Source organism: Triturus cristatus, chromosome 6, assembly GCF_964204655.1.
Source record: "Triturus cristatus chromosome 6, aTriCri1.1, whole genome shotgun sequence".
Classification (NCBI taxonomy): Eukaryota; Metazoa; Chordata; class Amphibia; order Caudata; family Salamandridae; genus Triturus; species Triturus cristatus.
Window position 1 is genome coordinate 1,792,765,914 of NC_140589.1, and position 288,358 is coordinate 1,793,054,271.

Here is a 288,358-nt window from a genome sequence, read left to right on the forward strand (position 1 = left end):
CCCTTGGATGTGTAATATTGTCTCCCAGTAGGACTTATGGATATTTCTGTGGCCGGGTGAGTTCTAACTCAATACTCCATTCCTCAAAGGTGGGGGCCTCTCTTAGTAAAGCATCTCTGGTTGCTGTAGAGTCCCAGTTGGTAATTGTGGAATCTGAAGACACTGTCCCGAAAGTACGAGCACATTTTACCAAGATGGGTTCTGTTGAGGTTAGGTGTTTCAAGGTTGGTATATGCTGGAATAATCGTAAAAGATTCCCTCTGTTTAAAATATCCAAAGGGCCATTTGAGGCATAGTGGGGGATGAAGACTAATCCTGCTCCATGTAGATCTATCCCCCTCTGTACAGCTTCATTTAGATGGGATTTCGTTAATTCTCCAAGTTGTCAGTTAGATGGATCGACTGAGTTTCTTGCTGGCAGATCTTTTTGATTGATATTCCCGGAGGTCATGGACCTCTGCCCTTGATTGTGGTCGGTCCTCACATGGATATTTTGTGGGGGCCTGCTGCGGTTTCCCCTTGTTTCCTTGTCCTCATTGGCAGGCTCATGGTGGAGGGATAGTGTGATCCTCAGGGTATGGGCCATGTGGGTTGACTTTGATAGATTCCGCCGTTTTCTTGCTTCCACTAATCTAGTTTTCCTGGGTCCAACCCTCATGTCTCCCGGAAGCAGCGATACTGTCTGTCAAGTTTCTATATTGAAGGGCAGGTTGTGTAGGCATCGCTGGCCTTGTAGAAGTACATAGCTGGGGAGTAATGGAGGTAAAGATTCCATTCAATGAAGCCAGGCTGATTGTGTTGGAGATAGGGCCGATGGTAGTGGTTGGACCTGTCTATAGGCTCGAGCTAAAGACTTCTGATTCCCCATATTTAATTTTTGTTCTCCTTGAGCAAGGCTCATACATAATTACATTTTCGGCATTGTGCTGTGTGATATCCTTTGTACAAGGAGGGCTAGTGACGAGGCACATGGGTTACCTTGAGCTTGGTTGTTAGTGGTTTGCATCAAATGTTCATCTTTTTTTGTCTTGATTCGAGTATGTTGAGTTGTCAAGATGCAGGTCCCTGGGCATGTTTCAGCTATGATCTTTCCCTTCGAGTTGCTTTTTCCTTTGAGACTCCGGTTAAAAATTGGGAAGAATTTAACAGACTTTCTTTGTTGATTGATAGGGTCTGCTACGAGGTTTAAGCATATAGCTTCCGGGTGCCTCTTTTGTAGATGCTATTTTTGAGAGCTTTTCCCAAAAAATGTTTGCTCTTCTGGCGAGAGCAGGTTCATCCAAGCTGAGAGAAGTGAGAAGTGAGACTGTTTGAGGTTTCGTTGAGACTGAGAAATTATGTGAGAAATTTTGTTTTATTTACAATCTAGGTTGGCCTTCGAAATGTCATCACAGGTAAGAGTTACTGGGCTTGCGGCTGGATGCTCTGCTGTTAAAAAGTTGGAAGCTACCGATGGTTGTTTTTCTACTTCTCAGGTTCTTGGTGTGAAGATATTTTTTTGCGTTGTTGAGTAGGGCCACAAAATTTCTGGTAGTGAGATAAGCTTGTCAATTAATTGAGTGCAAAAGCATAATTGGCCCACTTCTATTTGACCTTTTCTATGTTCGAGCAAAGACAACCTAGATCCTAGATCCCCTATACTCTTTCCTCCAGATTCTGCGCTCAGCTGCGTACTCTGCTGGTGTGGACGTGGGCTCTTAGGGGAGGTGTCTGTTTGTCTATTCCTAGCCAGGTTTCTGGCCGGATTTCTCTTTTTAACCATGCTGCTAGCTGTGCTACTGAGCCAATAAAGGAGTATTGCTCTGTTGTATTTAATTTTGGCAGTATTTTGGCTATATTTTCCAGATGGCTGAATTGAAGCCCTCTTTCAGAGCATTGACCTAGGGACTATCTGAAGAATTAGGTTAGGAGACTTAATGACTGCGGATGGGAAGGAAAGGGAGGCTGAGGGGGCTGGTAAAGAGGTGACGTTGTTTGAAGATAGAATGGGGGGGCGAGACAAAGTTCTTGAGTGCTTGAATCCTGAGCCGAGCTGCCCCACAGCAAATCCGCTCTCCCTAGGCACGCCTTTTAACTCTCCCTAAGCACTCCTTCTTACAATCAGGCGTGTTAAGCGCAGTGGGGCATGCTGTGGTTAGACCCTCCTGGTAATAGTCAGCCATCTACCTCTTAGTTATCCTGGCTGTAGGGGCGGCTGACACTGATCCTGGGTCCTGGCAGTCCTTATGCCTTTGGGTGGGATACAGCATGGGATATAGCCCATAGGAACACAGGAGCGGAGGTGAAGCTTCACGGGCGTGGGCCCGATAATGACTGTCGTATTCCCCCACAGGTACTTGCACTGATCCTAGTGCTGCTCCTAGGGCTGACAGGCCTATTGCTTCCCTGGGCAAAGAGCAAAGGCGGGAGCCTGAGCCCGAATGGACCCCTTGTGCTCTCTTGGCTCTGGTGAGACTTCAGCAGACCCCAAAACTTTCTTGGCGCAGGCTAGAAGATGAGGGTTGCGAAATCAGGGCCAAAAGGCGAGTGGGGTCAAACACGCAACTGCAGGCTGCACCCGGAACTAACCAGGCCGCCTCCGCGTCCACCTGTGGTGCACGCTTTGCAGCCCGCTGTTTGACGGCAGGAAACTCGCTAGATGGTAAGCCTACCCCCTCCTGCAGCTCCTCGGGCTGGAAGCAGACCGGGGGGGAGAATTCGGTCATCGTTCGCGATCGTTGGCAAGTCCAGGTAATGAAGCTGCCTAGCCGCCGTATCCCCAGAGGCTCACTGCTTCAGAAATGCGAGGTTGCAGGGGGGGCCGGGTGGAGTCAGGTAGTTCCTCTGCTGTCAGAACGAAGTCACTCCTAGTCAATAGCAACGAGACGTTGAGCTCTTCATGATTTGGCTATGACACTAAATACAAGCACTTAGTTGCATTCTCATGGCAATCCATTTCTGAAAGCTTTCCCAGCAACCCTTATTGCAACACCTAGTTGCATTTCAATTACTTATAGGGATTCCATTATAATGCCTTTTTTAACTTTTTTTTATTGTAAAACCCATTTTCATGCAGCAATCCACAAATGAGTAATGAGAAAGGTTCCTAAGGAATGTAGCAGTTGCATCATATGAAGGGTGAACCAAGAGATAAGAGGGAAAACTATTGATATAAAGGGAGAACAAGGTACTGGTGAGTATGCAGCCTTGTTGGACACTACAGAGGTCCTAAATCTATTTGGTTTAGAGTCAAAGGTTCCCATCATGTGGGCGGAGTCAAAGGCCCTCTCTAGTGATGCTCTCATGATTGTCTTGTGACAGCTGTGCTGTCAAACCAGACCATTAAAATAGCTCCCTTAGCTATACAGTGAAGGATATTACTCAACCAGAGAGAACACTTTGAGACAGATATTATAAGAACTAGGATAAATATAAAAATATTAAGGAAAACCATTGAATCAGGAGAAGGAAATGCTAGACTACCAATCCATCCATTCATGAGTAAGGGGTTGTCCCAAAGCCTATTCTATGTTTTGAAAACAATAGGTCTGCTTACAGACAGCTAAAGCTGCCTTCGCAGAGACCTCAGAAGACTGGCTCATGCCTATCTATGGGTAAAGGAATGAGTTTGTGGTCCCTGAACATAACTGATGAGATCTCCACTGACATTTCTATATACCAATGGATAACTTGAAAAATGATTTATTGTGTGAATTATATTCACATAAGAGGTTGTAGAAAAGTAAAAAGATGGAACCCAAATGTTAGTGCGATGGATAGGAAAAGTTGTAATTTCATTAAATCATTCATCATTCTTCATTAGTTCCGAATATGGAGCACGGGTACGTAGCAATGTAGGTTTCTATGTGCCAGGGATATACTATGTATAGGATCGTATCCAGTAGAGATGTTAGAACCAGAAAATCTATATCTTAATTCCTTAGAATAATTTCTTTCATCAGAGGCATTACATTGGTGCAGCACATGTTCTCATGCACACAAGCACAACATTATACTGACCTGCAGACTATTAGTTATCAGTTCAACACTGTCAAAGTGACATAAACACAAATCGAATATAGCGTTCTACTTAAATACTATGTGACTGTAGTGTTTAGATAACTCGAGTATGGAGTCAAAGCTACATAGTATTACATTCTTTAAATAAATTATTCTCTAAATTCACTAACACCTAAGCACACAAGGTTTACACATTGATAGGGTTTCTGGTAGTCTTAACCATTTGTTGTGTGTTGTATTTCTTTACTATGTTGGACCTGTCCCTTTCTGTAGGGTCATCCCCAGACTTTTTGCCTTTCCCCTCCTATGTTTTTGAGGAATTTGTTTTTGTTGTCTTTAGGATTCCGTGTACTTTAGCGCGGCTAACCAATGCCAAAAGTGGTTGTGCTCTCTCCCTTAAACATGTTAAATTAGCTACTATCCAACTGGCAAATTTAACTTACTTGCAAGTCCCTTGCAGAGTGGTATACCATATCCTCAGGCACTGTAAATTAATGCGAACAGTGGACCTGCAACACTTATTGTGCCACCCACTTAAGTTGCACCTTAAAACGCGCCCCAGGCCTGCCACTGCAGCCTGAATGCAGTTTTATACTACCATGTCGACTTAGCATTTAAACCCCCTTGCCATACCTTAAAAGTCCCTTTTATTATATATAAAGTAAGCCGTAGGCAAACATTAGGGCAGGGCACTGTGTAATTAAAAGCTTGGATATGTATGTTATACATGTCCTTGTAGTGAAAGACTCCTAAATTAGTTTTACATTACCATTATGCCTACCGCTCCCTCAGGATAACATTGGGAATTCCTTATTACCTTTAATAAGCTGAAATTTCCAATTGGGAACAGGTCTCTATGAAATTTTGATGACAAACCCTCTTTAAGGTCGTCTGAGAGGTGAAAGTGTTAATAAACACTAGTTAAACACTACAAGATCCAGCATCCACTGCACGCTAGCCATCCAAACCGAGAAAAAAGAACTGGAAGTCCAACACAGCGCAAACTAACAAAGCCGAGCTGGCATCATCCCGTATGGCAGACGGAAGGCAGAAAGGTTGATTGATGGCCGCTTGAGAACTGACAGTAAGTCACCACGCTTGTTACAATGTATCTTGGCGAAACATTTTTGTCGATTGAAGAAAAGGTACAGCTAAATATGACTCAATTCGTGTTTGTTCTTTCAGACAAATAACTTGTACAGCCTCGCCGTCAATGGAACTCACTGACCGGCGCCGCAGCCCCGAGTAAGCTCATACTGGTGCTGGTTGCAGGATTCATAGGGGCAGATTTACAAGCCCCTTGCGCCACTTTTGCATCATTTTTAAGATGGGAAAAATGACGCAAAAGTGGCGCAAGGGGTTTGTAAATCTGCCACACAGTGTTTACGGCCTTAGTTGAAAGCAGAAAGTAAGTTCCAAGTTTTATGCGAAAAGAATGAACCCGCAACATGGAGTTAGATCTCTGCTAACTCGAGCTTTTCTTTCAGAAAAAAATCAATGTTCATGCGTCTGTCAACAAATGGAAACACTCGACAGTGCAGCACTTGTTAAAGAGCGCATTATCTTCATGTTGCTATTTATAGCGAATGCAATAGCATTTACGACCCCTTCCTCTAAGTAAGTGTCATGTTTTGTAAAAAAAATATCAAGCCCCCAACTAGCATATTAGAGGGTATTGATTATGTGTCTGTGTCATTTCAGGCAATAAAACCTTCCATGTTCAACAAGCATTTGCAATGCAATAGGTCTCGCATTTGCGAGAGTTTGAGCTATTAGCAGTGCAAATAACAATGCCATTCATTTGTTTTACAAACAAGCATATGCGCTGTGTCGCTAGGCGAGACCTAAAAATATCTAGCTTAGTCTACTTCAACAAAAGCTACAAGTACGTCAGAAGCCAGTACTTAAAAGTTATAATAACTCTCCAAATTATTTTACATAAAATGTTGTTCTGCCCGTCCATGTTTCAGGCCTCCTGGTCAGCTACGTGAGAAAACCGAGCTTCCCACAATTATGAAGAGATTCCTAGACTTATAAACAGGTACATATTCCCCTGTTTTTGCATAAGAGTCTATAATATAAAGAGATAGGGAGGGCAAGCCTTGTAAAATATATTCTTTTCTTATTGATTTTTCAGAATCCATTCATTAGCCCTGAAGAGAATACCTTGAAATAAATTGGGTTTCGAAACGTGCTGGCATATATCACCATCAGGGGATGAGTTTTTAGAAAAATATGTATAGCGACTGAGGGAAATAATGGTTTCAAAATGTATATCCTCTGTTGCATGAAATGTTATAACCCCGTTGATTGGTAACCCGAATCAGCTTCATTGAAACAGTTTTTGATGGAAATGTGTTACCTGACTGTTGTTCTTTCTTGAATGGTAATATTTCCAATGGATTGTGACGTAATTTGCTTTGATGTTTTCATGTTTTTAGTTTTTGTCTTGATATGATGTACTTGTTAAGTGGAGTCCATATCTGTCGTGTGAACCTATAAAATGCATAATACCTTTAAAAAAATGTATTATTAAATGATGTAGACCATCTTATTTGTGATTTTGGTCTCAGTCTACTTAAATAACTGGTAGCTCAACAAATGGTCAGCTAGATATCTTGTTTATTTGCAACTTATCGGCCCAATCTAACTGTGTGATATAGGGCCCACCCCTTTTTTATAACTATTTTTTAGAAAGTTGGTAGTTTCCTGCGCTTAGCCCTCTTGTGCCTGAAGCCTGTCTTGGGTCATATGACTGGGCATATCTGACACTTAGGCTTTATGAATTCCTCCCAGACAGCACACAATAGAGGGATTAGGTGTGCCTGAATGGTCCATCTGCTGGCAAGGGAGGATCTGAGCACAGACCCACTTTCAACTGAATAGCCTGTGTTCTGCCTCTGCAAAAAGGGCAGAACAACCCCATATTGTTACTGCAGCCAGCTAGGAGGCAGGGCTGGTGGGAGATTCCATACACTTTGTAGACAATGTGAACCAGGGCACCAGGGTATAGAAACAGGACCTCAGACACCAACTCTTTAGTTTACTCCTGGACCTGTGGATACTCTGCCAGGAAGCAATGGTGTGCTGCTTCAAGGATAACCACTCCGCTGGGCTGCTGCTCTGAAAGGACCGCTGCCCTGTAGTGCTGACCTGCTGTCTGCTGGCTGCTGCCCTCTGCCAGGGTGAGAAGGACTGAACAAGCATTTCTTGAACCCAGAGTGACTCCAAGGGCCAGTTGGCTGGCCTTCTGATCTGACGCATCAATGACATAACAGGTTTCCAACAACCTTGCACCTGCACCTGTCCTCTGCTATTTGTGAGTCTATCCTGCCAAACAGGGCCGGTTTTAGCACTGGTGGCGCCCTGTGCGACAATGTTTGCTGGCGCCCCCCCAATGACTACCTCCGCCACAGATTCACACACTACCACCATTTGACAGTGCTCCTCAAGTCTCAATAACTACTGCCTCTTAGATTAATTTAGTGTTATAGCGTGACTCATACGAGTTTAAGGTTTCAGAACACTTTACATCACACACACACACACTGCACAATCATGCATGTGTAAATGAGTGTATAGGAAATGTTACATAAGGCAAGGGCCTACAAGGTGTAGGAGTAAAATGTCATCTATTCTGGTAGGCAGTATAGTTTAAGAGTCCTTGGTCTGGAAAAACACAAATTCAGAATTTAAAATGTTACACCAATGTTAGGGGTTTTCTTTAATAAAAAGAATTGATTTCTACATAAATGAACCCTTCCTGCAATATTAGGATAACAAGACTTGCAAAAACACACACATAGCTCTAACACATTCCTTACAGTTTGCATGCAGCTCTTTGATTACCGTTAATATATTAGGATTTTAACTTATACAAGTAACAACAGGATCGCTCTGACAAAAGCGGTAACCCATTGACCAATTTATATTTTATGCACTTTGTGATATGAATGGGACACATTATTTGCAGCAGACATATTAACCCTCTGCACTACGAGTCAACATTTCTTAGACAAAGCGCCGGTCTCTCTGCAGGAAGAACATTAATCAGATGAGCTATCTTGACATTTTTATTGCTGGAACTAGGAACGCGGCACCAGCTGCTTCTAAAATAATAAACATGACTCCCCCACCCCAAGTCAGCGCCCGGTGCGATGGCACCGATCGCACCGCCCTAAAGCCGGCCCTGCTGCCAAATGGTGCCACTCCAGTCCTGGACCCTTGGAAGTCCTTGGGCTTAAGGTGCTTTGCCAGCCTCTGTGGATCCAGCAGAACCAACACATCTCTGGTGTGTGGCAGAAACCCAAGCATAACTGATACATCTCCGCTGCTGCCTGGATTGGTCCTATTGCAAAGACCCGCATCGCCCCGCAGCTCACATTGCATTTGGAACCGCCGCTGTGAGATGCAGCCTCAGTCCAGGCACTCAAATCTTTCATTGATGGCAGCCTCAACGATGCCGACGGACTCAGCAACGCAGCCCTGTAGCTTCTCGAAACCGTCGCATTGCCCCGGCTGCGTGATGCATTCTCGACACTGGATCTCGTATCGCAATCCCTCGCCAACAAGATGTTTGAAATCACTCAACAGGCCTTTGCACTGCAGCTTTGCCGCATCAAAGAACCTACGCATCACTTTGGCTGTGCAACGCATCCTCAATGCTGAACCTTGTACCCATCCGCAAACCAGCATTGAATGTATTTTGTTCTGCAGGCCTAACATGGTCCTTGCAGCTGCACCGCACTCCATCGCAGTCAGCCTAAAGTTGTGACTTTGACCTAGTCCGGTGTGAACAGATATCCACAGTTGGCACGCCACGCCTTTTGCCACTATTTTCTCTAAAAACCTTTAAATTCAATATGTTCGATTCTACTTATTAGATTTTTGTTGTTTTGGTCTTGTTTTACTTATTATAAATTACTCCATATTTCTAATTCTGTTGCGGTCTCCTTTAGTGGTGTGTTTTTACTGTATTACTGTTTGAAGTTTTGCACAAATACTTTACACTGAACCTCTGAGTTAGGCCTGACTGCTCTGCGGCAAGCTACCTGAGGGCTGAGCACATGTTAATTTAAGGTTGGCCTGAGAAAAATTGTGGTTACTGCTACGCGTAGGTGGAGTTTTAAATTCCACTGGCAGACATTTAGTATTTCTACATTACTCTAGTAAACAGAATTACTAAAAAATGTTGCCGCTCAGCCAGCGGAATTGATCGGCACTGGTCATTATCCCACCATGTTTTAGTAATGGCAGTCTCTCTTCAATGCCTTTGGTTGTGTATTACCTACCGTTGATGCACACGACTAATCGTTTCATTTATTATTGTAAATCTTTCTTCCTACGGTGGCCGAGTAGCCTTGCTGTTGCAACTGTTCGGTGAAGGCACTGGCTGTGATATGTTATGTGTCTTTTTGTCAGCCCTAAAATGCTTCCACATTTCTCCCTCCTCAAAGGATGTTTCCTCTCGGTGTAGAGTCAAACTTTGTCAGAAGAATGGTGGATATTGCACAGGAAGAATTATTGAAATTTGAGCATCTCTCTCTGGTGTCCAAGGTCTGTACGGAGCTGGGCAATCCTCTTAGGATCAATGACAAGGACCGAGGCAAGGAATGGTTTGCCTTTGCCGTGTGCCTTTAGTTGTTGGGATATCGGGGTATGTGAGGGGAGGCGGAGAAGAAGGAGGGCTCACAGTGAGCTAATCATATGAGGGGCCCAATGTACTGTGAGCTGCTGGTTAAGGATAGTCTATGGTCTGTTGCTTAGCTGTTAGGTGGCCACAGTTGAGAGTTCTAGTATTTATTGTTCTTTTGGCTGTAAAACCAGAACTGTGCGATGTTCACCCTTGAGGAACGACACTTAATCAGGAAAATGTTATTCTGTTGTTTGGCTCACTTACTGAACTGTACTGAAATATCAGCAGTAGAAGGTTTCCTATTTTAACAGGAGGAGGCAGGAGACATCTTTGTTCCAGTGACAGGCCCGCACACCGCAGTGCTGAGGTGATTTGTTTTTGTTATTATACACAGAAGTCTATAACCAATTGCAGAGGGTGAATTTATTGACACGCAGGGCTAGCTCTGTGATACTGTGAATTAGTCAGTCTCTCTATCTTTACCCTTCAATGTCCTCTAGCAGGGAGTTCAGGCTGGACTTAGCTTCACAAAAGCGGCAAGACATTTAGCGGCAGATTTATGTGGGACTTGCACCCCTTTTACGCCGCCATTGCGTCACTTTTGTAACGCAGCGGCGGCTTAAACCCTGCGCCACGTTGCGCCCCATTTACATCGTGACGCATCTATGGAGATGCGTCACGGTGTAAAGCCCTGCGCCACGTGAAACCCGCGTCAGGTTTCACGTGGGCGTTTCGACACAGGGGGGGGCGTTCCGTTGCAGGAACGCCCCTGAAAAGTGACTCAGTGAAATCTATAAGATTTCACTGAGTCACTTTCCCAACGCTGATGCGTCAAAACCCTGCGCCTGCTTGAAGCAGGCGTAAGGCTTGACAACCATGTTAGGGATAGGGTAGGTTGGAACAGTGCTGGAGTTGCGTCGCGCTTGCGACGCAACTTCAGCACTGTGCCAACCTTACGCCGGCAGATGCGTCACGTATCTGCTTGTCCTTGCGCCACGATGCACCGCATCGTAAATGCGGCGCATCTGCGGTGGCGCAAGGGCAAACTTGCGTGACGCATCTTCCCTGGCGCATCCATGCTGATTTGCAGGGATGCACCAGGGAACATAAATCTGCCCCTTAGCGCTTATTGTCAAGCGTGTTCACCTTCGAAGAGCACATTACATGACGTATCACCCCCCAAATAAATGGCACTCATTTTTGTAGAAATTGTGCTGCTAAATAGGCAAAACTAGGGTTAGGCAGGACTAAGCGGAATCTCACTTAGTTTTTATGTAACTGCGGAATTCCACCCAGTAAAACTCAGCGAGTTACACCCACCCTGAGTTACTGCTTGAGAAGGATTTTACCCCCTCAACCAATAACCCAGTTTCTTACATAATTTCTTCCTGTGTTCTAACACTATATTTTCATAAAATGTAAAGCCTGGCACAAGTTCTAAAAAAGTAAGTGGGGAGACAAATTAGCATACACAGTTTGTGATGTCTTTACAGGAAGCAATGCAATAGGAAGTGTAGTGACGTCGGACCTATCATATCCCTATTTAATAGGTCTATTTCAGAGTCTATTACAATCTAGCTCTATTTATTTTAAGAGCTTTGACAATACTTACCAACATAGGAATACGTGTACAATTTTCAGGGAGATCTTTTTCCTTATGCCTTTATGTGTTAGAGTTTAGCATTGAATCCTTGCACATGTATCCATAAAGCTCACTGTGTATAAAGACATCTTCAAACTAGTCATAAGATGCGACCACCAGCAGATATGGAACATCAATCTTGCAGATTGATCAACACCAGCACCCACAGCAGCAAGTCAATCTTTGCCATCATCAAAGATTTCATCACACCTCCTGCTGCTTCCAACATCACCCCTTCTCAAGACATTTGCAACAACCTCTCGCAAGTTTTCTGTGACAAATTCACATCCATATACAGCAACTTCAAACCTCAACCACACCCCCTTACCATTGCAATTCAACTCTCCATTATGGACGATGAACGAACCCTGATCTTGTGGGCGCCATCATCACTGGCGAGAGCAATGCGTCCCTTAACACCATCCACTTGGAGGCTCCATCTGACCTTTGCCCCCACCATGCCTTCACAAAATGACTCCTACTAAGCAGTAAAACACTAACACCCATCCTCAATGCCTCCATCAACTCTGCCACTTTTCTTGACACTTCAAAACATTCCACTGTCATGCCTCTGCTCAAGAAACCAAGCGTCGATCCAGACACTATTTCCAACTAGAGACCCATCTCCCTCTTACCATACCAGGCAAAGGGCTTAGAGAAACTAATAAACTGATGCTTCACCGACCAACTTAGCAGCCACCAGCTCCTCAATGCCAAGCATTCTAGATTCCGGCCCAACCACAGTAAAGAAACCTCACTCATGCCACAGAAGGCATCAGCATAATCCTTGACAGAGAAGACATGGCAGGCCTCATTCTCCTGGACCTCTCTGCATCATTTGACAAGGTCTCACACCCCATCCCCATCAGGTGCCTGCAACAGGTTGGCATTCAAGAACTTCTCTTAGCCGAATCTCTTTCTTCATTAACGGATATAACACAAGAGTGTAAGCCTGGCACCTTACTCCTTGGAAGCCCACAAAGACACCTGCATAGTCCTTTAAGGCTCATTGCTTGGCCCCCACCCTCCTCAATGCAAACGTTATCCCTCTGGCCAATGTCATCCGTGCACACGACTTCAACATCCTCTCCTACGCAGACTACAGGAAATTCATGCTCTCCCTCTAAGACAAGACTCCCACCACAAGAAACAAGTTCACCCTGTGCATGATGGAAGCCGGTAACCGGATGAAAGCCAAATGTATAATGCTCAACACAGACAAGACAGACATAGTGATCTTCGGCATGAGGCTGTAACCGGTGTCCAACCAAACTCGGACCCACACCCACCCACAGAACCCACTCCAGGAATCTTGGAATATTCATTGACAGCAAACTGGATATGACTGCACAAGTCAACGCCATCACTGCATCCTGCTTTCACACCCTGAAGATGCTGAGGAAGATCTGCAAATGGCTCCCAAGCAACACATGAAAAACTGTCACTCAAGCCCCGGGGACCAGTGGACTATGAAAACACCCTCTACGCCAGGATCACTAAGCAACTCACTAGAACACTACATACCATACAGAACTCTGCAGCCAGACTCATCCTCCGCCTCCCACACAGAACTCACATTACACCACACCTCAGGGAACAACAGTGGCTTCCAATGCACAAATACACTTAAATCAAACTCCTCATGCACGGCACTCAACAACCCAGGCCTCATCTATCTGAACAGTTACATCTCCAACCATCCAGATACCTCCACTCCGCATGTGTCCTACTCACCAACGTATCACACATTTACCAGATCAGAAGGACAATTATTCTCTTACATCCCTCCTAAAGCATGGAACGGCCTACTTCTTCACATCAGAGCCTCCTCTTCTCTCTGAAATCCACAAGAAGCTGAAGGTCTGGCTTTTCAATTAACCAACCTACCATAGGTGTGGCTAAGCACATGCACCTGCTCAGTACCATGATACTATGATAGCACGCTTTACCAATATACATAACATAACATCACATGACATAACATAACATAACATAAAGTACTCTGCTGAAGTCTGTGTGTGATATACAAACCTCATGTTCAAAGCCCTGTATAAGCAACTTCACCTTTATTCCTTAGAAGAACAATGAAATACGTGCCAAATTAGATTGATCACGTACTAATGGCACCATGGTGTCTCATCTTTAGAGAATGGTAGAGGATCATTACCCGTATCCACTGCCTTGTAACATGCAGTCAAAAGGATATGGTGGAAGTTTGTGAGAATGGCAAATGCATTTAACAGTCAAAGCATATAATTCTTGACTAGTCCTATAAAAATAAAAAAGTGTTTATTTTTTATTTTTAGACGAGAATGACCATGCCTCAAGCCTCTGTTTGCATGCTCTGTTACCATGTACACAAAACCACTTCCCGAATCAGTTGAGAAACACATATTTATTACAAAGAATAATGAAAATATGTTTCTGGGTATGAAATCACAACCGATATGGCAATACATTTTATAAATCCGAAATATTCTGGAATTCAGCTCTCACTCTGTTGATAAGCCAAGAATGTTTAATGCATTGCTCAATCTACTATAACATTCAGCTTTCAACAACTCACTTGACAGTTTTCAGCCAAAACCCTGATTTGGACATTTGATCTCAGTAGCGAGAATCATTTTGTATTATTACAGCTTTTGACATAACAATTATACATATGTATGCATTCACAGAAGGTAAAAGTGAGGTGACAATAGCGTTATGTTAGGATCTAAGACCTAAACTTATGTTAAAAAAAAAAGAAGTTCACAGTCAAAACAAAGGTTAAAGTGATGTTATAATTATGTTTTGAAATGAGACATATGCTAACATTAAAAAACCCCAAACCACTGAAATACACCACTTACAGTTTAGTCAAATAACTATATTTGCACCCTATCATGCACTGCTTATGACTCCACATATTACATCACTCGGTACATGTTAAATGCCATCATTATTGACATCACTGATTATATTTAAACAACAACACTAATAAATTGTGCAGTGTGGCTTAGTTGGCATGTTCCGCATGTGTTATGCACCTGGCTGGCATTTGGTCAGGCCCCGAACCCATCCCTCCGCAAACAGCCAACAAACACTCTAAGCCCATTTTCCACAACATTTTAGTATGTCTTGTAATATGCGATGTTATAATGAGGGAGAGGACCTTTAACAACAATTATAGCCCTAGACAGAATGATTCTTATGCTGTTAGAACATTTCACCCACCCTGGAGAGAATTATTTAAATTAAAAATGTGGAAACAGGAAGACACATTTTGGAATGTTGGAGCAGATGGGCTATAAAACCCAATATTAGGCCTGAGACACTTCATTGTCCACAATGGAGGTCTCAACAGTCCAATGTTCTAATATCCATTATTAGCACTGAGCCGCTTCATTGTCTACAATGAAGATCTCAGCGGTCCAATCTTCTAATACCCATTATTTACCCTGAGACACTTCATTGTCCACAATGGAGGTCTCAACAGTCCAATGTTCTAATATCCATTATTAGCACTGAGCTGCTTCATTGTCTACAATGGAGATCTCAACAGTCCAATGTTCTAATTTCCATTATTAGACCTGAGCCGCTTCATTGTCTACAATGAAGGTCTAAACGGTCCTAGGTTCTAATATCTATTATTAGACCTGAGCCACTCTATTGACTACAATGAAGGTCTAAATAGTAACCCTGGGCGTAGTTCGCATAGTAGCGCTACGCGTAGCTACGAGAAGTGCACTTTGCACTACGCGAGATACGCGTAGCACTACACGAACTGCGTAGTGCGCTGTTCGCAATGATTGCACAGTGCCGGATGCTTGTCCGCACTGTGCAATCATTGCAAACAGCATCTCGCACAGTGCAAGCGGTCGTTTTCTGCCGCTCAAGTAGATTTTAACTCGAGCAGCAGCTTTCTCAACGTGAACTGGTAGTTTCTCATCTCGAGCGGTCGTGAGCATACGCAACCACTCGCAATGAGAAACCTGACCTCCCCGCGTTGAGACTCTCGCTGGGAGGTTTATTTTCCACGCTCGCGATCGGCAAATTGATGTTGCTGATTGCGAACGAGGAAAAAGTCTCGCCCGGATGTCATTTTGCTCACTCGCGGTTGCCAACTTGACGTTGAGATCCACGAGCGAGCAAAAAATACCAACCACGCTACACTACGCGCTCTTGCACTGTGCTATGTGCAATTCGCATAGCGCGAAATAGCGCAAACTACGCGAGTGTAGCATAGTTGTCAGCCCAGGCCTACTAAACAGTCTAATGATCTAATATCCATTATTAATACTGAGCTCCTTCGTTGTCTACAATGAAGGTCTCAACAGTCCAATGTTCTAATATCCATTATTAGACCTGAGCCGCTTCATTGTCTACAATGGAGGTCTCACCAGTCAAATGATCTAATATCCATTATTAGGCCTGAGCCGGTTCATTATCTACAATGGAGGGCTCAACAATCCAATGTTCTAATATCCATTATTAGGCCTGAGCCTCTTCATTGTCTACAATGAAGGGCTCAACAGTCCAATGATTTAATATCCATTATTAGGCCTGAGCCTCTTCATTGTCTACAATGGAGGGCTCAACAATCCAATGTTCTTATATCCATTATTAGGCCTGAGCCTCTTCATTGTCTACAATGGAGGCCTCAGCAGTCCAAAGTTCTAAAAAACCTTACACTTAAGACAGCTGCCAAGAAAATCTAAGATACTATTAAATGCTGCCTGTAGCGCACAAGGGGTGCTGGAAACTGAGAGCCAATATAAGGTTGGATGTACAGTACAACATATTTCAGTGTTAGAATAATCGTATTAGAACATTTGAATGCCAGTGCCTTTGTCAGTCAATAAAGTAGTAGAGGATGATTAATGTCTGCTGGAGGCATTTTCGTCCAACGTTTAATGTTTATATTATGTCTCTTCCTGTTCAACTCAGAACCGTCTTCCCTCGATGGGCACACGATTGTCAGTATTATATGCCTTTTGATTGGTTATATTCGACCTTAAATGGCCATTTCTTCATCACCAGTCCTCACCTGCAGATCACTCCAGTAATTGGGAATACAGGGGCAGATTTACAAGCCCTTTGCGTCCCTTTTGCGTCACTTTTAACATCGGAAAGGTGACGCACAAGTGGCGCAACGGGCTTGTAAATATACCCCACAGTCTTTAAGAGCCAGCATAACACTCAGCAGTGCACCACAAAGATGTAAACCACACATACACATCCCGAGAGTAGCCTAGTGAGCATGTTTGTATGAGAATTTAGTAAATGATGCTAAATATGAAAATATTGTGTTGTGACTTATTTTACTCCTTCCCATATACCTTTCACATATGCCTATAGTGTAGATTGTTAGCCACATTTGCATGTTGCTGCGCATCCGGAAGCCACGGACGGTTGTTCGCAATATGGTTTATAGGTAGGGCATTTAGGATCGAGGTCCAGGTATAAGCAGGCATTGGCTGAAAAAAAACAGATCACACAGTTGTCAACAAGAGAAACGTGAGAAGAACAATTCATTCATAGATGATACAAGACAATGCATGAACGTATTTGTGCAGCATAGGCAGAGGTGTAATGCAGATCACCGCGTCATAAGCGTCCCCGCCCCTACATGTGCTCAGCCTACGGCTTATGAATATCTGTGCGATATGGCAGTTCTAGGTGCTCCTCGCCACATTCTGCAGGACATGGGGGTGCCATTATTGTACATTATGTCACTGAGCACAAGGAGCTAACGGGGTGGGGAAGCCTTGTTCACTTATAGAGGCAGATGAAGGCTCAGGAAAAATGTAGTCTGTGTTCTCTTTTCATATTGCTACCTTCTTTTTATTCATAATGATTTGATAGAATAGTTAGTATATTATTGGGATAATAATATCTGTTCTACATCATTATTGTTTATCATGCTTGTAAAGTTTGAATTACTGTTTCGATTGTTTGTTAAATATGTGAAAAGTCTCGAAAATCAAATACTTGATTATACTTATGAAAACCACAAAAACAAAACGGAGAGTTTGCAAAAGTGTCAAAGCCAAGAAGAGGCTCTGTACAAGAGTCAGTAGGGTCAATGAGTCATTTGGCCCCTGGTGGGCATTCCTTGAGCCCATCAGCCTGCCAGGCCATTTAATCTCCGTAGGAGCACCGCCTGCAGTTTCTAGTGACCCTCATCTACCTTTTCATTAATTGTGTCTGCTGATATGGTGGGTACACTGTCATCACTTTTTGAATAGAGACAGCCGATTTTTTTGAAGGCTTTAATTTTATTTTTCATTTTCAGAAACAAATCTTAACATTGGGGTTTATTTCTGGATAGCAAAAAATCAAAATCCTCAGCTGGACACTGATTATTTTCCCTGCCCAGGTCCGCCATGCTTTGCATGAAGAGCCTGGGCAGAAACACCAGTGATGGTCACCGAGCCCCACATAGAGCAGGACAATGGTCACTGTGACCTGGTGGGCCAGTTTATGTCAAGCGGTTTCCTCACTGGAGGCAGTGGACACCCAGTCCTTTCCTCACCTATAAATTGGTTGGGCGAACCCTAACATTGTCCCCAAATTGGACAATCGCCTTATTTTCTTTGGGGCGCCCACCATCTGCCAGTCTCTACATTGCCCCATCACTCACTTTTTTGGAGTAGTTTGTTTTCAGTGACAAAAGCTCATTCAACACGAGAGGGCGATTAAAACATCTGCGATCCAGATGATTCAGACAATGAGATGACACGGGGTTAATTTCATCTAAAGCTAAATGTAATGGAAGAGGAGACCAGAAAAGGAGGTAGGAGGCTGTCTCAGAGACTTGTGGCTGTTGCCAGAGTAAAACGCAAGAGGAAGAGCTCAAATACAAATGTTGATCCCAAGTATTGATGGTTATTGATTACTGGAAATAATGATTTGAATTGGGAGGAATGAAATGAAGGAAGAAAGGAAGGGAGGGATGGATGGATGGATGGAGGAAGGAAGAAGCAAGGGGGGAGAGAGAGTTGAATAATTTTCTTTCTGCATATTATGTTCTACAATCTGACCTTGATATCGAATGAACATAGAATGTGCAATGATAACACCAAACAGTCCAAGGGCTTTGATTAGAGTTGGGCAGTAGTGGGTCATCTACCAGCAAGTGGAGGCTGTCCCATCTGCCTGTATTAAGAGTGCATTGATGTCTGTGGCACTTTAAAGGTGGTGGGCAGAGCATCCTCCACATTTTAGGGAAAGGTTTTAATCTGCTAAACTTTAAATGAGGACCTAAGTTAGACAAATACACTACCCGAATGGCCTCATAGCACAATTCCTGACTGGCTGGAAAAAAGATCGAGGAAAACAGATGAGCCGAGGGAATCGAAGAGTGCATAGCTGCTAGTGCCCATCTCTGGGCTACGGAAGGCTAGCATCATGGGAGTAACCCTCTACACATAGATTTGTTACCCGAAATTGAAGAGTGGTTTTAAAGCATTGGCACTGTGGATAAGTCCTTCCCGATGAAAGATCCAAGATAGACCAAAGCAGTGGTAACTTCCCAATGTGAGTGTTATAGTTCCCCCATCTTTATTTTTTAAATCCAAATGATTTTGCTGGCAACTTCTAAAAAAATATGATTGGGGACTAAACCAATTAGGATGTACACACACATACAGTACTAGAGCACTCACCCTCAACCTCAATCGTTCTCAGTTACCTGCTTGTTTAATGCTTACACTGCACTGCTAGTTGCTGGGCTGCTGACCTCACCAACCTCAGATCTGCATGAGATACAACTTCGCCCAATTGACATATAAAATTCATGGGGGTTCCCTAGAACACCTATGATCAAAGGAGTCATCAATCAGCAAGTTAAAAACTGGAACCACCACATCAGGATCTCATGGAAGAGGGCCACTCCTATGGACTGGGGTTCAGGTGATTTAGTTCCTACTACATCGACTGGCCTAAAAGTTGGAGAGTGGCAGCTGATGAATGAACTGTCTGAGACTTAGGGTACCAACTGGGTCTTTATATAGCCCCATCCAACATATCCTTTCAAAGCTAGCTGGGTTCAGAAGGAATATTAGGATTGCAACTCATGTATGTTTCTCTGGACCTTTCACATACTGACAAATGTGCTCATCACTCTAACATTCTTCTTTCAGGTAATAATACCCAGGTAGGAATACACATTCACCAGGGGCTGTGTGCCACCTGTCTTTATCCAAAGGGAAGTATCTGGCTTCTGAAACCTCAGATCCATTACCCCAACCTAAAGACCAGAAGCAATGGCCTTCCAGGTGCATGCAAGGAGTCCTACCCTTCTGCCGCCTTCTCTGTTTTATTTTCATACAGGTATCTGGAGCTCGGTTAAAAATGTAATCTGCTCCTGCAAGCTACGGTATGGTTTTAGAATATTGCACATAAAATATTGTCCTAAATGTCATTTACAGATGTATTTACATTCAAACTTATAACAGCCAATATACAGCCAATGAGATGATATCCATGTAAGTGACATTCAGGACAAATATTATCACCAGTTGGTATTTCTACTAATGAATGATATTCTGACATACAAGTGCGGATTACTGACCTATCATGGGTGCAGTGATTCAGTTGTTTGAGATCCACGTAACATTTTCAGGTCACTCCTTTAAACCTCTGGTAGTTACAGTTTACCCAAAATAATCCTGAAATCATTTTGTGAATGTATTTTTTCCAATGGGCAGATGTAAGCAAGTCTATTTTTGCAAGACAGCCGGTGCAAATGACATTTCTAGCCTGTTCTTGCCAGGAGGCAATGCCTGGTGATTTCCAGGCAGGGAGGAGTCACTAATGGTGTGTACGTATCCGCCAACGCGAAGTTATGCAGAAGTAAATAAACCTCCATGGCCTTGCATCACAGGAAGTGCAAATCCCCTTCTGCAGGCGATGTACTCATAATGAAACCTCTGTTGTATATGGAATCTCTGCAACAAACCTAACAAAAAGGGTTTAAAAATATATATATATTGAAACCTTTGTGAGCAAATACCGTTGCATGTAACTGAGATCTGTAAATTGATTTGCACTTAAAAAAGGCTATATCCGAATGGAAGTCAGGCTTAAATGAGCAAATGGCTTTGTGAACGAGGCCCAAGAATTTCTGACTTCGGCTGAAGCTGCAACCTATTGACAGGACCCAGCCAGCTATGCCCTGTAAAGGTATATGTGACAAGCACTAACAAAGGATAACATGTCTGCACATGCGAATGGTAAATGGAAGCAGAGGTAATTCAGAAGATGCAAGTAACTTGGGGGCATATCAGCAACAACCGGCGATAATTATCGCTCAGCGCTCTTAGTAACTTGGTCTGAACTCGTCATTGGTGAAGTTATATTCCAGTCAACAGTCTGACAGTTTTAGAATATGAAAAATATATTCGGGAGAAGTCCCCGGCACTTTAGAGGTATGAATCACTCTGTTCTCAAATCGTGGTAAAAGGGAACTCATAAAGCACACAGAATGCAATGGACAGATTGATTATGTCCTGCTTAAGAAACATTTCTTTCTGAAAGGGACCAAGAAGAAATCTCGCCAGCCAGATATGGCAACATAGACTCTGGTGGCTCAGTCGTTTGGTAGGACTGGATTAAATGCTCACTGGAGAAGTCCTTGGTAGCTCTGCGGGATGCAGTGGCAGAGAAATAGATGGAGTTGTGGGGACAGCGAAGAGTTTCACCTGGGTTTGCTGATTTTTGCTGTTATGCCTTTTAAATACAAAAGGCTAAGGCCTACAGGAACATTTGAGGGATCTATTCACCTTCTCAGAAAATAAAGGTTTAGTAAACTGTCTCTAAAGTTAAATTGAGAAGTCCAAAATTGTTTTATGAATAATCACCAAAGGTGAAGTAGATCTACCCTTGACTGGAGTTGTTGAATAGAATAAGAGGTTTGGAGAATTTACATGAAATCCAAAGTCCCTGCCTGGCTTATAATTCCTGTCTGGCTTTTTGGAGAGGCATCCCCAACTCTGTCTTGAATTTCTATCTCTAAAATATGTCACTACAACTGGATCACAGTTTCCTGTCTTATTTTTACCAAAAATTTTAAGGCCTCTTCCGGAAGAACTTGCCCTGGGAAGTCTGAGTACTGTGTAGATGAGAGGGAGCTACACTCAGTGGGACTAAAAAAGGAGAATAGGTTCTGTTAGAGAAGGCACGCAAAAAGTGATGAGTTGAATGGTTGAAATTTATCCAACCAGATGTGGTTCTTTTGCTCAGTGTGCCACTGGAACCAAGCGATACCAAACTGAGTTTTGTGAAAACTGGGTTGTTGGTTGACCTTGTTGATTGGGTTGTTGGTGTTAGCCCTGGTCAAGCAACAGCCACAATCCCAGGCAGAGTGAACCACAAACAGTCCCTAAATTAACCTATGCAAAAACCCTGTGTAGTGTGGCACAATAAGCAGACAGAATTAAATTAGAGGCAACGTGTATAGTATTTATGCAGTACTCAAGCAGTAATGACGTGAAAAAACAACACAAGAAAAATCCAGCACCAATTTAGAAAAATAGAGTACATTTTGATATATTATTTTACACCAAATGACAGAATTCCAATCAGTTGAACTGGAGTCATTAATTTTTCAAATTGTAACTACAAACTAGTGTCTTAAAGGTCAAACTGCCAACCGTGACCCGGTCTAGTCACGTGAGACCGGGCCAAAGCCAAAAAATATGGTCGAGGCAGGAGGCTTTAGCTGAAGACATTTTCAGGACATTGGATGCCCTTTTGGCGAAGGACTGCTGAACAAGATTTGCTGCTGTGGAGAAAAACTTAGCTGGAGCAGCAGTGAAGTTAGGCCGACCGGTGGGATGCATCTTGAGCTGATCAACGAGCTGGTTGGTACCGGTCTTACCTCAGTTCTCAGAGAACATTTTATCCAGAAACGTTCTTAGTCCCAAGTTTAGAATTGTGGCTATCTGGACACAATTAGCACCACACCCAAAGGTCCAGGATTGGTGGAACACTACTTGGGGGTTGATGACTCACTCTGGCTGGGTCCAGGTGTGGGTTCAAGATGATGGCAATGTTTTATGTCTCTGTGGCTCTGAACAGTAAGCCAGCAAACTAGCCCTTGGAGTGAATCAGGTAATTCTGGATTCAGGTGAAGATGCATGGCCCAAAGAGCAGGCTGGCCTTTGAGGGTTCAAGGTACTATACAGGCATTAAAGCAGTCCGTTTAGGTGCAGCAGAGCAGTCTTGTGGAGTTTACAGCAGGCTCAGCAGCAGGCAGTCCTCTGAAAGAGCTTCCGCAGGTCCAGAAAGTGAACTAAAGTGTAGGTCTGAGGGCCCTATTTATATACCTAGTGCCTTCTTTGAAGTTGGGAGACGTCTCGAGAGGTTTCTCTTTGAGGTTCTTGAATTTCCTGACGCTCCTTCCCTGGTTCCAAGATGACTGCAGAGACAATGTAAAGGTGACAAGCCCTTTGTGTGAAAGCAGAGCACAGCCTATTAAGTTGCAGGTGGGGCTGTGCCCTGCTCCGTCACCCCTTCCTTCCAGCAGATGGCCCAATCAGGCACACCTAATCCCTCTATTATGTGACTGTCTGGGAGTAATTCACAAAGTCTAACTGTCAGTTACACTCCAATATATGACCTAAGGCAGGCTTGCAAACTGGGAAGTCATAAACAACCCTTTGACAAGTTTGCATAGATATCTGATCATTACATGAGATGTTTTGGGGGCCCATGAGATCTGACCTCCCTGTGTCCACAGTTTCAAAACTGTTGGTCAAGAAGGCAAAGCTAATGTTGAGGGAACAGGATGCTCAAGCCCTGAAGACGGCGGCACATGGGGCCTGGGCTATAACATTGCATAAACCAGGGGTCCTGCCGATCTATCTTTCACAGGCTTTTGGTAAGGTTATGAAAAAACAGCTGATGAGCATTCGATTTGGACTAATTCCTTTAAAAGCCTATTGGTTTGGCCAGACAAATCTCGATGACCCCGATAGACAATGTTGTCTATTAAAAAATTAAGTGGATGGATCACCGATTCACATTCTCTATATCTGCAAAAAGCTACTTCCACTGAGAAAGTTCTGGTTGTCGCCAATATGGTGTGACCTAAACATCACGACTTGCGAAGGCACCATGCAAACCTGCCTGAAAGGAGACTCATTGCAGCTTGTGGACTGATTTATGAAATTCATGAAAACTGAGCTAGTATCTCCCATCATTGTGGTGGATACCAAACTTTGGACAGGCTGCTAAGACCAAAGACTAAAAAATGTTGTACTTTATACAAGGGTTATGAGATGACTCTGCACACGGGATAAGCAGTACGTCAGGTATTGGGAAAAAAGGTGAACTGGGCATCCCATACCCTCTGCGGTCTTTATTAGCATAAGGCTAGAAAATGCTATTTCCATTGTAGACTTTTTAATTCATCACACTTAAAGGTCCCCAACTTAATGGCAATTAGTAGGCTGCAGAAAAACCTTGCACTTTATTTAGGCCATAGCCTCAAAGAAAACAGATCACCCTAGCCCATGGAGGGTATATATCACTACTTCTAATGTAGGCCCCCTCATTGTACAGTCTCTATTAGCACCCGTACACTTTAAACATATTGCTTCTTTTCCACCTCCAAGTTAGGCACCTGAATTAACCATGCAGTTAAAACACTGCATTTCATATATCACAGGGTTGGGTGGCTTAGTGGACTAATTAGACTACTGTAGCGGCCAGTGTTCGACCTCATGATCACAGGTTCAAATCCTGGTGCGCCCACTCATCCTTTCATTCCTTTAAGATTGATAAAATAAGAACATTGAGTTGGGTAACAATAAACATCTGTTATTCAGCACATAGATACCCTTGCTTGAACATGCGATTTACAAATACACGCTATGTTATAAGTAGGGTTTCCTGACTGTATTTATTTTAAAAAATTGAAAAATACAGACAATTGGGCTTCTTCAGAGTGCCTTCCCATATTGTCGTTCATTAATTCCAGGCTAACTGCTGAGCAGATAGATGCCATCGGGAGTTAAAAAATAGGATGAGGTTTCATTACATAACAACATATGTCAACATCCATTTGCATTAAAATGCCCCTTTTTACCTCTGGGTGTATTGTTAAGTTCTATTTGGTGGCTTAATATACGAAAGCCGGACAGGCGTCAAAGTATGAGTGCACATTTATTAGTTAAAAACATGTGGAAATATACCATATTAAAACTTAATTTATTCACAGAACACAAAATAAATATGGATAAATACTGACAAGATGGCCAAACAATAAATATGAATAAATGGTAAATAAATAAATACCATAATACCGGGAGAACTGAAATATTCTTAAACTCTGCCCTTTACCTAGGTTCCAGCATCGGAATGCCCAGGGGGCAAAGCTAACCCTGGGTCAGTCAAAGAATGCAGAGGATTTTAAACTGCTGTTCTTAATCCATTTTTTAAGCATGTCCTTTTAGCATTAATCTGTTATTAGCTAACCATATATTGTATTTAAATGGATGTTGGAGTTTCTGTTGTATCAATTTTATTTAATTGTACAATAAAGAATCTATCTATCTATCTATCTATCTATCTATCTATCTATCTATCTATCTATCTATCTATCTATCTATCTATCTATCTATCTATCTATCTATCTATCTATCTATCTATCTATCTATCTATCTATCTATCTATCTATCGCTCCATCCCTCCAGCCCCATCCCTCCATCCATCTATCTCTCCATCCATCTATCTCTCCGTCCATCTATCTCTCTATCTCTCTCTCCATCCATCTATATCTCTATCTATCTCTTCATCCATCCATCCATCTATGTCTCTATCTATCTCTCCATCCATCTATCTAAGGCAGGCTGTACTCCCCACATGGCTAAGGGCAGGAAAATGCTAACGTTCTACAAATGTTACAGCAAACAAATGATGGACGGAATGCTGACAATACAAACATTCTCCCCCAGTCAAAAGATCTGAGTTAAATCCATTGTTCGTTTGCCCACTACGCCACACCAGTTTGGACCCAGCCATATGTAAATCAGTCTTGACCCTGTGGGATGGGTATGCCCAGACGTGGGTCCCTTGCTCACTGCGCCACTGGATTCAAGCTAGCCGGGCTGAAGAAGGGTGACATACCCTGAAACCGGTCCCAGGATGCTTGTTTCCGGTCCAGGGAGGACCTGGCCTGGCAGTTCTGTCTGGACTGTTCCCATGGGGCACAGGGTCAAGACTGATTTGCATCCCCGATTTTTTGCTTCTTCGCACTTTCAAAAAGGGTGTTCGCTAGATATTTCCCACCGAGCACGCAAACAGCGTTCACGAACAGGAAAAAAGCATCACGAATGGGTGAAACAAGCAATTCTGGGTGTTCGCTGAACTCTGCGTGCTCGAGGAGATTTATTACCGTTTTGCAGAGCTTTGCGTAGCGCGACTACTCAAATTCCGCCAACCCCTATTCTAAATGATACGCCTGTTCCTTAGTCAAGGTGGGTAAATGAGCTTCGGCGAGATAAGCAACACCAGAAGCATCATCCAGCGATTGGCCTGTATAGAGTTGGGCGTAAAAGTCACAGAAGGCTTCGGCGATCTCGGCATCTTCTGTTACCTGCCCGCCATCCCCATTTCGGATTTCCTGGACCCCCTGCCTCTGCCTGGACTCCCGCAGCTTGTGGGCTAGCAGGCCACCACACCTATCCCCTCTGATATAATAGGAGTGGCGGAGCCGAAGGGCCGCATACTCAGCCCTATCCTGATCTAGAGCTGCAAGTTGCTGCCGCCTAACCTGCAATTGACGCCATACCCTGGGTGCCCCCGTCCTCTGGTGCATCTGCTCCAGCTCCTTCGTCTTTTGAGTGAGATCGTCTCTCTTATGCCCACGCTCCGCATTGTCAGCGGTGGAGCTGGCCACAAATTCCCCACGGATGACCGCCGTAAGTGCTGCCCACTGTGTCGAGAGGGAAGTGTCCTGGTTGGCGTTATGTGAGAGGTAGTCCTCTATGGAGTGCTGTATCTGCGCAACGACATCTGCGCAGTGTAGGAGAGTGATGCAAAGACGCCACTGGCGGGTAGAGTGCTGCAGCGGAGGAAGTGTGAATGTAACGATTACTGGGGCATTGTCTGAAAGGGAAGCAACCAGAATCTCAACGTCAGCAGCAAGCACGGGAAGAAGTGATGAACCTAGGAGATAATCGAGCCTAGCATATGTTTTGTGCGCGCCTGAGTAAAATGAGTACACACGACTGTGAGGGTGGAAGCAGCACCAGAGATCTACCAGTCCTAAGTCCTTTAACTGAGCTAAACCTGATGGAGAAAGCGCGCATGTCTGGCCCGTGCTCTGGCACGATCTGTCTATGATGTTATCGAAGACTAAGTTCAGGTCTCCCCCCACTAGGATCCTATGCTCGGGTGTTGCAGTGGCTTCTGAGAGTGCCTCATGGAGGAACTTCTCTTGTCCCTCGTTGGGGGCATAGATTGACCCAATAACGAACATCAGGCTTGCTAGAGTAAACTGGTAGGTAAGGATCCGCCCCCTGATCTCGGCTTCTTTCTGGAGACCACCGCCCCGAAACATGCGGGAAACCATGATGGACACACCGGTTGATTTAGTGGGACCAGATGAAAACAGGTTGGGAACATGTGGGACTTTAAGCTATAGCAATCCTTCAATAAAAGGTGTGTCTCCTGTAGGAGGCAGATATCAGCTTTAGAGTTTTCTAGATATGAAAGGACCGCTCTGCATTTGACAGGGTTGTTAAATCCCTGCACATTCAGGGTGAGGATTTTAAGAGTAGTGGGAGGCATCTACGTAGTTGTAGGTCGGAGAATAGTGGTAGAAGGGAGCCGAAACCGCCAGTGGGGATGTGATTGTTGAGCATTGATAACATAGGGGAAGCACCATTGGGCATCAAGGAGATTTAAAAAAAAGGTGAACGAGGGACCCCCAAAACTAAAAAAAAAAATCACCCCCAACAAACAATCAAGCACATCGCTGTGTGAACAGAACGAAGTTGAAGAGATGACCAGGAAAAAGTTAGTATGGGGTCCATATGGTGGCTACGCATCGAATCTCCTGCCCCGCCTGCCGCCCACCCAAGACGCTGTGAGAGAGAGCAAGGTCTACATACCCACTCAAGTGACTTCAAGAGTGTGTTTTTGCTAAAGCCTCTGACATGGAGTCGAGGACCCCCTGCTGAACTGTGGTGATCTCAGACTGGTAGAGATGCTGGAGTCTGCGCCTGATGCCCTGCCGCTGCCAACCTGACGGGTAAACCTTAGGTCCGGAAGTTGAGCTGTGATGCTCGTCATCCTCTGGAGGTATCGGGATTCCCAACAACCGGCAGGCTTCTGTGAGGGATCGCAGCTGGGTCAGTTTGCTGTTATGTCTGAAGATTAGCTGTAATGGATGGCCCTAAGAATAGGAGACACCCTGCTGGCGAAGATGGTCAGTGACAGGTTGGAACTGTCGCCGCCGCTGAAGAGTAAGGAGAGCTAGGTCTTGAAAAAGCACCGGGGACTGGTCCTTGCACGAGATACGGTTCATAGATCTTGCTTTGTTAAGGATCGCCTCCTTGGTCCTGAAGTCATGGACACAGACGAGGATGTCTGCGGGTGGGGCATTGCTCGCCCAATGGGGACCAACCCTGTGAGTGAGATCAAGCTTAATGTCAGCATCGGGTGAGATACCAAGGATGTGATTGAAGAGCTCCGTGGAGAACTTGAAAGGGTCCTCGGTATACGTTGTGACTTTCACTCCCCGGATGCAGATGTTATGCCTCTGGGAGCGGTTCTCTAAGTCCTCCAGGTGGGTCTGCATGTCAAGGTGTTGGTCCTGGAGCCATATCACCTCCTGTTAGAGAGTGGACAGCTCAGTGTCTCTGTTGTCCCCTCTGTCCTCCAGGGTGGCTACCCTTTGCCCCGATGTTATCCATGTCTCTGCAGACATCCTTTATTTCAGAGGATAGGTCCTTTCTCACCGTCTAGAGGTCCTGTCGTAAGGTCAAGAAGAGTGACTCCAAGAATGCCCGTGTTACAGGCTCCTCGCCCGGAGTTCCGGATGTCGAAGAAGTTGGGTCTCGCAGGGCGAATTGTGCCATCGTGGAGTTATTCTGATGGCGAGCGAAAATGTCCTTCAGTGATTTTTCTTCCTTCGCTCTCGTGGAGGACATTATCTCATGTCTCCTCAGCCTTCTGAGGTGCGCAACATAAGATGGAGAGGCGGCTCAGGTGTGACTGGACCGTTGGCTGGCAGGCAGTAGATGCGAACTCCAAGCCCAGAGCCCGGCCAGTGAAGGAGCAGCACCACTGGTTCAGCCAGAAGCCATTGGGTGTTGGAAGGGTGGCCTCTGTTGTGGATCACGTCTAAAAGCCCTTCTTGAGTCGATCTCCCAGCCGCTGGTTGGGCATTGTCGGCGATAAGGTGCGTCTGTGTGGTTGAGTGCCGTAAGGTCCCACTTGAGAGAGGACGGGGGGAGGAGCGCCTTCAGGTGCTAGACCGTAAGCTAGGCCCAAATTTGCAATTTAAAACTGCATTCAGTTTGCAATGTCAGACCTGGGACATGTTCTAAGAGGCTACTCAAGTGAGTGGGTCAATATGTGCTGCGGGCCAACTATTAGCATTTAATGCAAGAAGCACCAATACCCAGCATAAGACAGCCATACAGCATCATCGGGAACCCAGAAGTCTTCACGCACTCGGAGTCAGGGTGGACTTGTCTTGTCTTGACCAGAAGCCATCATAATGCAACTTTTCACTTTGCTGATAGCCATCCACTTCAAGCAAGGATCCAACAAGAGTCTTGTGTCTTCTTCTTCATTTCCCACTGAGAATTTTGACACCCATGAAGAGGCTTTAGGGCTTTGAAGCTGGCAACCAGCTCACTTTGAGTTGATGTTGCTTTTAAGGGTGTGAACACATGGTTTGACTATCTGAGTATTATTTATGGAAGCTGAGTGCTTTTCGAATATTATGGCCCCATTTACATCAGTGATGATTTTCTTCTCTTTTGAAAATGTTACCACTGTATTCATAGTGCCTTGAGATTTTTACTTTGTAACTGGGTTAGTTTGAAACTCAAGGTTCTTCATATTTTAATCTTCATCGGACTACTCACCAGCAATCCAATAGATACACAGCTATATAATCCTCTACAATCCATTTTTGGAGACCAATGGAAACTCAGATTGGTCTGTCTTTAAAGTGCAGACACTCACCAAAAATAGCTGCACATAATAAAGCTGACTTTTAAGTGCTGACTACATTAAAGTCAAGTTGAAAATGATGAGGTAATAGTGTCGAGGCTGTCATTATTTACTATTAAAATTCGAACAATGTTGAATTTCGAAAAGTCCCTTTTATTACATGCATTCTTTATTTTTTTAAACAGTAGTCTAGTAACCCCTTATTGCTCCATAAAGCTTCCCATCCATGAACCTTTATATCCCCATCCACCCTTCAGCACTACCTTTCCCTAAATGCTAAAAACCCATACCACCCATTAACGCTGTCCTTTTCTCAAAAGTTAAAACACTTTCTAGTACCTCACACTACCTTCCCTAAATCCTAAAAAATCCTTACTACCCCATATCCCTATCCTTACATGAACCCCAGTAAACTGTTAAAGCACTTTTACGCTCACTATCCAATCCCTGAACCCTAAAACTCAAACTATCCCTCAATACTACTTTGGTTTTTCACTTATTCTATTTTATAAGTTTGTATACCTACCTCGTGTTAGCGCAAAGCTATTGTATTCTATTCTTCTCTTACCTCGTGAGTAGACCGGCCACAGTCCGTGCAGGTAAGAGCGGTGGGGCAGTGGGCCGGGTGGGGGGGATTTCGAGAGACGGTGCAGAGGGAAAATGATTTATTTAATTTTCCCTCTGCCTCGTCCCTCGAAATCCCCCCTCATCCCGCCCCACCGCTGTTACGTGCACGGACCGCGGCTGCGACGAATACTTTGTCGCTTTCCTTTCTCTGATGGCTCCGTATCATCACCGTAAGGTTTGAGTTAGTGTAGATTATGCATATAGCTTTTCGGCTATATTAAACTTTTGTCAACCTTTCTTCTAGCATCTGCACAACCCCGCTGCAATTTCTGTAGTGACTCGCTCATCATCCTTCAAACGTTCTGCTGCCTCCCTGCGTCAGCGCTTGCATGCTGCCATGAGCCATTTGGTTCCAACGTTCCAGCGTGCTACCATCTTGAGTTAACCCGGACTTCGCGCTCCAACCCTTCTGACATTGTGAGTCAATCAGCTCCTATACAAACGTTATCTGATATTGATAACACATTTCATTTTATAGCTTCTGCAGTGTTTGCCTTAAGCTATCAGCTATCCTTATGGTTTCACTTTGCTGCCACACTTCCTTGGCATCATTTGCTTCATCCAGTTATTTTTTCCATCTCTTTAGGTCCTGAGGTTAATAATATTTTTTGTTTATATGGTCTTTCAACCTAAAAAATATTTCTCAAGATGCAGCAGTGGTATATTACTCCACCTCCACTACTTCAGATTCTGGGTGATCAACCCACGAAGTGGAGTTAAGTGGTTGGGGTTACAATTGTATTGCAGCTATTGATGGGAATTCCTTTCCTGCTGACAGAAAGAAAGGCTTGTTGTTAAATTCAATTGGTACTGAGGCACAAGAACCTTTTGATCCTCTCCCGCTTTGACCTACATCTCAAGGGGTACAGGAGTAGGATGCTTAACGAGGCTATGATTAGACTTAGATTATATTTCACAGTTGAACCCTACGTGACCATGGAATGATTTAACTTTTATCAAAATACTTTGAGAGAACTTCCACACGACCTGTATTCCTTCTCTGTAGGCTTGCTAGAACTCTATGGGCTGACCATCACTACATTTGTTAACAATCCCTGAACCCTATTATCTCCTTAGCACTAACTTTCCCTAACTCCTATAAACCCCAAAACTCCTAAACCCTGCCTATTCCCTACTCAATAAGGAGATGGTAAGACCTGGACTAAGAGGAGAAGGCGACCAGCCCTGAAGTAGGCTCAGTGGGCCTTCTTAATGATCTTCTGCACCCTGCTCCTGACCACAACCACTTGCAAAAGTTAGAGAAGAGTGAACATATCTGTGGGCCCTGCTACAGGCTAACGATGACCTTTCATGTGGTGTGGGGCTACAAGCAAGCTTTCTCCTTTTGCCAGAAACTTCAAAAAGCTCTTCTTGCCCCTGGGGATGGAGGGCAAGGAAGAGACCCAACCCTGTTTACGTTGAACATGGGGATAAATCCTTTGAGAGGCAACAAGATGCTATTCTGGCCTTACAGACTCCTTGCCACAAGGTCTGGATTCTACGCAAACGTGCCTGGAAGTGGCCCACTCTCAACAATTTTCATCACAGCTGACATTCCTAAAGTGCTCTACTAGCGACAAAAAGACGGCCACTAACCTACCAGCTGAAATAGAAACACACAATTTGGTATACACCTTCTAACAAAGACTGACCTTACATACCCATCAACATCAGTGATACTTATCTCAGCGAGACCTTACTGTGGGGACCTCCAGCTTAGCTCACTCTTGAACAAAGAATCAGAACATCAAACATATTGGGCCAGGTAGCAAATGACAGTCAGCTAGGAATGGCATCTTAAAGCAAGAAGGACCACAACACTAAGAGTCTATTAACCAGGTCTTGTTCCCCAGACACCAGAACAGTGGTAAATGAAAAATCACTAGCATCTTGATGGACCGGCATGGCGATGGAAAGGCACCACTCCCAGAAGCTCCTATTGGCAGGCAGAATTTGGTACATGTATTTGCAGTAAGTAAAAGCGACTTAACAGGCCAGAAAGATGACCTAAGGAAAGAACTGTGCAAAATAAAAATGAAATCAAGGACCTGGTGGAGAGGGTCTTTACCCGAGAGGAGCACAGAGACAATGGAGATGAAGAACAGGAGTTTATCAAGGAAGATATCATCATTCTGGAAGAACAAAACATTGCTCTTCAAGGTAAATTATAAGATCTGGCGGTCAGGTGTGGACAGAACAAAATATGCATTGGGGGTTGCGAAGAGGGGGTCTAACAAGGAAAGACCAGTAACATTCTTGAGAAATTCATGAGCAACCTGCAGTATTCTCAATCGTCGCACTCCGAGCAACACTGAACTAGATAGAACACACAGAGTACTATCTCCATTGTCGACTGAACAATGTACAGTATTCTCACGATATCACTTCCATACAAAAATTCCAATTTAAAAAGAGAATAATAGAGACAGCCAGAATAACGAAGAAAATTATGCATTAGGGAAATAAAATAAAATTTTTCCAGAACTTTCACATTTGCTTTTACAGAAATAAAGAGACTTCAAACCAATGACAGTCGTACTAGGAGCCCTGACTATCTCCATTTGTTGGACACATCATTTCAGACTAATGTTCCAATGGGAAGGCAAAGCGGCGCACACTTGCTCTATAACAAAAGCAAAAGAGTTAGTGGGATCAGACACTCACTGGACAGAGAGGCTAACAATCTGTCAGCACATCCCAGATCTGTCCCAAAAAATCAAAAAGATAGCTAGAAAAAAGTTCCAAGGGATCCCAAAGAGAATGGCAAGAGCTTTTTGCAAAGACCTGACAACAAGGGGATTAACACAGGACAGGTCACTAAAGAGGAGCATCTGCAGAACATTGAGGAAGAATCATAAGAGAATGGTTCCCCATCACATTCCTTAAGTAACTTTAGGGCATGCTGTGGGGTGCAGGGTCAACCTAAAAGGATTGGTTTGCATAGATAGCTGGAGGGTCAACCAAAAAGGATCAGTTTCCCTAGATGGCTGGACAATCTCAGAGTAGTAAGATTGTTCACATTTTTGGCATGCTACTTACAGAGTCAATTTTTTTCATGTTGTGTTAAATTTTTTCTGGTTTGGTAGAGGGGCTTTGCCACAACAGACATCCACAACACCAGCAGTATCCCAAACTGCCCTTTACACTAGAACATGTTAAAATATCATAGCCTCCCATTCAAAACCAACACAGACTGTACCACCAGACGTGATGAAGGTAGTTAGCTCAAATTTCAAAGGCCCAAACTCACTGTCAAAATAACGAGCCACCCTTTACCTTTTAAAGGAAATGGGAGGAGACATCATACTTTTACAAGAAACACATCTCCTCCACCAGGATTGCCACAGACTCCAATTCCGGTGGTTCCCTAGACAAATCTTTGCCATTGGACAGGTCAAAAAAGGGGAAGTGTCTCTGTTCCTCTTTAGACACTGGATGTAGAAATAAAAAGGCTTCACATTTACGCAAATGGAAGTGGCTGCACCAATGTCTTCAAACAAGTGACCGCAAAATAAGACTCTTAAAGGTCTTTGCCCCTAACACTGGCTAATAAAAAAACTATCTTGGATGCACCACAACAAAGACAAGGGAAAAGTGGAGGTTGAGATTGACACCCGTAGGTTTGGAAATAATATTTTCTACTAAGTAAGTAGTAGTATTGTAGAACAAATTTAAGTACTACAACATGCAATTTGTGAAACAGGCCTTCTGTGTGGAGACCTCTGCTCTGAGATTTCCATTTATTGGAAATTACTGGAAACAGCGATGTGACACTTTTAAGTGCGCCCTCCTTGCGACACCATGGATGTGCCATATTTACTGTACGGCACTCCATGTCGCAAGGATATACAGATATGGCAGTATTCCCGATGTATCTTTAGGCGCAAAAGTGGCGCATTGCTGGGGTGTGTCTGAAAACAGACGCAACTCCAGCAATGTGTCCTTTCACATGGGGCAGGCCACATGTCAAAGGGCCTGCATCAGTCTTACGACCGGTGTGAGGCAGGTGTAAGATTTTGACGCAGTGACGTCCTAGAAGTGTTGGATTGGAATCACATAGATTTCACTGCCCCACTTCTGCAACCCTTACTTACGGTGAAACGCCCACCCTGCATACATTATATGTGACGCAGGTATAATGTAGCACAGGGCTTTACAAAGTGGTGCATCTGCTTAGATGCGTCCCTTTGTGAATATGGCGCAACATGGCGCATTTTTTCACCACCGGAACGTCACAAAAAGTGGCGCAACAACGCCGCAAAGGTCTCATAACTAAGGCCGCCTGTTTTCTATGGGCTGTTTATATAAAAAGTTGTATCCATTGGGGGTAACATTGCATAACATTGCTAAAAAAGAATTCTTAAATCCAATTTCAATTAAGCATAATTTTGAAATCAAAGTTTGATATTATTTAAAACCCCTGCATGGCAGTAAGGACAGTGTACAAGTGCCTGATGGAAGCCTACACAGACTTAAAGTATAATCTTGTTGAAATACATTTGCAAATAAAGTCAGTGGGCACAAATATTGCTTAAGTGACAGAAAAAAAGAATTTACGCAGACATTGGTTTGTTCATCTAGATTGGAACAGATTCACTTTGAAACAAATCGTGGATTAAAAAATACAGTAGGTCCCAGAAGGAAAATGTAGGCATGAGCTAATAGTCCACCCTGTTTGCTGCATTAATCCTTTGCCTATATTCCTTAAATAGTGCAGACATATTTGACATCTTATTTTAAACATTAATTCCTGGAATGTTGAAAAAAAATTATTTGAATGTACTTACTACAAAGTTTGTTTTCACAATTGTTTGGACATTTGCCGCATGGGGTACCTTCTTCGTATGGTTTAGTGATAACCTCACCAATGTTTCCCCTGCAGCAGTGTGAAAAGAAATATCCATTTACTATTCCGTTTTACATAGTTTTGTATTCTGTTGCACAGAAATATAAGTATAATTAGAGATTACAGATAGCAACGCAGAAAAAGAGCAGTATTTCCACCAGGCAAGTAGAGCACTGAGCAACACTTCATAGGATGCCAAAAATTCAAGAACAGGGTAAAAAGGAAATAATAAATTGTTCAACAACATTTTAGTGGAGTAGTAAACCTCCCACTATATATATGTATATATATATGTATATATATATATATATATATATATATACATATAGCACAATTCAATCATGATATACAAAAAAGCTATTGCTGCACTGTGGGACCATTGTAAGTGGGTGTCAAGACAGCCCGGGAGTCATGATTTCAAAAACACTTGTGCATATATTGTAGAGGTCTCGTCCTTGTGCTTCACGCCAGCCACATACAGATCATTTCATACACACTTTGGGCCCACTTCACAGGGCTTCTTCAGTGTGTATGTGTGATGGTCTAAAAATGCAGTTGTCTCTTCTTAATGTCCAGAAGAATTTCACACTTACTGAAGAAAAACAGTTTCATGAAGCAACCATGTTCTAATCAAGAGGGGGCAAATTTGCACAAGCGATTATGAGTATGAGGAGTAGTAATACAGGATTATTTTTTTACGCGCTGTTACATGCCTTTGTGAGTCTGCTCCAAAGCCCCCAAGTAAATATAGGTGCAAAGAGGGAAAAGGCTGTTCTGTTTGCACTGATTTTATATGAGTACCCCTGTCAGATAAAAAGTACTACAGACCTACTATGTTATATACTCCAAACTACTATTGAGAATATGTGTCTGAATCTGACGTCCAGGACCAATGCCTCATTACACCAGGCCCACAGAATTGCCTAAGACCCTATTACTTGGAGGCTCCAGGAGTAGGCTGTTTGTAGATAGTTTTTCTTCTAAGAATGCATTGCTGGAGATGCGTTCAACAAACTCATAAAGTCAGAGAAGGTGGAGAGAACTGCGGAGGATAAATTTACATGATCAAGTGCTGGGGTTGGCTCCTGGTTCGTGAGGTTCCCAAAAATGAGAGACTTCTGTTTAAGAAAGTCCCTAACATGAGAGTTCTCTTGTTAGTTTTTGCAAACAGTGGGGGCAATGCAACCAAAAAGCAATAAATTTGTGCCTATAAAACTATGCGTAGGTCCAGGTCCAGATTAACAACATAATGTATTTACAAACACTCCCAGTAGCACGCCTGGAAAACTGGCTTGTTGAGGTTTCCAAGCGTATTTCTGGGGATTTCAAGTACAATCTTCCCCGAGGTCCTATTCCCCGTGTGGTTAAGTCTGCATAGCATTAATTACTCAAAGGATGAATGGAGCCGCTGTGCATACACCCATTTTTACCTTCTTTTTGATATCTGATGATAACATGTTCCCCATGAAAAAGCTCTTCCCTTACATCTTCCCTAAATCTGGGGGTCATCAGTTCCATCTCCCTTCTGGAAAGAGAGGTACCCTAGCCCTTGACTGGAGTAATTATTGGACCATTTTAATGATTGGAAACAGTCGGATAGAAATATCAAAATGCCCACAAATGGATGAAGTTGAAGGAGTTCCCAAACTTACTAAGCTAACCATGACTTGTAACAGCCACTTCCTTGCGTGCAATTTACTACTGAAGAGTTCTACACACTTGTGGCAGATAAATCTGTAGTAGTAAATCTATACACCTGCATGAATCTGTTTGTGTGTTTATGTTAGGTGTAAATGTAGCCATTTTCATCAATAAACCCACATTTACTGTCAAAATTGCCTTTGCAGATTTCCTGCAGGTACCGCTTAGAGTCCTTGTCAGTGGGGCTGACGTAGAGGAGAGGTATATCCTGGTACAGGCGGAGCTAGATTGTAAGGAAATCTGCCGACTAAATATTTATGCCCCAAATATCGAAAATTGCGATTTTTACCTACATTCAAAGGCTCTTCTACTGCCATATGTGGTGATCCCGGTGGTGTGGGTTGGGAATTTCATTGCGTTTTAGACTGATCCTTGGAAAGGCATGCCCCCAGGGTCCACTCTAAACAGAACATAACAGTCACACTCCGGGTGGGTCATGGGGACACTGGGCTATACAGAAGCATGGGTCACGATGCACCCGGAGGAGGGCGACACACATGCTGCACCCCCGCTCATACAGTTTATAGTAGATTTGACCGTTTCCTGCTCTCAGGGGAGGCTGCCGTGATGGCACTGCATCCGGAAGTTTTGGGGCAATACCTCTCGGACCACGCACCAGTGCTTTTGGGGTGGGGACTGCGGTGTGATCTTCCACGGGTTCCTCTGTAATGATTGCGGCCAGAAGCCCTAAAGGATGGCATACTCAGCGGGAACTGAGAGAGTTGACGAGGGCCTACTTTGATGACAACCGGGGAGCCGCTACTGGGAAAGGGAATGAATGGGAAGCTCTAAAGGTGGTGACAAGTGGTTTATGCTGCTCCAAGTTGGGTGGGCTGAGAAGACAATTAGAGAGGGATACCCTGGCTAATTTGTAGGAAGCACAGCCTGATGGGGAAGTGCAGGGAAAGACACTGCTGTGTGCCCAACGTAGGGTAGGAGAAATATGAGATAGACTAGATCTTGCACAAATATCGCCAACTGCTCTACCGGGAGGGGAACAAATCAGCTTGTTTATTGGCATGGCTCCTTAAGCGTGAGTGCTCCCCGAACATTCTCACACTCCAGAAGGCAGATGTAGCCATGTAACTACACAGCATGGTATTCATTCGGTCATGCACACTCACCTATCGTCAGTGTACAGAGAAGAGGTGGAAGTGGTCCCGGATGTATAGGAAGGTTTTTTGGATGACCTGGCATTCCGCAGCCTCACTGAGGGCCAACGTGAAGGTCTCAGTGGAGAAATGAGCTTGGAAGACCTAAAAGAAGCAGTGACTAACATGGCTTATTGCAAATCTCCATGTCCTGATGGTCTGCAGGTGGAGTATTCCCAGACATACGCAAACCTCCTGCTTCCTCACCCATTGGAGAGCCTATGAGATGCCACATAGGTGGGATGTCTACCACCGCTGGTAAAGGATGCCCAAATTGTGATGTTCCTTAAACTGGGTGAAGACCCTTGTATACTGGGCTCCTATCGGCCTTTATCACTGCTGGGTGTCATCACTAAGATACTGGCTAAAGAATTGGCACTGTGTCTGGTTAGAGTAGTGATCCATCTGATCCACACAGACCAATGCGGTTTCTTGCCTGGTCGTGGTACACATACAAACCTACGTAGGTTGTCTCATGTCCTGCACGCCACATAGACTATGGACATCAGTGTGGTCACCTTGGCCCCAGACATCGAAAATGCTTTTGATACTCTGAGATGGGACTATCTGTGGGAGGTGCTGACAGGAATGGGCCTCAGCCAGGAATTGATCTCATAGCGACAACTTTTGTACAGTCTACCAACTGCTAAGGTCTGAAATGGTTGTGTCATTTCTGAAATCTTCCCTATCCAGCGGGGCACGAGGCAGGGCTGCCCACTGTCCCCACTCCTGTTTGCCCTAGCGATGGAACCCTTGGCTATCCTATTGCGACAGGACAGTAAGCATTGAATATGGGAACAGTCCTTATGGGTTTGCAATCCTCCATCGGTTTCTGGAATCGCCTTGTCCTATCTATTATGGGTTGTGTAGCCTTGACCCAGATGGTCCTGCTGCTGCACCTCCTGTATGTCCTTTAGAATTCTTTTTGCACAATTCCCAGGTTCGCCCTTGGGACTCTTAACAGTCTCCTTGTCTCTCTTGTGTGGGCTGGGAAACGTAGCAGGGTAGAGCTAGAGATTCTTAAGTTGGATGCGGATCTGGGGGAACTGGGCCTTCCGGACCTGAATCTTTATTATGTCGCTGCTCTCCTTCAATATGCAGCGCAGTGGTGCGCAGAGGGCAAGATATCCTGGCAGATTGGGGATGGGAGACAAGTCTCCCGGGATGTCTCATGATGAGATCCAGGACTCCACTGGATTATCCCTTTGTAGTTCGCCAGGTCGCGTGGGCTTGGGAGCGTGCGGTCACCCCAGTGCCGCGGAAGGCGCCATGAGCGCAAACGCTGCCATTGCAATGGCTAGCCAGCTTTCGCCATATTCAGTCCGTGATGGACTTGACAGAGTGGTTTGAAGTGGGGTGCCTCATGAAGCGGTGACCTATACCTTAAAAGAGCTTTTCTTTCTTTTGCTGATGCACAGGAATGCTTCAGAGTCCTAGAGGGACATTTTTTGCAATATGTCAACATTTTGCGCACTGTGTGTGAACTCTGGGCCTATTTCCCCAAGGAGCCAGTGGAGTCTCACACCTTGTCGGTGATCCTTGACCCAGGCTCCTTTAGGGGATTGATTTCTCGTTTATACGATGCACTCAAAACTGACCGTTGTGTCGACGTTTCCTGTGTTCGGGATACGTGATCGGCTGACCTGCCTCTCACTGAAAGGGAATGGAAGCACGCGTTTGAACAGGCTTATGAGGTGGCCAGTAACGCACGCTTCAAGCTTATACAATTTCATTACGTACCTGACCCCGACAGATTAGCACGGTTGAGCACGGTACATTCAGCGGGGTGTCCCGGCTGCGGAGTCGAGTCAGCGTCGTTTACCCATATGACATGGGACTGCTCTCGACTACAATCACTACTGGTTGAGAGTGTTGAAGACACTTCCGGAAATCATGGGACTTCAGATCGAGGCAACGATTAAGCATTGTCTCCTTGGGGTTCTCCAGGTCCCCAAGGCTAGGACCAAGATATAATATAAATTTGCGATCTTGGGACTGGTGTTGGTTAATGCCGCATTGCAATTAATTGGACGCAACCTGCGCTCCCTAGGATACCCAAATGGATGGCAGACATGCACGAATGGGGAGTAGCAGAGGGGAGATGCCTATGCATAGTTCACACAGACGAGAATGCTGACCGAGACCAGGGGACATGGGGGATACTACTGAAGAAACTGCAGACTTTTGGGCAGGCAGATGGGGATGCAGATGTTCTCTCACAGACGGGGACCCCTGACCCATGGACTAGAGGCAATGAAAGGCACCGCGATTACTCTGACTCCATCAGCCAGCACGAGTGAATCACTTCAGAGTCCCAGATGCCTAACTGGCCTCAGCAGGGCAATCATGGGTTATCGAAACAATTTGCTAGCAGGAGTAATAATCTCTGTACATCCAGGACAATGTTTAGTCACACTTCGTGAGTGGAGCCTTAGGGATTGGCCCTGTCAGCTTGTTACCGAGTACATTATAGTTCCATCCAGGGGGAGGGTGCGGGATGGACATAGATGTAGGATTAAGTCAATCTGTGTTATTTGGGTATATATGTTATGCACTGCTCTGTCAACTGCTGTCTAGTTTTTAACAATGAATCAAATAATACTTAACATCTCATTATTCGTGTTTACCTTATTTAGGGATGTGCAGCATTTTTAGCGGTTTCGGTTGCACTCTATGCCATGGTGGGTATTTATCACCCACTATGCACCATGTGTTTCTTGTGTGTGATCATACTGTATGTTGCTGCTATACATGTCCCGAAATAAAAAACAAGCAAAAAAAAGATATATATATTTTATGCAGAGCTGACCATTGTATGCCCTTTAGAATAAAAATTCGCCTGCGTTTATGAACAAGAAGAGGGCCTGATTCCCAAAGGTAAACTTACACTACAACTGTCATAGCTAATTATGTGCTGAGGCTCTACAGTTTTAAAGATACTAAGTGTAAAATACCTTTGTGAATAGCAAACAATTGTAAAGCTACACAAAATTGTAAGTTTACCATTGTGAATAAGTCCCCGAATTTAGGATCCTTTTCCATGGCTGCTGGCAAGCTCCTTGGCCATGTGGCAAATATGTAAAAAAAGGATGTCCGGTCTCATTCCCTTGACAGTCACTTTAGAAAAGTATTGCATCTCTACCATGGAGCCACTCTAATAGCAGCACGATTTAAGAATCAATATAGTTTTCCAGAGAGAACAATATTTTTGCATAAAATTTAGAAGCTGAGTATGAACCTCATACATTGGCTAGCTGAAATCTAAAAGAGTTATTCTTCTTCACAGTAATCAATCAATCAATCAATCAATCAGGGGTTTGTATAGTGCGCTACTCACTCGTGCGGGTCTCAAGGCACTGGGGAGGGAGGGGCAGCTCCTGATCAGTCGACAAGCCAGGTCTTGAGGTCCTTCCTGAACTTGTGCCGGGCCGGGGAGCGTCTGATGTTCACAGGGAGCTTGTTCCGGGCTTTGTCTCTGATGTAGGAGAAAGCTCTTCTGCCGGTTCTGTTTCTGCAGATGCGGGGGACCTCTGCCAGGTCGGCGGAGCGGAAGTTCCTCTTGGGTATGTGGAAGGATACTCTCTCATTGAGGTATTTGGGGACGATGTTGTGGAGGGATTTGTAGCCGTGGGTGAGGAGTTTGAAGGTGACCCTCTTCTCGACGGGGAGCCAGTGTAGGCCTCATAGGTGTTGGGTCATGTGATCATGGCGTGGTGTCCCAAGGACGAGTCTGGCTGCGGCATTTTGGATGGTCTGGAGCCTGTGCAGAAGAGTCTTGTTGATTCCGGCGTAGAGGTTGTTGCCGTAGTCCAGTCTGCTGGTGATGAGTGCCTGGGTGATGGTCCTTCTGCAGTCAGGGGGGGGGATCCACTTGAAGGTCTTGCGGAGGATGCGGAGGCAGTTGAAACTAGTGGATGCGACAGCGTTGATCTGGTGTTTCATGGAGAGGGAGGAGTCCAAGATGATGCAGAGGTTCCGAGCATGGTCTGTAGGGGTGGGTGGGTTCCCGAGGACGGAGGGCCACCAGGTGTTGTCCCAGGCAGAGGAGCAGGGACCGAGGATGAGGTCCTCGGTCTTCTCTGAGTTTTGCTTCAGGCAGCTTTCCTTCATCCCGGCTGCCACGTTCTACATACCTTCCTGGAAACAGAGTCTGGTGTCTTCCGGATTTTTCGTGAACTAGAGGATGAGCTAGGTGTCATTGGCGTAGGAAACGATGCGGAGCCCATGCTGTCTGATGATGGCGTCGAGGGGGGCCATGTAGATGTTGAAAAGCGTGGGGCTGAGTGATGATCCCTGGGGTTGTCCGCAGTTGATTTCCGTGGGTTTGGAGAGGAAGGGAGGGAGTTGGATCCTCTGGGTTCTGCTGGAGAAGAAGGATTGGATCCAGTCAAGGGCAGCTACTTGTATTCCTCCGTTGTGCAGTCTGGCTGCGAGAGTGTGATGAGAAACAGTGTAGAAGGCTGCGGAGAGGTCTAGCAGGATGAGGGCCGCAGTGTGCTCCTGGCCAAGTTGCATGCGGATGTCGTCAGTGGCGGCAAGGAGTGTGGTTTCAGTGCTGTGGTTGCTGCGGAACCCTGACTGGGAGGCATCCAGGATGGAGTTCTCTTCTATGAAGGCGGTCAGCTGTGTGTTTACGAGTTGGAAAAGAAAGGCAGCAGTGAGATTGGCCTGTAATTCCTAGCTACCAATGGATCTGCTGTAGGTTTTTTTAAGAGCGGGAGAGTTTTTGCATGTTTCCAGCTCTCAGGCATTAGCCCTTCAGATAAGGAGGTGTTCAGAGCCAAGTTGGACGCCAGTACTTTCCTTGGACAAGGGTCAGAGGGAGAACCGGATTTGAGAGCTTTCATTATCTCGAGGGATTTGACCAACTAGATAGGAGGAAACTGTAAGAGGGACACACCTAAATTAGGGTTACTTTTAGAGGGAGCACCTGTGTTTCCCCCCTCTGCCAGGGCCAGCACCTCAAAAGAATCTTGGATGATTTTAATTTTGTAAAAAAAATAGCGAGCTAAGCAGTTTGTCCAGTTGCTGGCAGGGGTAAATGGGCTATCCATTGCATTAGGGGATGCAAAATTGTTTAATATTTTAAATAGTTTCTTACTCTTGTTCCCGGGCCTGTTCAATTTTGGTGGATAGAATATGATTTTTTTTTTTGTCGCAGACTTTAGAGTAATGGACTTTCAAGGCCCGTTTGTAGGTGGCTTTGTCAGCGGGATTAAAGTTCTTCCACTATACTCACTCAGGGCATTTACATGCGCTTTTGCTTTTTCGGAGGGCCTCTGTGAACCAAGGGGCCGAGGCTGTACTGGCTTTTGCTGGCCAAGTCATAGGAGGAGCAAGCTCAGTGACTATGTGAAAATAAAAATCCACAGCAAGAGATCTGTTCTGCTAAATGTAAGGCTTGTGTCTTCAAGGGCAATGGTGCTAAATTCATACCCCTCATAAATAAAGAATGTGGAGAAGGAAGAAAGATGAGGAGGCAATGTTCAAATTACTTACTGGTAATCTCATTATTGCAGTTCCTTCTTCGTTATATCTGACTTTTGCTTATGAGGAAGCCCCACCTCTGTGGCAGATACTTCCATTGCACATAGCATAATTTTTACACTATTTTTACTATCCCATACTCCCTGCTGGAGCCGATAAAAGGGCCCCCTTTCCTTAATTCTTCATGCTTGCTATACACAAGCCTCAGCAAAAACGACATGCCAAATGTGGGGAGGATGGGAATAAAAGGTCTGGGAAGAAGGAATCAGAGTGATGAGATTACCATAAGTAATCTGGATATTACCTTCTAATGCTAGGTCATCGTCCTCATTCTTTACTAATGAGTGCAAACCTAGGACTTTACAGCACCTTCAACATTGTATAAGTATAAGAAATAATGTATAATACACTGAAGCAAAATGTAACACCTGGTGCTCTTCAATCACAGTATCTCAATTAAACTCAACATGAAGAGAGCCGAGAACACACAAATAAAAATTACAATTAATCTTCGAAATTCAATTTCAAGCAATAATGATTCAGAAAAGTGAAATCAGCAGTACAATTTGCTCCTACAAATATATCATTGAATGTGACCCTTATGCGTCTGCTGAGGAAGCAGTTATCCCACTAGTGGCTCATCCTTGGATGGATTCAAGGAGATTCTACCTGAGATACGGTCTGCCAACTAGATAGTGGACTTGATCCAATGGCCACGTCTTCCAGATGAAGGACATACCCCCTGACATTTTGGTTAAAGGTCACAAAAATTGTCAGCAATGACAGCAATGGACGTTAGTTGTGTCAGCTAAATAAACAGAGACAGCTCTACAAACATCTAATGAAAGTAATGCCTGTTGCTCAAGAGACTCAGGTTACAGTGAAACACAAAAGAATCACTTTTGACTTGTCCTCAAGACAATCCGGTCAGGAAAAGCTCTCAGATAGGAAGTCTCAATGACTAAAGCACACAATTCCAGACTAGGCAGTGGTATTTTCAATAGAGACTAGGCGCTTGTAGCGAGTACACCTAATATTAGTGACGTCCTGAATCAGTGGCGGTGCTCAAGGGTAGGGGAGAACCACTAGCCTCCCAAAAGGATTGTGAACAGAGCCACAAAGGTCAACAACAAAGGTACCCAAGCACCCGCAAAAATAAAGTTTACAAAAATTAAATGCGTTAATTAAAACATGTAACACAATGAGTGAATCTCCGTTTCTTTCTTCAATTTAATATTCAAGTTCTCATAGGAAGTTTGCAGTCTTCACAGTGGTTCCCAAGCCAACACGTGTTTCGTCGCCTCTAGTATTATTGTACATGCGACTTGTTCACGGCTAGGTACAAATTGATATGATAAATTTACATTAGTTCAGCTGTTATCTCAAGACGTTTGCATACATTTGTTGATATTATAAACAAATGTGCTCCCAGGGTTGGTGTTAGACTTATGATTTCTCTATGTGGGAGGTGCTATCACAAGGCTATGGTATATAGCATGCACCGTGAGTTCAGGTGAGAACTATTCTTCTTACATCAATAAGTGACCAACCAGAAACATGTAGCTCTAGCGTGAGGGCAATATATTGTGAGATCTTTCATATGTGATTTATATCCTTTTATTGTGTGCTGACAAATTCAGTGAGTCATGCGGTATGCAGAGTCCAATTCTGAAAAGGGTGGTACGTAGGTGGGTGCCTAGTATAAGGTAAAGTGAGAACATCTAAGTAACAGTGTTATTTGTTCAGTGTGGAGAAAATAAACTGACCTGAACACTGTATATTTAACAGTCACTGTAAAAAAAGGGGTACAAAGGAAAGAAATTGTACACGTAACTGTTAGTAACCACGAGGTGGAACATAACAATTAATATGATGTAATAATGCTCATTGCGGGCAATACGCCGAAAAGAACATACTTTATGTATGACGATAATTCCAGGTCATACAGTCAATCGACGGGGGGGGCCCAATCCTTGTTAGGAAGACGTATTTCATCAGTAGCTGTCCTCAGTATTTGTGTGAGGTTCCCATCTAAGGATCAACAAGACAAGTAACAGATTCCGTATGAGGAACTCTTAGTGTGAACAGCAGTGTGCAGAAGCCCCACCGTTCCCTTTATGGTGGTTGGTCACTTATTGATGTAAGAAGAATAGTTCTCACCTGAACTCACGGTGCATGCTATATACCATAGCCTTGTGATAGAACCTCCCACATAGAGAAATCATAAGTCTAACACCAACCCTGGGAGCACATTTGTTTATAATATCAACAAATGTATGCAAACGTCTTGAGATAACAGCTGAACTAATGTAAATTTATCATATCAATTTGTACCTAGCCGTGAACAAGTCGCATGTACAATAATACTAGAGGCGACGAAACACGTGTTGGCTTGGGAACCACTGTGAAGACTGCAAACTTACTATGAGAACTTGAATATTAAATTGAAGAAAGAAACGGAGATTCACTCATTGTGTTACATGTTTTAATTAACGCATTTAATTTTTGTAAACTTTATTTTTGCGGGTGCTTGGGTACCTTTGTTGTTAAAGCACACAATTCGCCTAGATACCTGGCAGTCATGATTCCCACTTGGAAAAGGATCTTTAAGGGCAGGACATTCAGAGAAATGTCCTGCAAAGGCTCAGAGGGTGGAGCTTGAAACACAAAATGTACAAGAGGCAAATCCCAAGAAGAAGAGTCTAAAAAATAAAGAAAGAAAGGAGCACCTTTCCTAAATGGAGGATGAGTTATCAAGAGAATTTGAGAAGACCGGCCATCGGGAATTCAGTAGACTCCACATCTGTCCTAGGCTTTCTAAAAGTCACTCCAACTCAAAAACAAGATTTCAGAATTTCTAAAATTAGCACTGGATCAGACACACACGAACCTGCAGGTTTGTTGCACACCACTTATGAAAAGAGGCCCAACATTGTATGACTAGGAACATAATGCTGGAATTTATTTGCAAAGAAATCCAACACATTGCAGGCTTATACATCAGAGATTCAGTAGTGCTGGATAACTCTCTATGTTTCATGGGATATCCTAAATAAGAAATACAGGACCAGCCCAATGGGCAGCTTATGTATCAGTGGAAGTCAAAGTCCTAAAGTCCATTCGTGCAGGACATCAGGTGGCTTCTCCTTCCAGCTAGGCATATTTGTATCATATTTTCTCCCAGGACCAGTGCTTTTTAAAAATGTGGTTTCTCCCTTGTGCAGGGGTGTTTAAGTGGCAGTGGAACTGTTTAGAAGACATGCACCCCTGCTAGGGTGCAGCATCATCACTCTACTCCTGTCCCAGCCCTCCTGCACAGCATTCTAGGACAATCCAATATGGCGAGTTCAGGTTGTCTGTGGAAAGAGCCTCAGCTCTGTCCCTAGCTGACATAACTGTCTGATCCCTTCCTGTCAAAACGTCAAAGGTGAGCCCCTCCTGTGTTGGCTGCAGAAGTCTAGCCTCAAAGGTGAACCCCTCCTGTGTTGGCTGCGGGGGTCTGCAATGGTCTACCTCCTTTGTTTCTTTGGACCAGGGCTGTCCCAGCCTAGGTGCAATGTGACAAGCAGATTTCCCCCCCACCCATTCATTTCCCAGTAACTGGGTCAAGCACTGTTAATGGCCCCATCGTTTGAGGAGGCCTTTGCTCCTCTCGCTTAGAGAACAGTCATTAGCCGGCTAGGCAGGGTGGACAAAGGCCTGGAATCTAATCAAAAGGTGAATTAGGGAACTATATCAATTTCTAGAGTGTCATAAGGAGTGTGTGTATGATGTTAGGGACTGTGAATCTACTTTGGGGGGACATGTGTACCCCTACTTTGCTATCTTGTGGACCTTATAGGCCTAACTGGGTGAAACTGCCAGATTTTGCCTATAATGTGTAATGCAGTTTAAGCATCACCCACCTTTAGTAAGCACTACAACTCACATAATAATGCTGCCCACAGGTCAGTACCAATCCCTGAAGCGTCCCTCCTACAACAGGCTACCTATGCGCAGATACCGGGCTGCACAACGTGGTAATCTCACATGCTTAGCCCAAACATCTGGCTACACGCTTGTGCTCAAATGTTCATTTGTATTCAGCCCAGAACCTTTTACCCTAGCTGAGCAGTAGCAGCCTCGACTTAAAATGTGGACACTGACAATTGGCACTATCAGTCAATTTACAGGGAGTGACAATCAGGTAGTGACGCTCATTCACAGTAAAAGGCAAAAAACGAGTAGTCAAAAGTGAAAACTCCTGGGGTATTTAGTGGGTGGAACTCTGTTTGCAATGAAGGACATGCGCCTGGTTTGGCAGAAATTGCATTTCCTGCAGAACATACCAGGAAACACAGAGCAATGGTTGCCTCTTAATGTTTTTTGAGCTGAACTGTATACAACTCGCACATTAACCTGTGGATTTTCTGAGTTAATATATGCAAAGCAGGCAATGCACTTTCATCGAAACCAGTAATCCGACCCTTTCTGTGCCTAAGTATGGGCACTGGAAATTTTCATGACATGGTTGCTAATCCTTCTCCAGGAGCAAATATGGCTAACATGGATGTGCTTTTCAGAGGTGTGTTGGTTTTAGCGCTTTTTGAGAGGACATTGATACTGGAAGCATCCAAATGCACAGTGATCTTAGTTGTCACAGTCCTGATACCAGAGCATTTAGAAAGCAAAGCTCTGCCACCCTGCCCCTCTCACTGAAGGTGCTGTTTACCCTGGAGACAGACACCCTTCATAGTTCAGCTCTGCACCTGCTGGCCACTGCATTGCAATATGCAGCGAACAGCAGGCTGAAGACATATGAGGTGAGCTGGGCACCCAGAATGGGAGTGGAAGTAGACCATAGAGGGAGTATCATTTACAAAAGATTTTCTTACAGGTGGAAGGGGGCTACTTAGATTGTTTTGACACCAGAAGTGTCAATGCTATAAAAGTGCAGTGAAATTCAACGACTTGCAGTGACTTCTGAAATGCAAAAATAGGCTTTGTTGTTGTTTGATTGGTTATGCTCAGTTTTTATTGAAAATCAGAAACTCTAATGATAAATGAATATGTGAGTATGCAGATGTGATGCTGTTATTAGCTAAAAGACCAAAGGTTGTGATTTAGAGAGTTCCCAAAACATCCATCTTTCTAAATAGGGGGATTGAAATGGTAGCATTAAATTTGGACATTGTTTGATTGAATCTTAATCTGAAATGAGAGGACATAACCCCTATGAATCTCTGTCCACAGATGGCTGGTGTCATATAGAGCCAACTCATGGGGAGTAAGATGCCAGAAAGGGCAGTTACAATGAGAAGGCATGGGCCACTGACTTTATTACTGTAGATGTTTTTACACTCTGTTGATTTATCAATTGGATCCCAGGAAACCGCGTCTTGTCGTAGGTGTTCTACTCTCCTGGCAGCTTCATGCGCTGGGGAATCTAGGTCTCCGAGGTGGGTATATGTACACCTACATATGTCTGTTCACCAGTTTTGTATTTAAATAGCTGTCTCCCAGTAGTGCTTTCTTTTGCTTCCTGTCTTCATTCTGGACTTTATCGGGGAAGGTGGTTGAGATGGGAATTGCCTTATTATTCACATTAACCTTCATTACTTCAAGCGCTGCGCTTTCACATCACAGTCCTGCGTACCTTCAACGCTAACTCTAGTATGTTGATTGTCACCGCTGGTATAGACAAACAAGCGCAATATTATATCTACAAGATCAGGCAATGCAAGACAATGCTGGCTTTGTGTAAGCTCTACACTTGAGACTGCCTCAGGCTGAAACTCAGATCCAGAACTCTAAGTCAGGGCTTTGACTGATGAACCACCATCAGTACTGACACTGATCCTCTGAAGTTCTGATGCTCAATCACCTGATTCTTGTATTTCTTGTTGGCTGTGTGCCAGAACATCAGGACACTGCATTTGATAATTATATTTCTTTGCTGTTACTTTATTGTGCTTGAAAAGGATTTATGTACCAGCTGGGAACTAGGTAGATGATTTTAAAAGTGTGACAGCTCCCATGGTCATTAAAACACAACCTGCATGCTAGACATGACTCTCAGGGCGTGCACCTGGGCTGACAGTCCCCGACAGTCATGTGAATCATTGGATCAGTACAGAATTAATTCTGTTCCCAAATTTCACCAGTGGGATTCAGATATGTCAGGAAGAGGCATCTAAAAGAGATCTCAACTTCTTGCTCATCAGCGTCTTCAATCCTGTTTCTCAATAGGACTTTAATTCTCTGCAGGAAAACCAATTTTATCTTTCCTGTGAATCACAATTACATGGATGACTAGGTTTGGGAACATGCCTTTGAGACACATCTTTGATTTAAAGGAATGGACAGGCTAGGTTGTGGAAAAACAGAGAGAGAACATAACTTAAGTATGAAACATAGAGCCCAAAGACACATCAATGGAGAATGAAGAATATCTAATTAAACAACATAATAGAATGATATATTAAACAGTTTCTTCTGAGGATTGAAAATGCTGCAAACCAACTCTGAGAATTATTAGTTATCATGTATCATGAAGGTGTGCCTGTATAGTAAAGAAATGCTCAGGAAAACAAAAGAATTAATGCATTTATATGACATGTAGTACCAGATTGCAATGTACTGCAATTGAGATTTGTATTGGTATTAACAGATGGTTTCACCCACTGTAACATGGCAGGTCTCCCACCGTGTCAAATCTTAGGTTCCCACACTATATTTATACTTCAGGGACCTGCCCGCTTTCTGACACTAGAGCCATGGCAAGGTGCCTCATTCAAACCTGTGCAATGGCGCTGTGTTTGGACATGTGTGTTTGAAGTTGGAGAGCAAAGAGCTGAACCTGGCTTCAGGGTTAGATGCAGTGCTCAACAATGCAGGGCTAACCGAACAACATTATGTTCAATATGCAACCAGATTTTGCACCAAATAGGCAATATTTCAAAAATATTTCTCATTGCTTTCAACATTTCTTGCCAGACTCAGCTGTTAAGACAGGCAAATCAACCTGGACACAGGTGTAAAGTTCCTGAACCCAAAGGAGAGTCAATACCTCATGAGGAGTGTTACACTTACTATGCTTTATTCTTTCTCAAGCATCCTCTTTTTAGGTTACATGTGTTAATAATTTAAAAACAAATGACAAATATGGAATGCATGTTTGTTTGATGTCACTTCTCCTTGCAGCTTGATAATCAAGGCACAGCATTTATCCTTTTAGCAGTTGCTTTCTGTGGTTTCAAATAATTATTGTTGAGTCGTGAGCAGGTTTTCATGAAAACTGACAATTGTGCTTCTCATTTATTATCATTATTCAAAGAGCATATTTTCCTATAATGAGACTAAGTAAAAGGGCATAAGGCCTATTTCTTCAAATTGTTTATTCTAAAAGATTTAACAATAGTCAGATAATGGTATTTAAGCTAGGGACAGAGTGGGAAAGGCTAGAAATGTCTTCATCCCAGGAAACCGAATCGAGATAGGCCATGCAGAATCGATCGCCAATGTATTTGGAAGGATAGCAGGAGGCGTATTCGGCCTTCACTAGCTGGGGACTTTTCATCCATCCTCCCAGCATAAGCAGACATGGCAGCTATGATATTATATTGAACAATAACTTTGTTATGTGATGCAGGTATGAGAGTGTGAACCATCTTTGAAATTTGAAATAGGCTTTTGATTTGCTGCTGAGTGTAGCTCAGTGAGCCAAACACATGATGGCGGGATTAATATAAACCAAAACAATTAATATGTTGGGATATTTCCTGCTGTTCATAAATAGGACAGACACAATTCTGTTGATTTTAATATAGTTATAACATCTCTGTGAACTAGGATAGTATTTTCATTTTTAAATAGATCATTAATATGTGTCCATTTTTTTCTAGTGTTCTTTAGTGTGCCACTCTATCAGGAAGAGGGGTTTGAGTTTCACTAGTCATCCTTGTGATAGCTCAAAAGATTGATGGTTTCCTGAAATGCATCTCACTCAAGTTCTGATCAGTGGGTTAAGAGGTGGTTGGGGTCTAACTGGCTTTCTCTCTCAGTTTGGCATATTAACAAAGTCCTTAGTGCCAAAGGAACTAAGGTGGCTAGTTTCCAGACTGTAGAGAATCCAGAAAATGTCTCATCAATTTAATCCAAAAATGTGAGACAAACTTAAAGCCATGATCCTCAACAATTGTAACAGGATAACCATGTAATTTAAGGATGTTTTGCAAACAAATGTTAGATACGCCTTAAGCTGTGGGAAATGAAGTGTCCCTGCTTGGTGAGATTTCTCACTACCACTAACAGGGTATTATAGCCAAATGAATCAGGAAGTTCTACAGTAAATTCCAAGTAAATCATGGTCGTTGACTGTTGTGGAGTTGTAAGACAATGTACTTATTCTGATGGCTTGGGAGGTAATATTCTTTCTACAATAAGCATGTTTTGGTGTCCAAAAATAACAGCCCACCACGTCTTTAATTTAATTGTCAGTGGCTGGGGCCTGACAAAACCAACCAATCACCTGTAATTGCAGATTCTCATCTGGAATGTATGGAACAGTCCGAAGGAAAAGGAGAGCGCCTTCTCTTCATTGATTTGCTGGACTTTCATTTATCCATGTGACCTAGTCCATTCCTTGAATGCCTTGAAAACGTTTAATGACAAAAACCTCTAGAATCTGTCGTAGTGGAACTAGTCGGAATGCAAGGAGTTCTGGTCTCACTATCAGCTTCACCAGGTTGATATAAGGCATCAGCCTTCCTAAGATGCTTTTTAGCCCTATGGGTGATTTTGTAATGGAAGAGGAAGAAGAATAACAGTCCATGGGCATGGTGTGCACTGCGTGAGGTATAACCTTTAATCCTCAGTTTAAAACGGTAGGTTTAAAATGAAATTTTCACTTAACTATAACATCCCTTTACCATTTTTTTTTCCAGTGAGTTTCTAAGGTTTTTTTTTTTTAATGCAAATTAAGATATTACCAGACTTAACTATAATGTTGCTTTAACATTTGTTTTTCAATCAATATATAACTAGGGCTCATGCGAGAAACATATATACAGTGACCACCCCTCACAAAGTGTGGTGTCAAATAATATAAATACTCTGCATACAATTAATATATTCACCATTAGTACCTTTGGCTAAAAACCGGTACCTGCCACCCACTAAAGAGTGGGGCCAGAGGCGTGGCTTGAGTGCAGATGGTGGCAGTCATGTAGGAGAGGAGCTCAGGCACCGTCCGACCAGCAGTCTAGTTATCCTTTCCCTGAAATCATCAAGTTGGGGGCGAGTGGGGGTGTGAAGTCTGCTTCCTGTGTCACGGTGGGGCCCCCTCTGGAGGCAGCGAGGACAGTGTGCCCAGCAGGGAATACCCAACGTGGAGGTTGTGGAGCTGGGCCAGCATTGAGGAGGATACATGGACTTCGCTGGTGTCCATTAAAGGACATACTGGGAGGTGCAGCGGGGGAGCAGGTCCCTATCCCATCGGAGAAGTGCTGTGATGCATCGGAGATGCAGGAATGGGCCGCAGTAAGTGGAGGCCGGCAGGGCCTGCATGATTTGCCCCACAAGACCTGCATGATTTGCCCTGTGAGACCAACAGCAGAGCGGTAGATGCCGGCAGGCTGCTTGTTGTGCGGTGAGGCACAGCGTGGCCAGTCAGAGGCCCCACCCTTGTGATTTGGCCTCCAGATAGTGGAGAGGTGGGGGAGCAGGGGAGAAGCTGAGGCCAGTCTGTTGGCGGTGGGTCCAGTGCATTCCTGGGGGTCAGATACTGGCCCTGTAGGTCTGGATAGTGTCCTGATAGGACCAAACCTTCCTGTGACGGTGATGGAGCCTGGGTGCTGGTTGCGGGTTAGGAGCTCAGATGAACTTCTTGACAACCCCCAAAACAGGACCTTTGTATAACATTGCAAACCAGGCCTTCACAAAAAATGCTGTTTTCAGCACTTCCACTGCTTTGATCGTCTTGAAACTCGCAAAACTCCAGGCCAGAACCCCACCGATATACTTGAAGGGGTACGACTTTTCACCCGACCCCCCCCCCCTCAGCCATCAACATACCAAAACATCCCAAAATACCCAAAAATCAGTCAAATATGGCTAAATTTGAGCCAAACCACAGTGAAACATTGCCAACTCCAATATGCACGAACCTGAAATGGGCCCTGAGCCCTAGACTCCGGGAACCCTAGCAAATTTGAACCCTCAGCCCTAGAAACCTATCCTGAACCCGAAAACATGCCCTGAACCATAAAAATCAGCCCAAAAGCCTCTCGTCTTCTTGGAGGTGTAGTCAGAGTGACTGAGAGTGTTGGGGTGCACATGCAATGGGGTGCAGCTGCAAGGAGCCTCAAAAACTGCAGTGAGGCGGCTGCTCCCATGGGTGGCAACCCATAGACTTACCTCTGTAAGTGCTTGGGTCAGTGCAGTGACAGACAGATGGACATGCAATCAGTCGCTTCCTGATGTGCAGCCTGGAGACGGTAAGGTCCAAAGCGGCATTGCAGCACCACCCAGGGTGACCGGAACAGAGTGTGGGGGGTAACAAGGGCCCCTGTGGTGACAAGAAAGATCTAGCCTTGCAGACACACAAGCCAACAATGCTGGTGGCATTGCGAAAGACTAAGACAGCCCTGGAGTTCAAAATTGACACCATAACTCAGGATGTGGGACTCTTGTGGGCAAACCACTGTAGGTTGGCAGGTAGGGTCCGCAATCACCTAGTTGACACCAAAAATGTCTACGGAGAAAGTGTGTTTTGAGGCATTGGAAAAGGCAGTGGAGGCCCTCGAAACTAAACTGGATGATGTGAAGTTGTGATCGAGCTACAACAACGTGCGACTGGTGGGGAACTCAAGAGAAGGTAGAGGGCCCCTTCATGGAGTTGATTCTAGAGAACTGGTTGTCAACAGTGGTGCTGGAGAGTGGGGAACAATCCAAGTGCTTTACAGTGGCAAGGTCACACAGGATCCCTTGGTGTCCCTGGTACCTGGTGTGCTGCCATGGGCAATCGTGGCCCTGCTGCTGAACTTACAGGATAGGGAAAATATACTGCAGAGGGCATGGACACATGGGCCATGGCAACTGGACGGAGGGTACGTAAATATGTTCCCTGACTACACAACGATGGTGCAGCGGCAACTGGAATCATTCTGGGGTCAAGAGGCACCTCCACCTCCTGAACATTCAGTACACCCTCTTTTTTCTGGGGTAGATCCAGATTGTGTACCAGGGAGCCTTCTTTGTTTTTTACAGTGGCGGAAGAGGTGTGGGCCCACCAGTTGTCCAGAACCCATAAGCACCGTAACACGCATGGACATCCGCAATTAGCACCATCGAATTCCCAGACAGAATTGGAATGGGCCAAGGCGGTAGCAGCATTGCAGCAGAGCCAGGCCCTGGAAGTGGTTCTTGCTGCGGACTTCGGTACATCTGAGACTGACTCGTCCTCCCGGAGTGACTTGGAGAGTGTGGTGTCACTGCCTGTTGTAACGCCAATGACAGCGGATGAAATTATGTGCGCGAGGGCTGAAATGTATGTTGGACCTTAGAGGTCGCTGGGCTTGCCACTGTGGGGGGGGGGGGGGAGGCTGGCATGAGGGTTTGAGGGCACTGTAGAGTGCTTTAGGTGTTGAATGTTACAATGGTTGGGGCAACAGACACCTCTGCAGTTGGGGAAGCAGGTAGTTCCAAGCCTGCTGCCTGAGTGTGTAGGGAGGAAGGATGGTTGTTGGAAGTTGGTGGGGGGAACAACATGTAACCCACAGCGAGGGGGCGTGGCTTGGAGCATCAAGATGGCGGCCGCACTCTAAGAGTGCTCCGGACCCCTCCGTCATCCGCACCAAGATCCACCAGCATCGACAGCCATCCAACCCTGCAATCTGCACACTGTGCTCCGCCGCAACCTGAGCTACCAGTCAGTGGTGATGAATGCCGTGAACTGTGAGCGGGGCTCGAGTGCCACTTGTCTCTTGCTTTGCCATACCTAAAATGGTGGCACCTGCTTCCGGACTCCTGGACGTCTGACCTCTGCTCGTAGTGGTGGGGCCAAGAGCAGATCCAGCCCACCCGTGATCTGGGGGCCCTACGTGGTGGCCGGTGGGCCCGGCAGCTCAATTGATAGTGGTGGGATGCGGGATGACTCCTGCAACCCAGAACGAGATGTCAGGCTGTGCGGCCCGGAGTGAGGCACCCTACCGGGCCACATTCCTGAAGTTGCAGCAGGCACTGTTGTCGGCGACCTCACGGGAGTGACACTGGGGATTGGCTGCCGGCTCAGGCGTCGGGACAGCCGTTGTGACTTGGGGCCTCCCCCCCTTCCAGAGCGTGGTCCTCCTGCGATTGGGGGTGCCCGGGGCTTGGCCGGGCCTGTAGAGGCCAAGTGTGTTGGTGATGGCTGGCGGTGCCCACTGGCGCCTCAGAAGACGGCGGAGCGAAATCCCTTCTGGGCCCAGTGAGAGACGGTGTGGGGGGCCGTCTCTCACTGGGCCCCTGCTGCGATTCTGAGGCCACTTTGCGGCGGGACGGTGATGGAGAGATTGGCTGCACGCATCGGGCAGCGAGGGTGGGCATCCAGACACCATCTCCTTCCCCCCTCCTCCTTCCCGCTGCCATAGCAGGATTCCGGCGGCCCCGCTGCCCAACCGGGCCTGACCCCGAGGTATCCCTGCCATCTGCAACGGGCTGGGTGGTGCTCGAGGCCCCTACCTGCACCACTGGATCCTGTCAAAGAAAATCCTGTCTAGCGGACCCCAAGAGGGCCGAGGCTGTCGGGGCCTGGACTGCGCAGCGCGACCCTCAACTGCTCTGTGAGGCGGCCTTCGCTCTGGCCTCACGCGACCCCCCTAAGGACACCGGTGAGTGCCTTCTCCTTGTGGCGCTCCGCCGGACACCAGCCAGGGGAGAACTTTGCCTTGACAATGCCCACAGAAGAACTGCTGCCCCCGGCTGGCCCAGCGCTCCCTGGAGGCATCCCGCCATCCCTCGCACCTTGGAAGGCAGAGAGAAGAGCAGCTGCAGAACCGTGTAGTGGCGGCCCTTAGAGGCCCTTAGAGAACTCCCTTCCTGCCTTGCATGGCCACTAGCCCTGATCCCACTGTTGGGAGTGATCTGCCCCTGCCTGCTCCGAGCGCTTCGAGGGACCTGCTGTGAGGGTGTGGCCCGCCGCATCCAGTAAGAACATTATCCACCTGATCCACAGCGGGACTGGTCTGGGTGGGACAGTGTGGAGGAGGAGGGCTACTCGACCGGCGTCCCGGGTGGGCTGGGTGCCTTGGGCCCCACATGGTGATTCTTGCAGACTGCCTAAGCCGTGGGGCCCGTGGGGCCCGTGGTGCTCGCCCCGAGTTCTGCCTTACACTGCTGACAGTGCAGGGGCCGGGGCCTACCACTCGGGCCTTTGGATGATGGACTGCGCCCTCCGTGGACGGCACATTGGACCCGCACCTCCCCCTTCTCTCCTTCACTGACTAGATCATGCCCCCAGACCCGAGCAAGATCCTGAATGCAGCGGGGTGAGAGGGACTCTGGCCCACAGCTCGGCGCCTTGAGGCACTGGGATTCCTCCTGATTCCATTTGGTCCTGCTCTTCAGCACTAGCCTAGGGGGTTCCCGCTCACAGCCGAGTTCACTTCCACGGCTCCTGGGGAACGCACGTTCCCAGGGCCCTGGGTCTCACACCCCCACGGACTTTCACTTGAGACTGGGGACGCCCACCTCGCCTCCACCTGCAGGGACCCACCTTGGAATCACCCTGCTCCTGGCCCCCGCTGGTACTCTCGCCAGCACTTGCCATGGGGAAGGACCGGGGCCCTGAGTCTTCTGCCACCCACTCACATACGAAGATCAACCAGTTACCCATGGCAGACCATGACATCCCGGGGCAAGCAGAGGACAGCCCCTCTCCACAGGGCAAGGACTTAGCTGCTATCCTGCAGGCGATCAGCACATCCCAAGCCTTGTTGGAGGGGAAGATCGGGGAGGTCCGGGTCGACATGTCTCTTATCCGACAGGTCCTACGCAACACTACAGCCCAAATCACGGAAGCCGAGTCCTGTCTCTCCGTGATGGAGGACGATGTTCACCAACTGAAGGAGCAAGTGACCCGTCTACACTCCCACACCAAGGAATTCCACAGACGAGTGAAGGATACAGAAAACCACTTGCGCCGCAATAATCTCCACTGGTGGGATTTCCGGAGGGAGCAGAGAAAGATCAGGTGTCCACCTTCACTGAAACCTGGCTCTCCTCTTGAATACCCAAGGACACACTTTCAGCGTGGTTTGCGGTGGAGAGAGCCCATCGGTCCCTCGCACCTAAACCACCGCCTTGAGCCCCGCACTGTCCAATAATCGTCCAGATCCTCAACTTCAAAGATCGGGATGCAATCCTGCGCGAGGCAAGGTACCTAGGACCCCTGAAATTTCAGAAACACACCATTATGGTGTTCCCTGACTACACCAGGGAGGTGCAGGTCCAGCGACGCTCCTACTTAGACGTCCAGAAGAAAATGTGCACTCTTGGACTTCAATACTGCCTCCTTTTCCTGGCCAGCCTCTGTGTCATCTTTCAGGGCAAATCACAGTTCTGCGACTCGCCGCAGGCTGCCTGGACTTGGTTGACGGAGGAGCAACCCCTTGGGCCCCGGCCGAACTCTTCACCAGTGCCTTCGGGCTCCCAGACTACACGGCCTCGATCCCCCAGACAGCAGCACAGGAGGCGCACACAGACCCACAGGGGGTGTCCATTCCACAGGGAGGCATCCAGATCACTGAGCCTAGCCGCCCACGGAGCAGGGAGTAATTCCAGCCCCCCGGGTTCTCCATCCCGCCAACAAAACCGCTCTGCTGGCAACTCATCCGGAGAACGCCTTCCACTGGGCACCCTGGAACTGGCGGCAGTGGAGTCAGACCTCTCTGGCAGCCCAACAATCTCATGCCCTATGAGGGGTGAAATCTGAGAGGGGGAAACAATGTTGCCTATTAGTTTAAAGGTTCAGGCCGCACGATGTCCAGCTTTGGACCTTGAAGCATTTCCAGGTGGCACACTCACATACTACACTGGGGGAGGGGTCGGCCCATGCCCTGGAGATTGTGCACCCCTGGGCACCTCCTGCTCCCTGTGGCAACCCATTTTCATTGGCCGTGCTGGACCACGATAGGCCCTCCAGACATGTCTACATGGCCTGGTTGACTCTGGGCCCCTCGCAGCCCGTTGCACCTGCCGTGATAGATTTGACCAGTGCCGCGTCCTCACTGTTTCATTATCTAGGGCGCCTTGGCAGAGTTCTTGCTTCAATCCGGAATCTCTCTGCTGAGATAAAGTGCATCCGTCTGTAACGAGGGCCAGCCACGCAATCCAACCCAAACGTCTTAGTTTGGTTATCTACTTGTATAACTGGGACGACGGATACTTCTGTTCCTGAAGTATAGGGTGGGGGAAGGGGTTGGGAGGGAGGTTAGGACTGTTGTCCTGTTGTTGATGTTGTCTTATTGTGTTACCGCGCCAGCCTTCTTACTGCACACTATGATAGTCTCACACACCGCTTACGATATACAGTCACATTTATTGATCTGCACTCGCACCAGACCTTTGTTACACCCACAGCTAACCTGGGTCTTGTGGCCCTCAGTTCCCACCCATGCCGGCCATGACGTGTGCAAGCGATAACCGACCCTCTCTCCTCATATTATCCTGGAACGTTGATGGACTTCTTGACAGGGTCAAACGGACAGCTGTCCTCTGCTTTGCCCAACACCAAGATGCGGATATTCTCCTCCTCCAGTATACTCATCTCTAGGGCATTCATTGCCACTTTCTAGCGAGGTATAGGTACGACAGAGTCTGGCACTCCGGGTTTGCCCGAGGCTTTCGGGGGGTGGCAATCATCATACGGCGTAATCTCCCCTTTGTGCTCACGCAGGCCACTTACGATCCCCAAGGTGGCTTTACAGCTCAGACTGGTATGTTAGAAGGCAATCCTCTTAACCTCGTCTTCATATACCCACCCCCATTGATGCTCACAGCGACTCTCAACCACACCACCGAACTCATCGCATCCCTGCCCCCTTTAATGCAGTTCTCAATCCCAACCTCAACTCTACAAGCACACCATCCGCTGCCAGAACCGCACAAGCCAAACACCTGGCTAACTGGGCAGACTCTCTAGGCTTGAGCAATGCCTGGAGAATCTGGCACTCCCAGAGTAGACAATTCACTCATACATCAGCTGCACACCACACCCACGCCCGGATAGACATTATCTTTGCCCCCCCTCACTGACTGCCAAGCGATAAGCGATGTCCGTATCCTCCCCAGGGGCATCTCGGACCACTCACCTGTATTCTAAACATTGGAGATCCTCCTAACTCAGCACGCCAGATGTGGCGGTTGAATGCGTGGTTCCTCCAGGACAAGGAGTTCAAAAAGGTGATTGGGGATGAACTCCAGCAATATTTCCTCACCAATACCGGCTCTGTCCCCTCTCCGGGCACTCTCTGGGAGGAGAGCAATGCCACCAAACGTGCCTGCGCCAAAGGCCAGCTTAACATCAAACGGCAAGCCCAGACACACCAGATCACCCTGCGGGAGGCCCAGGCGTTGCTTCTTGAACAATGCCCTCCTGAGGACCGAGACAAATCTCAAGAACAGCAACTCATACGCCTGAGGGGCGTAATCAGGCAAGTCTCCTTGAACGCCGCAAAGCTCCTTTGGAGATCCTCTGTAGCAAGGGTCTATTGCTGGGGTGACAAGAATGGGAAGATCCCCCATAGACTAGCCACATATCCTATGGCTAATCATCTAATCTCGGAGGTTGTAGATTCTGACGGTGTGGTACATCGTTCTTCCCTAACAATGGCCTGGGCATTTGCTTCCTACTACCATGTCCTATACTCCAGGCAGTGCCGGACATCTCCTTTTTGGAACTGCTCAGCACGGGTCATATCCGCCTCCCTCGCCACAGCACAGCTGAGTCTGCTGATTTAGACCTCCCCATGACCCGTGAGGAGATCAATGATTCCATAGTGCACACTTCACCGAGCAAGACCCTGAGGCAGGATGGTCTTCCACAGGAGTATTATGCCGCGTACCGGGAGATCCTCATCCCGCACCTCTCCGATCTCTTCGCTGAAGCCCTCGAGAAGGGCTCTTTTCCCCCAGAGTCAGGCATAGCCACCATTGTAGTTCTCCCCAAGACGCAACCGCCGTCGTCCAACTGTACTTATTACCGCCCAATCTCCCTTATTAATACGAAGGTTAAAATATTCGCTACGGTCCTTGCCCAACGACTGAAACCCTATGTCACCAAACTAGTCCATTCCGACCAGTGCGGGTTTGTGCCTATGCAGAAGACCAGGCACGGCTTCCGTTGTCTCCACCTGGCCCTAGCAAACAGCCATTTACTAACTCCTTATCTGGCACTTCTTCTCAATGACTTTGAGACGGCCTTTGATTCTGTGGATTGGTGGTACCTAGATGTCATGCTGGCTGAAATGGGGTTCGGTCCACGGTTTTGCAAGCTGGTGAGGGTCCTCTACTCTCAGCCTCACGCACGAGTGCTAGTCAATGGTGTATTGTCGGAGGAGTTTCCTATTAGAAGAGGAACGAGGCAGGGGTGCCCCCTTTCAGTCTCATTCAGTCGGATGACCGTATCCAGGGTTGGAAATGTCCAAACTCAGAAGAAGATAAAATTGCCTTATACGCAGACGACGTCTTGCTGTACTTCGCGGAGCCAGCTCAATCTGGCCCCCACTGTGTCCAGGCGCTGAACTCCCTCAGCCAGGCCTCCAGTCTGCGACTTAACCCCAGCAAATCGGTCTTGTTCCCCCTGCACTTAACCAGAGACTGGTTTGACTGGCAAACCACAATACCCATTAGGCGACAGTCTTTTAAGTATTTGGGGATTTGGATTGCAGTACTCCCTGATCTCGCCTGGTCCCTCAACATAACCCCGCTGGTAAAGAGAGCTAGAGAAGACCTCTGCAGATGGCAGACCTGGGCAGGGTCGCCCTATTCAAAATGATGATTCTCCCCAGATTCCTCTATGTCATCCATAGCACTCCCTTCTGCTTCCCACGGGTCTGGTTCAGAGGTCTCGATAGCCTAGCCACTAAATTTCTCTGGGGCAGACGATGACCTCTTATAGCGTTGGCCCGCTGCCGGATTCTGCCCTATGACGGGAGCATGGGAATGACCAACCTATACTTATACTACTTGGCGACTCGCCTACTCACATTGCATGATTGGTTTAATAGGAGGTGGCCGGACCCGGCCTACAGACTCGAACTTGGGGAACTGGGCCTCACTCGAATTCAAGCGATGATGTATGCTGGGAATTCTTACCAGCCCACTCCTGTAACCCTCCCCAGAATAAAGTAATCTAAGTAAACTAGTGAACATGAATGCAATAGGCAGAACTTTACAATATGTTCTCTCAAATATCTTCTTCAATTTTGCACAAAAAAAACATCATTATTATGGGAAGGATCTGCAGCAACAACTAGAGGAGTTGCCCAAGCCAGAACTGCACCACTAAAGGAACCAATCAAATATCCCACTTTGGATCAGTCAGTGGAAATTTGTTCATGTTGAAAGGTAAAACCAACAGGCAGTCCAAAAACTCTTTCAACCCCATACGATCTTCAGAATCCTTTGATGTTGAGGGGCTGATGGCACGGATAACTTGATAAAGGGCAATAATATTGGTCCTCAATTGGTCTAATCCATAGTTTGTTGCTCAAGGACCAAGATCAGGCCAACACCAGCATCCATGCCAGAACCAGTCAGAAGTTTTTGGCGTCACAATTTCTTCAGGGCTGGGCGCTTACTCATTATCTAGACCGGGGTCATCCGTCGTCTGAGGTAAGATCAACTGTTTCCAGAGGCCACAATGTCACCACACACTGAAATATTTAGTAGGCAAGTGCCCTGAAGAAGCTGCCATCCCTGTAGGAGGTAAAAAATCAAAGGAGCAAAAAATATCCTTCCTGACGAGCTCTTCACAGGATTGGAGAAAATCAGTGGTCAGCAATCCAGAGGAGCAAGTCCCAAGAGCAAAGAGGCAGGATCAGCATGTGGAGGAAGTGGGGAAACAAGAAATAAAAATGGCTTTGCTGTGACACAACCTACAACCAGACTGAGGCCTTTAAATAGTAAATGAAGAGGAAAAGGAAATTACATCAAACACTGCATGACACAAACATAATGGATTAAGAAAGTCAGGAAGAAACCCTGGGAGACAAAGCCATGATGGAAAGGGAAAAAAGAAAATTACTAAAGCCTGACATGATTAGCTGTGGGAGTAATCTTAAAACTCAGCTCCAAATTCTCATGCAGGGGATTGCCATTTTGGAGTTGAAGGGAGAAGGAGCCAAAGCTGGGACTCAAGAGGCATAAGTTCAAACAGACCCAAGTAAAAGACACTTCCAGCCTGCAGGTGGTGGATAAGTAGCAACCTTACCAATTACCTTGAGTCCACAAGCCATATACGGTGGTCACAATAAATGTATGATGCCATGTCATCAATGATGTCATAAATATTGTCATTTACCATACCATGAGTGATATAAAATGTGAGTTCATAAGCAGTGCACCTGCGCCATGCAGGTGCAAATTATAGTTAGCTCAGTGAACTATAACTGATGAATTTCATTTTTTTTTTGTTTTTAAACCTTAGTTTTTGAGTTATTTCAACACCTAAGTAGGACCTCACTTTAACCTTTGTTTTTTTTCAGTGGTAAGTTTTTGTAATGCAAGGTAAAATCTTAATACCATACATAACATGTTAACCTTTTTTTTTTTTTCAGTGACTTTCTGGGGTCTTTTGTTCATATTCAACCAGCTCTCCCACTGAGCACAGCTTTTGTCTGTGCAAAGCAGGGGGATTGGACGCATGAATTTTGGAATTAAGATCTCCAGTCTCATTATATTATATATTAATTTAGTATAAATGGACAACGTGGCTTCCAGTGCCTCTTTTTCAACAATCTCCTATTAAAATGTCTTCAGAATAGTCAAATAGTTACTGATGTAGACTCCTACCTACCTTTAAGTTCATTTCTGACTTTCAGGAATTTATCAAGAATTCAAGGAGTACTCTTGGACATCCACACAGTGACACATTCTTAGGAGGACTCGTGTCTGTCCCTAATTACACACACAGAAATGCATTTCCGCATGTGGAAATATTAAGAAAACTAGCATTTTGAGCTTCTTTCATGTAGTCGTACTGCTCCGCTTAAACCACCAACATTTTTAGCAGCGTTCCCCTCCCATGCCCATTCTAAAAAAAGTATTTATGTCTTCCTTATCAGAATTAAAGCTATGACAATTTCTCCCCCATTCCTTGAATGGGATTTTACACTCATAAAAGCTTGTATTTGCACCGCAAGATATATTCGGATGCCAGTACATCCAGAACAGTAATATCCATCTACAATAATATTGCATTTACTACATCAACCTTATGATAGAGCACCACGTTATTCTGAAATTTGTTGGGGTGCATCATATTCACTGTTAGTCTGCACCCACATATTAATCGAAGTAGTATTTAGAGGTGTGACATTAAAATGTATCACTAGAATCTGTTCAACATAAGTGTGATTAGAAATGTAACCATGCTTTTTATGAAGAGTAATGTTGTAGTTCATTGCAAATGTATTTTAGTAAATGCATAATGATTATTTTCATGTAAGGCAATGTATTCGGTTTAACGTGCACCATATTAAGTTTGCACGTGTAGTTTGCTTATTCACGTATAAAGAGTAATGAAGTTAATGTTTATCGTGTGGTTTTAGAAATGTGGGTTTAAACTGTGTAAAGGCTTGATCGCATATACGTTTAAAGAGAAAGGCCTGTTCATTTCTTATGTTAGCTAAATGATATAGGCCAAAAATGATTTCCCTTGGTAAAGGCTTTGGGGTTTCAGGATGATGGAACATCTTAGAGAAGTGAAAGGTTTCTCGTTCTCATGTTTCTGTTGCAGGTGCAAGGACATTTAGCTCATTAGAGAGACTAGGTTTTAGGAGTTAGGATGGTACGAGAAGGCAATAGGGAAGTACACTGGAATTTAAGGATGATACTTTCAGCGGAGAAGGTGCCTGGGACCCAAGGTCAAGCTAACCGTCGTTGGGTAAAGTACAAGTTTCACTGGAAAAGTACTGGAAGAAGACCTGGCTGAAGAGGTGTGTCGAAGGGCGTGTTCTATGTTTTTGGGATTTTGTATTAGGGACAGTGTCCCGAGGGTTGAGCACTTGAGGTTTAGATGGGAAGCTAGAAGGAGCATCTTAGGGCGAGCTCTGATTAAGTGAGTGCACTTCTAAGGAAGTCTTCACTTCTGACACCTTTTATTCTCTTGCCTGGGAGGGAAAATGCTAAGTAGGGATGTCACCTTAGAGATGGAGTAGGGATAGACTAACTGTTTTTCTTTTAGGCTAATCACTTCTAATGTAGAGACTGGACTAATAATTGCATTTCTGATGTTATTGGAATTAATTCTTCTTCTTATCCTGAGTCGTATGAGACTCCTGCATAGGTTATCTTTTGTATTAGTGCCCATTTATTTTCTCCACCTTGTACTGAGGTGTTTGTATGTGCAGTTATTCTTGGTTGTAATAAAATCCTAAAATTTTAGATTCGGAGTCTGTGGTTCTTTAGAACTGAGATTTGATTCTGTTGATTATGTACTAAGGATTGAGTTTCCTCCCCTCTACACTATTTAGCAGATAAAAAGGTCCTGGAGACCTGAGAGGATTCTTGGTGATGGTAAGGTAGACAAGAATTCGGCTGCATCTCTTAGTACTATGTCATAGGGAAGTAGCACCACATCTACATGGCTAGGCATACCTTGCAATGTAGTGGTTAAGTTGTTGTAGTGGACATGACAGTATTTTGATGCAAAACAACAGATGCAACATAATGGTGACATGCTGTAAGTTTCACAACAGTAGGGGGATATCTTGATGAATCTAGCCTTATTTCATTAGTAATAGTAAACAGCACAACTTCTATGATGACTTCAATGATTGATGCTAAATAATTTATTGCATGGTTGCAATGCTCAGTTTAATTTAATAATATATTTTATACTTGTGATGTTAACGAGGTACTCATTAATAATTACTTATTTAAATATTTGTATCCAATAGCTACTCACCTGCTCGACATTAGGCAGCTTCTTTGGGTTGTCATCCCTTTTGTTGTAAGTGGTACATTTGATTTTATAATGAATATGATTACATTTTGGTAACATTATGTTTTCTGCTAATACAGTTCGTGATTCCACTTTTCTGGTGGAAATGTATTTAAATCCATAAAAATCCTTCAAACTGACAACTGCAGTAATCATTAGTTAAGTCAATTTCCAAAAATTATTAAGTCATCTTCATGTACGTGCCTTCAACAAAGGCAAGTAATGCAACATAGAGATGGCACATTTGGGGCACAAATAAGGTAAATATAAAACGGTGCATCGCCAAAAATGTAAAAAAACATAAGCTTTAACCTTAGCTTTCAGGCGAATAGAACGGGATAATCAGAGAATCATAAAATTGCGCATAATATTACGATCAATTTATCACAATTCTCAGGCAGGAACATTATATGAAAAAATGGAATTAAGTAAAAAAACACAGTACTTACTGAGGAGCGTAGTGGCAAACATACAGGTCAAAATCCGGACATTTCTGATATGCGCATCCTATACGGGCCGTTTTACTCCAGACGCACTTTACATTAAAGATTAATAATTATTATTGGACCAATTATATGCCTCAAATACAGATTGTGATATCTTTTACAAACGTTTTTAAAATAGAAATATGCATTACATTTACTATCACTTTGATTATCTAGGCAGTATTTTCACAAATTTATGCAAAAGAAATTCAGGCTGGCATTTCCACGTATTTTTTTATAGAATGGATATACAAACCTCAGTTCATTTTCTTACTAATCATTGCATCGAGTTTTTTTAATATACCCCCAAAATGTAGTTACATTTGCATTGTGCTATTTCATGTTTTTTCAAGCGTTATGTCCACTTTAAGTTCATCTCTCAATTGTCAGATCATAGCACTATAGTCTTTGGATTTTTTGGAGGTGGCACTATGTTGTGGTTGTCGTATTCTTCAAATTCTATATCAGGACCGGAGCCGAGGATAATGCTGTTCTTGCTCCACTTTTTATTACAGCAGCCATGTTAACAGATAAGAAAATACTTCATTTCCCGTAAACCCTGGAAAAGTCAACAGTAAAACAATATCTAAGCAACACAATCAGTCCCTCATCCCTGTTGCTATCTCCTTTTTCTTCGCTCCTCCAGCTGCCAAAAGAAGTGCCTTTAGGCCACTTCTGTATTATTTATTGTATTGTCAATCATTGTATTTTGGCGATTTCTTGTATTGCGCTGTGTTTTTATTTCAGCTCAGCCGCAGAAACGCTTGTCGCTCCTCCGCGTCCTTTTCTTCTCCTAGAGTGCTTGGGACCTCAAAGTATGGTCCTCCAACCACTAGAGGGTGCCGTGTGGTGAGCACGATCAGCGCGTTTCTTCTCCCGAGCTGGCGTTCAAATTCCCCCTAGGCGATCTGGCTATTTTAGCCTGGTCAGCCCGGGAGCTCCATATAATTAGACCTTTGCCTGACAGGGCTGGGGCATTACGCCCCTACTCAAGGTCTGTGTTAATTCATAGCGCTTAGCGCGTTTGAAAGATTAGTGTAATACAACACCGGAACACCGGCCCAGGTGTAACTGCAACCCCTGGCAGCATGTGGGAGAGAGTGGTATGCAGCAGGGTTTTGCCCTGTTATTGGCCCCTTAGGCTACTGATATTTGTTTGGGAAACTCCCACCTTTGTAATAATACCCTCTAACTTGCTTGGTGACCCCAGAGCCCTACAAACCTACATTGGGTAATCCCTATTAGTCACAGTCCAGTATGAGTTATATTGAAGAGACCTATATGGAGGAGAACAGTATGACCTATCGCCCAATTGAGGACCATTTTTGAGAAGCTATGGATGCTTCTATCTTAAAAGCGGTTCAACAAGTGGTGGTGCCCGTGGAGCAGAAATTATTGAGATATGCCGAGCAATGCTTTAAACCCCTCATTGGGCGGGAATAAACCCTTGGGCTCATGCTCCCGCTACCTCCCGGGGTACCTAACCAGCTTGGGCCGCTCTCCGAATACAAAAGGGATCCCAACCCGGGCATCAATTTGGACACTTTTGATAGTTGAAAGTGGGACTTCCTAGACCAGCATCAGCCCTTGGCACCAGACCTTCCCATGCCTAGGCCTTTGGGCTGCAATGCACTGATGTAGCCCCCTTTTCTCACCCACTTAGCCCCCTCCAGGGACTGACTCTCCCGCTGGTTCTAATGCAGAGCACAATACAAGGTCCCATCCATGGCAGCCCTCACCCAGCCAACAAAGTGATGACACACCCACAGGTAACCCCTCAGAAGACTTCTGACATGCTGGACCCTGAACAACTTTTCACCCCCACTCAGCGGAATAGGTCCCAGCGAATAAAGTTACAACCTATGTTGCGGGGAGGCTGCGGTAGCCACTTGATAAAGAGGTCAGCAACCGCCTTCGGGCAGAGTGTCCTTACCCGTCTCTAGGCAACAAAGTGGCACTGACACCTGATAGATGAGCGCATGGCCACCTTTCTGCAAAAATTCATATGCTACTCCAAAAAGGGCATAGATAAATCCTGATGGGATTATCAGGAGAAGCCATTAGATATCTCTGGCCCATTGTGCGGCAAAATGCAAAAGCATCTGGGACTCTGATCTCTCCAGAGGTGTTGTTTGGGTGGGCCCAGAGGGCCATCATCAGTTTAGGGAATGCGAACACGGCTATCTCAACAGAGAGGCACTGTTCACTCATTAATACTGACCCCCAACTAGGTTACCTCACCACCACGGAAGCTGGCCCCCCTAAGTGATCTCCTGCAACTGAACAACAGGATGGTGAGTCTCAACCTCATGGACACTTCCCTAACCATCCCTATCCCCCCCCCCCCATTGCAGATTACTCCAATTTCAATGGCAGGGGCAGACCTTCAAATTCACCACATCTATTTAGACAACATTTTCCTGATGGATCACTGCCTACGGAATTTGTCTGTACATCTTCAGATGACAGTCACACAATTGGAGTCTTTAAGCTTCATCATCAATCAACAGAAGTCAATCCTTACTCCATTTAGACTTTTGTGCTCTTGGGTTTCATGGTGGACTCGCCTCTGTTCAAGAAAGGTGAACAGGGGCACTGACTGGGGCATGTGGTATAGGGAATTCTCCACCGAGGAAGATGGCCCTCTCACGAAAAGTTCCTACACATCAATTGCTACAAACTGTTGGCAAGCTCTTTTGCAGTCAGGTGTTGGGCCAGAGGCAAAGCAAAATGATGCGTCCTTCTTAAAATGGACAAAGTAGTGGCAGAGCGCTACATCAACTGTCTAGGGGGTACATGATCCAAGACCTTTCAGACCTGGCCAGAAACTTCTGGGACTACTGCCTCATGAACCAGATCTCAGTGACAGTGAAGCACTTCCCAGGAAAATCCCAAAAGTGGCCAACTGGCGATCCCGTCACCCGAAGGAAATAAGCCTCTGGCAGTTGCACCCGTCTGTTTTACAGGCCCTTCAGGCCCTTTATTGGTGGACCTATTTGCATCCTGTCTGGAACACCATTCCTCCAATTACACTTCAGTTGGAGATCGGACCCTGAGAAGGCAGCCAATGATGATTTTCACCATGACTGGCAGGTGGAACGTGGGTACACCTCTTCCCCATTTGCTATGGTAAAGCGCATCTCAGCCCAGGTATGCAGACAAAATGTGCTAGTGACCCTGATATGGAGATCCCAAGTCTGGTATCCAGGTCTTCTGGAACTTTCCTGTGATTTTCCAACCCTTCTACCTTTCTTTCCAGGTCTCCTCTGAGACCCCAAGGGGAATCACCATCTACCAGTACTGGGAGGGTCTCCCCCCTCTATGGCATGGAGGATTACAGGGAGGGCTTTCAAGCCGAGCTGCGTCCCTCATTTCTAAGGCATGGGCTGATAGCACCATCAAGCAATAGAGATCGTCAAGGGCTCGATGGCTGGGCTGGTGTCACCAATGACACCTGGATCCAGTGGGGGCAGACATTGTCCATAACTTGAATTTTTGCACTTCTTTGGATTCATCAACACCTTTAGGTCGGTGATATTGGTGGGTCACACACCAGTAGTGGAGCACCCATTAGTGAGGAAGCTTTTGAGGGCGTCTGATTATCCCTTCCTCCAGAGCCTACGTATTTGATGCTTTGGGATGTAAACAAGAGAAACAGAAACAGGAGTAAACCCGTTACCCCAGCTGAGACCGGTAGGTACAATAACAGAAAAACAATGTCTCAACTGGAAAATCATACAAAGGGATCACTATATATAAGGATTAATCAAAAGCGCAAAAAGGGGACTAGGGAGACCAAGGAAGGATAAAAGGTTGTTATTTGTAAATAGAAGCACAAAAAATACAATTAATTTACAGTAACCATAACAACCATATGTGCACTGAGAGTGAAGTGATAAGTGAACGGTGCAGTGACATAAGTGTTTAAGAAACAACGTAAAACGGTAAAGGACAGATAAAACATAAGGATCATACATTTTGTTACCTGTTAACATGGCTGCTGTAATAAAAAGTGGAGCAGGTACAGGTAATCCTCGCCTCTGTGTCCTAAATAGAGTGGAAACTTTCAGTTACGAAAGCTACAAAATTTTTCATTCAACTCTCCTTTTTTAGATTGTTTGTCTGAATACATTCTTAAGGCTGTATACAACAAGGGGGGGACGGGGGGCCTTATTTCCCACTCAAGATGGAGTGGGGAGGTCCAGCAAGAAAGGGGAGGCCCAAGGACTGGAAGTACAAATTGGATTTGTGCTGTTCCTCAGTGATAGGTTTAGACAAAGTCCCGATTTAAGTGGTCCCACTATTTCCCTGGTGGGGTAATGGGTGGGAATCCAATATGTTGGATTCAAATGCCCTCACACACCCTTTCAGGTGTCATGCTTCATCATATGGGCTGCTCCACGTGTGGTCGGCGGTGCAATACCCCACGGGCTCCCTCTGTTAGGGGCACTTTGTCGGGGATCTTTTATCCAATGGCCGTATGGTGAAGTGCGGGTATGGGGGCCAATTGACTACAACCATGTTTAAAAAAGGTACTGACCGCAACAGCCTCCTACTCTTCAGTAGCCATCATCCCAAATCACTGAAGGAGAACTTACCATTTGGTCAGTTCTTAAGAGTACGGAGAAATTGTAGTTCAGTAGTCGATTACAAAACTGAATCAGCAGCCCTGGCTAAGAACCTTGCTGCAAGGAACTACCCTCTTAGGAGCATTGCCCTCTCCAGGAAGACAGCACGTAACAACAACAGGGAAAGCTTATTAGAGCTAAAAGAGAAGAATGAAACTACCATACTTACCTGTGTCACAACATTTACTCCGGTTTCAAACCAACTAACCAGAGTATTAAAAAAACATTGAAGCATACTGAATACAGGTTCTTTGAACATTGACCAACCACGCTTTGCTTTCAAGCGCTCAAAAAACCTCAAAGACATGCTCATTCACACGAGACCCAAAAAGAAAATCACCAACAAACAGGGCACACTGTGGCAATTGCCAGCAGTTACCGGCCACTACCCCTGTGGCTCATGTACTGCGTGCTCCTTCACCTCTGTCCATAAGTCCATCACACTCAATGAAACTTTTGTGTGGGAAATGCGCTCCCACACCAACTGCAACACTGCCAACTGCATATACTTTCTCACATGCCCCTGTGACCTTTATTATGTGGGCATGACAACCCTCCCAATTAAACTGCGAGTGTCAGAACACCGTAGTAACTTCCGTTGCCACAAAACCAACACCAAGATGTGTGCACATTACCTCGAAAAATCGCACTCACCTGACTCTTTAAAATGGGTAATTCTAGAAGCATCCCCCAACATGTCTAAGAATAACCTTTTTGCTAAAGATCAGAGATGGATACATCGGTTGTCCACAAGTGACAAAGGGCTCAATGAAGATATACCATGGAGTGCCATATAAATCCAACTAGAAGCACTCTAATGAGTCATTTCATTGGTTGAAACCAGACACGCAATAGTTAATTATTTCTCCCACCCCTTGTATTAACACCCGCCATCTCACACACACTTCAGGATTGATAACCGACACCTATCGAAACAGATATGCTATTAAGGGACTCACAGGACATCTCAAAATGTCCGCCTACCCTCTTCGCCAACATTTAGTTTGCCCCTAATGAACATTCCATAGCTACAATTGCGTAATATAACATTTTTACCTATAATTGTTCTGGGCACCAACCCTGTAAAATCACACCTCTATGATATTACTTCCATGAGTTAGTATATTGGATGACACTAGACACGGAGTGGAAACATTTTCCCCCTCTTCGAATTATTATCCACCACATCGTGCACCCATCAGGATTGATAACCGATATTCATCGAAACAGCTATGCCAATAGGAGACTAACATGACACCTACCAACTTTACCGACAACAGTGTTGCCCTAAATGGACACTCCATAGCTAAAATTGCGCTATAGAATATCTTTACTTATTTTTATGGGTGACACCCGTTTTTACATCTCAACGATATTACTGTCACAACAATGATTTGATACAATTGATTGTAGTATCAGTTTCATTTTTATTTTTATTTTTTGACCCTCCTCCCCCATTTGGCAGCCACTGACTTACACCACTTACTAATGGCCGCTGTCCCCGACTGGGATCATCCATAAGGAGTCACGTGTTCGGGCCCTCACTCGATTGGCTAACTAAAAGCTGCGATGGTTCAAAACCCGAGTGATTATCGAGCCAGTCACCTCCCGGACCCGTGGGATTGGGCAGGTCAAGAGGAATGCGCACAACGCTTCAATCGTGAGTACAGGGTAGCAAGGGGGTTGGGGTCTCCACTTTGATCATCTACTTCACTGCTTTACGTTAAGCAGGTACTACAGTATCCCATGTTCATTCCTCTAAGTCTTAATCCTTCTACACTACTTCCCGACCTTCGGCTAAGTGAGTAAGGCATCATACCCCCGCACCAACAGAGAGGTTTCCACCTATTATGATAATCAAATCATCACCTCTCGGGGGCAGTAGACTGACTTCCGTCAGACTCCCTTTTTATTCTCCACACCGAGCATTATATGGATGTTATTTACTTTTAACGGATACACCTCCACACGGGTATTATACGGATACAATAACTGTCACCATTGCATATATTGCTTTCTTTTCCCTTGTTAGTCCGTCACACACAGGAGCTATGCCTTGTGCATGAAGCCCATCGGGTACTGTTGATGCCTGGGGACCGGACCAAATTGGGTGAGTTTAAGGACTATGTATTTCTGCCATAACCAAATATTTCTCCACAAGGGCCTAATAGTCACAATAGCTCACTGTGGGGATGCACCACTTGTTTTTATACCTACTGTCTTTTAGAAGTCCTCCTAGCGCCTTTGCGTTCACTTCACTAATAAGATTAGGTTTTTCAGTCACGATGCAAATACGTCTACGCCTGTGATGCACTACATCACCTTGAATGTTACCTCCACAATTTTGTCTCCCACAACAGGTAGTTCCAGATTGTATCCAGGTACATTTAGCATTAGACACCAATGCCGTGAGCAATAATTTATGCCACAAATCTATTGTTGTAGCTAGTTTATTTATTCTGGTCCTGACGAATCGCATAGTTGATTTAACTTACAGCGAAGAAACATGTTGACCCACACTTTTTAACAAGGACACTATCACGCGAGACATAATACTCGGGCAAGTGCCTTGTTCACTGCTTTTATTAACGGTAGGAGACCCCCAGAATAAAAATTTAGTTTTTCTAGGTACTCCCAACCCTATTTTAATCACTGCACTACATCTACACAGTTCCGCCCCCATACCCGCACTTCACCATACGGCCGTTGGATAAAAAATCTCCGACAAAGTGCCCCTATCATAGGAAGCCTGTGGGGTATTGCACCGCCGACCCCATGAGGATCAGCCCATATGATGAAGCATGACACCTGAAAGGGTGTGTGAGGGCATTCGAATCCAACATCTTAGATTCCCACCCATTACCCCACCAGGGAAATAGTGGGACCATTTAAATCGGGACTTTGTCTATGCCTATCACTGAGGAACAGCACAAATCCAATTTGTACTTACGTTCTTAAGGCCTCATTACAAAGATGATCGGAACAGATTTCCGCGGTCCAGTCAGCAGTGGTGGGACCTCTGCGGTACAGGCAGAAGCAATCGGTCCAACTGCCGGATTACAATGCATGTGACTAGACAGTTTTCCAACCCTATGGTCCCTCTGACTCTGCCAGGAAATTTTTACTGTGGCGGTGTCGGAAAGGACCAATGGAGCCCATCAGAGAGTCAATTGCCTCACAATCCGCCCACCCAATTACGATGCACCTTTCCGACTAGCCGACCATGGTGGTCCAGCCGCCTCATCTGAGCTAGCGGAAAGGGAGGGATAGAAGGTGGAAACCCATCTGTACACAGCTCCGCACATCCTGTGCCACCATGGAGCCCAGAGCACACGTCCTTCTGCTGCTGTCCCCTCTCAATGCTGCCCAAAATCAACACAGCCACAGACGCAACCACCGGTAAGTCTCACACTTACCCGCTTACAGTCAGTCCACAGTAAAGTGATGAACCGCCATGGACAAGCCGGGGTGTAGCTTGGTCAGTATGATTGGGAGAATGTGAGCAACATGTTTCCATGTCATCACGGTGGGAAATATTGCCAATACATATTGCACGAAAAGCAGGATATGAGGTGGGCCTAAAGGGCCAGTAGAATGAGCGAGAAGTGGCAGTCGCATAGCAGTGATTGAAGTGGTCAGGGTTCTAGTGGTGGTTAGCACCTGCAGGTCAAAAAAGCAGATGCAGAGAAAAAGTCCCATTGGGCTCTCCATATTTGCCTTCACCCTCAGGGTATGACATTAGATCAACCATGTAGCAGAACCACCTTCCACTATGGCAGATGTAACCGCAAAGAGATTCGCAATACTCCATTCCCAGTGTTGTCAGTTCAGTATGAGTGCACCTTCTCCTCCCAGGCTGTGAGTTCTAATGGTGGGCGGGGAGGACAGCTGCCAGTCTTCTGGCCTGCCAGGTGGTGCCTGGAGGACAGGTTTTTCACCTGGCTCTTCAGGTTGCACCACCTCTTCCTTATGTTATCCTTTGTGCCCAGGGTGGTACCTACAGAATTTCATTCTTCCTACTGAGAGGAGTATGTCAGACCTGGGATCCAAACAATTGTGTCTCTACTCTAAAGATTTCATCCACTATCACTGACAACTCAGAGTCAGATGAATTTTTTTCCAGGTGTCATTTTGTAAACTACTGTGAGTGACATTGACAGTGACATTGACTAAAAAAGAAAAGGGGTTTATAGCAAAAAAAGTATATACAGTGAAAAGTGCAATGAACGTGTGTAGAGTGTGTGTGATGTGTGTAATGTGAATGTGTGGAGAGGGCTGGCTACTCTCTAAAAAAAGAAACTGTCAACTTATCTGGTCCTGAAGAAGCACCAGGGATCTCTGTCCGAGACCAATAGGAGCGCGAAACATGTTGACACAACAATTACAAAACAAATTTCACTCACATTCACATTCAACTACTAAGGGTCATTACAGCCCACTAGTAGCACCAACCATCTGTTTTTCCATCTGACAGAGGAATCCACCCGTTAAAACAACATAGCATTGATATCCCCCTAGTCAGTTGTATTCTAACTCACTTCCCTAGGAGCACTCCCTCACACGCATAATACGACGAGAATATCAAAATATTTCTGCTAAAGTGACCCTTTGAGGGACCCGTAGGGCATTGCAGAGGCAGCCAGACGAGGAGCAAACGCCCTATGATGAAGCATGACATCCCTTGGGATGTGTGAGGGCAACAAGTAAGAGTCTCACCAACTCTCCTATTTACATCCTAGATCTTCCTTTTTCTTTAGGAACAGTGACCCCCCTTTTTGGAAAATACTTAGTTTTGGAGCACGGGCACTGGTCCACTTTATCGCTCCAAGTCCCCCCCTTTCTTTTTTCATAGTTACCATTTGTTGATTCTGTCTGGTGCTCCCAGGGCCTTCAGTATTTAAAGATTGCCAAGTGGCAGAAGTCACCTACCACACTCCCCAGAGCTGTCCCAAAGACTTCTTCAAACTATGGGAGCTCTGCTTTTTGTATAGCTCACATTGTTTAATAAATATGTAAATATGTGTGCAGCATACTCTCCTGCCTCACTATTGTTCTCATCTGTTCTCACCTCTATCTCCACCAAGCATGTGTGGCCACTGTACTTGCTGTGCCTTGTGTCCTAAATCTCATAGAAGCTCATTGCATTCTCCATGTCATGACTGGTTGGTTCACTGACATAATATCAAAAGCATAAATATTGTGGCACAATAATATAGTGTCGAAAATTTCGATCACAAAAAAATCGTTTTTCTATACATATAATTGTAAGTACAAAAATATCGAAAAAAAATATATTGTTTTACACTAATATCAAAAAATATATACAAAAATGTGTTTTTAAATATTTAAAGATATATATGTGTGTGTATGTATATATATATATATTTATTTCAACACACGTATCTATTTATGTGTGTAGGTTAATGTACACGTACATAAACAAACTACCATTAAAATTATTCATTTTAATTTATATTATAATTTTCTATTTTTTCAAATTTACTAATATAACAAGTATAACAAGTATATATACAGCTAAAAAAAAAAACTATAATAATTAAACTGAAATAAACTTTAAAAACGTTGAGGATTTAATTATATATAAAAAGTAAACAATAGAAAAAATATGCTTTACTGGAAATATCTTAAAAATAACACATTCATTAATATAAAAAATATAAAATTAAATACACACACACAAATAATACTATATATTTAAATATTACACACAAAACTATTGCATTTTAGAAATAATAAATATACTATTCCCACTCCACTCAGGGCATTTGTAGGGAAAACTTTGGACTCAGGAGGGGTACAATTTCCTATCCCCACTCTAGTCAGTGTAACAGTAGGTAAAGCATTGTACTCCGGAGCGGTAAAAGTTACTATTCCCACTCCAATGTGTGTACCAGCATGGAAACTACTTCACTTCCATCACATACCATATTATAATACATGTATTAATTGAAAAAAAAGATAAGCTATCAATATACAAATAATATATATACACATTTTAAAAACAATTAAACAATCTACATAATTATACATTTTTTAATAATAATATCAAATACAAAATTCCTACACTATGCTCCCACATACCCAGCAGCCCAAATTTAAAATATAATCAAAATAAAAAAAATGTAACACAATTAACACATTAAGTATTAAATAAAATAATTAATAATGAATAATTAATAGTTAATTAATTATTACTTAAGCAACTTCCCATCTTGTCCCCCTAAAAACACAACACACGCATATTACAGAACATACTATATTTATATATACATATATATATATATATAATATGTTAAATAATTTACATAACTAAATAAATTACATACTTTAAATAAAAATATTATTTAATTAAAATTTAATATTTACTTAATTTACTTCCCACCTATATCCCTACAATCCCAGAAACACACTCCTAAAATAGAACATTAAAAACTCAATAATTACACAATTTATGTAATTATCAATCAATTTATTCATAATTAATTAACCAAGTATTACTTAATTACCTTTCCGCTCTATACCCCTACAAACCCAACAGCCCTCACCTAAAACATAACTTAATAAAATGATAACTACACAATTTACATAATTAATTATTAATTAATGAATATGTATTAAACAATTATCAATCATTACTTAACTTCTCTCTCTATAACACTATAAAGCCAACAATCTGCACCTAAAACATAACTGAAAAATAATGATTACAAAATTTCCCTAATTAATTAAATAATTAGTAGTTAATTAATACATTCATACTTAATTAACTTCCCATCCTATCCCCTGTAAACCTAACAACCGGCACCTAAAACATAACTTAAAAATGATAATTACACAATTTACATAAGTAATGCTCAATATTTATATTAGTTACAAATAAATTATGACTTAATTATACTTCATAAACTTCCCACTCTGTGCCCCAATTAACTTCACAACCCGCTATGACACTATAAATTACTATTAACAATTAAATAAAAATTAGAAATCACTGAAAATTACAAACTATTTTTAAAAACATTACCAATAATTTTACAAACAAAATATAACATAAAATTACAATCTTACTTAAAACACATAAAGCTAATTTAAAAGCGATATTTTTTTACAATGATATTTTTCTAAACAATATTAGCAACAATGATATTCTTGAAAATGATATTACTTACTTTAGAAAATCGATATTTTTGTCAACAATATTTCTGCATCACGATATTTCTGTGACATGATATTAAACCCTCGATATTAGTGTTACTCGATATTTATGACTCAATATTTTGTCTGAATACCGACTGGCCATGGCACCCACTAAAAGTTACAATCACTATGTGAATCCACTGGGCTGTGCACACAAGATTCATTCCAGTTTTTGCACTAGTTTGTTCTCCTAATCAGTAACGCAGACAACTGAGAGGGCTCTCCACAGTTTGGCAGTTTCTTTGATCTATCATTGATAATGGCAGGCAGCTTTCGGTTTCCTTCTAATATGTTATTGCAGATGGGCTTAGGCGGCAGCCATTTCCACAATTCCTGACTTGTCCTGGGCATAGAGGATGGATCTTGTCTTGGAACTAGTGGTACCTTTGCCTCTGGATGGGGGTCAGATCAGCATCCTATTTGGTGGTTAATGGTTCTGACACGTAACTAGATGGATTTCTACACCTCTTAATGGGGGTATGTAAGAGAATTTGAGGCTATGAATGCGCATAGAAATGTTACTGAGTTCAGGGGCTGCCAGAATGTCTGAGGGTCAAGGCTCTGTTTAGAATGGCAGTCATTGACATGAGTAGCACTTATTGTTGCTGGTGTGATAGGCAGGCCTTCATGTTTTCATCCATTTCAGAAGCATTCTCTGCTGTGTCAATAGGAGCTTGTACTCTTGCTTAGCCTTCCAAGTACTACTAGTGGAAGATGACTCACTCTTTGGCGGTGACATGCAGATGACCTTCAGCATGGGACAATAAAGCAGGTGTATCACAGGGATCTTGTGATACAGTGGCAGTTTCCAAGTGTTCATCTCCCATGCAGTCTTATCAGTGTCCAGACTCACATCTGCACTTGCAGGTATAAATTACAGCTGGTCCCACCGGTATTTCTTCTCTGTCACTTTTTGCTACTTAGGCTCTCTATCATGCCTTGTGCCCTGCTTTGTCCAGCAAGGTTTGGGCCACTAAGGCACTAGATTTTAATGCAGTTGGGTGCAAAAGGAAAGTAACCAACCATGAACTTGCCCAGGTATCCTTACCCAACCCCAGAATAGTGGCCTTCACATTTTGTCCGCTATCTGTTCACTTCTGGCAGCCGCTGTACCATATAGTCATCCACTTCATTCTATTGGAGTGGTTGGAAACCAAGCAACACCAGGAGACTACCCCCTTCCTTCAGACTACCATCCATGACCCAAACCTTCGAAATTCACTTAAACCTGGCCTGTACCAGCATCGGTGCTCAAAGGGAAAGCACCTCCCAAGGGCAGTGGTTCCTAAATGTTTGACTTCCGTGGACCCCCATGCAATCATTAGTAGAACCCAAGAACCACCACTGAATCATTACTAGAATCCTGAGACCCCCCATTCGGTCATTAGTGGAATCCAGAGACTGTGCCCTAAGTATTTTTGATGATTTGAACTGCAAATCAAAACACAAACATAAAGAAACAAGCATTCATGAAATAAGTACACAAATAATGATCATTTACTTCACAATCAAGTATTTTAAAAAAGTATTTTAACGTTCATTTGGAAGAATTGAATTTAAAAAAAAATTAGTTGAGGCCTCTCATTGTCCGTACTATACTTTGTTTGATGCACCTGCTCTGCCCCCACACATTAATCAGAGAATACTAACTTAGGGGCCTATTACTAGTATCAGGGGCGGATCGCCACCGCCGGCCCGGTGGTGGCGATCCGCCCGCCACATGCCCCTGTATCACCCCCGTCATATTAAAATGGCGAGGAGTACTGCGGCGGATGGAAAACAGTCCGCCGCTTTTCCGCCGGTCGGATTGCTGGCCGGGCGGAAAAGGCAGACAATATTGTAGCGGTGCCTTGCAGGCACCGACATCCATATTATCATGTGCACTTCACAAGGCCTTTCCATGACTGCAATGCCGCCATGGAAGGGCCGGCAGAAAATGCTTTGGGGCCCATTACGGGGCCCCGGGGGTGGGGGACTGCACTTGAGGGGTACCTATGGTACCCCCCTTCATTGGCATACACAAGGTGGCAGGCACCGCGCGGTGCCGGTCACATTGTGGATGCCAATGCACTGCATGCATATTTTACATTGCAGCGGGTGCTGCTTACAGCACCGCCCGCTGCAATTTAAAATATGCGGGATGCAACCGCCAGGGTGGCGGTCGCATCTTATGGGCCTAGGGGGACCGCCGCACCTCTGGCGTTCGGTCCTGTTTACCGTTACGATGGCGGGCGGACAAACTCCACCCGCCATCGTAATGGGGCCCTTAATTTGTAGCCACCAATTACAAATATCTTCAACTTTACAGGAAACAAAACAATCTTAAATGTTACATTTTGTTTTTTATTTATATAGACTTTAGTAATATGTTAAAGTGATTTAATTTTCTATGCAGCCATGGACCCTCTGAGTAGGTTTCTGGGACCCCCCGCGGTCCTCGAACCACAGGTTTAGAACAGCTGCTCTAGAACGTATAAAACACAGTATTTCTGTAGCCTCTTTGCAGACCATTTAAGTCACGCACTTGAAGATTATCACACCAAGCACATCCCAAGCACATCCCTTCATAAGGCTAACACTCTCCTTTGATCTATTCAATGCACTACATGGCACCTGTCCTCAAGATGGTGCTACACAGGGCCCCATGCTCAAGGTAAGGATGCCTGGACATGCCAGACATCTCTTTATAAGCTTTAACAGCAGTGTTCAGAGAAAGCACAGGAATTCATCACAGACTCTACGAGGCGTGGTACACCGGTGGCAGTCTTGCAAGCCCTTCATTTCACTGAAGCTTTTTTTACTATGCATGTAGTGAGTGAACTTGATACACAGCTCCCATCCTGTGCACATGGTGCACCTAAATAATTACAGAACACAGCACAAACAGTCTGAAAGCACAATAACAAGCAGGTCAGTATAGAAAAACACTAACAACAGGATGTGACACATTCTGGTTTCCTGGCCTTTCTAACTATAAGCAATTTTCCACTGCAAATAATAAAGCCTGGCACCACATGCATGAACATGGATGGGCATCAATTTGGCTTTTGATGACTTTTATTTCAGCAGCAGGTCTCCTGGAAGCCCCAAAAGTCCTAATCTCTAAGAAGCTAGAATCAAATTCAAGTTAGCGAGAAATACGTTCTACGGTTTCCATCATCAACCTTAATGCCTGTGTTCTCTCTAGAAAACTCAAAGTATTAAAAACCCAAAGCCTAGGGTATGGTCAGGCTTTCCTGTTTTCAGTTTCTATTTTGGTAAATTCTGGTGGTTTTTTTTCAGTGTTATCAAGTAATTTCAATACTTTGAAAAAACAGTGGTTATCAGTGGTTTCACATTTTTGCACCATTAAAAACAACAGAAACTGTGTTTTTCCGGTATTTATGGAAAGTTTTGCTATTATTATTACTTGCTTTCTACACTGATAGGGCATGGTATATAGACAGTATAATTATAGTGTATGTGAGGTCCAAATAGATTTTTGCAAATTAAACATAGTGTAGTACACCATACAATACATCTACATTGTATTGACCCCTTCCGGAAGAAAAAAATTACTTTCACTCTCTTTTTCCTTTCTTTGAATGGCATTTAGTTTGTGGTTGTGCCGGTGTTTTTTCAGTGTTTATATGTTTTCACTGGTGAGGGCTATTTCTCTTTCAGTGGGGTTTTATCAGTTATTATAGGTTTAAACCTAAAACCGGACAGCCTAGGTATGGTATGACTTCACAAAAAATATTAAAACACAACTGGCTGCAGCCCAGTTGCATTCAGGGGCACCATTTCTTCTTTGGGACTGTTTGTTTGAGGAACTGAAATGTATAGAAGAAATTCTTTGATAATAATTACATCTATTTTAACTCAGCTCAGAAGTGTAACTCCTTCCTAGTAGTACAGAATCTATCCCTACCATCTTTCTCCCACCATCTTCACATATCTTTCCTTAGCCCAACTACTCAAATACACCTACTTTCCTACATTTGATTTTATTTCCTTCTCCCTCAAAATGACAGGCTCCTCCACTTTTTTTCTTCTTGTTCCCCGCCGTTCATTTTTGTATCTTCTTTGCTATTTTTTAGTGTGTAGTAGCAGCTTTTTGAATTGCTCCCTTCACCTACTTCATAATTCAATTTTTTGATTTATTTTAAAGAGCCATCCTGATAGTGATGCTAACACATATGATTTGGAGAATAACAGCACATAATAAATTCAAAATCATTACAAAATACCAAAATGTGTGTGTACACCAATTTGGCGGCACAGGGTCAGGGTCCACAATGTCAACTTTAGATATAAGAGATTCTCTGACAGATTTGTATGGTTCTAAACACCCCTATTCCCCATGAACATAGCTCAGTAAGAGGGGCGGTGCAACTATGGGAATGACCTGACAGTTTTCGTGTTTGCTGCAAATGTTACTGGCCACTTTGAGGCCTTATGAAATCTACAGGATGTGACTCCTAAACTATTGGTGAACTTGAGAGTATTGAGGGGACATTGAGGTTACTGTTGAAGAGAAAGGATACAATGATAGAGACTTAAACACTCCTGCTTGAGAAGTAAAGAAGAGGACACAGAGAAAGGAGATGATGTGAAACCTCTTGGAGAGAGATCATGAAATCCAGGAAAGCCTCTCGCATCTAACACCAGTCAGACTCTGTGATGTATCTGGGTGGTATGGATATTAGTGGGAGGGTGATGATTCTGAAATACATCCCCAAATGATGATTTGTACGTTGCATCGGAAAGAACCCAATCCAGACAAAGGTAGGAAACTGCTCAAGTGCACACCCTTGCCACCAAATCGGTGCCTTACACGGAGACTTTCACGTGTTGCCCAATTAATGATCTCTTCTGCATACGACTGTCCAATACTGCTTCCTCCTGGCCAAAACCCTCTCCTAGGCCTATGAGCCCCTGGAGGTCCCTCATCCCTCAAATCCAATCTGTTTTCCATACACTACTCCTATCACTTCGCCAACTTGTCTTATTTATTTACACAACCAGATTAGCCAGACAATGGATTTTAGTATCCACAGTACATTTTGGATTAAAGAAGATAAAGGACTCAGCAAAAATCATGAGCTTGGAGATTTAACCAGTAAGGTGTAAATGAACTCAATAGTTCATTGTTTGTCTGATCCAGATGTTTCAGTTCTCACCAAGTAACCTTCTGCTAACAAAAGTTTAAAAGATGGTGTATCAAGACAATGCGGTACTATTTTTGGAAATCCATGAATTTAACTCACCCTAAATTGGAAATTAAGATTCTGCATTGCCAGTCTAGGGGTTTTCCTATTCCAGAGAAAGACTGGCACATGTGCATTGCTATAAGTGGGCAGGTATTCACGGACATGGGGGTACTGAATTTCTTTCATTTAAGAGAGATAGTACCAGCACATCTTATTTGTTAATGTATAATATAAGGGCGAGATAAGCAGCCAGAGAGATCTTGTTCCGTATGCAATATACAGATGCTATATGTGCTCTAGCTAGATTTTTAATGGTTTAAAGTGACTGTGCCTTCATCAAGTGTTTTAAAATATTTAGGTTGCCGGTGAAACAGCTTTCCATGACTCAGTGGGGCACCTGATTCGAATAATGATTTTGTGCGGGTCTACAGTAGTCAAAAGGAAAAGAAGCACTGGCATAGAGGATCTGTGTGTGAAGCATCTGGCTGCTGAAGAAAAAGGTGTATTACTGCATTAGAGGCATATGCAAGTTCTGGATGCTCATGAGTCGCTGATCATAGTCTGACTGGTTGTTGAACTGTCACAAGCTATCACGATGAGGTGATGCTTCTGTGGTAGGTACAGTCATGTTAAAAGCTTTTACTTGGACCAGGTAAATAATGTGAGTGGGCGCCGGAGGACCAGTTTCAAACTTTAAAACAAGCATTTCCAGAACCAATAGGTTTGGTGTTGGCTGCCGGCCTTTTGGCTTTGTCAATGCTTGTATTGCTTTTTGTAAATCTTTATTTTTGAGGAACTGCCAGGTCATCACCAATATAAAAACAACAAGCATTGGCATAGCCATATCCTTGGTGCAACCACATCAACTGTTGCGTTGCTATAAACTTATAAGGTCCAAAAGGCGAGGCCTATTGGTTATGCCAATGCTTGGTGTGGTTGTGTGTGTGGTTGTGTGTGTGTGTGGTTGTGTGTGTGGTTGTGTGTGTGGTTGTGTGTGTGGTTGTGTGTGTGTGGTTGTGTGTGTGTGGTTGTGTGTGTGTGGTTATGTGTGTTTGGTTGTGTGTGTGTGTGGTTGTGACTGTGTGGTTGTGTGTGTGGTTGTGTGGGTGTGGGTGTGGTTGTGGGTGTGTGGTTGTGTGTGTGTGTGGTTATGTGTGTGGTTGTGTGTGTGGGGGGTTGTGTGTTTGTGGTTGTGTGTGGTGGTGTGTGTGTGGGTTTGTGTTACTATCCTTGTGGGGACTTGGGTGTGATAACACACTCACACTGTGGGGACTTGATTGCACTGTGGGGACCAGAACCCAGGTCCCCACAAGGCAATGTCTTCTAAATGGTAAAAAATGACTTCAGGAACATCTGTGCCAATTTTTACAACTTTTTAAAAAATTACCTTGTGGGGACCTGTGTTTCATCAAGTGTGTTTATATTTCTGCTCAGCTCTGCCCCCGTAGACAGGAGGCGGTACTGCAGTCTTAAACACACTTTGCATTTAAACACACTTTGCTGAACAGAAACACCCAGTAGCAGCAGAAAGGACAGATATTTCAAAGGAAAAGCTCCATAAGTTGTGTTTATCCAAATATTTTTCATCCAAATTAAACTTTTCTCTATTTATTTAAAAAAAAATATATTTACATGACGCTATTGATGTTAGATTTTTTTGTATCTAAAAATTATTAGTGGTTTTATGAACATTGCTAAAAGTAATTTGGGTCAGTTTCAAATCCCAACATTCTTTGCCATTTGATCCTTATTTGTAACTGAACAATGGTGGTGCACTACACTGTGATTCAGTATAAACTGAATTGATAATTTTTTGTGCACATAACCTACAGGCATCAATGCCTATTGTTACATTTTAATGTCTGTACCAGGAATTCAGAATTGTATGTTGCTTTTCCTCAGTTTACATATTTATATGCACACTGTAATATGTTTTTTTAGATGATGGCTAGATAAGCGAGTGACTAAGCTTCCACTTTGCTATGGGTTACGTTCTTGCAGACAGTGAACTGAAGTATGTTCTTATAAAATGAATGAACTTCTTAGAATATATATTCTATTATTATCATATTATGCAATTACATTTAAATTGTTTGAATTGCTTAATTAAAAAACTATTCCTAAAGCTTTACAAATAAGCATTGGCAAATCCAATAAGTCTCACCTATGGGGTAGATTGGAGTTGAGTAGATTGGATTGGGGCAGATAGGAGTAGGGTAGATGGGGTAGATAGGGTGAATTGGAGTGGGTAGATTGGACTGGAGTGGGGTAGATTTGAGTGGCATGTGGTGTATGGAGTGAAGTAGAGTGTGGTAGATTGGCTAGAGTAGAATAGAATGTGGTATATTAGGGTAGACTGGTGTCAAGTAAATTGGGTGGATTGTAGTGGGTAGATTGGACTGAAATGGGGTAGATTACAGTGGCATTTGGTAATCTGGAGTGAATTGGAGTATGGTAGATTGGGTAGAGTAGTATTGAGTTTGGTTGGTTAGGGTAGAGTGGACTGCAGTGGGGCAGATTGGATTGGACTACATTGGACTGGTGTGGGGTAGATTTGAGTGGCATGTGGTGGTATGGAGTGAGGTTGAGTGGGGTAGATTAAACTTGAGTGTGGTTATTGGAGAAGAGTAGAGTGGGGTGGATTGAGGTAGATTGGAGTGGAGTTGGCATGTGGTAATATGGAGTGTAGTAGATTGGGGTATAGTTGAGTAGGATAGATTGGGTGGATTGGGGTGAGTGAATAGGATTGAGTGGGGTAGATTTAAGTGGCATGTGGTATTATGGAGTGGAGTGGAGTAGATTGGGTGGATTGGAGTGGGTTACATTAGAATAAAATTCAGTAGATTTGAGTGGCATGTGGTAGTATGGAGTGAAGCGGAGTGGGGTAGCCTGAGTAGAGTGGACTGGAGTGTGTGAGATCGTAGTAGAGTGGAGTGAGGCAAATTGGATGGATTGGAGTGGGGAAGACTGGACTGGGGTAGAGTGGAGTGGGATAGATTACAGTGGGGTGGAGTGGAGTTGGATAGATTACAGTGGAGTGAGCTAGGTTGGGGAAGAGAGGAGTAGAGTAGGATAGACTGGCGTGGAGTGAAATGGGATAGATTAACGCGGAGTGGAGTGGGGCAGATTGGGTGGATCAGAGTAGGGCAAATTGGAATGGAGTAGGGTCGATTGGAGATTGCCAGACCTTCACTTGACCAAGACTGTGGGGACCTTGACATCCCTATAATCACACACTATCTCTGTGGGGACCTGGGCATACCTATAATCACACATTATCTCTGTGGGAACCTGGGCATACCTATAATCACACATTACCTCTGTGGGGACCTGGCCATCACAATAATCACACACTATCTTTGTTTGGACCTGGGCATCAATATAAACAATCACGTGCTATCTTTGCAGTAGGACACTGCACCTGCCTTCTCTATGGGGAACCTGGTAACACCATTCTCACACACCATCTCAGTGAGGACCTAGACATCCTCAAAATCACACACTATCTCTGTGGGGAGCTGACCATTCCTACAATCACACACTATCTCTGTGGGGGATCTGGACAACAATATCATTCAGCACACACTATCTTCTTGAGGAATTGATCATGGCTATCATCACACACTATCTCACTGGTGACCTTGCCATGTGTATAATCACACAGTGTCTCTATTGGGACCTGGGCATCAATGTAATTACACTACTGCTTTGTGAGAATTTGAACATTATCATCATCACACACTATCTCTGCAGGGACATGAGTGTGTCTCTCATATAATTTTTCCATAGAGAGACTTGTACTTGATAGTTGTCACACACTTTCGCTGCAGGTCTACAGTCACTATTGTGGGGATGTGGGCAACCCTATTATCACACATTACCTCTATGGGGGCCTAGGCTTCATTAAAATCATACAACACAACAATCCCTGCAGGACTTGAGCAAGACTATAATCTGTGCACGCAACTGGATATGACTATAATAACCTACTATCACTACAGGGACCTGAGCATTACTATTATAACATTCTCTATGTGGGGACTTGAACATAACTATGCTCACTCACTATCTCTGTGGGGTTTTGAACATAACTATAATCACACAATATATTTGAGTGACCTTCAACATGAATATAACCACACACTATCTCAATATGGTCTTCAAGGTGAGTATAATTAAACACTTTATTTGTGGGGACCTGAGCATTAATGTAATGACACGCTATTTCTACATGAACATCAGTATGACTATTATCGTATCCTATCTCTACAAGGACTTGAATATGACTATTATAACATTTTCTATGTGGGGACTTGAATATAATTATGACACACTCTCTCTGCGCGAACCTGAACCTGACAATCTCACACTATCTCTGGGGGAACTTGAACATGCCAATAATCATGCACAATCTCTGCGGGGACTTCAGCATGACAATCACACACTATCTCTGAGGGGACTTGAACATGACAATAATCACACACTATCTTTGCGGGGACTTGAACGTGACAATAATCACACACTATCTTTGCGGGGACTTGAACATGCCAATAATCACACACTATCTTTGCGGGGACTTGAACACACCAATAATCACACACTATCTTTGCGGGGACTTGAATACACCAATAATCACACACTATCTTTGTGGGGACTTGAACATGCCAATAATCACACACCATCTTTGTGGGGACTTGAACATGCCAATATTCACACACTATCTCTATGGGGACCTGGGCACTTCTTGAATAACACTCTAGATTTGCATGAATTGCAGCATGACTATCATTGAACACTATCTGTAGAGGGACCTGAACCTGACTATAATCAAACATGATTAAAATCGAACACTGTTTTGGAGGATTTCAACATGTTTATAATCACACACTATCTGTGTGAGAACCTGGCATCCCTATAATGACAAACTATCTCATGTGACTAAAACGGAACTAGCATCAAATACTACCTCATTGGGGACTTAAGCATTAGTAAAACCACACAAAATCTAGGCAGGACTTGAACATAAATATAAACACACACTATGCCTATAGGAACTTGGGACTGACTACATTGAAACACAATTGAAAAAAAATCACGCCCTATCTCTGCAGTGGCTTAAAAATTATTATCATCAATTACTCTCTCTGTCAGCTGTAGAACATTACTATAATAACATACAAAATCTTGGGGCTTATCATCGCATAACATGCAAAGAAAATGATGCCTAGTGGTGAGGTTGATGAAAATGAACTAGGTAATCTCAACTTGACTTTCCTATCCGACCACATTGCAGGATGTTTGGCCTCTAAATAATCTTAACGTTGTGTTCTTTACTTATTCTTGAAAGTTTGTGAGCACTCAGTAACAGGCTAAATATCTGTAAATCTCTTTCCAGGGACTTCATATGCTATAGGCCTCCGCTGAGAAATTCATTATCATCACAGTCCATGTTCTGTGTGCTCGTAGGACACAATGAGCTATTTATATATGACTAAACTATCATGTAATTTAAGTAGAGCATTGAAAAATTACATTTAGCCATTTGTTTATGAAGGCATTCAATCACAAATGATAATTATTGAGTAAGTCCCCACAAGGATGGTAACACATGTTCAAGACCCCACAAGGATGGTTCTCTGCGCACGATTAAAAAACAATATTTTTGCAAATTTGAAGCAGGATCCTGTATTATGAATTTTTTCTTAACATATTTCTGTTATTGGCATATTTTTAAACCATTGGGAAAGGTTAGTCCCCACAAGGTAGGTGTTCACACATAGTCCCCACAAGGATGGTAACACGTGTATGTGTGTGGTTGTGTGTGTGTGTGTGGTTGTGTGGGTGTGTGTGTGGGTGTGTGTGTGGTTGTGTGTGTGGTTGTATGTGTGGTTGTATGTGTGGTTGTGGTTGTGTGTGTGTGTGGTTGTGTGTGTGTGTGGTTGTGTGTGTGTGTGTGTGGTTGTGTGTGTGTGGTTGTATGTGTGGTTGTGTGCATGGTTGTGGTTGTGTGTGGTTGTGTGTATGGTTGTGGTTGAGTGTGGTTGTGTGTGTGTGTGTGGTTGTGTGTGTGTGGTTATGTGTGGTTGTGTGTGTGGTTGTGTGTGTGTGGTTATGTGTGGTTGTGTGTGTGGTTGTGGTTGTGTGTGTGGTTGTGTATGTGGTTGTGTGTGTGGTTGTGGTTGTGTGTGGGTACGATTGTGGGTATGGGTGCAGGTGTGGTTGGGTGTGGGTGTGTGTGTGAATGTGTGGTTGGGTGTGGTTGTATGTGTGGTTGTGTGTGTGTTTGTGGTTGTGTGTGTGTTGTTGTGTGTGTGGTTGTGTGGGTGTGGCTGTGGTTGTGTGTGTGTCGTTGTGGTTTAGTGTGGTTGTGGGTGTGGTTGTGTGGTCAGGTGTGGTTGTGGTTGTGTGTGGTTGTGGGAGTGATTGTGTGGGTGTGGTTGTGTTTGTGTGGTTGTGTGTGGTTGTGTGTGTGTGTGGTTGTGTGTGTGGTTGTGGTTGTGTGTGGTTGTGTGTGTGGTTGTGTGTGTGGTTGTGTGTGTGGTTGTGTGTGGGGTTGTGTGTGTGGTTGTGTATATATATATACCCAGTAGCAGGAAATTCCCGAAACATGTTATTTTTCAGCATTCCGTCCCGAACCAAGAGTCAGGATGGGTCTGGGTTTAGTGTGAGCAGCAGCAGGGAGGAGGGTGAGCTGTATATGCACTTCTCAAAGATGTCCCTTTGGCTGGCTGTCTTGCAATGGCCGGCCAGACGCGTGCAATTTGAAACCTCTATCCCAGCTATTTTAAGGCGGCTGCCTCTGAACAGGGGTGGTATCGCCGGGTGGGGAGGAGGTGCGTAGCGGGTGAAAAAAAAATTAACTTACCTTCTCCACCACCGCAGTCGCTGCTGCATGCCTATCCCCCTCCACATGCCTCTTTTCTAGCTGCTGGCAGCACCGCAAACACCTAGGCTTCCAGACTCTTCAAGTCAATCATGACGCTGCCTGAGCAGCATCGTAATTGGTGTTAGCGGCCTGTTCGGGCGTTCTGGCAGTGTCTTGGGAGGCTGGGCCCGTTCTCCACGGGGGCTGTGCAACACAGCTCAATAGAGAACATGCCAAGTGTGCATGATGGTTTGGCCAGCCAAGCCACCATGCGCAAGTAGGGAAGGAGTGCAAACCAGAGCACTGTGGAGCGCCGAGACAGGCCCCTTCCTCTAATGGGGCGCTGCACCTATGCTGGTGAGAGCAGCGCGAGGATTTGTCAAGGAAGCTGCTGGGGCCAGCACTAGTCGCACCGAGGTCTGTAGCAAGGAGGTCCTGGAGAGAGGTAAATGTTTTTTATATTTCTTAATTTTATTTGCGCATGTGCACCTCCTAATTTTTGGCGTGCGCACGTCCACCTCCCCCACGTAGATTCCAGCCACCACTGTAATGACACCTCAGCCTCCTCCGCTTCATGATATCCACAAGAAATCTGTATCAAGTGAATTAATTTTTATTCACATATTGAATGGCCTTTCAAACATTCAGCTTGGAATTTAATATGCAGTGAGTAGACTGGCCTTTGGAACAGCTCCTTGAAGCTTTGACTAACACCTGGATGTAACATGTGGTGGTAGGGTCATCTGTGCACATTTGTTTCTAGCTGATCAGTGGTTTATGTTCTTATTAGATGTCAGAGTGGAGTAATTATTGTCAAAACAGACTACTTCACACAGGTGAATGCAGTGTCGGCAATCGGGTGTTGTTTGCCAGCTTTCATTATAAATTAAATTAACCAACTTCTGATCTGACATGTGAACATCTGTTCAAAATCAATATTAACTCTGTCACACCAAATCTTTTATATACTTTTTATTAGACTGTTTACACGTACACATTTTCCATACATTAGCTTGAAATAGATCCCGATTAAGCATTTAATGAACCAGAAACATCCATCCATCAATGATATGCTGTTCCAGAATACTATGCACTGACACATCCAACGTTATACAAGAGTTCTGAAACTTTTTTCACTATGATATCTATTTTTATATTAAAACACTTTGCAATACCAAGCACGTTATTATGGCTTTGATTGTAAGTCAATTTGGATTATAGTTTTTTTGACGAAAGAACAGGTCAACCTTAGTCCATAAGAGAAATAAATGAAGAGCACAAGGTTTGAATACCTGAGTGAAATGGCCAACAACCGCCCCTGCTCGAATTGCACCAGTGCCGTAGACAAAATCCTTGCCCTCGTTGAACCACAGTTGCATACCAGCATCCCACGACAAAGTCATTCCGCTTGACATAGCGAGGTTCTCCCCACAGGTGGATGCTGAAAACAAGACAATGTTTATTAAAAACATGCAAGGTTGTGTTATCTTCCAAGTTTAGGCCCATGTAGCGAAGCAGCTTATATTTTAAATTGTCCGCACGAGTAACATTCTCCAAACTGTGTACTTTGGCATACATTTGCATGCACAACAATGTTGGAGTACTTTCTGTGAAACTAAACATCTTTTATATCTAGCAACATTTTCACAACGCCCTAAACATCATGTACAAGGTCTCGTTCCTTACTGCGTACAAATGTCAGCGCTGTTTTCATCCACGGGCGACAGGATTATCAATATATCCACAATATCTCTAATCTATGCGTATATCGCAAGGCTGCTTTCTATTATAAAATGTTAGCACCCTGATAGATTAGTAGAGGAGGTCATTCTGCTGACACCGAGGTTCCGTGCATGCTGAGAGATCACCACGTAGCGGCCTGACATCTCGAGAAGAGAGTCCAGCTCGTGACCAAGACGGGGTACTTTACTCTTTTCCATCAGGTAATGGGCTTGGATTGTCCCTTGGGGGGATTCTTGCCTCTACACCTACATACAATCTAGGTACACTTAGAATAGGGTTCGCATCATAGGTGTACACCTTGTTTATATGCCAGCATATATGCATTGTTTTAGCACCATGGTAGAGCTTTACCTACACCCTCGCTAAGAGCTGCCCATCTGTCTGCTCCAGGTATGCGCCTAGTAGCTGCACTACTCTTTGAACTATTATGGGGGTGGGTAGTGTTTGCTTCCTCCCTTTGCTCATGTGCCTGTTCCTCTCTATTTCCTGGGTTTGCTGTCATCTCCCTCTTGCGCTCCCTTGGGCTGCCTACATTGGATGGCCTGGTGGGTGTCGCCAAAAATTCCCACAGCAGTGTCTAAACCTCCAAGCCGGACCGCATTTGCATTCGTTCTTGTTTAATTTCCAACATGTGACTATTCGGCCTTTCCCTGCTTTACCCCCCAAGATGCCCCTGTACTTAGCACTCTGTGTGCCACTCTCGAATTTCCCTTTGTAACCTGAGGAAGAAAAATTGCTTTCACGAGCGCCAACCCCTTCTCTGGCCACTACCATGTGGCTAGTGAAACCGTCCACATCCTAGTGGTCCCATTCAATCACTAGCCACGTTTGCATTTTTTCTCAAAAGCCCTCGTCGTAGTCTAATCAAGCATCCCCCTGGTACTTCTGCTGAGCCTCATGTGCCTTCTGTTCATGCACAAATAGCGCTCTGCGGGAAATTTTCTACAAATACGCATGTCAGGTTTCTAAATGCCCGATGCCAGTTCTCTATGGTCCTCTCTACCCAGGGCTTGCTTCTCTCCCTCCTATCTTGCTCCTTTTTGTCCTGCGCGGTGAGGTCTAGCCCTGCCTGGTGCATCTCTAGTAAGGAAATGATGACTATGTACTCTTTCCTCCATATTCTCTCTTTACTGCCAGTTGTATCAGGTTGACCAGGCCGGTCAACCTTGTCATGATGGGATGGTCCCCCTGGCAGGGGCGGATGTTTTCACTCGCGGGCTTGGACCCGTCCCCCCTTGGTCCCTCTGTTTGCCCCGTCCCGTTTGGGGGTGCCTCCTTTCTCTGTTACCAACACTACTTTTGGGGGGACCTCCCCTTGCACTCCCTGGGGAGCCGCTCCCTGCGTCCTGACCCTTTGGCCTCTCCTCCACTACACCTGTAGCTCCATCTTCCTTTTGGTGAGCACCCTGTGCATGCTCCAAGCCTCCCCCAGGTGACGCTGCAGGGGCAACTGAACAAGGCTGGTGATGTGTCCCTGGCCATGGCCACCATGGCATGAAGAGGGGGACTGGCTGCCCATGCTCTGTAATGCCGTGGGGCTCCATGCCTCACCCTGGAACCCCCCCCCCCTGTAGGTCCGGCACTTGTAACAGCCTGCCAATGGTAGGGGGGACCCACGGGCCCTGCGCTGTGGCGTTAGTCACTCCCAGTTGTGTCCCATGATTGGCAATTATGACTGGTCCTCCATAGGCTTGCCCCCCTACTCCTCTTTGCTGTGCATTATGATCACCAGAGATGTTTTCTTTTGCCCTGCCCCTGCCTCTCCTTGGGTCTGCCAGTGTGGCTACAGGCCTTGATATCTACTGCAGCCTGCCAGCTTTGTCTTGGCGCCGCACCCTTTGCTGCCCGCTTCCCCTTGTCCTCCTTCTTTCTTGGGTGTTGAGTGTTCTCTTGTGGTCCTAGGGTCCTTTTACTGGGGGAGCCGGCCATTTTGGCTGCATGCCTCCTCCCTTGTGACTCAGCCCCCTTTCTATTGTCCAGCTAGGGTCTCTTTGCCGGTCCTCCTCCAGCCTTTTTACCCATTTGCTGGTCCACCCATTCCTTCCCTTCCCGTTCAATCAGGGCTCTGGCTGTCTGCAGCATGGCCTCCAGGTCGTCATCCAACGCTGGTCTGGAGTCCCTCGCCCTGTCTCTGCATGGCCTCAGTTGCTCCTCTTCATCTTGGAAGCGTGCCAACTGTGTTCTTAACGTCATCCGGTCAGTTTTCAGCTTTTTCCCCCACACAAGAACCGTGTGTATTCTGCCGCACTTCGCAGACGCTGTCTTTAAACAAAAAGATGCCGAGCAAATGTCGGCTTATCTTTACAAACCCCCAGGCTCCTCAACGTTCACTTCCATTTGGGCCTACCTTCAACTGTAGGCCCTTGCCGCTTTAAGAACTGGGCCGGAAGCCCTCGATGCACCAGGTGCATGCCAGAGGTCCTCTCAAACTGGCTCAGGCCCTGGGAGCTGCACAGCTCGCTCGCCGCCGCTGAGTCAGATCCTCCGTTCCCCCACAGCTCTGCTCCATATTGGGGTGAACCGGCTAGTATCTCTTGGCTGTCCGCTGCAGTGCTCCGTCTGCTGCCGCCAACTGCTTGTAACTCCTGCTCCTCTCAGCCGTCGATCCGTCCAGGAGAGATTCGCTGTTCCGCTGGGCGACGAAGTCCACTACTTCACTCAGTGGCAATGACAAGGCAATGCTTTTCTGATGTGGAGATCCCACATACCTGAAGCAGACAGATGGGCAACTCGTAGTCAAGGGTTTCACAGAAGGTTTCAAAATATCATACAGAGGTAAGATGGGTCTGGGATGTATCCAGAATTTGAAATCTTTGAGGGAAACCCTGCTAGGCAAAAAGTTGGGAAAGAGGTCGGACTAGGAAGAGTAGCTGGCCCCTTTCAAGAGCCCCCAATGGAAAACCTGATAGTATCCCAGCTAGGGATGGCGCCAAAAAAGAAGGTGGGGAAGTACCTCCTCATCCATCCCCTATCCTACCCAGAGGGCGAGTCAGTGAACAATGGTCTAGATCTAGAGAGCTGTTTAGTGTCCTACGCGTCGCTGGATGAAGAAATGGATCAGATTAGACAGATGGGGCAGGGAACTCTCCTGCCTGCGCACCCCCACAGCTGGATGGATCATACTACTATGACAAATGCCTACCTATGGGTTGTGCGATATCTTGTGCCTTTTTTGAAGCGTAGTTTCTTGGAATGGGAAGTGGGGAGACACCAGCCGGTGGATGGACACCTGCATTATTTGGATGACTTCCTGTTTATAGGGCAGCCTGGGACCAGCGAATGTGCAAGCCTACTGCAACAGTTCAAAGAGTTGGCGAAGGAGCTGGGAGTGCCACTGGCACCAGAAAAGACAGAAGGCCCAACAACAAGGCTATCCTTTCTGGGGATAGAGCTGGGCACCATGAAAAGGATGTATAGGTTACCCTTGGGCAAAGTAACAGAGCTGCAGCAGTTGATAAGGCAGCTCCAAAGCAAAAGGAAGGTCACCTTGACAGAAACGCAACAACTGATAGGAAAACTGAATTTTGCTGGCAGAGTGATCCTGTCCGGACTGCCTTTTACCAGGAGATTAGCATGGTTGACAAAAGGACTGTCAAAAAAGCACCACAGGGTTCGCATCACACAGGGGGTAAAAGAGGACCTGGTCCAATGGGATGCCTTCCTTGATGTTTTCAATGGGTCGCTCGTGGAGAGCGCAGTGGGTGGCATAAGAGCTGCTGGAACTGCTCACAGATGCCGCTGTGGGGCATGGTTTTGGGGCAATCATGGGCACTGCATGGACGGCAGCATGCTGGCCTGAGACATGGCATCAGGCAGGGGTTACAAAAATATCATTTTACCAGAACTCTTCCCTTCATAGTGGCTTTTACCGTCTGGAAAGAGAGGATAGCAAACAGGCAGATCACGATGTTGTCAGACAACCACGCAGTTGTACAGGCGATCAACCTTGGATCTGCAAAGTACCCGGCAGTAGTACGACTGCTGCGAAGAATGGTAGACCTCCAGCTAGGGGGCGAATATTGCAGTTAGGGTGCAACACATTGCAGGAATAGACAACTCAATAGCGGATGCCATCTCTCGTTTTCAGTGGGACAAATTCAGGGAACAAGCGCCACAAGCAGACTAGGACATGACTCCACTGCCTGGGTGAATATGGGAGATCATGAAGGGACACTGAAAACACTGGTGGGCAACGGGCTGGACCCAAAAACTGCAGGCAAATACAGTAAGTGCTGGAAAACTTTCCAGAGGGCAATCGGGGTGGCGTCACCCAGCAGGGTTCCGCAAAAAGAAGTGGAAGGATTCATGGCAGAGGCCTACCAGGTAGGTAAATCCCAGACATGGGCACTGGCACACCTAAACGCAGTAGCCTATTTGCCAAACTGGCAACAGGAAGCGACCCAACGGGATCCTTTTATATTAGAGCAGCAATGAAGGAATGGGGGAAGCTACAGCCCAGACAGCAGGACAGAAGGAGACCTATTGACTATAACGTATTAAAAGTAGTCCTGCGGAGGGATTAGAGCATCATTCACCCTGGCCTTTTTTGGAGCTTACAGAGTGAGCGAACTAGTAGTGCCAGCCAAGAAACAGCCAGAGGGCACACATGCATACAGACAGGGGACCTTCACTTAGGGGATGGCTTCATGATAGTTCACCTGAGAAGTTCAGGGAGGGACACAGGCATCAACTGCATTGAGGACAAGGCATGCTACCCTCTGTGTAACATGAGGTGCTATGCGAATCAAGAGTTTCCCGTGACCGGCCCCCTATTCAGACACCTCAACGGAACTTATCTCCCCCAATTCCAGTTCACGGTAGTGCTCCGTAAAAGACTAGGAAAGGCACTGTTACCGGCTGGGGAGTTCGGGTCACGTTCCTTTCGGATAGGGGCCGCCACCACAGAGGCACAGTTGGGGCTGAGGACCTAGTGTATTAAATCACTGGGGAGATGGCCGTTGGGTGCATACAAAAGATACATACGGATCACAAATCACTAAACTCCCCTACTCTCAACAGGTCCGATGGGGGGTCGGGGCTTGGTATGGATCGTGGGGCACTCATCCCTCACACGTGGGCAAGGCTGTGCGCCAGTGCACAAGGACTTCCATGGGATATGGCTGAGACACACGGAGGTGAAATGGACAACCAGGTAGGAGCAGCTACTCCCGACAATGCAAAGAGAACTTCGGACTAGAGGGAAGCCGGATGCGATCATCCTTCACTTGAGAAGGAATGACCTGGCAAACGTAGGGAGCAGGGAATTGCTGAGCACCATGACCTCAGGGATGGGGGCTTTGGCAAAAATGCTCTGCCCGGCAGAACTGAACTGGTCAGAAATTGTAGCACGACGAGCATGGCGGGGGCCATCGACCCAGGGGCAGTGGACAGGTCCAGAAAGAAGCTCAACATGAGAATGGCAAAGATTTGCAGGGCTAACAGCTGGGGATTCGTGAGACATGGGCTCATTAACATTAGGTCACCAGGTTACTACGCCGAGGATGGGGTGCATTTGACCGGGGTGGGCATGGACATGTTCCTCTTATACATGGTTGGGGTTCTGGAGCAGCTAGGGTTTAAATGAGGGCCTCGGTTGCATGGGAGAGCTGCCACCGGTCGGGTAACTATTGGCAGCGTGGCAGTAGCAGCACAGAAAGGCACCCACAAAACAGAAAAAATTAGGTAGAAGAAGTGCTCAGATGGTGCCCTTGGGATGCCTCATGGCAGGGGCACAGGTGGGCATGCAACAGCACACAGGGGCAGCCAGGAGTGAAGGGCTGCCTGGATAGTGCCCTTGGGATGCCGCACAGCAGGGACACGGAGGAGCAGGCGAGGGATCAGCAAAGGTACAGGCTAAGCGAAACGGCACTTTCAGCTCAGGCCAGGCATAAACGGCAGCCCACGAGGTTAGTAGCAAGAGAAACCTGGAATCTGTAAACACTGGCACACTTGCAATACTGACCACTCTCAGGTTTAGCGCTGTCAGAGAGAAAGAAACTGGACAAGTGGGACATGATCATCAATCAATGTGATTTATGACAAAAGACATGGGCCACGAATGACCAGCCCTTAACGCTGTGAGATGTTGAACCATGGTTTATCTATTGTGCAATAAAAACGGTGGTCTTTTACACCATAATCTGTGTACGCTGCAATATATGATAAGAAGGGTGTAATGAATAGGGGCCACAAAGTAGAAGGGGGAGTGAACTCGCAGTCCTTGGAGGGGTTCTATTTACGCCTTTGGTGCTTGTAATCACTTTTATCTGCTTCTGTCTCCTAATCATTGCAGCAAATCTATTTTATGCAAGAATAACGTTGGTTCAATAATTATTATTGAAAACGTTCCACTCTGTACTTTCTGTATATTTCCATGAGAATAAGTAAGCACAAGTGACTGAGCGAAAGGTTCTGTACTGTTTCCATAATCCTGAGGGATCAGGCTTGTCATGTTCAGTGGTTGCCAGAAGCCATTTACTCCCTGGTAAGGTTAGAGGGACTTTCAGTGGCACTGTGGGCTAGCTGGTCTATTGGCTAACATATCCTGCGGGGATTTCTGGAATCAGTCTTGACACCAAGGCCTTAGTTTCTGTTGGTCGAGCAATGCGCAGTTCCTACGGATTAGTAGGAATTCCACAACAGCTGAGCCATACTACCACCAGTGCACATTTTTATAGATAATCTGGTGTGAATTTAATGTTAACAATGCATTGCTCAATGAAGGTGCAGTAATTGGAGCCTGAGATAAATGGGGACAGACAGCCATAGAGGGTTGAAACAGGAATCTTCTGGTGGGATTCATATGTCGCAGCCTGTGCTTTCTCGCAATCACCTCAAAGCTTGGACTGTATTTTTAAATTTTCCAGTTCTCTGTGCATATCCAGTTACCCTCTATATGGCTTTGTTTATTTTGAGGTCTGGTGCACTCAAGTACGTTCAGTTATGTTATATGAATTTGTTACGCGCACGGCTACTCGTGAGTGTCCAGGTGCGAGACCATCTGGGTGCGGCAGAGGGCTTCAAGTGAATAGATGTGTTTTTAATTTTTTTTTAATAGCAAATGGATCCTGGATGGAGCGTAGGACCAGAGGAAGAGCATTCCATACAACTGTTGCTTTAGTTGAGAAGGAGCTGACCTCCCCATCCTCTGACGCTTGAAACGTGGGACTTGGGCAAGGCATAGGGCCGAAGATCGCAACGAGCGCGCAGGAGCATAGAAGGAAACACGCCTCTGCAAGTAAAGAGGGCCACACCCATGGAGAGCGCGGTGGGCCATAATCAGTAATTTGAATTTCACTATGGCTGCTAAGGGCAGCCAATGGTATAAGCACAACTGGTTATGGACACTATCCCTGGCTGACAGACTTGAAAACAGTCTGGCTGCAGTGTTCTGGACCACTTGTAACTTCTTTAACAGGTAGCCCGGAATGCCAGTGAAGAGAGCATTGACATAATCCAGCCGAGACAGGATCAGCACGCATGTGATGGTTTGTCTTGCCGCAGCAGGCAGGAGGGGAAACAATCTTCTAAAGGATTTAAGCAAGCCAAAGCAGCCGCCAGCCAGCTTCTTGATATGTGATGCAAAGGACAGTTCTTCGTCAAACCAAACCCCAAGATTTTTTGCTGGCTGCCCAGTAGAGGTCAGATGAGGGTACTTGGGAGGCCAGAGCTGCTCTCTGAAGTTTGAAGGAAATATGCCAAACAGCAGAATCTCCAATTTCCCTTTGTTGCATCTAAGCTGTGCATCCACCAGCCATTTAAAGATTGATGAAAGGCAGTGTTGGGCCTGAGATACGGAGTTCGCCCCTTTGTCCCAGGTGAAGAGCAGCTGGGTGTCATCCGCATAGGCCATCACCTTAGCCCCCAGCTCCTCTGCTAGATATATCAGAGGAGTCTCTTGTGAGAACAAATCCAACTTGTAGTGTGACTAAACTGGCCCATACAGCGGCTCTGCAGATCTCCTGTCGGGAGTCCAGGGAGCAGACACTGCTCTGGTAGACCTTGCAAGCTCGCTGTCTAGCAAATCCAACTCCATAGAAAAATAGGCATAAGCAATCGCCTGCCTGACCCATCTACTGATAGTAGTGTTCAATGCCTTTTTACATCTGCAGGCTGCCCCATGAGAAACAAATGAAGACTGAGAGGCCAGAATGGTTTTGACCCCTCCAAGTACACCAAAAGAGCTCTACAGACATCCAGGGAGGATAGAATGATAGGTGGGGTCAGAAAATTGGGAGAATAATCTCCTTAGAGCAGTGAAAAGTGGAAGGAACTTTAGGGCGAGAATATAGCCTCATGACAACCCTATCCTGGAAAGACTTGTGATAAGGATAGGTGACAATAAAAAGAAGCGAATTCCCCAATGGTGACCAGGAATACCACTTTAGAGGATAGCCAAGCTAAGCTCACCTGATCCAAAGTTTTAAACAGCCTTTTCCGCAAGCGCCCGAGAACCACTGATAGGTCCCAGAAAGGAATCAGACACAACTCTTCAGTAGCTTTTTTTTATGTTTAAAACGTTTTTATTGAGACAAAACAAACCATGGGGGAGGGGGACAGGAGGCAGGATACGTGGAATACAGTCAAAGAAGAAGGGATGCATCTCCAGAGGGTTGGCGATAGGTGAAGCGTTGGCTCAGAGGGAAGAACACAGTAAATGAACGCTAGAATTACAAGCTGTGGAATCCCACGCGCGTATCCGACACCCAAAAGCAGAGCAATAAAACCCCCCCCAGTCAACCCCTCAACAGAACACAGTCCCCCCCCTCCCATCCCCCATCCTCCCAGTACAAAAACAACAACACTCCCCCCTCCCCCCGTCCTATGGTCCCGCAGCAAAGTAGCCCTAACCAGGAAGCCCCGCACCCCCCCCCCCCCCCCCCCCCCCCGGGTTCAGTAGCTTTTTTGCTTGAGAAAGAATAACAGAAAGATCCCCTTAGGCTACCTAAGTGATCTAATGGAGGCCCACTGGGAACCAAAAGTAGTGTGTGCTAAACCTTTAGAGAAGCCATCCTTCAAAAAATCAAAAATGTGAAATAGATCACCAGAGACTGGATCACAGGAATTCTTAGAATACCTTACAGAAACATTTCTCCAATGCTTAATATTGGCTTTAGTTGTGGAATCCTTCTATACCGATTGAATATCACAGGCCACCCCCCTTGGTGAACATCCTAGATGTTGCAACCCACCCCTCTCAATTTCCAAGCCATCAATCACAACTGGGTAATTTGTTTGAGAGAGAGATCTGGAAACCAAAGAGGGCTGGGAGAGAAGGTTAATTGAAGGGGAGGTTCTATGATATGATGATATCCTTGGCCAAAACTGTGCCACCAGAATCACTGTTATCTCCTCCCTCCGAATCCTCTGTAGCACCTTCCGGAGGAGAGAAATCGGAGAAAAGGCATACCGTAGGCCCTCTGGCCATGGAACTGCTAAGGCATTCACCCCGCATGGTCTTGGGCACTCCTTCACTGTGCAAAACCATAGCAGTAGGGCTTTCAACTGGGATGCAAAAAGATCTAGAGAGGGAACTCAATAATGCTCCAGCGCCATCTGAAATGCCTGCAAACTGAGATGGAAATCCAAGGGCATGTTGTTGCTCAGGCTGTCTGCCTGCAGATTGAAAATTCCGAGAATATTCATTGCTCTGAATGTTATCAAGTAGACTTCTGCCAGGAGAAAATCTAGTCAGCTAACCTGACTAGGGAGTGGGATTCCATGTTTCCTTGCCAGTTTCTGTAAGACTTCGCCACTTGATTGTCCATCCATACAAGAACAGCATGACCCATCACCCTGAGAAGACCCCTCTCAATAGCTGCTAGCTCTTGTCACTTGGAACAATTGTGAGCCTCTGACAGAGACGACTTGCCCTGAGCCTAGCACTCCCCTAAGGTTGCACACCAACGCCATTGACTCTCATCCGTCATTAGAATCAACTGGAAGAATGTAACTTAATGAGGCTGGAGACCAATGAACTGAAGAATATATTGCACCAGCAGCCTTAAATGTAGACGGCCCATGACACTTTTGTACAAGCCATCATCAGACCCTAAAACTTTAACCATTGATGATCTGGAGCCGACTGCAAATAAAGACGCTCTTAGAGATGAAATTGCAAAATCAACATCCAGTCCTCCAGCTGGGAAACTGTCACCTACACTGTATCGAAGAGAGCTCCACTTAATTTTTTCTGATGGGTAAGAAGCAGTTGTGACTTGTCTTCTGTCAGGAGAAGTCCAAGAAATTTCACAGTGTCGCACACTTGGGACACATCTTCCCCTGCCTTGGAAAGAGAGGATGCCACAATTAGCCAACCATCCAAGTAGGTAAAGAATTGTAAGACTTGTACCCAAACAAATGCCAATGTACAACCACTGGTGATAGTACCCTTGTGAATATTTGTGCAGAAGGGGAGATGCCAAAAGGCAAAACCTTAAACTAGAAATTATTTGACCCAACCACAAAGTGAAGGAACCTCTGGGAGTGAACCTAAACTAGAACATCCTCTAAGTCCAATGTCATGAGGAGGTTCCCTGGAAAAAACAGATGAAATATCCTCTATAAAGTCACCATCTTGAACGTCATCCGTTTCACATATTTGTTGAGGAATTTCAAATCTGGTACCAGATGGAAGCTTCCATCCACTTTTGGCACAAGAAAGAGCAGGGAATAAAATCCGGTTTTCCTTTCTGACCTAGGAACTGGCACCATTGCTCCCTTCTGCTAGAGAGTCCTTGAAGCCCTCCTTAACTTTTTACTGGATTCTTGAGCATCGGCATTTGCACAGAGAAGGGATCGGGTGGAAAAGACTGGAGTTTTAACTGGAAACCGTGATCCACCACCGTCAGCCCCCATTTGTCTGACACAAGTTCTCACTATCAACCTCAAAGAGGCTTATTCTTCCTCCTACCATTGGAGAGTAATTGTCATTCTTTTGGTTGAGACTGCTGACGTTCTCGAGGTTGCTGTGGTCATTATTCTCCAGGTTTCATGGTTTCCCGACCTCAAGCTCGGCCTAAAAGGGCTGTTAATTCTGAAGTGCCTGATTAAAATGCTGGTTCACAAATGAGCACTTATTCATAAAAGGTTTGAATGGCTGAAGGAACTTTTTCTCTCCCACAGCCTTCTGTACCAGCTCACCCACTTCTGCAGAAAAGAGTATGTCTCCTGTAAAGGGAAGTTGTAGAAGTAGCTACTTTTGAGCCTGTTCCAACTTCTACATATTTAACCACAACAGATGCCGAGCAGCAATGCAAGCCCCTGCTGAAATGGAAGACCCGAGGAAACCAATTGAAATTTCTTAAAGAAACTGAGCCAGCAGTTCCATATTTGCTAAAATCTCCATCTTGAAGACAAGAAGATTTTTACTTGAGCGGCAGCTTTCTCAACACAAACAGGCAGTTTCTCAACGGGAGCGGTCGCGAGCATACGCGACCACTCGCAATGTGAAATATGACCCCCCGCATTGAGAAATCTCACCGGGAGTTTTATTTTCCACGCCCGCACTCGCCAACTTGATGTTGGCTATCGCAAACGAGGAAAAATCTCCTTGGGAGATGGATTTTCCTTGCTCGCGCTTGCCAACTTGACGTTGGAGAACGCGAGCGAGGGGAAAAAAGTCCGGTCTGCTGCGCGAAGCTGATTTGTTTGGAACTCCGTGAGCTCCGCGTAACGTTGAGTGCGGGAAACTCTGCAAACTGCGCGAGCGGAGTGGAGTTCACCGCCCAGATTAAGCATTACATTTTGTACTTGTGTACCAAAATGCCACCAAAATCCCCGTGATTTTTTGTCGACCCCCCCCCCCCACAAAATAAATTGTGTACACTGTCACTAGCAAGTGCAACATCTCCACCAAAAGGTTCTGGACCTGTATCAGATACAGTGTCCCCCATAGATGGGCGGATGAACCCCCTCATCCCGAAAAACTCCAGCAACTCATATTAGATATCAGAATGTTCCATAAATATCAAACCCTCCACATTTCAAACATCTGCAGCTCTCTGTTTCCTTTGCTACGTGTTCTGTCAATAGCCGCTGGTTTCAGTGCCCTGGCCAAACTCTTCTCAGTATTAACTCCATCAGGACAACAGTCTTACCAGATCAAAACACTTTTTTTTCATCAAATCTTTCTTTATGCTGTTCTCCAGTACCAGCCCTTTTAACTGCACTAAATCATTTTCTCCCAGGTACTGGACCTCCAGACAGGGCCTGCCCCTCCAAAAGAATTTAGTTTGGGTAACAGATCATGCCATCGCATGCTCCTTTGCCAAACCACTTGAGCTGCTCCACCTTATCAGGCAGTCCCCACTGAGTCCTCCTCTCTTTGTTTTAGCTTGCCTCGCCGCCCACTTCACAAACAAGTGCTCCCAGATCCAAACAGCAACATGCCCTCTCCCTGCACCCGCAATGCAACCTAGGAGAAAAGGAATCATGTTAATGCAATTCAAGAAAGACTAAAACCGATGGCAAATACCACTGATCACAAACTGGATCGCCAATGACCCACATGCCTGATCTCTGCCACTGTCCAACCCGTTCACTCTTCCTTCGTTGCCATCCCCATCCTTAAGGAGTTAGTCCGGAAATCCTGTGCTCTGTCCCCAAAGCTAACCAGTGCTCTCTATCAGAGCCCTAAAACTTTTGAGGCCAGAATAGTGTATCTCATCCGCATACTGAAATAATACACTGCATCGCACCCAACCCAACTGCATAAGGCCATCCACAATTCCCGAGGACAACTTGTGTATTCTGATATGCTCTCATGGCAACACAGCAGACCCTGCCCGACTGATCTGTTCTCTATTTCGGAATCTAAACTTGCCCTGCACTAGAAAGCATCCTGACCACAAAAACTTTATCTGTACCTTAGAGCCGCCCCCTCTGTATCCCGAAATGCACCAAGAAACAGCTACCATGATCACTGTAAACCTACTTACCTCCCAGTCATCCCTAAAAATGTATGGCAACATACATACCTGCTTCAATATGTGCAGAGTAAGAGGACGGTGCACTCTCACCTTAGTGCCCCTTTCCCTTGACTAACCTCCTAGAAAGGCAATTATTCCATTTCCACGCCGAAGGCTCATATACCCTCAGCAACTTTCCATAGAGCACCACTCCTGCAAACTTCCCAGCTATCGTGACAGCTGAAAAACCTTCATCAATAAAAGATATAATGAAATTTACCACAGCGTACCTCGGATCTTTACCTTCGTCCAAGCATCTCCATCGCACTGTCCCTAACCGCCCAAACTCATACCCGCCAGTCTATATGCCTTGCGGGTAGACTCCAACAACAATCCAAAGATAAGAGGCAGCACGTGCTCCCTCTGCATCTGAAAACAGCTCAAATGACCATTCCGTTTACTTTCCACCTACCATTAAAATACCATTGTCGACTGGCCAATTTAATTAACCTTCTGAACAGCCTTGTCCACAGATGCATAGCTCTCCTGGCTACCCACAGCAAGATTGAAATCATTGACCGATTGGCCCTCTGGCCACAACAGATGATGAAGCAGATAAAAAAACTACCAGGTACCTTCTTGAAGTAAACCCCCATCAGAGAAACCCTCAAGTTCCCAGGGGCCAATTGTGAAATGGCCCTTTCACCCTCCTTTCCATCACTTCCTTCAAGAATTCACCCAAAGCCAAATTCCTCCTGCCCTTTCACTGACTGAAAATTGCTCATCCATTGCCGCACCCTGTAATCATCAGAACACAAACAAAACCCAAACCTAAAACCTGTCAGCAATACCTCTTTTTTATGTTTAATTGTTAGCCATTCTCAGAATACTGACCTAATATTCCAACACTCTACCTTAAATGGTGTAAGCACTTTTTCCCATGGGGTTCTGACCTCCTCTCCCTCTGTCACAGTCACTAGAATTGTCCTTTGACATCCCGTGCCACCTTGCTGACTGAATGCGCCCCCCTGGTGACCACACCGAGATAGAATGCGCTTTCCGCTGCACGTGGAGCATTCATGCTAATATTTTCAATACTTCCACCATCATTGCCCATTGTTGTACGACCAACACATGCCACCTGTCTACAACCTGCTACATTTACTCCTGCAAGGGTGGGATGCCCTCGCAAGGGCTTGCAGATAACCAGCCAGACACTCACGGTATAAGTCGATGGGGCTGGCCACCCAGGCATCATAGTCTGAAGAAACAACTCATTGTCAAGCCTGTCCTCAAAAGAATCCTCCTCTTCCGTGAGGAGGGCCTGGAACTCTTCATCGTAACGCACCGAGGCCTAACCCCCAAAAGTGACCTGTGCTTTCTGCAACACATCAACATACTTAAATACTACATACTTAAACAATGCCACACGCCTCTTTGGATACTTCTCACAATACACACTCACGTACATGAGAAAATCTGTAGTCCAATTCTCATTATTAAACGGTACCCTGGGTCTGCAGGACAGCTTTTATTCCTCCACTTTGGAGCCTTCCTTCGCCTGCACTTCCCTGTGTAAAAGCGTAATCATTTCCACATACTCCCCCTCCTTAGTAGCCAACATTAAGTGAGCCCCCAAACGTTTTTTCGTGATCCCCATGTATGGTATTTTTTTGCACTTCACTTCTTTGCTCTCTTCCTTTTCCTCTGTGCTTTTGTTCTCACGTATGGACTAAAACCTTTACTGACTCTTGCGCTTTTCCCTTCACTTTCCCACTGCCTTCCTCTCCATCAGTACCCGTCCCCTGATCCTGCACATACCTACCCATTTGCAGATAAAGGTCTGATTCACCTTGCAAATCTCTATCTACCCCCACTGCCTGCACCTCCACTTCCATTCCCCCAGCAGCAGTGCCCCCACGCAAGATTCCTTACCTGGCCTCAATGTTGGGGCCCACACTAAAGTCGTCCGTTTTGACCCAGGTCATACCTCTTTCTGCCTGAACACTGCCCTCTTTTATGAACCTGAGAAAAGCTGTAAGACATCAATACTACCCCTGTGGTTTCTCCCCGTCCCCGATGCATGGACTTCCCACCATGCATTCTCAACCTGTCATCTCCCATAATATCTCCTTCTTCCAACTCTCTGTCCCCGTAGTCCAGCTCCCATTCGGGCTCCCCATACACATCACCACAATCTGCACTCGTGCCCGGTACTTCCCCCATAACCAACATCACTATTGCCAAACTGTTCATCATACCAGTCCTGTGAAGGGTCAAAATCCTGCAATGTGGATGCAGGTCCCAATACTTTTGTCTCTACTTCTTCGCCCAACGCCGTCCCAGAGCTGGCCACACAGACAGGATCTGACTCGTTCTGACCAGGATTGCCAGGCCGCCAGACCCTCCCGGCTGAATAGATGCTGCAGCTACCAATGACCCTGCCTTGAACCCCTGGCCGGTACCATTCTGAACTTGGCTTGCCTGCCTGCCCTAAAACGCTTGTGGGCCTGTTGCAGCACAATATCAACCATAGAAACGCGCCACTTGCACCGGGTACAAAAACAACCCATCCCCTACCTGGGAATACCCTACCGCAATCTACCCGTGAAGCTCCTGCATGCCCTCTTCCCCCTGCTGCTGGCCCTCCCTGCCTCCATACCCATGCCTCCCAGAATTGCCCATGACTTCTGGCAGCCTCTCATGTGCAGAAACCTGACCCTGCACTTCCTCAACGTTATGATGAGCCTTTGCTCCACTCCCCCCACCCACATTGCCTTCAAACTGCCTCAAAAGCTCCTGCCGCTTTGTTCCAAAGTGCTCCCCCTCCGTCTCCCAATCGTTAAACAAGGTCTGCCTGCAGGGACTCAATAAGTCCAGAAGCATGCCCTGCGATGTGGAAGCCCCACCCCGCCATTACGTGGGCAGGTGCCGCCATACAGCCGAGAGGTGTCACCCACTGCACTGTTGGGCCGCTCACTTCCCAAAGCCACCACAACGGGCATCAGACCTGCAGCTACCTGGGGCTCCTCAACAGGCTGGGGCTCTAATTTCTCAGGTTATCTTCACAAAATCAGGGGGCATGCCTCCAAGAGATACGGCCCCTCTGGTCAAACAGGTGGCGGGACAGCCCCTCCTATCCCTCGATATCTGGAACTCCCTGCCCTGGCCCGAAGTGCAACAATAACGCTCAAAGAGCACCAGACACACTGCCTAAAAGAGTCATCCGCCTCCCAGCCTACAGTGCTGTTCCCAGCCCGGATAGCACTTACGTAACCTTTCGTGCACTTTCGTGACACTGACAAGCACGCTTTGTCTTCTCAACATGGGGGCATCCTGCTGGCTGCATAACCCCCTCCGCTAGCAGGTCCAACCTGCCCACCTCCTTTAACACCTGCGTAGCTTGGTGCATGCTCTTGGGTAAAGCCATAACTACGTTCATATTTGTAAACGGAGAATAAAATCCAATCTACAGCAAATTAAGCCACTAATAGAAACCGTTAACGAAACACGTAAAAATAAGCCTGCCAGCTAGAGTGTACCACACAAGCTAAAACGGTACCCAAACCTGAGTGTCCAATCCCTAAATACCCTTCTAACTCGGCCCCCGTGCCCCAAGACCAATCAGGCCGCCCCTCACTTCTGGACCTAACCACCTGACTGAAGATTCCGGAAGGGTAGGGCATTCTGCCTACCCTCTCAAAACCCCCATTCTCCCTCTTGTCAGATCTTTAACTTCATTCCAGAGATGTGGCAAAGAGTCAGTATTTGTGACAGGAACAGGAAGAAGAGTGTAGGGGAGTGACTATATATATATATATATATATTCACTGAAAAAAACATAGGTTTCAGGCCTGATATAGTTAGGAATTAGCATTTAAAAAACCTTAGAAATTCACTGAAAAAACAATAGGTTTTAGGGGTGTTATAGTTAGCTGGACATTTCACTCGAACAAAACCATTGAAATTCCTCCGATATAGTTAGCTGTACTAACTACATCTCGCGCGCCCGCAATCCACTGCTGATGATGTCACATATTAGATCATTCATGACATGGTCAGTGACATCACTGATGACATCTTAAATGACATTATGTACACTTCCCCAGTTCGTAATTGGCACCGAAAGTTCTTGTGTTAGTTCTTTGTAGTCCTTTCTCTTGTCTTGTCCCTTCTGGAACCATCGTTTGGTTGGTCTCCACGCCCTTTGCAAACTAGCCCCTGGCTGTCTGAGGACCGTCCACAGTGAGTCACCCCAGCCATTAAGAAACAGCGCCTGCCAAGGAAATATCTCCACAATCAAGGCCTGGCCACTGAGAATAGACCCCTTGTAGCCCAGGAAACCTACTGGGCTGGTCAACTTTAGAGAAAAATCTTTCAACTGTAACATCACTTCATGGGAACATGTTCAGCAATATGTTTCTCTTCTTTTCCCCTTCTCTGCAGCCCCGGTCTAAAACATTATGACAATACTTTTGCAAAGCACTTAGAAGCAGCACTCTGGCATGCAGAGGTCAGTTAAAATGTTGTATGCATTAAAATAGGAATATACTGTATGATGTCATCATTTTGGACTTACTGCTAATTGTCCTTTCTTCTGGAGAACTGTGTTGGAAAATGCATTTCGCAGCAACCTTTTTTGCAGTCGCTGCCGCTTCGTTGCTCCACAACTGCAGTAAAAATTAAAACATATTATGTCACTTGTCTGTAAAAGTGGCTATTTCTTTCCTCATCCCATTTTTTGCAGTCGGAGTATTGAAACTAAATTCCACATATGTTATATACCAATAGTCAGTAAAGGATTACTTGGAAATCTCAAATCCAGATTACAGTGGCACTAATGGATTTTCTAAAAATAGAAGAAAGGAGAAGAAAGAACGCCCGAATACAGGGAGATCTTTATTGCGGTACAATTTGATTTCATAGCAGTGCACATTTTTAGTCTGACCACTGGCAGACCTCATGTCAATCAATCATACAACACATCACACAACTAAAGTGATTAGATTTCTAAAGCGAGATCTGGGGCAGATCAGAGACACAGAAAAGGGACTACAACGAAACTGCCAAAATAAAATCGCCATGAAAGAAGAGATATAATTTACTTCAATGGTAAATTATGAACTGTCTATTGAAAAGTCAGTCAACGTTGCATTTAGTAACTAGCATATCTTGGGCAAATGTGTGTAGACATCAGATAATACTGATTAATAGTGTAAAAGCTGCCGTCAATCGTAACATACACTAACGTACATCTTAAACTTTAAATAACCTTCATAACTTTAATAATCACTCACAAAATAACAAGTTTGATTCTGTGACAATCTAACATTTTTTGCAGCACACATAGGAGTAGATGTTGTTTGTTTTGATTATTTATTGACTGGCATAGGAGTAAGGTGATTTCAGAAACAATGGTATTGAAGGTGTTTCGGCTAAAATCAGAACACTGGCCCAAACTGAGATAAGCAAGCTGGCACACTTGAGGTAGAAGAATGGCACAGCATTCACAGCCCCTATATACAAATACCACTCATTTTTATACACAATGACAAATTAAGGTATCATTCTGGCTACCTCCCAATTACCTTTGTAAAGGAAGACTGTGCCTGTTATGAAAATACCAAACTCTGATGCTCTAGAAGTTTAGTAATCTAGAGAGGAACCACATATCTACCCACAAGTAGATAATAACACTAGGGATGCTAATTTAATAACTTCTGTATTCTCGGGTTCAAGTCCATCATTTACATTTGTGCTGTAAATATAAGCAATATACAAATGTATTTATTTTATTTATGGGTTTGTATAGCGCTAGAATCGACTCCAAAGGAGTATCTCTGCGCTTTGGGCCAGGTTATTCAACTGTTCATTTCAGAATAAGGGAGAGCTGCACTAGATCTCATTTTTGAACAACAAAGTTTTGAGCTGTTTTCTAAATTTCAGATGATCGGGACATAGTCGTAGAGTTAGCGGGAGATTATTCCACAAAATTGGTCCCATCACTGATAGGGCTCTACCACCATGTCTAGCCTTCTTGGCACGTGGTACTGCCAACAGATGACTGTTGCTAGATCTAAGGGTCCTGGTAGGGGTGTAAGGAATGAATTTCTTTTCCAGATTCCAAAGAACAAATACATTGTGCAATAACTTGCACTACTTAAAGTGCTTAATTTGTAATAGAATAAGTGCGAGGGATTTACGTTTTACTGTTAAGCCAATGGCTGTAACTACTGAATTTCGGCGTGCCAGATAACTAGGCGTAGTCTTGATTACACTTCATGCCTTTTTAGTTCACCACAAAACACTCCACGCCTTTTTATCTAACACTTGAAGGTTCCTGTTTTTACCATTTGCTCTTCTTTGCTCTGGGTCAAAGTCTGATGAAGGAAAATAAGTGCTGGTCCCCATAAATGAGTGCTGGTGGGTGCCACCTACAGCCACACGCTCAAATTCAGCACTGACTACTAATATATCTGCATTCATTAAATAATGTGTTTATAATACTCATGTAAAGGCATTTAGACCTGGATTTGCATAATTTAAAGAAAATAAGCAGGAATGACTCACTGGTAATTAGGAGTACTCACCACAAATTAACTCTGTCCCACTTAGGAGAAGTTGATAAGGGTTAGAAGAAATTGTAGCCTGAACACAGATTTTCATGATTCTCCAATGGTTGAGGAAGTAGGTTTCATACCAGCGAGAACAATTAAAATGTGTAAACTCAAACTAAAAAGCAACCCACAAGACATGATAGGAGGATTACTTTAAAGACAGATTAAAACATATGAACCAAGTTGAAGAAATTGATCAACTTGTCACTTCTTACAACAGAGACATACAAAACTGTGCTAGTTAGTATGGGGATCCCTCCAGCGCTGGGGTGAACCTAGTAAAACACAAGATCCATCATGAGCTGCTGCAAGATGGCCATCTGGAGTAGGCTGATCTACAGATGTTCTGATGACATAGACACACCTAGATCCTATGCCAGAATGGAAAAGTAAGATGGCAACACATGGGTTACTATTAGAACCACCAACACTGTGAGTATGTGAGGGCCTGAATTTAGTGATGCAGCATATGACTCCTTTTACAGATGGGGCCAGAGTGGTAATGGTCTCAGAGAGGGAGTCATACAAGTCCATTAAATGTGTTTTACTCTAAGAAGTTATAAGGGTGGACAGGGCATTCCCACAATGACCCATCCGTCCGTTAGTGCCTGTATTGATCTACAGAACACTGACCTTTATGCTTCTACAGCCAGGGGAATACCCTTGTGATGCCATTGTTGCAAGGAGATGAGTCACATCGGGGACTCGTTTGATCAAAAGAAGGAAAGGGAAGCACAGCTTGGGTGTTACCTATGTAGATGCACTCATCGAAGGCTGTGAAAGACCATTATGGTTGCTTCCCTCTGAGAGTGTATTTATATATTGGACAATATGCACTATTCTGAAATATCTGAAGGGGTCTAATGTCCAATTGCGTTCTCCTTGTGGGAGGTTAACGCACACCCATGAGCACCACATCAAATGATCTTGCCAATCAGAAAGCCAAAGTCTGTTCTTGTTTGGGTGGAAAGATAAAGTTCCTGGACTGTAAATTTCAAAGGTGTGGAATTATAATGATCTGTTTATGTTCTTTGTGCTCAGGGACACCAGGGAACACCTCACACAGGAGATAGCTCACCACGTTCTCGCCACAGAGTTTACAGAGCCATCCAGTCCTGTTCTCTGCATTCACACAACTACTGGTCACATCTCCATGTGAAAGAGAGCAGCTCCCTAGTCCAGGGGCTTATTTCAAAGATGGAGATTCAGAGAGCATAAAGGGCTAAAGTGAATGAACGTCTGTGCAAGAGCAGACTGGCTCTTACACTTCTGAGAAAAACTTCTTCAGGAGTTACTCAGGAGATACCCTTTGGGTGACAGAAGGTTGGGAGGTGGCAGTAACATTTCCTGTGATTAACAAGAAGTCACAGAGGCTCAATGGGTAAGTAAAGTAAGTCCAAACCATCAATCCTGTAGACACTCAATTAAGGGGAGGACAGTCATTAGATGCTGGTGCTGAGCCATCAACCACCCCTTCCATGTCTATCTTAACACTTTCAACCAACTTCCAATACGCGCATTCCGCCCAGTCATCTAATGGAAGCCATAGAGCTAGTAGGCTGTGCACTATATAATTGGCAATAAAATTAGGGACAAGTGAAATTAGAATCACCAGAACTCCAAGTGGCTTATCATAGAAACCTGTGAATCGGTGATGGTGTCACATATCAAATTATGAAACTTGACTTGGTAGCTAATTAGCATAGCACTTTCTTCTTTCTCTAGTGATAAGGAGGACTTGAGGCCAACCCAGGCCTTTTTTAAGCACGTGCATCAGCTGGAAAAGAGGTCCCTGCACCCCTGCCTTTCGGTTGGCCCTTGATGGGGAACCATCTACTGCACATCTGCCTCTGGGATGGCCCTGGATGATAGCAAGTGCCACAAAAGTGCTAGAGTGGATGTCCCTGTGCATCTGCCTCTTGGTTGTAGCCGGAAGCTGCATGAGAGGCATTTCACATCTGACTGTTACAAACTGACCCCACCCCACCTGTAAGCTGGTTTCTGCGAATCTGCCTTTTGCAGGCTCCCCCCCTGTGTGAAGGCAGGGTCCCACACATCTGACTTCTGTAAACTAGCCTCTGCATTGGAGCAGGTCCCTGCACATCTACCTCCTACAGGGTGACCCCTAAATGAGAATAGATCCCTGGACATCTAACTCCCACATGCTGGCCCCTGCAGCAGAGCAGGTCCCTGTACATCTGCCTCCTGTAAACGAGCCCCTGAATTCAAGAAGGACACTGCACATCTGTGTCCTGTAAACTAGCCCCTAAATTAGAGCAGGTACCTGCACATCTTCCTCCTGCAGGCTATCTCCTGAATGGGAGCTGGCCCTGCACATCTGCCTCCAGGCTGGTTCCTGATTAAAAAGCACATCTCCTTCCCGAGCTGGTCCTGCTTGCTCAGAAAAGAGAATTGAATTTACAGCGATGGTGTTACACGGATCCTCCAGTTTCCCACATGACCTGTCGATATTCCAGTCCAGCAGTTCAGGTTATTTCTTTAGATTGTTGTGTTTGTGGGGAAAGGAAGATGGCGGATTGACTCCGCTTCGAGAAGCAGTGCCTGACGAGGGCTCCTGAACTTTAAACACATTCTGTGCTACTGAGGCTAGAAACGCGGCGCTACAAGCTGAGACCGGCTAAGGCACTGACAGCAGCAATAACCAGCAATAACCAGCTTCTTGAATAAAAGAAATCAAGTCCTTTATAAACAAGCATTTGCAATGCAATAGGTCTCGCATTTACACGAGTTTAAGCTATTGGCATTGTAAATGACAATGCCTTTTATTTATGTTCAAAAAACAAAAATAAAAGGCATTGTCATTTGCAATGTCAATAGCTCAAACTCGCGTAAATGCGAGGCCAATGCTTGTTTAACATAACGGCTGTGGTTAGTGAGGAGGTGTTCAATTGAGTCAAGCAGAGATCCACAGCGTGCACCACTAATGTCAGACACTTCCAGCTCAGTCCTGCGCTTGAGTCTAAAGCCGGACCGCTGCGACTTCGACCCCTATAGAAACTTGAAGATGTTCTGCAATCATTGTCTGTACAATCTTGTAATCTAGATCTGTGTAACTATATCAGAGATGGCTAAAAATACACATGGAAGGTGCTCATGTAAAGCGCTCTGAAGCCCTTGGGCCAAGCTCATGCTACATAAACTGCAAAAAGAAACATAACACCGGACAGAATTATTTGTTATTTAACCTCATTTTCCGTCTCGACTTCTTAATGTAAACAGATCTTCATGTCTCTATGTTCACATGCTGGTTGCATATCATGTTACTCTGTGCAGCGCTCAATGAATTGAAAAAGATAAACTATATGAGCTATCTAAACCCCAGGGCTAGTGCTCGGGTCAGAAAAGCCAGTAAAGCAAGACCTCCCCTAAAAAATATAGGGCCTCTCTACTTTTTTATTTTATTTTCTTTTTTTACAACTTAAGTACTGCACTGGCCCCAAACTCTGCCCCACATAAGGCATAGTAAAACCACACAGCTCTTACAACCAATCATAGAGAACCAGCTGTAACCCATCAGAACAGTTTCAATGGTATTATGTAAAGCTAGCGGCAGGTGCGGGCTATTATACACATGCTAGTTAAGAAGACATGAAACCCACCCACGAGGGTAATTAGCTTACTTCGCATTACACACGCTCACGTTTCAGACTCCATCACACATACAGAGAGGCGTGGGGTTCCCAGCGCTGCACCCCCTCTGAAAAGACATCCAGGCACTAATTGCTGTCTATTTTACTTCTTTTCATTTGGTACGCCTAGCGTGAGTAGAATGTAATTTTACTAATTACTAATAACCCAGTACAGTCTGAAGAGTCATGCGGGCGGGGGGTGGGCTGTACCCAGGCCCCACCTTGGATGGTTAACATTCCGCCGGAGTCTCTCACGCAGAACAAAGGGAAAGACAAATGCTGCTTACATTTTTTACAAGGCAGGGTCCCTGCCTTGCATGTTGGGCAAATCCCGATTTAATCAGAGGCCAGCCGGGGGGGGAGGGTGAGAGGGCGGAAGGTGGAATGGTGGTGTAAACTCGAAAGGGAGGAAGGCGCAATCTCAGGAAGAAAGGGGAAGTGAGAGTGGAGTGAAGGGGAGGGAAGGAGGAAGAAAGATGAGGGACATGTGAAGAGGGAGGGAGATATAATGGAACGGCTCCGGTGATAGGCAAGCAGGTAGAACGAGAGGGAAAGACGAGGGGGAGAATGGAAAAGAGAAAAAAGTGAAACTCGGAAGTCGTATAAGGGAGGGGGTAGGGGAGAGAGGCAGGCAGGCTAGCAAATGGTGTGCACTTTCACGGCCGTTTTGATATCCGCAGTGGCTGCGAGGCTCACTGAGGACATCAAAGCGGCCGCGAAAGTGATCACGCAGGCTGCCAAATGGTGCGCGCGCCCGGCGCACATGCACTGTATTTGGAGGCCTGAAAGCACTCGTTTGCACTTCCAGATCTCCCATTTACAAAAGCTCACGCGAGAGCAGCGCTAAAGCGCTGGCTCAGGTGAGACCTAAAAAGGAGAAAAGTATAGCCTACCTCCTATGTTGCGGCAGGACGCACGTCACTTTCTCCTGTCTGGGAACACTCGCAGCTGTGTTCATCGTCGGCGGGTTTGCTGCTGCTTGGTTCTCTTCTGGCCTGGCTTATCGGCTTGTTCTCCCTGCGATCAATAATTTATGGCTCCTCCGTAAGGCTAATCCAGTGCGGGCTGGCTGCACAACTCGGAACTCGGCGGCAATCACTCTGCCTAACCCAGCATCCAGCCTGGCAGAGGAGCAGAGTAACGCGCACTGGGGAAAAAACCGATTCCGCAAGTGGGGATGCCAGTCCTGAAACTAATCAATTCAGGAAAAGTTACGGACCTGCTCGCAGCTACGCCATAGATTACCATGGCAGAGGCAGTCTTGGAAGCAGTGCAACGGGATATCATCGATTCACGTGAAGGCATACCGGCGGCTGTGAGCCGAGTGGAATCTCCGGCAGACTCAGATAATGGCTCTGGGAAGGACACTAATCTACAACCTGATCGCTATTCCAGTGCCGGATCTTCCGACTCTCCACAACAGGTAAATGGATGCAGTCAACCATGTCTATTATAGAAATGAATGGCAATGCTAGTGTTTATGTGGGTGCTGCTGCTCCTGATCCTGATCCTGCTTCTGTCTTTATCTCAGCTAAGCAAATTACTAAACAAACTACTTACAGCATTCAAGTATGTGAGTTGGATGAAACTGAATCGGACATAGTATTTACACCTTCGGCTCAACATGTGCTTCCACTGATAAAAGCTGCTTTCACTGAGCCTGTGAATGGTGCTTCAGGTGCTTCGGCGATTTCTGGTGTTGACACGTTATTTACCCAAGCAGCGGATCTAACACGGCCATTACCTCCCAAGCCTATAGATGCCAATATTGCCAATATTGACGATTCGTTGGATTTTTCGGCTGAAGCGGCTGATTCTCAGTCCTCTAAGAAGAAGAAAAAGCACAATGCCAAGCTCTTTAAACAAAGTAAAACTGTTTGTAAAACTACAACTGTAAATGGCATTTTCTTGATCCAACAGCAAGGGTATTCCATCAGCTCAACACGGCCTTAGGCACCTGCTAAAACCCAAGACACCCCACTTCGCAAATGGGTGACTGCGAAGGGAGACGTTAATACATTAGGCTATAGGGGGGTGGAAATCCGTTTGCTGCTGGCGTTCTGTCTACCTCCCCATCTGACGATATATCTAATGGCAACAAGGCAAAGAGCTCGAGCTGTCATGAGGCGGATCCCCCTGATAGGATACATTCACCTAAGGATACTTCTATTCCTGCATCTGCAAAGTTGGTAGGCTCTACAAACTTCTCAGTTATGATACCAATCTTGAAACCTTCACTAACCTCAATTATGCAGGTACTAACTACACAAAGAGCTGAAGCACAGGGACACTTTATACAGCTAAAGGCAGATAATATTGTTATCCATCAATCTCTGGCGGCAGTAACCGGCCAGATGGCGCACCTTACAACTGATCTTTCTGTTCTGCAGCAAAAGCTATCTGATAACGAAGATGCTGTATCATACTAAACTAGTCCAGGAGCACGATACTCAACTCTCTGCTCTACTAGGAAAAGTAGAGGATCTTGAGAACCGCCAGCGCCGGTATAACCTGCAAATTTTCGGAATACCGGAATGCCGAGAAGGGTCGGATCCTCGAACATTTATCTTTCAGACTTTCCAGAAGGCTTTCCCTGATCTAGCAGACTGGGATTGGATTCCCAAATCCAACGTGCTCATCGGTTACCCATCTTCTTGAATCAATCTGATCAGTCTAATCTTCGCCGTTCACGACCTATTCTTATCTATGGGGGCAATTTTCTACTCCGCCAAGCCATTGCTATCAAAACCCGATCTACTTCACCAGTTGTTGTTGATTCATTATCCATCGTAGCCAGATCTGACATATGTAAAACTACAATGGATAAGAGGTGGCGGATGAAACTACTCATTGATCCATTGAAGTCTTTAGGGGCTACAGTTTATCTACAGGAGCCTGCTCGTTTGAAAGTCATCAAGGATGGCCGCTCACAGATTTTTCATACAGAACAGGAAGCAAAACTGGTACTCAATAACTTGCAACTGAACTCTAAATAGTAATGCAGTCTTAAAATTCTGAATTATAATTTCTTGGGATACTTGCTGTTGAGCTTGAACCTAATTATTGCAGGGTCACCTTCATCTATTTACTTATGTATATACTATCTAGTCTCTACCACAGAGCTTTCAATATATGTCTTACTATATAGCTTTTCGGGGGCACTGCTTCCGTATGTTGTCCATGTTGGACAACAGGATGGAGGGGCAGATTCCTTTCTTGGGACATGGGATGGATGGGTGGGCAATTGTTCATGGGATTGGGGGGTGGACAGTATTTGGTGGTGCTCCATTGAAAACTTTTCACATTGGGGGTGTGAAAGACAGAGGGGTCAGATTCAAATTATAGATAAAAGCGAGACAAAAAGATATAACTGCTATTCTTGTAAGTATTGTACTTTTATTTCTTAGCAGAGAATGCTCCAAAATCTCAAGGTCTCATTTTTAGCTCCTAGATTTTGGGGGGGAACTGTAACTCATGTATGTATCGATGGGGTCAATAAAATGTTTTAGCTGGAATGTTTCTGGCTTAAACGCAGCTATTTAACGTCAACTGGTCAGAGAGGAGCTTAGGGCGTACAGGCCACACCTGGTAGTATTGGTTGAGACACATTTGATTTAAAAGGACTGGGCTTTGTATAAACAGTTAGGTCTCAAGGGTTTAGATTGTACCTCACAGGGGACAGCTATTAGAGGCATAGCAATCCTTAAAGCTAAACACTTGGTCTGTAAAAAACTTAAACAAGCTTCTGACCCAGGTGGCAGATGGGTCATAATAAAGCTTGAAATCCATACCAGAAAGATTGTCCTTTGTGCTATATATGGTCCAAATCAGGACAACCCTACTTTATTTAATAAACTAATGGGGTTGCTTCACCGTGGACCTGTGGGCGTATCGTTGACTCCTGTCGCTTGTTCTGCTTTGTGTGCCCTGAACGCTGAGCGCGCTGCCCTGCTGATTCCTGTGTCCCCCGCCGCTGCAAGCACCAACAGCGGTCGCCGAGTGGGGACAAACTACGTTTCCCAGCAGCCTGTGCGCCCAGAGACCCGCCCACAACCTTTCCCGCGCCAGGAGGCGCTTCAAAATCCGGCGCTTCCTCGGCAGAGCGGGTTGCTTCACCGTGGACCTGTGGGCGTATCGTTGACTCCTGTCGCTTGTTCTGCTTTGTGTGCCCTGAGCGCTGAGCGTGCTGCCCTGCTGATTCCTGTGTCCCCCGCCGCCGCAAGCACCAACAGCGGTCGCCGAGTGGGGACAAACTACGTTTCCCAGCAGCCTGTGCGCCCAGAGACCCGCCCACAACCTTTCCCGCGCCAGGAGGCGCTTCAAAATCCGGCGCTTCCTCGGCAGAGCGGGTTGCTTCACCGTGGACCTGTGGGCGTATCGTTGACTCCTGTCGCTTGCTCTGCTTTGTGTGCCCTGAGCGCTGAGCGCGCTGCCCTGCTGATTCCTGTGTCCCCCGCCGCCGCAAACACCAACAGCGGTCGCCGAGTAGCGACAAACTACGTTTCCCAGCAGCCTGTGCGCCCAGAGATCCGCCCACAACCTTTCCCGCGCCAGGAGGCGCTTCAAAACCCGGCGCTTCCTCGGCAGAGCGGGTTGCTTCACCGTGGACCTGTGGGCGTATCGTTGACTCCTGTCGCTTGTTCTGCTTTGTGTGCCCTGAGCGCTGAGCGCGCTGCCCTGCTGATTCCTGTGTCCCCCGCCGCCGCAAGCACCAACAGCGGTCGCCGAGTGGCGACAAACTACGTTTCCCAGCAGCTTGTGCGCCCAGAGACCCGCCCACAACCTTTCCCGCGCCAGGAGGCGCTTCAAAATCCGGCGCTTCCTCGGCAGAGCGGGTTGCTTCACCGTGGACCTGTGGGCGTATCGTTGACTCCTGTCGCTTGTTCTGCTTTGTGTGCCCTGAGCGCTGAGCGCGCTGCCCTGCTGATTCCTGTGTCCCCCGCCGCCGCAAGCACCAACAGCGGTCGCCGAGTGGGGACAAACTACGTTTCCCAGCAGCCTGTGCGCCCAGAGACCCGCCCACAACCTTTCCCGTGCTAGGAGGCGCTTCAAAATCCGGCGCTTCCTTCGCGTCGCGGGACGCGCGTGGGCGTCGCCGGGCTGAGCCCGGGCAGAGGGCGGGCCAATACTCTTGGTCTTCGAGTTAAGATCAGGACTCCGCCATATTTGCCAGAGGACAGTGGAGATAAGTCACAGGGGCGTTTGGGGGTTATCCATTGTTAGGTTGCACATCGGACAATACCCACTGATTTGTGTTTGCAATTGGTTAGTCACATGTGGTCTAAGGGATAAAGTATTTATTATAGTGGTTGTTATACGATATCACAAACCCGCTAGGCCAAAGTGACGCCATGGGGAAAACCAAAAAACACCACAGTAGAATAGGGGGAGGAGTAAAGGGAACCCTAGACGCATTTATCACACGAGCAGAATCATTGTTAACACACGAAATATTACTGACGGAGCGTAGGTTATCCCTCGACTCCCTCCTGGCACATAAACGATCCTCGCTGGGGACAATTGCTGAGTGTGTCACACCTGGGGTGAGTACCCCTGAAGGTCAGGGTACCTCCGCCCATAGTAATACCCAGCATGTTACCACAGTACAAGTTCACACAAAGTCGATAGGAGATGGGGAACAAGAGTTAATAATACCGGAGGGGTCTTTAACTCCCTCTCGCCAACATCACACCTCACCCCCGAGACTGAATGTAACTGCGTCAGGAGATGTTGAGCCAGAAACCCCGGGTAATAGGGAAATTGGAGATGCAGAACAGAATGGGATTACTACTGGGGGGGAGAGGGAACCTGACACCTCAATAGAGAGGGAAAGAGAAGTGATTACCCGCTCTAAAAAGGCGTTACTGGTGCCAGACCCCACCCTAGTTACCGGCCCCAGTGTGAATGCAAGGTCCCCGGTTATCTCATATCGTAAAGGAACGGAAAAAACTAGAAATGTAAATAAATTGAAAAAAGGAGCCCCCAGGAAAGAACCGTTAGTCACTGAGGACGTAAGAACTCGGCCAACTTGTACACAATGTGAAACCTGCTCTTCGGTAAATAGGAAGGAATGGTCACAGGAGATATTGAAAGTATTAGAGTCCAACATAGAAGTCCTTCTCCTTAAACATTTGGCCCCTTTAGTGGAACACATTAAGAAAATTGAGGAGAAAGTAAACAGGGTGTTAGATACACAAAATGGGGAACACCCAGTGGCCCAATTAACTAAGAGTCAGGAAGGGTTGGGGAGCGTGTCGTGTCCTGCCAGCGCCGACACAAATAATAGTAGGTTGGCAGGGAACAACCCGAGAGCTGCCCCTATAGCGAGCAAGGACAAAGATACATTCTCCAACAGCGTACCCCCTAGAGCACAACAGGAGGGTAAGAATAAAGGGCTGGCAATAGCTCACAGTCTGTCTGAAGCACAGGTGCAGAATACCCCGAGTCTGCAGACTCTGGACCTGCCTCCAGCCTCTTGCCCTTACACAATAGTCCTGGTGGGAGTCCCAGCCCATAATTGTGACAGAGAAGAGCCTACAAGTTCCCTGATCAATAAGACTAATCATTGGTTGTATAACAACGTGAAGGGAGCCAAGCTGAGGAATACCCAAATTCTCATGGCAAGAAGGGTAGCCTGGGTTGGACCATCAGAGAAAAAATTCCCAGGATACTGTGTTATTGTTAACTTCAGAGACCCGCAAATGGTAAAAGAATTACTTGCTTCTAGTTGTGGGTTCTTTGATAGAGGATCGACAATAAAAATGCTTCCACTTAATTTCTTCTATAGGGACCACTTAACCGAGTCACGACAAACGACTTGGAGAAGAAGGGTAATACCTATTACAAGAACTAATAGTCCGTGGCACGGCCCAAACCGGTTCACCCCATTATGTGAGGCAGCAGTGATGGACGAACTTGATTGACCGGCCCATGAAGAGCACTTAGAGCCCCCATCCCCTTCAGCTAATTCAATGCAAAAGGAGATTGGGGATATCACGGGAAATATCCCTGCACCTACCACCGGGCAAAACGAAATTACACCAAATCCCGTAGTTAATAGCTTGGTTTTGGGAGGGACTTGCCCTGTAGGATTCCCCGATCAAAAACAGTCTACCCTAGTCAGGACGACGATAAATAAAGAGGCTGAGGAACTCAGGGTGGTTTCATGGAATATTGCAGGAATCTCAACCAAGCTAAAAAACAAGGAATGGTTGGATTTCAGTCAGAAATTTCATATTATTTGTCTACAAGAAACGTGGGAGACGGAGAGTAGTGCTGCACACCTAGAGGGATATAAAATGTTTTTCGTACCTGCTCGGAAATCTAGCATGGGAAGAGCGAAAGGAGGACTAATAACATATGTCTCTCTCGCGTTACAAGGGACCTGGGAGGTTTTGGGCTGGAGTTCGGATAATTTACAGGGTATCAGTTACTGCAGGAAGGGCTTAAGTTTTGTTTTAATAAATTTTTATAATGCGGTCCAGCCAACGCAGAGGCTGAATGAGCTCGAGGATAGATTGTCAGATCTACATTCCAGGGGAAATAATCCCCCAACCCTGATCTTGGTGGGCGACTTTAATTGCCACCAATGCCCACACTTAAAATGGGAAGGGGCTAAATGGGATTTTTGCCCATCTACCACGGATTGGCATCTAGAACATACACTGGAAGGTAGCAAATTGGGAAACATTCTGGGCACATATGATTTAATCCCTACGATGGACTTAATCAAGCCCAGCAATTCTAATATCATTAACCCAACGTTTAAAGGCAGGGGCAGGGATACAATTATTGATTTTATTTTTGTGTCACATTGTCTTAAATATAGGATCGTAGATTTTAGTATACAGATTAGCATTTTTAGTGACCACAACCCCTTGGTGTTGTCATTGATGGATGTGGACCCTGCCATTCAGGTAAGGTCCAGGATGACGAGGGGCAAATTGGAAGCTACCGACCAAGGCAGGCGCATACGCTGGTCAAATATAGATGGGGAAGCATTTTACAAAAAACTTATTGCATCCCCCGATAGTGGGATCTGGATGTGTTTAGACCAGGATGTCAAAGGCAAAAAATTGATAAATGTCTTTGTAAATATGGCAAGGGATATTGATAAGCTACTCAGGGCCAAATCATTACCTACGTCCAATCCTCAACCAAAATGGTTTGACAAAGCATGCTCCAGTGCTCAAAAAGAATTAAAACGGGCACTCAAAAAGGTACCGAAAGATAGGAGTAGGATAGAGGAATGTAGGGCCAGATATAAATTGGCCATAAAGAGGAGGAAACATACTATCCAATCTGAGGCTTGGGAGAATTTAAAGGAGGCAGCGGAGTTGAGAGAAATGTCTAAATTCTGGAAGGTGATAAATGACCCAATTTTCCAGCCACTAAATAGCGAGAAGATGGCTTGTAATATCCTTCCAGAAGAATGGGTTTCTCATTTCAGTAAGTTGTATAACCACGGCAGTGTAACTGCCCAACAAGTCACAGATATGGGTACTCTTCCAAACTCATGGGTGGAGTTCACAGTGGACGAGGTTAAAAATGGAATACTTGCCCTGACAAGAAACAAGGCCCCGGGGCCAGATGGGATTCCTCCAGATCTATTTTTATCACAGGTTGAGCTGTGGGCCCCTATACTAGTGAGAATCTTCAATACAGCTGTAGAAGAGGGATTGCCCAGGTCCTGGTCAACCGCCAATATTGTCCCCATATTTAAAAAGGGAAACAAGAGCAATCCACAATGTTACCGCCCGATTTCTTTAATCGATGTGTCGGCAAAGGTGCTAGGGAAGGTGATTCTAAATCGTTTAATGGACTGGGCGGAGGAAAAGGATATTATTACAGACACCCAGTACGGTTTTAGAACGGGCCGCTCAACATCAGACCAATGCCTCAACTTATATAACCTGGTCGCAAAATAAACTATGGTTGGTGAAGGCACAGTTTTTTTAGCCTTCATGGACCTGACAGCAGCCTTCGACCGGGTTAACCGAGGAAAATTATGGGAGACTTTAGAGTTGCTAGGGGTAGACTTAAGTTTGATATTCATTTTAAAAACATTGCACATGAATACCACAGCCCAGGTTAGGTATAGCAACGGGGGGAATCTCACCGATCACTTTTCCTGCACAGGGGGCGTGAGACAAGGATGCATACTGGCGCCTTTTTTATTCACACTGTACATAAATGGTCTGGATAAAGCTCTAAGAACATTGGGAGTTGACTGCCTGAGAGTGGCAAATAGAAGTATACCTGTCTTATTGTACGCGGATGACGCAGTACTCCTCTCGCGTACAGTGAGGGGACTGCAGTCTCTTATCGATGGCTTCTGTGAGTTTATGGCAAACCTAGATTTATCCCCTAACCTAACAAAATCCTACATCATGGAAGCAGGAAAAAGACCAACTAAAAATTTTATTTTCAAAATTGGGGGACACAAACTAGAGAAGGTCGAGGTTTTCAATTATTTAGGGATCATCTTCGATAAACACCTCAATTTTAATACACTAATTACAGAAAAATGCAAGCAGCATGTGAGCATAATGGGCTCAATCATGAACCGAGCCGTGAGATTAGGTCGTTGGTCAGTGTTGGAAATATTGAACTTATACAATTCAATCTGCTGTTCCAAAATCATGTATGGGAGTGAGGTTTGGGGATTTAGAAACATGTCCACTGTACAACTAGAGGAAAATAAGTTTCTTAGGAGGATTTTGCAAGTTCCTTAAAGCACCCCGGCCCATATTATCCACGAGGAGCTAGGGATTCCTTATATCTCCGACAGATTAAGTCTTAAGCCATTATTGTGTTGGATTAAAATCTGGACCAATCCTGAAGCTAGTCTAAGTAGAGAAATATTAATAGACTGTATTAACAGGGACAAAGGTCACAAGATACCATGGCTTAAATACGTTCAGGATAAACTGGAGTGGCTGGGTTTTGCAAGATACTTTAAGGAACCTACGTCCCTAACGCCGCAGATAAAAGCCACGATAAAAGCAGAATATACGAGGCGCATAGCCTGCGCCCGGGAAGATAGCGAAATATTGAAATGGTCAGTGCGATCACATATATTAACAAAATCTGTTGTAGGTCTAGAACCCTACCTGGCTCAGATCTATAATAAAAACGATAGATTTTTAATGACCAGATTCAGACTGGATCTTTTACATCATATTTTAGCAGTTCCTGCAGGGTTCACGAAAGATATTGGTTCAAAGGGTCCCTGTGGTTGCGATCTGGGATCTCCACAGGATACCCTCCATTTTGTATTCTTTTGTCCATTATATGAATACCCGCGGGCTCTTTTTTTAAAAACCATCCTAAGAGTGAATAAATTCACCCAAGTTAGAGTAGCACTCCTATACTTAAAACTCTCCGCGGAACCTTTCACCTTGTTCTGTACTGTAAATTTTTTAAGATTAGCTGCTAAATTGAGGAAATCTAGAAGGGAGGTGTAAGTTACTCTGTTTGCCGGATACTGTTCTTGAGGCATCTGAATTAAAGCCCCTCCGTAAGGTAGTTATACATTGTACACAGAACAGGAGACAATACGTGGAGTTTGTGCAATTGATGTTTTGCAACGTCTAGAGTACTTGGGATGTTATAAGAAGTTCTTTTTATTTAGGCCACGGCTCATTTTAAAATTGATTGTTTTTATGTAAACTACGATCATGCATTTTAATCAATGTTAATGTGTTGGTATCCCATATCTTTATAGTTGTTAGCACACTGCACTTTATAAAAACCATGAATTTGTAATCTAGCACGAAGCTCAGGCCCAACTCTGCAATTGTTATCTTGGAATGGTCCATTAGATATGTTTTATTTTAATGTTTTATGATGAACTGCTCATATTATTGTATATGATATGTGTAAATACATTGCTCTTTGCCTGGATGTTTTAATATCCGAATAAAGATACTTTGATGATGATGAACTAATGCTGGAGTAGTTGGATTGGCAGGGCAAACTCGTTGTCACTGGTGATTTTAACTGTACTCTGAATTATGCTATTGACTCAACAAATCGTTCTGCCTCGCCAAGAATGAGTAGAGTACGGCAATCAATCTATGAGTTTGCCCAACTTCATGGTCTGTCGGACCTATGGTGTACATTATACCCCACGCTGCCTGGGTTCATGTACTATTTCGGGCCACATCGTCACTACTCGAGAATTGATTTAACTTTTGTGAGTAACAGCCTTTTAGCAACATCTCAAATAGAGGTGTGCCCGCGGATAACATCAGACCACAATCCGCTGCTGATTAGCTTTCGGTTTTTATCCTAAGTGCAGTCTGCCATTTTAATTTCCTAGATATCTGTTTTCTGACCAACAGTATGTCCTATATATACAAGGGGTCCTCACTGAATTTTTACAAATCAACATTGAAACTGCATCTTCCCTTATTGTATGGGATACAATGAAGGCTTATCCACTCAGGAATATATCCATTGCTCAAATAAGATTTCTTTAGGGAGATGGAAAGATGCTTCTGACACTCTTAAAAAATTAGAGCTCGCTCACGCAGAGTAGATTATAAATAGCGATGCAATATATTGCTCTTTAATTAATGCAAGGGAGCTTCTGACTCACCAGTTTAAAGAAAAAGCTGCAGCCGCCTATAACAAAACCCGTTTGAGCCAATATGAGTATGGCAATTAAGTAGGTAAGATATTGGCTTACCAAGCGGCAGATAAAAAGGCTAAAACTCGTATGGACTCAATTCGGGGTAGATATGGCCAGCTGTACAATTCTAATAAGTCAATATTAGACCAGTTCTCTCCATCTTACCTTGCGTTGTATACTCAGGATGTTCAGATAGATGCCACTCTGGTGGAAACATATCTATGACTTGGAGATCCTCATTCTCTTAGCTTGGAGGCAGCCGTAAATCTTATACAAAATATAACAGAAGAGAAAATCACAATTGCGATAGCCTCATTACCATGGGGTAAGGCCGCTGGGGATGACGCTTTGCCAGTAGAGTTTTATATAACTTTCAAAAATTCTGTTCTTCGACTATTCATGTATGGTTATCAATCAGATTGGTGAACACGTCGTGGCCCCTAAATTTTGGGATTGTACGAGTATTGTCTTCTTCCTCAAAAAAGGGAAGGCTGCGGATGAATGCGGGTCTTATTGCCGAATTTCTCTCATTAATTCAGATGCCAAAAGTTTCGCCAAAATCTTGGCCAACCGTCTTGCTCCTTATATGCCAGATCTGGTATCTGAACACCAACACGGATTCATAATCGGCAGGGTTACTACGGCACATGTCAATACAGCCATAACAGCTATTGATATTGCCGATAAGACCTCTAGCAACTTGGGGGTCATCCTTTGAGACGCCGAAAAAGCGTTTGACAGGGTAGTATGGGACGCGTTGTGGAAGATCTTGATTAATAATGGACTACCCGATCGATTTATGAATTGGATTCAGGCTCTATATATAAAACCGCAAGCTAAATTGATTTACGCTAACTCGTACTCTGCTACATTTCCGATACAGCGCGGCACAAGACAGGGGTGCCCACTTTCCCCCTTGTTCTTTGCCTCATATATTGAGCCATTCAGGCACAGTATTCACTGTATTTAAGACTATCGCTTATGCGGACGACATTGCTATATTTACATCCGATCCAGCAACCGCATTAAGTATAATAGAGGAAGAGGTGGGAATCTTTGGCGCCTTCTCAGGCTATAAATTGAATGAACATAAAACACAGGTCCTACATAATTTAGCATCTACAACACTTGTCACTGGTGCTTGCCGCATCGTAACATATTTGGGAGTCCAGATCACTACTAATATAGACCAACTTTGGAAACATAATTATAAAACACTCTAACAAACAGTTATTAAGAAATTTAGGAGATGGAATAATTTGCCTACAACCATCATAGGCAGAGCTAATATAGTTAAAATGATCATTCTACCTAAGTTTCTATACTTATTTCGGGCAATTCCCCTAAGGGTACCCAACAATTTTTTTTTTAAATTTGAAGGGGCGATTAGTAGTTTTATTTGGAGTCATGAACAGCCACGCAGGCACTACACTCACTCATGTTTCCTTATAAGTTAGGAGGTTTACAATTGCCTGATTTTAAACTTTACTTCTGAAAAGCATTCACTGGGCTTTTGCAAAGTTTGCTAATTGATAAACTCCCACATAATGGTCTTTTTGTGGCTCTTGACATAGATACTAGGGTGTTTCTATTCAGGGTAAATGTCCCCAGTTATTACAAAAGAGTCCATTTTAAGACAATCAGGGATATGGTTTGCATATGGAATGAAATTCTAAATTATTCAAAGCTTTCCTTTGAAGACTTCATTAATCATGAATACCTTAATTTGTGGAGTAATCCATCTCTCCTGGACATATTTAATGACCTTACAGCACGTAGTTGGGCAAGATGTGGGATAGAAAGATTGGGTCAGCTGTTTGATCATAGCGGTCTCTTAACTTTCTGGGACTTACAACGATCTTTGATCTTCCCTACCAGTCTTTCTTTAAATACTTACAAATTCGAGACTATCTCCTTAAATGGCAATATTCTCAAAATCCATGTGCTCACTCATTACTGGCATACTATTTAAATCCTTCGCTTAAAGCTAGAATAAGCTCTATCCATTCGCAGCTGTCCGATTTAAGGGAGTCAGATACCAGCCATCTAGCTAGTAAATGGCGTCAGAAATTGGGAACGATCACTGATGTATCCGAAATCACACTTGCATTGGATAATTTGGAGAGCTCTGTACTCTGTCAGTCTCAAACTGCAACAGTTTCAAACAATATGTATGTTATATTATACACTATAGAAAGTCTGTGGGTGGCAACAACCTCCACGAAGATCTACCACATTTAGGACATGCTGTCCTAAATGTGGTCAGAGGGCAGCAGATATCCTCCATATGTTCCATACGTGCTCTAGTCTACTAGATTTCTGGGAGAGGGTCACGTTCTTTGCTGGTCAATGTTTGTCTTTTACTACTAAGGAGGTCATTCTGGGGCTTAAGAAGCAGGATAATATTGCTACAATGCATTTTCTGACTATTGTATTAGCAACGTCTCTGTATCGCGAGGGGATGGATCAGTTCTAAACCTCCTACTCTATCAGAATTGCTTGCTCTTTTGTTAGATATCTACGAAAAAGTGCGTGCATTGGCTAAAACAAGATCCATTCGCCCAATGCAAAGATTTGAACGAATATTGAAACACTTTAGGTATTAATGAAGGTATTTAGTACACACCTATATGTTTTACGTACGCACTTAAATGTAGTTGTAGTCTTATTTTTTTTTTGCCTGAATTTGAAGGAATTATCTTTGTATCCGTTTTGTCTTGCTTTGTTTGTATCTGAATATGATGTACCCTTCATCATGAAAATAAAAAATTATTTAAAAAAAACAAATTAGATTTTTGTGTTTGTACAGAGATTATCCGAAACTAAGTTTAGGACTAAAACAACCAGAATGCTAAAAAAAAAACCTGCACTGGAAGACCCACTCACAAATGTCATTAGGAAAATTGTAAGGTATAATTTCACACCATGCAACATCCTGGGGCTGAAAGAATAGTAGTGTACTCTGTGCCTTAAGTCAGCTGTATCAGTAATACATTACAATTTCATCAGTGTCATATATTCTCTTTTTAACAGTGTGGACATACACGTATCATTGTATGCAGCTGTGACAGTCTATGTGTAAGTAGTCGTTAACATATATAAAAGAGTCGCAAGAGGGTGTCTCCCTGTAGCCAACACATATTTTACTGGGTTTTTGAGTAGTGTCTCAAAATGTTTGGCGATGGGATACTGTGTCACAAATGTGACAGGTATCCTGTCTGCTGCATTACAAGTGCCATAGGATATAATGTTTTATTGGGAAATGAGGATGCTGCCAACAAGGAACAAATAATGCATTTTCACCTGCTTTGAAGCATACCCACTGGCATAGATGGTGGTCCCCACATAGTAAGCAGGGGGTTCTGATAACTTAGCAGCATGGACACCGGGCAGACAGGTGGTACTGGAGGTGTATCGATTTGTGCACTGCTTAAATTACTAAAGCAGGTTGACGACTCTGGCCAGTAACACCTACACAAGCATCAATGACAGGAACGTGGAACCCTTGCAGGGTTAAAGTTGTATGCATCCTAGAACCAGGCCACAACAGTGAGAACAATTTTAGCTAGCCTGGGGGCTCTGAGTGCAGGGGTGCTTTTGCTGTCCTTGGTGCTGAAAGGGAGCAGCAGAAGGCACTGAGTTTACCGCTTGCGCTGTGCTTCAAGAAACAAGATGCAAAAGCACACAGGGGACACAGTTAACAACTTGTCTAGTCGGCAGCAGATACTGGTAAGCACAGGCTTGCAAGCCAAAGCATAAGATAGCCAGGACAACCAGGTGGGCACCATCTAAGATCTCCACCTGGGTGCATGCCACATTGCCCTCGACATGAGAATTGTGGCAGAGGTAAAAAGGCATGTTGTTTGATATTACATATGACATATTTTGGTGGTACCATAATGGACCAAAGTCATGGCCCGCCTGCCAAATGTAAAAGCAAGCAGAACTTAGATTTAATCACAGCAGAGAATACTCGGTCTCCACTCTGATTGAACCCCTCCACCTGCCTTGTGGAGTAAGGATTGTCAGAGGCAGACCACTAATAGAGAAGGGGTTGATAAACTATGTGTTGTGGAGAAAGGACCTTCAGTTTTATAATGGCTTGACAAACATATTTCATGTATCATATTAGACCCCAATAGACCTGAGCAAGTTTTGATCACTGGCAGAATGTGGACCTTGAAAGAAGCATTCCAAAGAAATGTCCCCATATATTTTCTGGTGAAAGGTGATGTTTGGATGGAGATTCCCATAGAAATATACTCAAAGAAGGTACAGTTCCTGTGGCTCACAAACAAGGACAATTCCACTGGGTATTAGAAATTAGGCAGATGGGGAACTGGACAAGTTACAGAAAAGAAACATGGTATTGAAGCAGTGGAGCCTGCAGAATGGATTTACCATATGGTCATGACTTGATGGGCTAGTGATAAGGTTGTGTGTGGATCTTAAAAACCTGGTCAGAAATATTCAGGTGGATACATTTTCCTTACCTAACCTTAGTTAACTTTTAACCAAGACCACTGGGTTGAAATGGTTGTCCATGATCGCTTTAGCCTCTGCTTACAACCAGGAACTCTCTGCCACCCCCCTCCCGGTCACCTGTGGCGTTCCCCAGGGATCCTCTCTTTCCCCCCTGTTCTTTAATCTCTATATCTTCCCTCTTATCTTCGCGCTTCAGCAGCTGGAGGTCACCGTGTACAACTACGCGGATGATCTCCAGCTCATCTTTGATCTGTTCTCCTCTCCCCTTTCTGTCTCTAATTTCCAGTCTACCATGACATTTATCAGGGACTGGATGAACCACAACCACCTTAAGCTGAACCCGGATAAAACCGAGTTGGTTCTCACCGGTGGTTCATCCAGCCCCTGGAACTCTCTCTTTTGGCCCCCCTCTCTTGGGCCCGCACCTTCCCCCTCAACCACGGTTAAAACACTGGGTGTTAAAATGAATAATCACCTCACCCTTCACCCGCAGATCAGCTCCGTGGTCTCCTCTTGTTTCCTCACTCTCCGCACCATCCGCTCCGTTTCCCGCTTCTTTTCCCCTCAGGCACTCAAGATCATTATGGCCGCCCTGGTGATATCAAAACTGGATTATGCCAACACCCTCTATCATGGCATTCCAGCTTACAGCCTGCGAAGACTTCAGTCGATCCAGAACCAGGCGGCCCGGCTGGTTTACGGCCTCCCACGCTACCACCATTCCACCCCCCTTCTCAGGGAGCTTCACTGGCTTCCCGTAAAAGAACGCTCCCTTTTTAAGACGGGCTGCATGGTCTTCCAGGCCCGCCAAGGCACTGCCCCCGCCTTTATCTCTTCTTTAATCAAATCCTATGTTCCCACAAGACACCTCCGGTCTTCCTCTAAGTCCCTTCTTCAGATTCCCCGCTTCACACGTAAAAAGTGGGGTGGGGCCAACTTTTCCACCTTGGCTCCAACCTTCTGGAACTCCCTTCCTGACCATCTCCGTTCTGCTACCCAGTACCTCTCTTTTCGCAAAGATCTAAAAACCTTCCTCTTCAAACAGGCTTTCCCCGCTTAGCTCTCCATTCTTATCACTCTTGTCTCTCCCCTCAGTTGCCGATCCTGCCCACTAGCGCCAAGAAACCGCATGGTGTACGCTGCACTTTAGAAATGTTTTAAATTAGAAATTAATTAGAACTTTTGCACCAAAACAGTAAGAAATTACCAGCTTTTCTTAATCCTTTTGGGTGTTTCTAGTTTGTCCGCATGACTTTTTGGGTTGGCCTCTGTGGCAGTAGTCTTCCAAAACTGTGCTCCACCGGTCCAAAGAATAATCCATTATAAATCCTGCCTGATTGAAACCTGAAATGCCCGTCAACTAATGAGCAGCAGTCCTACTGTCTAGAGACCTGCAGAAATGTTGTGGGGGGGGGGCAGGGGACTCTGGGCGGTGCTACCGCCTACCTGAAGGCGCTGCCAGGTCTGGAGCTGACATCAGAGCAGGGAGAGCTGAAGTGCACAGAGGTCTACGCTTCCTGCCCTGGCTCCAGACCCACTACAGGGCGGTATGCAGCCCTTTGTTTTGGGACAGGACGCAGCCCTTTCAGATGTAAAGTATCAGCACCTCCCTCCCATCCTGCTCAGGATTACCGATCAACATGCAGATGTCTACTCAGGTTCACCTACCCTTCCTTTGTGTGTGGCTGTCTAGCGGGAATACATGAAGCCAGCTGTCATCCACCCCAGACATGTATTCCAGAGATAGGCGGAAGGTGCCTAATGGCTAAAGTAAGTAAATATCAACTTTATAAAGGGCATTTAGTAAACTGTAATTTAAAAGTCAACTTCATCATGAGGTGTGAGTCCATTGACATCACACTTGAAAAGTCTATCTCTTCAGAAATGGGAATTAGACTTAAAAGATCCAATAACGTAATCATAATGTTATGCTATTGGAGGGAGAGATAGGCTTACCAGTAGTGAAAAACAAATTGGGTGCTTTTCAATACCAAGACATGTAAAACCTAAAATTACATGTTCTACCTTTTAAATACACTTCACCCTGCCCTGTGGGTTATACAGGGCCTACCTTAAGGGTGACTTATATGTAGAAAAAGGGAAGGTATAGAACTGGCAAATAGGTTAACTGGCCAGGTCGACATGGCAGTTTACAACTTCATACACAGGATCGGAAGTGACAGGCAGAGACATGGTTAAGGGGCTACAAGCAGGCTGCAGGCCCTCTAGTAGCATTTAATTTGCAGGCCCTGGGCACATGTAGTGCACTTTAATGTGGACCTATAACAAAATTAAATATGCCAGTTGGGTATGAGCCAATGTTACCATGTATAGAGAAGAGAGCAGATGCACTTTAACATTGGTTAGCAGTGGTAAAGTGCTCAGAGTCCTAAAGCCAACAAAAACAAGGCCAGAAAAAGAAGAGGAGGAAGGCAAAAAGTCTTGAGTGTCCCTTAAGAGAGGGGCATTTTCCAACTTCCGCCATAACATCACGAAGATGCTAGGGGGCCTGATGCGGTCCACAAATCTTTGGAACACACTGCCTCTCTCGGTGGCGTGGCGGGTAGTGGTGGCAAAATGATCTTCCTGCCTTTACAAAATCCAGAATACTCTGCACATGCTTGCATGTGACATCTTCAATGTATTGGATACTCTACTGATATCCTTAGTGTGGGCAAGAAAGAGAAGCAGAGCAGCGATGTCTATACTTAAACTAGGCTTAGAGGAGGGCGCTGTGGGGTTACCTGGCATAGAGTTGCACCACTATGTCAAGAAGCTGCAAAACAAGATGAATTGGGTGGTGAAAGAGGACAACTGGGAAAAGTGACTTTTGATAGGAACTTGTGGAAACACCCCTCCTAAAAGAGTTACTTATGAGATGGTCAAGAGTAGCTGGAAATTTCCTGTACATAATACAACCAACAGCTGATATCTAGTAAAGGGTGGTTAGCAGGGTGCTGAGACAACCCTGCTTTGTGCAAGATTTGCATGTTTGGCCATTGTTGTCATTCTGATGTATTAGTGAAGATATGTTGAATGTATGTTGGAAGGAAGGTGGCTGTAAATAACTAGGAGACCTATATGCTGGAGAACGTCTGCTTCTGCAGGAGCCTGCGATGTATTGTCAGCGGGGACTGGCTACTTTCTACAGTATGCTAAAATTTCAGAGACAGCATGGGAAATATGGACAGGGATTCTGGAGACTCTCCGACAGTCGGAGACATTGCAGGTGGTGCAGATGGTGCTGATTGTGGGTTCTGTCCGATACCTGGTTTCTATTTTAAAAAAGCACTTTGATGGGGCAGGTTTGAGGTAAGCCCTAGATTCTGACAGGTCTGGATGGAAGAGCTGGGGGAGCAGAAGACAAACAAAGAGTGGCAGACAATGTGTATATTGATTAAAATTGTTTCATACAATGCCAGGTTCAGACAGATACATTTTAATTAAGTCCACCGCACATAACTGACCCCCATCAAACTATGTAGAACGTAGAGAGACAGGACAGTAAGTTTCCCCGAGATGTGAAATAGTTGGAGCCTCCTGTTTCCATTTGGCCTGGCTGTGTCCGAGAGTGCAAGCATAAAAGACAACTGCTTTGACACAGTGGAGAGTTGTGACAGGCATTATGTTGGAGGACGACCCGATAAAGTACCTTTTGGGTATTATAAAGCAGCACCGTAGAAAGAAAATGCAGTGGACATTCTTACAACTTGCACTTGCTACATGATGAACCGAATTTATTTTAGTACTCCACCATCCTTAAGAAGGTGACCAAACCAACATTGCACCTTGAAACAGAAAGACTCTCAATGGTTCTCACCAACTGCTCTTTGGGCTTGACACCATCCTTTGTTAGCGTATGTCCCAGGTACTCAATCTAGATTGATCCTATATTTTGTTTCTCTAAACGTGAGGTCCCCCTTTCTAAACCTTTCCAAGACTGACCTCAACCTGCAGTTTTATTCTTCCTGTGTAGAGTCATACATAAAGACATCATCTGGTAAATTTTAACACCAGGTATACCTCCCAGAACATCTTCCATTGCTCTCTGGAAAAGGAGGCAGCCAAATTCAATCGAAAGGGCAACATTGTGTACTTAAACAATCCAAAAGGAGTGATAAAAGGTGTTAAGTCTGTAGATTCACTGTCTAGTTAGATTTGGTGGTACACATCTTTGTGGTCCAAAGGGGAGAACACAATTGAATCATTGAGTTGGGCAAGCAGCTCTGGGAAGGCGATACCTGTCTGCGACCAAAGCCCTGTTCAGAGCTCTTAGGTCCACGCAAAGCGTTACTTCCGCTGAAGCCTTACAAGCAAGAACCACTGGTGCAAGCCATTTGGTTCCTTCTGTCTCCATAATGATACCTTCCTCTTTCAACTTATTGAGTTCAGAGAGCATCGCCTGTCTAAAGCCAACAGTACTCCACGCAGTTTACATACCACCGGAGTAGGCTTCTCTTTGAGTACTATCTTGTGCGTATAATTTGACAGACCTCTTAAGCTTTCACTAAAAACTACTTTCATCTCACGGCGTAACGCACAAGTCAAATTACTCTCACCCTCATTGTTTAAGGCATTAAACTTCACCTTTCACTTTCCCTCCCATGGGCGATATATCTTTGAAGACAATACAAGTTTCTTTGTTGGGATCTAACATTGAGGTCTTTTTGGTGAAACCAGCTAATGATGCTGTTATCCTTACATGAGATGTATATCTTCCCTGCTGTCAAAGGTTCCATGTACTCAAGATGACCTATGAAGTCCTCAAGGTTAAAGGTTTAATATCAGGGTTGAACACCTCAACCTTTCTTTCAACCTTTTAAAATAGAAATCTTTGACAATCAAATAAATATTTGCCCCAGATTTAAACAGCATATCTATCTTTTGACCATTCATTTTGATACCATCTAGAGGGGAGTTACCCATATTTTGCCCAACCTGAAGCACCACCTGTCCGCAATGTAGATTGTGATACTGAAGCTCACATTCATTGTCAAACATGACTTCTTTCACTGTCTTAGTTTTTTGTTTTGAATAACAGTACTTGGCAAAGTACCCCAATTTTTTATAAATACAATAATTGGACAGCATTGAAGGACAAGACTTGTCATTCACTAGGTTTTCCAATGTGTCACACCTAAAATATTTACCTTTAAAAGGTTTCCTAGGGATGGAACTGGGAGGGTTGGAAGTGAGACTATCCATGCACTTTGTTGGAACTTTGCTAACATCATGTACTTGTTCTATTGGTGCCAGGCCATTTTCTTTTCTTCACCTCCACACAAGCAAGAGAATGTTCGATCTTTTTTGCAAGTAGCAACACTTCGTCTAACATTGGGTGATACTTTTGCCACAATTCTATGATCTTTTCAGTGTTGCAGCCCAAAATTATATGGTCTTGAATTCATTCCTCAAAAGTACCTTCGAACTGCATGTGGCACCCAATTTGCACAGGTCAGTGATATAATTCTCAATTGACTATTGCAGATTCTGGATTTTCTCCCGCAGTTGGACCACACTTATATTGTACTCACTTTTGGAAGATGGTGTCTGTCTAGTTTATTTATGCATAGTTCAAACTCATTTAAATCTTCTGATTCACTCCTCTCAATATAAGGGAGATGTTTGGACACATGCTGTCCTTTGGGGCATAGGCAGTGAAGGGGCAGAGAGGCTTTCCTCTCTGCACTCAAAGATGTTCTGCAGACACAGGCATAGTGCAAGAACACTTTCTTCCTCTTAGACCGCCTGATGTTAGTTTTCCTGGAGAGGACAAGAAACACCGTGGTGGGTGATATATTGCATCCTAACAGTAAATCTGCAGAGTGTCTATCACTCACATGCATGGTCAGACAGAATTAAGATTCACTGAATGATAAAATGATAAGATAAACAAAAAAATGTAACAAGAGTGCATTAAATATATCCAAGTCAACCATAGGATAATAGGTTTTCTGTTGTTCACAACTATATAAAGATATGAGAAGTCAAGGACACCATTGCTCTTTCACGCACCCGAGAATCTGCTGTAATTCTAAGAAACTAAGAAATGGAGAAAAAGAAAATAAAGAACACTAAAATTGATGTCCTTACTAACAAAGGAATAAAAGCTGCTGGCTACAGGTTTATGAAAGCGGCATACCGATGGTCCAGAGTAAAATGACGCTCTGTCTTAAACAGTTTCCTCAGTGTGGCCAAAGCAACTACAGCAAGTGGCTGACAGTGGTATAGAGGCTGCATGTAGTGTGCGTTCCAGCGTTGGATGTCTCCTTAGTGATGAAGTCACAGCTTGGTGAGTTGCAAAAAGACATTCAGTATGTCGGCGGCAGTTCGGAACAAAGTGAAGCTCAACAGCTTGAGGCGGACATGGCGTGAAAATTGAATAGCCTAATCTGGCTAGTACGGGCTATTTGAGTACCTGTGGAGACGTTCCAGGTGATTGTTCAATGGCTTTACTGTTCAAGTTGCTCAAATGCAGTTGGGGAACATGCACAGACTTTATATACGACAGTTAAATGATAGCACAGGATGCTCACATGCTGTCAGGGCTACACATGTTTTAAATATAATCCAACTGCATCTGCTTTATTTAGAGTGAGAAATTGGTGAAGCTAGTGGACAGCCCCAAAACCTTGGAGCACTCAACAGGCAAGCGCAATATCAGTACATTAAGTAACTCCCTATTTGAAGTTATAAACGTTTTGAGACGTTTCGTCTCTGACTCCTAGTTCGATCTGCTAATAGAAATCCTCTTCACAAATGGGTGGGTTCTTAAACAAAGCTTCTCTAGGTCATCGCCAATGTGATAAAGTAGGACACCAAGGTATAATGAATGTAGCCTGAATAAATGTATTGAGGTTCACTAGTGTGCAGGAAACGTCCCATCTACCACATCAGCCAGCTCCTAACTGACTTGCAATATACATTCCACAGAACGTAAACATTCTTCCAAGTACAACATTCTAAGGTCCCCTCATATAACTGACTCTGCAATATTATGTAGACTGCAACCCTTCACATCACCAGTATCAAGATATTACCCAATACTTGTTTTTTATTCACAAAATTTTGAGAAGATCCTGATTTTCACAATTCATGGAGGTTGCCAGATTTCCTGTTTTAAGCTTATCTTATTCTGTGCCACAGTTTTCTGTATACTGCGAAAAAAGATTGAAAATGTTTGCCTATTATTTCCCTCTCAGTTTAAGTTTTGCAAAGTTTTCCTGTGCACAATGGCACATGTATGCAGCATTTGTTTCTCCCAGGTCATATTGGTTGTCGAAAAAATTATAATTTTCAGTCAATCATTGGGAAACCACAAACACGTTGTAACTTCATGAATGACAAAATGTTTGTTAGAGCGTGTAAGAAAAAGACTTTGTTTCTCCAGAGACTGCTATTTTATTGCTCATGGTTCCAGAGTAAGCCTATCATAAAGCAGCATACTCAAAAGTCCATATGCTACAATGAGGATCTCTGTTTCCCGCCTGTGTTTTCCTTAGAGTTATTGTCTTGCTGAGAGCACCGGTTTTCTCACACTTACTTTTTCATGTCACTGCACGCTGTAGAGCAGTTTTAAACTACCATTTTAACCAGGGAAAATACACCTTTCGCCAAGCCTAAACCTTCTATTTTAATACTTATAAGTCACCTATAATGTAGGACCTAAAAGCTCATAGGTGCATGGTATTTAAAAGGTAAGACATGTGGCTTTATGTTTTGCCTGTCCTGGCAGTGAAAATCTACTAAAGTTGTTTTTCACTGTTGCAATCCCAAGGACTAACATTGGGTTGCCCTATTACATTTAATAAGTGCAAACTTTATATTGGGAGCAGGTAGAGATTTAGTTCTGGGTCTCTTATTAACTGTAATTTAAAATTCTCTTTAATGATAAAGTCAAATTTTAAGTTACAGTGATAGAAATGCCACTTTTAGAAAATGTACATTGTTTATCCAAATCCACTATGCCTTTCTGCCAGTAGCCTTGGTCACATGACCAGCTGTTGTGGGTTGGTGTATTGCTCTCATACAGTGAGACAAAAGAAACATAGGTGTGGGAAGGATGGGCCATCCTGACAGGATGGCTGGAGCAGAGCTGTACCCAGCCCCACTTAATATCAACAGGCTTTGCCTACAGCAGAACCTGATGCCGGGCCTGCCCTGCCTTTCGTCAACACACACTTTGTAGCCTGGATAAACCAGGGAAGGTAAAAACTGACCAGAACCAGTTTTGAGGGTAGGTTAGGGATTTCTCCAAACAAAGGCTGACACTGGGGATAAAAGTTGGCCCTCTTAGACCCCAGAAGGACCGACATTCTGCTTAAAGGACAGCCTCACTGTCTAAAGAAGGAAGATTAGCCCGTGTTTGCCTTTACCCTGCCAACCCACAGGGATTCCAAGAGTCAACTGGCTGACCAACTGTGAGAGCTTCAGGGCCACAGCAAGCTTCCAGAGACCTCTCTGTAATAGCCCAGCTGACCAGTTGCAACTCGACACGCCTGAGCCCAGATGCTGGTCTCTGCTCGGTGTGAGTCCTGGTCCCGAAAAGGGCCCCCCCCACCCAAGTCCTGACCCATTGGCTGGCACCAGTGGGAGCTCCTCCTGAAAGAAAAAGTTGAAAACCTGGAGTTTTGGCTCTTCGTGACTGCAAACAGGCTTGTTCGTGCCAAGGTTCAGCCACCCGCGATAACCGCCAACACAAAATTATTGCTCTTTGTGTTGAACAACGACAACCAGCAATGGGGGACTTGAAATTCGCATTAACAGAGACCGTCTTCGACGATCCACCAATGCGAAGATCCAGCGATGATCAGATCTTCATGCTAAAGTGACGACCATCTGCTCTTCTTGCCAAAAGCCTCCTCCCCGTGTCCCCCTCTAATGCAATTGGAACACCTTGCACCAGATTTTAGAAGGTCATTTCAGGGGGCCCTCTTCCTGACCCAGTAGTACACTTCTGCTGGCCTTAACTTGAGACTTACCCCGGTCTTTTGTGACCAGGTAAGATCAAGTGGCATTTTCTGGTTCTGGGTGCCATTCTCACAAAAAACTTTAAAATTCAATATTCTTTTTCTACTGATTGGATTTTTGTCTCTCTGGTATAATTTTATTTACTAAAATGTACTCCATTTTTTTATTGGCTTGGGTTTTTTTCTTGTGTTTAAAATTTATTACTGTTAGTGTGCTGCATAAATACTTTACACATTGCCTCTAAGTTAAAGCTGACCGCCTTTATGCCAAGCTACCAGAAAGCGAGGTACAGTTTTATTTAGTGGCTTTTTGTGGTTCACCCTGACAAGGATTGTGCTTATTTTTTTTATTGGGGTTTCCAATCCTTTAAACTAAAAACCTAATTTCGAACGGTATGTTTAATTAAGGACTCACACCTCAGGCTGATTGTAAACATTCATGTATATTTGTCTGAAATGATCGTATTCTTGCTGCAGAGTACCTATCCAGACTGAAGGAGTGTGCTTTACCACTAGAACTTGAGGGGTTATGTTCAAAAGGATTAGCATCCATTCACAGGAGCTCCAAGGTGCACCAGAAGCAACTCTCTCTCTCTCTGTCTCTCTCTCTTCCCAATTCCCGTCAACCCAGAGTTAGTCAGTAGTATGAGTTATCTCCTCTGATACTAAGGACTAACCTCAAAGGGAAGTGTTGGGAGATCTTGCTTCCTTAAGTCCTGGGAATTCACATGAGTGGCCATTGGCATGACAGTGATAGAGCAGATGACTATCCTGCAATTAACTACCATATTGCTCATCTTAAGTAAGTGGAGAAATGACTCTGATTTTCATTAGCCATGCATTGGACTCAGTATATAGAGTCCTGAATTTGAGGGTTAATGTATACAGAAACACTGAGGGCTGCCAAGTGAGGACGTTCTTCATGGGGAACCTGCAAAATGATATCCATTGCCTACTAAAAAAGTTTGCTGTCCAGAAATGGACTAAGGCCCATCAACTATGTTCCTCAAGGGCCAGACTGCAAGTATAAGTCAATCAAGTGTTTCAGGCCATCTGATTACAGGCTTTGGGCTGATCACCAGAGGGGCAATTAAACTGTGACTCATCTAACAAAATTAGTGAAATCTGGGTAAATCACTTTAGTTAGATAAGAAGGTCCTAAGTTGGAAGGTTCTCATGTGGTCGAGAATATGGGAGAGGAAAGGTTTAGCTTATTTTATTTATAGTGGTGGATTTTCAATAGAGGAGAATCTTCAGAGAGAGAATTTGGCACTTCCACCAAATCAAATGATTTTCCATTACTCACCTCTAATACCTAGGAACAGGTTTTGGATACTTAGAACAAGAGAAGAATAAGCATGCCCGGGTATTCATGTAAATGTTTACCACACACACTATAGATATAACTAATTCCTAGAGAGATGTGCATTGGAGACATTTTGAATTCTCTTTGATATAAGGTTAACAATACTAAAGGCAAATATATTTTCCTTTACATCCATGAAATTAACATTTCATCCCTAATTATTTTATTTAAATATCAATATAAAATGTGTCTCACAATTTTTTGCATGTCGGAGGCGGGTGGGTTGACGTCTCGCCTCAATATATTGTGTTTTTCGCAAATCAACTGTTGAACGGCAGCATTAGCAGTGTCCAGTGTAGGATCTTGGCTCTGAAAAATATAATCAATGTAAATAGTTGACCTAATGCAGTCAGAACAGTATGCATAGGGAGCCCAATTAACAAAGGTATACTTTTCGGTATTCACAAAGGTAAGTTTAGACCAAAAGTCTAACTTTACTATTTTTCAATATTCACAAAGGTAAACTTAGACCAAAACTCTAACTTTACAACTTTTCAGTATCTACAAAGGTAAACTTAGACCAAATGTCGAACTTTACTAGTACTAACTTACCTTTGTGAATACCAAATAAAAAGAAGTAAAGTTAAACTTTTGGTCTCAGTTATTCATTTGGTCTAACTTTATCTTTGTGAATCCGGCCCATACTGTAGTGTGCTAAGGTGAGGTTACAACAACCATATAAAGGGTACAGACAAAATGCAGTTCTCTTTACCCAGTCCTGCATCTCTGACAATCACCACCAATAGGCATTCCAGAGCGTTCCTTTGTTTTATGATGCCGGCTTTAGCTTTGAGATTTATTGTGACATCTCCTTTAGTTGAGCCCTTTAAGGTATGTTCTAAGCTAGTTAAAGACATCAGGTTCAAAATCTGATCCAATCAAAACAAGACATTGGTGGATTTGGGGGCATCCACAGTGCAATCCCTTATGATATTCAGTGTTTTTTGCAAGACATAAGCTTTTACATAACATAATTATGGTTTGCACGCTAGTTTATAATGTGACTTACTCCCTCATGTGAAAGATGTCTATCGATTTATTTTTGGGGGTATTTGTACATTTATTTCCGTATCTGGCCATGCTTTGTAGGCCCATCTTGATTGTGCAGTCATTAGTAACAGGAGTGTTTTAAAGCAATCTTAGTGTTATCACTTTAGTGTATGAATGCTGAAAAAAGATGCCAGTGGTTTTGTTGGGTTAGATCACTAAGCAGAGAGCGTATTAAATGGTTAACAGAAGTCTGCCCAATTGTCTTCACAGCATGGGTTCCTTTCCCATCTATTTATTTTGCTGTCATTTATCCTGTCTTCCTATTCATCTGCCTATAGAATAAAATGTTTCTCATGATTTAGTTAAGTTTTGTTTTTTAAATGGACACAAGTCGCTGAGTGTGTCTATGAAGAAGAGTTCTCTGGTTTGCAATCAATTGTCATGCCAGAAATTTCAGACACCACATCAACCCTGAGAAATGAAATTACGAAAGGACAGAGGTAAGATGACTGTGGGCAGCCCAGGTGAGGTATGTCCAGGAAGCCTAACAAATGAGATGGCTGCACAATATAAGAGACCGGTTCTATGAAACCTGTTTCAGATATAGCTTATAGTAGAAACAGGTTCCATATAGAGATGGACAGGAGATTAAAGCTGCAGAAATGAAGATAAGCACTGCTTGCAGGAACTCCAGGATATGTCTTTGGGATGCTACCGAAGACTGCACAAGGTTAGTGGTTAGGGTTCAAGGAATTAAAGAGTTGATACCTGGAGTCAACAAACTCTAATGGCCTGGACTCTTAAAAGAAGCCCAGTCATAGTAATAAATATAATATAGCTCTAGGAAATCCATCAGGGCCAGGGTGTAATGCTGTTTGTTGAAAGTTTCCAGGATCAGTTAGAATACACTTTATAAGGGGAAACATCCTTACCCCGCAGTCGCAAAAACGTCCAGCCTTTACAATGCAGTCACTAGCCCGACTGCAACGTTACCACACATTACATTAACCAGTAAGTCGTTTCAACAATTTGCTGAAGGGGGCGCATTTTTGGGATGGGGTTGGATTTTTAAGTCCAACACCTTTCCTACTGTTCTGTAGACTGGAGTTAGAAAAGTAATATTGACTGTTTCAAAGTCTAGTGCCCTCCAAAGCAAGTCATTGTTATGACATGCTTGGTAAAGTAACACATGGTAACATCGCAGTCGGGGAAATGACTGTGTTGTAAATTCATGCAGGTTAAATGCATGCAGGGTTCTGTCATACAACCTCTTTATATATAAATTCACTTTGAGCAGTCATTGACGTCTAAATGTGGAGAACACAAGTGGGCACTGACACAAGCATGCCTCAGTATCTGTGTACTTGATTCCCAGGTGGAGCACATTTTAAAGGAGTTCTGAAGAAGGCCAAGGAAAACAGAAAACAAAAAGATAGAATCAAAGAGGTCCAAAACGTCATTGCATTCTAAAATTATTCAGTGGGTGCACACAATTACCACTTACAGGTACTGTGAAACTCTGCATTTTTTAGGCAAGATGAGACTCGCAACCATTCACCCTATGGAAAGTGACCCCATAAACATGAAAAAAGCTCATCTAACTTCGCAGCACAAAATGGTCACAAGAAAATCTTCAGGGTCATCTAAACACAATATACCCAGTGCCACACTTAAGCCTAATTTAAGTATCTAATGCCAAATGATTTCCATTTAGTTATGGTATTTGAGGTTGTATGTGGCATGGACAGAATGGGCTATGTTCCTGCACTCAATGATTATTGTGACGCCTGGGTGGAACTTTACAATCTCCTGCAGCTGAACCACACATACACATTCTGTTTGAATTTACTGCACCGTTGTCTATTTATTTGTATCTCTGGTTTGAACCAGAAGCCACTTTGCAGTGCAAAAAATAATAGATGATCAATTGACCTAGGCCATCTTTTTCCAGGTATTAGGTATATGACAGACCTTTTGGAGAAGTGGGATGTCAGACATTTACTTTAAGCTTCTAAAATAATGGGAGATAACGTCACCTTGGCCAGGATGAAGAAGCAAATGTGTCTGCAGATGATCCTTGAGTGAGGATGTAGAACATGATTCATATGTAAGATACAGAGCTTTCAGTTTTTTTATCAAGAGGATTAAATTGATGGATGGTGGAATTACTGATCCAATTGAGATGGCTCTGATTTGTTGAAGAAATTAGGCTGACGTTTGTAGTTCTTGTCTTCTAAGACCGTGTGTATGATATTGCTGAATTGAACAGTGAAGTCTGTGGTGCTCTTGTGGATGTGTTGAATATCTAAAGAATGTAAAGATCTCTAATGATTGGCTAGGAACATTGTTCATTTCCACTTCCCCCTGAAGTTTCAACAACTGAATGTTCACAGCCAGGAAGTCCACAGGAAAATGAACATTGTACAGTCCTTTTGGAATTATCCTACCCCTGTTACATCAAGGAAATCCACCTCATCGAAAGACGGGCTTGTGTACATGATGAAAGTGGTAAACATTCTTCTCTGAGAAAGGAAGATACTAATGTATTGATTTTTTTTTTTAAACATAGTTTTATTGGTTTTCAAAGTTTGCACATTTCATAAAGTGGCGTAAGATTGCATAATACTTCCAACAGACGTCTTACAATATTACTTACAACAGGCTCCAACATTTCCTACTCACTGTCCTACAGAGACCTATTTGAGTTTCCACAATGTTAGAAACTGTTCGATTCTATTACGACGTGACTGTTGACAGCTCAAATCTACCAGGAAATAACATAATTTTAACTTTCCGCATCTGTTCTACACTCCTGTAATTGATTATAGCATTTCTCATCTCAACAACCCACAGCAATACTGTTCCCTCCCCCCTCCTTTTCGTCCTGAGTCCATACAAAACCTCTAGTGTCAGTCTTCGGCACGTACATGATTGCATCTCATATCATACACTTTGCATACTGCTTAAGCCCTTGTACGTGTCGGTCCGTGTCCCGGTCTCATTCACTTCCTTGCGTGTTATTAACAGTAGTAACAAAGTCTTTATCCAAGGACCTACACGCTTCCAGCATGACATCCCACTCCATCGCAATTGGAGTCTTTCGTAACCCTCTCGCCTCCTCCCATCTCAACGCAGCACTCTCTGCTCCCCCCCATCGCACCAATTCATTATGCCATGCATATGTTGTGGGTGGCGTTTTAGATTTCCACCTCATGGTGATCGCCCGTACTGCCAACAGGAGTGCCAAGTTTACAAACCTATATTGCACTTTATATTTGGAAGTTCCTTTTCTTAATCCCAGGATACAGGACACTGATGTATTGATTAACAAGGTAATTCATTGGATTAGGAACTCCTGTCACTGCTATTCGTAGGTTTGTTTTGTTATTGTAATGGCTAGGTGTTACTTGCCTATTTCAGATGATTTTGCTTGCATAAAATTGTCCTTCTGGCCTTAGATCTCCACACGTTGCCGAAACCTAGTGCTTCCATTCAATTTATGTATAACTCTTCATTTATAATAAAACAAAAACCTGACAAGACTAACAGTGATTCTCATAAGGAAAATTCTGTCAGTGACTCTGATTGGGGTATGAATCAACTAGATTGACAAGAGGTTCCCAAACCCACACAGATTCAGGATGATTAATTGGTGCTCATAGCATAATGGCAAACTCTTTTTGTAACAGGATACCTGACATTAGTAATAGAGAAGGTAACTTGGCACTATCATCTGGGAGAATTTTGGTGAGAATGCTTTGATACTGTTCAATGATGGCTCCACTCACTCCCAACGTAGAGTTTGGTGTTTGGCCCAGTGTGAACATCCTGTCTTGGAATTTCACTGGTATGAACACCAAACTTCCTGATCCAGACTGGGATATCTGTGTCGACCAATTTGACATGTCTGTTTCAAGAGACGTGGTTGACCTTACTAGCTCATAAATCAGGTACTATATATATTTTAATATTAAGGTGATTCACGAAGGTATGGGGGTGCCCTCATGCCTTTTGCAGATTTGGGTCAGTATTTCATTGGACTGCAAAATAAGGCAGCTGCCAACTAACTAAATAGATTTTCTAGGCCTAATACTTATTGCCCCTTGTTGGACCTTTCCATATGTGCAGGGTCATCCCCAAACCTTTAACTTCCTCCTGTAGTTTTCCGCCCTTCTTTTTGTTGGCTTTAGGACTTTAGGCACTTTACCACTGCTAATCAGTTCTAAAATGCATATGTTCTCTCCCTAAAATGTAATGGTAATTGTTTTCTCCATGGTTGGCCTATTTGATTTACTAGTAAGTCCCTAGTACACTGAACCATGTGTGACAAGGGCCTGTAAATCAAATGCTACTAGTGGGCCTTCAGCCCTGATTGTGCCGTCCACATGAGTAGCCCTGCAAACATCTCTCAGACCTGCCTCTGAAGTGTCTGTGGATGCAATTTTAAACTGCCATTTCGACTTGGCAAGTGCACCTACTTGCCAACCCCAAACATTCCCTTTTATTACCTGTAAGGCATCCCTACGGGAGGCCCAAGGTATCCCAGTGGGCAGGGTGCAGTGTATTTAAAATTTTAGGATATGTACTCCTGTGTTATACTGTACATGTCCTGATAGTGAAATACTGCTTGTTTTGTTTTTCACTACAGCAAAGCCTGTCTCTCCCAAAGGTTATCATTGGACACTGCCTTGTAACATCTTACAAGTGTATCTGCCACTTGGGAGCTTATAGAAAATTTGAGTTTGGTGCCTCTGGACTCAGAATTTACACATACATCTTTTAGTGAAGTTGTTTTTCGAATTGCAGGTCTGAAAATGCAACTTTTTAGAACATTGCCATTTTCTTACTTTAACCATTATGCCTCTATCCGGTCTCTGAATACACATCTGGGTCAGAATGACAGTTGGGCTGTTTGCGCATTCACCCTAGACTGTCACGCAAAGGGAGCTGAGGTGCGCTCTGCACCTCCTGATGGCCCATCATAAGGCTGATTGGCCTTCCTGAGCTACAGTGGTGGGACTTGCACTGACACCTGAATAGGGCTGTTACTGTCCACACACAAAGCCGTTTACACTCCCTTGTTTTATGTCTGGAGCCAGGAGAGGAAAAGGCAGGATCTTGTGCACTACAAAGACTTTCCGTTGAAGTTTGCCATGGGAAACCGATGAAAAGAAATATGTGAGTTTAGGCCCCATAAATTACAAAGGCGCTTACTGACTCTGGATGAACTAAACATTTTTCATAGGGTTCCCCCACAGAAGATTTGTAAAAATTGTTGTATGTAGATGCAATTTTCTGCACCATTTCTTTGATAAATGGTCCAAAAATACTATTCTTATATTGATTCATTTGTAAAGGAAAACTCCTAAAACGTTATTTTTTTAAAACTTTTTTGTTCAGGATATCACTCTTGTACAGTGTATGCTTTGAACTGAATCGCCTGCATACCAAACTTGAGATCTGAACTCTGGAGCTGAGGCCGAGGGCAGTGCCAGTTCCTCAGAGTGCCTGTCACAGTGTTAAAATAAATAAAAAAATCCTTATCCTACCTGAGGTCCTGAGCAGGTCCACGCCGCCTCAGGTCCGTTGGCGCCTACAGCCGCTCTCAGGCTCTGAGCCAATCCTGGCGCTACCAGCAGCACCAGGATTGGCTTAGGGCATGGTTACTGCTCGCCCGCCTGCCCATTAGGAGACCGGGGTTTGAGCCTTTGCTCAACCCTCGTTCTCCTAATGGGCATGCGCCAGCCAGAGCAGACACGAGTGCGCATGACTGGGCACGGCGCGAAAATTCGCTCACCTTCCCCTCTCATGCGCACTTGTGCTGCTGCCTGTTGCCCCTGGTCCATCTGACAATCATGTCAGTCAACATGACGCCGGACCGCCCACCCCCTTCAGACTCTGAAGGGGTGGGCGGTCCGACGCCATGCTGACTGACATGATTGTCAGTTCTCCCTCGGCGTCTTTGAACTTAAGTAAACTGATTCAGTTTACTTAAGTTCAAAGACGCCGAGGCCCGAGGGAGCTGCGGGCAGGGGGGCTACACCCCAACGCCCTAATGGACGCACCGCGGCTGATCTGGAGCTGTCTAGTAACCTGTCATAGGCTGCATAAATTATCATGAGCCAGCCTTTTATCCGGCATAATGTGTCAGCAGTGTTAGCAATTTGTAAATCTCCAAGTTCTAGATCAGTTTCACCGGCTTTAGAGGTGTATCAAGCAAAAGCCATGGGTGCAGCTCAATATGGTTCTGAATTGTGGGGTTGTAACAATTTGTCAGTCCTGTTTAGTGCAGAAAATAAATTCCTTAAAACTCTGGACCTATATTACCCCTGCACCTCGACATAGGTAAGAAAGATGTAATTGATATAATTAAATTCAGACCCCTGTTATATTGGTACGGAACTTGGTTCACTGAGGAAACTGAAACCTTATAGAATATGCTCACTAGATCTATTAATTGTGGATTGTGCATGTTTTAACCAGAGATCCATTACAAGAGAAGTAGGGAAATATTTCAAAGAAACATATTGGTCTCAAGTGAAGATGTCCTGGTGCCGCTCACCCAAGTCAGGAGGTACTGTTGACCACTTCCTTGATTTTAAAAACAAACCAAAATGTGAGCCTTTTTTACACAACGTTAGCACTTTTGATGCCGAAAACTGTACACAAAATGTAAGGATGGAAACCTGCTGTTAAAGGGTTTTACTAGTAAATGAGCAACTTCCATCTCTCCATCTTCTACTGACTTATGCCCACGGTGGCGTAGCATTAGGCTCCTGATGAGGTGTCTCTCTATTTGAATACTTGGTATTTATTTGTGTGATCTGTTTTTATCGCAAACTATTATTTACTATTGTGTATATATTTTATTGTTTTATGGGGTTACCCCCGAAATGAACAATATTTACATATTCCTAAATGCCACATGAATCTACATGGTTGTATCTTTGTGATTTGATTAGTGAAAGATATGTTGTGGAGTGCTTCCTTTTCTTTGATCTTACCTTAAATATTATTTAATTTTCTTACCCTCACAGTAGAATAATGCAATCCCAAGGCCAGAACCATGGCTAGCAGCAGCGTATCCATTTCTGAAAGGGAAAGTGACAGTTTCTTTATTATTTGAACATCATCAAGATGAATTTGTTAATGTTTGTTCTGGTGGGTTATTAATGTGAATGGTACCACCATTATTTGAAATGGAGTAACTAACAATGCCATAGACCTCCACCCGGCTCAAAGTCCTGACCATACAGCTTATGACATAGGGCCTGATTACAAGTTTGGCGGACAGGGCTACTCCATTCTATAGAAATTGTGATTTGGTGGACATTTGTAACGTAGTATCACATCCCTCAAACTCATAATTAGGCCCACAGAGACATCCTAGTTGTGGCACACAAAACCCCGCTGATGAAGTGTGCAGGTGTGTTCCTGAGAAAGCCAACAGGGAACAGTGGCCTCCCATGACACACTCTGAGATTGGGATGGAGAGTTTCCAGTGCATTCTGGGTTTAGAGCCAAGGAAGACTGGGTTCAATCCTTGACGTCACTGAAACAGTCAGGATGTTTGCCCCTTAAAGGACTGGAATGTTACCAGTGCAGGTCAAGGTACCAAATCTACAGGTACGACAGTCAGTATCTGTGAATGCGGTATTCAGCCTGACTTATTCAAGGGCAAGGTGCAAAAAGGTTATTTTGTGGTTGCAAAACCTGTGATATATAATGTCACAGGACTTGAAACTGCAAAATACCTTTTTGCAACGTATATTTTGCAAGTCAGAAAAGTCTTTCCAACTCAAACAACTTCTGCAGTCTTTTCAGAATTGCAAATCAGAGCTGACAGAAAAGAAGCATTTCCCTCTCATTTATGAGTAGCAACGATATGAGATCGCAAGCCATTGCAAACACAAGGAGATGATGGACGGAGCGTCGAAATTTTTCAGCAACCCACCCCATGTCACAGATCTGTGTTGAATCCATCATCGTTATTTAGTTCACTTCGCCACCCCAGTTCAGACCCAGCCATATGCAAGTCAGTGTTGACCCTGTTCCTCTTGGGAACAATCCAGCCTGAACTTCCAAGCCAGGTCTTCACTGGACCGGAAACAAGCATCCTGGGACCGGTTTTGGGCTAACAGCCCTCTTCAGCCAGGCTGGATTGAATCCAGTGGCAAAGTGAGCATGGGACCCATGTCTGGGCATACCCTGCCAATGTACGGGGAACAATGCAAACTCAATCAGATGATGGACCGAGCGGCAAAACTTTTTAGACACTCACCCCTAGTCATTATTAGATATGGGGTACAGCTATCCTCATTATCTTGCTCACTTCTCCACCCTAGTTCAGACCCAGCCATATGCAAATCTGTCTTGACCCTGTTCCTCATGGGAACAGTCCAGCCCGAACTGCCAAGCCAGGTCTTCCCTGGCCTGAAACAAGCATCCAGTTGAACAAGCCATTGATCAGTTGCCAGTTCCTAAGTTAGGGTAGTAACTGTTTTCCAATGTTAAGTGTTCCTACAGGGAGAGCTGGCCCATTTAGAAATTGTGTTTGAACTCAAGTGGCTAGGACTTTTGTGACTCCTGTCAATATAGCTTTTTCAGTGCTACTGATTACTTCCCTAGTAGAACCCCCAAAGTCTTGTTTGCAAACAACTTGATGTGCAATTTCTACCTTCTGGTTTGAGAACAGAGCTTCAGGCATCTATCTGAGCCACTGTATCCTTGGGGCACAGTGTGGGGAGGAGCAGTCCTTAATTTCACCCCAAAGTCAGCGGTAGGCAGACAAATTCTACACAATCCAAACTATGTTCTCTTTACTGGACAAATGTTTTTGGCCAGAAGAAGTGCATGTCTTTTCATTAGCATGAGGACTGCCATCATATACAGGAGGGGATTGCCTTCAGTGAGTGAACCAGCACAGGATCTCCACTGGCGTTCAGTGGTACGGGAACTGCAAAGCTGCTTCTGTAACACCAAAGTGTAAAGTAGCTATAACAGTACTGCACTATATTCATTTTGATTCCACATTCTGGGCACTGCAGTTTAATCTGTAGTGGTTTTTAAACATAGAGGAACTGCTCCTTCTTCCCACCCTGTTTAGAAACCACTGCAGATATTCCACCCGAGGAGCGGCGGAATGTATCAGTAATTCCACGTTACAATCTTCGGGCATATCAGCAACAACCGGCGATAATTATCGCTAAGCGCACTTAGCGCTAGAATAATTATCGCCGGCTGGCGTGGATTTTTATCGCTGAGATAGCGTGCTATTAGCACCGCTTATCTCAAAAGCGATAAAAATCCTCATGCTAACTGCCTAACGTGAGATAATCGCTGGAAACCCAGCGATAATCTCACGCAATGTGGCGTTAGCTTGATGATAGGGACTCACAAACTTAGCCATGATATCCATCTTCCATAGGATATCATAGCTAAGTCAGTCCTGAAGCAGGCGTAAGGAAAGTAGCGATAACAGGGGTTATCGCTACTTTTCTTGTCGCTATGCTTCATAGTGTGGGGCTTGATAGGAGAAATGTCGCTTAGCGACATTTCTCCTATCATGTCGAACGCCCACTTTGCATCTCATTAGAGATGCAAAGCTGGGCGTTAGGAATCCCTACGCTAACGCAAGTTTTCAAGCGTTAGCAAGAGCTTGCTAATTAGGCAATAAAATTATCGCCGCTTTTCGGACGAAAATGGCCGCAAAAGCAGCGATAACTCTATCGCCTTGCCTTGCTGATATGCCCCATTGTTCTCTGTAAACTGCGCACGCGCGTGTACCCATGCATCTCATTTGAAGCGCTCACACACGATACAACGTGGAGAGACCATCAAAAAGCAAATGATAATTTTTTAACATCGCTCATGTTTTAAAAGCAGGAGGCCAAAAAAAGAGTCATTTGCTTGTTGTCAGAAGGTCACAAGTTGTAATGCCATTTGCTGCTTACGTTTCAGGAATAGGAGGGGCATATTTACAAGCTGGCGATAATTTTACGGCCTAATTAGCAAGGCCACGCTAACGCGTAAAACCTTGCTTTAGCGTCAGGATTCCTAACGCCCAGCTTTGCATCTCTAATGAGATGCAAGTGGGCGTTCCTGACCTAACATGACAGAGAAATGTCGCTACGCGACATTTCTCGTATCATCAATCCCCACACTATGAAGCATAGCGTCAGGAAAAGTAGCGATAACCCCTGTTATCGCTACTTTCCTTACGCCTGCTTCAGGACTGACTTAGCCATGATATCCTATGGAAGGTGGATATCATGGCTAAGTTTGTGAGTCCTTATCATCAAGCTAACGCCACATTGCGTGAGATTATCGCTGGGTTTCCAGCGATAATCTCACATTCGGCAGTTAGCGTGAGGATTTTTATCGCTGAGGAGATTAGCGTTGCTAATAGCACGCTATCTCAGCGATAAAAATCCACGTTACCCGGCGATAATTATCCTCACGCTAAGAGCGCTGAGCGATAATTATCGCCGGTTGTTGCTGGTATGCCCCGGAGTGCGGCTGCAAGGTTGCATAGGCAGCAGCACCGTCTGGAGGCAAGACACGCGCTTGCCTGCATTTGTAAAGGCCATAAAATAATCTGCATTGTTTGCCATTCAAGAAAATAATGCACAATTTGCAGAAAATGACGTTTCATTTCATGTGTAAAGGGGCATGTTATTTATGAGCAGATGCCCGCTGCTCCTGCAGCGAGGGCTGCTAATGTTCCACTCAGCTGCGGCCTGTGCAGGTAGGAGCGGTGGGCCGGATGTGGGGGGATTTAGATGAACGATGATGAAGGAATAAATAATAAATGTTCCCTCTGTGCCGTATGTCGACTTCCACCCCACCCCACCCCACCCGGCCTCACCGCTCTCACCTGCAGGCAGGGTTTCTAAAGTTCCACTTCTGGCGGTGATGTCACGAGATAACAGTCAGCACAGGCCCCACACGATTAAGCCGGCTCCCAATTTCTGTACACAGGGCTGGACTGGCCGTAGCAGGCACCGGGCAAACCCCCGGTGAGCCGCACGGGTGGGGGCCGGTTTTGGGCCCCTGGACGCCGGTTTTGTTACAGGGCCGTTTTTGCAGCATAGCCGAAAACCGGCCGTGGCATAGAGCTCCTTGGCACCTCCCCCCGCCGGGGGTGGGGGCCGGCCGAGCACTTTGCCAGGGCTGGTTGTGGTTCCCAGTCTGGCTCTGTCTGTACAGATCATGATTGCCTTCTCAAAGGAAACTTACCAGGCATTTGTTCATGTTTAAGACCCTGCAAAGGCCCCAAAAGCTTCTTGAATGAAACTTCATTTAAAATCTCCTGTGTTCCTTTGTAACATGAATTTTGTACTTTTTTTCACTTATCAGTCCGGGATCATTACAGATGCACTAGTACACGTTTTAAAGTGTTTTCAGGATATATTTACAGTCTGAAGTGTGTACTGATAAGGGAAAAAATGCCAGCCTTCTGTGATTTTGTATATTTTTTCGTAGCAGCCAGGGCATTGAAATACTCTCATGCCAGAACAAAACTGGCCACAGGCCAGGCGACCCCCCCCACCCCCCCACGCCCCCCCCCCCCCCCCCAGGTTGCCCTGTGGCCTTCCCAAGGCTGATTTGTAAGTAAAAAACATTGCTTGTTTTCTTTCTAAATGATTTATTTGGGCCGGCAGCCTTGCTTTCCGAGTCTAATTGTTTAATATTCATGAAAAACACCATGGCTTGGGCTACTTGAAGTGCCTGGGGACAGGTGTGACGTCAGTGGGGATGGTTCTTATCTTGCACCCGTGGAAAGGAGGGAAACCGGTGATGCTCCTACAATATCAAAGAGACACGAAAGCTCTCAAAGCACAGTACTTAATAGATGGCATAGAGCTGAAATAATCTGATAGTGTTTTGCCATCCCTTGGTAATTCATTGAAAATGTACCATTAGTATTTATGTCTTAGTGGTTTGTTTTTACTTTCTTCTTGCTTCATTCTTAACTTGCAGCACCATAAAGCACCAGTGCCACATCATTTGACTTTCCTGAAGTGAAGACGTTTGACAAGTTCCACTAACACAACACAGAGACAGCATCAGCAGGGGCAGGAAAGTTCCCATTGAAAGAAAAACAACACTGGCGGCCCCCCTGTGGCAGCACTGGCGGCCCTCCTGTGGCAGCACTGGCGGCCCCCCTGTGGCAGCACTGGTGGCCCCCCTGTGGCAGCACTGGTGGCCCTCCTGTGGCAGCACTGGTGGCCCCCCTGTGGCAGCACTGGCGGCCCCCCTGTGGCAGCACTGGTGGCCCTCCTGTGGCAGCACTGGTGGCCCTCCTGTGGCAGCACTGGCGGCCCCCCTGTGGCAGCACTGGCGGCCCCCCTGTGGCAGCACTGGTGGCCCTCCTGTGGCAGCACTGGTGGCCCCCCTGTGGCAGCACTGGTGGCCCCCCTGTGGCAGCACTGGCGGCCCCCCTGTGGCAGCACTGGCGGCCCTCAAGTGGCAGCACTTTCTACTCTTAATTACCAAAGGTACTCGGTGAGTCTAACCAATTAGAAGGAACATAAGGCACAAACCCCGCACTTTGTGGCCGACGGTGACTGTGCATTAACTTTGTCCCAACAAATTCTCTTTGTTTGCCTATGCGTAGATAGAAATGGAATATAGCGCTGTTGTAGCCCCTCACATCGTAAATAGATAAGATAATCCAGTGGGTTAATGCACCTGCTGCGAGTATGTTCTTATAATCAGTGACGTGGTATATTCAAATCTTGTCAGCTTTTTATTTCTGACAACTTGATTGTCCTGCCATCAATATATAAATTCTGAACTGCTCTTAGTCTCAGATCTGGATAAACAACCCAGTGTTTCGAACTTGAAATAAATGTACTCTTTCGGGGGCATTTCGAAAGGTAGAACACACATCTTACTAATGTTATTAGCTACTAATTAACTAGTAGCTGGGGTGGCAGCCTTTCATCAGTAGTCCAGAAAAGCCCAGGGACCCTTCTACAGAAGATGGTCCGGGGGCACAACGGACGTTTGCACCCACTTTGTGTGCCCCTGGGTATTTTGGCAGTATAGAAGGAGGCACAGACGCTTGTGCATCCCCTTCTATAATACCGATAGTGCTGGAGCACTTAACACACCAGCACTTCCTTTCAGAGGGTGTTCCTCATAGAATTCCTGTGACTCTGCCTCGCGCCGTATTAGACAGGGGAGCAAAGTCAAAGAACACCGCAGGAGGCGCACTAACAGTGCGCCATTTAAAAGGTGGCGCACTGTCAGTGCGTCCCCTGAGAGCAGCCCTCTGCAGGGGGTGCAGGCAGGTGCTGTCACTGAGTGCACCCGCCGGCACCGGGATATCTAATCCCTGGTGAAAATGCAGGCGGGTGCTGTCTGCACAGTGAAAATACAGAGCAGCTGCTCCATGTCTTCACATGAATGTGCTGCACCCAGGGCAGCGTGTGTTGGCTGCTGCCCTAGGGGCAGCGCATTCACCATAAAAGGGCACATTAACATTGTTTGCGCCGGGCGCAAACAATGATAATGTGTAATGCGGCCCCAGGTGAACAGTTGACATACCTTTGGTTGCTTAGGTCAGCGAACATGATCAATAATTGTAGAGTGTTGACGAGGAAATGTTGATGAGGTGCAGGGATGAGAAATGGGGGAGGGTGATTAGAGTAGAGTGTGAGGATAGAAAAAATGAAGGTAAGAAAAAAGAAAAAGATGGATAAGACAAAAGATTGGTAAAGAAAGAGGTGGATGAATTAAGAGCAATAGAGTGAGTAGAAGACAAGAGAAGAAAATAACAGATGTTGATTAGAGAGGAGCACGAGGGTGAGGAATGTTAAACTAGAGAAGGCGATGAGGATGGTGTTAGAGGTGGACTCTACGATGAAACATTTTGAAGTGGTATTTGCCATTGAATACCACTGATCGCTTGATCAATTTCCAAGCACACACATTCTTGGCTGAAGTGCACAGAGACCTTACACTGCCGCACACAGATGAAACAAAAATAGGGGGAACTTTGGTTAGGATAGTAACTCAGAATTACCAAATTCCTCCTATTCTGCCCAGGCCTAGTGTTAAATTAGCGCTTGGTCGTGCTCACGGTATCCCATATGTCCCTGAGGTGTAAAAACTGCTTTCTGTAGCTCTGAATGAGGCTTTCTGAAGCTTGCAAATATCTTTGCAATTAGATATTTCTTAGAACAAATGCTCCTGCGCTTGTCCAATGAGGTACATCCGACCCAAAGTTGTGTGTGTTGCGAAAAGAAGATGCTTCACAGGTAGATCTTACAGAATATGGGAGTGGAGTTCCATTAAAAAAAGAATTTCATCCGTAATTTAAGGGAAATTTCTAGAAAGTGGATGAATGATTACATCAGTTAAAAATCACATCCAGGCATCTATGCAAACTGAAATGCCTCTATGTTCTTGCATTCATGCTTAAGGGCTGGTTTATGTTTTTGAATCATAGTGAGTGGGTCTATCTAGATTAATTAATCAAGACATTGTTAAGTAAAGAATCAAATGAAAAGTCATTCAATGCACTGAATATCTTCGGTCGCAAACGTGGGGAATGAAGCAAGGAAATGCGAGTACCCAGGATTACCTTCATTAAATGTAGTTTTATAAAAAAAAATAAAGGAACATGATAGCGCCTCATTTTGCATTTGAACATTATTTGGGTCCCATCCTTTTTCTCAAAGATGTTTAGTGCTGAGAAGCATGAAGCATACATTCTGTCACACATTGAATGCGTTTAATCCTCAACAGCGCGCTCCTCAGCGTGTCCCTCACCACTCTTCGCCGAGGCTCCTGCTCACCTGTTGATGGGCGGTGTTGTGCAGAGATGCCTTGTTGTCTCTGCAGGACGGTTCTGTTCTTGTGGTTTGGTGCTGTTTGGTCACTGAGGGTTATATAGCTCACATACTTCCTGTTTGGTAATTTCCCGATTATGTAAGGGGGAAGTAAATTGCCCTAAAGATAGAGCACACAATAGATTGCAATGATGTCATTAAATCCGATTCTAAGAAAGGGTGTTGTTATTTGTAATAATTGCGGCGACAGACTGGAGGGCTCCCAAAACAATGCTTCGGAACCGGTCTGACAGAACCTGCCAATCCCTGAAGGGCTTGGCAGCCGAATCCTGAATTCGGGATTTTCAACATTGCAGTATAACAGAAATGTCCCAGCTGAAGCATTCATTCCTCTTAAAAACGTTTTTTCGGTCCGATAGTGAACATTTCCCATTGCCACCAAGTGTTGTCGTACGTTTATTTGATGTCTTAACTGTAAAATTAATGTGCGTTATCAAATATTTGTAAGTGCATATATATGGTATTTGTACACCTGCAAATCTATACTAAAGGTTGTGGAGGGCTGGAAAGAGTCAAGGTCAGAGAGTAATTTTAGTGAAGGGTTGAGATCTGTGCATTTTAAACTATAGGGAACATGTGAAAAGCTTACTAAACTCAGAAAAAAATATAAATATTTGAAATATTTTTGTAATAAATATTAACATATTTATATATTTAAATTGAGTTGTTAACTAAATTAAAAAATGCTACAGAGCTATTAAGTTAATTTAAATTACATTTGTAATTAATGAAAATATAATGAATCAAATTACAATTTTTTTAAAGAAGGTCAAAATAGGAAAAGAATTGCCACCTAAATTAAATTAATTTACTTTTTTATCATGCATCGATCATTTTGAAAAATTAAGCATAGAATTTATTAAAAGTACCTTAACTGTATTTTAATAACATTTATTTTTAAATTAGTTTTTAAATACAAAAAAAGTTATTACATTATTTCAGAATTACATAAACAATACGTAACACTTATGAATCATTTATAACATTAAATAAAACATTTTTTTTAATTTTATTTATACTTTTTCAAATATAATCATCAATGTAACAGTACATCATGGTCACATTTGTACAGAATACATGGCAGCAATGAATAAAGTATTATAGAGGTACAAGGCATTATTAGAACAGGGATTCATCTAAAAGCAGACAAGATATTCTTTATCCACATATTGATTGTCATCAGTCAACAGTACAGGTTAGCATATAGGCAGCAAATGGACCCCAAATGTCTTGTGGTCTGGAAGCACTTGGCAGCTCCTCTGCTTAACAGGTGAGTTGATCATGACAGTAGGCCACATCTTGTAACCAGTGTGCCAACTTGGGTGCCGGCCTACCGTCCCAATTAAGTGAAACCCTACGTTTTGCCAGCTGTAGTTCTATTGCCACAAATGTCCGTTTAGTAGACTTTAACCCCAGTACATTACCCAGTGAACAAACTTTCCTATCACATTCGATTGACTTACCCACCATTTTCATTAAGGCCATCGCAACTTTTCCCCAGAAATCTGCCACTTTTGGATATGCCCACACTAAGTGTAGAAAATCGGCATTATCCGCACTGCATCTCCTACAACAGTGCTAGTCTCTTAGATCATACCTGTAGAGTTGTACTGGTGTGTAGTACATTTGATGAACGTATTTATAGTGTATAAGCTTGAGATTGCCATTGGCCGCAAATTGACCCGTTAATTTACAACACTCCTCCCACTCCTCTTCCGTTAGTGGCTGAGGCAAAATAGCATCCATTTGACCATAGGACCTGTTGCACTATTTACTTCATCCCGCTGTGAGGCGGGATACAAGCGTGAAACTAATTTGTTTCTAGTTTGTGTGGTGCAGCTGTAGTTGTAGAGCCCTCAAGACTGACGGCTCGACAGGAAAACAGGGGTACAAGGCATGCATCGCAGCTCTCAGCCTGCTATAAATTAATGTTAACATAGCAGCACTCTCCGCTTCCCGTATAAAATCCTGCAGGCTTATGAACTTCCCATTAGGATATACGTCACCCATAGTCTGAGCCCCAACACTATGCAGTGCCTTAAGGGAACCCGTCTCGCCCGTTACAGATAGAGCTATATGATGTAGTAATGGCATCACCGGTGCATATAGCGTGAGTCGCTGAGCATGCCCCCCCAAGTCCTGCCAGGTTCGAGACATACACTGCACCGTGTCAATTTCGCCCCGCTCAAAAACAGTATGCAACATGCGGCGTAAATGGTGGTGCGTTTTGCCAATAAAAGGCATACTGTGCTTGTGCACATTAGTAATACAATTGCATATCGGGCACTGTGAAGCCTCCCATCTCATACGGTCGTGTTAAGGTCTCCCACTTAACCCTCGGTTTTTTACCTCCCCAGGTTAGCGTAGTCAGTAAGGACCGCAGTGTAGGTAAAAAAATGCTGAGTGAGATGAATAGGAACGTTGACAAATAAAGAAAAAAAATCGGCAGTTCCATCATTTTAATCGGTGCCACCCTGTCAGCAAACGTCAGCGGCAATCTAATCCACCGGGAGACCTGTTCCTCAAGCTTGGAGACTGCCGTGCCATAATGTGCCATAATTGGAACGTATGACAACCTGCGGATCTCTGTGATCCCAGACACCCAGATATTTTACTGGTTCTGCAGTCCATTCTAGGCGGTAACCCAGTTCAATTTGCATGGTACTCCCTGTCAGTGATAGCACGACTGATTTACTCCAATAGATTGCAAGGCCTGAGTACCACTCAAAACGGATATACTCTCTGATTAGTTGTTCCAGGTATACCGCAGGCTCCCGCATGTACAAGACCATATCGTCTGCGTACATGGACACTGCTAGTGGATGCTGGATAAAACACAATGCCGGCTTCGCGTGTCTCTGTCTCAACACACATGCCAGCGGTTCCAATACTAACGCGAACAGCAGGGGTGAGAGTGGGCATCTCTGCCTCGTGCCGTGCCTGATTGGAAAGATGCTTGACGTCTGTCCATTTACCCGCACACGGGCCACTGGGTCTGTATAAAGTAATTTAATCCAATTAGTTTAGAAATACGGCACCCCAATATGATGCAACACCGCAAACATATATCTCCAGGCAATGGAGTCAAACGCCTTTGCGGCATCCAATAGGACCGCAGCTGCTGGCTACTTAGGATCCAAAAGGTGCATTACCGCAAATAACGTTTGTAAATTATGTGCTGTAGAACGTGTCGGAATAAACCTCGATTGATCCGGCAACACCATAAAAGGTACTTAATCGTAACCGGGTTGCCAGAACCTTCGCCAGTATCTTCACATCTGTGTTCATTAGCGACAAGGGCCTGTAAGAGTCACATGGATCCTGTGTTTTCCCCGGCTTTAATAGTGTTATAATTAAGGCCTCCCTAAGTGTGTCTGGCAGCTGTTGCTGCTCATATGCTTCTCCATACATGGCCTGAATGTGCAGCACTAACATTTCTATGTATTCTTTATAGAATTCTGCTGGGAGTCCATCTGTTTCTGTAGCTTTACCATTGGGCAGGGCAGTAATAGCATCTCTAATTTCATCAGCCGTCAGTGGGTGCATCAGAAAATCCTGCTGCCCCATTGACAGCCAAATTAAAGCTATATCTGTTAAGTATTGTGCTATGTCATCCTCGTCAGCTGTTGGCGTACTACTATACATAGCTTTGTAATGTGTTACAAACAGTTCAAGAATACCTGCTGTGTCGCAACAAACTGTATCACCCTCTGTGATCGACTGTACTGTGCAATTCCTTGGCCACGGCTCCAGAATCTTAGTGGCTAGAGCTTGCCCTGGCCTGCCGCCCTCCCCATAGTATCTAGCCTTCCAGCGTCACGACATGTGCCTCACCTCCTGTTCCTCCAGCTCATTATATTCAGTGATTTCAGAACGTATTGTGGCCAATGTAGCATTGTCTGGCATGTCTTCATATTGACGCTCTAAACGCAATAGGTTGTGCTCAATCCTTTTCATTGAATCCCGCAGGGACCTAAGCACTTCAGCTTGCAAGCCTATACACACCCCACGTATTGTCACCTTAAAAGCCTCCCATAAAGTGCCCAGGCTCTGTGTCAGTGAAGTAATTTTCTACTGCCTCACGTACCCCTTCCCTAAAAACTTGATCTTGCAACGCATAAGGTTGTAGTCTCAACTGAAATTGAGCCGGTGTATATGTTGGTATCAACATAGTAAGCAATACTGGGGAGTGGTCGGACAGTGTACGCGGAAAATGCACCACCCTAGTGACCCATGTGCTAACATCATTTGTAGTTAACCAATAGTCAAGGCGCGATCATGTGTTGTGAGTGTACGAGTAACACGTGCCCTCCTGTGTTCCGGGGTGTCTCATCCTCCAAACATCTGTAAGAAACAGGTCCTGCATACCATTCCTGACCGCCTGTGCAGCTTTTTATATAACGTGCTCTACATCAGAGTGACAGTCTAGTGTAGGGTTCAACACAGCGTTAAAATCCCCCCGCAAATAATTCCAGATGGCGGTAACCTGTATATTTTGTTCCATAATGTCTCAAAAAACTCCGGGTCATCTATATTTGGCCCATATACATTGACTATCGTAATCAAAGTACCGCACAATTCGCCCTGCACTATTACGTATCGGCCACTATTATCAATGTCCTCATATGTACTGACAAAAGGGATATTTTTTTTAATTAAAACCATAACCCCCCGCGCATAAGAGGAGTAGGAAGAGGCAAAACGAGCTCCAGCTCATTTCATGGCAATTGCTGTTGCCGCATTCCTGGTAAGATGTGTTTCTTGTAACAGTGCCACCTGCACATTATGCCGATGAAGGTATGCCAACACTTGCCTAGTTTTTTTGGGATTATTAAGACCTCTGACATTCCAAGTTAACAAATTTAATTTACCTTCCTCTGTTGACATTTAGTTTACTGAGTGTAGAGTATGTAACGTTAGTGTCACATTGCTGCTTACATATGCAGACTGTATACCAGCCATGTACTCTGTATGTCACAATGTTATATCCAAACATCCCGGTAGATAACCCCCACCTACCCCAGCATCCCAATCACGCTGAGGAACCCCAATGTGCACAACATAAGAATCAAAATGAACACCCCATCCCACTGCAAGCGGCTAATCCGCATACAGTACACTATCCCAATCAATAACATTGTGGGGTGTACCCACATGGAGGACACCAGCTGCCCACCGACCCCCTCGAAGTAGTAAGGGGGGGTCAGGGCAATCTCTAGCATCTTTCCACAGCCCATCCCTTCAGAACAGAATCACAAGTGTCTCATCCAAAAAAAAGGATCTCTTTGACATAGCACAGCGAATCTATCATTCAACCCCCATAATGAGACCAACAGTGCCGTCATGTTCAACATTATGTAACTGCATCATCTTAATATGTATGTCACTTCTGGTAAACAGATATTACACCTCAATCTGTACACAATTATGTAGATATAGCTAACGGGGCTACCGCCATCCTTATCTTATACACCTCACCTCCCATGCCAAATATAACCTATGTAAACCTGGTGGCGGTATACTACACCGCTTACCACAAGTGACAAACCTGAAAAGAAACAGCCTTTGAGGACACATCATGCAAGAAAGATTGTCAACATTTGTACCAGAGTGGCCATGCCTAGAGGAAGGCTCGTCAGTCCTCATTGTCTGCTTCGGCCACAGCCTCTCTAGCCGTTTCTCTTCGCTCCAGTTGTTTGAAGAACTGCATAGCGTAATTTGGAGTATTGAACAGCTGTGGTTTACTGCCATGGTGAATTCTTAACCTAGCCGGGTAAAGCATAGCGTACTGTATTTTCAATGTTTGCAATTTCTTTTTGACCGGCTGAAATTCCCATCGGGCCTGATGTACCGCGGTGGTGAAATCTGGAAATAGTGCGACCTCCATTCCTTGATACTTAGTAGTACCCATTTCTCTTGCTAGTCGGAGAGCCGTGTCCCTATCCCAATAATTAAGGAGCCTAGCAACTATCGGTCGAGGTGGCGCCCCTGGGATTGGGCGCGGTGCAAGAGATCGATGCGTCCTCTCCACCTCCAGCAGGTTAGAAAAGTGTTCTGCTCCCAACATCGTTTTGAGCATCTCTTCAACATAGAGCTCCATCTTCCCTATTCCCCCGTTCTTTGCTTTTATCACCGCCAGTAGCTTTTCCATGTGCGTGCAGGATTCAGTAACGGATTCCACTTTATCCTCCGTGTTCGAGATACGTTGCTCCACCTCGGCAATGCGTACACTGTACTTGTCCAGCTTTGAGGCCATGTTATCCATGCAAAGATTAAGAGTGTTGATTTTGCTGTCTATTGTGTGCAAACTTTGCTGCATGGCCATCATCATATGCTCCAGTTTGCTACTACCACCTGCTAGCATGTCTGTCTCAGTGTCCGACACTGCCTGTGTGGCCATCTTTTTAAGACGCTTGGATTCAAAGGACAGCTTGGTCTGCAACTGCTTGTCCGGCTTGCCCATCCTAGCTTTGATCAGCTGATGCGCCAACGTGAGTGTGAAGATTCTCAACACCCCTGTCTCACCACCACAGGAGGCCGCGTGTCAGCAGTGGATATCTATGTAAGCTGCTATATGTTAAGCCAACCGAGCAGCCCACACCATGAACCTAATCACATGCACCAGTATATTTAACAGCCCGCAGGCGATCGAATCACAGCTTGTCTCTGCACAGCGGGAGCCAGTACCTCCGTCCTCGCCATACAGCACTTGAATCCTCAGCTACAGCGCTCTGCAGGCAAAATGGCCGTCCATTGATCTCCGGGACTAGCACTTCCTGGTGGATAGTATTACAGTCTTTCAATGCCCCAGCTTGTATATAGGCCTCTCTTTGTTATGACCGATATTACTAGAACGCTCCTTCCTCACTCGCATATAGCAGTCCTAAGTACACGTGTCAGGCAGCTTCAGTCTCTATAATGCACAAAATGGTGGTCCAAAACTGATCTCCAGACTTCGGCCTGTCTGGCACACAGCAAAGGACGACTCAGTTCCCAATGCCGACAGCAGTGCAACCTCATCAGCACTCCCAATCGCAGCGCCACCACACAAACGTCCCAAGCGCTATTGCTGGCTCACCCCGCAATTGGCGTGTCACGATCCCGCCTCCTCAATACTCAGACTTACCGGAGCTGCAATGTCGTCCTGCCGCCGCCTCCAACAGAGTGTAGGGCCGCTGGCGGAGCACCTAACACAGCGGGCGAATCCAATCAGCAGTGTCCCGATATCCGTCTGCGTTCCACGTGAGGGGTCAGCCATAATACTCGCTACCCCCTGCTTCCAACCTGTTCACGCCGTCCGCATCAATATCGCCGCATACCACAGTGGCCACAGTGCGCTCCAGTAGCTTGACTCTCCGCCGCCGATCGGTGCCGATATCGTGCTGGCGCATCAACGACCAGAGACCGCTTCCAGCACTCGTGGCAGTTAGAGCACGGGCAGCGCCATCTTGCCGGTTGTAAATGAAAAACGGCGTTTACCATCCAAATCGGGCACTGAGGGCTGTCTCGATGTTATCCATCTGGTGCAGATGATCAGAGGGTCCAGATACGTTGCAATAGGTCCACGGATGGCCAGGAGAGATACAGGATTTTTGGCGGACTATGGCCCCGACCAGAGGAGCTGCACTAATGTGCGGCCATCTTGCTTCGGGCTCGCTAGCGCCCCCCAACATTAAATTACATTAATTTATATTTTAAACTATTTTAATTAATTACTTTTAGTTTAACCTCATTTTCTGGTTTCATTTTAAGTTTTTACCTCCATTATTTTCTGTGGTAGTGAGTTATACTACCAGAGGTTGTCCAAATGTTGTGCTAGAAAATGTACTCCTGTTTTTAGCTCTAACTTTCACTTGCAATTTAGTCTTCACCCCTACATTCAGGGGTTGGAGACATGTAAGTTGCACATTTTGAGTAACTTTACACTTAGATTTTGTGAAGAGCCCAAAGTCGCAAAGTTACACAAAAGTGTAAAAGGAAATTGCACATGTAATTTGAATGAAGTGTAAGTTACCTCAGCTGTGAAGTCTTCCTGTGGTAAAGCATACAAAAAAGTAAACAAAGTTTATTGAACTAAGAAAAAATAAATACAAATGTTTTATGTAAAATATGAATGTAACTTAATTGTATATATTTATTTTGAATGAAGAACAAAATATAAACATGCTACAGCATAATTAACCACATTTTGAAGTCTTTGATTTATTTAAATGTATTAAATTAAATAAAAAATATTATTCCAAAGTTTAAACTAAATTCACTGCTAATATAAAAACACATTTCTGTTATGCATTAATAATTATAAAAAATGATTTATAGAATTCATTACATTTAATTTAATTATATTTTGATAATAATTAATGTTAAATTAATTTATTCATTCAAAACAAATTGATAACATTCTTAATATATATGTTTTATTTTTAGATATTTCTAACAATAAATTATGTATTGATATGTTTAAGTATTTAAGTAATTTAATTAAATTTGATATTATTCCACTCTTATTTTCACCAGGAGGGTGCTGCAGTATTAGTAGTTGTCCATGTGTAGTTCTTGACTTATTCCAGCTCTGAGCTGGATTATTTTACTACTGTTGTGGGTCCCTTTTTGGCTGTAGTAAATTTAGAAGTGCAGTTTGTAAATAGCAATGGCTTGGGGCCTTAGTACGTGTTTTGCAGTGTGGGAGCGTGGTGGTATACCACCACCCTGCTCAAAAAATAGCACCAAACCTGAACATCGCCCACCCGCCAGATTACGAGTGAAATCGTGGTCTGGTCGCCAGGTGGTGTGGCGGTCCCATGGTGGTGCAGTAAAAAGGCTCAAGTGTGAGCCTTAATGCTCTATCACCATGGGACCACCCCTGCGAGTTCCAGCATGGCATGGACTGTGAAGCATAGGACATGCTGCAGCTGGGGTTCCATGCATACAGTGGGGCATAACATGTGCCCAATGCATGCACCGACATGTTTCCTGAAGGCCAGCAGTTACCTGGAGTAAGAACCATCCTGAGACCACTAGTGGTCAGGGTACTCATAATATGTATGGTGGTGCTGCAACGGCACCACCAACCTATTGTGAGCCCCTGACTGCTACACCACCGCCAGGAAACGCTGTTCCCTTACAGTTGTGGCAGTCTAATGGCGGTCTGACCGCCAAAGTTGTAATACAGCATTCAGACCACCGGCACAGCGGTGGCCGAACCGCCACTACCACGCCATTGTGAGTTTGAGGGTCCATGAACCGCCAAACTCATAATCAGGTCCTCACTCTTTTGTGGGTGGGTGCATATACCTCCCCAAACCTCTCTCTAACCCTCTCTAAACCCCTTCTTAGTTCTCCCTAAATCCTTCCCATATGGTAGGAGGTATGACCGTTTATCCAGCATCTTCCGTGCTCGCTCCAACATGCACTTCTAAGTAGTAAACATGCATGTGTGAGGTCCTCCCCATAGAAAATATAGGAGAGGTTGAGATTAACATTTGTAGGTTTATGAATAGCATTTTATAGCACTTAAGTAATACTATTGTAGTACTACTTTACATACTACAAAATACAGATCATTTAAAAAAAATTAACATTAAGAGGTTTCTATTCTTAGACGTTCTATTATTGATACTGTCAAACAAACACTCCCTACCTCAAAAACAATACAAGCACGACTTCTAAAAGAAACAAGTAAGCATGGTATTTGTTTTTTTTCACTTGGTGTTTTGGGTTATAGTTATCAGAGTGAAGTTAGAGTTTTCTTCCCACTGATTAACAGCAACCAGATAACTCCTAAAGGACAAGGTCTTTGAAAGATCTTAGAAGAGCCATCCTGAAATTGGATGAATGACTGAACCACTCGTTCCATTGTTACGCATGCCATTCCAACCCACGCATTACCATTACCATGCATGTTTTTACAACAAATATGCCTTTACCAGGCGTACCTTTACAGCAAATTTCGTTGTAAAAGCATGAATGCTAAAGGAATATGCAAAGAAAAGGTTTTACAAGTAAATATAAGTATTTTACATAGGAGTTTATATTTTCCTGTGGAGTACTTTCATTTTTGTGGGTAAGCCTCCTGTACTCCAACTCATTCTCACTGGCTCTAACCACGCTCCGACTCCCGACTCTCACTTTACTGTCTATTACTCAGACTAACTCCCTCCCTTGACAGTCGCAAAACTATATTTGTTGTCTCCCTTGTGACCTGGAAGAGGAATCTTTTCTGCAATGTGACAGTATTGGTTTTACTGATCATTCCACACAATGCCCCTCATTTACTTCTATAATACCTTGCAACAATAAGGAATGTCTGCCCTTAAGGCTCATGCATCATCAATCCATGTTCTTTGGCCCATGTTATTGTTTTACATCGTCTTGGAAACCCCAGTCTCACTAGCAAGAGATCCTTGATAAGCACACTTTGGGCTGATTACGAGTTTGGAGGTGAAGGGCGGGACCCTCACGCCGGCAGCCTGCTCCTGCACCGCCAAAACCGCGTGCACACCGGCCACCAGAATTAAAAGTTGTCTTGTGTCTGGTGGGCTGTTTTTGGGGGGTTCCACAGTGGGCCTTTGAAAATGGGCACTGCAATGGGAATACCTAAAACAGTTCCTGCAAGCCATGTTCTGTAAAGTCAATGCCGTGCAGGAACTGGAATGCATTCACACGGGGGGGGCACATGTTGCATCCCCATCCACTCGGGCAACAGGGAGCTCTGTAGGACTTTTGTGGAGTAAAGACCTCCATGACACCGCTGGCGGTACCGAAACTCATAATATGCATAGCGGTGCCACAGCCGCACCACCAGCATATTGTTGAGATCCTAACAGCCGCACCACTGCTAAGGATTGGCGGTTTCCTAGCAGTTGTGTCAATGCAATGGTGGTTTGACCTCCCTAGTTGTAATTGAGCAGTTGGATTGCCGGTGCTGCGGTAACTGGACCGCCCCTGTCGTGCATGAGAGTCATAATTAGGCCCATAATGTCTATAGCCACCTTCTTATATAACTAATTTAACTCTTTTTAAGACAGTGCAGGCCTGTTCCTTAGCATTCCCAAGCTGGCAATGTAATGTTCCACAATGTAAAGCACTGTATAAGATAAGCAAGGTTTCAAAAGTTCAGCCAAAATTTTGCATGTAGGGAATTTTCTGAACATCCAGATGTGTGGAAAAGTGGCTTATAGGTTCTTCTGACCCTGTTCACTTTTAATAGACACATGTGTCATGGAAATGAGGCAGTTTTATATTAGATTATATAATTACATATATGATTTTTTTGCCAGAATAATTAATATCATTGCAAACCAGGTTGAGCGATCGAACAACATACAAGTGTACCAAATTTTACTATCGCACTACAGTCACTGACTTATATTTTATTAAAACACAGTGAAAGCCCTCAATTTCATAGCAAGTAACAAAAGGCATTCCATTTATTTAGAAGCATACCATGTGACTGCCTGGTCCATTTACAGAGTTAAGGGTCTGGAGGCCAGACAGTTATTCACCATGTCCATAAATATTATAAACCTCATTGTGGTGAAGGGAAGATTGCCTTGCAGGCAGAAAGTTATTGTGTGTCGGCATGCTCTGACTCCAACTGATATATTGAGGATCTAGTGCCAATTATTGAGGCGGAAGGCGCATGTATACAGAATGTTTGCTAGCGATTCTTCCTGGTTGTTACAAAGACAGCACAGCTTAGTCAAAGGTTTCTGTAACCACTGATGATCGGGTGTCAGTGCTTTGCCAAAGAATTGCAGCAGCCGGATCTTATAATTGTGTCTGTAATTCTCTGTCAAATATGCCTGCGGTGCCAAATACTTGTAGATGTGACTGGACATCCAAGCGTGGCTTCTGCATCTAAAGGACTCCTTATCAAACGATCTCAACGAGCTCAAAAAACAATTCACGCGGTATGAAAAATAAAAAGAGTGCCCCATGGTTCTCACAAGCGTTAAAAGTGGAATTAGGCGAAGTTAGAATGTTGGAACGAAGGTGGCGTAGAAACTATGAGGCCAACGATTGTAACATCTATAAAGCAGCCCGGACGCAGTACCATGCTTCAATTAAGCTGGCAAAAAAAGCCTATTACCTAGAGGCGATTTCCTCTTCTGATAATGGACAGAAAGAAATCTTTAAGATCGTAAATAGTTTCACCAACCCCAGAGCCCTCTCACAGGAAATCCCACCATCCTCGCCCCTCTGTAACTCCATTGCCAACTACTTTGAAAAGAAAATCCTAGACATCGTCAAGGACTTTCCAAAACCGACACTGACTGCCTCAGAAACTGAAAGGAGGGAGTCAATCAAGGAAAACATCAATATGGCCTACTTTAAGGCATTTGACCTCATCTCCTTAGAGGAGTCTCATCAGGCCATTCTATTGAGTAAATCCGGATCTCCTTTCGACCCCTGCCCCCCTTCGTTCCTACAAGCCTTGGTTAACTAAGTGAACCCCATCATCAACAGCATTATCAATTCCTCACTCTCCTCGGCTGAAATCCCTTGTGAATGGAAACTAGCAGCCGTCAAGCCCCTCCAAAAGAAACCCCGGTCTGATCCGACTATCCTCTCCAACCTACGTCCCATTTCGCTGCTCCCTCTGTTGTTTAAACTGAATGAAGCATTTGTCAACAAACAACTCACAAAATTTCTGGAAGAAAATAACATCCTGCATGCCAACCAATCTGGCTTCAGGGCCAAACACTCAACCGAATCCGCCCTTCTATTCACGGCAGAGACCCTGCGAATGGCCATGGACCAAGGGAAGAAGGCCGTCCTGATCTTACTTGATCTGTTGGCGGCCTTCGACACGGTCTCGCACACTATCCTGATTAACCGTCTATTTAACTCAGGGATAAGAGAGGTAGTGCTGACATGGTTCAAACATTTTCTTGGCCAAAGACGTCAAGTAACTGTACTAGGGGAATTCAGCTCTGAGGAAAAATATATCAGCGCAGGGGTCCCTCAGGGCTCTAGTCTGAGCCCTGTACTTTTCAATCTATGCATGGTCCCCCTGATTGAGCTTATTTCCTCCTATCAGATCAGCACAATCTCATACGCTGATGATACACAGCTCATCCTGGTGCTGGACAGAGAGCTGCCTGGAGCTGAAGAAAACCTCAAAAACTGCCTCACTGCTACTTTCGAGTGGATGAAGTGCAACCACCTCAAATGTAATTCGGGGAAAACCGAAATCTTGCCTTTCGGTCCTCAAAATCTGTTCTCGTCCAAACAGTGGTGGCCTGAAGATGCCGAAGCTCCCCCAAGCACCATCTCCTCTGCCCGTAACTTAGGCATTAAGTTCGATGACGCTCTGTCATTTAAGCAACAAGCAGTGGCCGTGGCCGGCACCTGTTTTCACTTCATCAGAACCCTCAGAAAGTTTTTTGACCTCCTCCCCCTCCCAGCAAGGAAAACGGTAGCGGTTGCACTCATAAAATCTAGACTGGACTACTGCAATAGCCTGTATGCAGGAGCAAATAAATGTGTGCTCTACAGACTGCAGATGGTCCAGCACGCAACCGCCCGCCTGGTCCTTGGCTGGCCTAGGAAGTCATCTGCTTCGGCTGCACTCAATGCCCTTCATTGGTTACCAATACATAAGCGTATCTTATTCAAAATCCTGGTTATCACTTTTAGAGCCTTTCACTTACAGGGGCCCAGGTATCTGTCGAATGGCTTCAGACGCTATCTGCCTGCGTGTAGCCTAAGGTCCTCCAATCAAAACCTAATAGTGACCCCTAAATTCAGGCTCACCAATAAGGGTGGGAAATCTCTGGTTGCCATTGGTTCCAGGGCGTGGAACAAAGTGCCACCATAGCTTCGGCAAATCTCAACAGAAAGGCTCTTCAGGAAAGCCCTGAAGACCTGGGTTTTCTCCCTTACAGACACCGCCTGTAAAGCCCTAGTATAAAGTGTACAGGACCCTTCGAACGACATCAGTTAGCCAACATGTTCCACCTTGGTTGGCACCAAGCGCCAAGATGCTCCTTGGAGTGATAGCTGCGCTATACAAATGTATTTTCCATTCCATTCCATTCCATTCCATTAATGAGTCAGTTGTGTCTAACTTGTTTGATAAGACAATATGTAACACGGCTTTTTTGTAAAAGGTTGGTCCCATAGTGATTCTGATTTGAGCATTGAAAGTGCTACTTGTAGAGCAATCGTCCAGGAATTATTGGATGAAACTGTATGCATTTATTCCCAAATCAGAGGGATTTGGAGAGTCTTGGTATCTGCTCTATACAGCTTGAAAAGGTATTTCAAAAGTCATGGGTTATGGGTCAGGTCTTGGTTCGATTAGCACAATTTCAAGCTTTATTTGGGGCTGCAATGGCCGAAAAGGATGCAGGAAACTTTGCATTGTGCAACATTTAGAGCCAATGTCAGATTATTCGGAAAAGCTTTGGCACACTAGGCAAGTTTGAAATTAGTTTAGCTTTTAGCACACATAGTAATGGACTTTGCTGTATTGGCTGATAATTACCGGAAGGCTAAAATGAGTAAGGCAAGTTTGAGCTTCAGGGCCTTCAAATGCTGTAGGCTATGCTTGTTCTCTTAACAATGGCACTGCCCACGTGCCATGAGCCTTTTTTGATGAGGCATTTCCCAAAAATGAGAGTATTTATCTTTTCCAGATTAACTCTCAGTGGACCCTAGAAAAAACAAAGTCCAACTTTCACACCCGCACCCTCGGCATTATCCTGGACATCAAACTCTCCATGAAACGACAGCTATCTCCTCAGCCTGCTTTCACACTCTCCGCATGCTCCGCAGAATCTTCAAATGGCTCCCCATCAGCATCAAATGGCTCCACATCAGCATCTGGAAAACAGTGACGCCCTCATCACCAGCCATCTGAACTACGGCAATGCACCACCAGCGAACTCATGAGAAGACTCCAGACAATCCAGAATGCAGCTGCCAGACTGATCCTCAACCTGCCCAAAAGGATCCACATCACCCAACACCTGAGAGACCTCCACTCGCTCCCCTTCCAGGAAAGATGGCAATTCAAACTAATGAAACACACCTACAAAGCCCTCCATGACCAAAGACCTTCATACATGAACAACTGGCTGAACTTCCACCAACCATCCAGAAACCTCTGCTCACCTTTCCCTTGCACAGACACTGCACATATGCCACTGCCGCACTGTAGGACACACCTTCTCCTACGCCGCCGCCAGGTCCTGGAATACCCTCCCCCTACACCTTCTGAACTTTACCATCGCTGACAGACTTCAGGAAAGGACACAATTCTTGGATCTTTGACTGAAGCCTGCAGCCTGCAGCCTAGTGCCTGCATACCCTCAAGGGTGACAAGCCACGCTGTACAACTACTGCATGATTGGCCAACATTTTGTTTTCCTTGCTTCAGTCCTCTGTTTGTTTGAATTTGAGACAGCAGACAAATTTCGCCCAGCTTGACTTGGACCCATGTGTTTGTGTACAGGATCTGAATTGCAGAAAGGAGATTTGATGGAATAATCATCACTTAGAGTTCTTTCCAAAGTTAGACTCTATTGGCATGGTTGAAAGCCTTTGTGAAATCGATTAAGCAAGCGTAGAGCAACTGGCTTTTGTTGATTTCATTTTGAAGTGCTACTAGATTGTCTAAAGTGCTTGAGTCAGGCCTCACACTGGTCTGGTTAAAAGGAATTAGCTTTTCAGACATTACCTACAATTCTAAATCTTCCAGGAGGAGCCTAGCAAAATAATTACCCTCTATTATAAATTTTGCGCAGCACGCTGCCACGCAGAGAAGTGGAAACTGAATTTGTTGCCAAGCAATGATTAAACAATGTAAAAAAAATATACTGTCCAATATGTTAGGTATTTTAAAAAAATAGAGGCTGGCAGGCCATTTGTGCCAGGGGCACCATCACCCCTGCTTTTTCAGATGCAATTGTCCATTGCTTTTTCCCAGTACTCCAAGGATGAACGGAATGAATAACAAGGAGTTAAGTGAGAGTCAGGTGTGTCCCTGAAGTGCAAGGATTGTATGTGTGATATGCAGGGCCGGAGCTCAATGGTTTCCCTTCAATTCTTGGGGGTGCATTTTGATATGGCTTGATAACACGCCACAAGACTTGATGGTTTTTACTAGTGCATGCCTTGTAGAGTTGTGGCCAGATCTCATTTTCTTTACTTTGTTTCACTGCCCAGTGTGAAATCTTTACAGGTTTTTCTTAGTTTTTTGAGTTTATCTTTTCAACCTATTGGATCTCTTGAGGAAGCGATGGCCTTGACTTGCTTGTCCATATTTTTCTTCCCAATTCTTAATTTGAGGCTATCATTGTAAGTGTGGAGAGGCTACATGAACTCTGAGGTATTGGTTGAGCTCTGCTTGGAGTGTGTTTCCCTCCACCCAAAGCGTGGTGTCTGTGGTCGCGTGCCCTTCCTTATAAGGACTCTGCGATGTATAGTTCCAGAGCACATGCTCTCTTTAGTGTGTATCAGCTTACGAGCCAAAGAGTAGTATTCAGTTGTGAGAGCTGTTCCGGTTTTGAAGTGCTATTTTTTGTGGGTGATGGTCACTTACGCACCTGAGTATTATTTTAAAGGGACTTAGCTTGCCAAACAAGGGCAGGAATGCGAAATTCTAATTTAGCGTTGAACTGCTTTTTCCTGCCGTATGAGGTCAGGTCATAAGTGTGCCGGGAATTATGCGCCCATTAAGAGCACGAAGGCCAATGCCCTCTAGAAAACTAAAGTAAATTGGTTTTGGTAGGTCTGTAAAGGGCGAGACTTGAAACAGAATTCTCCATAAGGCATCTACTTTGTTCAAGAATCCAGTCCTTACACTCTGATTAGCCAATTTTAAGTTAAGATCTCTTGTTACCATCCGTGGGGTGGGGCTGTGAGCTTATAGTAACTGTTCTAGCAAGCCCTCTATTTGCGTTATCATGTGATGCTTTTCTGGAAGACTTGGATTTATACAGATGATCAGTAGTAGAAGCGCACCTTTGGCTGCTTTAAACTTCCAATTGTTGATTTTAATAACGATCACGCATGAAGTATTTAGGTTCAGATCTGATATCTTTAGGGCCTTATTAATTGCTACGTAAATTGTGAGCCCTCCCTTCAAGCAGCCTCCTTTTACCCCTGTTCGGCTGGCGCATGAAATCCTGTATATCCCTTTAGAGGAAAGTCCTTATCCCACCAGGTTTCTTATTAGCATATTATATCATTAGATGATCGAACATCTTCCAAATCTGGGTCAAACAAGATCTTTTTATCCCTGCTACATTCTAGGAAATCATTGAGTGGACATTTGAAGAGTTGTGTCTTTGAGTTTTTCTTTGGCCATTAATTCATGCCGAGTCCTTGTGGTTCAGGAAAAGTGGAATCGAGCTCCAATCATCTTGCAGCATGTTAGAGTCATACGATATTTAGCAATTTCGTCCCTCGGTTTGCTACTAAGTGATCCCTAAAGTTGCTGCAGATGGAAGATTCCTGAGTGGCAGTGGCCCTATTGCATTTATGAACATTGATGATGTTTTCTGTATTGGAGAATATGATCTTGAAGGCTCCTTCACTAAAGGTTGCAGGGTATTTAGAAGGACTTTCTCAAGAAAAAAAACTGCTGGATATTTGGGTGGAGAAACAGTGCTCACTTTGACTCCTCAAATAGTTGACAATTTTCCAGAATTTGACTGGCAGGGTGGGCAGAAGATCTATGTTACAATGGTGGTTTCGTTGGCGTGATTATCTAAGGGAGCTCTGAACTCTATTGTTTTAATGTCTGAGGATCTCAGATGAGCTAGATTTTTATGCACAATTAATAAACCTAATATATTGCATCTTTTCAAGATGTATCAGGGGCCTGGTGATTTGTATTCTGGATAAAAAGTGTCTTATTGTTTGTCGAATGGCTATTTGTATTCATATTTATTAGGCGCTAAATTCATCCTAAGGGATATCACGGTGCTGGGAAAGCTATGACCTGAAATTAGGATGGTATGATACTGGGGACATCTGCGAAAAGGGAAGCCTAGGTGATAGCCTGCGAAATGTTAACAATTACAACCTAGGGAACAGATGTGTTTTCAGCTTCTTCCTAAATGTCATGTAGTTGTCGGTAAGGCGAAGATCTAAATTCCAGTGAGCGGCCGCCAGATGAGAGAAAGAGTGGCTCCCTGCTCTAGCTTTCTTAAGGAGTCTAGTTTTCACCAGAGCGTGGTAACAAGACCTCCGTTTTCGTGTGGGGACATAAAGTTCGATTTTGTCTTGCAGGATTCTGGGACCACACTTGTGTAGCGCTTTGTGTGCATAGCCCAGGAGCTTGAATTTGGCCTTTGGTGCACGGGCAGCCAATGGAGCTCCCTCAAACATTCTGATGCCAAGCTGTGTTTGTCTTTGTTACAGACAAGCTTGGCAGCTGCATTTTGGAGTACCTGCAGATGAGAGAAAAGGTATTCCGCCATGTGCACATAGAGCACTTTCCCATAGTCCAATTTGCTTGGAAGTAAAGCCTGGGTGATGGTTTTCCTACAGTTCAGGGGGATATATAAGAAGTATCTTAATATTTTCAGCATGGCAAGGCTTTTTCACACAGAACTCAGACTTGGTTCTGCATGGTTACTGCATTGTCCACAAGAATGCCCAGGTTTTCTACAACCTGTTTGGGCTCGGGGCCAGGGCATAATGACAGTGACCCCCGGTTGCATCCCAAAGTAGGTGAGTGCCTCCAAAAATCAAAATCCCTGACTTCTCTGCGTCTAGTTGCAGACAATGATCTGACATCCAAGCCGCCGTTTCTGAGAGACAGTCAATCAGATTATTCCTAGTGTCCTCATGCCTTTCTTCAAAGGCTATCAGCAGCTGCATATCATCCGCATAGGAGCAAATATTAAAGCCCTATTTCTTGCTGATCTTGGCCAAAGAGGAGACGTAGGCATTGAAAAGAGTGGGGATCAGGGAGGCTCCTTGCGGGACACCATCATTAATAGTTTATGGTTTGGAGGAGAAGGGGCCCATTTGTACTCTTTGTGTTCTATTACGTAGAAAGGAGTACGCCATGCTTAAGGTTACAAGGTGTGACAGGATGGGTGACCAATGAGTTGTTACTCAGAGCATTCATTGTGTCCCTCTGATTCCCATGCCAGAGCTCTCTGTGAATGTTGTTAGTAGTCTCGGTGTGTGGGGAGACATGGGCAGTGTCAGGATTGCTCCAACAGCTAACCTCTCATGACTATCACAATATACCGGCATGACTCATTTCATTCCTCCGACCACTTATGAATGAACAAACGTCTTGTACCCTAACGTTTGACTATAATACATGCTGTTGGTAATAGCTGGCTGTACCTGTGTTCCCCAGTTTGTTTGAAAAGGCTTTACCATGCACATGCAATGTCAGGTTACAGGGACCACGGAAACATCCAGATAATCCACCAGAATAAGTATCAAGCAATAGGCATAGATGACCTCAAGGTGAACCGTCCAGAAGACAGCCCTCATCAAATTAATCCCCTGCACCTGTTCCTTGCTATAAGCAATTAGAATGTGGCCTTTGTGAACATTCTAAAATACCTTCTAGAAAACAACCTCATTAAATTAATCATCTGCAACTATTCCTTGCTAAAAGCAATTAGAACACAACCTTTGTGAACATTCTAAAACACCTTGTAGAAGACAGCCTCATCAAATAATTATCTGCACCTGTTCCTTGTTACAAACAGTTAGAATGTGACCTTTATGAATGTTCTAAAGCAGTCTTATTTCTGAACACACTCTTACCCTTCGCGTATCTCCTGCCACATGCCAGTTTCCCATCTTCCAGGACTCTGTCTTGCCAGCTTCCTTGTTCCTTCCACTTCAACCACACTGGAAAAGATGGCCAGCATCAGTCTCACACCTGGATGAAAAACAAGAAGAAGAGGAGAGACATATTAACGGACTTGATTTCGCTACGCGCTGATATCAGTCACAACATTGTGCTTGCAGACAAGGTAACCAGTGTTTCTTTTCAACTTGTACTTTCTGTTAGCAGGGCTCTGCCCAAAAAGACTTGGGTGAAGCTAACCCTGTCCAAATTAGCTTGTTGGTTTGGTGTTGGAATCATACTCACTACCGTTTTGAAACTTTGATGAGGGAACCTCTTTGGACTATCTAAAATCAACTTACAACAAAACTAAAGGTTGGTTGAGACATAAAAAGCTTTCCGGAGGTGATACCTTAAAAGATATAACTAATACTAACCTAAATCTGTATTATTTGTTTGTTTATAGATAACATATCTGCCAGTACTTTTTATCAGACTAGTGTGAATGCCTGCTGCAGTGTTGCTGTTAAGTAGATGAGCCACAGCATCTTTTGACCCCACACACTCACTCCATTCCAAACCCCTTCCCCCGGGATTTGCAACTGGAGCAGTGTCTCCTTCTGTACATCGAAGGCAAGCCTCAAGGGGATTCGGGAACAAGCGTCACCTCCCAATTGGAATCACCTGGGTTCCAGGTAGGTGGCTTATGACAGGGGGATTGGTAATATTTCTTTGGATATATTCTTCCTGATGAGTATGTATTTGCGAATTCATTTTGTTTGGTGGCACTGAGGACTTCCACGTTTGCTGGAAGAGGTTGGAGATTGATTTGGAAAGTTACAACTTCTAGCAGCCAGTTTAACCTTTGAGTTAAGTGCTCTTAAGTTGATGCTCTTCTCCTGTTTTTTACTTTCCAGTTCCTGTGGATATGTGGAGGAAGAGACCGTGTGTGGAGCTAAAAATAGGAAAATATTTGTCGGTTGACTGTTTTAGTCAGGGCTTTTGCTAAGTTTTCCTTTTTCTAAGTTGTTTCTTCCTTCTCTTCCTCTTTTCCTTAGTCCAGTCTTGTATTGTTGTCCCTGCCAGTTCTGAGGGCAGGACCCGTGCCTCAAGGTTGCACTGAAAATGTTCTTCAGTATTATTATTTTCCCATCTAGGGCTCTCTATTGTCAGCTGTTCATTGCACACTTGGGCTTTTTGTTGTTTCTCAAAGGATGTGAGATCTGGCAGGGCAGATTGGTGTTGTCTGAGAGATTCAGCCTGGGATGTTGCATTGATGTTTTTTAACCTCATTGACCAAACTGGCCAAAAGAGATGGTAAAGATGTTAGTTTTCCCAAAATTGGAAGTGCAGAGACATCCGAGGAGTATGTGTGAGGAGGATTTGGCTAATTCTTTCAGGAGGTCTTTTACGGTTGCCGAAAGGGTCAATAGATGTAATATACTGATCAAGTGTTTCCTGCAAAGTAATCTAGATGTCCAGCTTGTCTTATTATAATTGTAATGCCCTGGAGGCAGGGCCGTTTCTACCATTAGGCAAGATTAGGTGGCCGCCTAGGGTGGCAAAAGGGGGAGGGCGGCAAAAAACATGAGTTTTGGAATCCCCTTGAATGGCCTTCGACCTTGAAAGCGCATTGGGTAGCGCCCTCTACAATTCAACATGATGTTACGTCATGTTCGGCCCCACAGGCAGGGGCCGTCATGCCGTACGTGCCACTATAAATATGCGACTTCCGATTTCGCTCTGGACCCGATCAGAGTTCGACCTCTGTGCTCGCACCCTGTGCTGACCCCAAGGTGCCTGCCCACTTCTAGGAGCATCCGTTCTTCTGAGAGGTAACCTTCCTGCCTCACCGCCCCAGACTCTAAGCATCTACACCTCCGTTAAAACTTCCACAGTCCTGTCCACCCTGCTCTCCTGGACCGGCAGCACCCTCTTCAACATGTTCACCAGTCAGCAGGGCCAGCGCTTCCATAACACGAGCTAAGGCTATAAGGCACCACCTAAATGCTCTGGCAATTTACAAAAAAAACGCCTGGAAAAGGCCTTTTCATCACTGTATGGAGAGCAGCCTAGCAGGCAAAATGCTGTTTTGCCGTCCATACAAATCCAGCCTGTGCGCCAGTCGATCCTGTCAGCCCTTGAGTGATCAGTCACTTTGTACCAGCGACCCAACGCAGGGATTTACTTACAGACCCCTCTTGTCCCTCCAAATAAAGCCCATCCCCCACCCTTTGGTCTCCGCAGCCTCATCTTTAACGAACTCATTTTTCACTTCTCCTCTCACAGCCTGGTCACTCTCCATCACTCCCTCTAGTGTTTCCTCCCTACAGTTAACCATCATCACCTCCCCTCTGGACCCCCCCTCTACTGGGCTCATCATCCATACCTCTGTGACCCTTGGGGTCACAGGGCCAGCCATGGACTGGTTCTCATCCTACCTCACTATTGCACTCCTCTCTCTCCATTCTTTCTGCTTCTCGTAAATTCACATGTTCTCACTTTTCACTCACCCCTTTAAGACTCCCGGCGCTGAATGTCTTGTTGGGTGACTCATGCTGCGCAGTAGTGGGGCTCCCTACCAGGGACTATTCACCCCTCTGCTCAGAGGGAAAGGGGTGAGAGGGGTCAGCAAATACATGAGGAGAGGCAATGCAGAGTCTGGTTGAGAGTCAAAGCACAAGCTGAGCCATCCATCAGCCTGTCCAGTTTTCAGTGTTTATTTTGTTGTGAATTTCAGTGGTGTTTTATCAGTGTTTTCCAATATTTTGAAATCCATGCTTATCAGTGTTTGTTGAGGTGCCAAACCCCTAAAATAGACAACAACTATGTTTTCCCCAAAAAATGCTCTTTTTGCAGTGATTGTTATAAAGCTTGTATTTAATTCAAAGGAGAAGTACTGCGGGGTATGTAGCGCCTAGACTGTTTTATAGCATAGACAGCGGGTGGCTTCTTAAATTGTTCGGTAATAATGTTGTTACAATTTTTTAATGCAAGGGGGAGAGAGTGATGGTAGTAAAAGGGAGGGGGCGGCATTTTCCAATTCTCACCTAGGGCGGCAAAACACCTAGAAACGGCCCTGCCTGAAGGTCACATCTAGAGTACTGATTAGCCTCTGCCATACTGCAGCCTCCTGTGTTTGGTTTCCCCCGGGCGAATGATAGAACCTTGACAGACCATCAAGACCTTCAAGATCTACTGTGAAGACTGAGGATGGGATATCCCCATCTCATTTTGAATTATTCCTTGAGTCATTTATCATCCCCAAAATGAGAGGGAGCACTTAATGCTGTTGAGCAAGACATCAGTTGCTGGGATATGCTGATCACGATCCAAAGTGGACGTACTACTTGGGGAAGGAGGGGGAAGCAGAGTTTTGTTCACCAGACTTTCTCTTTCAATATGAGAAGGGGGTTGCGAAGGGGCTTGAGTTTGGTTCAAACGAGGCCCCTTATAAAGGGTTTACCAGTTGCAGGGATTATTGAAGCTGGCGTTGACGGTTCTTTTTTTGTGGACCAGTCTCTTTTATGCCTCCATGATGAATGTTTGGACTAATTTGGGTATGGAATTTGTGCTGCTGTTGAGAGTCTTGAATCTTTCTGCCATTTAAGCAAGTTCAAAATCAAACCACAATGGTGGCGGACTGAGCAGCGAAGTGAAAAACAAGTCACACAGGGCTGATGGGGGCAAAATCAGGCCACAAGCCGCACTCTCGCCTAGCTCGGCTGCTTTTGTGGTCCTGGGCTCTACTCACGAGGTGTGTACTATTCTCTGCCCTACCAAGCCCACTCGACTGCTCCTTGTAATTGTTCATGGGAAGGAAGAGGCCTGTGGAGCTTATGGGAGCCTATGTGAGAGGATGTAGAGTCATGGAGGAGTAGAGGCAACGAAGCAGAGGTGAAGCAATGGCATGCAAGCATGAACAAGCATGAGCCGTGCGGTCTGCAATTGTCGCTCCTCCAAGCACCCAGCCAGTACACTCACCAAATGTTCACCTGCCTCGTATACCTGGCATGCCTCTCAAGCACCCACCAGAAATAGGTGGGAATTGGGTTTGAAGGGATAGAGAGGGCCAGGCTTTTGGGGACTGGGGACCGCCTCACCTGCCTCTGCACTGCCTGGGAGTCCAAAAGCCTGCTTCGGCCTCATTCAGCCCAGCAGTGTCAATGGCAGGATTGGCGTGTCGGGCCAATCACCCTGCCGCACGTCTCCTCAAGCAATAGGGGAGCAGTAAGTCAGCAAAGAGGATGCTCGCCACTTTCCTCTTGACTCTCTCCGTTCTCCCTTGTGATATCGACTCAGGCTTCTCCTGCTCCTCTCGGCTTTCTGCCATTTGCTGTCTGCCTCCTTCACTCCTGTCTTCGAGCAACAGCACTTTTATATTATAATACTCTTGATCTAACTATTAGTGCTCATAAAAAAAGAATTCTCTGCAAAAATTCACAATACTCAGCATCGCTACACCGTAAATACGAGGGACACTTATTTATTTATTTTTCTTCACAAAGTTATATATGGGGCAAACTTGACTTGTGAGGGTATCAGAGTGCTTTAAAGATGGTTGGAACAAAAAGGAAAGAATTAATAATTAATCATTGGAGTATATCAAAGGTCAGGGTGATGAGGAAAAAGAGAACAATAAGCAATCAACAACATAATCAAGAGAGATACAAACTGTAAGTTCACAAATTGAGGAAGGTAATATTTCTAGGACAGGTCCACTGGATAATGAGCGAGGTTTGACAGTCTATTAATAATCATTGGTGTTGATCATAAGTCAGATTGTGTGACATAGGGGAGCCATTTGTTCATAAATATTAATTTAACTTCTTTTTTGAAAGATGCAGTTGAGGGAATCAGTCTGATTTTGGGTGGTAGGCAATTCCAAATTCTTCTAGAAATAACCGAGAAGGCTCCATTGTAAAGTTTCTTTTTAAAGAATTTCTATGGTTTTTTAACTTGTTCAATGTGTTTGGTGTTCCTTAAGAGGCCCATTACCCCATTGTGCAGGATGCAATCGGGCAAAGCCCAGGCCAACGGTGGGCCCATATGAGGTCTACCAGAGGCCAGAAGAGGCAGGGCTAGGCCCCCCTGGCGTTGAGTCCCCCTCCCACCATCCCAAAGCAACATGTTAGATAACTGTAACCAGAGCTTCTTCTAAGGCCTGCTTAATTACTTGAAAAGCACTTTATTTGCCCATCCCCATCTTATTGAGAAGCGGATGGCCTCAACTGAAATGCTTTTTGCTCTTCTTACTTTTGTGTGTCTGAATGCGGCTGCTGTGTTGCCGCTGTCTAACGTGGGGAACACTAACGGCCTTGATGATCGACAGCACTTGTGTAATATAGGCCTGGACAAGTGGAACATAGAGCATTCTGAATCAAACCTTCCTGGCGAGCCAGGTCCTCACTTGAACGGAAAAAAGGTATCCTGGCTAATGAGGGGAGAAACCCCGAAACCGGTCCTAGGATGCTTGTTTTCGGTCCAGTGAGGACCTGGCTTGGCATGTCTTGCTAGACTAAATGAGGCACAGGGTCAAGACTGATTTGCATATGGCTGGGTCTGAACTGGGGTGGCATTGTCAGCAAAAGAGCGATGGATTTAATCCAGATCTGTTGACTGGGGGTGAATGTTTTGATTTATTCTGCACTCCGTCCATCATCTGTGTGTCTTTTGCTTTCTCACCCTAAGTGTGCTGGGTATGCCGAGACGTGGCTCCCAGGGTCACTGTGCCACTGGATTCAAGCCATCTTAGCTGATGAGGGGTGAAACCCCGAAACCAGTCTTAGTATGTTTGTTTCCGGTCCAGTGAGGACTTGGCTTGGCAGTTTGGGCTGGACTGTTCCCATGAGGCACAGGGTCAAGACTGATTTGCATACTGCTGGGTCTAAACTGGGGTTGCATGGTGAGCAAAAGAACAATAGATATAACCCAGATCTGTTGACTGGGAGTGAATGTTTTGAATTGTTCTGCATTCCGTCCATCATCTGTGTGTCTTTTGCCTTGTAAATAAGGCAAAGCCCGTATCGCCTGTGGTGATAGGGGCATATAAATATGCCTCTGTGTTTCCCAACACCTGTGATTTATAATTTGGTGCTGCGGTAGCCCAAAACAGAGGCCCAGATTTATGATGTAGTCCTCAGTCTAGTATGAAAATGCATCAATGGGATCCGATAGCTTACAGATTGTTTCATAGAACATAGCTGACATTGTGTCAAAATGCAAACAAGAGTGAATGCAATATGAATGAATTCAATATTAAGTTTCTTCGGGATACTTGACTGTGGATAAAATGTATTTTAAGGGTTTCTTATCTTACACTGTTCCAACAAAGCCTTATTTAATAGTAAAGTGGGGGTGGGGGTTCTCATTTGGGTTGCCTTCTCTTCGATGTACAATTCAGGAGTATGCCACTGGCTGGGGTAAGATTCAAATTCTCCTTTTTACTTTTTAGGTGTTTGGTATAGTTTTGCCTGTTACTTTTTATTACGACAATTTTACTAGTACATATTGCATACATATAGCCAACCTAGAGCATGTATTTACTTGTTTAGGTCTGATTATTGACCAAGAAGCAAATAGGTTTTTTTCATTGTTGGAGGGAATTTTAATTTAAACATTGGCACCTATGATCTGCTGTCTCGGTAGCACATTGACAAAACGCAGTCTGGCAAAATATGCAGGATTAATTCTAAGCAAAGATGTATGGAACATACCCTCATTGTTCTACAATTCTGCTCCTGTTCCGGTGGTCCCAAAGCACCAAAGATTACATTTTTTAAATCAGCTGTCAAGCAGAAGTGCATCAGCTATCAGAATATAACCACATAATATTTCAGTTAGAAAATTCTATCTCATCCGAAGGATGCTGTGGTCTATACCCATTCCCTGAGTGCAGTACACCAAGGGTGACATATTAAATGGCCTTTAGTAGATCCAGACCATTTTACATCTGTATTTGTTAGTGGCAATCTAACCAGTATTATGTATTGGTTAGTGAAATAGGCCAATGCTAAATATATCAAGGATGCATTCTGTGCTATTACTAACCCTGGTATCAGCTCTTGACATCCAGAAAAACCTCCTCAGTCATCAGCCATCCCAAAAGATTGTTTGATATCTCATGCTCTAGGGCAGCGTCTGAGCTACATCAGGAACTCATATGAACACCCTAGGAATGTTGCGGGGACAGAGACTTAGATCTGTTTATAAAATAGCTGTTCATCGAAGGAAGGAGGACATTCGATCCAAGGCATGGGGGTCTCTTCAGGCTGCTAGCAAGTCTGATGATCATTGCTTCTTTCAGTAAATTGTTAAAAGACTTTGGCTTGAGGACAGCCCTGTTCTCTCACTAGATGAACACATCCACGCCTGTTCCTGGGAAACACTTTTAAACAGTTTTACAGTTATCCAGCTAGACAGTCGTGGATGGCAGAACAAGCTTGGTGCTTATGCCACACAATGTGGTCAAAGGGATTGCAGCATGTCCGCTAGGAAAGACTTCAGGGCCAGATAAGGGTTCCTCTTGACTTATTCAAACAAGGTATGGAATTGTGAACCCCTATCACCACTAATGTACTAGGTGCAGCTTATAAACTAGGCTGCCTAAATCTTGGACTCAATCAGTGGTGTAGCAAGGGGCACAGCTCTTACCAGCTCTTACATGCGCCCGTCGCGGAGTCGCCGCACACCCCGGTCTTACATACGGCTGCCGCTGCCAGCAGAGGCAGGGGGTGCCCTAGGCGGCGGAAGGTCTAGCTATGCCACTGGACTCAATCTAATATCATCCCCTCATTCAAGAAGGAAGATTGCAGCGACTTCCACTGTTACAGACCAATTTTATTAATATATTACTTAGTGAAAGCTTCTGGCACAATTATATAGTTTAAAATCTAATCTCGTGTAAATTTGAATAATATCTTGTCTTTAATACAGTACAGTTTCAGATGCAGTTTAGGCACCCTGTCCTAATCTCACATTATTTATAAGGAAGTACACTTATGCCTCTTCTAGTGTCAGATTTGGCCTAAATGGGGAATGAACTAGTCTGTTTGACTTTTCAGGGGGTGGTGAGGCAGGACAGCGTAATGGGCACACTCTTCTTGGTTTAGAAATTCTTTTCATAAACTGGCCTAAACAGGACATCTCTAAAGTGGGCACAAGGACATGCTGGTGCTTCTATGTGTGGGTGATGGTATATTTATGACACAGATAGTTGCAAAGGCTGCTGGAAGGGCGTGAGACATTTATGAACAAAATGTATTTAGAATAAACGTATCAAGGTCACATCTTTGGTCTTTCGGTCTAAGGAATACCCATTGAGGATTTTGTTTTATCAATGGTGGTAAACTGGGCAAGGTCAGGGCTTTAAATTATTTGCGTATAGTTTTTGATGATGCTGACTCTTGGTTTCCCAATTTCCAAGCTCATAATGTACACTTTGTTGAGTCAGTGAGCATTATTTTTCAATTGTCCTGCAAACTGGAGAGTAGGCTTTTTAAATGTATATTGGAGATTTACCAAAGCAGATGCCTATTTCAGACAATGTATGGTGCAGGGTTATGGGGATTTTCTAACATGACCTTATTGCAGTTGCTAGACAACCATATTGTAAGAAACTACTAGGACTTCCATCTTGCTATTATAACTATGTCACAAGGAGCTTGGTATGTCCTACAAATAAGGTAAAATCACAGTGGCCCCAATTAGCTCCTAGCTTTGGCAAATCCAGCCACTTTTTTGTTTGAGGTCAGATAATTCCCATATAATACCCTGGCTTATTTATTTAAAAAAACTAAGTGCTGGCAAGTAGGACAGACCTTTTCCTGAATCCCTTGAATATGAATAGCAAGAAGACATTCTGGGCAAAGAATTAATGTGTACGTTAGGAAATCCTCCTATACCCTCCAAATCAGTTAAAAGCCTTGGAGTAATAATCAGCAATGACCTGTCCATGAAGCCTCAGATCGGTGTAGTTACATCCTCATGCTTTTTCCATCTACGCAGAATTCGGAAGATCGCAAGATTCTTCACCACCGAGGCCCTCACTGTGATACTCATGGCCTTAGTCATTTCACGGATAGACTATGCCAACTCTCTTTATGTTGGGATCCCTGTCTATCAACTCCATCGCCTTCAGCTGGTTCAGAACCAGGCCGCACGCCTCATAACTCATCAACCACGCACCCAACATGTCCGCCCCTTGCTGAAACTTCTTCACTGGCTCCCAGTAGCCAAACGTTGTCTGTTTAAACTGGGTTGTACTATTTTTAAAGCCCTAATTGGTAGGGGGCCTGCTTTCATCTCCTCCTTAATCTCTCGTTATTCCCCCACTCGTGTACTTCGTTCGTCGCATGCCAATTTTCTCACCCCCTCTCGTTTTAATCGCAAAAAACACGGTGGACTCAGTTTCTCTTTTCTGGCACCTCAGACGTGGAATTCCCTTCCTTTGGAACTCAGACTCGAAATATCTCTGCCACACTTCAGATCCCTCCTCAAAACTTTCTTATTCATTCAAGCCTACCAGTAACCTCCTGATTTAGTACGTCACTGCCATAGCGCCATGAAACCTTTGGGTGTACGTGCGCTCTAGAAATACATTTAACATAACATAACATAACATAACATACGTCTCCTTAGACTGAAAAGGGAACAAGATGAAGTCAATAAGGCCCATGTCAGAAATGTTATACTGCTTAGGAAATCACTAGGCATGAAGTTCTATTATAACTTTATAGCCCACCATAGCAGGCTATACCCACCATTAAATGCCCTCTCTAGCGTTGAAGGCCCGAGCTGAAGGCGAGGGCCTTCAACGCTCGAGTGGGCCTTTAATTGCCATTTGGGAAGAATGTTCTAATTAGTAAAACAAAGGCCTCACTGAGCCCAAGGGGACTGAAAGCCCCGCAGGCTCTGCGAGGCCGTTGTTCACAGCTGTTGCTGTGAATGTTCTATAGCTAACAGTCGCGTGCAGGGTCATGGCTGTTAGTTTCTGAACATTTATAGCAAGAACTGTCAAAAGGGACTGAAGTCAGCCCCTGGTTCTCCCTGGCTTGGCCAAACTGATGTTTGTAGTTCAGCCAAGCCAGAGAGTCCCAGGAGCTGAGCATAAGCCCCCTCCCTCCTGCTGATGGTCAAGTTACTCTAGTTAGGGAGGAGGGAGAGGGAAGGCTCTGGTGTGCCCTGCAGCACAGCCTCTGCCTTTCACTTTCCCCTGCCCACTCCATGTATTTTGGAGAGGCAGGGAAAGAGAAAGGCAGAGGCTGTTTCTTAGAACTTTGAAATGCTGAGTGCAGCGGGCCTCTGCCATCACATATAGGCCGTTTCTGCTCCATTGTCTTCAATGGAGCTTTCAACATTCAAATGTTCTAATATAGCCTTAGAGCCCAGCCTACCGGGCTCCACCGGCCATTAAAGGCCCGCACCAGCTTTAAAGACCCGAGCCGAACGCGATGGCATTTAACAAGGGAGCGGGTCTTTATAATGTTCTAATTATTAAAAACAAAGGCCTCTCGGAGCCCGAGGGGGTTTAAATCCCCTTGGGCTCTGAGAGGCCTTTGTTCACAGCAGCAGCTGAGAACAAAAACAACATTGGAATGTTGCTCTGCGGGCTTCTACGTGCCTGTAGAAGCTTGGAGCACTCCATTGTATTCAATGGAGTGCTCCAAATTCCTATGTTCTAACTACCAATAGTTTCATTCAATTATGACAGATCTGAAATAAACCTAATTACTACTACTACTGCTACCGGGGTTTCTAAAGAAGCAAACAATCAATAGGCCTATAAGGTAAAACATTTTATTCACATTTATTCTAGTCCTGTGCTGGGACCCCAAAAGCTGCATACATGAACTGTTTCTCAATTCTATGAACATTCGCCAAACAATACTAAAATGTGTGTGGATCTATGGGTCAGCTGGCTTTTGTGCATTGTAAATTGTGTAGAGAGAGAGTTGTATGTAAACAAGGAAGAGAGTACCTTTACAGCTATTACATTGTTTTTCACTTGAGAAGATGTAGATGTTGAAAAATGCCTCTTTTTGAATGGTTGCCCCAATTTATTTGGGCTGTTGCAGCAGGTTTTTTGACTCTGTTCACTAGGGGACCACTACTCAGGCCCCACTGCATGTACTTTGACCCCTAAAACATGTAAAAATTGGCTACACTCCTTATTGGCATATTTAACTTTTGTATAAGTCCCTTGTATGTATACAAGTGTACCCAGGGCCTGTAAATTAAATGTCAATAGTGAACTGCAGCGCATAGAGTTCCACCACCAAAGAATTAATGAAAAGCATGTCTCCAGGCCTTCCCATGCAGCCTAGGTGTACAGTTTTAAAACTACCAATTCGACCTGGCAAAATAAACCTTTTGCATGGCCTAAACCTACCTTTTTAATACTTATAAGCCCCACCTAAAGTAGGCCCTACAGTCCTATAGGGCAGGGTGTACTTATGGTTTACATATCCTGGAAAATCTCCAAAATCTTTTTTATGGTGGTAAGGCTGACTCATCCATGTAAAAACATTTGATTACATTATGACACCCAATAAAGCTTCACTTCAGTTTGGGAATAGCTAGAAAAATGATTCATCGAGTACTTTTAATAGTAATTAAAATCCAATGTAATGGTCAAGTCGGACTTTAGATTACTATTTTGACAATGACATTAATAAAAAGTTGTCTTTTTCCTGTCTGACTCAACTGTGCCTTTCTGCCAGTGTTCAGTGTTACCAGACTGTTGATGCACCCCCTGTTGTGAAATGTGTATTGGTCTCAGACAGTGGACAAAGGACGTGGGTGCGGGGAGATGTTTATCTAACTGACAAGATGCCTATCGGGGCTGTGCCCAGGAATTTATTTAACTTCAAAGGGTGCTTGCCCTGTCACAGGCAGATGTAGCTCACACCTGGGACTGCCTCATCTATTGTCCTGCTGGCCAGCCAGTCGCCAATCCACTTGGGAGAAGGGCTGCCTCGAGAACCGATTTTGAGTGACCACTGGTTTTGAGTGACCTTATGGAAGGGTTTGATCATTTTCATAGCCACACATTTGGGTGAGAACAGGCAACACTGCACAGGTGAGAAAATGTTCTGTCAAATTGTTTTCCTTTTTTGGGATTTTCTTTTTCTAAAGAATAAAAAATTGGTCTGTGCTATAGGCCAGGCTTGCAATGTCTGAGCACAGGTATCTAATTTTCTAAGTCGAAAATCTTCAGGTAATCTTTGATATTTGTCTGAGCAATAGAGCAGCAGGAAGGTAATAAATGCTCAGCCTTAACCTTCTACCTGCTGCAATCAAATCTTAATGAGTGCAAACATATCTCCATCCATGCACATCCTGGACACGGGGTGGGACTACACTGAAGAAAAGAGGAGGTTAAGAGCTGGGAATTGAGGAGAGCATAGATGCAAAATAAATATTGGAAAGGTACTTATAAGAGTAAGTTATAAGAACAAGCATAGAGAAAGGAATTAGTACAATGAAAAAAGGAAGAATTGACAACAGGGATGATGGACTGAAAGAAGTAAATAAAATCTAGGTTCACCCTGCTGTGGTACTACCACCACCTGCTTCCATCTGCTCAAAATTTCAAAGCAACAACAACCCACACCCCCATAGTCCCTGTCCATCCTAAGCAAAAGCTATTGTCACGCTGCCCTGTTATTTGTCTCCAGGTACAGGGTAAAGACTGAACTAATAAATGTGGTTTTCCTGCCTGAACTGGACTTGTTTCGGCTCTACATGGTCATAGGGGAGTTATCTGCTAAGGAGTGACTGTTTGAATAAGCATACTGTTAGTTGTAAGGTCTTTGATGACAGCAAACGTTGCCGATGTATGTTGAAGCACCTGTGGTAAGAAAGTAAGATCCTATCTTATAGGATGCCTTGAGACACATGCTTGTGCTTTTCACATCATTAATGACATTTATTTTAGATTGTTGGGTTGTGTCTATGGGAATTTGGGTTTATTTGAAGGCAAGTGTGAGGGCAGTCAAGCTTAGATTTGTATTAAACATGTGAGGCCTTTGTTTATTTTAAAGTAGTGCTTGGAGTACACTTCTGTCGTTCCTATGTGAGTTGTACTACAATGCAGAGAACACAGAGGTAAAGTTATCTTTGTGTATTCTGCATTGTTCATTGTTATACTGCATTTTGTATCTTGGGATAAAGAACAAGTATACATCAATATGTTTCCATGAAATACGGTCCCTGTGGCTTATACAGGTGATTTCAGTCAGTCTCAGCACTGTAGTTTCAAGCTTGATTTTGACATGGTGACAGTAGGAACGAAAGTTGAACTTGAAGATTCTGGAGCTGTGTCTTGATAATGTTCTACTGCAGGCTCATAAATGGGTCCTTGCACCAGCGTTTGCTCAAATGTTGCTGTCTGCAGCACATTGTAGGATCCACAGCAGAGGTTGCTTCATCATGTTTCGAACTGCATCTTATACAGTAACAGATACACTTTCTAAGTTAATGTATGCAATGGAGGCAGCACAATTCAGCAGTACCAGTGCATGGACCCTTTCTGAAATTCTGCATAGTTGCTGATGATGGTCATGGTCTAGTTCTTACCCTTCAGAATGAGATGATGTGGTTCCTTGAGGGCATGTTTTCAGATCATCACAGTGTAAAACTAAGAACAGGAGTGTTGGATACTGAGCTTTATGGGAGGACATTGACTCTGGATGCATCCATATAGACATCCATCTTTATTTCCACAATCCTCTTACCTGAGTTTTCAGAAAGCAAAGCTCTATCCAGATTGCAGTTATGCAGGATGACATTGTTATGGTGCTGCTTACTCTGGACTGAGATTCTAATGTGAATCTGCACTACACAGCAATGTGAACTGAACTGTGGGCTGAAGGGGATGGGCAGTAGGTTGAGGGGGTCCAGGAACCCTTTTTGAAAGTCAAAAGGCATGTGATTAGTCAAAAGGCTATATTAAGTGGCCTTCAATGGCCCAAGTGGGTCCCAGCTAAAGTATCTTTATTGTGTTATGTTATCATGTGTTATGCAATGCTATGCTGTGTTATGTTATGTTATGCAGATTCGTAGAGTGTACTATCACCCGGGAGGTTAGCCTGGCAGTCTGAGCAGGAGCATAGCCAAGCCTAGGGCCTAGTGGGACTATTCAAAGGCCAGGTCTTCAACCTCTGTCCAGGACCTGAGTTCCATCAATGATGCTCCAAACTCGGGGGTAGAGTGGGGACAGCGCCCTGCAGTCACACTTTCATCAAGGTGCGATATTGCTGTCGGATTGAGTAGAAGAACTGATTTAGCGATACCGCACCTTGATGAAAGTGTGACTACCGCTTGTAGCATTATTGATCCAACTCGGATACACTGACGATGTGTGACTACTAAGAGAAAGTATTGCCACTGAGTGGTTCCCTACCAAATTGTGATTATACTAGTAGGAGAGTACTAATAAGATATTATATAGGATCTATATCCTGATGAATGCAATCAATCCTAGCAGGCGGTAATTAAGGGTTGAAACATATTGGTACAACAGATAGGGTAATGGAGATGTTGTCTCTCATATACCCTTCAATTCTTTTGAACCTGCCGAGTGGGACCCAGAATAACATTTAGAAGGGTATCTACTTAGACAGTTTTATTATTATTCTTTTCTGCAAACAGGGATCACTTTATCTGGATAAATTTTCCCTTTTTTCCATATAAATAAGTTTTTCTTTTGCTCTCCACCTTGTACGTTGGTCTGCGCCAGGGTGTGTTTGCGGCCCTATGATAAAGCATGCCACTATTTAGTGGGTGAGGGCAGTTTTTACAATCTTTTGGGTTTCTCCAATAAGAATTATTTTCTAAATTTCCCCCTTGCTTTCTCTTTTTCTTTCTTTTAACCCCTTGGGGAAACCTCACCCAAAAATGTGGGACCTGTTTTTCATTCCCCATGTTTGGAGTCCTTCTTCTGTAGTGAGCTATACAGATACTGGTTATACAGAAGACTAACATAGACAAAATGACTACATATAAGATATTCATGACTTTTCACCAAAAAGTGGATGAAGGTATGGAGAACAAAGGCAAAATAGCCACCTATCAGACACACTCTGGTTTCATGAAATAGTAGAAGAGCACATGGCAAGCAAAGAAATAACATGGAAGATAAAAGGGAAAATTGCCTGCCTGCATGGCTGCCCGTACCGGAACTGCTCTTCCTCAATATCAACAAATGTATGTACCTTGCCTAAGCAAGGATTGCACAGATATTTAACCAACATGTAACAAGGCTCATCTACAGGCCCATAAACCACTAGTAAAGCAGTAGCAAGAATGTAAATTATCAACTATAATAAAAAATGATAATCACATAGCAGCATAAACATCCACAAAAATGAAAAGTAATGTAAAAATGTCACAAACAGCCCAAGACAACAATTATTCAGCCAAAAATATTTAAAATGTACACAAAATACACATTAATCATGATAGAAAACACATGGGGATGAAGGGGACTGAAATCAAATGACAATGGCTGTCTGACTGGGCCTGGTGTCCTAGAGTCTCCCAGCCACAAATAGGCACTTGGAGACAAAAATAAGCTACATTTGGCATAAATATTCAAATTTATCCATCGGCCTCTAAAATATCAATAGCAAAACAGCAGTGATAATGTGCAAAATTCAAGAGAACAACTGATAACAATATCATTGATCTAGAAGTGACTAGGCCCAAACATTTTTACATTCTTCATGTTGACAAATATGATGGTGTGCTGATGTTATGTCAAGCATAGTAAAAACTGTAGCATCTGTCAACAAAGAAATTATGTTAGTGAAATTAGGCAGCGGATGCTTGTCTACAATCACACATTTATTTATTTATTTCTGTTAAATCGAGATAGAGGACTTCTTCACCACCGTGTTTGCAAGCTACGGCTACTGAGGCTAACCAAACATTGACTTCCAGCAGTTCAATTATGCCTTTTTCCAGTCTGTGCAATTTGTTCTGGCACTGCATCTCTGACAATAAATCTTACCTTGATAGTTATTGGCTTTGAATCAATTCTCAATCTAACTTTGTGAACATATCCTACCCAATCTAATTTTCTGAACATATCATTCCCAACCACAAAGTTCTTCTCAGGAAACCTCAAGAACTTCTTGCCAAATGTGTTTGGCTCCAAACTCAAACTACTCACTTGTTCATGTGGATCGGCACTGGGATGCAGAGGGGTTGCTGTGCTCTTCCGATGGAACCAATTAAGGCCACTATTTCCAACAATTGGAATGTACACCTTAATCACTACCTGTTTCAAAATATCCTTTGAATTGAATAGGCTTGTCACCATAAGCATATGGTTTCATATCAGCGTCTTTAAAGTTATCTCTCCCTTGAGCATGTGCCCAAAATTCCCATTTGAATTTAAAGTCAAAGGAGAACCAGAAGACATCACCATCCTCAACTTATTCCATTCAAATACACATAATCAACAAGAAAATTATTAGATGAACTGTCCCAATTACTAGAAAACTTCAAGATATATTCTCAATCTTGTATTTAACATCCTTGACTCCATGTATCTTGACAGTCTTCTTGACACATCCACAATTCATTCGCTTGGCAAATGTTTTGCAGATAGGACACAATGCAGAACACTCCCAAGCAAACCACATCTAAAATGCACTGCTTTGATGTGTAACCCTTTACTGTTCTTCTCTTTACTATTCACTCCTTGCACACTTATTTTTCTGGAACCATTTATTTTAAGTTCATTCGTACTTCCCTGGGAATGTTCTATACCCTTGGCTATTGCCATAACCTCATTTAAATAAAGATAGTCCATCAGCCAGAGTTCTTAAAGGATATTGTCACAGGTGCACTAAAGCATGCACTGGTCTCTAATCATTTCTTTCACATTTACACTAAATTTAAATGAGACAGATGGTTTCCTGAGTGCAGCTGCAAAATCCTCCTGAGTTTCTATTTCCTATTGTTCCCTCTTGCCAAATGATGCCTCTCGAGTACAGTAGTGACAGTGGGCAAGTAATGTTTTTTTATTTAGTAATGCAAATTTCAAATTCATTCAGACCTTCTTTGCCATCCTCTACACCCCTAAGCAATGCATAAAAGAGACCTTTTATTCGCAGCAATAAGATCAGTGCCAGGGGCTTCGATTTATTTAATAAACAATTTCTTCATCTTTGCCCAATTAAGTGGAGGTTCGCCAGAAGGCATTAAAAAGATGGCGGTGCTGTGATGTGTTGCATTTTGTGAACTAAGAAAAGCAAACCACACAAACAAAACAAATTAAAAGACCAAGACAAACACACAGTCAAAACACCTGTTTCCATAGCAAAAAGTAATGCCTCCAGCAAACCGGTATCCAATAAGACACCTGAGTCAACAGAGAAGAATCAGACCGTTCTACCTTGTTCCTAATGGTACAAAGGCTCCTAGAGCTCCATTAAATAGCAATACTGCATTTCAAACCGTGAGACAGTTCACCAAATAATGGTTGGATATGACGATGTCTCTTGATGTGCCGTGCAGTTCTGATGCTAAATATCAAACTACCAGCTTTAAAAAGGTGTGGCTCTATTGGGACAGAAAAGTCCCTCGTGTGGTGAAGGACGTTCACCCCTGCCCTTAGTGCTCAAGCTGCAATGGTTTCTCGATTTTTGGTCGTGCCATGACCTAGGCCTGTCTCATGGATTGTGGTTTGGTAAGATCGGAAGTGCCCAAAGTGCTGCCCTCGCAGCAGGGAAGAGCTGCTGCCCATACAAAAGAGTTAAGTGGTACACGCATGGTGGTGCCAACATTGTGTTTTTGTAATTCTGATCAGTAAAGTGAGCATGCCTTTTTACCTGTATCATTGGAATGGTGCCTACTGGCCACTTGTGTAAAATTGTGCAGCTCTGTGCTTAACGTGCCCTTTGTCTACATCATGATGACATGTAGTGCTGTGTTGCGTGTGTGAGTTGCATGTGGGGGCTCTGACGTACATGTTGTTGTAAGTGGTACAATACATGGAGGCCTGTGGGTGCCATATTGGAATACCAGGGCATAGGATAGGTATGTGCATGTGGAGAAGCCACCCTCCCCAGACAGATACACACCGGTGGAAGGGAGAGCCTGGCTCTTCGGGGGACATCAAAAGGACTCATTGATTATGAAAAGATCCCTAGTCGATAGGGTCTGGAGCATCTCAGTAAAGAGATGGGACTGATGAGGGAATAATAAAGAGTAGGGTGGGACTCCTTTGTAACCTCAATTCACTGCTTGAACACACACGTAGCTATCATATAAACATCTGATAAACATTTATGACACATTTCTTTTTATCCTCTTGATCTTTATTTTCTTTCTTTGTTGCCCAGCCAGCCAACACGTGTTCCGTCGTCTGGGGTGTGCCCCACGACTTCCTCAAGGCTGTCTTCCTGAAATACTGCATGTGTCAATACCTCCACCCCAGTTGTACTTCCGCCCCAGCAAACACTTCAATGGATATTTGTAGGTATGTTCCTGCAGTCTACAACTGAGAACACCTGTAAGCATCCCGCCGGCTTTCTTATCTCCTGCCATGTGTGCGTCTCCTTTGTAACCTATTGTTTGTATTTGGCATATATCAGTGAAGCTGACATTCGGATGTGATGCACGAGTAACTCAGAGGGCCTATGTTGTGGGACTATCTGAGTTGTCATCGCTCCTGTTGTGACAGACTACTTCCTTGGCAAAGGTCAGGACATAGGATGAACTCTTTAACGGAGGCACTCCCTGCAACAGACTTCAAAGCATGAAACACTAAATCACATTGGTGTCTGGAAATTGATTATTAAAATGGAAGCTTGAGTCTTCAAGATTATGAACCATCAAGTAGTCAAGCTGTGTCTTTACCTCAATGCAGAGAAACTCCACAAGACATCTGCCTTGTGTGACTAAGACTGGACATTAAAGTCTGCCAATCTCCCAGCTGCGTGTGGTGATTTCACACTGGTCAAGACCACCTGACTTGGAGCCTTGAGGCTGCCTGCTGAGACCAGAGGACCCTGTGAGGAGAAGGAGAATTCTGGATGTAAAGCGAGGCCCAATGGGGGGCCCTGGTGAGTGGATACTTGAATTGAGGTGTGAGATAATGGGTACCGCACCAATCCGCCATCTGTCCGAGCGGTGACCCCTGTCAGCAACCCCATATGCCAAAGGGCGCCACTGTGATGATAATCACTATAGCACTGATTAAGCATTTCACTCATGTGCTGAACCAAGACAGCAACCTTTTATGCCAGGAGGCTGCAATGAAAATAATTGTTACAGTACTGATTGGACCGACCCGCCATGTGCTGAAGCAAGTCGGCCCCATACATCATAGGGGAGCTACCATGAAGATATTTACTGTAGCACCAATTGAGCAGTCTGACTGTTTGCTAAATCAATTCAGCAATCCAATATGCCAGGGGAGGCTGTTGGGAATTTATTTGCTACTGCTATTGCACCAATCAGGCCATCTGCCCGAGTGCTGAGCAAAGTCAGTTACCCTTATGACAGAGGGGCCGCTGTGAAGCTATAACTGCTGCTGCACTGATTGAGCCCCCAGCCCCTGCGCTAAACAAAGTCAACAACCAAAGATGCCTAAGAGGGCTCCTCTGATCCTCCTTTTGTTAATAATATATTATACATCACCGCTAAGGTATGCCCTAAAGGGCCATAGGATTTTGCATTGTATTTAAAAAACATAAGACATGGGGGTTTAAGTCCTAAAGCGTTTTTCACTACTGTAAGGCCCATCTTTCCCATTGACTAATAGTGGGTTACCTAAAGACATTGAATACATGATAATTTTGGACTGAGAGTAGGTAGAGATGTCATGTTTAGACTCAAATGAATTGTAATTTGAACTCCTCTTTAATATAAAGTCAAATTTTAAGTCACAATCCAAAAAATGACACTTTTAGAAAGGTCAGGGAGGACCGGGCTGGTAGTTCTGGCAGGACTGTTCCCACGAGGAGCAGGGTCAAGATTGAATTGCAAATGGCTGGGACAAAACTGAGGTAGCATTCTATCCATCACCCATTGTTTTTGTATTTGGCGCTTTAAGTGCACCGGACTTGGCCAGATATGGGCCCCAGGGTCACTGTGCCACTGGAACCAAGCTTTACCTGGCTGAAGAGCCCTAATAAGGGTGAAACCAGCCGTGAGTTCTTGTTTTCCGGTTCCGGGAGGGCCTAGCCTGGTGGTTTGGGCTGGACTGTTCCCATGAGGTGTAGGGTCAAGGCTAATTTACATATGGCTGGGTGCAAACTGAGGTGACATGATGGGCAAAAAAGTATGGATTGGGATGCAGCCCAAGCCAATGCCAGTGACTGAGATTGATTAATGCATTCCATCCATCAACTTGTATTTGCATTTGATGCCCTAAGTGCTCTGGGTATTCCCATACGTGTGTCCTGGGCTCAATGTACCACTGGAACCAAGTTATACCTGGCTGAACAGCCCTAATTAGGGTGAAACCTGGCCTGTGTAGCTTGTGTTTCGGTTCACGGAGGACATGGCCCTGCAGTTTGGGCTGGACTGGAGGAGCATGGTCAAGACTATTGTAGCTGGGTGCAAACTGAGGTGGCATGGTGGGCGAAAAAGTATGGATTGGGATGCGGCCTTGAGCGATTGCCAGTGATTGAGTGTTTGAAATTGGGTTACTGGTTAACTGAGGTGTGAGCCCTGGGCAAGCAGCAACCAGAGTCCTAGTTAGGGTAAGCAATAAGCAAACACCAAATGAACCTGTGTTCAATCCCCTGATAGCTTGGCACAAATAGTCAGGCTTAACTTAGAGGCAATTTGTAAAATATTTGTACCACGCTTCAGACAGTAAAGAAGTGAAAAGGGATCCCACACCAGCTTAGAAAAATAAAGCTTAATTTAATAAACAAAACAAGAACAAAAAGACAAAAATCCAATCAGTAGACCGGCGTTATGAAATTTTAAAGTATAAGCTGTAGAATAGCACCTAAAATCATGAAACACCAACCAGGGATATCTGGTCAGGCCGGACCTGGACAAATCCACAAGTTCAGGCCCATAGCAATGGAGCACGGGCCAACTACAGGGACCAAACTAGGCACACTGAGCAAAGTACAAGTCAAGTCAAGTCAACAATAGCTTTATTCGGTTAAAAATTTTAAAAGCATACGACGATATTTCATATTGCAAATAGTTACAATTACAGTAATCTGAAAAATCCATTAATACAATACCAAAATAAACACAATTAACAAAGTTTCATAAATAATGAATAATACAGTATAATTGGCAAACAGCACAGTAAAAAGTATGTCAGCCCAGTGATTCTACAATTTTTGCATCTCCATAAAACCAAATCTAATTCATTAATCCACGTTCTCCAATTATCAGACAAAACTAGTAGTGAGGGAGGTGCCCAAAGCACTACACCCGATTTCTACACCTAATGGCCCCTATGATGTAACTGGCTACCCCGAAACATACCAGCGGTGACCCTAACATTTGCAGATAAACCAATGCGGGCCTCACTTGCTCAAAATTACAGTTCTTAAGGATGGGGCGGATAAATTTCTTGCGCTGCAAAGTGTAAAATTTACAAAAGAAAACCATGTGCAGCGTATTTTGTTCTGAGGTGCCATCACAAGGACAGGGCCCCAGGGTACCCTCTTTGAAAAAACCCTTCGGGTAAGCTAACAGCCAGGAAAGCATGCCATGCTTGAACCTTATTAACAAAAACAGATGGAATGGTTTGCTTATATATGTCAGGTATGGCTGAATCTCACTGCCTGTACTTAACATGACAAATCTCCTGACTGTCGCCTTACCCAATTCCCCTCCTTCCCTCAGCGCCATAGCTCTACTCATAAACTGAGTCTTGATGGCCTTTATTTCTATTTTACTCATCACGCTTGGTTTATCAAATAGGTCGAGGTAACCAAGTGACTCCAAATTAGATTTGATGCATCGCAACCAAGGAATACACATGGCTTTATCAAGAGACAAACAATCTTGAATAATAAGTTGATTTAGGTTCGGAGGTTGCTGAGCCCAAACTCTTAGCCAGCCTAATAATGGGGCCTCAGAAATTTGATCAGTGAGGTAACCTACCCCCAGGTCTTCATGCATATTAAAAATAGGAGCAGATGAGGGGAGTGACAGCAATTTCCGAAAAAAGGCGCTTTCTACTGATTGGATCTCTGTCGAGGCCTTGTAACCCCATACCTCGCTGCCATATAGGGCCATGGGAACACACTTGGCGCTATATATCTTCATGACCGCGGGCAGGGGTTTACAACCCAAACGTTTTGCAAAGCCCAACAGGGCTCCTGTAGCCCTAGCAAGAATATTCTTTTTCTGGGCACGTTGCATGACCCAAGTTCTCCTATCATCAAAAAAGATCCCCAAATATGGGAAGGTCTGCACTTTTGTGAGCTCTTGCCCATTACAGTAGAATTTGACCTTTTTCGCCCCCCCACACCCGATTAACATGGAATGAGATTTTTTAAAATTTATTAATAGGTCTAAAGAAACCATAAAATCGTTAAATCCATTTAAAAGGGCTTGTAGGCCTCTCGCGATTCTTGCCAGCAGAACAGTGTCGTCCGCATACAATAATGCGGGGATCAATTTAGTGCCGGCTCTGGGGATATCCTTGGTGGTCGAAATTAAAGCATCACCCAGATTGTTAATGTAGAGCGAGAAGAGCAAGGGAGCAAGAATGCACCCTTGTCTTACCCCTCGCTTCACCTGCCAAGCTTCTGACAGACTCCCGTCATCACTGTAGCGGACGACAGCGGTGGTGTCCTCGTGAATGAGTGCCAGAAAGGCAATCAACACCGGGTCCAGCCCCAATACCACTAGGGAGGCCCACAATTTTTTGCGATTTACAAGATCGAAAGCAGTGGACAAATCCATAAACGCTAAATGTAAATCCCCCTGCTTAGCGACCGTGTACTTCCCAATGATAAGATGTAGATTGAGGCATTGACCCACCGTGCCCTTTCCTTGTCTGAACCCATATTGTAAATCTGAAATAATGGATTTATCCTCCAGCCAATTTGTTAATCTCGCGAGGACTACTTTACCCATTATCTTCATAGCAGAGTCCAAGAGGGAGATAGGCCGATAACATGCCGGATCCTCTCTTGAACCTTTTTTAAATAAAGGTACTATGACTGCTTTACCCCAAGAACTCGGAGCACCCGCCTTAGAAACTGCATTAAAAACAGAAGTTAAAAGCTTCGCCCAATACCTTGAATCTGCCCTATAGAGGTCCACGGGAACACCATCCGGACCTGGGGCTTTACTTTTTGCCATTGACTCAATTGCCTCCTGGACTTCTTCTTCAGTGAAATGAATTTTCGAAGTCAAGTTTATGTCCCCATAATTCACTGGGTTTAGTTGAAGAATTTCAGAATAGAGCCCACTAAAATGAGCCACCCATTTATCTGGTGGAATCAGACAGTCTTTGATTGTGTTCTCCGACTCATTAAAAAGTGGGCTATTAATTACTTTCCAAAATTGAGTACTATTTTTTAAAACACTAGCTTCTGACAATTCCTCCCAGGCCATATATTCTTTAACTGAATTTTCCTTGCCTTTATTGCTTTTTTGTAGGTCCTTCTTGCCTCCACAATCTTCCTTGTGTCTTTCCCACTCTCTTTTAATGCCGCTAGAAGTACAAAATGCGCACTAGAACATGCTTGATCAAACTAGTTTTTAAATTTCTTAGGCCTTGGTATCCCATGGTAGGTTAAGTTACCCACTACTTGTATAGTTATTCTCTCGGAAGCACCAAGGATTTCAACTGGTTGTGACTCTATTGATAAACATATACTTAGATCCACCATGTTACTATTGTACAGATTCCCGAGGAAATCAGTCGGGGTAATAACGTCCCATCTCAAGCGTCTGCCCTGATGAGTAGGAACTAAGTTTAAATTAGCAATCACAGGCAGAGGGTTTGACCTAGACACAGCATCTATATTAATTTCCATACTCAGAGGATTATGATCACTTAAGGCATTTTGAGTCACACAAAAAGAACCTATGAGGTCCTTCAAAAGACAAGAAATAAAAATGTAATCAATAATACTATGATGGCCCTGTCCAGTGAATGTAGGGACAGGAGATAAAGAATCTTGTACGGGAGCAAGTAAATGAAGGGCAGATACAATGTGCTCTAGGTACATCCCACCCTTAGAGTGTTCAAAGTGATTTATCTCATGAGGGCAATAGTCATAATTAAAATTTTCTAAACAATTGAGATGACATACATGAATATTAAAATCGCCAAAAAGTAAAAAGGAGTAAGGTGTAACATTACTTGCATCAAACTCATCCAAAAATGTAAACAATGCTTTTAGGTGCTCCAATTCATCCGACCTAGTAAATGAGTTATAAAAATTCACCACTAATAATGACGGGAGATTGGCACCTTCAAGTTTAACAGCCAGTATGTTTGGAGAACTCGTCACTAATAGTTCTGTGCTATACAATAACTTGAGGCTAAACAGTAACAGGAGACCCCCCCGAGGTCTCCACATCGAGGAGAGCACAGCGTTTTTAGTGAAAGACTGATACCCATCCAAATAATAAGGATCTTTAGCCTCCCACGTCTTTTGCAGGGCAATTATATGATAGGTAGAAAGAAAAGCCTCCCAATTTGTATCACCTCTTTTCGTTCTCAGACCGGCAATATTCCATGACGAAGTCATGATTTTATTTGTTGATGAGGTTCCCCCCCCCCCCCCACCCCCTCTCTTGTGGCTCAAAATTCACTGCATTTAATAAACAGGTTTGAGAATCACCAACCTCACTATTTATGAGGACCGTGACAGTCGCATTACCAATTGTAACAGGAGGAACTATTTCACTCACGTCTACTTGAACCACCTCGGAGGTTCTCTGACTAGTTCCTTCACCATAGACTGCTTTTAAGGGTAAAATACTAACACCAAGACCATCAAGGTCCATATTATATTCCACTGTCAGCACTGTCCCAGGTTCTTCAAGAAAAGCCAGACTAGGATCATTATGGAGGGCCTGAGTGTTAGCTACACTGAGTCAATCATTGACATCTAAAGTGCTGAGGACCTCATATCTGTTGCTAGGGGCCAAAGTCCTACTCGCAGGGACTGAATGAGGGATCTGTCCACTATTTCCAGTGGTCCCCAGAGTGTGGGGTGGGTAAAAAAACCCCAACGGGAGAATATTAACATAATCCTGATGTAGTCTAAACGACCCTGCCTGTCTTAGGATGTTTGCTACTAAATCAGGAGAACTAAAGCTCACTACAACACAGTCACCCCTCAATGACTTATTGGACTTTCCAACCCATGGGACCCTTCTAACCATCTTAAAAATATCAGAAAGACGGCTCCCCAGAACTGTCTTGCCTGCCAAAAAATGGAGGGCTTTATTTTTTAAGGAAGACCAATGCTCTTCCCTCCCATCGCTAGGTTTCGGAACATTTGCCAAAATAATAGTATACGGGCAGGCCTCCGGCGGCAAATGCAAAGATCGTTCCCTAGATGGCTGCACAGGACGCGGGCTTGTTCTCCCTATCGTGTCCCTATGCCTCCAATTGGCACCACCGTTAGATCCCGAAGCGGCTGATAGTGAATTAGTGGGAGCTATAGCAATAGTCATCATAGGCTCAACTAACTCAGAAACTCTATTTGCTACTCCACTTGAAGGGAGCCTCTCAGATGGATTTAACCTTGGCAGTAAAACTTCCTGGTTCACTATGTGAGTTCGATGAGAGCGAGTCTGTCATCAATTTTATTAAGTCTGTCCATAACTGGCAGTAAAATAGCTCTCAATCGCTCGTCCATAATCTGTAATAAATCAACCATCTTCGTTCCCGTAGTAGTTGTTTCCCCCTGATCGATATTCTCATTAATCCCATGACTCTTGTCAACCAAGGACAAAGTGGCCGCAGAACTTTCCTGAGAAACCAACCCATAAGCGGAATCTAGGATCCGGGGTTGTTTAACTTGTTGACGTATGCCTTTAGGGCCCTTATTCGCTTTTCTTTTGCCCTTAACTATTTTAGTAGTAGAAGCAACAGGGAGGGCACGTGACTGCCTAGTATGTGTGGCTGGGGGTGAGAGAAGAGGACTAGGAATATTCACGGAGCCTGGAGGAATAACCGAGCTAGGCTCAGCCACAGACTCCACGGAAAAATGACAACCAGCCTGTGAAATACTTGAACCTAAAATAGGATCACCAGTTCGTGTCACAAAATTAGGCTGGGATAATGGATCCAACGATAGCCTCCTTTCCACCATTTCAATTTCTCTAGAAACAACAGTTTCAGCCTTTTTCAAAAAAGCATCTAATGTCCCAGTACCCCCCATTACAGAACACTTACTGTTACTTTTAGCCATGACAAGAACAAAAACAATACTCAAAACTTAAAAATTTAACACCTTGCAAAACGATGGAAACTCGCAGCGTAAACAGCACCCCCCCAATCACCCACAACCTAGATTAATGTAGCGGAAAAAAAACAGGGCAAGTGCCGCCTCAATAGCACGTGCTGATACTGGCAATAAGCACCTTCAAGGCGCCACGTGTGCTGCTCCACGACTATCTAACTCATATAGGCCTGGACAGGACAAACGGCCCCAGTCAGCAGAAAGTCAGTGGCACCAGACAAAAGGTGTCCTACCTCGGGCAATAAGGGAGGGTGGCCCAGCCCAGCCTCTGTCTGCCCCTGACGGCCACAGACGGTCCCGCCCTTGTCCCGGGCTTCTCCCGGCGCGTCCCGCGCGCGTCCTCACGGGGCGAGGGACCGGGCCGCCGTTTATGCGCCTCCTGGCGCGTGGTGACCTCACGACCTGGCGCCCTAGCACAGGGAATCCTGGGGCTTGTGGTTTCCGGCTCCGACGAGCGAAGCCCGGCCAGTCCCTTCTTTCCCCTCGCGTTGCGGGCTGACAGGCAGGCAGAGTGGGGTCAGGGCTGCGGCGGCAAAATGGCAAGCAAAAGGGTGCAGCAGAGGAACAGGGGGCTCCGCACCGGGCCGCCGTTTATGCGCCTCCTGGCGCGTGGTGACCTCACGACCTGGCGCCCTAGCACAGGGAATCCTGGGGTTTGTGGTTTCCGGCTCCGATGAGCGAAGCCCGGCCAGTCCCTTCTTCCCCCTCGCGTTGCGGGCTGACAGGCAGGCAGAGTGGCGTCAGGGCTGCGGCGGCGAAATGGCAAGCAAAAGGGTGCAGCAGGGGATTACATTAAATCTGTGTTGGGGAGGCGCTTTGTGGATCCTTGTTGGAGATGCACTGGTTCCGGGCTCACTCTGCCACTGGAACCAAGCTATACTTGGCTGAGCCCTAATAAGTGCAAAACCAGCCATGGGTTGCATATGCTCCGATTCAGGAAGGTTCTGGCCTGGCAGTTTGGGCTGGACTGTTTCGATGAGGAGCAGAGTCAAAGCATATTGCCGGGTCCAAACTGAGGTGGCATGATGGGCGAAAAACCTATGGATTGGGATGCGGCCACGATGCGGCCAGAGTGATTGCCAGTGGTTGAGACTAATTCAAGCATTCCATCCATCAGCTTGTTGTTTTTGCTTTTACCAAATATTCCTGCCCTAACCATGTTTTGCCTCTGCCAGTGTCCTGAGTCACATGATTGTGAATAGCTTTGCTGTAGGGCTTTGTGTATTCCTCCCAGACAGTGACACAAAAGGGGACCACCCTGCTGTCAGAAGGACTGCCTTGCTGCTTGAAGGAGAGCTGGACCATCTCCCTGAACCCAGAACCACCTGAAGGACTAATTGGCTGGCCTTCTGTGTGAGATGCAGAGACAAAACAAGCTCCTGAGGCTGCTGGCCTCTGCTGGAGTGAGTCTTAATCCCTCAAGTTTTACCCCCCTAGATCCTGGACCCTTGGTAGTGGTATTGCAGGCACATCTCCAAAAAGCTGTGACTTAGAAAATGTTTGTGCCAAGCTACCAAAGGGTTAATCACAGGTTTATTTAGAGATTTTTGTGGGTTTCCCTGACAAGGATTGTAGTTGTTGCCTGAGTAAGGGTTCAACTCTTCTCAACCAATAACCCAATTTCCTACACTGTCAAATACACTGGTTTCAGGCACGCTTCTAGCAAAAAGAATGCAGTTATATATAAGTTTGTGTGCCATACAAATGTCCACTGCCAAATCACAGCGCCATGTGTAATATCACATTTAGGGCCACATTTACAAAGCATTTTGCTTGTTGTAAAAGGCCCAATTCTGCAAATCTGTCCTTTACAGCTTCCAAAAAACCTTTTCACATGTACCGATCCCTATTTTACAATTCAGTAACCTATTACCAAATCGTAAAATGGGTTAGCGATTCAGTATTAGTAAGGCCGTGTTAGGGGCATCCCTTTCTAATAGATACTCCCAAGGGTATGTATGAATGTTTTGCAACCAGAATACGGTCACAAAACATTCACAATTTACCGCCAACTTCAAGTTAGGGTCCCCAAGAGACCCCTTTCCCTTTGTGAATGTATGCAAAAAAGTATTTTAATAGCAGGTAGGGGTACCACGGACCACTACCTACTCTTAAAAAATGAAAACAAAACTTTTAATTTTAGTTTTTTAAACATATACCATTTTCCTTTCAGGAAAACAGGCTGCATATTTTTTGAAAAAGAAAAGAAAACGTTGCTATATTTAAATGCAGCCCCAGCAGGCCACCATCCCTGCGTTTTTAGCGATTCCCAGCGGGTCGCAAATGGAGACCTACCTCATGAATATTAATGAGATAGGTCAATTGCAGCCTTAGGCATTGGCATTAGAATTACATTGCCTTTATCACTGTGTGGGGTGCAGGTATCTTCAATATACTCTGTTGAAGGAAGTACTATGAACAAGCATTGTTACGGTCAATAGGTCTTGTGTATGTTTTATGGGGAATTTTTCTGTAGCAGTAGAGTTGGTTTGTTTGTTGCCCCTACCTGTCCAAGGAAGCACACCTCATAAAGAACCAAGGGGCATATCAACAACAACCGGGGATAATTATCGCTAAGCGCACTTAGCGCTAGAATAATTATCGCCGGCTAGCGTGGATTTTTATCGCTGAAATAGCGTGCTATTAGCAATGCTTATCTCAAAAGTGATAAAAATCCTAGCGCTAACTGCCTAACGTGAGATTATCGCTGGAAACCCAGCAATAATCTCACGAAATGTGGCGTTAGCTTGATGATAGGGCCTCAGAAACTTAGCCATGATATCCACCCTCCATAGGATATCATGGCTAAGTCAGTCCTGAAGCAGACGTAAGGAAAGTAGCGATAACAGGGGTTATCGCTACTTTTCTTGCCGCTATGCTTCATAGCGTGGGGCTTGATGATAGGAGAAATGTCGCTTAGCAATCTTCCTCCTGTCATGTTAGGTCAGGAACGCCCACTTTGCATCTCATTAGAGATGCAAAGCTGGGCGTTAAGATTTCGTACGCTTAAGCAAGGTTTCACGCTTTAGCGTGACCTTGCTAATTAGGCAATAAAATTATCGCCGCTTTTCGGCCAAAAACGGCCGCAAAAGCGGCGATAATTTTCTATCGCCGCCTTGTAAATATGCCCCAACATCTTGAACTACAACCATATGGAAGCTCTGGGTCGTGCCCTTTTGCTGAATGGACTGCATTAGCAGAGGTAAGCTGTACCCTCAAGGTAGAATGGAATAGTCTCAGAAGTTTGTATTGCAGCATTTCTTTAGCGCCATACTATATCGTTGTGAGGCCTCAAAGTGCTTTGGTTTTGGTCAGGTGATTTCACCATGGTGACAGCTATCAGAAAGTGCAGGAGTACGCCTAGATTGATTTGTTTTTATATTATAAACACTGTAACAACACAATCAATTTACCGGGTTACTACCAACTGTGTGCTGGTCGAAACCTGTCATGTTTGTTCTGAGGTGTGTAGTGTTATTGCCTTCTTTGAAATGAGATAGTACCACATAATGCTAAGGAACTGATAGGTTAGGGTTTGGCAGGTGCAAGGAATCTGCCAAATAGCTATGATCTGTCAACCAAACTTGTGGTTCCATTTCCTGATGTAGAGAGGGACCCTTATCCGGCTCTTCCAGTGGGGCCCTCGACCTGACAACTCATCTGTCCCTGAATCATATAATGATTATAACTACCATGCCCTACTTGGGGATTGTGACAGTAACTGGTTCTCCTTCTCTTGGTCTACCTTATAATGCCTGGGGGATCCTCGCATGGAAAACAATAAGCAGCCCTCATGCCAATGACAGCATACCCCCTTAGAATTGCGGTGGTGCTATCAGTGGCGTAACACAACCTGGGAAGGCCCCCCCTGCAAGGTACATGGAGGGCCCCCCCCACGCTCTTGACCCAGTCAGGTAGCTCTCAGGTGAGGGGACAGCCTCCCATGCACAGTGGAGCTCGGCCCCCCTCACCGCAGGGGCTATTTTTACGACACTGGGCACTATATGTGTGCCCGAACAATCTGTATTATAGAAGGGACTACAAGCGTCTATGACCCCCTACTATATTATCACCTCGGGCACATTATCTAATACAACCGCCTGATGTTTCACTTTCTATGAGTGCAAAATATAAATTACAGCCAAAGCCAAACTCCACATGCCATCCATTGGATGCTCCCCATCCATCCTGGGAGGGTGTAAATGCTAACAGCAGAATCATTGTGAGTCCAGTGGAGATTCAGTAAGGCTGCCACCAGATGTTATGATGTGCTGCGCTCACCATCATGCGTATTTTAGAAAAGGAGTGGTGGTGTGCCAAGCAGTGTGGTTCTCGTCCTCTTCCCCTTTCCCCCATTTCCCTCCTTGGAGTTACTGACTGAAAAGCCCTTGTGGATGCACCTCCATTCTAATAGTGAAACTTAGTCTTAAAAAACTGCGAGAACCAGGTCCAAGCACCCCCAAATTGACGTGGTACCCTCTATTGCCAAAGGGCAATTATCCAGCCCAGAGATGGACAGCCGTGGCTGTGCCAACGCTGCTGGAAACTTCAATATTTATGAATTAACTAAAGTGACTCTTATTTTACCCTGCATTTACCATAATGCATCTATGTGAGCATGGGTGCTGGTGTGCCAGGCAGTGTGCTCCCTTTGAATAACTCCTTCTTGGAGCCACTGGATAACAAGCCCTTGTGGCTACACCTGCGTTCTCAGAGTGGTACTGAACCTGAAAGGAATTTGAGTTGCATTCCCAAGCACCCCCCAAACCGAAGTGGTATGCTCCATTGATGAAGGACAGTAATCCAAAAACATATGTGTTCAGAAATGCTCAACACTGCCTGTGTCAACAATGGCATCTTCAACTACAGAGGCTGTTCTCATGCACTGCATTTACCATAAAGCATCTGGGAGAAAATCTGTGCTCATCGCCTACTTTTGAAGGTCACCAGATGATCCGATTGCACACGGGACATCATTTCTTAGCCTCACTTTTAATAACCTATGGCACTCTGGGAGCTGTAGTCATGATTCATTGCAACTGGAATAACACTCCTGAACACTATGTAAAAGGAAAGCCCCGGACTGGGCAAGGCCTGGAACATGGTGTCCTTGGTGACGCAGTTACTGAGGTGAGGAGGGCCTTTGAGGAGTGATAGGGCACACCAACGCTGTCCCACATGAATACCAAGGAAGGGTCAGAGGAGGCAGCCCCAGTAAGGGGTTCTAAAATGCCATGGATAAGAAGGCCCGGACTTTACAGTAAGATATGCAGTGAAAGAAGAAAGGACATTGGTTACCTTCCAAACCAGTGGTAAGCAGTCTATTAATAGAACGATGATGTTTATTGAATATTAAATAGGAATAATGTATATGACAGTGAATATAGCCTTACAGCGCAGCATAGTGGGCTATACTGGCAAAGAAAGTTCCACTCAATCATTATAGGCTTGAGCAGACAGAGTGTAGCTATAGCAGGGGAACAGGGTTTATCTTGCAGTGTTGCCCCCTACGGCAGGCTATTCTGGCAGGCTATTAGAACATGCCACCCCATGATGCAGAATAAGCGAATTGAAAAAAACATCTCCCAGGAGTCACAGGGGTTACTAACCCCTGTGTCTCTGAACCCTCTAGGCCTTTCACAACTCCTGCTTTGTATGTCTAACACTGTGCGCTGCCAGCGGAGGGAGGGCGGAAGGATCAATGTGCGCCTTTCCCACAGCCTCTGCCCCTCTCTCTCCCCGGATGGATAATTCCTTAGCAAATTCACGCGGAGGAGCCCAGAAAGTCATCTTTGAACCAGCAGTAGTCGAAAAGAGGCTGAGGGAGTGCTGATTGAGAATTTAGCAGTGTTTTCAGCTATTCAGTTGAGACATTACTCATGCTAGTGCAACACTCCCTGTCTGCCCACAGCACACATTAGGGTTGTGGTGGATTGCTGGGCACAGAATGCTCCCTTTGTGGACCTGTAAATATAGCCAGCTATAGTATGATACCCTGGGCCCGCTTTAAGGCTGGCGGCACCCAGTGCAACAGACATTTTTGGTGATCCTCCCCGCAATATCCTCCTTCTCAACGAATTCCCCCACTACCACCCTAAGCAGTGCCCCTCATATCTCCATAGCCCCCCTCTGACATACATTTAATATCTTATAGCACAGCTCATAGTTCACTCACACTCAAGTCCGTGATCTGCATGGTACTCGTTCGTTTCAGCAGGCACATGAACCCTCTGCGCTACTATGATGAGTCAAAACTGCCACTGGACAACATTCCGATCTCTCACCAGCAGGGACATTAATCACCAGAGTTATGGTGACATTTTTATTGTTTCATGAAAACTGCTGGACGCCCAAGGAAGTTCACTTCAACCCATAAGGTATTTTTAAACACAGCGCGCCCCACCAGAGTCAGCGCCAGGTGTGGCTGCACCCGTCGCACTGCCCTATAGCCCGTCCTGATACCTACTTGCCCGCAGGTCTTTAAATACTACTCCTGGCACTAATAGTAGCGATTGCCCTATTCGCCCATTGCCAGGTTATGTTATAAACCCCGCACTGCTCGTGCATTGGCACTGCGGCCCCCTTCGTATTTAAGATCACACGTGCTCCTGCAATCGCTAATCACATCATCTGCAAACCTGCACCAGGCTGCCATCTGCAGCTGGTACTTTCAGGTCTGTAGCTCCTCACTGTGCTTCACAATTTATTTATTTTCTTTGCCAAAACCTCTCCCGCTCCGAGCCATCTTAGCCTTTCGCAACTATAAAGTGGGGGCCACTCGGCCCTCACGCCCACATGGCGGTGCGGCGCCCCCCCTCCCCCGGCCTTTCGGTGTTGGGGGTGTGTCGCGGGGCGATGACGCACGCGGCGCCCCCCCAACACCGATAGGTTGATGCCTCCCCCGTGACTGACCCGGAAGCAGACATTCGGCTTCCGGGGCAGGGGGGCGGGACGATCGGGGTGCGGGCCCCCAGTGCGACAGCAGCCTCCTTTATAAGGCGCGGGGAGCGGGGGGGCGCCCTCTTGCTCCTGGCTCGCTCCCCGCGTCTTCCGTGTCCCCCACGCTCGGGGCGGATTTTGCTTATTCTTGCATAACTGATGTAATGTTGATATTCATCCTTTTATTGTTTTATATAATAAATACGGCCGGGGGGTCCCTGACCCCCCGCCTTCCAAAGATAATTTGCTTATGTCAATTCGTCAAGGTGGTGTGGAAAGCTGGGAGGGGAGGGTAGCCAGTCACGGACCATGTCACCTGCGCATGTCTAACTCTTGAAGGCCACGCGCCTGGGCACAGCAGCAGGCAACATGGAAAGCAACATCTGTGAAAGTGGGAAGCAATCAGAACCCTGCCTTTCCATCAGCTCTAACAAACTTTTTTTTCTTTGTTTAGCAGATCCAAATGAGGCTCAGAGGCGGAGGACCACCCTGCGCCTTCTCCCACAGCCTCTGACTCTCTCTCTGTCCCCTGCAAGGCGCATATCTTGGCGAGTCAGGCAAGAGGGTGAGAGGCAGGGGCTGTAAATGAGGGCAGCTGGCCTCGGGTTTGTTGCCCTTTGTCTTCAATGGAGCTTTCAACATTCCAATGCTCCAGTCTGAGTTGTGTGCCTTTCATTCGATTTCAAATACAATTCACTCCTTACAGTGACAATATCTATGGCCAAGTTGTGGCTGTTCAGTCATACTGAGCATTACACAGTAGGGGATGTAAAGAGAAATATATTTATTTATGAGTGTATGTATTTATTTATGTATTAGTTTGTTTGTTTATTTAAGGCATTTATATAGCGCCAACACTCCCTGAACAGAGCCCTTAGGCGCCAAAATGAAGTCTTCAAGCCTGCTATCTCACTTAGGGCCATATGTAGGAGACACTTTTGCGATCGCAAACACTGCGAATCGCAAGAATCTTGGTGTTTGCGATCGCAAAACTGACTGCACCTATGTAGGAGAGGTGTCCGCAGCAAAAAGTAGCGAATCGCTAATTTAGCGATTAGCAATTTAGCGTAAAGCATAGTTTACGAATAATTTAGCGTAATCGCAGTCTGCGTCGCAGTATTTGCAGAAATCGCAATTACCGACATCGCAAATTGCGAATTCGCTAAATCAGATGTTCAAAAAAATCGCAAATAGCGATTCCTCAATATTTGCAGTTTAGCACTTCTCAATTACCACCAACTCTGAGCAGGTGGTAACCTAGTGCAACCTATTTAAACAGGCCCACAATGCCACAGGGACTTCACACCATGGCTGGGCTGTACGTGATAGCCAGGAGGCTGCGAATCAGGGATGCCATGCAGAGAAGGAGACGCCAGGAAAGGATCTACAGAACACGCATCACCCTCTTCCAACTGACCGATGAGGAGATCCATGTGAACTACAGGCTGCACCCAGACAGCATCCTGGATTTAATAGAGGAGCTGACACCCATACTTCAACACCCCACACGCAGGGCACACACCATTCCCACCCATGTGCACGTGCTGTGCTCACTGCACCTCCTGGCATCAGGGAGTTTTCAGGGGGTCATTGCCACAGCAGGTGGTGTCTCACAAAGTGCACTTTCGCGCTTCCTCCACGCTTTCCTTGATGCAATGGTAAAGAGGCTGCATCACCACATACAATTTCCTAGCACACCACAGGCACTAGATCAGACCAAGCAGGATTTCTACCAAATAGCCCAATTCCCCCATGTCATTGGCTGCGTAGATGGGACCCATGTCGCAATCTCTCCCCCATCACATAATGAGTATGTATTTCGCAACAGGAAGTCATATCATTCCCTGAACGTCCAGGTAGTGTGCAATGCCCAACATATAATCACTGATAATATGGCCAAATACCCTGGAAGCACACACGACTCATTTATGTTTCGCCACTGTGCATTACATCGAAGACTCACAAATGGTGACTTTGGAGAGGGCTACCTGCTAGGTAAATGCATGCCAAACACACACAGAGGCAGTAGAGTGATGCAGTGGCAGGACACTATTGACCCTGAATCTGCTTATCCCCCGCAGGTGATAGTGCGTATGCTGTACTAGACTACATCCTCACACAATACCTGAATCCAGCTACTGCAGGTGAAAGGAGGTACAACAGCGCTCACAGAGCCACACGCTGTGCCATTGAGAGGACCTTTGGAATCCTAAAGAGCCGTTTTCGATGCCTCCATAAAAGTGGAGGAGCGCTACAGTACAGCCCTGAGACATGTTGCAAAATTGTGGTTGCCTGTGCAATGCTACACAACATCGCTACCAAAAAAGGAACCCCAGTGGACCTGACAGACTGTGATTCATCAGATGAGGATGGACCAGCACCACATCGCGGTCCAGCAGGTTGTGATGGTGCTGCTGCCGGATGCATGAGACAAGATGAGATCACACAAAACTACTTCTAAGTGAGTAATGAGGACACAATGCGACTGATTGGTTTCTTACAGGGATGTTTATTTCCTTATCTTCAGGAATGAAGGTATCATACATTGTGACTTTATAGTCCGTGCATTCACTTGTTTGTGTCACAGTGCACTAACTACCATCAGCCACTGAGTCATCAGTGACTGTGTTGCGTCACACATGGCCATTAGTCCCTTGTGTCCCTTTACCTCCTCAGTGCACGGCCTGTTGAGCCTCGCTGTGCCTGCGCAGCGCCCTCCCTGGAGTCATCATCCACTCTGCCCTGGCGTGCACTCCGGCGTCTGTCCTGTGGAATTGGGGGAGTGATGCTGCTCCTGCTTGATAGTTCATCAGTGTCCATGGCACAAAGTGTGCCTATGCCACCTGTGGCAGTTGCGCGCATCTGGTCCACCACATGTGTAACTTGCACCAGGACACTGCCAACGTCCTGGCAGCAGTGGGCCATCTCGTGCTGCATGCTGACACATCTTCTGGCCAGCAGGGATGTGGCGGTTGACTGGCGGTTCACTGCTCTGGTGTATAGGTCCAGCCGTGTGTGTAGGCGATGTCTCTCCCGGCGCCGGGCTGCCCTGTCCCTCACAATCTCTCTGCACAGGCCCTCCAATGCACCAGTCATGGCCATTACACCTGCGCGCAACTCGGTCATGTTGTGGTTATGTGCAGCCAGTTGGCGTTGGATTGACCGTATCACCTTTACTTGCAGACGCTGTTGCTTGAGCATGCTGCCCTCAAGGCCCGAGAACACCGTGTCCTCTTCACCAGGAGCAGTGCTGGTGGACAGGCGTGCCCTGCGTCTCATCCCTCTCCCTACTCTGGAGTGTTCAGGGGACTGTGGTTGGTGCTGTTCTGCACGCTGCCTGTGCACTGGCTGTTGCTCCTCTGCTGTGTCTGGTGCCTGTGCCTCCAACAGTGGTAGTGGTGGTACAACATTGCGGCGCCTGCATGGTGCTGTGCCTGCAGTTCTGGCTTCGCCCTGCTCCTCCTGGCCTGCCTCGTCCTCCATCTCAGCTGTTGCCTCGCATTCAGCCTCACTATCCTGTGTTGGTGGTGGTGCTGTGGATTGAATGGCACACATTAGTTCTGTGTCCTGTGTGGCATTTGTAATGCATTAGTTTTACACAATAAATTCACATGGGTACTATCTGTCTTTGTCACTATCTGCATGATGGAGTCCTCCCTATTCCACCTGGCTGTGTCTCACTGGCACAGTTATCAGTGCATGTGACTACGTCTCCCATAATGCATTTCTGGGTGTGCTGTGTGACATGTACTGGAGTTGCAGTCAGGTTGCCTTTTGGGGGTTGGGGGTGGGTTGGGGATGTATCAGGGTGTTTTGGCATGCATCTTACCTTGTCTGGTGTCTGTGTGTTCTGAGCTGTCCAGGTCAGCCACTCCACTCACACTCTCAGGCTGCAGTGTGCCCTCCACCAGCTCCTCCAGGGGCGTTGGTTCTGTTGCAGTGGAAGGCCCCCCACCGGTTTATTTGGCCTCTGCAAGTCTTGTGGCCACCCTCTGCTTTGACCTCTGCCGCATGTCATACCACCTTTTTCATAGGTCCTCGACACTGCGGTGTGTGACACCAATGTCATTGACTTTCTCTTGGATGTCACTCCATATCTTGCGCTTTCTGGCCTCTGGAACTCGTGGGAACTTTTCCCAAAAAGGAGATCAAGGCTGGTGACAACCTCCTGTGTGAGGACCTCCAGCTCCCTGTCACTGAATTTATGTTTCCTCTTCCTTGCTGGTTCATCATGCTGCTTCTCAGGCCCCTGGGACTCCATTTGGCTGGTTTCCAAAAGCTGTGCAAAACTGTTCTCCTCTCCACACAGGCTCTGACACAGCTACTGGCTCAATCACAGCTTCAGGCAATCAGGTGCAGCATGGGCAGTCACACTTCCTGGGTGTGATGTCATCATTCTGCACCTGAATTGCAGATTCCCGTTTTTGCGATTCCTTATTTGCGATTTCGCAATTAAGGAATCGCTATTTGGGTAATCGCAATAAAATTCTGCGTTTTTTTGGGAATCGCTCAATAATAGCGAAATTATACCTACATTGGAATTTGCGATTCCGAAATTACGATTAGCTAAAAAACGCAATTTGAGAATCGCAAATTCGGTTCTACCTACATATGGCCCTTAATTCCTGGGAAAAAAGCTATTTTTTCAGTCGCTTCTTGAATGTTGATAAATGTAGTTCTGTTCTTCAATGGGATCCCTAAATGTTATCTCTCCCAAGGTTTGAGCTTTGTACTGGGAGGCCTTAAACTGTGATTTGTTAGACGATCTAAGTGATCAAGAGGATTTGTGTATTTTACATTTCTGGGAGATCAAATTTGGATAAAGACCTGTGGAAGCTTTTGTGAAGTAAGCAAGCTGCCTTAAATTAAATTCTCTTGGAGACAGGTAGCCACTATATTTTGGGTTTACAAAATAATATGTGATCTATTTTATTTCGATGGAATATATTCTGATTATGGGATCTTGAATGTGCAAAAGGAGCATTATGGACTTTTTAGGAAGGTCAAAATATATAATGTTTCCATGGTCCAAGTATGAGTCAGTATCTGATTCAGCTACTGTAACCCTGGGGGGGTAAAGAATGACAAAGGAGTTCATTCTCTTCAAGCTTTCAAGCTGAAACAAGAAGGATTTAACAACTGAGGCAATCACGATTGAAATAGCAAATGAGTGCCCGGGATGATGCTCAAATGCCATACCTCTAGAGACTGGAAAAGGGCATTTCCCCTCAAAGGGAGCTGTTCCAACTGGATGATTTGTTACACAAAGGGAGGAACGTTTCCATTTTCGACAGATTTATATTTGTATCACCGTGTCTTCCCTGATAGAATGGACTCGATTGAAAACTTGCAGAGGTAGGATGTTTTAGCTGAAAGCTTGCAGTCGAGTTATGTGTCATCCCTGTAAAACAAGGTATTGATGTAAGTTTTAGGAGCATCTGAGCAAATAGAAAAAGGTAACGACTGAAAAGCAAAGGGGAAAGAATTGATTCACGGAGAACTCCCCATTGAAAAGATATCTTTTGAGAGGTGAACTGTTGCAGCCAGACAAAGACTGATGTTCCTGCCTGAAACAAGGCCTACCAACAGGCTCTGTAGGCACTGCAAGATAGGGTGGTGGTCAATGGTGTTGAAGTTGGCAGAGATGTCTACGAAAATGACATCCCCTTGTCACCCTCACCTACCAGTTTCCTTAAATTATCAGTTTGACAGACTACAACTTTCTTGGTACTTTGCCACCTTCTGAAACCATCTTGGATATGGTTGTGAATAATAGATCCAGGGAAAGTTTCTTCAGCATGGGCACAAGTTTAATGTTATCAGGAACTATACCCCTATAGGGAAGAGTTGAGGATTTTACAATAAAGGACAGAAGGAGTCCTTTATGTATTTCCCAAAACATCCCGGTAGTGAGTTAGTAGGGGGTCCAGAAGGGTGGCTTCATTTGCAGTTTATTATGATCAGCAGCAGTGAGCCATTTAAATTATGAGAACCATATAGAGGGAGAGGGAATGTCCATTAACCTGTCAGAAATTGGGAACTTTTAGATAACTCATCTCTTACTTTTTTGATATTTTCTACAAAAAAAACTGGCATGTATTGGCGACTAAGTTTTGGGTGGGAACAAATGCATTACAGGAGTCTGTCAGACCATATTTAGGGGGCCACGGCCATTGAGGGGCTAATGGGCTACATTTGTGCGGTCTGGTAGAGTTTGCCCCTGATGCCCCAGTGTCCTTCTTGACATGCCTCTGCAGACTGTGCCAACAACCGTTTTCATACTTAACACTTTTTGGTGGAGATGATAAGCAGTCACAGGTTTCTCGGGGACGTTAGTGTAGGCGTCTAACAGGTTCAAGCCTCAACTAACACTCAACAGAACAATGGCTGATTGCCCAGCCCATTGCTTATCTTTGCAAAGAGAAAGGTAGTGTAATACACAGTAAACAATTCCTTGCACTACACAAACGTATCAGCTACTCAGAGTCTCTGGTACAGGGCTTATTCTAAAGGTATCCTAGTGTGTTTTTCAGCACAGGCGTTACAATCCCCACGGTGGTCTAATAGGCATCAACAGCACTCAGTCTCTCGATGTATATCTTATACCCCTGTAGGTCTCGCAATGGTGGTAGGCAGCTGGCCTCGTTGGGGGCGCATACTCCTAAAGGTTCTGTTAGGGTCTCCTCCTGGATTGGGGTGAGCAGTGGTCCTTCCTATTCGATGTGGTGATGCAGTCCGCTTCTACGGTGCCCCTGTAGGTCTCGCAATGGTGGTAGGCAGCTAGCCTCGTTGGGGGCGCATACTCCTAAAGGTTCTGTTAGGGTCTTCTCCTGGATTGGGGTGAGCAGTGGTCCTTCCTATTCGATGTGGTGATGCAGTCCGCTTCTACGGTGCCCCTGTAGGTCTCGCAATGGTGGTAGGCAGCTAGCCTCGTTGGGGGCGCATACTCCTAAAGGTTCTGTTAGGGTCTCCTCCTGGATTGGGGTGAGCAGTGGTCCTTCCTATTCGATGTGGTGATGCAGTCCGCTTCTATGGTGCCCCTGTAGGTCTCGCAATGGTGGTAGGCAGCTAGCCTCGTTGGGGGCGTATACTCCTAAAGGTACTGTTAGGGTCTCCTCCTGGATTGGGGTGAGCAGTGGTCCTTCCTATTCGATGTGGTGATGCAGTCCGCTTCTACGGTGCCCCTGTAGGTCTCGCAATGGTGGTAGGCAGCTTGCCTCGTTGGGGGCGCATACTCCTAAAGGTACTGTTATGGTCTCCTCCTGGATTGGGGTGAGCAGTGGTCCTTCCTAATCGATGTGGTGATGCAGTCTGCTTCTACGGTGCCCCTGTAGGTCTCGCAATGGTGGTAGGCAGCTAGCCTCGTTGGGGGCGCATACTCCTAAAGGTTCTGTTAGGATCTCCTCCTGGATTTGGGTGAGCAGTGGTCCTTCCTGTTTGATGTGGTGATGCAGTCTGCTCCTACGGTGCAGGTCAATGGCAGCAGCCGAGTCACTTCAAGATGGTGCAACGGCAGTGGATGGGTTCCACATGCTCCTCTTTGGATACCCTCCCATTTGTGAAATAAACACAAACTTTGTTGGGAATGAGACAGGTCCTTTTTTAAAAGGTGAACATCATGGTCTGCTGACACCAGCAGGTCGCCATCCCTGGGATGGTCACCAGCCGGAGTGAAGCACAATTTGCTACCTTCCTCTTTACTGTTCATGAGGTAGTTCAGGCTATGACCCACTCAAAATCGGAATTTGATGAACTAACTAGCCCATTAGTACATTTGTCGGTTTGTTTAAAATTCTATACTAGTAGCAAATATACTGAGCATAGTTTTTTTAGACCAGTACTTAGTACATCAGGCCAATAGTTACTTTCTCAGACAGGTAATGATCTCTTGATTACAGTGATGTTGATGCAGTGGACTGAGGTTTCATTGCTTCCACTTGACATTTGAAGCAAATAATTTCTTTCTTTACATTCCTTCTTTCTATGTTCCTTTCCTTCTTTCCTTTCTTCCTCAATCTCTTCTCTTCTTTTTTCCAGATTTTGTCCCTTTACATTCTTATGCTATTTGTTGTTTCATTTTTTCCAATCATGTTTCTTTCCTTCTTCTCATAATCTTTTCTTCCTTTTCTCCTTCTTTCCATTATTTTTCTCTTCTTCATTCTTCTACTATTCATTTTTCTTCGAGCTGTTTCTTCTTTCCTTTCTTTGATCTTCCTTGCTTCATGCTTTCTTTCAATAGGTGTTTTCATCGGCAAGTTAGGCCATTCTTATTTCTTCTTTTCTTTTTCCTTTACGCTTTTAATTTCCTTGTATCTTTCCTCCATTACTTTTTTTTTAGCCCTTCATTTTAGCCATTTTATTTCTATGCTCCTTTAATTTCTCCTTTCTTTCTATTTCTTTATCTCACTTCTTCAGTTTGTTTTACCATCCTGCTTTCTTTTGTTTCACCTTGCTTTTGCTCTTTACTTTCCTCTTGTCTTCCTTCTTTTGTTTCTTACTGTTCTGCTCTCTCTCTCACTTGCTTCTCACAAATTTATTCTTTGACATTATTATTACTTGTCCTTCTTTTTGCTACCATGTTTTGCTCTTTTGGCTTCTGTTTAAAGCCCTGTGAGTCACAGATTGTAGAAGTAAGGAATAAGAATCCTTATTGAATTCGAGAGAACTCACTATGCTGATTGTTGGAAATGACCACATATTTAGTGGTATTCCCCCACAATTCATATTTCTGTTGCTGAGCTGATTTTTGATCGCCAAAGACTTTATAGCACCGTATCCTTGGCAACCAGTGATAATGTGCTTATGCTCACCCTTTCTAACATGTTAAAATTGGTCTACAACTGATTGGCACATTTAAGTTACTAGTAAGTCCCTAGTATATGGTACTACATGTTCCCAGGGCCTGTAGATTAAATGCTAGTAGTGGGCTGCAGCACTCATTATGCCACCCACTAATGTATCATTGTATAAACCTGTCTTCCAACCTGCCGCAGTAGCATGGATGTGAAGCTTTGAACTATCATTTCTACCTCTCAAACTAAAACGTCCTTTTTAATACTCATATGTCACTCCTGAGGTAGGCCTTACATACCCAAAGGGCAGGGTGCATGATATTTAAAAAGTAGGAGATGTGTTTTTTAATGTTTTATGCGTCCTGGCAGAGAAAAAGCCTCCAAAGTTATTTTTATTTGTGGAAAGGTTGGCTCTCCGATAGGTGAACACTGATTTACAATATTACATTTAATACGTGCGGAAGTCAGAGAACTGAGACTCCTTGTGACTCAATATTGTGACCTAATAGTACATAGAATGCATTGCAAAATGAAAGACAAGTTGCACAAAGTTTGTGCACAATGACACTCACTATTTGTGGCCTACTTTTTAATATATATCGTGACAAGAGTTACGTAACATTCACAATTGTTGGGCTCTCATCCAGAAGTGTTGTAACAGTGTTTTCTTGTGGAGGTTTTTCCCCCCAATATTTTGACTAGTCTGATTAAAAGACACTGCAGATTTGGCAAGCAGTATGTTTCCTGCTCCTAACAAATGCCAATGTTTTTAAATTATTTCTTTTAATGAATTTCAAATAAGATTACAGAAAGTCTGCAAGTCAACCTGTTGCCAACTACTGCTTATTCTCTGGCAGACATGGACTTAATTTAGGAGTTGCCAGACGCTGTAGCTTTCCTCTTGTGGCACCTGCCACTGGTTTTGTAATCCCTGCCTCAGAGATGGAAAGATTAGTGCCAAGAACACAGGGACAACTCACCATTATTGACACTAGATCTCCACCCTCCATGGATTCTGCTCATAATAATAATAACAAAGAATAGTCTATTATTAACGATAATATTAATATAACATGGGACACTAAGAGCAGGAATGGGACCTTCACTTGCAGCTGAGGTTAGTAAAAGAAAACTGATTTTAAATGCATATTACATACATGCACGATCGTGGTCATATGAGAGAAAGCGTGAGTGTGTTAGACTCTGTGGGCCCGATTCACAGAACTAACAAGACAAAATCCTAAACTTACTACCATTTTGGTATTCACAGAAGGCACTTACTCATTTTGGTATTCACAGAAGGCACTTACTCATTTCGGTATTCACAGAAGTTAGGAGTCCTAACTTTAGGACTCCTAAATGCCTTCTGTGAATACCGAAAGTCTTAAAATTAGGATTTTTCTCAGTTTAGTAGTAGTATAGTTAGGACTTCTAACTTTAGGACTCCTAAATGCCTTCTGTGAATACCGAAAGTCTTAAAATTAGGATTTTTCTCAATTTAGTAGTCCTAAATTTAGGACTCCTAACTTTAGGACTCCTAAATGCCTTCTGTGAATACCGAAAGCCTTAAAATTAGGATTTTTCTCAGTTTCTGAGAAAAATCCTAATTTTAAGGCTTTCAGTATTCACAGAAGGCATTTAGGAGTCCTAAAGTTAGGAGTCCTAAACTTAGGACTACTAAATTGAGAAAAATCCTAATTTTAAGACTTTCGGTATTCACAGAAGGCATTTAGGAGTCCTAAAGTTAGGAGTCCTAACTATACTACTACTAAACTGAGAAAAATCCTAATTTTAAGACTTTCGGTATTCACAGAAGGCATTTAGGAGTCCTAAAGTTAGGACTCCTAACTTCTGTGAATACCGAAATGAGTAAGTGCCTTCTGTGAATACCAAAATGAGTAAGTGCCTTCTGTGAATACCAAAATGGTAGTAAGTTTAGGATTTTGTCTTAAGTTAGTTCTGTGAATCGGGCCCTGTATGTCTGTTCTATGTGGGAGCTTGTGTGTGTGTGACTGAAAGTGAGTGGGAGACAGTGTCAGGTAGAGAGTGAGAATAAGCGAGAAGGGGTGAATCTGAGTGTCAGTAAGTGAGTATAAGTTAGAGGAAGTGAGAATAAGTGAGTAAGAGCAACAGTGACTGCACATAAGTGAGAGTTTGTGAATGAGAGTAAATGAGTAAGAATGAGTGTGAAGGAGTGTTAGATAGTGTAGGAAGTGTAAGTGAGAATGACAGAGTGGCCAAGAGTTGGTTTTATTGTGAGTAAAGATGAGTAAATCTGTGAATGAATCATTCAGATTGAGTAAGAATATGTAACAGAATTAGTAAGAGTGAGTGCATCTGAGTGTGAGTGAGAAAGTATGAGTTGCTCAGATTAGGAAGGAGTGTGCATGTGTGAGTGTAAGAGCGTGAGTGACAGTGACTGTGTGAGAATGACTGGGCACGGCTGAGTGTGAGTGAGGGAGAATGAGTGTGAGTAAGTGATTGTATATGAGCATGAGTGAGTATGTAGTTTTAGGATTGTGAGTCTGTTGTAGGTGCTGGCATACTGCAGATAATTCTTGGGTTACCCATGGTACAAATACTGACCTATTGGTGGAAAATCTAAGCATGACAGGCACCTAATATACTGGCACGTACATACTGGAGATAATATTACGCATTGGCATAATAGAGGTAATATTTTTTTACTGAATATCTTTTTATTGAAAAGCACGCAGACGAAACACATGCATACCAATGCCGAAAGCAGGAATTGCACATCATGAAGAAATGAAACTGAGCTTTACAGCAGCAATGCAAGCCGTCACATCTTACATCATATGATAGTGGGGCTACTACTAGTACTTAGAGATGTAGCATCTAGCAGCCTTTTTTGTATTCTGACATCTTAAGCTCGGAATAGCACTGTCGCATGTTAACTTGAAACAACAAGCAAACACGACCTACACAGGTCTCAGTATGTCCCAAGATGGGAGCGCGCTCAGGAGCCAGCATCACCCAGTGGGGAGGGGAAAAGGTCTGGGCACAGGTGGGGTACAACAGTCCCCATTGAGTAACATTCTCAGTCGAAGAGTTGGAAAGTCCTACGTTTTGGTGGGCTAAAGCATGTAAATTCTATGTGCATGAGGTATTGTATCAATGGCCTCCATGTGAGATGGATTTATTTTATCTCTATTGGTCAGTTTGTGAGATAGCCGCTCCACTGCCAAGAGAGGCCATATTCGAGCAAACCGTTGTGCTACAGAGCGGGGTGGGGGCGATGATTGCTGCGCCATGAGTGCTATGAGTTGTCACGCTGCCAGGAGTAAATGACTAATAATGGCTCCTCTCCCTTTCTTAGGTCAAGCGTTAGAAACTCAGGTGATCTCTGCAAGGGGGACCAAGGGGCCTGAGCGCATGATTGTCTTGAATTTACCAGGCTCACAGTTATCTTCTGATATCCGCCCCCCCCCCCCCCAAATCCATCCCACTCTCTCTGCCTTACCTTTGGCTTCTTAAAAAAAAGCCCCCAAGTAGAAATTGTAACGGATTCACAAGGAGCCCAGGCAAATAAGCAAACACATAGGGGGAGAATGGGGGAGGTGGCAGTACAGGGTGTAGACATGCCATCTCCTGGCTCAAACCACCCTTATGTTGTAGACCTCCCCCAGAAGCCCTACCCAAAGTCCTTGTCTTAGTTAATGTACCACCACTGACTAAGGGCCAAAGGGAGCGGACGGAGCAGTTGATGGATAAAGCTCTGCATTGGTTCTCTGCACATGCTGGAGGTTATGCACTGTCGGCCAACAGGCTGGATAGGCACATCATAATGGCTAGGAGGGTGGGATGGGAGGGACGGCCCACTCTGGTAAAGGAGTAACAGGAGACTGTGTTGTTGTTAATTTTAACAACCAGCATGTGGTGAGAAACTTGCTAAGGGCTTGTTCAAATGTGCCCCCCTATAGCTCCCAAATCACTTAATCAAGGTCTCCACTGGCATATTTTTATGGACCCATTTTCGCATTACACCCTGATTATAGAAGACCTTCCACTGGGCTATTTTGCCCTACCCCTCTTGTGACCCGAGGTCCAGTTAGTCTTCCTAGATCGGAGGAGAGGATTGAGTTAGTGAACCAATTCACCCCCTTGATTGACTTAGAATCTTGTGATTGACTATCCGCGGGGGTATACCTGCTGCTAAAGAGCTGTCAAATAATATGGGAGTACTAGTCATGGCGGCTCTGATGGTAGAACACAAGCAAGGGTTACAAATAGCCACATGGAATGCCGCGGGTCTTGCGACTAAGATGGGAACAGCTGAGTGGTTGTCCATTTTGCAGGATCAAGACATAATATGCTTCCAGGAGACATGGGCAATAGACCCGATATTTATAAACGGGTATCGATCGGGTATCGATCGTATCAAAACCTATGCAATTTCTTCCTTGTCTGGTAGAGATAAAGGGTGCCTGATAAATCTAATTTCCAACACCTTAGCAATTAAGATCATAACATTTGAATATCCATCTCCTTATTTTTGTTTTATAGTCTTTGAAAGGGGAAGTACGCAGGTTTGGTTACTGATAAACTATTATGACATTCATTTTGGTGGGAATATATCATCGGTCTTTGGGTCATTGGAGAAAAAAGTGGCAATGCCAAATAAGGGGTTTAACATTCTATGGTAAGGTGATTTTAATGCCCAACTATGTACCCATTCAATCGTTACTGTCTGAGGAATGGAAGACACGGAGGGAGATCCATTGTTCCATTTCACACACCATGAATTTGGAAATATCCTAAATAGGTTTTTAATCACTAGGAATCTAGAAGTCTGTAATAAGGTAGTTTCAGAATTAGGAGGATTTGAAAAAAGCGTTCTTTCATGGCCAATATGAATCGACAATTGATTTCATAGTAGCCTCTGCTTCCTGTGGTGGAAATATTTTCCATACTGACACTAAGCTCTCTAACCTCAGTGACCATGCGATACTATGTGTAGGCACTCACAAACAGAAAAGGTAGCACAACCAATATTAGCAAGACAGAATGGCTGCCAGTTTAAATGGGATAGCACTGACAAGCAGAGACCCGTCCAACATATTGTGGCTAGTAAGTTGAACTTGGTCCTTAGCTGCCTAGATTTTGATGTCTCCCCAGATACTCTAATCCTAATGTTTTTAGCACTAATTGAGGAAATTAAACTGCCCCAGTTCCAGCCTAAACCTAACAGGGTGGAATCCGAAACAGAATGGTTTGATGAGGCCTTCATGAGGGCTGTAATAGACCTACGTAGGGCACTCAAAGAGTCTCCCAGGGATCATGTTCAGATTAAGGCATTACGTAAAACCTATAGGACCACTTGGAAAAATAAGGAAATGGAGTTGAAAGAAGATGCCTCGGAAAATGTGTCAAAGGCTGCACCCTCCAAGAGTTGTAGGGAATTCTGGAAGGTGCTAAACGCCCCTTTTTTCAAGAATAATACAGAGAAAACTCTGGATACTCATGTGGGTGAAGATGCCTGGGCGGTGCATTTTGAGAAGATCTTTGGGCCTGAAATTGTACCGATGTGTGAACCACCTGGTTCTTCCGAACCCTCAATGGACCATTTGTCATTCAACCTGGATGAAGAAAGAACTGCTTTGGGGAAGTGTAGTCGTGCCAAAGCCCCAGGTCAGGGTGGGGTACCCGCAGATTTTTTTTCTAGAAGACCAGGACATGTGGGCCCCATTGCTAACCATGGTATTTAATGCAATATCCAATACAGGTCCTCTACTATCTTGGAAAATTAGCATTATACTGCCAAAATATAAAAAGGAAGCTAAATCTAAGTCTCAGAATTATTGTCCTAGCTCCCTTTTAAATAGCACTGCGAAACTGTTGGGACAAATCCTGTTAAACAGGTTAGAAGATTGGGTGAGGGACAAAAACATCTTGATCCCAGCCCATTATGGATTCCAGAAGGGTAGAGGCATGATAGACCGTTGTCTGAATCCGAGCCTGATTATCGGCAAGTATACTGCAGCAAAGGGCGACCAGACTTACATGGCCTTTATGGACCTGATGGCCGCATTTGACTACGTAAGCCATGTTAAACTTTGGAAAATAATTGCAGAGATGGGTATAGCTCCTCAGATAATAAACCTTATTCGTCAGATGTACTCCCAGGCGACGGCGTGTGTACGTTATGGAAGGGAAGGGGACTGTACAAGAAACTTTAAAATCATGAGGGGTTTTAAACAGGGCTACGTCCTTGCTCCATTTTTGTTTCACTTTACACATACGGGGTGGAGGCCGCTTTCAATGGCACCACATTAGATGTTCCCTCTTTTTCCCCGGCCACACTTCCCGATCCTGGCTTACGCGGATGACTCTGTCCTAATAGCCAGTACAGGCGTAGCACTACAACACCTTATAAAGGCCTATGTGGGTGTTAAGTCATCGTTGGACCTTAGTGTAGATGAGTCCAAATCCTCTGTACTAGTCACAGGATTACCCCGCTCTAAAAGAATCCCATCTTTTCATATTGGAAGTCGAAAAGTGGAAGTAGCGGAGACTTTTCCCTACCTAGGGATATCTTTTGACCATAAACAATCTTGGTCACATATGGTGGATAACAGGGCATTAATAATGGAGCGAGCAATGGTTGCAGTATCCACTTATATGCAGAAATTGTGCTCAAAACCCATCACCACCATAAAAAGATCTATAGTACTAAAACAATCTCAGCCACAACATATAGGGCAGGGCTGTGGGGAATAGCACCAATAGATTATCTTCAAAAGTTAGAATTATGTGTTTTTCAAGAGGGTAGTTTCTCTCCCTGGTTGATTTTCTAACTATGTCTGCCACTTGGAATTAGACTTACCGTACGTGACTGACATTATAAGACTTGCCCCTGACATTCAATATGGAAAAGAGACTCAGTAGACCTAACTCAGACTATAATAAAAAATTGTCTGTTACTGGATAAGGTACAGAACATTGTCTGGTTGCAGTATGTTAAATTTATGCTGTTATCCTTAGGTGTACTTGAATTATTTACAAATCCGAGTTCCTGCTCTAAATTTCCAAAAAATAGACTCAAAGCACTATTTTTAGCAAAGGCAGCTTATAAAAGAAAGGAAAGGTATGATGCAAAATCCGTTGCAATGTTGTACTAACTGACTCCGCCCCAATGGAGGTCGAGTACTCATACTTAGAAAAAGTTCAACATTTACAGCACAGATTCATTCTTCTGAGGTTTCACATTAATTTAATTCCTTTGATGTTGGGTTTCCCAGCTAAGAAGTACTCCTTTAATGATCTGACACGCTACCAGTGTGATAATTCCTCTGAACAATCTGACCTCCACTGCGCCCGCCGAGTGTGTGGAGATTTGCCTCCTCCGCGTTCCGTGAAGAGCGCGGAGAAGGCAAATCTCCGCACACTCCTCAGCGTAGCGTAGTTGGCCAGCCCCCGCCTCTACCCCCTTATATTAACAATAAATTATACAATTAATAAGTAAATTTAAACCTCTTACCTGAATTGCAGCGTCCCTGGGCTGCCCTCCTCCTCTTTGTCGCCGTTTCTGCTAATTCTTGAAAAAATTGTGCATGCGCGTTCTTCTGCGCATGCGCATTTCTTGCCAGAGACAGGGGCATGCATCAGCAGATCCTTCTCGTGAACACATGGTCGTGCCCAGCTTCCTTTGGGATCATATGGAGTCAGCAGTTGATCGGACAGGTGAAGCTCCTCCACTGAGATTACGAAGATGTTGGATAATGTCTCTCTTTGTGTCTTGCATGAACAACTCTGTCTGATGTTTATCTGACCGTTGCTTGAGGACCATGGACCATTTGGGTCTGAGGTCTCGTCCCAAGTGACCCAGAGGTTGGGAAGCATCCTCTTCCTGAGAATCATCTGGGAGTACCAACAGTGTTTTGGCTTCCGCCAAAGACCGCAGTGAGTGGCGCTTGCCCTCCCATTGGAACAGTAGGCCAAATGGGTAACCCCACTGGTAGCAGATTCCCAGGGTGCGCAGCTTTTCAGTAATGGGCTTGAAGTTGTGACGCTTTCTCAGGGTGATAGGGAAGAGGACTTGATAGAGTTGTATCAAGTGTCCTTGGAACTTGAGCTCTGTCTTGCCCCTAGCTGCTTGCATGATCCCTTCCTTCTCTGTGAAGAAATGGACTCTGGTAAGAATATCAGGGATGTTTTCAGCACAACAATTTTCAGTGGCGACTCGATGGTCCCTATCTAAAGAAGGCAGTGAGGTATCCTCATCGCCAGGAACCGCCTGGAGCAGCTCTGCCATGAAGGAAATTATTTTGGTGCCTTATGCACCCAGGGGCAACCCTTGAATGCCGATGTTGTTCCGACGGCTTCTATTTTCTAGGTCTTCTTGCTTGGGTTGTAAATCGATGTGTTGATCTTCCAACACTGTTACTTGTTGCCACAGCGTCTCCTGGTCCTCTGACCTGGTATCAACAGTTCATTTGAGGTCGTCCACCCTATCTCCTATTTCAGAAGCATCACTTCGAATGTCGCAGAGGCAGGATTTAAACTCTTCTTTAACTGAGGAGATATCTGTTTGAATTTTTGCAAGAAATGGTCCATGTATCCCTGAGTGATCGGGGCAGAGGATTTGCCGTCTGTCGCCGCCAGTGAGTGTGCTGGGGGGCAGACTGCTGCACCTGACTGTGGAGCTTTATTATAGAGGGACATAACCAGATTGTCTTTGGCTGCTTTAGAACGCAGAATAGTGAGGTGGGTAGGTCAATAGAGGCTCAGGGTTCGCCTCCCTCATGTTTAGCTGCTGTTGCGGGGACTTGTGCTGGTATGGGCTTTGTCCGGAGCGATAACGCCTGTGTGGGTCGCAGGAGATCCCCTCAGGTGGACCAGCGATCGTGGGCCCCTCCGCCCACGGTGCTCAACACAAGGTCCCAACGCATAGGTATGTGGGATTGATTATTCTCCATGTGTTGCAGCCGTCCCCACTATGCCGTCTATTATGCCAAACCGGGTCCTGCGGGGTAGCCGGCTCAGCCCACGACTAACTGTAGTTGAGCGCCGGGGAGTGAGCAATTGCTCCATACATGGTCCACAAATTAAAGATACATCTTTTATGGGGAGTCAGTGGCTAAAAGATAGGGGGCCCAGTTGTAGCCCGGTACTCAGTTTAACAAATCAATCTATTACCGGGGTTCTCATTAGTTTGCCCTGACTGCATGATGCTCACTTCTAAAATTCCCCACATGTGCCTGATTGCCAGCCCCCAGCTCTGCCACTTTCATCTTATGCCTCAGCAGGTCACTGGGGTTGATGCCTGTGCACCAAAGCCTCCTTTCTTGTCACCATGATCCGGACGATGAGGGGTTGTTTATCCTCAGCAGGCCCTGGTGGACTGTCCAATGTGAACTGCTCCCAGGCCCAGATGCCAGCTCATCGGGGCCCCGCCTCTGGCACCACCGCTCCTGCCCCATGTCTCCTCCGGCAAGGGGTCGTACCCGCAGGGGTCGCAAAGGCCTGCTTGCCTGCTGTGTGGCAGGAAACTTGTTTAAAGTCCGACTGGGCCCCAGTGACATCCCCGCTAGCTACCGCTCCTAGGCGCAGGGCGTCCAAGGTCTTGGCCGGCTTGCACTCACCCCGCTCAGCACCTAGCAGCAGGGGAGCAATGGCGTTGCCCTAGGCGCCCGTCTACCGGAAGGTTCCACTCTGGCAGGGGATGGAGCTGTCTCGGCCCTCGAGACTCCAAATATGTCCACTGAGAAGATCCTCTGGTGTTCAGCTCCCAGGAGACGGGAAGCTTGTTCTCTGGGGGCGGGATGATATGCCGGTCTTCAAGGTTGCGACGGCCCAGAGCCATGCTGGGACACCAGCGACATTGATAAGAGCCATTTGCTGCTCAATCAATCAATCATTTGTAAAGCACACTACATACCCACGAGGGTCTCAAGGCGCTGGGGGAGGGGGGGCGCTACTGATCGAACAGCCAGGTCTTGAGTATCCTCCTGAAGGTCAGCAGGTCTTGGGTCTGTCATAGGCTCAGTGGGAGGCTGTTCCATGTCTTGACGGCGAGGTGGGAGAAGGATCTCCCGCCAGTGGTTGTTCTTCAGATGCGCTGGACGGTGGCGAGTGAGAGGTCGTCGGAGAGTAGCCGGCGGTTGGGGATGTAGGAGGAGAGCCGTCTGTTGAGGTAGGCTGGGCCGGTCTTGTGGAGTGCTTTGTGTGCGTGGATGAGGAGCTTGAAGGATATCGTCTTGTTGACGGGGAGCCAGTGCAGGTTTCTCAAGTGGGGGGTGATGTGGCCGTGTTGTGGTACGTCGAGGATCAGTCGCGCCGAGGCGTTTTGGATGCGTTGTAGTTGTTTGATGAGCTTGGTCGGGGCTCCCGCGTAGAGGGCGTTTCCGAAGTCGAGTCTGCTGCTGACGAGGGCCTGGGTGACTGTCTTTCTTGTATCTGTCGGGATCCATCTGTAGATCTTGCGGAGCATGTGGAGGGTGTTGAAGCAGGAGGAGGAGACGGCGTTGACTTGCTTGGTCATTGAGAGCGTTGAGTCGAGGATGATTCCCAGGTTGTGTGGGTGGTTGGTGGGTGTCGGGGCTGCCCCCAGTGCTGTCGGCCACCAGGAGTCGTCCCAGGATGAGGTGTTGGAGCTGAAGATGAGGACCTCCGTCTTGTCCAAATTCAGCTTCAGCCGTCTGATCTTCATCCAGTTGGCGACGGCCTTCATTCCTTCGTGGAGGTTGGCTTTGGCGGTGATGGGGTCCTTGGTGAGGGAGAGGATCAGTTGAGTGTCGTCTGTGTAGGAGATTATGCTGAGGTCATGCTGTTGGGAGATGTGTGCGAGCGGGGCCATGTAAATGTTGAACAGTGTCGGGCTGAGGGAGGATCCCTGGGGTACGCCGGCTTTAGCAGCGGCATCCTCCCCTAAAGAAGTGTGTGGGGATCTTTGTACTATGGGCAGCTACAGGTGAGTCTCCCTCCGTGGGTCAGGGCAGGCTTCATTTCCAAGATGGTGCGGCAGCTCTCACAGGCAAGACGGTGCCCTTCCCTTGCCGCCACCGCCATTGGTCTCTGGATTCCTCAACTGTCTCCAATCTCAGTGTCCAGCCCCCGGGAGACAGGGAGCACGCTCCCAGGGTGCAGAAAGACATGTTGGACCTCGAAAACTCTACAGCCCAGGGCCACCCCAGGGCATCAGTGGTGTTGGTTAGGGGTGTCTCTGATTTGCTTCAGGGGCAGCACCCCCCCAATTGTGTGTGTGAGCCTCCACACCAGGTCTGGCTTGAGGCAAGTCCCCTTCCATGCTGCAGGGAGGCCGTGGCCTCGGGGGCGGTGCAGTAGATCTCAGTGGCAAGATGGCACTCACCCGACGCTGCCACCGGGTTGTCAGCTCTTTCGGTTGCCTTAAATCTTCCTACAGTGGGCCCTTTAGTCCACTGCAGGGTGATGTGCAGAGCCCCCAAGGCTGAAGGTTAGCGATTGTATCACCCCTTGGCATTTGGTAGCTACTCAGCCGGCCCCGGGTAGATGGAGAGCAATGAGGGCACGTCTTACTCCACACACACATGGAAAAATGCAGGTGCTGGCTTACCGGAGTTAGTTCTTGTCATGGTGCACCAGTGGGAAGAACCTTGGCACTTTGTTACCAGAGAAGATTCTTGGCACAGGGGTACCAGTGGCTTAATTCTGACACTGGCACATTTGAGGTAAGTAATTCTTGACATGAGTGAGAACAACCATAGCTTATACGAGAAGCCCAACCATGGCAACATGCCTGACCTGGCTAGAGGTAATTTGCCACATAAGGGTTACCCATGGTATATGGACAGTACTAATGGCAAAATTCAAACACTTGCAAAATATATGTAATTTTTGGCCTAAGTGGCATCCATGGCATATGGTTGGCAGCCATGACAAAATGTTGTCCCTGGCAAAAAAAGGAATATTTTTTTATACATGGAGGCCACCTCTCACAAAATATATGTGTCACCTCATTAGGAGAATCAGGTTTTACTGGCATGATACATCATGAAAGAACTTGAATATTTGAGGAGCTCCTTTTCACTGGCCTACGAGCAAATCTATGCAAAAATGGTATTTTAATATACATTATTTGACCTCCTTTGAAAAAAAAATTCTTGGTTGGAGAATTCCCCTGAGCCTTCCCTAGAAAAGGTTGGGCTTAACAATTCTGCTTGAGCGCTACAAGCCAAGAAATGTATGCCCCACCACTTTCAAAGACAACTGCAAGAATAGAATTAAAGAAGTGTATTGATGAGCACTGGTTACTTTCTGCATCTTCCACTGGAATTTGTGTAAAGATCTCTCCAACACAAGAGTAGAGTTGGTAATCTTTATTTGTAGTACAGAGTTTCAGGTACCTCCAGCTTGCTCCACCAGCTTCCCAGCTTCAACTCTTTACTTCAAAGAACAACATTCCGCTCCTGGCAACAAGCCTTACATTCTATCTTAAAGAGATCCCCACATATCTTCCCCCCTATACGGAATGATAATAAAATTAAAATGCGAAACATAGCCACCCAATAAATACAACAAAAATGCAAAATTACATCAAGTCGTGCAAACTCTCAAGGAGCCTGACACTTAGAAACATTCCCAGTACTCCAAGCAGACCCATCAGTAAGAACAAGGACATTTTTCTTAACTGATTTTACTTGTATAGGTTGCGTGAACTTACTCTCCCCTTTAATGACAATTTCACCTCTCCTCACAGCAACCCAATCACCTACTTTTATGTCGGAATCTTTCACTCCTTTTCTCAAGTTATAATTATTCGTTGCACTTTCCTGCTGCTTCACTACACTATCTTCCACTGCAGCACGATCAACCCACACACATTCTTTGTTTTTAAGCCATCCAGGAACTTCTTTTACCCCAGGCTCACGTCCCTTGAGAGAGACAAATGGAGAAACTCCAGTATTTGAATGTGGTGTTACTCTGTATGACCACACTAATTTCTTAAGTTCCTCAGACCATGACAACCCATTAGATATTGAGAGTTGAATGTTTTCCATTAGTATGCGGTTAATTCTTTCAACCAAACCATTAGCCTGCGGCCTGAACATGGCAACCCTCTCATGAACAACACCTAATTTGCAGAGAAAATCTTTCATCCTTTTGGATACCAACTGGAGACCATTGTCCGATACAAGACTCTTAGGTATTCCTTCATTCATGAATGTCCTTTCCATAAATCCGATTAATTTTTCAGTCTCAATACAGTCAGTGGATTCTACAACAAACCATTTGGAATGATAATCCACAAGCACCATTAAAAATCTGCTACGTGAACCAAGCTTGGAAATGGGACCGAGAAAATCAATTGCTAACCTCTCCCATGGGCGCTTTGGAAATTCCACACAAGCAAGGGGAGGTTGCCTTACAACTTTTGTTTTATGGCTGCTTGCACACTCATAAGAGTCCTTCACAACCTCCTCTATGTCACTGTCCATCCCCGGCCACCAAAAAGATTGTCTGACCCGCCTCTTAGTCATGTTCCTCCCTAAGTGTCCTTCATGAGCGATGCTCATTTTTTTGCTTCTTAGACCAGCTGGTGGCACTAATTTGTTCCTTCTCCACAACTTTCCTTCACTTACGCTCAATTCAGTTTCAACATGGCAGTAACTCCTGAACCGAATATCTTGTCAGTAATCCTCTCTCCATCCTCCTGATACACAATTCATGACTTGCTGTAGTATCTCATCACTCGACATGGCAGAATCCCACTCCTCCTTATCAAAAGCTTGCTCTTCACTATATCTGATCACATCCCCACTATCTTCTAAGTCTACCTCAACCACATCCACCGGCATTCTACATTTTTCAAGCCCTTCACAAACTCCATTTCGAAATTGTACTCAAGCACGGATAATATCCACCTAGAGATCCTGGGAGTTACATTTCCTTCTAGAGCTCTACCACCCTTAAACAAATGCACTAGAGGTTTATCGTCTGTACGGACTTTAAAAGGCAAACCCCAGACAAAATATCGGAAATGCTTGATTCCCCAAGAGCACCCCAGGGCTTCCTTTTCAATCACGGAATAAGATACTTCTGCTCCTTGTAGCCTCCTAGAAGCAAATCTGATAATTCTTTCCACTCCATCATTCACTTGGGTCAAAACTGCCCCAATACCCACAGCACTTGCATCAGTGGTGATAAAGGTTCTAGCATTAACATTAAAGTGTCAAAAAGTGGGTGCACGAAGAATACCACATTTTACACTGTTGAATGCTTTCTCACACATGTCGTTCCATTTGAATGCAACTCCATTCTTCATCAACAACCTTAATGGTTCAACAATCTCTGTAAATCCATTCACGAACTTAGAGCAGTATTCTGCTAACCCTAAAAAAGATTTGAGCTGGTCCTTATTGAGGGGAGTAGGAGCATTATTAATAGCTGAAACTATACTTTTTTTAGGCTTTATCCCTTCCTTGGATATCTCGTGTCCTAAGTAGGTTACACAATCTTTCTTAAGTTGGCATTTTTCTCTTTTTATAGTCAAACCCTGACTTTCCATACGTTTTAAGACTTCATACAACAGTTCGTCATGATGATTACTATCTTTTCCTACTATTAGTACATCATCTTGGAAGCTTAAAACATTCTTCATATTGCCAAATATCCTCTCCATGACTCTCTGAAATACTGCCGAGGCAGATGCCAAACCAAACGGCATTCTACAATAACGAAATGCACCCAGGGGTGTTACAAACAGGGTAAGGTGCCTTGATTCTTCGCTGAGATCAATTTGATGATAGGCCGCAGACATGTCAATTACACTAAAAATCACCCCCCACCCATGGCAGTTAACATTTCAGATATATTAGGTAGGGGTTGCCTGTGGACCCAAATATTCCTATTCAAATCGCACAAGTCAACACATAAACAAATTTTGGCACCACCATCCTTGGGCGCGACCACAATGGGCGCCAGCCATTCCGAGGCCTCAATTGGTTCAATAATCCCCTCCCGCAACAATCTGTCGAGTTCATCTTGAAGGGGACTTCTCATCAAATGAGGGACATTCCTCACTTTATGAACAACAGGTACTGCGTTCTTTTTGAGAATGATCTTATGAGAAAAATTTACCAGCCTTCCCAACTTATCAGAGAAAACTCTAGGAAATTTCTCCATAACACCAGTCTCATAATTCTCAACGTTATGAACAACTATGGATTTAACGGGTTCAATGGCATTGGGATTCAATATTATTCCTAAATCTTTTTGATGGCGCCAACCTAATAAATTGGAACCTTGTTTTGTAAGATAGACCCGCCCATAGACTTTCCTTCCCTCAAAGCCAATCACCATCCACTTCACTCCTAAAATGTCAATGGTCTTACCACCATAACCTACTGCTTTAATGTCCGGCTTACCCCAGGACATTATGTCGTTCATGTCACCCCACACCTTAAGATACATATCTTTAGATAGCAAAGTGTATAAACTTCCTGAATCAACTAGCATTCTCACATTATTCAAATCCAAGCTTATGGTACAATGTGGTTTCTCTAGTTTATCCGTGCTTTCAGTAATGACATCGATACCACAAACAGTGTTGGAACCTCCTACATCAGAAATAGAGAAACCTTCAATACACAACATGAATTCTTGAATGTTTTCACAAGTGTCATCAACTTCATGTACATACTGAGTTTTGGAATTACATACTTTAGCAAGGTGACCCCTTTTCCCACATGCTCTGCATAATGCATTCCTATCCATACACCTGGTGCTTGAAGCAATATGCCCTGGAGCACCACACCGGTAACACTTGAAGACACGTGTGTTAGTTCGTGGAACCATTTTGCCGGAATGGAAAATCTCAGGGGGCTTATTGACAGACTTAGGTTGCAGTTTCTCCACAGGTTTCACACTTTTTGTCTCATTGACACTTGCAAGGATTTCCGACCCTCTAGAATCTAACCCTTTTGACACCAGATCTTTTGACACATCTTTAGGAACAATCGAATTGGTGCATTTATCCATTTCTTTTATCCACAAATCAGTATGTTCAAGACCTTTTGCTATTTGAATTGCTTCCTCTAATGTGGAGTCTTTAATAAGCAACTTTTCTCGCTATCTTTTGTTGTTAGTACACCTAACAATCTGATCACGTATAAGTGAATCTCCTAATCCTTCAAAATGGCAGGTTAAAGACAATCCCCTTAGCGCGGCAACATAACTCGCAATGTCTTCATCTATCTTTTGCACACAACAGAAAAATTTGTGTCTTTCTAGCACTGTGTTAATTTTAGAAGCAAATCTCTTTTCTAGCATTTGCATGCTCATGTCATAAACATTAATTGGTTGCCCATCTCCAACACCCAGAGAAATTTCTGGAAGATCCTCATACAGACGACGTCCTTCAACCCCTAAGTGATGGAGCAGAATTGCCTGTTTGCGTATTGGACCATATTTGTCTGCACCTGTCGCTAAAACGTAGGTTAAAAACAACTTTTTCCTCTCTTTCCATGGAATGGGAGGGTCACCAGGAGTGGGGAGAAAAGAGGGAGGAGCCGCTATACCCTGATCACCATTGGAAGTGATATAGAGAGAGATGGAGAAAGTAGAACTGCTGTGTGAACTGTGTAGATTTACGTAATAACAATTAAATTCAACCTCTAAAGAAAGAACAATGTTGGTGAAAATAACATGTTCGGCTTGCAACCTAAAAAGGAAAAAATAGTGTTAGTGAAAATAACAGATTAAAATAATAAATTACTGTTCAGGTTGTACTGTTCAGGTTGTGTTGTTCAGGTTCCGCTTGCATCCACTTGCTTTGCCTTATCCACATGAAGGAATCATTTAGCGAGCTGTTCAAATGCTTGCTGAGCGCGTAGTACAGTATTTTCTAGAGGGAATTGGGCGCAAATGCAGTAAGCTATCCCAACTTCCTAGAATAGCCGCCGTGATGCAGGCTACGTGCGTGTGTGCGTGCGCCGATGAAAACGTGAAGATGCTGGCTATGGATGTCAGATGAGAAAGGCTCGCGGGTCAGGATGATGTCGGATGACTTCAACGAAGAAGGGCATGTCGTTTTGCAATCAGAAACGCTGGTAGAGAGTAGTAAAGAAATAGTTTTGAATCTCTGGATACGATGTACATACCAGTCACAGTGTATCTTGATCCATCCAGAGAATTTCACTCAGAAAAAACGCTGGGTTCTTGAGAAATACGAAGTACATATCAGAAAGTAGATATGTCAGTTATTCTTCCAGGGGTGGAGGTACTTGCTGTCTAACCCCTGCGCAGAATTTTCACTTGTCGCCAATGTAAAGATCTCTCCAACACAAGAGTAGAGTTGGTAATCTTTATTTGTAGTACAGAGTTTCAGGTACCTCCAGCTTTCTCCACCAGCTTCCCAGCTTCAACTTTTTACTTCAAAGAACAACATTCCGTTCCTGGCAACAAGCCTTACAATCTATCTTAAAGAGATCCCCACAATTTGTTTTACGTTTTTTTAAAGTAAAGTCACACACACTCATCCACCCATACAGTCCTGCACACATGCTGTCTTCAACACATACAGTGAGTCAATCATTCATGCACCTATGCACTACGTAATACCCCCCACCGAACCATGCAGACACTCAGACTGATACTCAAAAAACCAACTAATAACCTATATAGACACCCATGTAGCTACTCACCAACCCATGCAGCCACTTATACACAAAGTGAGAGACTGATACAGATATTTACATATTTAAAGATTACTCACTAAGCCATGTATTCACTATGATACACTTAATCAGTCAGTTACACAATCAATTTTTCAAAAACAAATCATCCATTTAGAAACTTATATACCCATTTATTCTTCCATCGACCTTGAGATATACATATATAATAAAACATATTTAATTTTCAGAAAAACACACATTCACTTGTTGATGTCATCAGTGATGTCATCAGTGATGTCCTTTGAGATATCATCAGTGATGTCATGAGTGATGTCACTGACCATGTCATGAGTGATGTAATATGTGACGTCATCAGCAGTGCATTGCGGGCGCGCGAGTTATAGTTAGCTGAACTAACTATAACGGGGGAATTTCAATGGTTTTGTACAAGTGAAAAGTCCAGCTAACTATAACGCCCCTGAAACCTATGTTTTTTTCAGTGAATTTCTGAGGTTTTTTAAATGCTAATTCCTAACTATAACGTGCCTGAAACCTATGGTTTTTTCTGTGAATATATATATATATATATATATATATATATATATATATAGATATATATATAGATATAGATATATAAATAAATTACCCAGTCGCTGTCTCCATTTGGTATTTACCATTAGGTCTGCTTTTCCATAAACAGAGCAGATTCTGATTTACTAATATCTTTGTCCCAGTTTGATGAATCTTCACAAAACATTAAAAAACAAAATTCCATCCACTTAAGCTCATTCCTGGACATCATCTTTGGGGTGATCCATCAAGTGGGGACTGGGAAAAAGTGGGGGTCCTGAAACACAAAATCTCCATGAATTTTCCATGGACTGTTTTGAGACAGGTTTTAGCAAAAACTGCTGAACGTAATTATATAAAATTCCTCAGGAAGCTAGATCTTGGTCCGCAGATTGTGCTTTTTGTGATTTGGCGTGAATCCGTTCAGTAGTTTTTTAGAAATGACACTTTGAAAGGAGGTGCCTGAGGGTAACTACTGTGAACATAAAAAATGTATATTCTTTCAGCAATGTTTTTCTATTTTACAGGACTCTCATTGGACTGTGAATAGTAAAAACTAGTAGATGAGTTCCCATTACAATCTATTAGTAGGAATAGATAATTTGGTCTTTGATTTTAAGAGGAAGATCACTTGCTACTTTGAGAAGGAGTCTTACTGGAGATGGTGTTTATCAGAGTCTACTATTGTTGCCACCTTCCTCATGCCTCTGTCACAACGTTTGGTGTGTCCTTCTTGGATAAGAAATTCGAATATGGTGGCCAAAGATGTAGCAATAGTAAATAAATTCATATAGATTTAATACCGAGCAATCTGATTATACTGGCCAAAGCATGCCACACTGGTGTTCTTTAGATAATTAATGGATCTCTTATGAATTAGCTAGTCACATTTCAAATAAGGCAAATTGAACACCCTTCATACTCCAGGAAATGGTAACACACAATCACAGCTGCAAAAAAACTTAGGTGTGTCAAATAATTAATTAATTTGATGTTGTATTTAATGTCACTGAGACAAATAGCAACGCCTGACTTTAAGGACTTCTAGTCACCGGATAGCAGTAATCCTAGGCAATCAAACATCATGTAATCCAGAGGTATTAATAGTTCCTGGAACACACCCCTTTAAGCCTCTGAAGGTTTAATTAAAAAGTACCCAAATATCCTCATCCACAATTGCAAGGGTTTCCTTTGTTGGCAATAAATCGAAAACTCAGTATTTAATGAGTTTAAGTGTAGAAACATTAAAACAATGGTGCTTAGCCATTGAAAGAACGTTCCGCGTTTTTGAGTTCTTTTGAGCGGGCCAATTAAATGTTTCAAGATTGATTCTTTTATGCCCAAGTCCGCTTGGAAAATTCTTACAATGGGCTCAGTGTCCAAAATGAGCTTGGCCAGAGATATTGCCCTAAGCCAGTCATATCAGCTTAATCAGGTGGTGTGTGGGAGCAATCTGGAGGATAAGCCTTGGGGGATGCTCAAGGGCCAAATCGGCCTTATCTTCCTGCCGTGAGGGGAATGACTTGCTAGCACCAGCACACACCGTGAGGGAAACGGCCAGCGCGCATCTAACCGCGCCATGAGAGAAACAGCAGAACATCATCTTTCAGTAGCCCCGTGCCAGTGAGGCACTCGCGCCCGGGGGCAGGATAAAAGGCTCCGCCACCTCCAGAAGTGCGGGACACGTGCAGGCGTGCCCGGGCCATGCCCGGGCCAAGCCTGGGCCAAGGGCAGGTCCGTCTGTGCCCATTCGTGGCCGATCAAGGCTGGGCTGGGCCCCCTCTCTTGGCCTTGCTCCTTCCCATCCCACCCTTCAAGAAGTTTGGACGGTGCATTACGTCGTGGCTGTAACTATCTGAGCCAAGGAAAACTAAGGAGGGGGCAGCCATGACCATAGCGAGGCCAACCCTGGGACTAAAATTGTAAGTGACTTTTGTTTTTGTTTACTTAGACGCATCTGTTATTAACTTTGACTGTTTGACCTCCCTCGCCTATTACTTTGACACACAAGTGTGGTGGGCACCCATTTGCTCAGTCCAGTGATAATTATAGTAATCCTTTTATCGCACATACCTAAAATTGCCGGCATGGGGAAGCAGACAACACTTGCCATATGTCACGCACCCCCGTGGCTCATACCACCCTCCTTACCGCAGACATCCATCAATGGAATGCTCCAAAGGGCCATTGGCGTTGTGGCTAACAAAATTGAAATCACCGAACGCAGACTATTACTGACCCCGGACCTCCCACAGTTTACCACTAGTGCGGACTTCACTAACACACAATCTGGCCTTGATCAAACCTCTGAAACAACAAAACGGACCCTGACTCCAGGGTTGGACACCGGTTCGACTCCCAAAGTGGCCACTAGAAGGAGGGGAGCTACTAAGGGTTCTGCCAAGCCTATTCACTCAATGCAGCCCACCAAGACGACTAGGGCTGGGGTTAAGCGGAAAAAGCCCAACGATGGTTCACCAGTGTGCACAGGCGATAGGCCAACCTCAACTGTGCTGGAAGGGGAACCCCAGCTTACAGATTTGACACCACCAGCATGGGTAACTACCATGCTGGAATCCTTGCGAGGCCAAATCCGTGATATTATGAGAGAGGAACTTGCCAAGTTATCCCCCCGACTGGATCAAATTTCAACCACTTGTACTTGTACTGTAGGACCAGCACCTAAGCCCTCTATAATGCTAAGAGAGCCCAGTAAAGCGACTATAGTCTCCGCCGAACCTGGAATTACGGAGATTAAAGAGAAGTCCATCACTCCTAGTGGGGTCCCAACTGCTACTCAGGAAGCCCAAAGCGAACGGTGCGAGAAGGGTCGCTTTGCAAGGGGCAGTGTACGTGTCAATGAGGGTACCTCTAAAGCATCTTCTGACAAAGGGGGGATGAAGAGACTGAGAAGCAGGGATGGGATGGACCTCCCAACAATAAATTTGCCACCAGCCTCAACACCTTATTTCATTGTTCTTACTGGAGTTCCACCTCTCAAAGAAGGCCAGAAGGAAACCTACCTTGAGCTAAAGAATAAATGCTTACACCTGTATGCTAGACAGAGCCAATTTAACCTTGGTAATGCAGGTGAAATACTATTGACACGCAGAGTGGGTTGGGTGGGTAACAGACCCAAAGATGCCAGGGGGGACTGTGTTATAGTCAACTTTAGAAACCCCTCTATTGTGCAAAATCTATTGTTTTACAGTAACTGTTCTCCATTAACTGGTTCTGCTATTTGCCTTTTTCCGCTCACCCATTTTTATGTTCCAGGAACCATCATTAACAGCAGGGATGATTTTACATTTAGACACAACACATGGTGCCAGATTCTGCCAATGACAGGGCAAGGTGCTCCGCATGCCCCATCTTTCTTTCACGCTGACAGGGTTGAGCCTAGAGCTAGACCAATCATTTTGCACCAGACTAGGCTATCCACAGGCCAGGGTCCTTTCCAAATGCAATTCCACGTTTTCAACTTTCCTCTGGTGAACAGATTCGGGGTTCTGGAAGAGGTAGACTGACTCCCGGCCAGGTGGTCATTTCGTAATCCTTGTATAAGGAAGCACCTAGTGGTAAGGACCATGGACCCTAAGAAGAAGTCACCTAGCCACCGCGAAATTGACCCTCTCAAGACCACTGATAATGCCCACACTGGGGCAATAGCCCACCTTGAACCACCCACAAACACAACTAGTACGGGTACATTTAAAGCTCCCATCATCACTAAGGATTCACAATCTGGTACTGATATACACCAGTATGGTTCAATTTATTCACATGGAAACAGGGAAGAAATCGGCAATGCAGCGTGGGGGTCAGACACCACAATCACTTTAGATTCCCTGAACGAGTTTCAAGTAAAAACCATAGGTACTGCAGTGTCACTAGACATTGTAGACCACTCAAATACCAATATACAGGGGAACACTATAGCCACTAACAGTACAGCAAACGACCTCAAGATTGTATCTTGGAACGTGGCTGGTATTAAAAACAAGCTCGACTGCTCTGACTGAGGGGGTTTTATAGAAATGTGCGACAACTGCCTGTTCTAGGACACCTGGTCGGTGGAGAACCCAACTCGTGTGGGTTTTGTCACATTTCACATACCGGCCCTAACTAAGGGACGAGGTAGGCCATCGGGTGGGCTATGCACTTGGATTGGGAGTCATCTTGGATGTAAGATAGCCTTAGTGCCCCATATCTCCCCAGACATACTGTGCCTTGTACTAACGTTCAAATCAGAGCTGACAATCGCCCTAATCAACATATACTCAAGGCCGGTTAGGATTGGCTAGGAGTAAGCAACCTTAGAACATATCGATAATCTGTTAGCTAGACTTCCGAATAAAGCACTGGTAGTGCTGGGGGGAAATATAAACTGCCAATTTGAACCACTGAAAGACCTATCAGGTCCATCAGTAACTGAGGAGGAAGAGTTGTGGGCAATCCCCGAGATCAACACTACTCCCATTAGGGCCTGGACACCATTGGCACTACAAATCAAGGCTCTTACTTTAAAGTATTCTCTGTGAGCCTGTAATGGTCGCTTTGGCTCAGACTCCCCCGGGAACCAAACTTTTAACAGAGCTGGTCATTCTTCTATCTTAGACTACATCTTTCTTGAAACTAAGCTATGGCCCCTGGCAAAAGATTTTATTGTCTGTCCGCGGCAAGATAGCGACCACAACACCTTAATCCTCACACTTAATTTTCCCCCTACTGGAAAGAAATCGGTTAAATCTTCCGGTGTTGATCATAGATTGACCCTCTCAAATAATAGGCAGAAGGTTAGGTGTGCCTGGGTAGAAAAATTGCAGGATAAATTGACTCACTTATTCAATTCTATCATCCCCAACATTGAGGCCTTATCTGGGATTGTGGAGACCTTGCCACGTCCCTTGATGAGGTTGATAAGATCAATGAATCCATAACAACAAAGTTGGAGGAGACGTTTTGGATAACGTGCATCAGGGGTTGTGGTAGGTCACCTAGGCAATCTTGGTTCAATGGGGACTGTCGGGCAGCTAAAAGGGCATTAATAGAGGCCATTAAAACAAAGCGTAACACTGCAGTAAAAGCAGCCAGACACCATTACAAAACCACCATTGCAGCTGCTAAATCCCAGTGGGAAATAGATCAGTGGGACAGCCTGAAATCGGCCCTGGAAACTAAAGATATGAACATTGTTACCACTAGTAGTAGTAACAGCCAAGCGGCATTTGAGCCAAACATCGCGGCTGAATGCTGGAGAGAGAATTTTTCAGCCCTTTACCACCCATTAGATGGTATAGAGAGAAGTCAGACCCTAGCAATCCTGTCCCACTCGGGGCTGGTGACAGCCACTCCTGAGATTTCCCTGTCAGAAGTCCTCAAAGCCTTAAATGAAATTGTACCTGGTAAGGCTGCCGGTTTGGACAAGATTCAAGGGGAGCTCTATCGGGCTGAACCCAAGATCTGGGGCCCTTATTTTTTAGCAATCTTTAATGCCATTTTATAGGGAAAGTTCCCGCAACTTGGTTAGGTGCCGAGATCATCCCGGTATTCAAGAAGGGATCTCCTTTGTCACCAGCAAACTACAGACCAATCAGTTTGATCGATGTCTCACAGAAAATCTTTGCTAGGGTTCTTTTAGAACATTTGCAGTCTTGGCTGGAAGAACAAAAGATCTTGACCCCCATGCAGGCTGGCTTCAGGGAAAAAACATCAACAACAGATTAGATTTTCAGGCTCCATCTTCTTTATTGGAAAATAGTCCAATTGGAAGGGGGCAGCCTGTATCTGGTCTTTGTTGATACTAAGCGATTTGGCACTTCCCCTTACCTTCTAAATGTATTGAGAAGGCTACACAATGAAAATTATGCCCAAATTAGATATTGGAAAAATGGGGAACTAATGCAGCCCATCCCTGTAAACAGGGGAGTCAGACAGGGATGTGTGCTTGCCCCCACCTTGTTCTGCATATACATAAATGGTCTGATTGATGCGCTGAGAGCCTGCAAGGACATTGGCGCTCCTAAAATTGCGCTAAGGCAAATCCCTGCCATGATGTTCGCAGATGATACCCTTCTCCTTTCTAAGTCACCAATGGGTATCCAAAGAATCCTAGATGGATTTTGTGAATTTTGCAGGACTAGGGGTCTTGAGATTAACATCAACAAAACCAAATTCATGGTTTTTAATCCCTGTAAATCCACACGTCCTAACCCTCACATGAATGGTAGCCCTTTGGAGCAGGTCTCTGTATTTGACTATTTGGGACTAACTCTCACAGAGAATATGACTTGGGGGGCTCAAATTAGCAAGTCTAACCTTAAAATGGCACAAACCACAGGTGGCCTGGCCAAGTTCTTTAGGGAAACATCCCAGAAACCAGTGAGCCCGGTTATGGAGATATACAAAACCCAGGCCAGGAGTGCAGCCCTATATGGTGCTGAACTCTGGGTGCACTCAAACCTTAGGCCCCTGGTTATTACTGAGAACAAATTCCTTAGACAACTATTCAATCTACCGATCAGCTCACCCCTGGTTCCACTGTGTATGGACCTAGGGGTGAGATCTATTTCTGAGGAAATTGTCTGCAGGCCATTACTATTTTGGCGGAGCCTTTGCGCTACACCGGCGCTTCAAGAATACAGACTAGAGCTATTGGAAATTCTGAGTCTCCATGGCTCAGGAAAGTTGCCATGGCTTAGATTTATCATGGAGGGCCTTGATGAAATAGGCCTAACAGAACTATGGGATAACCCTGATGCAGCGTGCTTGAGAACACCACGCAAGTTATTAACCACCAGCTACTGGTGCAGTTTATCCGCAAAACTCCAAGCAGAATCCGCTCATGGCTCTCTCACATCGCTCTTCTTGGAAGTAAGACACTTGCAGGCTGGAGGCATGCCTGGATGCAATCCACCCGGCATTAGCCAGAAAAATATCTGTACAGTTTCGACACGGCTGCCTCCCCCTGCGTGTGTTCATGTGTAAATGGACAGGGGGTAATTTAAGTGGTTGTCCAGCCTGTAACACATGTGATGAGTCTGAACTTCATGTGTTCTTTTTTTGTTCAGGATATTGCTCAAGACAAAGATGGTTAGTCCAGCTATGCAAAAACCTAGGCACATTCCACTGTATTGAAGCCTTTAGAATCTTAAAATACAACACAGATTCTCATATAGTCTTTGCGGTTTCACGCTTCCTAAATTCGATGTGGTATATTCGGAGAAATTTCCTTAACATGCAAAATCAAGGTCTTGGTTGTTGTTGACTTTTTATAGTTTTTTAACTTAAATGCACCATGTCAGATGAATTGTTTTATTTTCTCTCTTTCAAACTATTTTAATTATTTTAACTTGTTTGTGTATGTTTGTGCTTGCTCTTTCATGGTGAATAACCAAAATAAAGAAATATTGGATAAGCATTAGTATGGAATTTGCCCCATTGGGATCAGGATCAGAAGGTCGATCCTATTGCTGAGATTGAATTTTCTCCCTCTACATGTGATTTTGGGTATTTTGGACAAAACCCTGAAAAGGGACAGAAGATGTGAGCTGTGCCAGCTATATATTTAGGATCTTAACCACGTATTGTTTTTGTGCCTGTGCTACAGAATGCTCAATGTTATTTGTTAAGGCCTATGTTTACTATATTTAGCATCCATTCTATCTTGGAGACCCGTAAATTTATTCTGTCCCGCCGGAAAAGTTGTATTTATTAGATTGCTTTATTCATTACCTGTATTTTGTGTTTTGCACCTTTTTACAAAGAATGCAGTTATTTAATAAGCATTTTATATGCCTTATCTGCTTCTGTAGTGTTTGGAAATAAGTGAGCATAAGTTGCCTTTAATGTGACGTGAGATAAAAAATTATGATATATAGCGTTATACACATTGTCGTTTTATAAAGGATAGTTATTGTTGTATGCTGCTATTGTTTAAGGCTATATTTATGAGAACATTTTATGCATTGTTTGCGCTTTGCATATTGCACCACTCACATCGCACTTTATGAAGGTTTGAAAATGCTGCTATTGAATACTTTCATATATGCCTTATTTGTTTCTCTAGTATTTGGACTATGTGAGCATAAAGTGCTCTTAATGTGTTGTCACTTTATAAAGGATAACTATGGTTCTCCATGTACGAGGAAGTACTCTCAGTTAGCTTTGGGGAGCAGATAGGGGTGACCCTAGTTTCCAAGGGGGATAAGGAGATGGGGCCAAAATCCCATACACCTGCCAATGCTTGAAATCACAGATAGTGCGTCACCTTCAACAGGCAATAGGTGGCGCTTCTGAGGGACACAGGAGTCAGCATAACTACTGTAAGGTGTCAGCTGGTGTCCTCAGAGCAGGTCCTCTCAAACACATTCCACCAAGTCATATTCACCAGCAATCATGAGAGTAAGAGTCATCTACCGGTGGCTCTAGTTACCTTTGAACACTCTTAAAGGAGCTGTGAGCCCTGCCATGCCTGTTGAATGTCTGTTGTGCAATGACCTGGCGCATGCTATCTGGAGGGAGAAAAAAACAGGTGCCGGCTGAGCTAGGGCCCAGAATCCACAGCCACCCATACTTGATAATGTCTCCCAACCTAGTTTAACAAAGATGGGGGTAACACAAAGAATCTTGGCCTGGCTAACTTCTTTCCTAGAAGACATAAATCAAACAGTACTGGCTGTGCTGTGTAGTTGGTCAGCTGCCAAAAGCGGTGATGTGTGGGGTGCCTGAAGACTCATTGATTAGTCCTCTGTTTAATAACTATGTGTGTCCACTGGCCCACCTTTTAAGAATCTCCGAGTTCAGCTGTGCTTCTTGTAATATATGTAGAAGAGCATACAAAAATAGCCCAACAGAGTTCCCAAATGCATGCTAGTGTTGTGAGCCCCTAAGCCATACTCCATTTTTAAAACATTATGTTAGCCTGTCTGACTACGGTCCACAGTCAGCACGCCGTTATCTTTCTCAGAACTTGTGAAAGTGTAATTTTTATCTAAACACTGATTTGTTATTACATTAGGCTACATAAGTCTGACACAAACTTGTAAATATCTGCTTATCCAGGTTTAACAGTAAATATGAAAAGTAAGCAAGTGGTTCTAGTTGACGTTTTTTAAATTTCCTGGTTTACGTCGGTGGCATCTCAGATTTTAGAAAACCCCCACTTGATTTTTCAATGCAAGCTGAAAGGCAGTGTTCAATACCCTATCTAAACCCCAAGAATTGATCATTAAGGTGGATAGACCTTCCCACCACACTAGGTTATCTAAGGGTCCCACCATAATGCCGGAATAATCTCTCTTATGCGTAGAGTGGATCCAGTGATGGGAGGAGCTGAGCCTAACATATATTATGTTTTCCTTCACATAAAACACTCTCTTTTCCACTGACGCCTGATAAACACAGTTGATCTTCTGTGAACAGATATGCGGTGTTCATACTGCTATCACATCTCATTCTGGCTACTGGAATTCAGTATATGTAGGTTTCCCCATATACCTTACCAGGAAATTGCTAGTGATAGAGTATGAGGCTGCTGGACTGATATTTGGGTATAATAACTCTGGGGCATATTATCAAGGGCCTATCGCCGCTTTAGCTGCACTTTTTTGCCACTAAAGCGGCGATAATTTTATCGCCCTATTAGCAAGCTGCAGCTAACGGGCCTCAGCACGAGTTTTTTAGCGATAGCTGCCCATTTGTTTATCTCAAAGCATGTTAGCGATATTAAAGTAGGCGTTCCCGTGCAAAAAGGCACGCAAACACCACTACTCCATATTATCAAGGGGCTCCTTGAAATTCTGAAGAGCCAAAAGTTACTTAAGACCAGAAAATAGCTGGTCTTAAAAATGGTGATAAAACTTGGGCCCATATCTCTGCAGGTTTTGGCGCTGGCCAGCGCTGCAAGCAATGTTGCAGCACTGCCCTGCGACATAACTACAGTGCAGAAATGCACACAATCAATAAGATAGTGCGCATTCCTGTGCCACAGTCATAAAAAGTGTTGCTGCGCTGTGACAAGACAGCATTGCAACACTTCTCACTACACCCTTCTTGTGACAGCATGGATGCGCTGTAATCACTAGACAGTGCTCCATGACGCAAGTAATAAAAGAAACGTCAGAAATCCTGACGTATCTGCCTGCGCTAAAGTCACCCATTGCTGCAGTTGTGTCACAATCATGACGCAACTCCAGCAATGCATGGGGCCAACCTATCCCTGTGGCACTGCCTCACCCTCATGCCTGCCATCAGGCAGGCGGAAGGTACTGACACAGTGCTGTTCATGAGGGGTGCCCGAATGTCGTCGCTGTTGTAGATCCATCGGTGGTGGTTGCGCTCTGCAGTGTCATTGTTTGGAAGCATTGGTGGAGTGTTGGTGCGGAGGGAGTTGACAAGATGTTATTCGCTGGCTTTGATCCAGCTGCGAGGGGGTGCGATGATGAAGGTGGTGTCCGGTGGGCAAGGTGAAGACGTGATGTTAACAATGATGATCGGTCTAGGAGAGTCCGGTCTTTTGGCTGTAGTTGAAGTACCCGCTGGCGGAGGTGATGTGCTCGACCATGTGTCCTGCTATGTGGCCGGTTGAGGTGACTTGCTGCTTGCGTCTGATGTCGGGGACCCTCCCCAGGAAGGGGTGGTGCTCTGGTCACTGGGGTTGTCCAGGTGGAACTTGAGTTCACCGAGTTGAATGTCATCGGTGGATGGGAGACCCTGGGGTGCAATGAGGTCTACAATGGTATTTGAGAATGGGAAGCCATGGCCCGGGGGGCCTCCACATGAGGGTGCCGCAGAGGATCTTCTTGGGCTTGGTCCGGGTCTGGGAGTTGATGTGGTCCATGGTCAACCTTGTCAAATTAGAGTGAGTTGTCAGTCGGAGTGTGCCTCTGTAGGTGACGGCAATGCCTCCTCCTTGACGGTCGGGGTGCTCCTTGCGGGTGATATTGCAGCAGTCAGTGATGGCGAAGGCGATGTCCGGCATGGAACAGAGGTTGGTCCTGGCAGACGAGGTGGTGTCCAGGGTTGATGGCGCGGAGGGCACTGGCGTTGTAGCGGTGGAGTGTGCAAGAGGAATGCTCTTTGGTGCTGAGTGAGGTCCAGGGGCAGACGGATGCAAACGGCGTACCTATGGGTTGCAGGCAGAACATCGCTAACAACGCAACTGCGACAACGCGGGTTCCTTAACATCGCATTTGATCACCACGCTTTGTGAGGTCATTAATGGGGTGGTTTAAAATTTCTCAGGTGTGTAAGGGTAAAATTTGAAAATATACGTTTATTTTTGGGTAAATAATGCAAAATGGGGTGTTTGTTGGAGTAAAGAATGAAAAATGGGGTGTTTGATGCGGTAAAATATAAAAAATCGTGTGTTTTCTGGGGTAAAATATGAAAAATGAGATGTTTTTTGAGGTAAAATATGAAAATTGGGCTGGTTGTTGGGGTAAAATATGAAAAATGGGTTGTTTTGGGGGTAAAATATGGAAAATAGGGTGTTTGTTGGGGTAACATATGAAAAATGGGGTGTTTGTTGGAGTAAAATATTAAAAATGGGGTGTGCATTTGTCTCAAATGTGATTTTTGTGTGTGTATTGGGGGCTCAAAAAAAGAATTCCAGGGTTCACGGTTTGGTTTGTGTTGCAAAGGTTAGTTTTGGGTTGCACTCACTGAAGTGGGAACAGTGATCTTTATGTCTCCGCTATGCAACACCCACTCTACTGTTGCAATGTGCCAAGTATTAGTATGCATTGGAATGGAATGCGAGGTGATGGCATGTGTCACAACTACGTATGTGTCTTTAGTACACGAGTGGTACGCCCGTTGTGCATGGGCGCACAGCGGCCACCATTGAGAAGTGCGGGGTGTGCTGGACCGCTGTGAGGTGGTAAATGCCGGAAACAACACTGGATAGTGCGTAGACGCGAGGATGTGTGTGTGAGCATGTGTTGTTAAAAATGTATTGAGGGAAGTCATACCTTGTGTCCTGTATCTTGGTAGCTCCTGCTCTCCTGCGTCTGCTTCCAGAAAAAGGAAGCAGGCAGCCAGGCTCCCTCCCCTGAGTCAATCACAACAATGCAATGCAGCGGTGGGATTGGTAATCGGCAATGGGACAAGTCATGCAGCCAGGGGCTGGAGGGATGGCTGTGTTCTCCATGCAGGCTGTAATGCAGCCTGCATTGCGAACATGGAAGTGCACATGACTGCTTTAGACTGCCTGAGTGGGCCGACCAAACAGTCATTGAGCACTTGAGTGGGTATGCCAATCCGCCCATGCCCTGCTCTGTGTTTGGAGCTGTGCTACCCACCCTCCCACCCCCTTAGGATACATAGCATGATTACATCAGTTAGTTATCTCTTGTTTTTAACTTGTGATCTGTTATTTTGGCTTCTCTGAGCCCGCACTTCCTGCTTCCTGCTGCTGCCCCTGTGGCCCCGCACCCCTGTCCTCGCCCACTGCCGCCTCCCAGCTGATTGTTCCTCCCCACTCCTAAATGGCGGACACTGTGCGGTTGCGCAGTGGACATGCGCCGCTTGCGCGCAGAAGGCACGCCTAAGCCAAGCCCATCTGCGTCCGTCCGTGACCTGACCGCGACCAGCGCCAGGAACCCTGGATCTCGAGCCAGCCACTGCTACAGCTCAGCCACCCTCCACGCACTCAACCACGGAAAACTCAGAGACTGACAACAGGCCTCGCCAAACATGACCCATGGCCAGTTCTCCTGCCTACACTGCCGCCAGACCTTAACCATCACCTGGCCTCCAACACATCCGACGCAGGCGTCGCAGCCAGAAAACTCCACACATGGATCTCCAACTGCGCATACAAGCTAGCCCGCCCAGCCCCAATCCACTAAGGCCTGTCTTGGAGGAGATAACACCTCCCTGTGACAGGAAACCTATTGTGCATGCCTCCCCTGCCAGAGTTTCGGTCAGCAGAAGGAGGCCAGGACCGTGTCTGTGGCTGGCAGCATCCATTTTGTGATGCTAGGGCTCTGTTAGCTGGTACCGGGTATACCAGTGCGGTCATGTCTCTCCCTCTAGAAGGGTGAGATCATACTCCCACACCAGTTACTGGTGTGGGGGGTTGATTCCAAGGCGTTTGACACCAAACACAACATGTTTCTGTGCAGCCAGTCCAAAGTTAGCATTTACCGTTTGGTTATAATGCACTTAATAGTATATGGTCAGGCTGCATCACAGACAACCCTGGAGAAGAGATTGCTAAGGCTGCAGAGGGGCTCTGCTCAAGCATGGGCACCCTCTCACACAAAACCAGGCACCCTGCCTTCAGGATTGATAGGGCCTGCCATAAGGGTGACTGATATTTTTTATATGTGCAGTGATAGGTGAGATATAGTGAACCTATATCTCTGTAAGGGGTGCATGCACCACCTTACCCAGGCTGCAGTAGCAGACCTGTGGTGTCATTTTGGAGAGCTTCCCAGGGGTGGCATAATACATGCTACAGCCCTCGGTAGACCTCTGCGCTACCTATTCCCTGGGTACAAAGTATACCATTTACTAGGGACTTATAAGGGCACCTCAGAATCCAATCTGTTGTGTACCTAAGGTACTAGGAATCCATTTAGAGAGGAAGCAGCTAGGCTGGGGTCCTGAATAGCAGGGTCCCAGCCAGACTAAAGTCGAAAAACAGTGTTACATCAGCAAAAAGTGGGGGTGACCATAAGAAGCAGATCCTACTCTCCTACAGCGGCGTGTTGTTAATACGCCCTTAACACGGCGGCGATAATTTCCCGCGGTAGACGCAGATAAAAAAAGTCACGCTAATGGTGGTTAGCAATAATTATCGCCACTTCTTGATAATATCGCCCTCTGTATCTTCACATTTGCAAGCCTCCACTGGATATCTGCTTCAAACAAATGCTCTAGATTAAATGTTTATCTATTTGTCACAAAGCAGTACATCATCGTGTGCCCACTTTTCTTCAATCTAAACTTAAAAGGTATCTGCCTTCAAGAACTGTTAGATTGTCTAATGCAAAAATAGAAAAAATGATTTGCCCAGGTTCAAAAAGTCAACCAGGGGAAAGACTTTCTCGGTTCAAACAGGTAAGGCCTGCAATCTTTTACTAACCACTCTTAGGGCAGAAACATCTCATTTGCAGTTTACAAAATCATTAAATATGTAATTTGTTAGTCAGTCGGTTACCTAATTCTTTCATGTAGTTTTCCTGTTCGTGGGTCCTCAGGTTTTTTATACACACGTATGACATTTAGGCTCATCATAGAAGTGGCGTGTTTGTGTGTGATGTACCAGTCTAAAACAAATAATAGTTGTTAGCTTGAGGTTCTACATTTAACACTAATGTCTCAGAGTGCAGTCAAATATGTTTTCCTAGACAGTTATGACAGTGGTATGGACAGGACACTTCTAAGGCAAGTTAGACTGCTTTCAAAGATGCAAGAGTTTATTTTGAACATTTTGAAATAAAACACATTCGGTGTTGCAGGAATACCAGGAGAGATTTCCTGTCCAGATGTCCCATGGAAAGTGATCAGGAGGAATATTTCAAGAATGATATTTTCGTGTCGTTTGACTGCTTGATGGGATACTGATGTCTCAGGATGCTGTAAGCTTTGGGTAACAGATGAACTAGTGCAAAACTGACAGCACACTTATGTGTGTTCATTGTTTCAGGCATGCATAGTCAAAGGGTGGCCCAGAGAAGACTGAGTTCAGAAGGAGGTTGGTGAGTACTTCAAGGTATGAGATTAACTACGTTTAGCGAAGGAGTTGGTAGTTAGAGTAGACAATCCAGTTCTGAAACTATATCTGAGAATATAGCTGATCATTTTGGCACCTCTGGGGCAGTTCGGTTTATCTGGCATGAAAAAAGGTTAAGAATATGCAGTTAGTGGACTGGTACAGAATATGCTATTGACGCATACGTAGCATTGTGTAGACAGACAGGTCTCACATTATTGGCTATACATGTTTGTATCTAGTAAACTTTCAAGCTGATCCATTGGAAATGTGATGAATGCAGGTTTTTGGGACCATTGATCCATCTGAGTATGAAGCTGGCTTACTTTTTGATCATAGATGTTATGTTTCCAACTAAGTGTATTATGCTTAATTATTGTATACCACTGGAGTACTCAGAATTCTGTTTCTTACAACAATAGTTGCAGAAGCAGTCCATATGTTTGTTGTTTTGTTCCTTTTTTCAGCACTTCAACTGCTGTTAATAATCTTAATCATAAAACACATCTGGAAGCTGACATGTTTCTACCTCTATTTCAAGACTTTATCAAGGCTGCAATATATACCAAAAATATAATAGATGAGATACCATAAATGATCCTCCATACGTGCACACCAGTGATGTAAAATAGATTGAATGAATTTGTAAACATACAGTGATGTACCGATTGGATACCCAATGAATGATAAAACGATAAAAGGGAGGTGCCAGACATGCAGCTCATGCATGCGTCCCATCATCATGTATGTCCAATAGACACACACACCAAAGACTCATTTCCAGAGGAGATGATGTGAAACTGCAATGTGCATCCCTAGAGTATAATTCCGTCATTTCAATCTACGGTACACCGGATTGGTAGTAGGTTGTTGAACATTGCACATCTAAATTTATTATATAATCGAAATCTGTGTCTGGAGAGCGATATACAAAACCCGAACTGCCAGCAAGAGTTCAATTTTGTTATACCACAGTGACCATATAAGTAGGAGTATTGTACGTTCATGAATGCTGTAGCTAATGAAAAGGTGATGGATTTTCGAAAGTTCATTTTTAAAGTTCAGGGGTCACCCTATTTTTGGGTAATGAATAGTGTCCAGCTCAGAGCGCATCAGGTGGGAAAATGTTTTGAACCAATGGGTATCGAGCACTTAACTGTGGTATTGTATAGCTCAAAAGACTATGGAGTGGTTGAAAGAGCCAATCACATAATGGAAGAGATGATACAATTGGCAGTGAATTGAGGTTTGGATGTGCACACAGCACTTAGCGGCCGCATCTGGATGTACCACAACACTCCAGGTTCAACAATCCTAATCTTTTGCCACAGTTTTGGCATTTTTAAAAGAGGTAGCCCATTTTTTCTATTTTTTGTGCTTACAATCTACTTCCAATTATTGGTAGAAACCAATGTGAAACCCATGGGTAATCCAGGGAAGCTATATATTTCTGAAAAGTAGATACAATTCTGAATTCATCCAGGGATGAAATGTGTTGATCCCTCAAGGTTTATCTAAAGAAATGAGCAGGAACAAAATGGCCATTTGTGACAACATTTTGGTCCGTAACTTTTTGTCATGATGACTAATTTACAAAAGCAATATATCATTATATTTGCTATACCATTTTGGTTGTGGAGATATATAGGGTCTGTAGGTTCTCCAAGAACCTGAGGTACCCAGAGCTAATGACTGAGCTGGTTTTTCCTTGTGTACCGTGTATAGACCAAATATTATGGTGTGATATAGAGAATGAAAAATGAGTATCAAGGTAATCTCTGTTTATCTGTGATGGGCACTAGATATGGAGTTTAGGAGCAGTGGTTATTTGCACAGCTCTGAACTTGTGAGTACCTGTGAGAAGTTGGCCTGGTATATATGCTGGTCACTAGTTAAAGTGGCCACCTTGCACCAGTACAATTCGACTCTTATGGTAGATAGGTTTAAGACAACTTTTTAAAGAAAGCTATCCTAGTGGTAGCTGTGGAGAGCAGCCTTCAGGCTAAGTCTTTAGAGGAATGTAAAGCAGCTTGTTTTACCTTATAATCTCTTGAATCACTAAATGAAAGGACACCACACAGGTATATATATAAAATATATATGTATTTATTACTAACAACTCTCTGCTAATCTCATTATGAGATTAGAAGTCAGGAACATATGCACAAATCAACATTTCACAACAAGTTAAGCACAAATATGGCTGGGGCCCTAGGGTCATACCAGACATATACTAAAAAAGAGACTTAAGAATAATGATTTGAGAAGGGACAAGGCCTAGGGCCTTCAGAAGCGCTGGGCCTCACTAATCCACCCAAGGCAGGTAAGTAAAGGACCCATGGGAGATGCATGCAGTGTGAGAACACAGCCGCGGATCACAATTGACTTCAATGGAGCAAGTCGCGATTGGAAATTTAGAGTTTAAGGATACTTCGGGAGAGTCTCCAAGCAAGTCAATTACAGGGTAAGTAGTTCTATTGCCAACCCCCACAGGAGCACCGTAGTGCTGAAGTTACCTCACCCAGGGAAGCCGGGGGAATAGGTGTCTTTTGGTGTCGGGTCGCGGCGTCGTTTTCAATGGCAGCCAAAGAAGACTTGCTGCTTGTGAAGACAGGAGAAGTGTCTGATGGAATCCAAGACTGGATTCAGAAGAAGGAAGACGTGAAAGAAGAAGGGGCAGTGTTCAAAGTCCCTTGGCAGTGACCCGGGGCAAGGAAGATGGATGCCCACAGTCGTCGGGTGATTTCAGGTCATCACAAGTGTCTTGACTCTTCAGCCACGAGGTCCAGGAGGCGTCGACGACAACCAGGAGCTGGATTCAGCGTGTCCCACAAAGTCTGCAGCTTACTGCGGTGTCGGTGACCAGATTGGATCCAACAAGCCTTAGTAACAGCAAGTCTGTTGGACAGGATTAAAAGTCAGCGGTGCAGACCAGCAAGGTCTGAGGGACTCACCCAGCAAGGGTAAGTCAGGGCAGGCCTGGGGCAACCAGGGGAGCCCTTTGAAACTGTAGAAAAGTCTTCTGGGGACCCGCAAGCCAACCGGCAAGTGGTCCAATGCACAAGTTCGTAGAACGTCGTGAAGGGGTTGCACTCGAAAATAGTGCCCGGTACCCAGGTATTGCGGTTCCTCGTCACTAGTGGGGTCCACTTGCCTCAGCGTCACTGGGGACTCACGATGGCCTTGGAGAAGTCAGGAAATCCACTTCCAGGGCTACAGGGACTTCGGACTCTGGCAGGAGCGGGAGAGTTTGCGACTGTTGATTGCAAGATTGGGTGCCTGCCAAGCAGGGGAGTCACTCCTTGCCTCCATGGTAGATTCTTCCGTCTTCCAGAGGTAGTGGAACGTTGAAGGTCCAGGGTTCTTCTTCAGAGTGTCGTCCAGGGATATCTAGTTTGCAATGGCAAAGGTTCCCTTACTTATACTACAAGGAAGGGAGGGACAAGCTCTATGACCCCTCCTATGGGAGGGTCAGGGGAGTGGGTGGCTACACCCACTTCCCTTTGTCCAGTTTCGCACCAGAGCAGGGGCAGGTAGCCCCTGAGCCGGTTTCAACTGGTGTATGCACAGAGGAGCCTTCTGCTCCCCCAGTGCAGGACTTCAAAGCACTCTAGGAGTGCACCAACCCAGCCCCAAAACACTATACCCTGTCTGGGAGGTGGTTACACCTCCCTGTGACCGGATGCCTATTGTTGGGCCTCCTCCACTGCGAGTTTCGGTCAGCAGCAGGAGGGCTGCCCAGTGTCTGTGACTGGTGGCATCCATTTTGTGATGCCAGGGCTCTTCAGGATTCTACCGTGTTTCCACAGTGGGTACATGTCTATTCCTCTAGAAGGGTGGGATCATACTCCCACACCATTTACTGGTGTGGGGGTATGATTCCAAAGCGGTTGACACCAAACACGACATGTTTTGATGCAGCCATCCCAGAGTTAGCATTTACCGCGAGGTTATAATGCACTTAAGAGTATATGGCTTGAAGGCATTCACAAACAGCCCCAGAGAATGGACTCTGAGAGCTGCAGAGGGGCCCTGCTCAGGTAGAGGCACCCCCTCACATGGAAACTAAGCACCCTGCCCTCAGGAATGATAGGGCCTGCCTTAGGGGTGACTGATAGGTTTATATGTGTGTGTAGGGTGAGATATAGTGAACCTATATCTCGGTGAGGAGTGCTAACACTACCTCACTTAGGCTGCAGTAGCAGGCCTGTGGTGTCAGATTTAGTCTGCTTCCCAGGGGTATCACAATACATGCTTCAGCCCCTAGTAGGCCTTGGTACATAAGGTACCATATACTAGGGGCTCATAAGGTACCACAATATCCAATCACTAGTGCACCTAATCTGCACTCCATGTTGTTTAGAGAGAGCACAGAGGCTGGGGCCCTGATTAGCAGGGTCCCAGCCAGACTATAGCCAGAAACCAGTGTTAACATCAGAAAAAAAGTGTGGGCAACATAAGAGGCAGATCCTACTCTCCTACACAACCCCTCCAAACGCAGAGACACTAAACTAACCTTGACCAGTTGAGTCTTCGTGTGCTTGCTCCTCAAAGAATATGATTTAGATGCCTTGTTTCTTACTGAAACCTGGCTCTCAAGTGTATCTGACCCAGCGGTAGTAGAAGCCCTCCCACCTGGATATGTGATTCAGAGACAGGATCGGGAAGGGAGCAGAGGAGGGGGCCTGGCTATTCTGTTTAAAGACAAATTCAACTGTCGGATTTCACCCGGTTTGATTCCAGACTGCGAAAGTTTGTTTTTTTCACTTGGCTTTTCACCCACATGCACCTTCTCGGGAGTCCTCATTTATCGTCCGCCGGGCCCATCGGGCCTCTTTATTAGAGAGCTCCCAGACACTTTAGCTAAAGCGGTTAGCTCCTCCTCAAATTTCTCTGTCTTGGGTGACCTCAATATTCATTTGGACTGTCCCACATCTGCAGATGCTGAGGCGATCATAGACAATCTGGGTGCATTGACACTCACTTTGAAAGTGCTCGCCCCCACCCATCAGAAAGGCCACCTCCTTGACCCACTCTTCTCTAATATTGACAGCCTTGTGGTAGGAAAGCATACACCCCTGCCTTGGTCAGACCATTTCCTTGTCCCTTTTGGTTGGACAATTCAGGAGGGTGGCCAGCCACGGGAAAAGGGAAAAACATGGTGCCGAAACTGGTCTAAACTCTCTGTTGAAACTTGGGCATCCACCCTCGACAACTCCAGACCGGTGTTAGGAGATGACCCTGAACGGGACAATCATATAGTCCAGCAATGGCTGGAATCATCCTTAGACACACTTATCCCGGAAAGCTGGATGACGAGGAAGAAAGATAGGCTTTGTGTAGCATGGTACTGCCCCAAACTCAGAGAGCAGAAACGAGCTTGTAAACGCCTTGAGAGACGTTGGAGGAGGGAGTTCTCAAGTACGGAGACAAGCAAATACAGAGAAGCGATTAAAGTCTATAAAGCAGGAATTAAAAGTGCCCAAGCGGAGTATTATGGAGCAAAGATTATCTCTACATCTCACTCCCCCAGGGAAATTTTCTAAATTATGAAAACTCTTATCAAACCACCTGCACCTCCACTGCCTTCAGAGGATGTCGCAGGACGGTGCACAAGGTTGGCTCAATATTTCCATAAAAAAATTGATGATATTTACTCCACTTTCACTCCTCCTCCAACCACAGGACTGTCCCCCATAGAGGTAGAGCTCCGCTTTTCGGAGCCCTCCATTGAGACCATCCCTCACTTAGATGTCAACTCCCTGAAGACCTACATGGAGCAGCTGAAATCAGGCTCACCAAGCGATGCAACATCTCCCGTGACCCTTAATCGTGTTTTTTACTCTGTCGCTCCAACCTTCTTGGAGCTTATCAATAGCTCACTGTCCTCTGGAATTGTGCCGTCCACATGGAAACGAGCTATGGTCAAAACATTATTGAAGAAACCCTCTCTGGACCCTGAGGTGTTTGCCAACTATCGGCCAATTTCACTCCTTCCAGGGATTGCAAATATATGTGAAAAACACGTTAATCATGTTCTCTCCACATTTCTGGAGGAAAATGAACGTCTCCACCCTTCTCAAACGGGTTTTAGACCCCAACAAGGCACAGAGACAGCCTTGCTAGTTGTGGTCGAAGAGGCTAGGAAAATTGTAGACAGTGGCAGGTCCGCAGCTATTATATTGCTCGACCTTAGTGCGGCTTTCGACACTGTTAACCACCAACTTCTGATTACAAGACTTAGAGAGGTGGGGGTGTCAGGAACTATACTGAAATGGTTGGAATCTTTCCTGACAGCCAGGTGTTTTAGAGTCTTTGAGGGTAGCACCAGCTCTGAAAAAATACCTCTACAATGCGGAGTGCCGCAGGGCTCCTCGTTGAGCCCCACGCTTTTTAATGTCTATCTGCGCCCATTGGCTGAGGTGGTAAAACCTTTTGGGGTTAATATCATTACGTATGCTGATGATACTCAGCTGATTGCATCCTTGAATAGTCTGGATAATACTGGGAGCAACCTGGCCAGCTGCTTGGAGGGGATCTCTGTTTGGATGGACAATTCCTTTTTAAAATTGAATGCGACCAAGACTGAGGTGATGTTCCTGGGTAAAACTAGCAATTTGGACATTAGTAGGCTTTGGCCGCAATGTTTGGGGACTTTACCTCTCCCCAAAACCCAAATAAAGAATCTTGGGGTATGGCTGGATCACAGTCTAAATCTTAAAGTACAGGCATGCAGGGTGGCAGGTATCTGCTATGGTATCCTGAAAATGATCAGGAAAGTTCTCCCACTTCTGCCTTTTGCTGCCCGGAAGCTTTTGGTGCAAGCCCTGATTCTCTCGAGGCTTGATTATGCCAATGTGCTTTATTTTGGATCTCCATCTATAACCATCAAAAAACTACAAACAGTTCAAAATTGTGCGGCCCGATTGCTGCTGCAGGTTCATAGGCAGGTGGCTGAGAGAATTCAGTTTAAGGCCTTATGCGTTGCCCACAAGGTACTTTCTGCTAAGGCCCCGCTGGTCCTTCGATCTATTATTCTCCCGTATCTTCCCAGCAGATCCCTCCGCTCTGAGAAAAAACATCTGGCTATAATTCCTAGAGTGTATCGAGCCCGGAGTGGGGGACGTCTCTTCTCCCTCGTTGCGGCCAGAGGGTGGAATCAGCTTCCGGATTATATCCGACTTGAGACCAATCATCTTGCCTTTCGTAAACAACTGAAGACCGCGCTGTTCTCCAGAACTGTCTGATTGCGTGATTGTCTGGCGGCTTGTCTCTAGTGCTGGGAGGCCTTTGGTAGCCATGCGCTCTATAAGTGTTAGTCATTCATTCATTCATTCATTCATTCATTCATTCATAAGTGGAAATACCTTGAGAGTCCATCTGCATTGGCATTATGGGTCCCAGGTCTATGTTCCACTGTATAGTCCATCCCCTGTAGGGAAATGGACCACTTTATAGGTTTTGGGTTTTCACCTTTCATCTTTTTGAGCCATAGGAGGGGCTTGTGGTCAGTCTGAACTATGAAGTGAGTGCCAAACAAGTATGGGCTCAGCTTCTTCAGAGCCCACACCACAGCAAAGGCCTCCCTCTCTATAGCTGACAACGTTTCTCTCTAGGTGTCAGCCTTCTGCTTATAAAAGCTACTCGTTGGTCTTGACCTTCATCATTCAGTTGAGACAGTACAGCTCCCACACCCAGCTCAGAAGCATCTGTTTGGACAATGAACTTGTTGGTGTAGTCTGGACTCTGTAAGATGGGAGCAGTGCACATGGCCTGCTTTAGGTCTTCAAATGCTTTCTGACAGCTAGCTGTCCACTGAACCTTTTTTGCCATTTTCTTTGTGGTAGGATCATTAAAGGGGGTCTCTATAGATCCATATCGCTTTACAAACCTCCTGTAATACCCAGTCAGGCCTAAAAATAACCCTGGGCGTAGTTCGCGTAGTCGCGCTTCGCGAAGCTTCGCGAAGATGTCATTGCACTACGCGACCTTCGCGAAGCTTCGCGAGCTTGCGTAGTTGCTTGTGGCAACCTGTTCGCGATGGCTTTTTCTTGTTCGCGAGCGCGGTAAGCATGTTCGGGGAACTGTTTGCATGCTCGGGGGATATATCTCGTGATCTTACCCATGCGGTCGCCAATGGGCGCGGCCATCTTGTTTTTCTATAGTCCCGCCCGCTCGCGATGCCTTATTTCCTGTTCCGGGTCGCGGATAGCGTGTTCGCGATGTGCATTGACGTGTTCGGGAGCGCATTTTACTTGTTCGCGATAAATAGTACATGTTCGCGAGAAATATCGCGCGAACTTACCCACGCGGTCGCGAATGGGCGCGGCCATCTTGTTTTTCACTCTATGCCATGTTTCTGGGCCTACTTTTGTATCCTCCCTTTATCATAGCAATCCTTTGTCTTTAAAGCCTTTTTCCTGACTTTTTTTAGTTATTATCTATCTCTCTGTTTGCCTCAGTTTATATTTTGCATTTTATTTCTACTTTTACTGTGTTTTTGTTACTTTTATAAAGTTCTTTCTATCTTCTTCCCCCTAACTTTTCTTCCCCTTCGGACTTTTCTTTTCCGCCTCCCACCCACCCCAGAACCATGGCCAAGGGCACACCAAGTCCCAAGGGCAAGGGACCTGCAGGCGCAGTGAAGCGCCGCCTGCCTTGCGGCAGAATGCGTCCTGCAGGGGTGCAGGCCCGGCAACTGTTTGGGGAGGAGGAGGTGGCGGCTCTTGTTTTCTTCATCCAGCGCCTCCTCCCCTTGACCTTGGCAGCAGGCGGCAGGCCCGGCTCCGGGTACGCTACCCAGGAGCGGCACCGTCGGTGGGCGAAGGTGCACCGGGCCGTGTTCCGGTGCACTGGGATCCGGCGCACCCACAACCAGCTAGCTCACCGGTGGTCCGACATCCTGGACCGGGAGCAGGACCTGTTGGACCTGCTAGGTGTCGAGGTCATCGGGCTTGGTGAGTAACTGATTGTGTATATTAAATTAGATGAACAACAAGATTACTGCTGCGTTGCTGGTAAATTACGTTCCAAAAAGCAAAATGTTCTTTGATTTAAGGATCCAGGTGCACCGTGGTACTCTTACTTGTTTGCAACGTAGTTTGCGCTAGCTTGTGCTGATGCTGATTATGTAAGAGTTTACTTTACAGAACTGAAGTTAGGTAATGCGATTTGCTAGAGAGACTCTAGTCCTTCCATTGTCCTACTGTGAAATAGTGGTGGATGGATATTGGATACTAGGTTTAGTTTGTTAGTAGTAGTTACTAATTGTTTTATGCGGTCTGCGTGACGCATCCTCTGTCACTGAGTGCTGCTTACCCCAGTCCTCCGTCGAACCTTTTGTACTTTGTTTAGTGAGTGGTAGGCTTAGCATGGTCAGTCAGTAGCAGAACTAGATCAGCATTATGCAACCAACCCACAATTTGTTGTATGTATGCACTAATGTATGCAACTATGCATGTGTCCTCCATCTCATCTATGCATTTGATGGCTGAAAAAAATTGAAGTGCAGACTTAGTGAACAATTGGCCCGTCTGGAATAGGTGGTGTAGGTCAGGTGGTACTTACTAGGCTTTGTTAGTATTTGGAATCAGAATGATCAAGGAACACTGGAGTGTTCATAAATAAGTAGACGATCCGTAAATGCACTAGGAAGCAGCCAGTAGTCGATCCATCTGATTAGATTTTTATTGCACTTGTTGTTTCCTAAATGTTCCTAAAATGTTCTTTGACTTATTGTTTTTCCAAATGATTTATTATTTTTCTCACAGCACTCCTTAATGTTGGTCTCTTTCTTTATTATATTTTACATGATCATCAGCACCACCCAGGGGCAAGAAGACGGGGTCGGAGTCGGCGGGGGAACCCCAGGACCTCTCCTCTACTGAGGCTCCTGCAGCTGGCCCCAATAAGTCCTCCATTGGTTAGATTGACATTTATATTTCCCTAAATGTTATGTTACTGCATCTTTTTTTTCCCAAACTCTAAATTATGGTTCCAATTTCTGAATCTCTTTTTTACAAAAGCTTACTTCTTTGACCTTGACTATCTGTTTACTAATTCTGTTTATCCCTGCCACGAAGTTGCTTCGAACTCCCTCTGCTATGACTCTCTGTGCTACTAATACTACTACTACTATTACTATTATTACTCTGTGTGTAGCGAAGCTTGCACAGTTGCCCACTCTTTAATAGAAGGTTTTCTTTGCAACAATAAAACTCTGATTGACCAATAGCTCTAGCCACTGGGTCCTGTCCTTTGGGTTGTCCTCTTCAAGTCTTCTCAATGTTGAGGCTTTGACAATTACCACAAACAAAATGCCCAACCAGATATTTGACTAGTATTTTTGATCGGATAGTACATGATACTACTATTGTCTAGGATTCTGCAGAGCTACATACAGAACTATGCACAACAAAATAGGATCGTGCTGATGGGAGGTTGGATCTTACTGATCACACCTCAGTCCGAAGAACCCAGGATCCCCTAACAGACTAGCTATAGTGTCTCACATTAGGGACCCACTCCCGACCCCCCCACGAAGACGATACACAATGTTGATGATGACTGAGACAGAGACAACCCAGAACATATTAACAAACAGCATTTTGCTCACACACTTGTGTAAGTCCACTCCACCACACCAAATACCACAGAGTCTATGTGTAAGTTCAAAAGGTTTATTTGAAACAAGTATCAAACTCTGTACATCGTTAATATGAAATTTAATTTACGACAGCCATAGTCAATAAGCCAGCAAAAAGCCTAACATTAAAACAGTAAACATTTACAAGTGCATGATTGACAACAAGAACAAGAGCCAAGATCTTTATAATTCTGGAAGATCCCTCACCGTAGAACGTAGAAATACTGGTTACATCATCTTGCATCCAATATGCTCTGTAAATCTCTGGTTTGTAGAAGGGAATCTTCCGCCTATGATATATGAGAAAAACGCTGCGAGTTAGCCGTTAGATAGTATACTGGTGAATGATGCTAGCATTTTGCAGTCATGCCAAAAAGTGTAACATGTATGTGTGATGGCCTAGCAATATAAACTAAACAAAGTCAATATGTTGTTTTTTTTTCGACCTCTTCACTTGTACGCAACAGTCAAGCGGCCTTAAAGGCATCTACTGCACATGTCAATAAGCTGGCAGGTATAATATGCACCAAAAGAGTAGTAGTCGACATGATGAATCTAAAAGGGTTACTCATGGCTCAGGCTAACTTTCAAAAGAGTAGAGTAGGACTAGATGACCCTAGGAAGTGGAACCATATCCTACTAGTGTCTGTCTACTGACTGTACTTACTGTCTAGTGCTGATGTATGTTGCATCGCATTAACTTTTTTTTCAATGTTCCAAGTGAACACTTAAAATAGGGGGAGGTTTACAGGCATCTAAAAAATTTGTGATGCTTTTTTCTAGGCATACTACCATCCACCAGTGCCGTCGGGGCCAGCGATGCGGCCATTCCGGAGGGGGCAGGCGAACTGGCGGCACCTGCAGGAGACACAGGGCCCAGGGGGGATCCAGCAGCAGTGGCCGGCGGCGGTAAGTTATATTCATTACTTCTTGACATTACAGCTAGATGGAATTGTGTTCACTATTTCACTGTACTGTGCGACTTTATACAATGGTTGAAGAAGACACCCTTTACGTAGCATTACCAGCGTGAGTAGAGTAACCAATGGCCTCTTCTATTTGACTCCAAAATCAGCTGTGAATGTTTTATGGAGAATACAAACTCAGATCAGATGACCTTCATGGATGTGTTGAACATAGAGGGAAAGCACTAAGGGTGGAAGGACGGGCGAGATAAACAATATGACTGACCGGCAGAGAAGGATATGTTGTTGGAAGCATGTATAGGAGTCTGATAGTAATAAGATCAGATGCATGGGTTGTTGAAGGATGGGTGGAAGGTGAAAGAATGCCTGCCTGGGTGGGCGACACAGTATGGGTGGATAGTACTAGATAGCAAGAATCAGCGGTGTTTTTGGTTCAAACTCAAAGCCAAGGCAATGAAGGAAGGAGCACAAGCATGGGTGTTTGTTGGTGAAACCAACTAAGGTTTGTTAAGAGATATATACAAAAGGATAGACGTTTACTTTAATGGATGTATGCCTGGATGTACTATCACCAAGAGACAGTATAGGTGGAAAGTGTCACTGGAGATTCTTACTTTGAAGAAAATGTAACAGAAACTGCGCGACAGTAGCAAAGCCTAGAGGAATCAAGGTAGTATTATGAGCATACAGTACACTTGCAGTAGTTTGCAAGCACGTCATATATTATCAAGCGGAAACCCCTTCCTCCCACTCTGGGGACCACTCCCTACCTATTATTATTAATGTATTTTCGATTGGGGCAGCCAGCCTGCAAAGGGTGGCCTATCTGTTGTTTAATGTTTATGTATATTGGTTACACAATCAATGAAAGCAAAGTACCCTCTGCAGTAGCGGTTGGTGGTGGGATTGTTGGCGGGCGGTGACATGGGGAGGGGACGGGTGGGTGGCACTGGCGAGTAAACTGTGTATTACTGTTACGGCCAAATACAGGTAATCAACATAAAAATAAATAAAACTATTTTCAAGGTGCGCACTGCACCGCCGAATGCGATGCAGTGTGTGCTACTGTGTGCAGCAATGTTTTTTTTTTATGTATTCTTTAATTACCTGTGAATGTCCTTAATCCATCGTTTACTATCCCCACCCTGCACCTTCCCACGTCACCGACCGGCAGCACTCCCACCACCGACCGCTACCGACCTGATGTCGTATATCGTATTAGCACTAGCAGCATCTATAATATGAATATAAGCAATGATCGTTGGATCCGATAAATAAATAATCAGCCTTTTTGTGGTACCCATGGCAGGGTGTAAGTGAAATTGTGCATACCATTTGCCCTCATGTAACAGAGTATGACCAGTGCCAACGGCCGTAAGGCGTCAGACAAAAAGATGAGCTTCCCCACGACAGTAGTAGTAAATAAAACTAACGTGAGTCTGCATCATGTGGCTCATATCTGTTTCTCTTGGGTGCAAGCTTAGCTGATGGACCTGGCATGCCGCCTACAACAAGGTTATGTAATTGGGCTAAACTACAGATAAGAACAGCACGACTGGTGTACCGGAGTACATACATAGTACGATTATATTTATAAATAATGTCTGAAACGGTCACAAATGTTAGAGTCCAAGGAAGTAGGATTAGAGATACTTACCCCAGCACCAAATCCCAAATGTTATGAACTGTGCTTGCTAGTGATACTGTGACACTATGTGTTGAATGATTTTAGTGTTCCTGTTTTGCTAAGAGTATTGGCTCCAACATGTTCTTTTTCTTTCTTGATATAGATGATACTCCTTCCACTAAACCATCAAGGAAGGAGTTGGCCGCTAGGGCCCGGCGCCGGAAACTGGAGGCCATCTGCGAGCATTATCGCCGGCTGGTGGCTCAGGAGGAGGAGGAGGAGGAGGCGGCTGCAGCTGCAGCCTCCTCCAATGCCCCGGGCCCCAGTCAGGCCCGGCCTCCACTTTCACGGCGCCGTGGTCCGGCATTCGCCCGCCGCCGCGCCTCTGTTTCAAGCACTGCTGCCCCCCACCCTGGAAGCAACTTTAGGGCATTTCGCCGCCAGCTGCTCCGCCGGATGGCCCGCTGGGAGGAGAACATGGAGGAGCGGGTAAAGATCCTGGTGGACAAACATCTTAAGGCCCGCCGACAATAGAGGACCTCGTCGTTTGCCCCTTTTTTAATTCCTTTTGTTGGTGGGTGGGTTTGTGGGCGTTGGGGATTTCTACGGACATTGGGACTTTGGACTTTCGTTTCATTTCGTTGGGGTTAGGGAGGGGGGTGGGTTAGGTCAGAGCGGGATAGTTTATTTTTGTTAGGGGACATTAAAAATATACTTACTATTTATTTATACGATGTTAATGTTTTTTGTGGTGGGTTACAGTTTTCCGAATTCAATGTAAGTTACATGGTTGTTTACTTTGTTTCCGTGCTGCTGCATGCCCACAGCCAGTGTTTGATTTAAAAGATCTGCCGATTTTGTAACACACAAACCGATAGATGCAGTACCCCTCACTGAGTTATTTTTAATTGTCATAGTACTGTCAGTCTCTCCTCCTAGTCCATACCTCCCACCAAACTTATCTTACCTGTGATTGATGATGAAGTTCGGCACACTGATGGCTGCATGGTTGGTTTCCCAAATTGACGGAGTAGATGCCATTATAGTGGTGGTAGTAGTAGACACAGGCAATAGCGTTTGAAAAAAGAAAGAGAAAGTCACTTGACTGAGACTCTGGGAGGAGGAGTGGAACAGAACACAAAGTAAACTACAGCATGGGTGGTCAAGCAGAAGAAGATCCTTGCCCTGCCTTAGTTGAAATTCAATTAGTGTTGCTTTCACCACATCTGCCCCAGCAAGCGTGTGATCAATTGGTGTACATAGTCATCACATCACACCTCAATATAAATCACACAGCCCGGGGGAAGAGGGTTAGGGATTGATGATTGGATGGGAAGTGGGGTTTTGGGAAAGGTTTGAGAAAGAAAGACAGACAATATGCATGGACACAACAAAAGTAAAACACAATCTTGTAAGACGACCATGATCCATTATCAAAGAAATCAAAGTATGAAGTGAGAGAAAGCAAATGCATGCATGCTGAGGAGGATAACTTGATGGTTAATGATAATGAGTTGTACTATAACTACTATGAACCAATGAGACAGTACAGTCAGGGACGAAATTGAAATTTGCCTTGCCTGTCTGACGCCCTCAGAGCTCAGACCGAACCCAATTACATGCTGTACCGGGCTTACTTTTATTTTTCAAGCTAGCTAAGGAAACTAAAAAAAAGTTGGATCAATTAACAAACAAACCACAACACACAGTCGTAATGATTAAAGAGAAAAAAGCAAGCAAATAAATGTAAAGACGAATGATGATACTAAAGTTACTGTATTATCCTGGTCCAAATGAGGAGTTGCATCATTCTCGTCATTCTTCTTGGTCCTCCCTTCCATGGACACTCCGCACATCAATCTTGGGTATCACTGCCTGCCTGATGCGGATTGGTAAGGCACGTGTGAGTCGTTTCTCCCACTGTAGCACAGGGTAAAGGCCGGCCTGTAAGTGTAGATGGAAAAACAAACGGGGTATTGAAAAATTACAGCCTTTACAACAATAAACTCAATTACAGTGGAGTGCAAGACAACACTCTGGAGAGAACACTTTCAGACTGAGGCAGCTTGGATAGGCTACATAGTGTGTCTACTCTACAGCATTAAAGTACAACAACAACGGGACAGGATTCAGGAGCCAGCACAGCCACAGAACAGGAGAACCGCGGCACAGGCCAGGCACCCTACCCCTTACTTACATTTTGACCGAGCCAGAGAAATGTCAAATGCACTGCAGCAACCTAGAATTTTCCCAATGAAGTGACTAAATCAATGCGCCACTGTCCGTCATACCACTACACTCTACTCCAGTCCACACCACTACACGGACATCTAGCCTAGGTCTGCTGTGGTTCTTGTTCAAACTTTTTACCTTTTATGTCAGCCCATGAAACGCCTGATGCGGATTGGTAAGGTACGTGTGAGTCGTTTCTCCCACGGTAGCACAGGGTAAAGGCCGGCCTGTAAGTGTAGATGGAAAAACAAACGGGGTATTGAAAAATTACAGCCTTTACAACAATAAACTCAATTACAGTGGAGTGCAAGACAACACTCTGGAGAGAACACTTTCAGACTGAGGCAGCTTGGATAGGCTACATAGTGTGTCTACTCTACAGCATTAAGGTACAACAACAACGGGACAGGATTCAGGAGCCAGCACAGCCACAGAACAGGAGAACCGCGGCACAGGCCAGGCACCCTACCCCTTACTTACATTTTGACCGAGCCAGAGAAATGCCAAATGCACTGCAGCAACCTAGAATTTTCCCAATGAAGTGACTAAATCAATGCGCCACTGTCCGTCATACCACTACACTCTACTCCAGTCCACACCACTACACGGACATCTAGCCTAGGTCTGCTGTGGTTCTTGTTCAAACTTTTTACCTTTTATGTCAGCCCATGAAACGCCTGATGCGGATTGGTAAGGTACGTGTGAGTCGTTTCTCCCACTGTAGCACAGGGTAAAGGCCGGCCTGTAAGTGTAGATGGAAAAACAAACGAGGTATTGAAAAATTACAGCCTTTACAACAATAAACTCAATTACAGTGGAGTGCAAGACAACACTCTGGAGAGAACACTTTCAGACTGAGGCAGCTTGGATAGGCTACATAGTGTGTCTACTCTACAGCATTAAGGTACAACAACAACGGGACAGGATTCAGGAGCCAGCACAGCCACAGAACAGGAGAACCGCGGCACAGGCCAGGCACCCTACCCCTTACTTACATTTTGACCGAGCCATAGAAATGTCAAATGCACTGCAGCAACCTAGAATTTTCCCAATGAAGTGACTAAATCAATGCGCCACTGTCCGTCATACCACTACACTCTACTCCAGTCCACACCACTACACGGACATCTAGCCTAGGTCTGCTGTGGTTCTTGTTCAAACTTTTTACCTTTTATGTCAGCCCATGAAACGCAGTTATTCCATAAATTTTCTCCAATCCAACTGACTGTGTGCAAAGATAGTATGCTCAGCATCCTCAATGATGGTGACCGTGTGGTACGTATTCTCCAACACCAACTCAGTCTGTAGTGACTGATTAAGTTTATAATATATTCCATATTACCAAATTGCAACGGATATTGGCCGGCACCTGCAGTGGTAGGAGTACAATGTGGTCATTATTAAACAACAAGGAAACATTAACTGTCACCACACCTGAGTCACTTGTACTTTGTCGATAAACTAGTATAGTTCTACTTCATGGCATGCACAATTCTTCGTAGTCAGCCAGCATCCAATGCAATGCATGCCACCATCATTCACAATAATCACTCATTACCTGTCTTGGTGTTCTCTTTGGCTGTCTGATCTGATGCCTGCCTAGCCTTCTGCCAGTCAGTGATGAGTTTCTTTCGGATTGGAAACAAAATGGAATATAGGTGGAGTCACGTTTCACTTCTTATGGAGGGACTGTTAGAGGCAACATGTATTGTACTATTCTCCATCTCCATCCAATGTCTGACTTGCTTGAAATGTACTTAGGGAGAGTAAGGAACATGGAGCAGGACCCTGAGGAGTGGAGTGGACAGTTATGCACAGACGTGCAACTCCAATAGGGAAATAAAAAGAGGAGACTGTTGATGGCTTTGTTGTGAATGTAGATTTTGAACCAGAAAAACAGATACACACAGTCACACACAAATAAAGGAAGGGAGAACAATTTGAAAGCCTAGTTGTCAGGGAAGAGGAGCTCGTCCTCAAACTCTGGTGGTTCGGACAGCAGTACGTCTAACAATCCACTACTTATGTCATCAAAGTCACTCTCCTCTTCCTCCTGTGATTCACGTATTTTGTACTCCGGTGGTATAAAGTGTTGATTCATTTTGATCATGGTTAACCTCTCAACACTTTTGGGCGAGAGACTGGTCCTTTTGACAGTAACAATGGCACCAGCAGCACTGAAAACACGCTCTGAAGAGACACTTGCAACAGGGCAAGCCACATACTTTATCGCCAGCCTGCTGAGCACTGGCCATTGGCTTCTTTTCCCATACCAATACACCAATGGGCTTTGCTCCATGTAGACCTCTGTTGTGTCATCTAGATAGGCCTGAACCATCCGCTCAATGTTCAGGGGTGCTCCGATTTCCTGGGCCTCTTTTGCCTTTGCATCAGTCATTGATGTGCAATACCCTTTCCGTAGAAACCAATCACCTGCCGTTTTTGTAAATGTGCCTGATGATCCTGTTGGTGCTGTTGATGTTATTGCTGCTGGCAGTGTTGACTGCTGGGAGGCAAACGCACTGCTCTTGGCTTCTGAAGTAGAACTTCGTTCTGGGTGCCCTGCAGTACTTTTTCTGCCCTGGAGGGGCGGGCCTTTAATGAAGATCCTTTCGTTTTCAAACTCAGTGGCTTCCTCAGCTATCAAAGTTTTGTACTGGGCAACATTCACTTCTGAAAAGGGAATGACTTCATTACTGCGCAGCAATAATTTGTAACGTGGATCCAAAATTGAGGCAGTAATGTAATGTGGATCTGACAGAATGTTATTTTGAATCCTTGTATTGTGAGATAAGCGAGCGGATAAGGTGTCTGCCAAAGAATGTGTGTCTACTTTGTCATCCACACCTGCGTACATTTCTGCCACCTCCTTCAGCTCTTGCTCTAGAATGTACAACAATGGGATAGCTTGGCCCATAGTACAGTCCTCCCGGCTCAATTCACGGGTGAAGACCTCAAAAGGAAGTAGCATCTCTGTCAGGCTTTTGACAAGGTCCCATTGGGCCATCTCAACTCTCATGCCTTTCACTGTAGGATCCCCTGACCTTTTCATGACATAAGCATTAAGTGGTATGTACTGCTCAAACAGACGCTCAAGCATGTAATACGTTGAGTTCCAACGTGTTGGCACCTCTTGGATGAGTGCTTTGACTGGCATTTTATGCTCACGTTGAATCACCCTCAGCTCCTTCCGGGCTTTGAAAGAATGGTTGAAATGTGTGCATTTTCTTCTGCAGGTGGTCAGTAAGCTGCTGACTTTGCTTTCATTTTTCAGAAAGTCTTGCACAACAATGTTAATGCAGTGTGCCAAACATGGCACCCTGAAATACCCACCATCTTTCATGGCCCGAACTACATTACTGCCATTGTCCGTGGCAACAAAACCAATGGTAAGACCTCTTGGTCGCAGCCACTCAAACACCTTGCTGTTAAACTCATCCAAAATGTTAGCAGCAGTATGAGATTTCTCCATTGCAAACATGCCTACAGTTGCATGTTTGCGAGTGTCTTTAAAAATCTCAGCGGTGTCAACAACGCCGTCAGATATCTTATCTTTAACACCCGAAAAAGAGACCCAGTGTGCAGTGATGCACATGTAATCAGTGGCTTGGCAACTGGTCCACATGTCTGTTGTCAGGTGTATACTCTGAACAGCACTCTTTTTTAAGACTTTTCCAAGCAATTCCAGCACGTCGTGATGTAGTGCTGGAACAGCAACTCTTGCAAAATAGTAGCGGCTGGGAACTTTCCATTTTGGGCAGATGGTGGTCACAAACTCAAGAAAACCCACCCCTTCAACAAAAGAAAAAGGGAGAAGGTCCAGTGCTAACATTTTTGCCAGCTTAGCATTGTACAAACGTGCTATTGGGTGATTGCGTTCGTACTGCCCCTCCGACCTACTAAACATGCTAAGAATGGTAGGCTGCATGGTATTCCTTCCTGTGGTCGACGTCGCACTTTTTGGGCCAACAGTACTCCTTGGTGTCTCAGGCTGGCTCTTACTCTTGTGCCAATGAGATGTGGCTGAGGATGTGGGCGTTACCACTGCAGTGCTGGGGACAGGGCTACTTTGTGTACCACTAGCACAGAGAATGTCTCCCTCTTCTTCCTGTTCCACCGTGAGCGGACTTTCTACTCGTTTATGCCCAACAGCAATGGTTCCAGTTTTGATGAGCCTAAGGTGCTCCTCCCACTGGATTGCGTGGTGTTTTTTCAGATGGGTCATTTGGCCTCCGGTACCATAGTTTGTACCAAGCTTTCCAAGGCTAACACAGGAATGACAAACGGAGCATACAGCAATGTTCTCCTCCTTTGGGCTAACCGTAAAGTAGTCCCACACTGGGGAGCTTAACTTTTGTCTCCTGCTGGAGGTGCCACTCCCACTTCCAATGCCGGATGAACTGGAGGGTGTGTGTTGAATTTGACTCTGTGCAGGACCACTACCTACTTCTGCTGAGGTGGTGCTTGTTGTGCTGGATGTAGGACGCTGCCGGCCCTTTGCTAATGTAAATATGGAAGCTGGAGGTCGTGTTGGTGTTACCTGTGTTGGAGGTATGCGTGCTACATCCCTCGCATCCATTTTGGATAATGTAAAAATGTTGCTCTCCATCTCCTCAGGCCCGGGAGTGATGTTTGTGATGACTGGCTCATCATCATCATCATCATCAACCTACTCTTCTACATCAACATCCATAAGTGTAAGGCTTTCTGGAACCTTCCTTTTCCCATGCCTGCTCTTGTGATGTGTTTCCCTCTCAGACTCAGTTTATGGCTTCTAAGTGACATCTAGATCATCAGAAGGGGGGCTTGGTGAAGAACTTGATGTACTAACCCTCCTTTTCCTTGCTGGGGATTTAAAAGCCAATGCAACTTCTAAAGGAGTGGCTTCCTCTTCTTCCTCTGCATGAGGCTCAATTTCCTGAACTGCCCCTACTTCGGGAGGAACAGCTACTATTGCGGGCGGTGGCTGCGGCTGTTGACCACTTATCTGCTGTGTTGATGATGTTCCCTCCTGCGTTGATTGTGTACTACTTTGAGATAGCGATAAGTTTAGTTCAGGCTCAGCATCACTGCTTTCTACCATAAGGCTGGCTACCTCTTCCACGCTCATCTGCTTGGGCATGGGTTGGTGGGTTGGGCCCACTGATGTGGAGGTGCTTCCCCCAGCTTGCCCCCCCCGACACCGCTGCTGCAGGCCTCATTTTTGGTGAACCAAAAAAGGTTTTGGGAGGCACACCAGACTTAAGTGACACTTCCTTCTTCTTCTGTTCCTTCTTCTCCATGGCAACTTTCTTGGTACCGGAGGACCTGCTACCTGCTTTCTTTGGGGGCATCTTCAACAGATGTCAAAACAGCACTCAGTTGCACAAGTTGCAGAGATGCCTCGTCAGGTCACTGACACGTCACGTTGTGTACACTACAGCAGCAGGACGTCGGTCTGGCACCACAACAGTGGATGATGATGACACACCTCTGTCTTTTGTGCACCTAAAAGCAAAAAAGCCAGAAGAACATCAGTCAAAAGATCCATAATATAATATATAACTTATTAGTGTCTCGTGGGTGGTCATCCCAATTATTAAATTTCATGAAGTCAGTGAACAACATCAACAGTATAGCCAGCCATTAAGAGACTGACAAGGCCAGGGATCCTGTTGTATTTGTACTGTGTACACTTAGGAAGAAGAATAGCAAGGAACAAAAACCCGCCGTGATGATTGCTGAGTTGTACCCCTGGGCCTACTGTACGACTAGGCCACAAGTTTGGACGCCTATGGCAAAGGCACAATGCATGCCTTCCTAAAATGGCCGCCACACACATGCTCAGCCCACCCACCACAATAACACACAAAAAGTGATTGCAAAGGACAGGAAGAGGAAGTTGTAGTGTCTGTGGAACTTAATCCCTCTCATAAAAATGTTTTCCAGACAAATAACAGCTTCTCCCTGCTCCAAACCTACAGCTCAATGACAGCCTGAGGAGTTTTTTGTGCAGAAATGCACAAAAAAGCGTTTTCGAGAAGGGTCTATGTTGCTCGCGAGATATTGTTTGCCAGATTGCAAAAGCTGCGTGTTCGGGATCGCGAACTGTACAAAAAGGCTTTCTCGCGTGCGCGAACACGCATATTGCGAGCGCAAAAATGACAAACTGTAAGTCCGCGTTGTCGCGCTGTGCAGAGTTACCGAAAGTTCGCGAGCTGAATCCCTTGCCTTACATGCAGGCCAAAATAGCCCAATTTGTTTAGCACACACCCAAAAAATGCTATTGCACCCCAAACACACCTTTTGCAATAAAATCCAAAGCCATCCATGGAGTAAAGGAAAATCACCAGACAACACCAACTGTACATTTAAATTACGCACCACAGGTTGGAGGCTGACTACCTCTGGGCCTAGTGGAAGACTACTAGGCCACAAGCTTGGAACCGGATGGCAAAAGCAAGCACACTGCTTGGATGGCTTCACAAAATGGCCGCCACACACCCACAACAACCACAAGAAATGGGAGACAGTCAATGGACGCCTATGGCAAAGGCACAATGCATGCCTTCCTAAAATGGCCGCCACACACATGCTCAGCCCACCCACCACAATAACAAACAAAAAGTGATTGCAAAGGACAGGAAGAGGAAGTTGTAGTGTCTGTGGAACTTAATCCCTCTCATAAAAATGTTTTCCAGACAAATAACCGCTTCTCCCTGCTCCAAACCTACAGCTCAATGACAGCCTGAGGAGTTTTTTGTGCAGAAATGCACAAAAAAGCGTTTTCGAGAAGGGTCTATGTTGCTCGCGAGATATTGTTTGCCAGATTGCAAAAGCTGCGTGTTCGGGATCGCGAACTGTACAAAAAGGCTTTCTCGCGTGCGCGAACACGCATATTGCGAGCGCAAAAATGACGAAAACTGTAAGTCCGCGTTGTCGCGCTGTGCAGAGTTACCGAAAGTTCGCGAGCTGAATCCCTTGCCTTACATGCAGGCCAAAATAGCCCAATTTGTTTAGCACACACCCAAAAAATGCTATTGCACCCCAAACACACCTTTTGCAATAACATCCAAAGCCATCCATGGAGTAAAGGAAAATCACCAGACAACACCAACTGTACATTTAAATCACGCACCACAGGTTGGAGGCTGACTACCTCTGGGCCTAGTGGAAGACTACTAGGCCACAAGCTTGGAACCGGATGGCAAAAGCAAGTACACTGCTTGGATGGCTTCACAAAATGGCCGCCACACACCCACAACAACCACAAGAAATGGGAGACAGTCAATGGACGCCTATGGCAAAGGCACAATGCATGCCTTCCTAAAATGGCCACCACACACATGCTCAGCCCACCCACCACAATAACACACAAAAAGTGATTGCAAAGGACAGGAAGAGGAAGTTGTAGTGTCTGTGGAACTTAATCCCTCTCATAAAAATGTTTTCCAGACAAATAACAGCTTCTCCCTGCTCCAAACCTACAGCTCAATGACAGCCTGAGGAGTTTTTTGTGCAGAAATGCACAAAAAAGCGTTTTCGAGAAGTGTCTATGTTGCTCGCGAGATATTGTTTGCCAGATTGCAAAAGCTGCGTGTTCGGGATCGCGAACTGTACAAAAAGGCTTTCTCGCGTGCGCGAACACGCATATTGCGAGCGCAAAAATGACGAAAACTGTAAGTCCGCGTTGTCGCGCTGTGCAGAGTTACCGAAAGTTCGCGAGCTGAATCCCTTGCCTTACATGCAGGCCAAAATAGCCCAATTTGTTTAGCACACACCCAAAAAATGCTATTGCACCCCAAACACCCTTAGAGTGTATTTTTCAAAATGTCTTCTATCTTACACAGTGGCTTAAGTTTGAAAGGCACAAATTCAGTAAAATCCACTTGGTAATAGCACATGTTCTAGCAATGTATGCTCCTACATGCCTATCCATAAACATTGTACCTCACCTGTGGGCATCAGCAGACACCTTACAGAAGTCATGCTGGCTCCTATGTCCCTCAGAGCCTCCACCTATTGCTCATTGATGGTGACCCTCTACCTGTACTTAGAAGCTTTGGCAGGCATATAGGATTTTGGCACTATCTCCTTATCCCACAGGGAAACTAGGGTCATCCCTATCTGCTCCCACAAATTAACTGGGAGTATTTCCTCCCGAGCGCTACACTCGCCAACCCAAGAGTCTGCCCACTGGTGGTGGTGCTGTGCCCTCCAAGGACATTTAGGTGCCGATTACGATCTGGTAAAAAAATTCCCCGTACGACTCGTATCCGGTCTTTTTACCGTACGAATCGTACAAGTGCCGTACAAACTGCCAATTACGATTCGCATGGGAAAAAGTCCATACGATTCGCATTGGGAATTATTCCCCACACGTCCTCGGGTCGGAAAATGTGTCCGACACATCCTCGGACGATTTACCGTACAAATGTGAAAAGTGAAGTCCGACCGCGGAATTACGATCCATCCCGTGCGTCCGATGTTACAACCGTATGGAAAAAACCCCGTCCGCACCGAACTCCCATAGCAACCATGAAGACATGTGCCCGCATACGCGCCCGACACTCCCCCCAGCCCCCGTACGTTCGAGTCGTACCCCCCGTGTATGTACACCTGTGTACGTGTCGAACCCCCCGTGTATGTACACCTGTGTATGTGTCGAACCCCCGTGTATGTACACCCGTGTACGTGTCGAACCCCCCGTGTATGTACACCCGTGTACGTTCGAGTCGTACCCCACCCGTGTATGTACGGTACATGTATGTACATGGGTGTACATACACGGGGGGTTCGACACGTACACGGGTGTACATACACGGGTGGGGGTTCGACACATACACAGGTGTACATACACGGGGGTTCGACACGTACACGGGTGTACATACACGGGTGGGGGTTCGACACGTACACGGGTGTACATACACGGGGGTTCGACACGTACACGGGTGTACATACACGGGGGGTTCGAGACGTACACGGGTGTACATACATGGGGGGGTTCGACACGTAAACGGGTGTACATACACTGGGGGGTTCGACACGTACACGGGTGTACATACACGGGTGGGGGTACGACTCGAACGTACACAGGTGTACATACACGGGGGGATCGACACGTACACGGGTGTACATACACGGGGGTTCGACACGTACACGGGTGTACATACACGGGTGGGGGTTTGACACGTACACGGGTGTACATACACGGGGGGGTTCGACACGTACACGGGTGTACATACACGGGTGTGGGTTCGACACGTACATGGGTGTACATACACGGGGGGTTCGACACATACACGGGTGTACATACAGGGGGGGGTTCGACAAGTACACGGGTGTACATACAGGGGGGGTTCGACACGTACACGGGTGTACATACACGGGGGGGTTCGACACATACACGGGTGTACATAAACGGGTGGGGGTTCGACACGTACACGGGTGTACATAGACGGGGGGTTCGACAAATACACGGGTGTACATACACGGGTGGGGGTTCGACACATACACGGGTGTACATACACGGGGGGGTTCGACACGTACACGGGTGTACATACACGGGGGGTTCGACACGTACACGGGTGTACATACACGGGTGGGGGTACGACTCGAACGTACACGGGTGTACATACACGGGGGGGTTCGACACGTACACGGGTGTACATACACGGGGGGTTCGACACGTACACGGGTGTACATACACGGGTGGGGGTTCGACACGTACACGGGTGTACATACACAGGGGGTTCGACACGTATACGGGTGTACATACACGGGTGGGGGTTCGACACGTACACGGGTGTACATACATGGGGGGGTTCGACACGTACACGGGTGTACATACACGGGGGGTTCGACACGTACACGGGTGTACATACACAGGTGGGGGTCCGACACGTACACGGGTGTACATACACAGGGGGGTTCGACACGTACACGGGTGTACATACACGTGTGGGGGTTCGACACGTACACGGGTGTACATACACGGGGGGTTCAACACGTACACGGGTGTACATACACGGGTGGGGGTTCAACACGTACACGGGTGTACATACACGGGGGGTTCGGCACATACACGGGTGTACATACACGGGGGGGTTTGACACGTACACGGGTGTACATACACGGGTGGGGGTTCGACACGTACACGGGTGTACATACACGGGGGGTTCGACACGTATATGGGTGTACATACACGGGTGTGGGTTCGACACGTACACGGGTGTACATACACGGGGGGGTTCGACACGTACACGGGTGTACATACACGGGGGGTTCGACGCATACACGGGTGTACATACACGGGGGGTTTGACACGTACACGGGTGTACATACATGGGGGGGTTCGACACGTACACGGGTGTACATACACGGGGGGTTCGACACGTACACGGGTGTACATACACGGGTGGGGGTACGACTCGAACGTACGGGGGCTGGGGGGGTACGACTCAAACGTACAGGGGCTGGGGTGGGGGCTCGGCGCATACATGCTGGGGCTGGGGGGGGTCGGCGCGTACATGCGGGGGCTGGGGGGGGTACGGCGCGTACCAGGCCACCTACTCTGGTCGTTTCGCGGCGTACTTCGCTTTTCCGGCACTTTTTGGGTGCCGTGAAAATATTGCCGTCCGGACTGCTGTCGGTTCGAATCGTACTTTCTGGGTCGTGAAACGCTGCCTGGAAGCGTCCCGACGTCACGTCGAAGCATTCCCGGATCACATTCGTATGTATATTTTCGTCGGTCGGTGTTTTTTATGATTCGTACGGAAATGGTGTTTCCGTGCGAATCGTAATTCCATGTTTGTAAAGTTGTACAACCCGGTACGAGTCGGACGGAGAAAACGCTCCGACCGACGGTTCGTACCCGGTTTTTACCGGATCGTAATCGGCACCTTAGAGTCGCCCTGGTAGTGCCATACTTGTAGCACTCTGTGCATTGGAGTACAAACCTCCCTGTATGTTTACCATAGAACCCCTTCTTTTTAGGCTCTGACTGGAACTTATTACCACTGTTTCTTGGGAATTATTTTGGGGGTCTTGTGAGGATTCCTCATTTGTATGTTTTTCTCCCCCCTCTTCATTCTGGTGGGACCACCCTTGTGGTTTGCCTTCCCCCGGGGAAAGTGTGCTTGCAGTCAACTTGGTTCTGGCACAGCTCAGGGTATCAAATATGGAGCATGTGCGCTTTCGAGATTAGATTGTACAACCTACTGTAATCATTAACTTTGCTTCCCCACACCCAACCATTCAGTGCCTTGCCAGAGTAGTCCACAAAATCTACCCAGTACTGGTTGGGGAGCATTTGACTGACCCTTAACGTCTGGTGGTACTTCTCAGAGATAAGCCCAAACTTAGCGATCAAGACAGCTTTCACTGGTGTGTACATGGTTTTTTCCCCAACCTCTAAGAACTGTGTCCCACCTTACTGAAGGCATGTGTTTCCACAAACCACCTCCCAGTGCTCTTCTGGGATGTTATGAACCCTTAGAGCTAACTTGTAGGCAGAAAACCATTTGTTGGTGCCATCTCCCACCACATAACTGGGCATCTGATCCTTGGGTCTGAAGATCTTTTTGTCTCCTTCAAACCCTGCAGGTATGCTGCTACCACCACTGCAGGACTCTGCCTATCTGGCCTTGATGAGCTTGTCCATTTCCGGCCTGAACTCCCTCTCCTTCCTCCTTTCTGCCAACTCCTCTCCAGACAAACTACGGGAAGATGCACTGCTCCCTGCTCTTGCATGAAGCTCCAAATCGGGTGCTCAAGTCCGCGCCCTCTGCAGAGTGCTGCCTCGCTGGATTGAAATCCAAACCCTCTCCCTGCCTGTCCAACTCACCATGTCCTTCAGTTGCTGTAGCAAGTGATTGGTGGACTTCTTCCTAGGCTCTCTGCATCTTTTGCAGTTCCACTTTCCTGATTGTGCTCTTGGCTGGAAGTTCCCCCTCCTTACAGAACTCCTTAAGCTGGGTGACAGTGGAGGATTCCAAATTTGCCAGCTCAAACTCCATACTTATAGGCACAATGTACAGGGAGAAGATTTTGAAAACTCAGAAGGGCCTATCAAGGAGAAATCAACCTAGAATTGGTCTTAGATATGAGATGGTAGTGTACACAAATTCACTGTATGCACTGCACAAATAGAAGTCCAATCCTCACTGTTGAACACCAGCGTAAGAAATTGGGTCACTGATTGACTCCAGTGTGAGCCCTGGTCAAGGAGCAATCGCAATCCTTTTCAATGTAAGGCACAAGTAAACCCCAAATTAACCTGTGCTCTGCCCCGTGGTGTTGAAAACTAAAACGGCGATATGATTAAGCATTTACTAAAGACATGAATTTCCCTTCCTTAGACAATGTTCCTTGTCTTATGTTGACTAATGTCTGGACTCCATTTTGTATCGTCATGTCTCCACGTGCTGTGCACGAGAAGAGTCCTACCTTCTCGCTAGTTGCTCTTGTAATCTGCCTAGTAACAGTCTATAAATAGCTCCTTTGTCCGTCTGGCGCATGCCCAGACTTGACCACATCTGTTATCAGTTAGTCCTTGCTTGACCATGTTTTCGCGGGCTCAGGACATTGTCGTCCCCGCCCACATATTGATTCTGTATCGAAAATGTCCATAAAAGGTAAAGAACTTTGCCTCATGTTGTATCCACCCACTTATGAGCCCCTCTGTTGTGTATAAAAGGGGACCGTGTACGCAAGTTCTTTGTGCTACTCTATGCAATACTGAAGAGTGTTGTATGGGTTGTAGGACCACCCTTAAGGGTTAATAAACTTTGTCTTTTTATTTGCAGCTTCCGTGCCAACTTCCTTCTAACTTTTGTTACAGGAGAGCGAACCCTTGTATTCTGCGGGCCTAGCTGGGGCCTGTATTCTTCACTGGTAGCTGGCCCCTAGCAGTCACGCTTAACTTAGAGGCAAAGCTTAAAGTATTTGTGCAACACTTCAAACAGTGTAACCCTACACCAAAAAGATCCCAAACCACGTTAGAAAATTAGAGCTGAATATAATAAAGCAAACAAGAGCAGAACGACAAAAATCCAATCAGTGGAACTAGAGTTAGGAATTTTTTAAGACTAAAGTGTACAATAGTGCCTAAAAGCATAAAGTGCCAATCACAGCTATCTGGTTGCACTGGATCGGGTCAAAGTCAATCATCCAGGCTGACTGCGATGGTGTGCAGGCCGTATAAAATTCCAGATTAGTCACACTGAAGTTGTACATTCACAAGTTTTGTTCCAGGAGTCCTGTTCACATTGGAAACGGTCACAAAAAGCAACGAGAGCATTGCGTGAAATTAACGGCAAGACTCGAAGAGCAGGCCAGGCGTCATGAACAGGTGGGCTGGTGCTTTGCATTGGTGTTTCTCCGTGAGTGGTCGAATCTGCAGTGTGAACAGATGGGCTGGCGGTGGTTTGCGCTGATTTCTTGTGCAAGCGGAGGAGTCTCAGTAAAAACAGGCCTGTCTGCACTTGCGAAGAGCCCAAAAGCTTGATATGAGCACCCATGAGCCAAACCAAGGATCCAGGACCCACGAGGCACCACTTGGGTGTCAGGAACTCGCTGCAACAGGCTCCAGGATCTGTTTGGGGTGCCTTTTATATCTCTGAGACTCAGATCAGGAGACCAATGGACTAGTCCTTGGAGTCACTATGGGGTCCTGGGTTCAAGATAAAGTTGCAGGTCCAGTTCTTCTGTTGTGTAGTTCTTATAAATATATATAAGATCTGCATGTTCAGACACCATACACTGCGGGCTTGGTGTCCGAACTGATTCCAGACACCCCCACCGGGTATGTTGGCCTGTCTGCCAGCCAGCTCACACTGCCACTAGAAACTCCTCTTATCAAGGAGAGAATAGTTCTTGGCAACTATGGATCATGACTACCCTGATCCCTCAGAACCGTGGAAACAGTGTAATACTTTTTGCTCAGTCACTTGTGCTCACTTTGCCTCAGAGAGATACACTGAATAAACGATAAGGACGTTTTTCAATAAGCATTTATTGAACATTCGTCTTTCTAGTGTAAAATAGGTGTACTGAAACAACCACTAGACAGTAACAGATATAAATGATGAGAAGCACTCAGAAAGTAAAAGGATGGTAGATTTCTACCAACTTGCTATAATCATGAATACAGGCAAGTATATAAAATACATGACAATAAAAATGTGTACTGCTACGATGCAATCCTAACTAGGTGTGCCTAGCATGTGTATAGGTGTTAAGCCATGTATCCCTCTAGTATAAAGTCAACCCCATTACCTGAAGTGAGAGACTGTGGGACCCCATCTTGGTCTCGAGTTGGACACCCCGAAAGGGATGTTCAGACCTCTACAAGCTGGAGTGTCTGCATGCAGGAACCTCAGCGTCTCGCATCAGTGTGTCGGCATGGAAGTCGTTATCTCCTCTGACAATCTCAGCAAGATGTGATGTTTATATACTCAAAGGTATACCTGGGGTAACCAGGGGTTCTACCTTGGTGTGCCAGTGTCGGACTTAGTATGATGTTGGGAATGAACCTTGTACATAGTTATTATGCAGGAGATGGTAGTCCTGCTGAGTTTCCATGAATCCAAGGATCCTCATGCAAAATGTATGAGGCTATTGTTCAGGGAAAACCCCACGTTGTGTAAGCAGTACTGTAACTAGGTAAAGGGTCAGTCCTAACAGCCCGTTATGTATTTAATGTAGGGAAAGGTTGGGTTGTAACCTGGGCCTATATTGGGGTACCTATAATGAATATTACACTTCTTCCTGAAGCAGGAGGGCAGCAGGCATCAGGTCAGCACAGTAGGTCAGCAGTTCCTTTAGAGCAGCAGTCCAGCAGAGTGGAAGTCCTTGTAGCAGCACAGCAGTCCTTCTTCCTGGCAGAGTATCCATAGGTCCAGGAGTATAATGAAAAGTTGGTGTCTGAGGTCCAGTATTTATACCCAGTTGTGCATTTGAAGTGGGAGAGAAGCATCCTGCCTTCCCTGTCCTGGCTCCAGACTAACTACAGTGGTTAAGCAGCCCTTTGCGTAGAGGTTGGCACAGCCTATTCAAGTGTACGGGAGGCTGTGTCCTGCTACCCCCTCCCACCCTGCCAGTTATGGCCATTCCATGCACACATAAGCTGTCTTTTGTGTGTGGCTGCCTAGGAGGAATACAAAAAGCTCAACTGTTAGCTACACCAAGCCATTTGACCAGAGACAGGCTTCAGGAACTAAATGGCTGAAACAGGTAAAAGCCAACTTTCTAAAAGCTGCATTTTCAGAATAACAATTTAAAATCTGACTTTGAATTGTGATTTCAGACACACCAAACATGAAGTGACGTATATGTATTAAATAGAAAGCTTTGGGCTTGTCAAAAGGTTTACTTTGCCCTCAGCAATTTTCAGATGCTGGTGGGTGCAGGTGGTAGGAGTCCATGTATTCATTTTTCAGTCTAGGTATAGATGAAGAAGGGTGCTGAGGGTGAGTGGTAGGATGCCAGGTATTACATATTTTGATTTGGGACAGAGAGGGCAATTTTCAGGGGTTGAGGTAGGTGGCCGGGGGCTTGTATTTATGTTTCTGTTTGGCCATAGTAGAAGAGAGTGAATTGGTCAAAGGTGGTGGGGGCACAGGGGTTTTCATCATTTAAAGGGCAGGCCATGTTATATATGGCTCTCCCATTAGTCCTCTGCCCCAGCTTGTTTGTTGGAAAAAGAAGCAGATGATTTGGAAGGCCATGTACAACATACAATTATAGCTTGCTCATCTGGAAATAGAGGAAACATTTTCCCCATAATATACAACTCAAGCTTAGCTATTATTGTTCATGTGATGCCATTCAAACCTCTCAGTGAAAAATATCTCCATTACTCACAGTTACTTGTTTATAATTCTATGTGTAAAATATGGCTTTCATAGAAAGCCCTTATATTAACTGCTGTTGCGTATCCACAGTGGGTAACAGAAATTGTTAAGAAACATTGCTCCTTCTTGAAGAAATTCCAGACGGCTCTGCCTGAGCTCTCTCAGAGAGCTTGTCAGAGCAGCATTGGTGCAAAGCACGGCACCAAGATGTGTGGGGGGGATCTGGCACAGAGGGAGGCTTGGAGTGTGTAGCAGTAGACTAGGGAAATTTCTCTTTTACATACGGGACAGAGGGGAGAGGCCATGTTATGTATGCTTCCCTCATTAGTACTCTGCCAATTTGTACCAGTTGAAAGTAGGCACAGATGATTTAGGTGCCATACGTAAGAAAGTTATACATGGGTAAAAAGTAAATAGCAGGGATGTTTTCATCTCAGAGTTCTGCGTGACATCATAGACAACTTAAAACTTCGCTCTTGTTGTCTATTTGAAGTCACTTAGAACCTCTTATTCACTGTTACCCATCTATATTTCTATATGGTTTGTATGACTCTCACAGAGCCATTAGCATCAATAACAGGTGTTGCAGGGATTCTGGCTAGGAACAGAACTATACTAGGGCCCACAGAACATCGGCATGTAGGGGCTGAGTCACCTCAGTATTTAAGAGCCCAAGTCTGACTAGCTCTGGTGCCTCACAAGAGCTCCTGACCTTTCTAGAGAAATAAGTGAGTTGGCACCCAACAGAACACTCTCGACCCTCTCAGACAGGAAAGAAAGATGTTGTTTCACTGTAGACAATGTGGAATCGTCCAACCATTGTTGACATAACTTTCCCCTGAATAGGTGGTAATAATACTAGAATGTGTTAATTGAGGCCATCAGGGATCAGGTCTGTTTGATTTAAACCCAGGTGTGGAATTAAGAAAACGATTGAGGCAACCATTAGTGTCTACTGACCACAGCAACCACCCACCAGGACTCGAAAATGGGTAACTAAATGTACTATTTCTGCACTATTCTATTTAATTGTTCTTCTGTGTAGTTTGTGAAACTTTGCCAATTATAAAAGCAGGCAATAGAGGGACTTCTCGGGGCATTCATTTCTTTAATTTTGCCAATCCCAGACAGTTAGTCTTCCGGATCATTTTATTCAAGAAAATCATTTGTGTGGGAATTAAACAGGCTTGAAATAAGGTTTCTGTTCTCTGAACTTGCCAAGATTTTATTCCCCAAATTGATTTTAAATCGATTGTGTCTTTCCAGTAATCATAGCCTTCAAGGGTCAATGGGTTAACAAATGCAGCTTTACACATGAGCTTGGTTTGGGTAAGATTTTTTTTTTGGGTGGGGTAGGAACCAATTTAAATCAATATTACCTGGGGTCTGAAGTTTCATATCCTGTAAAATATGTGAACTTGTTTTTTTTTGCCTTTTGGAACTGCCTTGTGGGGTTTTGGACAATGTCCCTATTGTATATAATTGAAATGGGGATGTTGACCACTGGCTCTGTGCAGAAAATTATGTCAATAATGATACTAACATGGCATATCGGCATAGTTGACAGAAGTAAGATATTTGTCCTATGATTCAAAAACAGTATAATACTCTATTTCTGAAAGCATAGAATTTACAGTATCAACATCCCACTCGTCCGAATGTAACCCAGGTACTATTACTGCACTCTTAGAAATTTTGAACAAATATGGTATCTGCAGGATCTTCTAGGGCCGAATACGTCGAAAGGAACTTTATACCAAACAATTCCATCAGTCACTGGAACAGTTAAAATGTTGACGAGGAACAAGTCTCTTTTCAGTTTATGCGATGAAGAGTGGGAGGCCAACTCCTCATCGACCAGTTCTGTAGCAGAATGTTCTTGGAGGTAATGGCCATTGTTTAACAAGAAAGAAAAAGTCACAAATTCAGTCCACATGAACAGAAAAACCCAGGAGAGTATCGTCCAGAGATATATCCAAGGTGGGACTATATGATTGCGCTTCAACCACAAAATAAAAACCAAATCTGTGCATTAGAGGAGGATGCAAAACAGAAGAACTGTCTGAAGAAAAATTATCTTGATCCATATAGTACCTGGAGCTACTCAGCTGGATAACTGGAGGCTGTAGGATTCAGAATATTCAATTAGGAAGGATATGCCAATGGTGGAACCATAAAAATGAAATCCGCTGTAGAAGACATAATAGCAGAAAAAGGTATTATGTCTCTCACATTTTCAGTAGAGGACTCAGTCCCCCCCCCCATCCCTTAGCCAGGGAGAATCAGCATTGGTGGTGCTCAGGGGCTGCAATGGAAAGTCTTGAGGAAGTGTATGAACATTCCATGGCATACTATGGAGAATCAGCCACATGATGTAGTTTAACATGTTCAATAGAGGCAAAGCATTCATCTTTAGAACCCGGCAGCGGTGACAAGATGACAGTTTGTGTACCTGTTATGCCAAGGACTGGCACATTAGCACAGTACATTGGGCAGAAGTCCTTTTTAATTGCCACCTTCTCGCAAACCAGATCTCAAACTTTTGGAAGTCACCTGGAAACCGGAGCCTTGGTTTTCAGTGCAGGGTGAAGGCAAATTTTTGCGAGACTGTACGTCACAAATCTTTTGCAGGTTCTTTAAGACAGCACAATGGTTTTCCACATCAAAGGATGCGGTAGACGCCTCAGTGTCTGGACCGTCAAGGTCTGGAACATACATCTTGATGCCAAAAAGTACTTTGTATGTGGTCCGCTCACCTAGAGATCTTATGGTGTTTAGAAGGAGGGCCCTTTGGTAAAGGGATGCGATTTTTAAAAGCATTCAGGGCAGCCAAGACATCATTATAAATATATGATGTTGCAACCCATGCATTTACAATGCAGGCTTTTACAACGCAATCAGTACAACGACCGCATTGTTACCACACATACCATTACAACGCAAGTCATTACAACGACTTGCTGTAGGGGGTGCTGGAGTTTGGAATAGCATAATTTACTATTCCAACTCCAGTCTGTGCAACAGTAGGAAAGGTGTTGGATTGCAAATCCAACACCTAAAGCCCCCTACAGCAAGTTGTTGTAATGACTTGCGTTGTAATGGTATATGTGGTAACAACGCGGTTGTTGCACTGACCGCATTGCAATGTTACCGTGTTGTACCGACAGCGCTGTAAACGCTGTTTCCCATCATTATCAATACGGGTTTTTGAGTGTGTAACTGCTTCTATTTTAGCTGTGGTTACTCCAGATTTGGCTGCTTCATCAGCCAGAGAATTCCTGGCAGCATGTGCTCCCAGACGTTGATGACTCAATGTATGTATTACATGAGTTTGTGGCAACCCATTCTTGTGATCTGCTACTTTAATCCACAGCAATTTGTGTTTGATTGTGCTTCCCTTTGAATCCCTGAACTCTTTTTGTTACCGAAAATGTAAATTGTCATTGATGGACTGTACACAGAAATTCAAATCACACATATTAAGTGTGAGGAAGCTAGGATCTGTATTTTCATGTGACAGAAGCAAAGTCTTCTGTTCAGCCAATTGCACAGTACATTCTACTAGAGTCTGTGTGCGAGTTGTATAAGGGTGAGAAGCGCCATTTAAAAGAATGCTGATAACGGTGGCGCATGCGGTAGAGTTCCGCTACTAAGAACCTATGGCAGGTTGAGCTAAACCATCAGTGTAAATAATATTTTTATACTGATCAAGAGGCAGAGCAGTAGAGGGCAAAGGTATATCATGCTCATACTTTAGAAATTCTTGTTTTTGCAAAGAAGGCTCGAAGACAAAGTCTACATCTACGGTTGTAGCCCATTATATCAATCGAGGATGGAGTGCTTTAGTGCTAGGAATGCTAGCTTGTGTGACAGCCTCTAAGGCAGGCACAGGTGTAACAACAATAATGCATTTACGTTGAGCAAGCGGTTTTCTTTTTAGGATGGCCATCTAAACGGCAGTCAATATTTTTTTAGTGGAGCAAAATGCATTTCTGCTATTACACCCAGTAAAATTCGGAAGACCAGGTTTGTGATATTGACACATTTATGTAAGTGACATGTTTCAAGCAAGTCTGATTGCAATGATCTGAGTGTATCTGTGTGGTCTGACATCCAGCATGCAGTGGAAAAATCAAGGCATATTAATGCATAAAAAGGTTTTATGCACTGTGCATAATCAGGAATGTATATTTTTCCAAAATTTTGAAATCCTAGCAGGGACAGCAATAATTTAAGTGTATTTGGAGGTTGCACATTTCTCCAAAGAATAAGGGGCAAGACCTTTTCCCACATTTGTAAGTCGTTCATTTCCCAAGAAAAGGACACTCAGAAACTCTATGGTAGATTTTTGAAGTTGAATTTGTAACCAACACTATTATGCGATCCCCTCTTGCCAAATGGGGGTTTAATTTATCATCCATCAGGCAGAAGTCAACTACCTAGGACAGAGCATCAGGGTCGATATCATTAGGAATTGACACAAGTTGGGCTGCATAGACTCTCAGGCTGTTCCTATAGACCATAGGAAACCATGCATAGCACATTTGAAAACCCAGGGCGTAAGTACGTAAGTACGTAAGTACGAGCATTAGCATGCGTGGCCTTTCACATTACTTTTCGCAACCTACTAAGATTTACAGTTATTGATGCACCATGAACGGGATGTATATTTATTGATATTATTCGGGTTATTTTACTTGTTCGATGTGTAAGATTGCCCTGACTTTCGTCTCTTTTATGGTTGGACCTTACAGGTTATAAGTACTGATTTATTTGGATCTATGGACCAGTATACAAGAACCCTAGAACTCCATATATCATTGATTGTTAGCCTTGAGAAAGTCTTTAGTACTGACCTGTACTGACGAAACACGTCTTGGCTGTATTCTATCGGAAATATTGATTTCTTAAAGAAATAAAAAGAACGTGCTCTACTGACATCTCGTGGACCCTTCATCATACCTCGTTGGACTTTGGATTGACATATATAACTGCATGAGCTGTGAAATAATTTTCATGACTTTGAATGATTATTGTTCCATATTATTTATTGGCTATTAAGGAGGACCTCTGTATACATATTATGGGTGTGCAGTATTAGCTTTTGTTTGTAAATTTGTTAAAGGGCGGATTCTCTGTTGCATCTGCCTAACAAGCACTCTTGGGTAGTGAGTGTTTTTAGCTAGCCAAG

The 288,358-nt window shown here is 44.8% G+C and overlaps 1 protein-coding gene across 1 annotated transcript; it reads right to left on the reverse strand.

The window, feature by feature from the left end:
• Window positions 1-13,652: 13,652 nt before the first annotated feature.
• LOC146822013 (cysteine-rich secretory protein 2-like) lies at window positions 13,653-157,068 on the reverse strand. Its single transcript, XM_085613115.1, has 8 exons — window positions 157,007-157,068; window positions 149,229-149,290; window positions 141,405-141,518; window positions 109,067-109,157; window positions 91,129-91,277; window positions 65,898-65,983; window positions 34,868-34,956; window positions 13,653-16,735 (listed from the first exon to the last, which is right to left on the reverse strand). The coding sequence occupies exons 2-8, from the start codon at window positions 149,286-149,288 to the stop codon at window positions 16,626-16,628; spliced, it is 699 nt and encodes a 232-aa protein (XP_085469241.1). The 5' UTR covers window positions 149,289-149,290; window positions 157,007-157,068; the 3' UTR covers window positions 13,653-16,625.
• Between the last annotated feature and the right edge of the window lie 131,290 nt (window positions 157,069-288,358).

Coding starts and splice junctions, on each gene's coding strand:
- LOC146822013 (XM_085613115.1), bottom strand. CDS start 149,288: ATGGATACGCTGCTGCTAGCCATGGTTCTGGCCTTGGGATTGCATTAT. Junction 141,519..149,228: donor TGCATTATTCTACTGTGAGG/GTAAGAAAATTA, acceptor TATATTTTTCAG/AGCCAAGATCCTACACTGGA. Junction 109,158..141,404: donor CCTCCGACATGCAAAAAATT/GTGAGACACATT, acceptor TTTTTACTGCAG/TTGTGGAGCAACGAAGCGGC.